Genomic DNA, 286640 nt, shown 5'->3' with positions numbered 1-286640 from the left:
GCTTAAAACAACATACATTTGTTATCTCACAGTTTCTGTGGGTCAGGAGTCCTGACATAGCTTAGTTTGGTCCCCTTGCTTAGGGTCTCATAGAGTCAACTGTAGACTGACACCTACAATCAAATCGAATAGACACAGGATTTCTTTTTGAGGTGATAGAAATGTTCTAGGATTAGAATGTGGTGATAGTTGCACAACTCTGTCAATACACTGAAAATTGTTGAATTGGATTCACTGGATGAATTTTCTGGTATGTAAATTACACATCATAAAGTTGTTAAAAAATTGGGACAATAAGTTGACAGAGTGCCTCCCCGCCCCCAATTGGCCTTTTTCTCTCCCATGGAGGTGAAGGTCATACACTGACAGTGAGGAGTGTAGCGCTGGGGTGAGGGGGCTTGTCAAGAAGGGATGAGGGTTAAAACATCAGTAGGGGAGACAGTAGACAAAGCTGATGTGTGGAAGGTCATTGGTGGCAGAGCTGACGGTCCAGGTCAGGATGGAGACTGTGAACTGGTTGTGTCCTAGTCTACAGTATAATTTTTTTTCCCATCTTGCTCTTTTCAGAAGCCCAAGTCCCTAAGAAAAAGAAAAGAACAGTTGGGTTAAACCAGACTTGGCATTTTGCTGGACGGGATGAGAAAAAAGGACAAGGAGGTTGAGAGTTTGACAAGAACGGGATCAATATGATGGTGGTGGCGTCTCTGATGGGCAGGAAAGGAAGCAATGTTGGGGAGGAGCTGATAGGCCAGGACACCGAGGAGGGTGCAGAGAGTAGGGGTCTCAAGAAGGTCAAGACACAGTGGGAGTGAGGGTCTTAGGGACAGTCAGAGAAAGTATTGTATATGCTGGTTCCTTTACCTTCATGTCCTCAACTGTCAGTGTTCTTCTGGAAGCATGGTGCCCAGGCCTGAACATCCATCCCAATGTGTTGTGGCCTGAGCGGGGCAGAGCAGATGCTTCCACTGAAGCAGCCCAAGTTTAAATAGTCCTTTTTTTGCAGCTTGCAGCAGCCTGAGCAATGGGCTTTGCTGCCAGCTTGTCTGTATTTCAAATTCTGCTTCCCCCACTCTTTAGGTCTTGGAAAAGTCACTTAACTGCCCTCAACATTAGTTGCCTCATCTGCCAACTAGGAATAATAATACTATGTGTCTCATAGGGCCATTATGAGGCTCAAATGGGACATTGCCATAAAACACCAGGTAAGGTACCTGGCCTGAAGAACGGGCTCACACATGTCTGCAGTCATTGGTACCCACAGCAGAGAGTTGACTGATGCTGAGATTACTCTTAGCTCATAGCCCTAGAGCTACATGGTGGGACTGCTGTAAGCCAGCAGTTGGGTTCGGGACCCGAGGGCAAAATTGCATGATTATACTTTTGTCCCTTCATCTTGTAAATTTCTGTCTCTTGGTCCAGCCCAAGGACATCTGTTTGATCCCATCTCCCTGGCAGCACCTCCAAAGTCTCCTGCAACTGTGTCGTGTGTACCTGTGTCTGCAAGCAAGTGTCTTTTGGTGATCTCGAAGTCACTGATGGAAAGGCAGGCTCTTGGGCACCGGGGCTCCTTTTGCTGCCTGGGTCTGGGACCCTTGGATCATTCATCCAAGGAAGGAAAACACAAAAAAATGCAAGCCCTCGGGTCTTCAAAGGCTTGCTTGGGGAGTGGGGCAGTGGGGGGCAGGGGACAAATCTCTTACACCAGGTGCCTCCCTGGGGCGCCTTCCGTTCATGCTCCAAGTCTCCCAGGCAGGAGGATCGATGCTTTCTGTATCTTCTGGAGACAGACCGCGCATTCCTGCAGGACTATTGACAGCCTCGCCTCTCTCTCGTATCTTCCATACTTCATTTGTGAACAGCACTGTAATTACCCTCCGGAGTCATTGAAGAAAAGTGCGCAGATTGAAAAGGACTGGAAATGGGCACCTCTGGCTGCGGAGAAAACACTTTCAACATTGACGTCTTCTCTCCCGGGTCTGTGAGTTCCCATTTACTGGGCCCTTAAAGTTTCTGCTGCAAACTGTGGCCGCCTTTGTGTCCCCCCGTGACAATGGGCATTTGACACGGAGGGCAGGGAGATTAATGAAAGACCAGAGTTTTCCATTTCTTCCTTCAACAGCTAACTACTTTCTTTTCAATTCCTACTGCTAAATAGCTCGGACAATTAATAAAGCTTCGGTTGTGCTTGGTTTTTCTCTTTTCTTCTTTTCTTCCCACGCATTTGGTTGTTTATGCTGCCTTAACCTGACCGTCCAGTGGCCTTGTTGACTGCTCTGGAGACTCAGATCTTGCCAAGTGTGGAGAGCTCTGGGATTCGGGGAAGAAAAGGTCCCATTAGGGGACAGTTATCTGAGGACAAGATGCTGAAAGCTTTGTCCCAGGCCCTGAAAAGTGACCCTGGGCCAGGCCCAACCTCTGAGCTCCCCGCCCAGCTGCCGGGTCTGATGGTACCTCTTGGCCTTGAGGCCTTTCTGTCTGGGGAACTGTAGGGCTGCTGTAGGAAATTACCACAAACCTGGTGACTTACAACAAGAGAAAATCATTCTCCCACAGTTCTGGGGCCCAGAACTCCAAAATCAAGGTGTCAGCAAGGTCGGTTCCTTCTGGAGGCTCTGAAGGAGAATCTGTTCCAGGCTTTTCTCCCACCCTCTAGGTGCTGCCAGCGATCCTTGGTGTGCCTTGGTTTACAGCTGTATCCCTCCAATCTCTGCCTCTGTCATCACATGACCTTCCCTTCCCTGCATCTCTGTGTCTTCTCCTTTTCCATCTCTTATAAGTTACTGGATTTAGACCCCACCCTCATCTAGGATGATGATCTCATCTTGAGATCCTTACCTTAATTACATCTGCAAAGACCCTTATTCTGAATAAGGTCACATTCGGAAGTTCCAGGTAGACATATCTTTGGGGGGCCACAACCCTCCCAGGACCCAATACAACTCTTGTGTCCCCTAGAACTCAGAGCTTGGGCTGCTTCAAACTTCATTTTTTGCCCAGTGCCGGAGGGTGAAGACCTTTCTGTGCCCACGGCAGCTCTCAAGGGGCAGGTGAGGGTGGCCGTGGGGCAGGCAGGGCAGGAGGAGAGTGACCACGAGCCACTGCAGCTGTGGACTGTGGTGGGTCCCTCTACTCACCTGCTCTCTGACTGTCCACCCTGTATAAAGCAGACCCTCAAATCCCAGCTGGGGCGTGAGGAAGCTGGACCCCTTTCCCTCAACCCACTTCCTCTCCATCTTGCCTCCCCAGCTCTGAACTCTCAACTTTAGGACACCGAATACAACCTTGCCTTTGACCCCTCCCCTTGTTTCTGTCCTTGGACTTCTTTTCTTGCACAGACTCTGCTGGGTTCCCTCCCTTGGCCCTGGCTCCTTCTACTGTCCCAGGTGGCAATCATTGCATTGACAGCACACATTTGTAGTGCTTATTATGTGCCAGGCACTGTTTAAGCACTATATATAAACTGGATCATTTAATCCTCACAAGAGCCCTGTTAAGAGGGCTCACATCCCCATTTTAGAGATGAGGAAACTAAGGCACCAGAAACACTCAATAATTTGCCTAAGCCAGGATTTCCTTTTTTTTTTTTTTTAACATCTTTATTGGAGTATAATTGCTTTACAATGTTGTGTTAGTTTCTGCTGTATAACAAAGTGAATCAGCTATACGTATACATATATCCCCATATCCCCTCCCTCTTGAGTCTCCCTCCCATCCTCCCTATCCCACCCCTCTAGGTGGTCACAAAACTCGGAGCTCATCTCCCCGTGCTGTGCGGCTGCTTCCCACCAGCTATCTATTTTACACTTGGTAGTGTATATATATGTCCATGCCACTCTCTCATTTCATCCCAGCTTACCCTTCCCCCTCCCCGTGTCCTCAAGTCCATTCTCTATGTCTGCATCTTTATTCCTGTCCTGCCCCTAGGTTCTTCAGAAATTTTTTTTTATTTTTTAGATTCCATGTACATGTGTTAGCATACGGTATTTGTTTTTCTCTTTCTGACTTACTTCACTCTGTATGACAGACTCTAGGTCCATCCACCTCACTACAAGTAACTCAATTTTGTTTCTTTTTATGGCTGAGTAATATTCCATTGTATACATGTGCCACATCTTCTTTATCCACTCATCTGTCGATGGACACTGAGGTTGCTTCCATGTCCTGGCTATTGTAAATAGCGCTCCAAGGCAGGGTTTCTCAGCCTCATCACTATTGACATTTTGGCCTGATAACTCCTTCTTGTGGGATCTATTCTGTGTATTGCAGCATCCCTGGCCTCTTCTCACTAGATGCCAATAGCCACCGCCCCCCGCCCACTCCCTCAGTGGTGACAACCCAAAACGTCTCCAGTGGATATCGCCAAGGTCTCCTGAGAGGCAAAATCACCCCAGTTGAGAACCACTGGCCTAAGATCATATGGTAGAGAGTGGCAAAGCCAAGATTAGAGCCCAGGAAGTCTCCACCTGGCCTACTTCTTGCTTCTATTCGATGCCTGTTCTGGGCTTGAATCTGTATTGCTCTGCAAGTTCAAAGTTAGGGCTAAAAGTTTAGTCTATACTTTGTGGAATCTAATTTCCATCCTGGCCTTTTACTTACACCAAGCTGTGCTAACTGGGCAGTGGAAGGAGGGGCGCACACTTTCTACAAAAGCACAGAGTCTCTCCAACCCTGCACAACTCCTGGCTGTGGCCATGCCTCCTAGCTGCCTGGCCAGGCGCAGAGCCTGGATTCACAAGTACGCCCCAGGATTCTCCCTAGCATCTCATTAGCAGGACAGGAGGTGACGTGACCCACCCCCATAATGGTTTCCTAGAGAAAGGGCAAGGATTCCACCTTTTCTCCTTAAGAACATGAGAGACACCCACTTGTGCTCATCGGGGGAGGGGATGAGCTTTCAAGGTCTCATCAACTCTGGCTTTTGTTGAGTCTAGAAATGGTGAGGGTTTTGGAGTCTGCAGAGAAGGACTAGTAATTAAAATGTCAAGTTAATCGCCCCCCGGGTCATGGCCACTGCCCTTGGCTTCTGTCCATCTCTTCTCCTACAAAGAAGAAAGGAAGGTATCAGTATTAAACTAGTAGAGCCAGAGAGGGTTGCTAGTTCTGTGTCCCCCCCCCACAATAAACACACATATGTGTGTACAGTGTTGTGAAAAGCTCTGCTTTTTTTACCCAAGAGCCCCTCTCTGCCTGATTCTGTAACGAACAGGAAAGGATGCGGTCGTGTCATTCTCGGGGGAAGTGTATCCGTTCTTTCTAAACATACAGTGGCTCCGAGGTGCTCACTGCTTTACGTTGTCTGCTACAATCGTGCATTTTTTATTTGCACATAAAAGGGCTTCCTGTAAAACATATTAAAGCTTCCAATTCTGAATGAAAAACACTTGATGTACAATCTTTCCGTGAACAGGAACCTCAGACAGTGCGGGGCTGATGGCATCTCCCCTGCGTGGAAGGGACAGAGCAGCCTTGAGCATGGTTCCGGCAACAGCCCTCCAAGAAAGTCATCCTGGGGAGGACACTGTCTGGCCAGCTCCTCCAGGAACCTGGGCACTGGTCCCTTCTCCACAGCTGAGCCCGCCACGGATGTGTTCAGACACGCACCAGAGAAGATCCAAAGCCCTAGGCAATCATGATCCATGTCTCCTGGATGCCTGTTTTATTAGAAGATTCAGAAAGAAAATGTTATTATCTTCATGTGCAAACAAACATGGCAATACTATGGAGTAGAATACAAATTACATGTGCACTTTTAAGATTAAAACATAGGATATCAGAGAAAGTTCCTGGCTCTGAGCAATGCTCCCTTTTAGTAGGTGTCCTTTAGCCCACAAGTTTGAGCAGCATTCACATTTGGATCCAAGCGCTAATTCCCCAGCATTCAGAACCTTTTATGATCAGGTTCACCTCCAGGGTGGCCCTATTTTTCCCAGGTGAGAGAACTCAGGCCCAGAGAGGAAAACTGATCTGCCCAGCATCACACAGCTAACAGCAGCATCAGCACGCAAGCCTGGATTTCCTGACTCACCCGCATGCTGCCTCTGGAGGTTGCAGCACTCACGGAGACTTTCTACCAAAGGCCACCAACTCCAGCTTCACCAGACAGTGTCACGGTGACATCCCCGAGATGGAGAGAAGAGATGTTGTGGGCCCACCATGAGTTAGTTCATAGTTCAAGGTTAGTGCAACAGGAGGTAGATTTCGCTGCCATTTACATACTACCCATATGAACACAGGCGATTATAGTGTTAGCTCACGTTTATCATGTGTTTCCCATGTGCCAGGCACTCTTCTGAGAGTGTGTTAAATTGATTCGCTTTTGGTAATAGCCTTATGAGGGAGTTACTGTTGTTATACCCATTTTACAGATGGAGAAGCTGAGGCACAGAGTGGTTAAGCAACATGCCCAAAGTCACACAGCCAGGAAGTGGAGGAATTCAGGATCTGAACTCAGGCAATCTGGCTGCAGAACAAGCACACACAAGTGTCTCTTAAGCTTCATCATACCTACCTTTCTTTAGAGCAGTGTCCTCCAGGAGTAGTCCCCCGACAAGCAGCATCAGTATTACCTGGGAACTGGTTAGAAAGGCACATTCTCAGTCTGCACTCTAACCTCCTGAATCAGAAACTTTGGAGCTGGGGCACAGCAGCCAGCTGCTTTCTCTGACTTAGAAACCTAGAAGTTTCTGTGACTTAGAAAGTCCCTCAGATGATTCTGATTCAGGCTAAAGTTTGAGAAGCAATGCTTTAGAGGGTTAAAATAAAATAATGTTTATAAAATTCTTAGCATAGCACTCAACAAATGTTAGCTATTATCATGACCAGCTTTATTTGGTGAGAATGAAAATACTATTGTGGGGAATATAAAAAAACACCTGTCTGCTTGGTAAAGTGCCATATAAAGCAACTTAAACTTGCAAGAAAAGAAAAAAGGTTTTCAGGCAAAGACTGGGGGGAAAGATATTGACAAGAGCATCATGGTATACCTGACACGTGCACCTGATCCAATCCAAATGGATGAACCCCCCCCCAAAGGGGCAGAGCCCATTTTGTCATTTGAAGGTTGCTGTTGCCTCCTCCATGGACCAAATACAGTTTTGTTTTTTTGTTTTTTTTGTTTTTTACCAAATATAGCTCGATGAATGTGCTGGCCAGCTGATTCACTGGTTGGCTTTAGAGCTAGACGCAAACCCAGGGCCCTCCTGGGCACCCCAATCACTTCCCATGTGGCCTCCTGAGTTAAGAACAAGGATGCCACAGCCCCGGCTTCCTATGCTTGCCCAGGTACCATGGAGACACTTCATTTCAAGCATGACCTGCCCCTTGTCACTGTGTGTCACCCTCAGTGGTGACGGGCCTTCCCTTCCCCGGGACGGGTGTGTATTTGGCCTGACATTACCCAGCAGTCTCCGGGGAACTGCTTCTGTCAGGAGCAGAACAAGCTTATCTGTTTAGCCTGAATTATGTGCTCACCATGTGCTCCGTGTAAATCTGACCGCCGTCCCGAAGTGCTGGGTCTGGATGGATCTGTGAATAATTTCACCACCACAATTATTTTACAATTTTGAATCTTCGCTGGCGACATAATGCCATAGTTTGCAGCGAGAAGCTACATAACTCAGGACTTCAAACAAAGGCTCTCCAATCAGGCGAGGGGCTCCCAGGCACCTCTGAGAGGGGCTGGTGAGCCCCTTACTCAGGGGAGCTGGGCTTCCTGCCCCCCACCCCACTCAGGCCACACCTCAGCTTGGAGCTTCCATCTGCCCTGGGGCCTTTCAGTGCTCTCCAGGCTAGATTTTTCTTGTTATCTTAGTGCTTAAGTTGATTTCCACTTTATAGATGGGCGTGGAGGGTGATAGTGGTTTTACCTCCTCTCTTCCTGCTTCTAGAACCAGCTTCCCTCATCTTCCCACCTTCCAGAGCATCCATCAACTGACACGCGTTAAGTGAATAGAATCCCAGGATGTCTGAGCTAGCAGGGCCCATAGAAATCATCTAGTCTAGGATTTTTCTTTCCTTTTTTTATATTAAGTTATACATGACATACAATATTATGTTAGTTTCAGGTGGGCAGCATAGTGATTCGATATTGTTATATGTTATGAAATAATCACCACAAAAGCAAAAGTAAACAAAAAGGACTGTTCCAGCATTTTTCAGTGTCTGTTCCCTGGGGTCCCAGAGGTACCTCAGGGTCTGCTTTAGGGGGGCAACAAACAGTTGGGGGCAAGGCTCTGCCATGTGTCTACCAGAGCAGCTCCCTTTTTACTTATTTTACACATTGGGATTCTGTTTGAATAAAAAGGTTCAGGTGCTAAAAAATTCTGAAAACCCGCAGTCTCATCTAACTTAGTTTTACAGGATGGGAATTTGAGGCTCAGAGAAAAGTGACATTGCTAAGTAAATTTATTGTTAAGCACACAGGTTAGAAACTCAGGCTCTGCCACTGATCCCCCAAACTGGCTTCTTTCATTCACTAGCTTGTGTGACCTTGAGCTAAGGCTACTTAACCCCTCCAAGGCATGGTTTCCTCATCTATTAAATGGGAATCATAATGGATTTGTTCTGTAAGTTACACGAGGTCATGTATAAAGTTCCAGCATAGCATCTGGCACATAATGAATCAATAAGTGTTCGCTAATATTATGAACTTGGGTCTGCTAAATCCCAACCCCAAAAACACCCATCAGAAATTCTTTTGCAGTGAGTCTGTCTGTAAGGAAAGAAGAAACTGCGCGGACTGAGCCCCTAATGCCTGCCAGCCTCTTAGTATTTCATCTTTATAATCAGCATGTGGATTCTCGTCTGCATTTTGCAGGGGAGGAAATAGCAGCTCCAAGCGGCAGATTGACCTGGGCAGCCTCCCAGTGTGGTTCCGCCTTCCTTAGACCAGACCCTGGATGGGCGGGGGCTTCTATAGCCATTTTAGCTAAAAGGATTCTGCTGGCATTTGGGCTGGGCTATTAGCAGCTTCTTTAAACCATGTTAGCTGTTTTCCCCACATAGGTCTTATCAGCAGACCTTAGTTCCTATGCTGCCTTCTGACTGTGTTTACTTTGATAGCATTCGATAGCTGCAGTGTGTTGTTCTATTAGCTACATTTCCCCCTAAGTTTTGTTTTGTTTTTATACTCTCCCCACTTTTATAAGTGATGAGAGAGACTCAAAGGGGCCTCTCGTTGGGGAGGGAGCACCCAGGAGACGGATGTTGCAGTGCTTGAGAGCTTTAAGGCTGTAGAAAAATGGAAGTTGTTCTTTCTCTGTACATATCTGGGAGGGACTGGGCATTTCTTTATTCATTCAGTTATTTAACTGATATTCATCTGGCACCCCCAGGCAGTGAGTGTACAGCGGTGGATGAGACAGACCTGTTCTCCACCCTGTGGAACTCAAGAGTCCAGTGGGGCCGGGTAGGGCAGCTAAGCCAGTCCTGGGAAACTGAGTATTGCTGCCACGATGGAAGGTTCTTGTTGTGGGTCCTGGCAGCAGCTCACCCAGACTCCACCCCAGCACCCAGCTCAGGGCTCAGCCCAGAGGATGGCTCGGTAATGATGCTGAACAAGCATTTGTGAGGAAATACGAGTGGCATCAGCCCATCACTTCCGTGCCCGGTCCTTTCCCTGAGGTCTGCAGCTGGTTTCTCCCCAGACCTGCAGTCATCCCGAGGAGTGTCTCCATGGCCAGGGCAGTCCTTTGGGGTGTTCCTCTGCTTGCCTTCAGGACAATGTTCCATTCCCAGGCCATTCTGGGTACCCCAACTTTCCTTTCCTGAAGTCTGTGCAGGACCTGAGAGATCCCAGCTGGGGCAGGGATGAGCAGAAGAAACACAATACCTGCCATTATTAATACACGCTGTCAGACACATACATACGGCTATAGGTACTTAGTATACACACTTGCAGGCAGACTCGTGCACACAGATAAGCATGGGCATCCAGAAAGGCATGCTCCCCTACTCAGAGGTACACGGCAAACACACACACACACACACACACACACACACACACACACACACACACACACACAGATTCATCCAGTCATTTAATTCTTGTTGAAAACCTACTGTAAACGGAACACTATGCAAGGCACAGAGGATATGAGGGTTACAAAGAGACATTCCCTACCTTCATGGAGACAAAGAATAGACACCGTTAACACACAAATAAATATACAATTACAAATGGAAATCAGCTCATGGAAGGAGAATAATTGGACATTGTGAGAAAAAATAGCAGAGAACATGTTCTTTGAGTTGGATGAGGAGACGAATAGCAGGGAAAGCGTTTCAGGCATGGGAGCACACATGCAGAGGCCTTGAGGATGGAAAGAGCTTGGGACATTTAAGGAATCCAAAGATGGCATCAATGTTCATATGAACGTAGACCGCACGTTCTGTATATGCAGAGAAGCCTACACACAGACGAGCATGTGCATCAAACACACGTCGGCAGGGCACGTACCATACTCTGAGGCCCACGTACCTGTGTGGACAAGAGCACGCACACACGCACCTGTGTAAACACACAGATGGTATGCAGCGGCACACAGAGCCACGTGCATCAGGATGGCCTTGGTAAAGACAAGCACAAACGATTAGGGAAGGTAGCGAGGGACACCGCACACGGATGGGCATGCACACACACACACGTTTGCTTGCATGCACACAGAGCCGAGATGCGCACGCCCACCCTCTGCACGTGACATGCGTGCACACGCACACACACAGGATACACACAAGGAAACAGTATGTGCTCCAGAGCGCCAGAAAGATCAGTGATTCCTGAGCCCGGGATCATTAAAGTCAATTACCGTTAAGTAGTTAATCCCTCATTCAATTCTCTGAACATTTGGGGGCATAATCCGTGGCCTCCTCCGTTTTTGCACAGCTTTGAAAGGATTCTGGAGGGGGAGGACAAGCGAAGGGAGATTGGGGTCTTAGATCCTTGAAGTCTTTTTGGCAGGGGCGTCTGCTGCCCTGTATGCAGATGATCTCGAGCTCCAGGGGGGGTTGGGCTCCATAATCCATTTTCTTCCGCCTTTCTTTGGAGATTACACCAGTGTCCCGCTGGCCACCGAGGCCCGCCAAAGCTCCCTGGGGCCTGGAGCCTTTCTTTTTCCAGTCGGGGAGGGTCTGGACATCCCTCTCCATTGTAGAGTGAACAAGGGAGGGTCTGGGGGCCCGGTTCTCTGGGGACACGTGGCCCAGCAGACTTCCAATCTGCACTGTGCCAACCAACACATCAGCCTCTCCATGCCCACCTCCCAAACCCCAGGAAAGTCGGATGCGTGTTGGCGATGCTGGCCTGTTGGCGGTGCTCGGAGGAAACCAGTGGAAGGGGCTGTGCTCGATGCCAGGAGGGAGAAGCCTGCGGTTCCCATAGAGGGATGCCTGGCGGAACCAGGGGCCAGGAGGAAGTTGGGGGGAGGTGGTCCTGAGACCCTGTCTCCACGAATTGCCAGGAATCTAGGAGCAGCCCCGACCTCCAGATCCATAGGGCGATAATAGGAATTGCAGTCTGAAGAAGCCCTGTGGCCGGGGGAGATAGGAAGGCTTGGATTAATTCTCAGAGCGGAGGAGGACTTGAAGAAGCACTGCGGTGCCCCAAACCCAGAGGGAAGATTGACCAAGCTGAGCCTGCAGCTAATGGGGCCCATCAGGGGACCTGCAGATCCAGGGGAGGGACAGCCCAACAGGGCGGGGTCCATTTCTGTCCCCTGGCCATCGTGAGCTGAGACTCCGTTGAGGCAACTCTAAACCATGCAGGGGCCTCTGTTACAGCCCCTCTCCTGCCGCCTCCTTCCCCGGGGGCCCATACAGTGTGCAGGAGGCTCCAAACGTGCCCATCACCCTGCCCCTGGGGAGGCTGAGCAGCGTTCACTAGCCTCAGCCATTCGGCATGTCTATTAAATTAGACTGAGCAATTACGCACGGCTTGGAGGCAGCGTGATGGAGCAGCAGGAAGGCCTGTCAAGGAAGGGGATGCAAATGCGTCTCTCAGGTTACACGTGCTGATCCTGACTCACGCCGCCCGGCTCCCGACAGCAAAGCCACGCACACAAGCACTGAGCACAGGGACTTCCCTGGTGGTGCTGTGGTTAAGAATCCGCCTGCCAAGGCAGGGGACACGGGTTCGAGCCCTGGTCGGGGAAGATCTCACATGCCGCGGAGCAACTAAGCCCGTGCGCCACAACTACTGAACCCGAGTGCCACAACTACTGAAGCCCGCCTGCCTAGGGCCCGTGCTCCACAACAAGAGAAGCCACTGCAATGAGAAGCCCGCGCACGCCAACAAAGAGTAGCGCTCGCTCGCCGCAACTAGAGAAAGCCTGTGGGCAGCAACGAAGACCCAATGCAGCCAAAAATTAATTAATTAATTAATTAATTAATTAATTAAAGCACTGAGCACTCTGCTGTCCCTGACCCAGCAGCTCAGGCTGAGCTGGGGAGCGAACGCTCAGGAAAGGGAGAGGCAGGAAACGGGAGTGATGGGCTGGAGGGTCTGATGCTGGTTGATCAGAGAGGAAGTCTCAAGGAGTGGGCAGCACACATGCAGCAGTTTAGGAGAAACTCCTTAGGGGCCGCGCTCCCAGGAAGGGGGAGGAAGACAGCTGCTTCATTTATTCAACAAATATTTACTGGGCACCTGCTATGTGCCAGTTCTCGGCAATCATGGGAGAGTTCAGGAGAGCAGTTAGGTTGGAATGTTTACACAAAGAGAGAGACCTGAATAGTGAACTTGGAGTCCCAAGTTCAAGTGCTCTCCTTTCCTCCTGATCAAGAAAGCTCAGAGAAAGAATCCTTGACTCAACAGGGAGGTGGGGACAGGGAGAGGAGCCAAAGGTGGAGGTAGGAAATGAACTTGGAGATGTCTGTGGCAGCCTGACTAATGAGCCTTCCGTGCCAAGCCAGCAGGCGCGCCCGTGCCCATGGCTGGTGCCAGCTGCCTCTGCAGACAGTGATGGAGGCCTTCGCACTCTGACCAGCTGAGCGAGGCCACACGTGTGCCGGAGGTGGCGAGAGGAGAGGGCGGGGGGCGGAGTAAGAGCACAGGGTGAGGCCAAAGGCAGGGCTGCCGCGTATCTGAAGGGCCCCCGGCGGTGTCCAGAGAGAGCGCCAGACAGGGGGTGCGGGGGGGCCGGGGGTGTGAGGACACCAGGTCTGTGCTTCCAGCTGTGCTGCCCCAGAGTGCTTGGGGGCGGGCACAGTGCACAGACAGAGGGACGGGAGGGAGGTCAGCTCCTGGGCAGGGGCAGGAACATCCTGAGAAGCTGGTGGAGATGCAGGGCCGGCACGTTAGACCCAGCTGAGCACAGCCCTGGCCTGGGTCCCGACCTCCACTCTGCCTCGGCCAGGCCTGGCGAGGCCGGGGTCAGGGACCTGGCAAGTGAGTGAACAGGAGACGCCGAGGAAGGCTGGGCAGACTGGGAAAAGAGAAGTGGCAAAAACCAAACCAGTGGATCTTTCCCCAGTGATGCTGTTTAGACGGCATGGAGATGACGCAGGAGCATGGACTCTCTCGCTCTCTCTCTCTCTCTCTCTCTCTGAAATAGGCGCTTTGGCCTATTTCCCTGAAAATGTTTATGTGGATTGAGAAGGGTGTGCAGGTGACGGGGGGTGGGGCTTCTGCATATGGTTCCAGGAGAGGAGGGGAGGAGAGAGGAAGAAAGGCCTTGAAGGGCCAGAAGTGCAGGGGCTCGTCAAGGCAGCCCACAGTAGGGTGGGGGGCCCTGGGCCCATCTGTGATCAAGGATTGAGGGCTGAGTTTAGCAGTTCTTGTTTAGGTATCAGAAAAACGAACTCAGACCGCCCCCACCCCAGATTGGTGGCAGAACCGTGAAGGTGGGAGGAACTGTGAAAAACCTGGGGAAAGACCACCAAGTGATACCAGTTATACCCATTCAATCGGTAAAAACCAAGCAGCCTAACAATACCACGTGTGGAAGAGCTTGCGACTTCCAACATTGCTAGAAGTACACATAGGCACGACTCCCCTGGAAAACAATTTGACACTGTCTTGTAAAACTGAGCAATTCAAATACCCTTTGCCCCAGCAATTCCATTCCCAGGTATGAATACGCAGAAACCCTTGCACCTGTGCCCCCGGAGACGCATACACGGCGGCTCGGAGCAGCCGTGTTCATAAAAATAAACATAAAGACACTGAGACCTGGAAACAACCCAAATGTCCAGTGCGGGAAGAATGGCTAAATAAACTGTGGTGAAACTCGCACTGTAGGATGATATAGAGCAATGAAGAATGAATGAACTGCAGCCACACGCAGTAACCTGGATAAATCCTGGTCACAGAAAGTGCAGTGAAAAAGCAAGTCTCAGAAGACTGCATACCATTTGATACCTTGTTTATAACGATCAAAAAGAAGACAAACTAAGTGATAATTGTTTAGGCGTATATCATGTGTTAGAAGGAAGGAGGGAAGGAAGCAAGGAAGGAAGGAAGGAAAAATTACTCATTGTAGTAATTATCTAAAGGAGGGGCAGGGGGCAGAACCACAGGATTAGGGAAAAGCACAAAGGTAGATGTAAATTCTAGTCTGGGGGTTTGAGTCGTGGGTTCATGGTTGTTTGTTGCATTATGATTATTAAACCAAAACTTTAAAAAAATCATTAAAAGAGGGTCATGACTAAACAATGTTTCATGAACAAAAAGCTTCTGACGAATTTGATTCTGTGCTCTAAGGGACAAAAAAGTGTGGAACGCCTTTGGAAGTGCCAGTGTTGTCAGGATGTCCCCAGGTCCCACCCTGCTCCTTTCCTACTGTCACTTCCTTCCTATCATCACTCCATCACTTCCTCCAGGCATCTCTCTGAGCTCTGCCCGGAGGGGGTACTGAGGAAGGCAGGCCATGGAAAGAGGGGACCCCTGAGATGAAGGGCCAGCTCTGTCAGATTTGCTGCTGTGACCCCAGCACAGGGGAGAGATGCTGGACATTCAGCAAGAGCGAAGGGAGAAATGGCTGTTTCTGCGTCTTTTGGTCCTTGCCCTCCTCGTGCTCTTAGCAACTTCCTGACATCCCTCGCTGCACCTTTCTACCCATGATGGAGTGGGCGGGGGGGGGAACTTATTTCTGCAGTTCTGATTTCTGCAGGCTCAGACATCATAGAATTTCCCCGACCCCACCTGGTCCCTGCTCCAGCCACGTCAATGGCTTCTCTTCCATTCATTCATTCATTCAAATATATTTACTAAGGGCCTACTGTGTGCCAGGCACTGTCCTAGACGCTGAGAACACAGCAGTGAACAAAGGGAGCAAACATCCTTGCCTTTGTGGTACTTGTCTTCTTGGTGGGAGGAGGGCAGGCAGGGAGACTGACAATTACATGATGAATGTGGAAAAGAAGTAGTGTGTTATACAGGTGGTGCTAAGTGCTGTTGGATGAGAGAGGAGATCAGGGGTAAGGATAAGGGGCAGGCTGAGGTTTTAGATAGAGTCTAGGGAAGGCCTCTTTGAGAAAATGACATCGGAGTAAAGATCTGGAGGTAAGAGAGTGAGCCATGAGGTCATGGGGAAGAGCCTCCCAGGCAGAGGGAACAGACAGTGCAAAGGCCCTGTGGTGGGAGTGCCTGGGCGGAAGGGAGCTGGGGACAGGAAGAGGAGATGATGTAAGGGCTGAGATAAGGCAGACAGGTAGGGAAATTAAGGTGACACCTGGGCAGTAATCAGTGGTGACCTGGATGAAGCTGGTAGCAGTGGAGGTGGTGAGAAGTAGTCAGATTCTGAGTGCACTTTGAAGGGAGAGCTGACAGGGCTGCTGAGAGATTGGGGTGTGAGCAAGGTATCAGTGGTGACGCCAGGGTTTTTGTCCTGAGCCCCTGGAAGGATGGTGTTGTCATACACTTAGATGGCAAACCTGTGGGTGGCATAGGTCTGGGGAAGAGCAGGAGTTCCATTTTGGATGTTTAAGGCGAGATGACTGTGGGATGTCCAAGCAGATGGTCAGTGGGCAGGTAGGGGGTAAGTGGGGAGGGAGGGGAGAGCCCTGGTCCAGAATACTTAACATTTCTTTATCGATCACGTCCCCCAGGATCTACAGGCTTAAAGAAAGCAGGGATCATTTCCTGGGCATCTCAGCTTCTCAGTGCCCACTACAGAGCCTGTCCCACAGGCAATGTTGAATGAATGAATAAATGAAGAATGAATGAAAGAATACACAAAGAACAAGAGTGTCAGCTTGCTGGTCTGACACAGATGCCTACATACCACCAAAGAGGAGGAGCTGCAGAAATGTGTCCCATAACCGTGGGCACATTTTCAGAGGGGTCTTGTAGAGACAGTGACCCATCCCCCTTGTGAGGTCTACCGCAGAGAACTGGAGCTCTGGTGGGAACTGATGGGAGGCGGCAGGAGTGGAATCCCCAGGGACATCGACCCCCAGGCTCCGCAAAGCATGGTTGGAGGACGGCAGTGTCCCCAGTGCTGGGTCAGGGACTGGTTACATTCAGCAATGGCAGATCCTCAGGCTCCACCCTGGAGACTCTGAGTGCATGGGTCTTCTTTGCCTAATGGGTAAGTGCTTGGCCTCCTGTTCCCAGGTTTCCAAACTTGTTCCCTAAGGTTTGTGATTTCACCCTCTCCGAGCCTCAGTTTCATCCTATAAAAATGAGGATTCTGCCAGCACCTTGTTTGCAGGTGAGAATTCAGCAAGACAAAGCACCGCAGCTGTGACTGTTCTCTCTCTTGTCTCTAGCAAAAGTCTCCCGCAGGTGGAGCCAGGTTTGGGGACAAGTAGCGGGGAGGTCACCACCACCACCCTGAAGATGCCGTTGTTGTAGGATTCCACTGAGCTGTTCCAACATCCTCTCTGTGTTCAAGCACTTTCCATGCAGCTGCGGCTGTCTGCCTCTCTCCTCACCCTCTCCCCCTTCCCTCCCTCCTTGCTTCTCACCTGCCTCCTCTCAGCCCCCACCCCCTGGACCCTGGAGAGGGAGGCAGCCATTCAGCACAGCATCACCTGTGAGACTAGCAGGTGCTATGGGGACAGTGGGCTTCTGGCGTATCCCCTCCTTCCCGCAGCCTCTCAGAATTGGGGGCAACTTCTGAAGATGCTGTTTTTGGCCCAGGCACCACGAGCCCAAACAAAGGCATTTTCTGTGGCTGCTGGGAAGGCGACAATTGTTTCCATTTAACAAAGGGTTGCTGCCAGCACCAGTGTTTTCTCTTGGAAGCCAACGTTTGGTTGAGAAGACAATGCCAAGCTAAATATTTTCTCTGCATAAAAATCCCTTTAATTTTTTAATCATTTGGCAAACATCTCCTTCCTCCCTCCCCTCGCGCTTCTGTTCCTCTTCTCCCCCCACCCCTACCCTCGCTCTCTGTCTCTGTCTGGGTCTCTGCGACACCCAACATCTGGGCAGGAAGGGAAAGTTTTGGTGTGCCACACACGTGTCTCCAGACCTATAGGTGGTGAGCTCGGTGCAGACATGCATCTGGTTGATGTGTTAACATTGTTTCCTTACGACTTTTCATCTGGATCTTTGAGGTTGATGCAGACATGGTCTTTTCAGCCCCTGCCCTCTCCTAGTCCCATTCTAGCTGCTTATATTAAATTCTGGTTAAGAGAAGCCAACCAGACCGTGATGAGGGGCCCCTATGCCGCCAGCCAGGGCCAGGGGAGACAATAGTTCTCCATCACTCTATGGCTGACGGCTGAAGCGGCTGTGGGTCATACAGCTCCTCTGGCTTCCTCAGTACCCCCTGAGGAGGACACCCATCTCATTCTCTGTGCCAAGGTCCGAGGGTACTCAGGGCTTCAGGCCTCCAAATTCTCTAGATCCAGGAGTGAGCGTTCCCTGCCCTGCCTCCCACCATACCTCCTTCCTCATACACCATGGCTTGGGGCTGGACCACTCTCTTCCACCTCCACCATGGTGCCTGCCCTTCTCAGGCCTCCTCCCCACTCCCTTTGGAGGCTGATGCACACCTGGAACACCTCTATTTGGACTTGACCCAGGTCCCCCTCTCTGGAAACTTGAATTTCTATACCACAATCCAGATGGTGAAGCGTATCTGGGCAGGATTTGCAGAATGAATGGATACATGGATAAATCAATCAGTGAATGGACAAGTGGGTGAGATAGTAAACGTGTGAATAAGTGAATGGGTGAGTGAATGAGTGACTGAATGTATGAGAGACCAAGTGAATAAACAATCTCATCTCTGCGTCTGTGCCCAAGGGTAAAGCGTGTGCACTGACACTGAAGGGGAGACCAATAAACATGAAACTGTGCACGTTGAGTCTCCATGGACAATCTCACCGGGAAAGGGAGATTGTGTTTATTCCTTGTCAATGACAAAAGCTCCACCATCTTCAGGAAGAGTGCCAGCTTTGGAACCTGAGCCTTCTATCTGGGTTTGATTCCTGGCTTTGTCATTTCTTGGCTTATGACCTTGAGTAAGTTGCTTCACTTCTCTAGGCCTCAGTTTCCTCATCTGTAAAGTGGAGTGAATGGTTACCTATCTTTTGGATTGTTTGGAGAACTGGGGGTTTGAACATGAGGCACTTGCTAGGTATGAGTCTTGTCTCCCTGTAGGAGGGTGAGGTTTTCAGGTCAATGGGAAATATAACCTTTGAGGCCAGACGAGGAGTGGCTGAAGGTCGCCTAGCAGCACGGTGGGTAAAGGCCACCTTTGGGCTCCAAGGGAACATCACCTCTCCGTGTGGAAGAACATCTGCAGGTACATGGATATACCCAGAGGACACTGCCGGCTCCTGTGCCTTTACCGTCCTAGCTCCTGGTGCATGTTTGACATCACATGGACCAGGCCAGGGTGGGAGTATTCAGAAAAAATCTTTTTTGGAATGAAGAAGGGAACTTCCTAGAAAGAATAACTACTGAATACTAGCAGAGAAGACCAGAGAGAATGTTCACTGAGGCTGAGCATATTAATCACCAAGGTCAACAATCGCTATGAACCAGAGAACAGGTAATGATATAGAACCAGGACAATGCTGATGAGATACTTACTGGCTTGTGACCTTGGCCGTGCTATTTAACCTGTGTGGCTCTGTTTCCTCATCTGTGTAATAACAAAAAAAGTATCTACCTCAGTGCTTGGAATAGAGCCTGGCATATAGTGAGCCATATATAAATGTTAGCTCTTGTCATAGACTGGATCATGGTCCTCATCTCTCCACTCCTTCTTCTTTGCAAGAGGATTATACAACTTCTCCCCATTGACTTTGGGCTTGGCCATGAGACTTGCTTTGACAAATGGAATATAGGCAGGTGGGACCGTGTTCTAGTTCCCAGGAGAGCTTTGAAGAGCATCTTCTGCTCGCTCTCTTCATCCTGCTTCCACCATGAGAACAGCAGAGTCTAGATAATGGTTGTTTCTTCAGCCCTGGACTTGGGACAAAAAGATACGTGAAGCCCAGGCAAGTCTGGCCAAGTGCAGGTGAGCTGCAGCCTTCATGTAATGAGAGCAAGAAATAAATGTTTATTAGCACAAGCCACGAGATTTGGGGGTTGTTATTGCAGCAAAGCTGACTAATACAGCTATTATTACTAACATTATCTCCATTTTCTAGATGAAGGAACTGAGGCTCCGAGAGGTTAAGTTCCTTGCTTATGGTTACACAATAATTAAGCAGTGCAGATGAAATTCAAACGCAGAACCGCTCATTCATTCAACAGTTAGTGGCAGACATTGAAAACGTAGAGAAGGCCCTGCCCTCATGGAGCTAACATTCCAGCGAGTGGAAATAGAGAAATACAGTCAACCAGTAAATGAGCAAGAAAATTTCAGGTAGTCCTAGATTGTTTGAAGGATATAAAATAGGGTGATGTAATCATGACTAGGGAAGGGGTGAGGGACTAGCTTTGAAAGGATAGTTAGAGAGGACCCTGAAGGCAGTAACATTTGCCTCGAGCTGTCAAGGATGAGAAGGAGCCAGCTGTGGAAGGAGACAGGAAGAGCATGGCAAGCAGAGGAAACAGCAAATGCAAAGGCCAGAGGCTGGGACAAACATGGAGTGTTTCAGGAATGGAAAAGGGCCCAGTGTGGCTGGAGGGAAGTGAGAGGCATAGTGGAAGATGAGGCAGAGTGAGAAGGCGAGGTAACATGTGGCTTTGTCATCTGCACCTGTAAGGACTTTGGAATTTATTCTGAGCTCATGGAGGATTGTAAGCAGAGGAGAGATGTGTTTGGGTTTAGGTTTTAGAATTATTATTCTTTTGTATGTAGAAGGCTTGCAAGAGTTTCAGCTGGCAACTATGCAGAGTGTAGGAGAGAATGGTGGCTAGGTCCCGGGGTGGTCCGGTGGAAATAAGCAAGGGAAACTGACCTGAGATATCCTTTACAAGGAGAAGCCACATGTTCACTGGAGGTTTGGAGGTGGGGATGAGATAAAGAGGTGACTCAAGGATGACCTTTATGTGACCTGTCCAAATAGAGGTAGGGTAGGGTGGTACCGGACTCTGACCTGGGGAAAGCAGGTGTTCTGCATTAGACACGCTTGCCTTGGGAGGCCTGTGGGTCATCCAGGGGAGCTGTTAAGGGGAGCTGTTAAGCAGGCAGTGGGCTGTCCTAGGCCAGAATTCAGGGCTGGAAGCATAGATGTGGGCATGGCCAGCATATAGTTATAATTTTTTTTTCTTTTTTTTGGCTCTGTTGGGTCTTCGTTGCTGCACACGGGCTTTCTCTAGTTGTGGTGAGTGAGGGCTACTCTTCGTTGCAGTGTGTGGGCTTCTCATTGCAGTGGCTTCTCTTGTTGCGGAGCACAGGCTCTAGGCACGTGGGCTTCAGTAGTTGTGGCGTGCAGGCTCAGTAGTTGTGGTGCACGGGCTTTGTTGCTCTGCGGCCTGTGGGATCTCCCCAGAGCAGGGCTCGAACCCGTGTCCCCTGCATTGGCAGGCAGATTCTTCCCCCCAGGGAAGTCCCTATGATTAAGATTTTAAAGGAACAGGATGCGATCCCCTGGGGAATGAGGAAGAGGCACAGGGTTGAGTCCTGGGCACCATGGCATTTGGCAGTCAGTTGGAGTTAGAGGAGCCAATAAAAGTCTGAGACTGAGGTGCCAGCGAGGTACCTCTGTCCAATCCCAGAGGCGGAGTTCATTATTAACAAAGCTCCATGACCCTTGAAGCCTGAGACCACACTGTGTGATAAGGCAGCCAACAGCCACGTGTGGCTACCGAGCACTTGAAATGTGACCAGTTCCAGGTTGACACGTGCTCTAAGTGTAAAACACAGAGCAGATTCCAAAGACTTCACGTAAAAACCAGAATGTAGACTATCTCATTAATAATTTGTATATTGATTACATGTTAAAATGATAATATTTTGATGTATTGGGCTAAATAAAATATAGAGGTAAAATCAATTTTACCTGTTTCTTTTTACTTTTAAAAATGTAGCCACTAGAAAATCTACACCTACTCTGGGGCTCATGTCTGTGGTTTGCCCTGTATTTCTATGAGGCTGCAACAGAAGGACGGCAATGGGGTGTTGACCCCAGGTAATGACATAATTCCTAAAGCACGGTCCAGAGCTGTTCCCTAGGGTCGCTGGGCTTTCCCAATCAAAAATAAGTGTCAAATTTCTCTGCAAAGACCCAACTGAAAAGTTCTCACTCCAGCCCATGTGGATATGTTTTTACCTAGAAACCACATGCAATTTTCATCAGAAAACACACACACACACACAACATGAAACTAAAGAGAGGAGCAAAATTTCCCTGATGCACTGCCAAGCAACTGTTCCATTTCCCACAACGCCCTGCAGTTTCTTCAAACACAAAGACGTTTGCCACATGGTCAATGAAATCATTTGGGAAAGTGTCAAAAGACCATCCATGGCAAGTCTGGGAGCCATGAGATTTCCTTATACCCCATAATTATCTCAGAGCTATTACCTGTCTCCCTAGCTCAGAGCTCCCTGGGGGCGGTCCCTGAGATCACACACCTGTAACTCTACAGCCCCATCAGACCTCAAGCTCCCAAGGAGAATTGGCACTGAGGGTCTTCGTGGGCCCTGGAGGGATTTTGGGGCTCTGAGCAGTTATCGTTTCTCTTTTGTGGAGGGTATTTGAACTCAGCAGGGTCAGGCAGTGTTTGGAAAACTGTCATCTTCTCCTGCCTGCCCACAGCCCAGACTGGCTATGTCACCTTGCCCCGAGGCCATTTAACAAGGTGGACTCTCAGTAGAGCAAGACAGAGAGCTGCAGAGAGAGGCAGAGCCCAAAAAGACCACACAAAGACAGAGCCTGGAGATGGTGGGACAGAGAGAACACAGAGCAAGGAGGATGCCTTGGGTCCTCGGGTGGAGCCAGCCCTAGAGGTAGTTCAGCGGATGCGATTCACTCCTTCATTCATTCACTCATTTATGAAAATGTAACTGAAGACCTTCTACGTGCTGGGCGCTGCGCTAGGTGTGGGTAACAGGCAATGAGTGCAACGGATCTGGTGTCTGCCCTCATGGGCTTACAGGTCAGTTGGGAAAGCATGAAACAAAGAACCTGTAAATGTATTTATAATGAAAACTGCACATGCTATGAAGCTAGGGATACGGTGCTGTGATATCCCCACCAGAGACGGTTGAGCTAAGCTGGGAGACCAGGAAAGCCCTCCTTGAGGAAATGACGTGTGAACTGAGACCTGAAGGGTGACTTGGGGTTAACTGCACAAAAGGGAAACTGAGCACGCCAAGCAGAGGAAACAGCATGTGCAAAGGCCCTGTGGCAGAGGGAGCAGAGTGAGTTTGAGGAATAGAGAGCAGTGTGGTTAAAGCAGAGACAGCTAATGAAAGCCTGGTAGCAGAGGAATCTGGAAAGGAAGGCAGGGGACAGACCACACGGGGCCTCATGGAGATTTCAGAGTCTGGGTGGGAAGCAGAGTTGAGAGTCCGAAGCCAGAGACTAGAAAGAGCAGGAGACTTGTTCATTGCCAAGGACAGCAGGCTCAAGATGATGTATGGTTGAGGCAGTGTTGGAGAAGATGGTACTGACCTGTGAGTGGGTCACATGGGTTCACACCTCCAAGATAATTTTAACTTTGTGGGGTTTTGTGAAGATTGAATGAAACAGTGCCTGGGATGCCCTTAGCAGAGCATCGGCATGTGGTGAGTGAAAACATATTAGAAAGCTATTATTAGTCTGTTATCAATATTGTGAAGCTGGGACAGGGCACCCAGACAGGGAGCCCCACAGCAGAGCTGAGACTTAGGGAAGGATGGTTTGGGTCCATGGAGGACCAGGGTTGGTAAGAGGCAAAGCAGGAGTCAGGGGCAGCATCCTGGGGAGGGCATGGCCAGGGTCCCCCAGGCTCTGCCACCACAGTCCCAGGACCTCAATTCCCATCTCTCCTCCCACCTGCCAAGCAGGCAGGTGGGCACCAGTGGTTGGACTGTTGGCTGGTGTTTGCCATGAGGGAGGAGGACAGTGGAGGTGTCCTGGTATTTCCCTCTAACAACCTCAGCTTTGGAGCTTGAATTTAAGAATGAAGACCCTTATTCCTCATGCAGTGACCCGGCACCAGATTCTGAGGCCTCCTCCAAGGAATGCAGTGAATGGGCAGAGCCTTCCAGGGAGCCTCAGAGATTAGCATCAAAGGACCGTGGACCTCAGGGTCTAAACGGGGTTTAGAGTATCTAGGCTTCTCAAAGATCCCAAACTTTTAATCTGCCTTTAAAAATTATGTTTTTCACAAATATCGTATATTAACGCATGTATGTGGAACCTAGAAAAATGGTACAGATGAACCGGTTTGCAGGGCAGAAGTTGAGACACAGATGTAGAGAACAAACGTATGGACAGCGAGGGGGGAAAACCACGGTGGGGTGGGGATGGTGGTGTGCTGAATTGGGCGATTGGGATTGACATGTATACACTGATGTGTATAAAATTGATGACTGATTAAAAAAAAAAAAAGAAAAAAGAATTATGTTTTTCAATTTCAAAGGTTTGGGGTTGTTTTTAAAATGCTGCCTATGTCTGAAAAAATCTGAACAAAAGAACTTGGGGATTTGGGAGGTAATTAATATACATGTAATATTTATTGGTTTTTCTCTTAATTATAAAAGTAACATACGCCTAACCTGAAAACTTGTAAAACACAGAAAAAGACAAATTAAAAAATTGACCTAAACCCACAATCCACACTCACTGTTAATAGTATTAATGTATAGTATTAAGAGTATTACTATAAATTTGAGCTCTTATAATAATATGTAACAGCCATTGCCCTTGACCTTTACATACTCCATCTTATTTTGTCCTCACAACAACCCTCTAAAGTAGTACTATTATTCCCATTTCACAGATGAGGAAAGTGAAGCCTAGAGCAGCTACACAGTTTGTTGAAAGTCATTCACAAACTTTGAGAGGTGAGAAGAAGCAGAGCTGGAATCCAAGCCCGTCTGACCTTGAGTGCACCCAGATCACCACTCAATTAGCTTCCGGCTTGGGTCATGTCCTTGTAGTCTGCCTTTCTATACATAGACATGCATTTATAGTTAGATTTACACATACACTGACTGCATTACCCAGATTGTTTTGCAGTTTACCTTTTGCACTTTGCAACATACCATGTATATTTTCTCAAATCAATATCTATTCTTCTCCAACATTATTTTTAATGTCTACATAGTATGCTGCAGTTTACACTAGCAGTGGTTCTCAAAAATTTGTTCCAGTATTATCTGGGAACTTGTTGGGAATGCAAATTCTCAGGTCCTAACCCAGGCCTACTACAGAAGAGATTCTGTGGATGAAACCCCAGAATCTGTGTTTTAACAAGCTTTCCAGTGATTCTGGTGCAGGCTAAAGTTTAAGAACGGATCCTTTAGATGTTCTGTATTTTTCTTAACTAATCTTCTGTAATTGGTACATTTAGATTGTTTCCAGGTTTTGGCCATCAAAAATAAGGCACAATAAGCATCCCCATTTGTCCATATCTGTGAAGATCAAGAAAGTGGTTTTCAAATAAAACAGGTGGAAAAAAACCAAACCAAACCAAATAAGAACTATTAATTAATAAATGTTATACTTAAAAAAAGAAACTAAGGAAAAGCAGGAGAGATTTTGGTCAGACCTAAGGAAGTACTTCCTTTGTTGGCAGGACCACCTGGCAGGAGGAATGTCTCTGGAGCACTTTGTCACCTGTGGGGACGGCTCAGTGCTGCAGGCAGCCTGGGAGGTCCCCCTAGCACTGCTGGAAAAGCTGAAAAGCTCCAGGCTTTTTCTCACAGTTTCTGTTCTTTAGAGCATAATGGCTGAGATGTTTATTAAAGAGACAGCTGCTGTCTGGGCCGAGCCAGCAGGGGGAGGGCAGAGGGCCTCCGTAGCTGCAAAGATGGATCTAGAGGGCAGGCTGGTTGCTCACCTCCCAGCTGGCCATTTCATTAAGCAAGTGCTGCCGAGAGGGCTCTGCCCGATCCTCACTGTTGCCCTGCCAAGCTGCGTGGTCATTAGCCCAAGGCCGAGCCCAGACTTCTGAAATAAACTCCAGGCCACTTCCCCAGGTCTCGGAAGACATCCTCCATCTGATGTCGAGTGGAGATCTGTCGAGAGGGCATTTTGCTCCCTGTTCTGAAGCCCAGGCAATCGTTAATGTCTGCCAGTTCTCATCTCCCATCCAGCTCTCTATTGGTAGAAAAACTTTCCCAGAATCGGATGGTCCTGAGGAATGCCCTAGCAGAGAACTCAGAAAAGTAATTTTGACTTTCCGGCATGCGTCAGTTTTCTTGCTTGTAAAATGGGAGTAACAATCCCTGCCCAGTGAGAAAAGGGACAGACCGTGGGTTGTAAATGGTAAGTCTTACATACTAGATGGATTTTTGAAGTCATTGCAGTGTTTTTTTGGTTTTGTTTTGTTTTAAATTCTGGAAGTTGCTGCTGCTGCTGCTTGCTAATGAGGAAAGCACAGGTCTTTGGGGACTTACTGGCCTGGGTTCAAATCACAGCTCTTCCACTTAGTGACTGTGTGATCACGACTGAGCCACGTCTCCTTTCTGAGCTGCCATTTCCCCATCAATAACACAGAAGTAATAAAAGCTGCTTCAGAAGGTGACCGTGAGAACTGCTAGGGCTAGTAGGGGAGAGTGGCCAGCACGTGCTGGGCACACACTAGGCTACTCAACTTTGGTCTCAACCCTTCCTGTTTCGGAGAGCTCCTCTACCTTTCTGCCAGGAAAATGGTCAGATGTCAGATACCTGCCAATTTGGGTTCCATTAATGTGTTTTCCAGCCTTGGTCACATGACTTCACCTCTCCGGGCCTCAGTTTCCTCAACTGTAAAATGGGGAGATGATAGCTCCTACTTTATAGGACTCGAGAGAATAAAATAAAATCGTAGTCTTCAAATGTGAGTGATTGTTAGGTATCTCTGTTACCATTTTTCCCGATGTGACAAAGCCCTAGTCTCTGTATCACCAAACATCTGGAAATGTGGACACGCTGGGAGGGTCGACAGCTTTTCAGTTTTGATTGGACATTCAATGACAAGATATTAGTTGAGCACCAGCTGTGTGACAGGCCACTTATTGGCCCATGAGTCCCTTGAGTTTGGGGTTTGGGGAGGATTTTCAACATGGCAGAGAGGTCCTGGAACTGGAGATGCAAGATGTTGGGTGAGGGTCACTGTGAAAGTCAGAGGGAGTGGACAGCCTTTGCCACCATCCGGTGAGGAAGCCACTTCTCACCTCGTGTGGGCACATCTCAGAACGGCTGACTTCTCTGACAGCCCCTCCCCAACCACCTCCAGAAGAGCAAAGCCTTGAGAAATTTCAGGTTAAAAATCAGCCCTTAAATTCCACCTTAGGTTATTCAAAGGAAAAAAAAAGAATAAACATCAATGCAGACCCAGTCTCTGGTTCTGAGGAGCAGTCGCATCTTGTTTGTAGCCTGAAGGGATCAATAAGAGACGCTCCTTCTGGTCCATTTTTTAAGCTCAATACCGTGGATGCAATTTGGTCGACAATTATGAACAGTCGGTTGTCTTGCACAGCCTCGCTCCCTCCGTCAGCTGCACTTTCAGGCAATCATGAACTATTACCAGGAGGGTGGCGTTGGCCAGGTGCTGGCTCCTGTGACACACTCACCAATGATCACTCAGAAGAAAACGGAATTGGCCGATCACTTGAGTCATTGGGATGGAGAAGTTATGAATGCTCCGATGCAGAAGCCTGGCTTCTCAAGTTTTCGGACCCATTAGCCAGGGCATAGCTTACTATTGATTAAATTATACGTCTCCCTGGCATTGGCAGTCTTAGGGGCCAAGAGTCTAGGTTAGGACTTGCAGGAGTTCAGAAACTAAAGTGCCTCTTACTATAATCAAGAATGTGGAGGGACAAGTGTCTTCACAACACGGATATCTAAGTTGGGTGGATAAAACTCTGTAGCTGCCCCTGGGTGTTAGGTGCCCTAGAGACAGGTGGGATAGAGCTTGGCAATTCCCTTGTGGGGAATATTCCTCTAAGATTCTTGGCATGTGGCCACTTGGGTACAGGAACCCACGGGAGCAGCCCTATGCATGTTGGCAGAGCACAGGGGACTTCAACCCTTTTTGGGTCGTGGACCACTTCGAAAAACTGATGCAGGCTCTTCATCTTTTCTCTAGAAAATTGATCAGATACTATGAAACCTGGGATATGAATGCAAAGCCAAGGGCTTTGGAATCAGATAAACCTTAATTTCTTATTTAGAAGACTGTGTGATCCCGGGAAAGTAACCTTAGTTCTCCAACCTGCAGTTTCCTCCGCATCATGGGAATAGTAATTGTATCGACCTAAAAGAATTACAAGATGATCCAGGTAAAGCAGTAGTCCATATGCTTAGCCTGTAGTATGCTTAATAAACATTAACCAGTATCACTATTAACATGAATGATAACTATTAGTAGGAAATAGCTATAAATCATATAATCTCTCTATGCTGTGTCTGTAAAATGAGGATATAATAGGATCTACCACACAGACACATTTAAGAAAGTGTTACTTAAAAGGATGTGTGTAAAGCACTTAGCCAAGACCTGGCACATTGTAGGTGCTCAATAAATAGTAGCCGTTTATTGTGATTATGGTTGTTCATATTTTTTTACTAGTAAATGTTATTGATTATTTCCTGGACGCCTCCCAGGACTAGGCTGGGCTGAGGGAAAGTCTGACAAAGGCCTTAGCAGCAAAGCAATGACAAAGATCAGAGTGCTCACGATGGACTCTGGCAGGGCGGCAGGGGATGGGAGGCAACAAAACACCCAGATGATGCAAGTTTCCCAGCCCCAACTCTGTAATGGATATGCTGTGTGACCTTAGCTAAGCCTCTTTGCCTCTCTGGGCAGCACTTCCCCAAACATGTGGTGGGAAATTGAACTCAATGATTTCTAGTGGTGTAGACTCTACTTGGCTCAACCCAGCTAGTTAATTGCTGGAGAGATTTCCTGTAGCTGACACTGGGCTGGATGCATGTGGCTGGATGCTGAGGGTGGACCAGGAAGAAAAAACAACTTTGGCAAGCACAGAGAATCCTCCTCCCTTGCTCTCTCCTTTCCCTTGGAAAAGTAGGGCTCACTGACTGTAAGTGTTTCCCCAAACCTCCTGGCCACTGTGGATCACCTCCTTCCATCACATGTAGAAGCTTCATGTTGGGCCAAGAATGCTGAGTATCACTGGCCCAGCAGGCCAGGCAGTGAGGGCCATCTCTCCATCTTCCCCAGCCTTACCTGAGACCAGGAACCATGGCTGCCTCATGCTTGATGCCTCCTCTGGGTGGTGGGAGGCCCAGCCTGTCCTGTCTCCACCATTTGCTTACAGACCTCTTTGAGCCTTAATTTCTCCTTCTGTGGAATAGGATGAACAGCCCTCACGTCCCCTCACCCCTGTGGAAGAAGGGCAGGACCTCTCCATGTAGAGCAGGGAGAGCGATGGACCATCAAGAAAGCCATTGTTCCCCTCCCCAGCCTTTTGAGCAAGCTGGTTCACCCGGCAACATATCCTCATGACCCTTATGGAGGAACTGCTGATGCCAGGGGTGGGAGGTGGCGGGTGGAGGCAGCTGTTTCTCATCCTGGATTTGCCCCTCCCTCTCCTCCAATGCCAGCCACCTTCACTCAAGTGCTTCCCCCCAGTTCCAAATTCCTGATGCCATCTCCCCACCTCCATGCCAGCCCCTGATCTGATGTCCATCTGGACTCTTTGCTGGCATTGCCGTAGCCCCCACACTGCTGCTGTCAGCCAGCTCCTGGCTGATCCTGCCCCATTCATCCGCCAGCTCCTAGCTCCAGTCCCAGGTCCTTCCTCTGGAACTATTTGCATTCTGATTCACAGCCAGTGTCACAGCCATCTTCCCAGGGGAAGTGGGAATAAGAGGGAGTGGATGGCTCCTAAAACCCTGGGCTGCATGATTAGAAACATACTGTTTAGGAAAAGGGAGGTGACAGTCCTGCTCATGGCCCTGCCAGGCCACCCAGGTGTTGTATTCAATTCAAGAGCCCTGTTATCGGTCTCAGAGAACTGAGTGACGTTCCTTTAGAGCGCACTTCTCACTCTTTGTAATGACTACTTTATTTAGGTGATTATTTGTTCATGTCTAACCTCCTCACTAGACTGCACGCTCCCTGAGGCCAGGGGCCATATGAACCGATTTAGTTCACCTTTGTATTTACAGCTGCTACATCATAGGTACTCAATATTGATTTACTGAATATATGAATGGATGAATGGATGGTTAGATGGCTGCATGGAGAGGTTAAGAGGGAAAGTAGACTTTTTACAGAACCAGCCCTTTACAGGTGTGAGTTCAAAGGAAGTTAAGAGGGGGAGGAGCCTGATACCCAGAGGACAGGTTCTGTGTGTGTCTGGGAGGCATCCCATCTCTGAATCAGAACCCAGGTCTCTTCCTGGCTCAGGGCATTGACAGTAGGAACAGGATGGACCACGGGGTCCTGGACATGCCCCCTGTCCCTTCCCCGGGCCCCTACCCTTCTTCCCATTGGATGGTAACCTTGTGCTCTTGTCTGCCTTGCCCCAAACCATCCTGCTTTCAGGAAACGATGTGATCCTTTTATAAGCACCGGAGACTTAACTGGATTCCATTCTTGGGGTTATTTGCATTTTAATGACCAGGAAGAAAAATATGCAGACATGGTGAGACAGCAGAGGCTCTTCCAGGTGTTTAGAGAGAAGGTCTCTGGGTGAGAAGAGCTCAGGCCCTGCTGCTTGATGTCCTACTGACAGGTTTGTGGGCCGTGCAGCTTCTCTTCCAGCCTCCTACCCCCAGCACCTCCTGTTCTAAAAATGTTCTTTATTTCCAGGATAGGACCCGGCTCTCGGTGGCGTGCATCACGGCAGCCTTTCAGAGCCAGCCGCGCAGTCCCTTCTTACCCTCTCCTCCCCAGCCTAGGGTCCCTCCCTGTTCAGGCCACCCAGCCTGGCTGGAAGCCCATGATTCAGGGCCTCCCAGAGACGCAGCTTCTGTATAGGCACTGGAGCTTCTGCAGAGGTGGGACTGGAACAGTCAGGGTGCTAAGAAGCCAGACCTGGGTTCGCCGGCAAGCCCCAGCCCCTCCCTGTAATTAGACAGGCACTGGCCTGGAGGAGGAAGGGGAGGGGAGAGAGAACAGGCACGCGGCGCCAGGAAGACAGCCACATGAAGTGCCTGCGGGATTCTGGGTTCAAACAGTCTCCCAGACGACCCAGATGGCTATCAGCGACCCCAAAGACAGCCCCGAGGGGGAGGGGATGGGTGGAGATGAGTTGAGCGGAAAGGGGCCTTTTCCCAGCCTCCCGGGTAGGAATTGCTCTCCTGATGAAACGCAGGCCCACTTTCGCCTGAGTGTCTGGTCTGTGCAGTGGCGCATTCATCTGGTATTCATAAGCCTGGCGTTAACTCTAATGGAAAGGCACCGTGGGCTTTGCAGCTCCCTTTCCCGGCCGCTCTGTGATTTCCCATTAGTGAAATGAACATGCGGAACTCAGATGACAGTAGCTTGGACTGCTGGGCACACACACGCATGCACCCATGTCTACACATGCAGGCGCAGTGGGCTGGGTTCTGATCCTATGCCTGGGTGAAGGTGGCAGGACAGCTACTTCCAAACCCAGCTAAAGATCCTCGGGGGTCTGCTTGGGAGCTGCTACATCACAGAATGCTAGAGCGCCATAGAGGAAGAGCACAGACCTGAAGTCGAGAGACCTGGATTCAAGTCCCAGCTAAGAGCTAAGATTCGCTGCATGCTCCCATCCTCCTGGCACTGTGCCATGTGCAGGGCACAACTTACTTACATCCTCCAATTCTCACAACAAATGCTCAAGTGGGTATTGTTGTCCCATTCTACGGATTAGGAAACTGAGATCAAGTAACTTGCTTGACATCCTACAGCTAAGAGGCAAAGCTGGGATTCCAACCAGATATGTCAGAGTTCGGCCAGAACACAGACCAGTTACTGTTCCCTGTTACTTACTAACCTCATGACCTTCTCGGACCCTCCGTTTCCTCATCTGCAGAATAGAAACTCATACCTCTTCTACTTCTTACACAGGATTGTTATGAGACTGGCAGGTTACGTACATACTTACACAGTTAATGGGATTTTTAAGCTGCTTGGTCCATGTTAAATTCTAGACCAGAGATTCAGACTGTCTGAGATAGCTGAGAGCGTGTTCTGAATATTCTTTCTAGGAAAACCCCACTCCAATATTGAGAAATGTTCTTTTCCTTGTGAGAAAGAGTGGAACTGATACATTGAGGGAGAAGCGCCCTAGCCAGACTTGGCAATGCCTAAAAGGACTCAAGGTGATGCATTTCTGAGGATTTTCATCTTGGCCTCCCTGACTCATTGCCTTGAAGGCAGAGGAAAGACCCAGTGATGGGGTCTGAGGCATCTGACGCTTCAGCCCCAGGGCCCTTGCCCACTCGGAAAGCACTGGATCCACCCCACCCTTCCTGCCTCTAACTGCCTTTGTCTGTTGACTATCTCCCAGGTCAGTTTTCCGGGGCCTAGAGCAAAGGACATTAACTTTGTTTGCACCTGCGTCAGAGACCATCGGGAACGCATGAGTGGGCCTTCCGAGAAGAGGGACTGGGCAGCTGGGAGGCTGATTTTCCTGTGTCTTGGAGGCCTGGGCACGGATGGATGAAGCCACCAGGTCGAGGCTGACCTGGTCAGACCGAGGTCGCAGAATTTCCATTCCAAATAGCAGCCTTCTCCTTCCACTATCCTGTGTGTGAGCAAAGTCACAGGCACCTGTACGGTGGGGTTGGAGGCGTGCCCGGCTTGCCAGTCTGCACCTCCACACTGAAGTGTCCCAGCTACAGGTACACGGAGACATGCGCCTTCCAAGAGAGCAAGGTGCCAGGAGGTGCAGTCCTGTGGCGTAGCTGGTCTGGGCCCTTCGTCCCAGACCCGGGGTGGTGGAGGTAGGGGGACTGCAGGAGAGCTGCGTGCAGACCCCGGGAGAAAGATGAGCTTGCTGGGAGTCACTGTTTGGTTGAAGCTCCCTCACTCTCATCTTTTTCCGCTCAGGTACCAGGAGCAGAGGAGCCAAGAGCCTCCTTCCCCCACTTTACCAGCGAGATTCTTCTCATCCCTGTGTGAGAGATTCTGCCCCAACTCTCCTCTGGTCACATCTGCTTATATAAGTCAGTGCACATTTCTCAAGATGTATGTGCATGTGTGTGTGTGTGTATATATGTATATATGTATTTGAATATATGCATACGTATTTGCATATGTGAGCATGTTGACGTGCGTGTACAACACACATGTTTGCATGTGTGTGTGCATTCTCAGCCCACCCTCCTCCCAACTCCTTTCCCCTCCTGGGTAGCAGGGCCTCCTGGGCACTGCTCTTGGGCTTCTCTCTTGAGTCTACACACTGTAGGGGATATCACTCTTGTTCATAGCTTCTTTTCTTCCCTCATGAGGATAAAACTCCCAAATCTGTATCTCCAACCTCTGACCTCTTTTCCAAGCTCATTTCCAATTGATAATCTGTGTGCATCTCGAACCCAATGGTCCCAAATTGTCCCTTATCACCCTTTTCCCCAAACCAGGTTTCCCTCCAGCCCTAAATATGCCTGAGATGGGCACCGCTGCCCTCCCAGCCTCCTTCATCTCTCCCATCTCACACTACAGAGGTCGGCGGCTCCTTCCTGTGAAACATGACCTTCTCTATTTCACCGCCGCCATCCTAGGCCAAGCCCTTACCACCACACACCTGTTCCACTCACCAGTCTTTACCTGGTCTCCCCGCATCCAGGCTCTCTGGCCCTAATACACCCAATTCGGAGGAGCGGAGTTCTTTTTAAAAGCATGAGCCAGATCATATCACTTCCCATTGCAAACCTGTGACTGGGTTCCTGTGGCCTTTGGAGCCAACTGTATCTTTTCTTTCATTTTTTTTTAATTGAAGTATAGTTGATTTACAATGTTAGTAAATGCTGATTTACAATGTTAGTTTCAGGTGTATAGCAAAGTGATCCAGTTATATACATATATATGTACATATATATAAGAATTTTCAGATTCTTTTCCATTATAGGTTATTAGAAGATATTATACAGTATACAGTGCTATACAGTAGGTCCTTGTTGTTTATCTAATATATAGTAGTGTGTATCTGTTAATCCCAGACTCCTAATTTATCCCTCTCCCCCTTCCCCTTTGGTAACCATAAGTTTGTTTTCTATGTCTGTGAGTCTGTTTCTGTTTTGTAAATAAGTACGTTTGTATCATTTATCTTAGATTCCGCATATAATATGATATGTGATATCATGATATTTGCCTTTCTCTGTCTGACTTACTTAGTACGATAATCTCTAGGTCCTTCCTGTTGCCGCAAATGGCATTATTTCATTCCTTTTTATGGCTGAGTAGTATTCCATTGTATACATGTACCACATCTTCTTTATCCATTCCTCTGTCAGTGGACACTTAGGTTGCTCCCATGTCTTGGAAGCCAACTATGCCTTAACCCAACTCTTCCCTCTGATGCTTGCTACCTGTGGGCCCCTGGCCATGCTACTCGACCTCTCTGAGCCACAACATGGTTTTCATAGAGGTATGATGAAAACGGAGCAAAACAACATGTAAAAGTACTGCAAAGTGTCTTTTATGTAATATATATGTTATATATATATATATATGTTTTCTATATATTGTATAGATATGTATAGCATTATATAAAATATGTATTTTCTTAAAGTTCCTTGGTTTGGGGGAAGAAGTAGTGTGCATGTGCTTGTGTGCGCAAATTTGCAAATATGAAGGAAAATGAGTGTTGCATAGAACTGCATACACCGAAATACTTTTATTTTTCTCATTCATTCACTCATTCAGCAAGCAAGCATTTGTTGATACAGCCACGTACCATGTGTGGGTGCAAATGCATAGAAAGACCCAAGTTCTAGCCCTTAAGAATTTGGCATCATATATGAACTTCCCCTCAAGTCAGAATACTTGAGGAAAGTCCAGATTCAGTGGTCAAATCCTAACTCCCTTGCTCAGTCAGAGCTCATGGGTGTGTAATAATGTTTACAAGGATGTCTGGCTGGCCCTGTCCCTCCGTCGTTGAGGGACCCCTCACCTGGAATTATTTGCCCTGGAAATCACCAGGCTCCGCAGAGCCCGGCAGACCTGTCCTCCGCGCAGCTTTTTTCTGCAGAGCGTGAGGCCCTGGCCATGGCAGATGGGCTGAGGTGGGGGGAGGCCGCTGCACCCAGACCCTGGGAAATTCACACTTGCTTTTGTCGGGGGCAGGGAAGTGGAGGTCAACGGGACTCCATCAAACTGAAGTCTCTCCAATTTACTTTCAGGAAGGAGCTCCATTAATGCGAGCGTTTGGGGAAAAAAACAAAAACACTAATCACCATCCAAAATGTACATGCTATTTCCCATCTGGTGTGCGGAATTGGATCATCTCGGGAGTCTCGGGAAAATGCAGCAGATGGGCTGGGTTTGGAGCGCGTCTCCCCACAGGCACTGAGGAGAGGAAGAAGAGACTTGGCACCGGCAGGCAGCCTGTGTGAGGGATGCTGGGCCCCGCCGGGCACCCATCAACTGGGTCCTGCAGGAACCCTCCCCACTCTCAGATGCCTGATGCTGCCAGAGCAGCTGTGTTGGCTGCCCCTGTGGCTTCTGGTCCATCCTGGGAAGCAGCGGCTCATGCTCTCAGTTTGCAGAAACTCTGCTGCAACTCAGATTGCAGTGGTGCCAGGGAAAGATTTGAGGACATCACACGCTTGCTGCTACTGCTTCCTCACTGTGCACGACGGGCCAGCCACTCACCAAGGATCATAGTTAGTGCCTCCCAGAGTCACCAGGCTGGACCACTGCTGATCAGTGGGGTCAGTGGGGTCAGTGGGGACCACTGCAGATCAATGGGTCAATCAAGCACTCTGCCTGCACACGTTATTACTTGGTTTGGATGTCTCCAGGCAAGGGATTTAGGGACGCTCCAGAGAGGATGGGGGCATAGAGATGGACCTCTGCTGGGGAGAAGGCACTGTCCTCAAGCTTCTGGCCTGCCAGACCAAGGGAACAGGTGTCCAGGGTCCCCAGGCTACACCACTGCAAAAGGGGCTGTGTGTCCCAGACAGTAGCTTACCCTGTGACCTCTGAGTGGATTCAGGAAGGAGAGAGGCATGTACAGCAGGCAGGAGGCTGGATCAGCTCCCAGCACGTGGAAAGAGAGAAACTGGGAGGGAAAGCATAGGGTGGGAAAACAGGGCTCCTGGAGAGAAGGACCACGGAGACGGCAGGGAGTGAACAAAGCTCTCAGAACTCCCCTCTCACAGGGGCCTCGAGAGAGGGAATGGCCCACTCCTCCTCCTCCACCTGACTCCAGCCGATGCCTGCCGTCCTATCAGATAGCAGGATGCCACCAACACCTTTCTTCTCTGCAGTGACTTTCGGTCCCCCTCCCTGGGACAACCCTCCCCCCAACATCTAATTAAAGGGAAGAAAGTAATTAAGGAAGGGCAAGTAACATTCCCGGTAACTTAATAACGATCGCCGCCCCCGCCCCCCTTCCGATCTATAAATATGACACGCAGAACAACTTGCGGCAACACCAAGTTGTTTATTGCTTGCTAAGCTGGAAAGCACTTGAATTAACCTCTTGCATAAGTGGATTTAGGAAAGATCCAGGCGTCTTCAAGTGGAAAGAGGACGTGAGCCAGACAGAGTCCTTGTCAGGGAACACAGAGGATGGGGCCTCACTCACTCACGCACTGGCTCATTCCTACAAGTGTTTACTGAATGTTTATGTAACGGGCCGTTTGGTAGTGTCCAGGATGTAGAGGAGAATAAACAACATTGCCTGCAGTTTGAGACCTGTTGTCCTTTGCAGTTTTAAAAGTGGCAGCTGTGACCCAGTGAGAGGAGGGACCGATACCCTGGGAGAGGACCCTTTGGGGCTGGGGGCTAAAATGAGGTGGGAGGGCAGTACCCCAGCCCCGCACCCTCCCCATCCTGGCTGAACCATTGCTGATCAACAAGCCTATTATATACACCAGGCAGTGTAGGGGGGGGGTGGAGATAAAGCACTTACCACGCGCCCCCCCCCCCTCCCGGCAATCTAGAGAAGTTCATAGTCAAGTTGGGGAGACAGATTGGGACACAGCATGAAATGCAGCATGAAGAGAACTACTCCTTAATCGAGATGTGTGCAAAGTGCAGGAAAAACACAGGAATGGGAACAGTTAACTCTGTCTGGGGGAGTTCTAGAAAGGCTCACAAAGGAGCTGACATGGAAGTTGGGTTTTGAAGCCTAGCTAGGAATTCCCAATGGAGAAAAGGTCACAGGAAAATCTAGGTGTTAGGAAAGCTTGTGCAAAGACTCAAAGGCATGAAAGAGGAGATGGCCTGTTTGGGCTGAAGAGGAGAGGGGTGAGGCAAGTGGGGGAGGGGAAGGGAGCCATGGAGGTAACAGAAGAGAGGAAAATAGCGCACAGCAAGTGAAGTGTGATGTGGTCTAGCGGTTAAGAGAACTGGAGAAGGTGGCCTGGATTCAAAACCTGGCTCCACCACTTCCTAGCTGTGTCTCACTCAGTTTCCTCAACGGCAGAGCACAATGAATAATGGTACCTACCTTATAGGGTAGTTGTGTGGATTAAAAGAGTGAAAACCTGTAAAGTGCCCAGAGTGGTGCTGGGCACGTAGCAAGAACCAATAAATGTGTCTGATTACTATTGACTTCTTATCACCCCTCCACCTGACACACTTCTCCCTGAGCCATTGGGAGGGTTTGAGCAGAAGATCAGCTTCCTTTCTGCGTGTTGCACTTTGGAAAGATCCCTCCAACAATGGTTTAGACTTGGTAGGTCCCCAAACACCACCACAGTCCCAGAATGCCCCAGGAAACTTGTTCAAATACATATTCACAGGACCGCCCCAGAATCACTGAGTCAAAGTCCCCCAGATCGCGAGGAATATTTTTGGGAGGATGAAAATATTCTAAAACTGGATTGTGGCGATGGCTGTACAACTCGGTGAATTTACTACAAATCATCAAATTGTACACTTAAAACAGATGAACTTTATGGTATGTAAATGAACCTCAATAAAGCCATTAAAAAAAAAAAATTCCCCAGGTGATTCTGTAAGACAGGTCAGCCTTGGAGGTCGGGGCAGGCTGGGGCGGGGAGCTCAGAGCCTGACTCCGCAGGGCTGGTGCATGAGGTGAGCGGAAAGAAGGACAGCGATGAGGATAAATCCTGCAGCAGCTTGTGCAGTGCTCACCTGGATTTGAGGCTGCTTCGCTGGGCTTAAACTGCTCTCTCATCTTTATCAAGGAAGCCATTGGATTTCGCTGAGGGCTCTCCCTCCTTGGGGCTCCCACGGCGCCGGCTCCACCCGCCTGCTATTACAGCACTTGGCCCCATCCGTAGAGTGCGCTGTTTCCAGGCCTGGCTCTCCAGGAGTCCCGAGAGCTCCTCAAAGGCATGTAGACAGGGGGGCACAGACTACGTGGTCACCTAGCACACAGTGGGTGCCCTGTGCATGCACCGCCCCGGGCTTCCTTTCTGTGTGGGGTGTGGATGGCGCTTCAGAACCTAAGTGGGACCCCAGGTATCTGGCTTTGCAAACATCTTCTCAGAAGCAGATGCTAAGCTTGGTCTTCCACTCCTAGTGGCTCAGAAGCTACTCCTGCTAAGATATTTCTTCATCTCCTCCCCCTCCCCCCTCCTCCTTCCCACCTCTTCTCCTCCTGACAGCCTTCATCTGTGCTTCTTCTCCTCTTCGAGGCTGGGAGCTGCTTAGAGGGGAAGGTCCTCCTCCCAAGCCCCCAGCTTTGTCCCCTCTGCTCTTCCCTGGGTCACCACAGCTCCTACCTGTGGGTCCCAAGAGCTCCTTCTTTGGACAACCCTAGTTTGTCCCTTTGTCCCCGCTGTGGATTCTCAAGTTCTCACATGACCCCTCAAATTCTCCACGTATTCCTTTTGTCCTTTTCTGTCACCCCACACTCCCTACCTGCATCTCCTCATCACTACCTGTGCCCCTTGACCTCCACCGTTTATCCCCACGGACTCCACCTGTGACCCTGCGGCCCTCCCATGTCACCTCAGCCCTTCTTGTCTCCCCGTGACAGTGGGTCTCCAGTAACGATTGTTGCAAAAGAACAAAAAGATGGATGAGGGAAACAGCTGTGCAGATATTTGCAACTAGCTTGAAGTGTGATTGGTGTAAAGTGCTTTCCCTTGAATTATCTGGAAAACTGTTTCTATTTTTTGCTCAATGGTATGTGTGCAGATGCAGGCCCGGCCCTCAACTCCCCACCATGGGCTGTGGAATTCTTGTCCATACCCCTGCCCTTCTTTCCTGGTCTCTGGTCACACGAGCAAGAATCAGGAAGATGATAATCTTCTAGCTAAGGGCTCCTGACCCCCTGGGGCACATTCCACACATTTGCTCTCTCAGGGGCACCCAGGAGAGTTGTGTAAACAGCCACCCAGGGCCCCATCCTAGCTGCTGTCATGCTTCTCTCTTCCCCAGGCACTAAGGCCACCATCCAAGGCCCCAGTCCCCTGACCTGATGTGTAGGGAACCTCCTGCACTTGGCAGGGAGAGCCAGAGGGCCATGTCAGAGTCCCCCGTATCCCTGAAGAACAGGAATCAGAATTTTGTTCTCTGTCCCCATCCCCTGGTTCTCATATGTCCTCAAGCCATTCAGAGCTTTGGGCTTCTCTAAGTGTCTCTGACATCCTGGTGCTTGGAAGGGACGTACACACATGCTTGAAAGCAAAGGGACTCAGCCAGCTGAGTCAATAGAATGAAATGAAGCCAAATCAGAGAAATGAGGCTGTGGCCACTGGCACCTGTCCTGTTTGTGCAACCCAACGCAACCCAGGTGGAAGAGGGGAGCCTGGGATTAACTGATTGGCAGAACCTGCTTCCCCAACGCTCCGTCTTCCTGCTGCCTCAGAGATAACACAGAGCTGGGCCTGGCTCCTGCAGCCTGGTCTCCTCCATCCCCAGTCCAGGGCTCCCACCCAAGCCTCCTTTCCCTGCTGCCACCCGCAGCTGCCTTCACTCTGTCCTCTGGGAGACGCAACAGCATTCGCAGCTAGGAAACTAGGCCTCTGAGCCTCGGGACCTCCCTGAGGTTTCTGAAGTCTTCCTGCTCTGGATGGGGTGGGAAGGGCGTGTTCTCTTTCTAAATGGAATCTCCTGAACTAAGTCTCAGGCTAGAGGCTGGGAAGTGCCCTTGGGGATGCGAAGATCCTGGGCTGAGATGCAGAGAGGGGTCAGGCACCCCTGACCAAGGACAGGACCAGGAGGAAGCCCAAGTGGGTAGGGGTGGGGGCTCGATGGGGAGGAGGGAGCCTGGAGAATTTTCCAAACCTGATAGCAGGTTTGGGGTTCAAGCCCTAGGCTTCCCTTCCCCCCTGGCAGCCAGCCTGCCCACTGCATGAACAAAGAGACCCCCCCCCCCACACACACACACTCAGCAACTCCACAGCTTCTGTGGGTGCAGTCCTCATCGTGTGGGTGTGTGCGGGAGGGGAGTAGAGGGGTGGCTTGACATGCATCATTCCTCTGAGCTCCTCCCCACCCCATTCACACACATCCAGTGAACCCTGGAGGGCCTGGAGTAAGGAGTATGCACGTGTACTGCAGGCTTGCAGGAAAGAGATTTTTTCCCCAGGGTTGACTCAGGAGCCCGACACGTCCATGAAGCAGAGAGAGTTAATCGCTAAGTACAACACTCCCTGACCATGTGCTGGGCACAATTTTAAGCACATTACATGTATTAACTCATTTAATCCTCACAACAACCCTGCAGGGCAGATACTATTATTATCCCCATGTAACAGATAGGAAACAGAGGCACAGAAAATTAGGTAAGAGACAGGGTAGATGTGAAGCCAGCTGCCTGGCTCCAGAATTCCCACTTTCGTTAGTTCTACGTGGATGCTCGTAGCTGTGTGTGTGTGTGTGTGTGTGTGTGTGTGTGTAGTAGCATAGGCATCGTCCTGTACTCGAGTGTTTGTGTGTAAAGCACCAGGGACATGTGTGCTCTCATGCACGCCTGCCCAACCCCGTTCAATGAAATCTTGAGGAATCTGCCCCTTCTCCTTCCCCCAGAGGAATCTGTAGCTTTCCTCGCTCCAGGCTGCCTCTGACCAGCTCCCAGAGGCTGGTGCTCACCCTCTCTGTGCCCTCACTGCTGTGGACAAGGCACCAGAAGGAAGAGCAGCAAGAAAGCAAAGCACATTTGAATGCTTGGGTGTGGGAGGAGCTGGATTTCTACCACCTGCTGCAGCTGGAATTTTGGCCACCCCCAGCCCCATTCTGGGCACAAACACCAGTACTTCCTTCCACATTTGACAGTTGCTGGAGGAAAATCTCTTCCTAGATCCAGGCAGGATAGGGGCTATATCACCGGGGATCCACTGTGTCATGAGGTGGGGGCTGAGACTGTCCCAATCAGAGCCCAGGTCTGATGTCATAGTGAGTCAGGGACCCAGTGCCCTCTGGCCCTGGGGCAGGGAGGCAGCATCTCTTCCCAACAGCCTGCTGTCCCCATCTCCCCCCGGGTCCTCCACCTGAGTGTCGAGGGCACGTGGTCCTCTCCACTCCCAGCCTGGCTGCCTGCCGCCTCGCCTGTCTTGCGGGCAGAGAAGCGCCATACCTGCGTGCCAGAGAGGCACAGGTGTGCCCGCGCCGCTCACACAGCGTACCACCTGCTGGAATCTTGGCGGAGGGCGGACTTGGGATGGTATCCACGGGAGAGACAGTCTGTGGCATAATTAAGAGCGAGCAAAACACAAAACAAAACAATGTTTTCTTTCCTTTCTCTTTTCTACCACTTGCCCTAATTATTTTCCCACTTTAAAATTCTACATCAACTTTAATTAAGCTGGCCTCGGGCAGGGAAGTCTGGCAAACTTGGAGAAGTTCACTTGTTTATTTTCTTACCGCTCAGTGATTGGATTTTCGCATTTCACTCTGTCTCTGGCTCTCTGAGGAGGGATGATAGCAGCTTCCTGCCCGCGGGGGGACAGGTGCAGACAGAACTGCTCGCCACAGCCGCCAAAGGAGGTACTTCTCCAGAAAAATCTACCGTTGCCCGACTTATGCTCTACTTTTGTCCCACCTCCCCCTCTAACCCCTGCCTCTTACTACACCCTATAAGGTCAGTGTGTGGGAGCAGGGTGTCAAGCAGCTGAGAGAGCACTGGACTTGGAGTCAGAAACTTGAGTCAGAAGCTCAGTTTTGCCGCTTATTTGTTGGGCACGGGTCATTCATTCATTCATTCATTCACTTGTTCATTCATCTGCTTTCTCTCACTTATTCATTCATGCATTCACTTAGTCTCCCATCATTCGATTGCTCATCTATCCCCCCACCCCATCACTCTGAGCCAAGTACATCCCTGCTTCTGCCCCACCCCCAACCCCAGCTAGTTCTCTGTGGGCAAGTTATTTGGTTCCTCTAAGCCCATTTCTTCATCTTTTGGTTGTTTCAAGGACAAAGAGATCATGTGACTGGAAGCCAGTGTGGCTTCTGGCTCGGTGTGGTAGTATCATGGGGCACCTCTAATATGACATCCATCATTAGACCCTGGCTCTGGGGCTTTCTGGGCCTTGGTCTTTGCTAGCAAGTCAAATGCCCAGACCATCTCCAGGGTCAGGTAGGTCAGCTGAATCCTGAACGTTGCTGAATTTCATGATAAAGCAGATGATATGAGAGCTGGGTGCTCCGAAGGGGCCACGAAGCCTGGGTGGCTGACTGGGGAGCTCAGTGCAGTGCTGGGGCGCCCTGGGCTGTGTCATGAGGTTGGATGGTATCTGATGCTCAGGCTGAAGGCTGAGGGCGAGAGAAGCAGGCAGTGTCTGTCCAGTCTGGGGCGGGGGGGGAGGCAGCGCATGAATGGCAGAGTTAATGAGTGAGTGAGTGAGTGGATGAATGTGTGAGTCTTTGAGTGAGTGGGTGATTGAGCAAAGGGCTGAGTACATGACTGGGTGAGTGACTGATGGAAGGGTAGATGACTAAGTAAATGAATGAATGAATAAGTGAATAAGTGAGTGGGTAAGTGTGAGTGAATGAATGAGTGAGGGATGAATGAGCAAATGAGGGAATAGGTGAGCAAATAATTAAGCAAAAGATTGAATAGATGGATGAATGAGTGAGAGTCATTAGGTGGTTGAATGAATTAGGAATGACTGAATGAATGGATGAGAGGAGGAATGGGTAAGGGACTGAGTAAATGAATCAATAAAGAGTGAATGACTGAGTGCATGACCCTATGAACAAATGAATGAATTAGTGTGGCTGCAGGTATGTCTAGTGAATGACCGAGGGATCCCATGAATAAATTAATCAGGAAATGACTGAATGACTCCAGTGAGTGAGCAAGTGACTCTCACCCCCACCCTTGGTACTGGGGCCCACGGACCGGACCCGGGAGGTGATGGTTTCACGGGCAGTTCTCTCCTCCTCCCCTCTCCCTGCAGCAGCAGAACCCCCTCGGCTTCCGAACCATTGGAGACTGTTCCATTATGTATAGATACAAACAGGATTGCCTTAGCATTTACTTCTCCACCAGAACTGCACCCAAACTATTGAAACGCAGATGTCAGGAAAATAACAGATCTCTGGTGGCTTGTCTACCTGTCCCCCTCACTGCTGAGAAATAACTCACAGCAGCAGGTTAAGCTGACAATAAACACAGTAATTGACTTCAGTGGGAATGAACTTGCTTGACTGTTGACAAAAATTTAAGGTGATGCAACCGTCACAGGGCTTGCTCAGGTGGCAGCCGGCCGCTGCTGTGCTTCTTCCTTCTTGGGACAGGGAGGAGGGACAAAGGCCCCAGGATGATGAAAGGGACCCCGTCCCTGGGTGAAGAGGCAGGTCCCAGTGTCCTGAGAAGGGCCAAGGTTCAGCTCTTGTGGTTGGCATGGATGAACTTTGCTGAGGAGAGGGTGCTGTTAAGCAAAGAGTGGGTATGAGGAAGGCCTCTCCCGCCCCTCCCTCCTGCTCAGGCAGGTGACAAAGATCAGGCGAGGGCTGGCAGCTTCTTGTCCCGGCTGCCCTCCAGGGTGAGATGGGCACGCGGTAGTTTCTCCCCCCATTCTCACCAGGGCCCTCTGAGGGCGCACTGGCACCGAGCTGCTGCATAGCTGCCACTTAGGGGAGTGGCGAGAGCCCCGGCTTCAGCGTCCAGCCCCCGCCAGCAGCCTGCCCGCCGGGCAGTCTGAAGGGAGATGAAGGTAGGCAGGCTTCAGCAGAGGGCACTCAAGTCCTAGGAATATGCAGTCAGCAACCATATGCCTGTGTTCGGTGGTTTCCTGGGGAAGCAGAGATCATGAATCTCGGTAACTCGAGCCCAGGGTCTCATCACTCACCGTGATTGTGAGGGGATTGAAAGATGGAGTGGATCAGTCTAAACAAAACACACACACAGGGGACTCTTCCAAATGAGCCGGCTTGGCCATCACTGGGGGCCCCCTCCCAGCCGGCAGAAGCAGGGGAGGAGCTTCGCGAGGGGCTGGGAAGGGGCCAGCAGCCTAGGGTTTCTTCCTCTCCCATCCCCACCTGTGAGCCGGTGGGAGACAGGAATCTCGCTGGCAGTGACTTGGGTCAGCTCAGACGTTTTGGGGGATGTTAATGAAATGTGGGAGAACTTGTCCTTTCAGACAGTGGCCCCTTTTATTTTGGAATGAAAAGCTTCATTAGTCTGAATGAGGTTGGGAGGCCTCATAAATCCAGCTCCGACTGCCTCGAGGGGGGAGTGAGGAGCGGAGGCCTGGCGGGTGGGTAGACTTGTTTATCAACAATTCGAGAAGCCGGGATTGGTGGCTCGCAATCCCCGGAGATGCAGCTTGAGATCGTGCCAGCCCTGCTGCCTGCTGGTGGCAAGGCAGCCCGGAGAGGTGCACGACGGCGGCGGGGAGAGAGGTCTGCGGGCTCCTCCTCACGAGCTGGGGACAACGGAGTTCCCCAGTTTGTTCTAGTAAAGGACACAAATCCTATTCCACCCTTAGCATTTCTACAAGCAGCCAGAAGCCCCAGTGGGTCTCCAGCAGAGGTGATGAGGATCTTCTGCTAGAGCCTGTCCCCTGCTTAGCCCAGGTGGGATAGGACAAGGGTCAGGCCTGCAAACTTAGGATGCAGATAGGCTCGCACGGGGACCCTGGCTCCCCACTCACAGAGCCTGGCAGTGATGACCAATAAAATTAGAGGGAGGAAGGAAGGAAGGGAGGGAGGGAGAGGGAGGGGGAGAAGGGTCACACACTAGCTGTGTGACTTTGGACCTCTCAACCTCTCTAAGGCTCGGAGTCTTCAACTGTAAAATGCAAAAATCACCCAGATCCTACCACAGAGGGCTGTGAGATGGTTAGATGAAGTGATGCATATAAGGTGTGCTGAGTGGTACATCATCTGGAACACAGAAAACATGTAGTAAGTACTAGTGGTCATTATTATCATTGCCAATGTTTTTGTCGTAATGCCTCCCATCCTCCCCTGACTGGGAGGGAGCAGGCTGCCGTCAGCTTGGGGAGACCTCTGTGTTACAAAATGACTTGCAGCTAGGTCCAGAATAAGGCCCTGTCCTCGGCTGGGGGAAGCCGGCTTCCCTTTGACCCCACGGTTCCAGCTGGGCCGCCAGGCCTGCGGACTGAGCCCCACTGCCTCTGCAGCTGGAGGCTTTTCCCAATGCAGCCAACGTGGCAGCAGAGGAAAGCCTCCCTCCGCAGGGCTGGCTAACTCCCGCCCACCGTGGGATGCAGCAGGAGCAAGGGCCCGCCGATGCTGTTTCCCTGGGGGTGCTGAGGGGGCTGCAGGTGACAGGGCCACCTGTCACAGGGTGACTCTCACGCCCTGGGACCCTCAGATTGCTCCTCTGCCCTCTTCCATTCACTTCTCCAGCGCCACTCTCTTTCTTGGCATTTTTGGAAGCTGCTGCCCCTCCTCCTCTTGCTCCCCACCCTTCATCCCTCTCTCCCAGTGGCCTTTCCCAGGTTCTGGTCTGGGGTGCAGATCTGCCCATTCCCTGGAGTCACACCTCTACCCCTCTGCTCTTCAGTTCCCCGCCAGGCCACTTGTTCCCTGCACCCTGCCCCTCTCATGGCAAGAGGCTGCCTGCAGGATAACCAATACAGACCTAGCATCCAGGCTCTCCCCCCTTACCCAGCCTCTAACCATCCTTGGGCATTGCTGGTGATGCCTTTTTAGCCTTGCATCCTTTGCCTTGAGTTCAGATCCTGCCAATTCCCTTTCCATTTCCCTATCAGAACACTGGAATTTTCTTCCTTAGTGAACAGCCTGGACTTTTTGGTTCCTTGGAGCAACTAAACCAGCTGTGGAAGCTGATAAGTGATGGGGATGGGGTGTCTACTCTTGAACGAAGAGGCTCCTTCAGCTTTATCCTGGGGGAGGGGGGCGCTTCTGCTCCCTCCTCCTGCACTTCCTCCTTGCCGGTGCCCACTGGGGCCCGTTACTCTCTATCAAGAGGTGGCAGCTGCTGCTTCTCTGGCTCTGGTCTGCATGTCCTTCCCTCTGGTCCCCTGGGCAACATTTTTCAGTGGCTGTTTGGGAAACCAACCACTCCTGCTTGAGGATGAGGAAGGCCCAAAGTCTGGCAAAAAAAAAATGGTAACCTCCATTTGCTGGCAGATCTTTGGGGGTGCCCTCGAGAGCAGCACACCTCTTTCCCTTTTTGAGAGGAGATCCTTGGGAATCTCCCCTCTTGCTCCTTCCACAGCCACAGTCGCCTCCATTTCAGGTGGGAGGGAGTCCCCCGGCAATCGGCAGGATTGGCCATGCTGCAATATTCACCTCCCCACACAATGCCATAGTCTCCTATGCCTGGATAGGGAGGGAAAGAAAAGACCGGGAAATGAACAGGCCACATAGAGGCCGACTCATAGTCTATTTGTAAGAAAATTAAAGATTTGCTTTTCAGATGTTGGGGGCCATGCTTTTACCAGACAGCTGGCAAATGGGAGAGATTGGAATGATGGAATAGATCAAATTATTTAAATGAGAAAAATAAATTCACACACAGCCTAGCCGCTGCCCGGTGACAGATCCGTTTATTTATCTACCGTATCGGCACCACTTTGTCTCTGTCAAAAAGGTCATTAAACTCGCCTAACTGCGTATTTCGACGCCTCCTGCTCCAGACTCGCTCCACAGCCCTTCCCTTCCCTCAACACCCAGCGCCACTTGAAAAAAAAAATTATTATTGCTAATAAACAAGTTTTTTTTTTAACCCTTTCTATTTTGCTCCCCCACGGGTCCTGCTCCACCCCACAGAAAATTAGTTTCTCTTTATTCTTTCTCAGGAGAAATGGGGGAGGGGGCCAGCCCCTCCTGCAGAGTTGAAGAAGAGGGACGGGAAGTACCAGCGTGCATCTCAGCCGCCCCTCTGTATCTAAGGATTTAGCCATCTTCCTCCCAAGCCTCTGTAGTTGTGGTGCATGGTCCAGTCCTGCTTTCCACAGCGGAGGGTCTGGCCTGGGCTCTCCAACCCCTACCAGCTCCTGCAGCTCCCCTAGCCCAGCGTGGACAATCCGCTTTGAATTCCGTCTCCCCTGAGTCCCAGCCCCAACTCTAACTCTGCTTCCACGAGGGATGGGTTTAGGGAGGGAAACCGGTTCCTGGGTCAGTCTCCGGCCGCCGCCGTCCAGCCAGCGACGGCTGCGTGAGAGCTGGAAGGCGAGACTCCGTAGACGGCAGGCTCCAGGTCTCTCCGCTCCCTGCGGGCGCGTCGCTTCCAGCTGGTCAGGCCGCTAGGCTGCCGCCGTCTCCCAGCTCGCGGTGCCAGCTCTCGTGCTCCACGCCCGGCTCCCAGGCTCCATGCCCTCGCAGTCGAAGGGACTGGGGGCGGCAGGGCGGATGCGGACGTCTGGGAAGCGAGGAGAGTTCTCATTCTCCGGCCGTCTCCCCAAACCGGGTCCCGGGTACCCTTCCCCGCCCAGGTGTGAGCTCGCGGGTGTACGCCTCGGCGGGTGTGAGTGTGAAGTGTGTGTGCGCGGGGGAGTGCGCGGAGGAAGCGCGGGCGGCGGGCGGCGCGGGAGGCGGGAGGCAGGGCGCGGGGGAGGGGGCGGGGAGGGAGAGTGTGCGCGCGTGCAACTCCACTCCGGGGCTTTGTGCGAGCCCGGGCGATAGCATCCGCGGCGGCTGGAGGAGGAGCGGCCGGAGACGCGTGCAGCCCGCCCGCCAGCGCCCGGCAGCCGGGGCAGGTGGGAGCCCGCGCGCGAGCCGAGCCGACGCAAGCCGCAGCCGAGTCCGAAAGGAGCCCGGGCGGAACCCAGGAGTCTCGCTCGCGGGGGGCCAGTGGGCGGCAGCCGGGCTGGGCGGGCGCCGGCGGGGCGGCCCCCCAGTAAGATGTGCGCGGCGCCGCGGGGCGCCCCCCACTCGCAGCGGCACTCGGGAGCCGGGCTGCTGGGCCAGGCGGCGCCTCGGGGGCTGCTGCGCGCCCGCGCCTAGAGCTGCCGCCCCAGGGAGCCCGCCACGGCCGCGCCCCGGGCACGCTCGGCGGCGCCCAACGATGACCGCTCCCTGGCGGCGCCTCCGGAGTCTGGTTTGGGAATACTGGGCCGGGCTCCTCGTGTGCGCCTTCTGGATCCCGGACTCGCGCGGGATGCCCCACGTCATCCGGATCGGTAAGGGCTCCCCGGAGCCGGGGGTCTCCGTGCGCCCGGGCGGGGGCGGGGACGGGGGGCCACGGTACGCGATCCCAAGAGATTTCCCACCCTCTCTCCGCGCTGCCGGGCCCGGGTGACCACCAGGAGCTCGTCCCGGTGAGGACAAAGTTCCAAAGCCGGGGTCATGGGCCTTACTTATTGGAGAGGAGGCAGCCGGGGTGCGGCGGGCGAGGGGCCCTTGGCGCACTCTTGGGAGGCCAGAGCTGGCAGAGTGTAGCGAAGCGTTCCGGTCCCAGCCCGAGTCGCGGGAGCATTTCCCGGCCACTGCCAGCAGGACCGGCCGCAGACCGAGTTCTGGGACCCGGCTTCTGCGCGAAGCGGGAACCCTGGGGAAGGCGCCAACTTCTCTTCCTTCCTCGTTCCCCGAGGGCCCCTCGCCCCCACCTGGGGCAGGGCTCGAGCGGCCGCGGCGGGGACGCAGGATCCGGCTTCGCATGACAAGGGCGGTCGGTCTCCTCTCCCGGTGGCTGCCCTCGGCCTCGGTGGCCCCCGTTCAGCCAGCACCGTGGCGCGGGGCAGGGGAGGGGCGGCCCCCGCCGGTCGCTCCAGCCATCCGTCGCGGCCGAGGCCTCTCCTCCGCCTGGGGCAGCGCAGGCAGGCGGAAGGGAACGACGGAGCCCGCCCAGCGCAGCCAGGAAGAGCAATGCGAGTGGATTTTAAAGTTAGCCGAAATCCCTCCGCAGCTGGCGGCGGCCGGCGGAGCTGCGTGCGGCGTTCTGGGGCTCTGGCGTCCCCGCGTCTCTTCTCGCCAGAGTCTCTTACTCGGGCCTTTAACTTTGTTGAGGCATCCTGTAGGCAGCGCTCCGGGCTGTGCGGGATGCCTCTGAGTGTCCCAGGCCCGAGACCGCCAGGGCTGGGCCTGGCCTGGCCACGCGGGAGCCTCCGCCACGCAGGCCCTGCGCCCGCCACCAGGCCGGAGACCTGGGCCGCCTGGGTTCGCGAGGCGCCACCACCAGCATCTGGCACAAGGAGGCCAGAGCTCTGCTGAGCCAGGGCCACCTTCCTCCCCAGTGGCTCTAATCTAGGCACGGACTCTGGGCTGCCAGTACCGTGAGGGGGTGTAGGGAACCAATGTCGAGCTTGGTTTCCGTACTTGAGGATTTCCTAGGAGGCAGTCAGAAACCTGTCTCTCTCCTGGATTCCAGATCCTCTTGAACTGGACATCTGGACGAGGCTAGAGCACAGTCCTCAGCTCTGCCCACACTGGGGTCTTTCCGTTTATGCCCAGGACCCTGGCAGGCAGACATTGGAGGCAGAGGAATCCAGGCACCCGACTCTGGGGACAGCCCTCGCGACCAGGCTTAACCCTTTGCAGCCCAGTCTGCTCCTGGCAAGACAAAAATATCTCTTCTATCTCTGCACCTTTGCCTGCCCCAGCGCCCAGTTTGGTCACCATTCCAGGAGCAGGCAGCCCCTTAGTAGTGGGCTAGTTCTTCCTTTATTCCCTGCTTCTTTCCCTCTGTGTTTTTGTGGGCCTGCATGGTAGGGTGCCCTTGGGAGAAAAGAGGGGGACCCAAAAGGTGCTATGCACCCAGCCCATGCATTGCAGGTCCCTCTTCCGTGGTCCTTCCTCCACAGGGGTGGGATGGGCATGCTCCTAGCCCAGCGTCAGGGGTGGCAGTCTTTGGGGGCCCAGGAAGAGAAGGAGCAGGTGAGGGAAGCCCTGGAAGGCTGAGCTGAGGAGGGGCAGGATGATGTATCCTCACCTGCGCCCTCTTACTATGAAATTGACTTGCACTGGGGGACTCCTTACTGCCCTGAGGGGAAGCCCGAAGCCTGCCCGCCCTTTCTTGGGTTCACCGTGTAATAATGCAATTAAGGATGGCAAAGCCCTCCTCTCTTCTAATCTTCTTCGTATTAAGCCCCAGGATTAATTAGCGTGTTGGCCCAAGCCATTTATATCCAAGAGCCCTGCCCCATTTGATTCCCAGCCCGAGGACTGGGGTGTCGTGCCGATGCCGAACGTGACTGCCGGAGCTGTGCCAGCTTGGATGGAGGATGGGAAGGCTCTGAGGCCCCTGGGCTTCTCTGGAGCTTCCTGGGGAGCTGAACTTCTGTCCTTCTGAGCACAGGCTGGAGTCTCAGCTGGAGCCAGGGGCTACAGGGGACGTGGCACAGAGAGAGACACACACAGAGAGAATCTCATGCTGAAACCCAAACACAGCATCTTGGCTGGGCCTGATGCCATCTCCCTTTTTCTCTCTCTCCCCACCCCTGGGATCTCAGGGCTCTGGCTAGGGCCGCAGGAATTGAGGCCTTGGAAATTGGGCTCCGGCGTGTGCTGGGTGCTTCTGGTTCCCAAGACTGGTGCCTGAGCTGGCTGCGCTGACAGCCGAATCCTTCTCCAGCAGGCAGGCGTCGCCTAGAACCAGCCTGGGAGAGGGGTTTCCTGCAGGTGTGCAAGGGGCTCTCTGGGCTGGGGAGCAGCGTACCCGCTCCCTCTCTTTGTGCCTTTTTTTTGGGGGATGAAATTTCCTCTTAGACAAGGAGATGGATAGCTCAGCAGTGTGACAGAGTGTTCAAACAATCCGTCTTGAATAGATGAATTGCACTGCTCTGTCTTTTTGTAATTGTGTCTATCAGAGGGAGAGGTCAAGGCATTGATTGCTTGGATGGTTTGCAAGTAACAAAGGAGAGTAAGGAAGAGAGCGAGGGAGAGAGAGTAATTGGATTGTAGTCTGCAGGAAAAAAATGATCATTGATTATTTTATGTGAATATGTGGAAGATGTATTCTGCGTGTGGTTATCAAGTGTTGCTTATTGAAGGTTTTCAAGGCATTATTGTTCAGCATTTTATTATTATTATCATCGTTATTATTGTTCAGATGGATCCTAGTCTTAACTCACAGAAAGCAGCTTAATGCATGGGTCCTCTCAGTGCTTCAGTGGCCTCATGTGGGGACCTGGATTTCCTGGTTACGTGACCTAGAAGCTGAAGTGGAGGGACCCTGGGCTGGGATCCAGGAGGCCTGGGTTTTCTGCTCTGCCTTCCACCAATTTCCTGAGCCATCTTGGTCAAATCACACTCTCCCACCAACCTGGGGCCTCAGTTTTCCCATCTGTAAACTATTGAGTTGGCCGTGATGGCTGGGGATATTCTGTGGTTTCAAAGTTCCCCTTAGTGCAGGCTGCTGGGGACTGTCAGTGCCGTAGTAGGTTTCACGGCTAGATGGTCCCTCGTGTTACATACATACTGTAGGATAGAGGGCCAGCCTGGAATTTGAAAAGGGAACCAGACAGTGGGGGCGGTAGCTGGGGAGCTCCAGTGGACGATGGTGATCTCTAGCCAGCCAGCGGGGGAGGTTCAGGGCCAAACGACTGCAGAGACATAAAGCAGGTGTGTGTGTGGAGGGGTGGGAGGCGGGAGGGACAGGCTAGCTCAGCACCGGACCCTCCAAGCATCTACAGACAGAGCAAAAGAGTTTCGAGGCTCTGAGCCTGGGCTGGGGCGGGGGTGGAGGAGGCGGGTGGCGCGGGGTAGCGGGTACTGCAGTCTGTCCCAGGGGCGTGAGGTCCCCTCCCCCAGAGTTCCCAAGTCAGCCCTGTCTGCATCTCCTGCGATCAGTTCATCCAAATGGTCCTGAACGTTCGTCTCCTGAGTTTGGGAGCTGCTATGCGTAAAACAATGAGAAATTTCTCACAGTGACTGGTGATGCGCTGAAACATCCCGCCGTGTTGAGCAGACAGGCGCTGAATGAAGATCAATAGGGCCCCCCCCCCAAGCATATAGCTTCAGACAAGACCTGGGAGTGGCCCGAGGGGCCTTAGAAAGCATTAACTTCAGGTATTTCTGCCTCCACTTTCTAGCCCAGCTGCTCCTGTCAGCCCGGGCTTCCCTCCTTCTCGAGCTGGAGTTTAATTTCTTCTTGATGCCTGCCTTGCGCTGCGCTAAGCAGTCTTTTGACGTCAGGATGATCTGGGGTTTTTCGAGGTGGTGGATGCGGGGTGAGCCAGCACAGTGTCCCGACCAGGCCCTTCCAAGGTCACTCACATCCCCCTGCTGCCAGCATGACAGCTGACTTCAGAGGTCCAGCCCACTGTGCTCTTTCCAAAGGGCTCTGAGGAGCAGCTCTTCGTCCCACCCTTCAAAACGCAAGGCTGCTTGGCTGCTTTTAGGACCCTTCGTGGGGCCTGTGAGCCTCCCTGTCAGTGCCATTGTAGGTTTCACGGCTAGGTGAGTCCCCACGTTCCCACAGGCCCCGTGTCCCTGCCCCAGGAAACAGAGCCGCCTCCGTGGGGAGGGGGGAGGCACAGATGCCCTATGGGTACAAGAACAGCCCCGTCCTCGGGGGTGTCGGCGTGCAAGGTCATATGCAGCGGAGGCTCAGGGCTGCTTGGGGCGCTCTTTTAGGGGAAGACCTGGTTGTTCTCCACCGCTGGGACGGTTTCTGATCCGCTGAGGCCAGGCTTCGTCCAGGCTGCCAGCTGCCCCGGCCTCTGCCTCCTGCTGCTTCCGCCTGTGCCCTGCCTTGCTTGCTCAGGACCCTCCAGAGGGAACCAAGAGAGCTGATGTTCCCCCTCGGCTGGGCAGCAGCAGAGAGGAGCCCTGGGCTCCCCAGGCCCTGCCTGGCAGCAGAGAGGACTGAAACTCCAGCAGCAGGGCCCTTCCTCTGGGGCCTGCCCCCAGCAGGCCCTGGCTTGTCCTCCCGAGGAGCTTTGGATGGACAGCTGGGCCAGGGGCGGGCCTGGTGCAGACAAGCCTAAGACTTGGTGGCTGGAATAGCTCTTCTCGCAGGCGCTGATTCCCCAGCAGCAGCGCCAGGGGGCAGTGTGCCTGTGCTGAGGTGGCCGTGCGTCTCCTGCCTGGGACCCCACCTGGGTCTGGAGCGAAATCAAAATAGGAGAACAACACACAACCGCAATGCAATGGCCCTGGTTTATTGAGCACTTACTAGCTGCCAGCGACTGCGCTTTTCAAACAGTGACTGGTAATGTGGCTAGTAAGTGCTCGAGACATGTAGCTGCCGCATTTTTTTTTTTCTCACCGTCTGGTTTAGCCTTCACAAATACCCTGCAGACATTATCCTCATTTTGCAGATGAGGAAACTAAGCTTGGTGAGGTCACTTGCCCAGGATCACGTGGCCAGTGAGTGGTGGATGCAGGATAAGAATTCCCGCCAGCCTGACCCCAGATCCTGTGCCTTTAACTGTCTGTGTAGTCGGAAGATGGGAAGCACTGATTTTCATAGGCGCTGAGTGCAACGCCCCCTCCCCCCATGGTTCCGGGTGCTGAGTGCGGCCTCAGAGGCCTGGGCTGTATGGGCTTTGCAACATTTAACCCTACCAGTGCCGGTTTTCAGCGTCAGACTGTCCTTGCTGATGGACCAAGTGGCAGATATGCTTCCTGTAGAGAAAAGGGATGGATGATCTTTCCCACCCCTCCCGCGTGTGCAACGCACATCCGTACATTGACTACACCCCACCTTGTCCGGGCGTCTGGACTCTGCCTAACACTTTAATCTGAGCCCGAAATAAAGGTTGGACTCTCCCTTGGTTGTGGTCAGTCCACCCACAGGAAGCCCTCTACTCTGGAAACTCCAGCCTACATGTCACCCCGGCAGCCACCAGGCTGTCCTCAAAGACATCATCAGAGCCTTGAGGAAAGCCCAGGGCCCTGTGTCTGTGTCTCCCTCCATCCTCTTCAGCTAGTGGCCTGGCCAGAGAAGGTGGTCAGCAAATTAGTTCCTGTCCTCCCTTCCTTCCCAGTCCCATCTCCCCTCCAACATCCTTTCCAGGCTAATAGGTTTTATGGTCATTTTATTTTTAAGCAAGAGGCACATTCCAACCTTCTAAATAGAGCCTGCATTGCTGTGAATTGAGACTGGTGGACAATAGGAGGGTAAGGTCCTCTGACACTGGGCCCAGGAATATGTGTTGCCGTCCCACAGACTCTGTGGGTTGGATGTGGGGACCTGGGTGCAGGAGCTGCCCAGTCCCCTGTTCCCCATGCCACCTCTGCAAGAGCAGAGGAAAACCCACGCCTACACTTCTCCTACACCTTGTTCCTTCTTCCAGGGGACACAGGGAGACTGGGTTATGGTGGCTGCAGGGACTGACCTGTTCTCGAAGTGGGGAAACTGCACAGCTCAGAGTGCCCACAGAAGTGACAGATTCGGAACAAGCACGATTGGAGGGGTCATGTTATTTTCCAGGGCCTCAGTTTCCCCATCTGTAAAATGGGGATGAGACTTCCTGCTTCACGGAGTCAAATAGATGGGATGTCATTTCAAAAAAGCTTAAATGCTGTTCAAATATCAGCATTTCTTCTTGTTTTTGTTGGAGGAGAGGAGTCTGACACCAGCACAGGGTGGGACTGGGGTGAGGTGAGGGAGGCGGCCGGGGAGCAGGATTTAAGGAGGCTGTCAAGTGATGACCCTGCTCTTGCATGACTGAACGTGACAGTGAGCACCTCCTTAAATTTTGTGCCCCAGGTGCCTCACTGGCCTGTACCTATCAGCACCTGTGTTTGTTCTGAAGTCCCTGTTTTCTTCTGCTTCTCTTTGTGCTCCAGACACCAAATCCCAATTGAGTGTGATTGAGAGAGGGGAGAAGACTGGATTGAGGGCAAGGGCACTAGGTTTGAGGACAACAGGTCATTCTGATTTTGGTTTTGTTTCCCTTCAGCCACATTTTGGGCCCCTGAGCACTCGGCCCCCACCTTAGCTTGGTTTATTTCCTTCGGAATTACCGGCAGGGTCCACACTACCTCAGCGCCAGCCAGGCTTTCCCCTCCCCACAAAGCTCGGGTTCCCATGTGCCTCTCCTTGCTTCCTCTGACCTCTGTACTTTGTTCACTAATGCTCACTGGTCTTGGCTGTAGCTATATTTGTGGGTATGTCCAGGGCTTTCTCTAGTAAAGAAGTTTTTGGAGTCAAAAAATATATTTCATTGATTCTAAGATTGACTCTTTGCTCCACATTTTCACATCTCCAAAATCAGTCTGTGTCTGACAATCAGTCTGTGTCTGACATGTCAAGTTCGAGTTTACTTGCAGGATTTTTTCTTTCTTGGCACCTTAAAACATGATGGTATGTCTCGGGTTTGATGAAATGTGGTGGATCTGAGTTTGAGTGGGAGTCTCACGTGCTAGCTGTGTGACCTTGGGCAAGTCACTTCACCTCTGAGCCTCCATTTCCTCATCCACAAGGAAGAAATATTAATACTGGGTTAAACCATATTCAGCTATGGTTTATAGGTCAAACCATATCTGACCTACACAAATTTCATATGGTTGAAACTTATAGGGTCTTCACAGGGTTGTTGTGAGGATTAAAGGAGATAAAGTATCTAAAGCTCTTTGCACAGTGCCTGATAATAAATGTTAGGAGATTCCCTAACAGTGGAGGCTGTGTCTCCGCCATCAGACTCTGAGCTCGGAGGCTATCTGCTTCTTATATACCCTCTGCCTTGTGCCAGCCTTGTGATCAGTACCCCATGCAGCTCAGTACATGGTATATGCCCATTTCTCACATACCCATATGCCCAGCAGTGGAATGGGTGTCTCCAGCAGCCTGTGACAGTTACCTGCCATGCTAGGGAGCGAGAGGGGTGCTCTTCTGAGGATGCTTCTATATGTCCAGAAGCTCCCAGACTCCTCCTGGCCTGTTATTCATCACACACCTGAAGCCCACGGGGTGTTGGTCCTTCCCTACATTTGCAGTGTTTTCACTGAAATGTGTTTGGCGTGTATGCAGAGCTGGGAAGACCCTGGTTATGGGATGCTCTTGAGGGACTGGTCCAGGGAGTCCTGACCAGTCCTCTTGGATGTGGAGTCCAAGCTTGCTTCCAGAGCAAGCCAGTGCAGAGAGGGTCTGCAGCTGGAGGCTGGGCCCCAGGGGATAGACTCTGCTGGGAGACACCAGGTAATGAGGCCACAAAAGCGGGGGAGGAGAGAGTCCCCATGGTGATCTTAACAGATCGGAGATAATGAGATGGAGTGATATCCAGCGGGGGGAGTGGCAGCTTCCACTTCAAATCCTTTGGTGCTATGCTGAATGGTGGTTAAGGAAGGCAGAGGGAAAAAGAGGAGGGAGATGGAGCTAAGATTCCAGTTTGTGTGAAGAGGGTTCCAATCCATAGGAGACAGTTAAGTCTTGTGCTATTAAAGGGACTGATGCAGACAGGCTGCGATGGAAGGGGGTTTATCGAGTTCTCAGAACCACTGCAGGGATGAGCTCTTTAAATATAGGAATGAGAGAGACTTCTGCAAAGCCTTCCTGCATCTGCTTTGCAGAACTGAAATATGCTATTCCAAAAAGCCTGCCCAATTGGGCGGAAAAGCAGGAGCGGGGAGCCGAGGCCTTCCCGGGGCTCCAGGCATCACATTTCCTGTCTGTGGTGAAGACTCACAGAATCCACTCTGAAAAGAACCCCAGGGGTCAGTCTAGGCCTCTGCTTCTCCAACATTAACATGCATCAGAATCACCTGGAGTGCTCAGTAAAATACAGACTGCTGGGTCCCACCCCCAGAGCTTCTGATTCAGTGGGTCTGGGTGAGGCCTGAGAATTTTCATTTTAATAGGTTCCCAGATAATGCTGAGGCTGATCGTCTGAGGGCTACACTTTAAGTACCACTGTTCTAAGTCACTGGAGGACCTCCCCTGCCCCCCATAGGTGGATATCTAGTCTTTGATTGAATACCACCTGTAACAGGAAACTCACCACTTTTCAACCGTGCTTTGTTCTTTATTGCACATGTATGGGCCCACTCCAATCTTTGTTGCAAAATTTCCCCTAAAATTGATTTTCCTGCAGTTCTGGGGAAGGCAATATGACTTGGACGTTGAGAGTATAGGTTCTGAAATCCATCTGTCTTGAGTTTGAGCTCTCATTCCTTCCTTCCAGGCTGTGTCACTTTGGGTAAGTCACCTAACTTCTCTAAGCCTAGATTTCCTCACCTGTAAAATGGGGATAGTAATAGATTTGACATATGGGATCATTGTGAGAATTAACATGACTGGCCCAAAGGAAGTTCTGAATACATTTTAGCAATCTAACATTGTGGATAAGCTCACAGGTTCTGGAATCCAACAGCCTGAGTTTGAGGGCTGCCTCCATCATTTTCCACCTGTGTGATCTTGGGCAAATTATTTAATCTCTAGTAATAATAATAATACCTGCCTTACGGGATTTTTGTAAGGATTAAATGAGTTAATGCACATAATATGTTTAGACTACAGCCATGGTAGGCACTCAATAAATGTTATCCATTGCTCTTACTATTATGCTTACCCCGCCCCCTGATTCTGGTTTGGATTTGCACCCTGTCCCACAGTGCAACCCTACAGAAATGTAAAGGCATTTCTCCGGACTAAAGATAACCAATTCTTTCAGCATGGTGTCCAGAGCTAACCACAGTCCTGCTTATGTATTAAAAACAGTAAACTCATCCTCTCCTCACATCCCAGCATTGGTGTCTACTTATACACCCCCAGATTATCTCAGGCTTTTCTGCAGCCGTTTCACTCTGTTGATTTATACTGGGCTGGTGGTCTCACGAGATCGCAAGGTCTTTTACACAGGCACCGCTGCCGATCTATCACTTCTCTCATCCTCTCTTTGGCAGTTGATCTTTGGAGCCTGAAGGCAAGACCTGTCATTTATCCCTGGTAAATCCTATCATTGAACCTTGAGGCAGTTTTTCTTGCTCTTTGTTTCTGGACCACCAAAGCCTGTTCCCATCTCTCCATCCTTGGGAGGTGGGCATGGATTTCACCCTCTTCTTCCTCCTCGGCCTGCTCCAGGGGTCTGTGATAGAGAAGTGAGTGGTTATTGGCCTGCAGTATGGTTGAGGTTGGGAACCACAGATCTGGACAGTGGAGCTTTTGTGGCTTCCTTTCTGTTGCCTGGCATGCTTCATGCCATCTGAGCCTGGGACGAGCATGCCTTCCCTCACTTCAGCCATCCCTGCCATCAACACATTAGGCAGGAAGTGACCAATGTCAGAGTCTGTTGGCTTTATTCAGTGGTCTTAGATCCACTACTCTACACTTTAACCAGCTTTGAAATCCCACTGGATTCCTCGTGCTTTCAGGCCCTTTATGACCTGCCGTGGTTGGCATCTCCAGACTCATGCACTGTCCCTCCTTGCCTCACACACATTCTCTGCTCCTCTGTACCAAACATCCAAGTCCCCAGAAAGCACTGTGCCTTCCCTCACACTTGGCCTCTGCTCTTGCTGTTCTTTCTGGCTGATTTCTAGTTATCCTTCAGGTCTCAGCAAACATGTATTTTCCTCCAGGAAGCCTTTCTTGACTCCCACCTCCTTCTGTGAGTCACCACAGCACCCTGAACTTCCATTGTCATAGCGCTTACTGAATTGTACTTCTTGGTTACCTTAGAGAGAAGCTCTCTTAGAGAATCTTAGAGACAAGCGTGGACCGCAGCTGGCTTATTCACCACTTTCCCAATGCATTTAGCATCGTGTGTGGCACACAGTAGGTGATTAATAACTATCTGTTAAATCAATGAATGCCTTGATACATACAGTCATTTGAATATAAGTCCACCTAACAACCTTCTCATTCAGCTCAACACTTTTTCCATGTTGTCAACAAGGATTTCATGAAAGACATTCTTAGATTCTTCTGTGAAATCAGTGTCCTAATGCTGTCCATCAGTTCAGCACCTTCTATGCCAAGACCTCTCCCGTGAGGTCTACTGGGCAGAGCTGGAGTGTTTAGGGGAGTGGGCCTTTCTTTCTCAGGCCTAGAACTCGTCTTTATATCCATTGTCTGGTTCATATCATGATGATTCTCTTCTCGAGAGAGGCACAAGCTGTCGACTTCAAGAAGAGGCAAAAGAAAAGACCATGATCCTCCTGTCTTTTCTGACCTCTTCCCTCTCTCCTTCACCATTTGCCCCTCAGCATCTCTGCTGCTCCCTCTGGGAACTGAACCACGGAAGAGAACTTCTGCGGTTCCGTCCTCAACAGACGGGTCACTCAGTGAGCTTCCAGGCAGAACCGTAGCTGTGCCACTTGTGCTACCACCAGCCGTAGGTCAGGCTTCTCCTCTTCCTGTTTACGCCACATCACTGGATCCTGCCAGGATGTGTAGACAACAGGTTTACATGACAGGTTTGTGTCAAGTGAGGTGTTGACAGTTAACCTGGAGAGTCAGGCTGTATAGACAGTCAGCCTGGGCCATTTAACCCTGGGAGCATAAACGCCATCCACAGTGGGTTTAGCGAGTGTGAACGTGTGCGTGTGTGTGTGTTTGTGTACTTGTAAGAGACGACCACTGGAAGGGTTGCTTCTCAGGCACAAGCTTCCCAAAGTGGGGCTCAACAGCCATTCTTTATCCCAAGCCTGATGAGTGACTACAGTGACTTTTCTTTGGATCAGTGGGGAACTGAGGGCTTAAGTGATGGTCCCAATTCCCGGCTGACTGGGCTGACCTGTCTACAGAATTTGTGTAGCTGAGAGTGAGGGTGGGACAGGTTTGCAGGGGAGCACCGAGCTTCCCCTCCTGAACATGACAGGACTGGGCTCTCCCCTGAGACTAGGACCTCCCCTTTCTTGCTTCCCTCCCCAAGGAAACAGGTGACATATTATGGGCAGGAAGAGCCTGTTGCCTACATGGCCATTTTTCCTGCCCAGTTTAATAGAGGTGACAGCCGTCTATTTTACTTGTCTCGTAATATCGAATCAGTAAATAAAATATGGGTGAACTCTCAGGTTTAGTTATGGCTGGTCCATGGGGTCTGAGGGCTGGGGGAGAGTTGAGTAGAGAGATTGAATCCCTGGCTTCTTACAAGAGAAGCTGAGCCTTGTCTCTTCCTCTGGATCCAGAAAATCTTCCTGTGCTGGAGGAGGCCAGGCAAGCTCATCCTGTTTGCCAATCTCTGAGTCCGTGGAAGAACCAGAACACAAGCGGAGGCACTCCGAATGTCAGAACTACAGGAGTACAGTACCTGCCCCACTCTTTTCTCTCACGGGTTGGGAGACTGAGGAATGAAAAGGGGAAGTGACTTGTGCCACATCCCTTGGTGAGCCATGGAAAAATCAGATGAAAACATGGGTCCCTGACCCACCCTCAGTCAATTAAGAAAATTGCATCCACTTTCCTATTACACACACACAAATCTGCACACATTTGAAGCTTTAAATTTGCAGTCTTAAGAGACTAGATTTTTCAGTGTGGCAAAACAGACCTACAAAACCTCTATTTCACATTGAGGGAGAAATACAAATCACATTCATATGTGTTTATAAAAGCTTGTAGATAATGATAACACCCTGCGTAGTCCTGGGAGTGGCAGGGAAATTAAGGTCCACCCCAACCTCTGCGTTCAGCACCACGGAGAGCAGCCGGGCCCTGGGGTAGTGAGTGGGCGCCACCTGCATGCTGATTCCTACAGTAGAGGCGATGTGGTTATTGTAAGGTCTTGCTAAACAGGCATTCTTTTTCCAAATGCTATTCCTCTAGGACTTTGCTGTTCGTAAACCAGACTGAGGTGTTGAACAGGTACACAGTAGGCTAGTAAGAACTATTATTTGTGGTCCTTCAAATCGAGTAGCTCACAGTAAAAGAAAATGGAGTGAATGGATAGAATTTTCTCCTTTTTTTTTTCTTCTCCCACATAATTGTTCTTAAACCTTTGGTGCCTTGTATGGCTTGTCTGCTAGGGAGCAGTAGCAGACGACAAAATGAGGGAACATTCCATCGTCAAATATCACACCTGATACCAAGCATCTTTGCTCAGCTTGTCAGCACCATCTTTCACATTGCATTTGGTAAGTAGGCTTATGTTATGTATTTTTATCCTGCTAAATGTGATTTCTTAAAAGTATTTTGTGTGTTATTATTTCCTGAATCGTGGAGCCGTGCATACCTATAATAGAGCCATATTTTCTGCTAGTAAATAAAATTACTCCTCGTTCAGGTGATGGGAATTAAATGTGTCAGAGCTTTGTGGCATTCCCCAAAGAACCCCAGCAGAAGCAGGTGCTCCACCACCTGGATGTGTCTGAGAAGCCTTGTGATCGGGCTGTGTGTTGACAAAGGTCTCTCCCAGCCAGGAAAGTCACGCCGTGAGTGACCTCAGCATACCTCAGAGAAAGGGGGAGTTTTGTCTATCACTGGGGTACTGAGAGTGGCTGAAACACCTGGACTCGAAGCCAAGGGCATAGGAGGCTGAGAGCGTTAGAAAGATAGAGTCTGATGAATTGGCATTGGCCTCTGAACAAGGAGGGAGGCTTAGGTAAATGGGCTCCCAGGATTTAGGAGGCAAGACGGCACCTTGAAGTCATACTGCAGATAGAAAGATCTGGATTGGGCAGGAAGGACGTGGGCTATGGTATGTACAGAGTAAGGCTACTCCGGGGACCCTGGATTGAGACATCTTAGTGAGAGGGGATTGGGGTTTTTGCTGCTCCTGCTTGGATTCTCAGAATCAGAAAAATCTGCTTTGGAAATGTGGCTATTTTTATGCCGCTTGTAATTTAGTGTTTATTTCCTGTCTTTTTCACATGGTCTCTGGGCTGACTCATTGATTCACCAAACATTTCTGGATCGCCCGCTCTGTGTACCGCAGAGTACACGGGACAGGGGATTGCGGGGGTCTGGGGGCATGGCTCAGCATCTCTGGACCTGGTGGCATCTGAATGGCCTCATGGTAGGTCCAAATAGGTGACCTTAAGTGATAGCCATGGTTCCTTGAACAGTTAGGTTCATATAGTTCAGGCTAGAGCCCTGCACTTAGATCTTCCTTGTTCTCCTGTGTTCTGGGGAGAGTACTGAGGCTCAGAGAAGAAAAGAGACAAGGTAAAAATCACACAGTACAGCCAGCTGGGAAACCACAGCTCTTCCCTTTCACCCTTCGCTCCTGCCCTTGCTCTTGCCCTTGCTCCTAAATCATTTCATCATTTATATTGTTCTGAGAGTTTTTTCACCCCTGAGCTGTCATACCCCATCCTCAAGCCCCCCCGCAAGGTTCATTTTGGCCAGTTCTCAGTCTCTCGGTAGAACTGACTTAACTTTACTAGACAGCGTGGGTACATGTGTAAGTAGGAAGAAAAAGGTTAACGGGTTAGTATCCAATTTTTCATGTTTCCAAAGGATATGATTCTGTCTCCTTGGTGAGAAAGTTCTTCTTTCTGGCCAATTCAGAGTCTTCCTGCTGCTGTGTAAAGCCATCTCATCCATGATGTGACATTGGCCATTCATGGGGTTTGGGAGGAAACATCTACAGAGCAAGATCATTGGGAGCTAGTAGCTTCGGGGCTTTTTTTCCCTGGGACTGTAGCAAAGAAGCTGTCAGACAATTAAGCTGAAATGGCTGCACTTTCACTCACATGGGTTTGGACAGATTTACAATATTTTCTTTTTTAAAAAATTGGGATTGTTTTTTCATGGAGACAATGATTTATGGAATAATCAATTTCTTTATCTACCTAATCCATGGCCGTGATCTATCAGTGGAGGCATCAATTTCTCCCAGAGGCTGGGGGGGAGTGGACAGCCTTTGAGCCTGAGTCACCCAGCAGAAGGCAGCTTTTTCTGGGAGCTAATGTGATCCCAGATCTGGATCTGAGGCCTGTAGTAAGGAGGGGACGGAGCTCCTGCAGCCTCACTCTTTGAGCAAAGATGCTAATTCTTTCTCCTCATCAGTCTTAGCCCCACCCAAAGAGGAGTAAGGTGTAGTGTGTGCTGTTCCCATCATACAGGTATGGAGACTGAGTGCCAGAGAGGATGCTCAAAGACCAGAGGTTGGAGACGTGAAGTCAGGAGGGGTTATCTCATCTCTCAATCTTTGAGGACTGCAGCATAGAGGAGGGGGCAAACCTGATCCTATAGGTCCCAGGAGAGAATTGGGGCCAGTTGGGTTATGGTCCAAGAAGGCAGAATTTGGTTCAACACCAGTTGTCTTGTTGTCAGTGATCTTTGAAGATTAAGTGAGATACCTTGGGCGTAGTGAACTTCTTGCTATGGGAGATGTTCAAGAACAGATTGGCCTGGGATGTTTCAGAGGGGCTCTGAATTCCTTTCACTATATGAAATTCTAGGCATCCTCAACTGTGCAGTTAGAGATGCTATAAAAATTCGGGCTTTCTGAGTTCCCTAGAAGACCAGGACTCTGCCTGCTCTGGGTTACATAAACTCCATTAAGGCTGAGCTCAGCATGGTGGTTGCAAAGAATACTCTTAAAGTCAGACCCTTCCCTGCATGACTTCTACAGCAGTTCATCCCTTGGCAGTGCCCTTGGGTCAGAAAGGAAGCTGGTGGCTGCAGCCAGCTCCAGGGAGGGCCCATCAACATTTATGAGCAGTATAATGCCAAATACACTGGCATGCCCGATGTCACTTAATTTGCACATCTCTCTGACGTAGGGATGGTGACCATCTTTTGCAGATGTAGAAACTGATGTCTGAGGGAGATGGATGGTCCGAGGTCACACAGCTGGTCGAGGTAGAGTTTTGTCCTCTGGTTCACACGTGCAGTTGGTCGTTCTCACATGTGCAGTGAGCCTTTTCTGGGCACGTGCTGTATGCCAGCCCTCTGTGAGCTGCCAGGACTGCAGGGTGAGCAAGACAGACGTGATCCTGGCCTCATGGAGCTTGCAATCTAGCGAAAGACAGACATCAGAGAGTCATTACGAAGGTATCACCTCGCACCAGTTAGAATGGGCATCATTAGAAAATCTACAGACAACAGATGCTGGTGAGGGTGTGGAGAAAAGGGAACCCTCTTGCACTGTTGGTGGGAATGTAAATTGATAACAGCCACTATGGAAAACAGTAGGGAGGTTCCTTAAAAAACTAAGAATAGAATTATCATATGACCCAGCAATCCCACTACTGGGCATATACCCAGAGAAAACCATAATTCAAAAAGACACATGCAAGCTAACACACCATTGTAAGGCAATTATACTTCAATAAAGATGTTTAAAAAAAAAAAAAAGACACATGCACCCCAATGTTCATTGAAGCACTATTTACAATAGCCAGGACATGGAAGCAACCTAAATGCCCATCGACAGATGAATGGATAAAGAAGATGTGGCACATATATACAATGGAATATTACTCAGCCATGAAAAGGAACAAAATTGGGTCCTTTGTAGAGACGTGGATGGACCTAGAGACTCTCATACAGAGTGAAGTCAGTCAGAAAGAGAAAAAGCAAATACCGTATATTAACACTTATATGTGGAATCTAGAAAAATGGTACAGATGAACCAATTTGCAAGGCAGAAGTAGACACAGATGTAGAGAACAAACGTATGGACACCAAGGGGGGAAAGTCGGGAGGGGGTGGTGGTGGGATGAACTGGGAGATAGGGATTGACATATATACAGTAACATGTATAAAATAGATAAGTAATAAGAACGTGCTATATAAAAAATAAATAAATAAAATTTTTTTAAAAAAAGAGTCATTACGAGCTCAAAGTGTGTTGCAGAGGGAAGTGCAGGCTGCCAGGGGAGCATCAGGAAGGGCTGCCCCAAGGAAGTGACATTTGTGCTGAGACCTGAGGGAAGGAAAGCGGTGGTTAGGTGATGGCGGTGGGGAGGTGTGAGAGGTATGTTCTAGGCAGAGGGAACAGCATGTACAAATGCCCAAGGCACAGACAGTTGTGTTAAGTTGAAACTCTATGAGCTTTGGAGGTCGAACATGGTCAAATATCAGCAATTTCTTATGTTTAAAACTAGTGTTTAAAAAACTCAAGCAAGTCTGATGTGAGTGGAACAAACAGAGGGTCTGTTAAAAAAATAAGGCCTGAGTCGTGGGGGTATGGAAGGCTGGATAACCCAAGGTAAGGAGGCTGAACTTTAGCCCCAGGGCACTAGGGAGCCATTGAGGACTTTATGAAGGGGAGCAACAAAAACAGATTGTAGCTTTGAAAAGTCATCCTAGTGGCTGTGTGATGTGACTGCAGGTGTAAGGTTGGAGGCTGGGGGCAGGCGGACAGGCATTAGGAAGCTGTTTAAATAGTCTAGGTAAGAAAGGACAGGACGATGTAGCATGGAGGGTTGGTTAAAGAACAGATGTCCCGTTTCCTGGTCCAGGGCTCTCCCCAGAAGCCTGGGCATCCCCTTTGCCCCAGGCCCGAGCACTGGAGGCCAGGCCACGATGGGCATGAGCCACCCTTCCCAGGGCCACGCATCTGTTTCCTGAGTCTTCCATCGATGGATGCCACATCCGCGGTCTGCGAGCTCAGCTGGGCCTCCAGCCCCATTTCATGGTTCCCTGGTTTGACCAGAAAACCCTAGGCGTGTTGCGTCTCCCGGAGGTAGCGAGCACTCCTCAGGGCGTGGTGGTGTCTGCTCCCCTCGTAGCCTCTGCCCAGCCGGGCCTTCAGGGAGTCTTTGGTCTCTCTGACAGCCTGGCAGGGAGACTTGAGAAATGGGCTCCGTCTGGTCTTGGCTTTTCCCTTAGAAGCCTCCAAGGGGCCAGGAGCTTCCCTGTGGCTGAGCTGAAACCCCTCCTCCCACTGAGGGTGGAGCTGCCCTCCTTTTCCTTGGCAGATGTGGTGGGAGAAGGGAGACCTCAGCCTGCAGGACAGGTGCGGGGGTCACTGATACCTAGGACAGTGGCAGCAGGGGTGGGAGTGGCAGCCCCGCGCAGATCTGGCTGGGCTCTGCTTCCAGCACTCTGTGCTGATGAAATGTTACTATATTCATGAAAATAATCATAGCGATCCCTCCCCTCGAAGGTTTACAATGTGCCAGACACTGTGCTAAACGTCTTCCAGGCATTCAGTCGCTTAAGGCAGCAAATGTAAGAGGTAAAGACTATCCTCGCCTTGTAGATGAGGAAGCAGAACCTGGGGTGATGCACACAGAGGAAGCATTCCACAGATGGTGGCCGATACCATCATCACGTCATCGTCATCGTCATGATTGCGACGTTATTTTAAATAATGGACATAGAGACCTGTCAGAGTGCCCAGTTCATAGTAGGTGCTCAGGGGTATTTATTGAATCTCTTTATACAGATTTGGGCAGAAAATGGGGTGAGTGGGCTGGGTAGGGAAGCCAGCTTGGGACGAGGCTCTACCCACCCTCTCAGTCTCTGAGGATCTCTGGCTCCCATTCCTCTAGCCCAGGACTTTCTTAGCCCAGTCCCTCCCCTTTCTCATGCACGTAGCCCATCCCCCATTCCTCTAGCCAGGGCACCTGGATTCTCTGGCCCCCCTGGGTGCCCTTTCCTGGCAGCTGCAAGTAATACAAGGACAGCCCTCAGTACCCCCTCTTTGGGCAGCGAGGGCGGATTACAAGACCCCCATCCTTCAGGTCTTCACACTGTGGTTGGCTCCGCCCCATCCCCAGCCACTGGCAGACCCCTCTCTTCACCCGGCCAGACAGAAACCGCTTCACCTGCAGAACCATTACCAGCTCAAGGCAGGTAGGGCTGTTTCTGACTCCTGTGCTTCTATTCTGTGCTCCCCATCTGTGCCCTCCCTTCCTTGGCCTCTTGCTGAGTTTCTTCTTTCTCTTTTTCTTTCGTACTTCATGTGCTATTGTACGTCTCACCTCTTCCAGAAAGCCTCCTCTGATGCATCCAGGCAGTGGGTTACAACCGTCCCTAAGCCTCCTCAGAGCCTTGCTCTAGCCCCCTTTATCGGTGCAGAAATACCTACTCCCCCACTCTTCTCCCTCATGACCCCAAGGCTTATAATGTTGAGGCTTGTAGACCTCTTGTATTTGCCTCAGACTTTTTTCAAATCTTGTTATTAAAACTACAACACCTTCTGATAGTTTACACTCTTGAAGACAAACTCTGTGGCCTGGAATTCAAGGAATTCTCTTTCTGAACGCTGTTTCTAGGCTCTGCCCTCACTGTCCATCAATTTAATTGCAAGTTCCATTCGTTTTTTTAAGTGAGTTAGCCAGCATTCAAAAGTGGGGATGTTTTGTACAAAATCCAGGTTGGTGGATTTCCAGGTTCTTTTCCCCACACGTCACAGCCGCCACCTCTCCTTAGGGTGCCTCCCCTGTGCCAGGGCCAGTGACTGTCGTGCGTGGTGCCCTTTTTCTTGGCAGTAGAGTTAAGAAGAAAAAGTAAAATGTTTTGCGTACCTGTGTGTTTATTATCAGGAGTAAACAGAAGACAAAGAGGGCCGTTTATTTCGAATGTTTCTCTCTCACCAGCCCTACTTCCCTTTATGTTTCCTTTTGGCTCCTGCAGGCACTGTGTCCCCTGGACCAGGAGCTTCTCAAAGACAAGGACCTTATCTCATTCTTATTTATCATGCTAAAAGCAGCTATTGTTCATTGAGCCCTTTGCTGTCTCCAGGGAAGGGATCTCAGCCGTAGTGGGATGAGGGCACCCCTTCAGTAAGTGACAGGGTCGCCACTGGGATTTGAACACCCGTCTGCCTGGCTCTAGCTCCATTCCCTGTGTGTTCCCAGCAGCTGCCCCAAGCAACGCCCACAGTAAGCAATTAATAAGTGCCCAACAAATCTAATTGAACCTCCAGAGTCACAGATGGGATGCAACCGGGTGGGAAACCTCCACCCCTTGCGCACAGTGACACGTTTAGGATGCTCCTGCTTCTTCCTTCCTTCCTGTGACACCTGGCTCCACGAGCTGGAGCTGTGTATCTCTAGGGTAGCATCACCCAGAGTTAAGTTAACCCGGGCCAAGAGGGAAATCTGCTGTGGTCCCTTCGCTTTACGATGTCTTTGAGGCGCCAGGACACGGTGCGGGCATCAGAGCTCTGCCGGAGGATTTTAACAACCTCTGTCCTTGTTCGCTCCGTGCGGCGCTCGCGGTGGCCACAGGCCCATCACTCCGACACAGTCCCGGCAACTAATTGGGCCTGGATCATAGGCCACACAGACATATGCCGTTTGTCCCACCCTCCTCCAGGCTCTGAGGTGGGATGCAAAGTAGGAGACTCTGCGAAGCTGCCACTTCTGCTTGGTGGGGGTTGGGGGAGAATGGGGATGGAGGGGAGAGGACGTGCCCCCAACCCAGGCAGGCATGGGGTGCTGGTCACCCTCGCCCTGGCCAGGCCTTGGGTGGGGGCACCTACAGTGGGAGTGTGGGCTGTCTGGGAGTCCCCTGTGGACGTTGTCAGGAGTGGCTGTCGGAGGGAGAGTTAGAATAGTGTCTATAAACTCCCCTCACCCAGATCCTGAGATCTCATTATTCCGTCGGCCCCCTGGTGCCAGGTGACAACGGGAAGCCTCAGATTCATTTGGGAGATGTTTTCTTTGCAGAACCTCCAGCTTTCTGTACAAGTGGATTAAGTTCTGGACTGAATGGGGGTGCTTACTTTCCTGGTATTTGGGGCTGGCTTTGCCTTCTGACTGCTGCGATGTGCTTTGGGTCTATGGATTATCCCCCTAAATCCAGACTCTGAGACTCAAACACACTTCTAGTTTGAGATTCTAGACATCCAGCCTTCCTGGGCCTGACCCAAGGGCACTGCCAAGGGATGAACTGCTGTAGAAGTCATGCAGGGAAGGGTCTGACTTTAAGAGTATTCTTTGCAACCACCATGCTGAGCTCAGCCTTAATGGAGTTTATGTAACCCAGAGCAGGCAGAGTCCTGGGCCTGGAAGCAGGTCCCTCTCCAGGGAAAGTATCCTTGGTTGATGATGTTGGATGTTGCAGCAGGGATGAGGAGGGACTTAGTCCTGATACCACCTGGGAGGGTGCCAGAGGCCACTTCCCTGGGCCAAGTTCAGTCCTGCCCAGTGTAGGAACTGAAAGACTCGACGTCCTGGAAACTGCAGCAGACCTGGAGCTCAGGTTGGGGGCTCAGCTTCTGTGAAGGTCTGTCTGCATGGCCTTCTTTCTTCCCAGCCCCAAGTAGGTCATGCTGGGGTCATCAGCCCTGCCCATGGGTCAGCGGATCTGGTGTCTCCACTTCCTGATGCTTACAACCAAAAGAGGACCATGAAACATACCACCACCCTCAGGCTCTGTGCTTCCTGGGCCTGCTGGAGGCGGGCTCCATCACAGACCAGCGTGAGGCTGAGGTCCCCTTGCTGGGTTTGCGGGAGGATAGTGCAGGCGGGGGCCTCTCAGAGGCCTACAGGCTCTGTCTGTCCCTTGGGGTCTCTGCTTTAGCCCATGACCTGCAGGGAGATAGGGCTTTTCCTCTCTGTCCTGCTCAGGGTGGACAGTACTACCTTTGCCCATTGCCCCAAACCAGGGGACAGGCCCGCACTAAAAACAAACAAAAAGAGAACTAGTAGACTAAAGCCAGGAAAAGACTATAGCCAGTATTTATTGGGCACTCACTATGCCAGAGAGCCCTTCTCTGTATTCATTCTTTTTTTTTTTTTAATAGGGAGCATTTTCTTTTTTTTTTTTTAATTTTATTTATTTATTTATGGCTGTGTTGGGTCTTCGTTTCTGTGCGAGGGCTTTCGCTAGTTGTGGCAAGTGGGGGCCACTCTTCATCGCGGTGCGCGGGCCTCTCACTATCGCGGCCTCTCTTGTTGCGGAGCACAGGCTCCAGACGCGCAGGCTCAGTAATTGTGGCTCACGGGCCCAGTTGCTCCGCGGCATGTGGGATCCTCCCAGACCAGGGCTTGAACCCGTGTCCCCTGCATTGGCAGGCAGACTCTCAACCACTGCGCCACCAGGGAAGCCCCTGTATTCATTCTTTAATCCTCCCAATGCCCCATTTTGCAGATGAAGAAATTGTGGCTCAGAGTGAAGAAAGGACTTGCCTGAGATCACGAAGCCAGTAGGCGGCAGAGCCTGGATTCCAACCAGGAGGTCAGGCTCCGAGCCCTGGCCCTTAGCTGTCTCATCCTGGGGTGTCTCTATATACTTAGAGAAAACCTGCATTATTGTTTAATAGTAACTTTTTCCATACAGGTACAGAGAACAGACTTGTGGTTGTCAAGGGGGAGGGGAGGCAGGGGAGGGAATGAATGGGAGTTTGGGATTAGCAGATGTAAACTATTATATGTGGGATGGATAAAAAAACAAGGTCCTACTGTATAGCACAGGGAACTCTATTTGATATCCTGTGACAAGCCATAATGGAAAAGAATATGAAAAAGTATGTATATATATGTATAACTGAATCACTTTGCTGTACAGAAGAAATTAACACAACATTGTAAATCAACTATACTTCAATACATTTTTGTTTTTAACGGTAATTTTTTCCAGATTTCTGAATCCAGAGTCCTAAGAGAATGTGGGTAGGAGTTTCTTGGGCTTCAGGATCCCTTGATGCTAAGATGGGAACAGGATATTTAGACTCTGTTTTGACCCCACTGTTTTAATCCCTGAATGAGTCAATGTGGCTGAATTCTTTTTTTTTCATTTTTGGCTGTGCTGTGTCTTCGTTGCTGTGTGCGGGCTTTCTCTAGTTGCGGCGAATGGGGGCTACTCTTCATTGCAGTGCATGGGTTTCTCATTGCAGTGGCTTCTCTTGTTGCAGAGCATGGGCTCTAGGTGCACGGGCTTCAGTAGTTGCAGCATGGCGGGCTCAGTAGTTGCACATGGGCCCTAGAGCGCACGGGCTTCAGTAGTTGTGGCACATGGGCTCAGTAGTTGCGGGTCACGGGCTCTAGAGTGCAGGCTCAGTAGTTGTGGTGCACAGGCTTAGTTGCTCTGCGGCATGTGGGATCTTCCTGGACCAGGGATCGAACCCATGTCCCCTGCATTAGCAGGTGGATTCTTAACTACTGCGGCACCGGGGGAGTCCTGGCTGAATTCTTAATGAGAGATAAAGAGTGAGTCAGAAAGAGGAAGCCAGTGATTGAGACAGAGACACTCAGAGACAAGGAGATAGAGAGAAACAGAGGAGAGAGAGAGAGACAAATGGGAAGAAAGGGAGACTAAATGGATTCTGGTACTGGGATGACCAAGCTCCCTGGTGGGGTCAAAATATCCTCACCATCCAAATGGCAGGTTCAAATGTCCCAGACACCCACCAGCGATCACTTCATTCTGATCCCCGCGAGTGTGTCTGGCCCCCCTGCCCATCTCGGGCTTCTCAGCAAAGACGCCACGGGGCGTGGTCTATCTCCTGTTGGCGGGTAAGTGCCATATGTAAAATGCTTAAGGTTGTACCAGCCTGGCACAGGGTGGGGTTCAGTGAGTTACCTGAGGCAGTTTTCCTGGAGGAACCAGATCATCTAAATGGGATCCATGTGAAGAGATGTCTGGGAATCTGCCAGAAAAAGAACTCTGTAGGTGGACACACCCATCCCTGTTGGTCTGCATTTCATCTTGCCTGGCTTCTTTCCCCTCCTCCCTCCCTCCTCATGTCTCGTCTTCCTTCAATAAATGCTGGTTGAGCACCTACTATGTGCCAGGTGGACTAGGTGCTGGGTCTAGGGTGATGGCCAAAGAGACGAGATTCCCTTCTTCATGGGATCTTGTCTGCTCTACTTAGGGTGACAAGTAAGCAAACAAGTAAACACATAGTTGTGAATTGCAGCAAAGGCTGTGCATGAGGACGGTGGAGAAGCCACTCTGGTTTGGGATCAGGGAAGTCCTCTCTGAGGAGGTGGCATTTAGGCTGAGGCTTGGAGAATGGGAAGAATCCACCAGGTGAAGAAGGGGGAGCATTCCAGGCAGACGGAACAGCATGTGTGAGGCCATTGAGGTGGGAAAGAGTGTGGGGTGGTCAAAGAACAGAGAGCAGGCCCACGTGGCTGAGGCTTGGTGAGCAAGGGGTGGGGCGTGGCATAAGATGAGGTGGGGGAGGTGGGTTTCCAAAGCCCTGCTCAGGGTCATCCCAGGGCTGAGCAGCCTCATCCCGCATTTCACTCCTACCGCAGACCATTGGTTCCTCTGGCCCTTTCAGGCTTCAGAGCTCAGCCTCATTCTCCCTTCCCTGCATCCTTCCTTGGAGCTGCTTTTGGTGAATGACGTCCCCTCCCAGCAAGGGACCTCACCAAAGCCTGTCCCAAGCATGTGCTTGAACCAGTGGTGGAGGAGCCCTATTGCATCACTGGGGAGCAGGGCTCTCTGCAGGAGAGGGGCTTCTCTTCCAGGGAGATTTATGTCTCCTGGCAAATCCCTAGCATCCAGGTAAGTGAACCCCCGGAAGCCTAAAGGTGCCAGATCATTCTGGGGGCAGGTGGGGAGTTAAGCGGCAAGGATTCTGACTGGCTCCGTCCATGAAGCCTGTGGCAGAGTTTGTAGCTAGGTGTGGCCCACACATCTGGAGGGAAGGGTACACACCCATCACCCAGACGTTTCGAGGATGGGACACCAGGCCATCCATTGATGGTTCACGCCATTGATGAATTATTCAACATGCGTTAGTGTCCGGGCCCAGGCTAGGAGCTTTGGGGGATTCTGGGAAGAGAGACCACCGACTGCAGTAGTAGAATTCTCTTCTGTTTGCCAAGTGCGTTCACCTCTGTGTCTTGTTTAACACTCTCAATTGTGCACTCGGCAGGCAGGGCAGAACTGAGGCTTCCCCATATGCACATGAAGAAACTGAGGTTCAGTAAGGCCAGGTCACATGTTCAAAGTCATACCAGTAAGGGCTGGATTGGGCAAGTTCTGAAGTCAGATCTGAACGTGAATCATTCCTTCACCCTTTAGTTGCTCTGTGACCTTGGGAACACAACACCAGCCTCATTTTTCTCATCTGAAAATACAGAGAAACATGGTAAGTGTTAAAGTACTTAGCTCAGGGCCTGGCAAACAATAGGTGCTTAGTAAATGCACAGCTCCATTTCCTTCTGGCCTTTTTTTAAATTAATTAATTAATTAATTAATTTATGGCTGAGTTGGGTCTTCGTTTCTGTGCAAGGGCTTTCTCCAGTTGCGGCAAGTGGGGGCCACTCTTCATCGCGGTGCGTGGGCCTCTCACTATCGCAGCCTCTCTTGTTGCGGAGCACAGGCTCCAGACGTGCAGGCTCAGCAATTGTGGCTCATGGGCCTAGTCGCTCCGCGGCATGTGGGATCCTCCCAGACCAGGACTCGAACCCGTGTCCCCTGCATTGGCAGGCAGATTCTCAACCACTGCGCCACCAGGGAAGCCCCTTCCTTCTGGCCTTTGACCTGACCCTGGGCTGGTGTTTCTTAACCCATCACCTTCTTCCGAGCCACGAATGTTTCAGGTTCATTGTTGTGACCTTGCCCAGAAACATCTTGATATTTGCTGGCAGGTAGCAAAACATCTGGAAGATTGGCCCATCTTTTTCCTCTCCGTCCCAATGTTTTGGTGTCATGAAGATAAAGCCACAGAGATGTAACTGCCAGGGCCCAGTTTCCAGAAGGCCATAAAGCACAGGCGGCTCTGCCCGGCCCTGCTCGCCGCCATCCAGCAAAGTGCTCTTTGCATCCAACACATGGTTATTTTTTACAGAACCACTGAACTAGCCATGTTAGCTGTATTGATCAGTAAATTACTCTGATGAAAACTCAACAGGCAATGCCCCCCTGGCACTCATTCCCACACAAAGGAAGGACTTTACACTTTTCACATCTCAAAAACCTTGGTGCCGGTGCGCCAGTCCCAGGGGTCATTGCCCTGGCCAACACTGCCTGGACGGGGTCTGGAGATTTCTGGGCTCGCTGGCCGGGATTCTTCTGGCCCAGGGCGCGGGGGCTCCATGGCGGGGGTTCACCCATCTACCCCTGCCTCACAGAAGAGTTTTACTTTCAGGGGCACTGTGGACCCACAGCCGCCACTGCTGCTGGCGTCCCCTCACCCTTAGCTGCCCCGCTGGGGGAGTGAGAGCCAGTCACGGTACCAGCCTCCCTGCTGGGAAGGACCGGGAGCTACAACAGGCCCACGGTCTTCCCTTAACTTCCCTCCTTCATTTATTCACGTGACATTTTTTGAGACCCTGCTCTGTGCTGGGAGCTTTCCGTGTGTAATCTTATTGAATCCTTAGCAAAAGGCAGGTGTTTGAAGTTAACTTTTCAGCCCCTTCGACATAACAATAGCCTGCGTGGCATGCTTAGGAAAGGCCGGTGCTGGGCTAGGACACGGGCCTTGGATGAAGCAGGGGATGCACGTTGGTTATGAGCCCAGACACTGGGACCTCGCTGCCTGGGTTCACGTCCTGGCTCTTGACCTTGGGTGCAAGTTTTGAACTTCTTTGTGCTTCAGTTTCTCCATCTGTAAAATGGGGATGAAGCAGTGTTTACCTCACAGGGTTGTAGAATAGTTGGAGTTACTGTGGCTAAGCCCCACGTGCTTTGCACATATGAGCACCACATGAGTGTTGGCTGCTTTTAGCTGGTGAGGATTAAATGAGCTAATTTGTGCAAAGTGTTTAGAAAAGTGTCTGATACATATTGCTCAGTGTACTATCTTCACAGCAGTGCGGTGAGGCAGGAACTGTCTGCCTCCCTGTGTTACAGGTGAGAAAGCGGAGGTCAAGCAGATCACTCAGGATTTCAGAACAGACAGTTAAACAGAGCTGGTTTCCCTGGTGGCGCAGTGGTTAAGAATCTGCATGCTGATGCAGGGGGACACGGGTTCGAGCCCTGGTCCGGGAAGATCCCACATGCCATGGAGCAACTGAGCCTGTGAGCCACAACTACTGAGCCCGCACGCCTGGAGCCGCTGCTCCACAACAGGAGAAGCCACCGCAGTGAGAAGCCCACGCACAGCAACGCAACTAGAGAAAGCCCGCGCGCAGCAACGAAGACCCAACGCAGCCAAAAATAAATAAATAAATAAGTTTATAAAAAAAAAAAAAAACAGAGCTGATCTGACTCCAGGCTCAGACATCTTTCTATAGTGCTGGACCGCCTGATGCAATCATAGCGGTCTGGAGTTGGAGAGCACCTAGAAGATGCCTGGACCAGCAGAATAAACATGATACAGATGGGAAAACTGATGCTCAGAAAGGTGCAGTGACCTGCCTGAGAGCACACGGACAGTTGGGTCAGTGACTCCTGGATGCTTCCTGCATCCATCACAGCCAGTAACCACGTGTCCTCCGGTTGTTGGGCTGTCCTGGGGGATTATGAATATTGCCCCCTTCATTCCAGGAGTGTCTTTAAGAACTCTCAGACTCACTGGGTTTGAATCCTGCATCCACCACTTCCCATCAGTCGTACTTTCTGTGCTTCAGTTTCCCCAGCCTGTAGAAAGGGTCGAGTGGGCTCAGATGCCTGGCGCTCCGAAAGCACTCAGATGCTTCTACTTCCGTAGATGTTACCTCTTATTTACCCTTCTCAAGAATAAGCACTAAAATAAAAAGAATAAATATCCATATGTAGAGCTCTAAATGTATGTACAGCTTGTTTTGACCCTCAGACAGCTCTGGGAGATGGAAAGGGTAGAGTTCGTCTTTCCTAATTTGAAGTTGAACAAAGAGAGGTCCAGCTCTCTTTGGGTGCCTCGTCCAGGTCACACAGCTGGCTGGTGAGAGAGGCAAGACCCAAACTCACATCCATGGATATGCAGAGGGGCCTTCTCCCCTGTACTACACCCACCCCCTTTGCAAAGGCCCCGCTGCAGGGAAACCCAACCACCCGCAAAGCAGCTGGTATGCAGCAGAGCTGGCCTCTCACGCGGCTTCTCCTCTCTTCCCAGATGTAGGTGAGCTCTCAGCAAGCACGTGTGCTGCTCTTAGCAAGCTGCCTGCCCTGCTCAGCAGTCCCAGTATCTGCCTCCTCTTCTTTATTATTGAGACATTATCCAAGCTCTGCCTCTCCCCATACCCTGGCCCCTGCCCCCTCCCATCAGCATCTTCAGGACTGTGGCTGCAGGCCAGGGGACATTTTTCCCAATTATTGCGATCACCCAAGTTCCTGATTCAGCCTGGCCCGGCCCAGCCCCATTTGCATACCATTAGCTATGAAGCCATGCGTTATGGATTCATATTTAATTTTAGTATTTTTTGGAGGCAACTCTAACCTAATTAAAATCTCCTTCTCCAAGAACCTGACACTTCCCCGAACTCTGGTAACATGGGCTATGCACAAATGGACCACACACACACACACACACACATATGCACGCGCGCACACACACACCCCTCCAGTCATAGACACATACTGCTGTTTCAGCCCCAGTTCAATGGATTCTTTTTTTTAATGAAAAGGAAAAAATGAAAATAAAGTTCTCCGAGATGATTTGTATGCAGACTTAGCTCTGGGAACCACCCCGGGGCTTGTGCCTGGAGAGGCTGCCAGAGCCAGGATCCATGAGAATCTGGGATGGGGGGGTAAGGGGACCCAGGCAGTGGCCCAGCCTCAACCTCCCTCCCTCTGGGAGTCACTGAACCTGCCGTGGCCTCAGTTCCCTCAGTTCCCCCTCTTTCTTGAGATCATTGAGTTAAAATTCTCAAGTCCCCCATCACACCATTATCCTCAGCCCATTTCCACTCAGGCAATATGAAATGAAGTATGTGGAAATTTTTTTCCTTAATCAAATGAAAATAAAATAGCTGGGGCGAGGGGGGCATGAATAGGTGGAGTACAGGGGATTTTTAGGGCGGTGAAACTTCTGTATGATACAACAATGGCGGATACATGTCATTGTACATTTGTCAAAACCCATAGAATGTACAACACCAAGAGTGAACCCTAGTGTAAGCTCTAGGCTCTGGGTGATAATGATGTGTCAGTGTAGATTCATTGATTATAACAAATGTGCCACTCTGGTGGGGAATGTTGATAATGGGAGAGGCTGTGTATGTGTGGGGGTAGGGCATATATGGGAATCTCTATACTTTCTGCTCATTTTTTCTGTGAACCCAAAACTTCTGTAAAAAATAAGGTCTATTAAAAATAATAAATAAAATAACATATTTGAGTGCTCACCATTATGTCAAGCATTTTACATGCATTAACTAATTACAGTTGACCCTTGAATAATGTGAGGGTTAAGGGCACCGGCCCTCACACAGTTGAAAATCTTCATACTGCTATCTCTGCCTTAAAAACAAAGGAACTGATACATGACTCACCCCAGGGCAGGAAGCAGAAACAGTCTGGATAGAATCAGAACTCCAACCCTATTTCTTTTGATTCCATATATTGTGATCTCTAATCAAACACAAATATTCCCCCACATTTAATTTAAAGATCTATAGAAGGAAAATACAGGCACTATATTTATTGAAAAAAATCCACATATAAGTGGACCAATGAAGTTCAAACCCATATTGTTCAAGGGTCGACTGTAATTCTCACAACAATTTGAGGTTGATGTTATTATTATAATTATTACACCTCCATTTTACAGATGAGGAAACTGAGGTCAGAGGGCCACATAGCTTGCCCAAGGTCACACTGTGAATAAATGGTAGAGATTGGATTTGGACCCAGGCAATCTGACTTCAGAGCCCGGTCTTAACTATAACACAGCTGCCTCTTCCTTTTTACCAAATAAAGAATCAGAGAGATGGGCTGGAATTATCTCATTGTTCTAATTCTATGATAATGACTTAATTCTCACCTGACTCAGGGGCAAGGTATGGGCCAAGATTCATCTCCCTGACATTTCTCAGAGATCAGCAGGTTGAGTTTTCTGACCAGGCTCTATTGGAGGCGGTGGAGCTCGGATCAAACCTGGTAGCTGGGCCATCCCTCACCCAGGGGTCGGGTGGGGGACACAGTAAGAGCACAGAGCCCTGCGCCATCCCCAGGCTCTCACCATCACCTGCGCCAAACCCTGTGTCTTTCCCCATGTGGAATAGCCAGAAAGATGCATCTAGGTGGGTTGCTTTGTTTGAGTTTGATGCTGGGTTTGCAGCGTCCGGGGAAGAAAATATGGTATTTATTTTCCCCAACGTTTAATTATGAAACATTTGAAATGTACAGAAAAGTTGAGAGAACTTTGCAGTGACCGCCACTGTGCTCACACGGTGTTTGTTTAATCATCACCTGCCTTGTGCTCTGGCACCATCCTGGGTGCCCTTACAGCCATTTCAGTCCCCACACAGACCCCATGGAGGAGGGCTTCTCACCCCCATTGTACAGATGAGGCCACTGAGGCTCAGATGAAGAAAACTGCCCAGGGCCCCCCAGCGCCCCAAGGGTGGAACCAGGAGTTGCCCTTAAAGCTTTCTGACCCCCAAGGCTGCTCTTTTTCTCTACTCTGTCCTCTGTTATCCCCATGAGACTCTGGAAGTCCCCTTGATAGTAGAAGGCAAAGCCCTCCCCACCCAGGGCGCTCTGGGTGCAGGGAGGAGAGGTGCATAGTGGTCAGAGGATGGAATGAGAAGTGGAGGTGAGATACGGTGTGTTAGTCTCGGGCAAGCTTGCACTGCGCACATTAACCTTTATGGTGATGGCTCCCACTTCTGGGGCGCCTGGCCCACCAGGGACCCAGGGCTCTAAAGAGCAGCTGAGCCCCCGGTGCGGGCTGAATGGCTCCCAGGTCCCAGGGTCCTCCTGTCACAGGTCCACTCCCACCTTCCTTTGGCTTCCTGCTTGGTTTGCCACACAGTGAAGGCTAGATGAGGGCTGTGTCCCATCACCACCTTCCTCAGAAGCCTTGCCTGGCTCCTACCATGCTCAGCCCCCTACCTGGGTCTCCTTGGACAAGTCACTTCACCTCTTTTGCAGGACTGCCATTCTTCAACTGTGAAGTGAAGGAGTAATCATTGGACCAACCACGTGTGGTTGACGGTGTTTAGAAAATGCTTGGAAAGTGCTTAGCCCAGGGCCTGGCGCACAGTAGGAACATAGCGTGGAGCTGTTCTCGTGTCCTCCCTGTGCAGCTTCCCCACAAGATTTGTACACTTGTCCCCAGCCAGACCCGATGGCTCCCAAATGCCAGCACACACTCAGCTGTTTGTTCACTTGGTCCTCTCTGCCTGGGATACCCTTGCCAACATCCATCAAGGTCAGCTCCCACCTCCTCCAGGAGGTTTTCCAAGGTCCCCCGGGTAGGAGCAACTCCTCCCTCCTCAGCCTCTCCCTGGCACCTGAGCTCCGTGGTTAGAGACACAGAGTCTGGTGCCAGGCTGTCTGGTTTGACTCTCAGCTCTGTCATTTACTGGTTGCGTGATCTTGGGCAAGTTGTCTATCTATTCTAGGCCTCAGTTTCCTCATCTGCAAAATGGATGTGATGATAGTACCTCCCTCGTTGGGAGACCTAAATGGGTTATGACATGAAAGAGCGTTCACGTGGTGCCTGCACATAGCATCTCGGAGCCATGTGCATGGTGGGGCCTCCCGTGCTTGTTTGCTGAGTCGAGGTGACTCTGAGTTCAGCCTCCATGTGTGAGACTCAGCAAGGAGGAGGAGGCTCTATAATGGACAGGATGCTCTGAAAGGCAGAACTCAGGGCAGCTGGCAGGCTGGGGTGGGGAATGGGCATACCGTTGGGCTGAGGCAGGGACCTCTCTCCTGCCTGGGGGGCATCTCAGCGAAGAGATGGGCTTGCAGGGCCAAAGTGCTGGTGGTTCGGGGCTGTGGAACAGAGTCTTGGTCCTAAGAAGTGCTCTGGGGACAGGTAGCCCAGAGTTCAACTCCTGGCTGCACCTGGCTCGCTACATGACCTTGGGCAAGTTCCTTAGGCCCTCCCAGGCCTCAGTGTTCTCTCCTGTGAAATGGAGACAGGCTTGTCCCCACCTCCTAAGGCGCTCAGCACAGCAAAGCCACTGCCCTTCTGGCATTTGTTCTGCGGCTGCGGACGGTTCATCTCAGGCCTGGTCTTGACTGCCCTGCCTCCCTCCGCCTACAGTCCCGCCAGTGACAGGGAATGGAGCTCTGATAGAACGCACATGCCTGGTTGGCATGGAGCCGGCCGTTGGTCCGGAGGGATTTAGATTCTTAGCAAATAAGTTCACCTGAGTCCTGCAGAGCATTGACCAGGAAAAGCCTTTGACTCCAACCTCCCATTAGCTGTCTCCTCTCATGCCAAGGCTTTTGCAGAAAATCATTTAATGTTTTCTCTGTGTTTAAAGAAAGCTCCGAGGGACCATCAGGCTCAGGCTGGCTGGCTTGATCTGGAAACAAAGTGCAGTCCCCAGTGGAACATGCCAACCTCTGCTCTTAAGTAAATTCACGGGAGCGTTTCTACACGTGGCCTGGCTGGCTATATTTAGGCCTTGCCAGGCCTTTGAGTTCCTCCCCCACTGCATTATTAAGGTTGCTGGGAGCCTCAGAGGGCTGAGGCCCGGAGGACAGCGGGAGAAGCCCTGCCCCAGTGAACGCAGCTGGAGTTTGCCCTGCAAGTTCTGGAATTCATACTTGGCTCTGACAGCTGTGTGTTTAGACGCAGGCTAGAGGGCCACAGGCCCCAAGGAAACAGACAGCGGTCCATGAGGGGAGGCTCCTCCCACCAGCCTCAGGCCTCCTGTTTCCCTATCTCGCTCCCCACTGACTCACATCCACGCCCTCCTCTGTTGCATCCGCTCCCACCTTTCTTGTCAGTGATTCTCAGTCTTTCATCTGTCTTTGCATGTCACATTACCCTCACTCAGAAACCCTCAAGGGCTCCCCAGTGCCTGCAAGATAAAGCCCAACCTCCTCAGCCTGGCATTCAAGGCCTTCCATGATCTGGCCTCCACCTACCTTTTCAACCTCATCTGCAGCCGTAACCCCCTTGAGAGAGAGCTCCATGGGGATGGGTCCTTTGTCTCTTTATTTACCACAATATGCCCAGTGCCATGGAGAGTGTCGAGAACGTTGTAGGTGCTCAGTGAATATTTGCTGAATGAATGAATGAATGAATGAATGAGTCAATGACTAAACCAATGAATGAACGACGCAGTGATTTACAGTTTCCCACCCTCAGGTTTTTGCTCTGACAGCCATTTGCTGCCTGGCCAAGCCCTCCCACCCTCTTTGCCCATCTGTGTTCTACCCCTTAAGGCCCAGATCAGATCCTGCCTCCTCTGTGTACCTCCCTGGTGGCCCAGTCCCAGTGATCCCTCTTGTTGACTTGGCACCTTTGTTGTCAGATACCCAATGCCTGCCTTGTTATCTGGCTTTCCAGAGGCCGCACCTGCTCTTACACTTGGCTGCGCACCCTGAGGTCTAGGACAGGGGAGCGCGCCTCTACCCCCTAGCCTCCCAATACAGGCAGACCTCGGGGATATTGTGCATTGGGTTCCAGACCACTGCAACACAGCCAGTATCACAATAAAGCGAGTCACACAGATTTTTTGGTTCCCCGGTGCATATAAAAGTCATGTTTACACTATACTGTAGTCTATTAAGTGTGCAATCGCATTATGTCTGAAAAAACTACGTATGTACCTTAATTAAAAAATAGCTTATTGCTAAAAAATGCTGACCATCATCTTAGCCTTCAGCGAGTCGTCATCTTTTTGTAGTAGTTACATCAAAGATCACTGATTACAGATCACCACGACAAATACAATAATGATGAAAAAGTTCGGTATGTTGTGAGAATTACTGAAAAGTGACACAGAAACACAAAGTAAGCAGATGCTGTTGGAAAATGATGCCGATAGACTTGCTCGACACAGGGTTGCCACAAACCTGCCATTTGTAAAAAAAAATGCAGTGTCTGCGAAGCGCAATAAATCGAAGCACAATAAAATGAGGTCTGCTTGTACCTTGGAGAGTCCCTCTGTGGCTTTTAGTGGATGTGGGAGGGCAGATTGGTCTGCTAGGATGGGACTCGGACTGTCCGGGAGGGCAGAGCCACCCCTCCTGGGGACAGAGATGCAGCCACAGGTAGGGAATGGGGCCTGGTCCTTTCAGGGCAGAGCGTGATGTCCAGAGGGGCTGGCAGCCAAGGTCAGGTAGGGACCCAGGCAAACAGGGCCACCAGTGAGGTACAACATGGGGCAGTGGAATGGCCAGAAAGTGACAGAGCCCAGAGGGGAATCCCAGGTGCAGGTAAGGTTCGGAGGTCCAAAGCAGCAGACAGAAGTGGGCCAGGATTGGGAGTTCTGTCATAGGATTAACTATCCTTAGAGGGAAGAGGCTATTAGGCGGGTGCCTGAGACCAGCACTCAAGCCCAGAAAACAAGCAGGATCCCTTGCTACACCCAGGGAACAAGGTTGAGGCTCCAGGCTGGCCAAGGGGGCTCTTGATGGTGGGCCCACTCTCCATGGTACGGGGTTGACTGCTTAAGTCCTTTCTGTCTCAACTGGGGTGGGGCCCAGAGATCTGAAGGGCCTGCACCTATGGGAGGAATCCAGGGGTCTCGGGGGGAGGGATATGAGGCTGCTCTGGTTACACACAGTAGGGGTTTTGTAAATGGGGGCTTCAGCCACTACAGATCATGACTGTCCCCATTGTGGTCACCATGCTAAGTCACACGTGAAATCTCCCCCATTGGAAAGCTTTAGAGGACACACGTGCACACACACACAGACACACACGTGCATGCATACGCACACCTACACAGAGAGATGCACATACAGACACATACACACAGTTAAGTGACAACAAAGGGACACCAGGCATGGAGCCTGGAGAGGGACCAGATGACCTCCTGATGACCCCTGGAGACCCCTTCCCTGAAGACTCAAGCCTGTTGATTCAGGAGGACAAATGAGAACAAAGGGAGTGGTGATTCCATCTGGGCGAAGGGCAGGGAGGTGGGGACTCCAGGCCCCGCCCTGCCCCACATCTTGAAGCTCACTTTCTCCCTGGTTCTTCTGGGGTCACTTAGCTCTCAGAGGGAACAGTTGCAGGAACAATCCTCTACTTCTTTGTGTGATTCCTTATCCTTTCCAAAGCCCTTTTGGGCAGCGTTTTCAATTTCATCCACCCTCTGTGAGATAGGCTGGGATCCTTATCTCTGCTTTAAAGATAAGGAAATCGAGGCTCAGAGAAGGTGCCAGGCTTGTCCAAGCCCCCTTGGAGGGTGGGCTGTGGAACGGGGATTAGACCCGGGAGCGTGTGACTTTGTGCCCTGTCCCATTCTCCTCCTCCCTCTGATGTGTGGTTTTTTTGGAGAGCAGCTTCCACCGGTCATGCTTCCTTGGTGTTTTCTGGTGTGTGTGTGTGTGTATATGTGTACGTGTGTTGGATGTGTGCACGTGTGTGTGCATGTGTCTGTGTGTTGTGTGTGTGTCTGCGGCCTGCGTGTGTCTGAGGGGTGCTGAAGCCAGAGGCTGGCCAAGTGCTGCTTCATGAATTCCATCTTCCTCCCTTCAACCCTCCCTCAGGTTGGCTTTGGGCTTCCTGACAGGCAGCAGGAGCCACTCCCAACTCCCTGCCTCCTCTCCCCTCCTCTGCCCACCTGGGGAGCCAGTGGGGCGAGGGGGCAGGGCAGAAAGAATGCCTAGAGATGGCCTCGTCAGTCCAGAAGGGTGGCAGCTGTTGGGGTTGGATTCAGAATTTGTACAGACAGAGGGGCCAGAGAAGGAGGGCATCCTGGCTCTCTAGTACCCACTGAAGGGGTCTGGCCTGGGACCGGAAAGGACAAGTTTTAGGATAAGTTCAAAGAAGTGGTTCAGAGGAGTTTGGAGAGAGATGTGGGTTTATAGTCAGTTGCTCAGAAAGGCCAGGAGTTGATTCAGGGGACAAATGAAAACAAAAGGAGCGGTGATCCCACTTGGGCAAGGGTCAGGGAGGTGTGGAGGCTCGGAGCCTCTTGGCCGGACCCCAGACCCCAGACCCTGCCCCACTCCAGACCCTGAATCTCAAGCGCCTTCACCTTTTGAGGCTGATGTCGTGGAGATGGAGCAAAGGACCTTTCTCTTTCTCAAGTCCAAGGCAGACTCAGTGGCTGAAATATCATGGCACTGACTCAGGAGGGCATCTTTGATGTTTCTTCTTTGTGTCCAGAAGTGCTGTTTGGACCATCATTGGCAGGGCTTAATTTTTAGTCGATAGATTAGTAACTACTTCATCTCATTCCACGAAAGTAATTTGAAGTTGTTTACAAGAATTACCTAATAAGATAGTCAACTTATCGTTCAAAGAATTCAGGATGAAGAAAAGATAAAATTAGAAATATAACGTTTCCTAGGAGGAAAAAGAGAATGCTATGTTTAAGTCATGACGTCCATTACAGTTGCTGTAATTGGCCCAAACATTTGACTCTGCACTCCCTGGTGGCCAAAGGGAAAAGAGAAATACTACTAGTTATATACTTTTACCTTTGTGAAAAAAAATCACCCTAGTATCTCTGGGACAAAAATTAAGCTTTTATTAACCAGTCATTTGAAAATAACTTTTTCATCTGGGGCTTTATGAGGAAGATGCTGAGAAAGACAGCATCCTTCTAACAAATGGCAGTAGCAGATTCCCTAAGATGTGTCTGGTATTCTGTCTGTTTTTCCTGTCAGCTGAAGGCATAATAACAGAACACATAATGACAAAACCAAGCCAGGAGCCTAGGCGTGAGGTCCGAGTGCACAGCTTGATCAAGGATAAATCGGAGAATAACTGGAGACATCAGTGGCCAGCCTGCTCTTCTGCCTGTTCTCCAAAATGCCATTTTTCTCCATCAGACTTTGGATTAGTGTTGGGCAACAGACAGTTGAGGCAACCATCTCTGGCAAGACCTGACATCCAGGTGTTTAGTTGGATGGAGTCAGCTCCCATTTAAGTTCGAGCAGTGATCTCCAGCCTTCTTTGATCGATAATGATCACCCATTAGTAACAAAATTCAGCATGTATCCCAATAAATGTGATTTATCCTCTACAGATTGTCTACAGGTACACCCAGGTCAGTCTGCTATGTACGCAATAAATCATACATGAAAATAGGTAATTAAAAAGGATGAGATGCAAATCAATGTAGGTGGGAGTTAATAATTTCCTCTTCTCCCCAGTGGGTTGTCTTGAGCACTCCTTAGCTGAGCGTATATCCCTTTAGATTCCTCTGCAAGCCCAGGCTGCTCGCTGAGAATACCTGCAGCTCCTCCTATAGAGGCGAGGACAAGGATGGATCCACCAGGATCCCAGCTTCCTGTCCCGTCAGTTGGGATAACTGCGGCAGGTTCCACACTACCTCCCAGAGGTCCCCAGCAGCGGGCAGTGGCCAGATTGAGCACCACCTGCCTACAGTGGCAATTTGCTTGGTGATGCACCCATTTATCACCTGCCTTCCTTTCCCTAGCTCCCTTTCCTCCCCTCTCCCAGGTATCCTTAGATCACCTCCAAATAAACTACCAGCATTCAACTCTTTGTCTAGGGTTCTGTCCCAAGGGAAATGCAAATTCCCTCAAAGCCTTCTTTTGAGGGAATTGAAGACCCTATTGAAACTTTTCTTCTCACTTCAACGTGGAGAAGGGCCCTGGGTTTTTTCTTCAAAACCAGTCCTGTGACTGTTCCTACAAAGGAACAGATGGACAGTTCTATTCCTGGTGTGATGATTCTGGTCTGGAAGGTTTTCTTTTTTTTTTTTTTTTTTAAGGATTTTCTTTTTAATTTATTTATTTATTTATTTTTGTCTGTATTGGGTCTTCGGTTCGTGCGAGGGCTTTCTCCAGTTGCGGCAAGTGGGGGCCACTCTTCATCGCGGTGCGGGGACCGCTCTTCATCGCGGTGCGCGGGCCTTTCTCCATCGCGGCCCCTCCCGTTGCGGGGCACAGGCTCCAGACGCGCAGGCTCAGCAATTGTGGCTCACGGGCCCAGCTGCTCCGTGGCATGTGGGATCTTCCCAGACCAGGGCTCAAACCCATGTCCCCTGCATTAGCAGGCAGATTCTCAACCACTGCGCCACCAGGGAAGCCCTGGAAGGTTTTCTTATCAACCAGCACAGGGCCCTCCAGGAGCAGAGAGAAATTCCCCAGTGTTGCCGAGGAGGGCCAGGGGTAGAGCTCGCGGCTTCCTGCCTGGGGATCAGGTGCGGAACATCCCCCAAGTAACTAAGTTAAGCTCCCTGCTGTGTAGACTTATTGAATATAAACTCGTTAATTTAAGAGGACAACTGCCAAACACAATTGATTTTTGCTTTAGAACAATTGATCTCAGACAGTTCTTTCTGACAATAGGCAGATGAAGGACAACTTGTCTATCTCAGCCACTCCTGGTCTGTGACAATAAAATGAAGCCATTGGCTCATGGGAGCTCATCTTTCTGAGTACGAAGGGCAGCACGGGTGGGGGACGTGGGACATCCATTCACAGCATCCAAAGGCATTTCAATTCTGTAAAGTATGAATGAAAATTACTGGTGGGTGATCCCAGGAATATCCTTGGATAGTTATTGACAGAAATTGAAGTAGGATGCTACTTATGCATTTTACTCCCTAACCTCTGCAGCCGGGTACCGCTGAGGATTAAGTCAAATCAGGGCCCAGTGCAATGCTTTGGTATGTATTACCAGTGGATGTTTGTTACATATGGATTTCAGAGATGGAAGACTCCCCACAGGCATTTTGACCCAAGAAAGGAATTGGGATCTAGGCCACTGTTTTCAAGACTCACCTTCTCTTCTACTCTGATTTCAGGTCCCTTTGAATGCTCACTTCTGATGGGAAGCTCCCTGCCCAGGTGGCCATAGCGGGAAGGAGGCTGAGTTTGGACTCAGACAGATGTGGGGTTGCATCGGGGCTCTGCACCTTGCTGCCTGGGTGACCTTTGTCAAGTCATTGCGTCTCTCTGGGCCTCAGTTTCCTTTTACATAAAATAGAATTATTGCCTTGCAAGACAGATATATGCATTAAATGATCGGATCCACATAAATCACTTGGCGTGGTGCCTGGCACGTGGCTGTGTGACCTTGTGCAAGTTACCTTACTTCTCTGAACTCCATTTTCCCCATCTGTCAAATTGGGTTAATAGCACTTACCTCCTAGGGTTGTTGTGAAGATTGAATTGATCAGATTTATGGGTGTGAAACATTTATCACAGGACCTGGCACATAGGAAGTGCTCAATAAAGTTGGCTGTTAGTACTGTAATTATTATTCACTCATATATGTGGGTGAAGTAATAAAAATAATACCTGTCTTGTCAACCTTAATGATAGGACGGCCAAAAGATCCAATGAGATGATGGATTTCTGAAGGTCATTCATTCAACAGGTATTTCTTGAGACCCTACTGTGTGCCAGGCACTGTTCCAGCAAGCGCTGGGGAGTGAGCAGAGTGTAAGACAGCAACAATCCTTACCCTCAGAGAGCCTGCATTCTATTGGGGCGCCAACCACAGGCGTCATAGTTAAAGGAAAATGTAGAGGGTGCTTGATAATACTAAGTTTTTAGGAGACAAGTAAGCAGGGATGAGGAATAGGAGGAGGGAGGAGAGGTGATGTGAAATCGCGGTCTGGTCCCCAGGGCCTCAGTGAGAAGGATGTTTGAACAAGTCCTGAAACAGCACTTTGAAGCTGGGATGTGTCACCCACATTCGAAGGATGGCAATTGGTCCCTGCCCTGCAGATGCCTTTTGTGGCGAGTGGACTGAGTGTGCTGCCCCGAGGCCCAGCCAGAGGACCTGGCTGCACTGTGATGAGCCCTTGCTGCTGGGGGGGGAGCTGAAAAGTCTGGGCTGGGTGGGGCGGATTAGGTGACCATTCCTTAAGGCCCCTTTCCAGCTGCTGCAGCCTCTTTGGTTGAGACCGGGGAGATAGACTTAGAGCCTCAGGGTGCTTCCCAGAAAGGACCTTTTCAGAAGGCAACCCTGAAGGTCAGATGCTGATGCCGAGCTCTCTACCTGCCCTGGTGCTCACCTGGCTCCCCACACCTGCCTGTGACTTGCAGTTTCCTTCCTCCTGAGAAAGCAACGTCCGGCCCTGGTCTGGAGAGATGACGTGCTCCTCCATCGACCCCTGTAGCTGCCTCTCCCACCTCGGTGAACCTGGGCCGCTTCCCCAGACCGTGCACCTCTGTCCCCGAACGGTGTGCTCTGATTCCTGGGTTGTCCTAACGTGTGTAACTGACTCACCTCCCCCCACCCTTATGCATTCAAGTCCCCAGTCTTGGCCACCTGAGCCTTCCACTCTGATTCCCACGTCCCAGCAGGTCACCTGAGCTGCCCTCCCAGGTCTAGTGTCTGTGGGACACTCATCCCTGTTCCTTCATTCCCACTCCTAATACATACCCCCCCTTACATCTGAAGTTCAGCAGAATTGAGCAGGGCAGGGTTAGAGGGGGTGTGATGGGAACGGTAGACCCTGCCGGTGGATGTCCAAGGATGTAGCAGGAGCCTCAGAAGCCCCTTGGGCTTGAGCCACTGGGAAGGGCCCTTCAGTGGTTCTGAGGGCCCAAAGACTTGCCTTGCTTCCCTTACTGCCTGGAACTGAAATTCTGACTGCCATTCACAGGCTGGGAGAAGGGCTCCCTTCAACACTAGGATGTTAGGGATCTGTGGGAGGAGTAACAGAGGTGGGTAAAGGGGGCTTCTCTGAGCTTCAAGCTCCTCTTCTGTAAAATGGAGTTGATAATGCCACATCACAAAGCCATCAGGAGGGCTGGGTGAGACGGTGCAAGTGAAGCGCTACGGACAGCACTTGGCATATGGTGGGGAGTCCAATAAATGACAGCGAGATGAAGAAGATGCTCCTGGTACTCGCCCGTCAGTCACCAGTTCATCCATGAATAACCCTCACAGATCCTTACTAAGTGTCTTCTGCGTGTAGGCCCTGGCCGATGCTGGAGATGCAGAGTACCCTAGACATGTGGCTGGTTCCTGGGGAGGCCAGAGTCTTACTGGGGAGTCTGTGTTAAGTTACAGGGCCCTGTGGTCAGGCCCTAACAAAAGTCAGATGGGGTGCCAGGGAGACCAGCAGTAGGGCATGGTCAGGGAAGGGTTCCTGTTTGAACTTGGTAGAAAAGGGCCCCTAATGGTGGAGTTTTAGGCCACTTTCCCAGCAGGAGGCAACATTTTGGCCCGAGCCTCCCACCCCCAAATCTAGATCAGGTTATTGACTGCTTGTTTTACTGGTGCCCTCCAATCAGAAACTTGGGCTTGAGGGAGTGGCATGGCCAGCTTTGGCCCTTATAAGATGGGCCCAGACCCCACTGCCCCCTTGCACTCATTCATTCAGCTATGTCTACTGTGTGCCAGGCATTCTATGCTCTGAATTTACACCAGGGAGCAAAACAGATCCTGGTCCCTGCGTTAATAGAGCTTCAATTCTAGCTGGGGGAGAGATGGCCAATAAAAAGGGGCCAGTCACCCCAAGCTCCTCCCAGGCTGCGCGTGGCCACCCCTGGCTCCTTCTAGCCTGGATTTGGTCTTGTCCTTTCCAGGACTCAGGCTTGTCCACCTTGACCCCACCCAGGTTAGGTCTGGTCATTCCTGATCTTTCTTAGGACCCACGCTGGGCCTGACCCTCATGGCACAACTCGGGCTGGGTTTGGTCATCCTGGCCCCTCCCAGGCTGGGCCTGGCCACTCTTTATTTTCCCCAGAAGCAGCCTGAGAGGCAGGAGCTGGCAAGGGCCTTGGACTGAGTCCCTCTGCCCCGGGCTCCTTCACCGCTCCCGGTGTGGTTACAGCTTGCCCCTCCGGGCCAGTGCTGCGGAGGGGGCGCTGGCTCTCCCTCCGTGTACAGTGTGGCGTTGAGCTCGGGAATTACAATTCCTGATTTAACAACTGCAAGTGTTTGCTGCGGCTTTACTGCCTTAAAAATGTTTTCTAATAATCCCCAGGTGTTTCTCTCGCATACAATAGCCTGGCTTGTTACAGCCCAATTAAATCCTTATTTGAGACGCTTAATTAAAACTCGGAACAGAGCAAGCCATAAAGCTCTCTCCTTGCCAGCCTCACGCCAGAAGTGCCTGTCCCTTCCCCACCCACCCACCACTTTGCTGGGTCTGCCCTTGGCGTTTGCTGCTCCCGGTTTTGACTTGGTGGAGGTGGGAGTATCCAGTTTCCTGCCTGGGGGGTGGGGTGGGGTGGGGCAGCTCAGTTTGGAGACACATTTGGTGGGGGGGGTGCTCCTTGAACCCTTGGTTCCCAGGTCCCCATCCAGAATTAGCTTCTTCTGGCTTCCCCCAGAGCAGGGGTCCTCAGCCTCTGCCCACTGGACCCCCAAAAGCACCCTCCCCCCAAGTTGGGACAACCAAAAATGTCTCCAGGCATTGCCAGATGTCCCCCACCCCAGGGAGGGAGGCCAAACAACCCCCTGTTGAGAACCACTGTCTCAGAGGGAGGCACCGCCCACCACCATGTACTCAGAAGCCAGGACACAGTGGGGCAGCCCCCCTGGAAGCGAATTCTCGCCTCCTACCCCCAACTGAGTTCTAACTGAATGGGGAGCGACAGGCGACAGAGACGCCTCTGTTCCCCTCCAGGGGCGGGGATGCGCTGACACCCGGTGGGGAAGCTAAGGGGAGGGCCCCTGCCTTGACACACATCTCTGCCTGAAGAACCTTCTTTGCTCCACATCTTCTTGGTCTTCCCTTCTCGTCCCACTCGCTCCTCAGCTTAGGACCAAATGGAACCAGGTCCCTTTGAGTAGCCTCGTCCTCCAGGTAGATCCTCAAGGGAGGGTGACCAACTTGTCCCAGGTTGCCAGGAACTTTTCCAGTTTTAGCACTGAAGATCCCACACGCTGGGAGATTCAGTCTGAGCAAAGCAGGATGATGGGGAAGGCCTGCCCATTGCTCATCTCACCAAGTGGTCTCTGAAGCACCTGCCCTGGAACAGTGAGTTGTTAGCATTAAGTCATGTGCCCTACGAGCATCAGCTCATTTTATCCTGCAACCTGGTGAGTTTGGTGGGATTGGCTTCTTTTTGTGGGTGAAGAAACTAAGGCTCAGAGAGACTTGCCCATGGTGACCAGGTAAGCAAGTGGAGAGCCAGGATCCAAACCAGACCTGCCTCTCCCCATTCTGCTATCAGAGGCCTTTTCCACAAGATCCCAGAAAGGGAGGACTTGGATACTTGGGGTTCCCCTCTCTTTGGCTTTGGCCTGGTAACGGAGGAAGTGGAGCTGCTTTCCTGGTGCTGACCGCAGGCTGATGCAGAGGCAGAGATGGCGGTGACGGGGGAACCAGACCTCCAGACAGCAGCTAGGTGTATCCTTGGACCTGCACGTAGCCTCCAATGAGTTCTTGACTTGCCTGGTGACAGTTCCAGCTCCCAGAACAAAGAGAACATGACCGGAGGAGCCACCTGGGACTTAATTCTGATCAACAAGAAGGTGGCTGATGAAGGGGTACGGAGGGGTCCAGCTCTGTGTGTGATGTCAGAGGAGGATGCAGCCCAAGCTTTAGCAAGTGATGTATTAAGGCTCAGAGGACATATCATGAGCAGCGTTCTGTGGCCTGAGACAGAGCTCAGAAATCTGGGAAAATTGCAGGCTTCTGTTTCCGAAGGTATAGTTGCAAATTGACCCCAGGAAATAGAAAGGTGTCGGGTGATTCCTAAGGAAACCTGCCTGATTGCATAGGGAGCTCTCTGGAGAGATTGGATTTATAGGGGTCGTGTTCCCAGGATGGAAAGAAGGGAGGTTAATCAAGAAGGCACATCAGAAGGGCTGTGATTCCCGGAGCCCATCATTCCCCAGATTCGAATGCTGAGACTTTACGGCAGTACATAGACTATGCCTAGAGAAAATAACCGTACATCATACAAATGGCTGTTATTTACTGAGTGCCAGATACGGTGCTACACATCCTTCTTATAATGGCAGGAATAATCCTCATAGCAGCCCATGAGTTAGGAAATGTTGGTCACCTTGTTTTTTTTCAGATGAGGAAACTGAAGCAGATTATGACATTTGCCCGAAGTCATACAGGTGGTCAGTGCTGGAGGCAGGATTCAAGTTCAACAGACTAGGGTTCAAGGTCTGGTTTGGCCACTCTCTTCCTTGCTGTGCGGCCTTGGATCAGTTATCAACTTCTCTTTTCTTGGAAAGGAGGTTGTGAGACTTGAAGAATTCCTGCATGCGCTGTGTCCACAGTGATGGGTGTGTAGCTCATGTCCAATACATAGGATTGCCCTTCCCTTTAAGAGACATGCAGTACTAGCCCCTGAATGGGCTGTGGAGTGGAGGAAGAAGGGATCAGAAGGCAGGCCAGAGGAGAGTAAAAAGTCTTTTCAATTTCTATTGAGAATGAGAGAAGGGTTTCACGTTGCTGGGTGACGAGGGACACAGAGGTGACACTTGACTCCTGTTTTGCTTTTACTGTTGAGGGGAAGCATCGTCAGCCTGAAGGGGCAGCCCAGGCCACAGGGAGAGAAACAGCCCCAGGGTGGGCTTTACCGAAGCCCCCCCCACCGCCTGGACACTGGGAGAACTTGCCACTGAGATGATTGAACCACTGCCAGTGACTTCTGGAGCACAGAGGATGGGAGAGTCCTGGGAGACTGGGGACGGGCAGATTTCAAAAGGGAGAGTGGTTTCCAGAAACTACAGATCAGGGAGCTTGCTTGAAGCTGAGGTTGGTGAACACGGGTTCACCATAAACGAAAACCAGGTTTTCTTGAAGACCTGTCACATGTCACATGCTATATTAGGTGTGAGGCCAAGTTCTACCAGATGAAACTTTCTTGGAGGGGTCAGCCAACTTTAGACCAGGGGAATACCTATGCCTGAATTCAGCAAGGTGCTTGGAGAAGATTCTCAAGTTCTCCTTGTGGACAAGATGGAGAAGAGCAGACGTCAAGGTGGGTTAGTAACTGCGCACTGATGGTGTTCTGTCCACACGGAAAGGGGTCTCTGCTGGAGCGCCACAGGGCTCCGCCCTCGGCTCATAGGCAGAGGATATGCGTTGCTAGAAGCAGACTCCCTCTGGTGATCTCAGGTAACGAGGGTTTATTGCCAGGGGACGTGTGTGGGGGACCCAGTAACAGTGAAAGAATCAGGACTCCAGCAGAGCAGAGGCTGAAGAGTACTTGGGGTCCGGGATGTCCCTGGGGATGTCAGCCACAGGAGCACCGCACAGACTGGACTCAGGTTCCCTGGTTTCCTCCCTGCTTTCCTGCCTGTTGCCTCCTCACCCTATTCTCTGCCTTGGCGCCTGTGGTCGCCCATTGTTCCTGCCCCCTGTGCCTGTCACTTGCGTGTGGTCTGTCATGACCTCTCCATCCTCCTCCCTAACCTCGTGACCTTTCAGCTTCCGCTGCCCACCACTTCGTGCTCAGCCTGGCCTCGTTCAGATTCCCACGAGAAGGGATCTGGTGGGACCATCAGCTTTTCACCTGAGGCCACTCTCGTGGGCTTTGGCCAACCTGTGGATGGGCTGCCAGCCTTAGTCAATCATTTGAAGCCCAAAGGGAGGAGGGTTGGATGGTCACAAGATACAAAAGAGAGGTGCCCCAGGGCTGCCCTTTCGACAGATGTGGTGGATGGAACATGATCACTGTGAACAATAGTGATAATTGTTATTATTGGTGGTGTGGCTGGTATAAGTATGCTTATTAATTTCACATGTAATGTGAAATTGTGGGAAATTGCAATTACATTGGAGGACAGCAGCAACATTTCTAAGGATCTTGATGGCTCTGTGGTCTTCATGAAACCGCTCCCTCCCCCCTGGTGGACATCTGCCCAGGCCAGTCTCCAGCAGCTCCTACTCCATCCCCACCACTCTGCGGAGGTCACCGGCAGTGTCTCTCTGTCTTATTTGCAAGCTCTCACTGCTCTTCTGTTTGTGAAGGGCTTTCCCCAGGCTGAACCAAAACGAAGAAGGTTAACTGTCACAGAGATGAAGGTGGTGCCTAACGCACAGATTCGGAATCTGGCAAGAGTCAAAAGCAAAGACATGCTATGAAAGTATGTGTGAAAGAGTTTTAGGGGTGGGTCTTCCCCCCCAGGAATCTTAGAATGTTGCTCGGTGTGGTGTGGCAACTAGTGGCTGAAAAGAATCATTCTCCAAAAATTCTAGGCAGCATGATTAGAAGGAAAAGATCTAAATTGGGAGGTGATAGTACCCCACTGCTCTGCCTGGGAGAGACCGTAGCCAATAGTACTGCATTTAGCTCTTGGGACCAACTGATAAAAGAGTTCTGAAGACAACAGCCGACAACTATTGAAAACCTACTTCAGGTAAAACGCTATTCCCCAAGTGTTCTGTGGATTAACTACCCGATTTTATAATAACCCGATGGGACTGGTGCCTTTTTTGTAGATAATAAAACTGAGGAACAGAGAGATTAAGTAACTTGCTTAAGGTTGCTCAGCTTAAAGTAACTTGAAGCCTAGACCTTTGTATAATTATTGGAGAAATTGTGAATGAGAAGACTTACCAGTCAAAAGGTCTGAGCCCGTGTTACATAACCAGGCAGCGCGTGAAGATCGTAAGAAGTGTTTCCTAGTTTAATACAACACTTGTGTGAAGTGGGGGGCTCCTATGCCCATTTGATGAAGAAGGAGACCGAGGCTCAGAGAGGTGAATTAACTTGTCCTAGGTCACAGAGCTAAGAAAAGGGGATAACCCTGATTGCTGTGGGTCACACATTGGTGTGGATGGTGTGTGGGTCCATCAGGGAGGTCGATGCAGCTCCCTTGGAGGGAGAACCAGATAATGGCCAGCACTGTCCACCGATGGTCTGGGTGACACGTGGGCTTGGTGATCTTCTGGCCGGGTGTTTATTAGGGACTACTCTCGGGACCCACACCTGTGAAGGGAGGGAGGGGAAGCAGGGTTTGGCAGAGAGAAATATTGCCGCAACGCAGTGGGACACGGGGCCTCTGCAAATCCCATAAGAAGCTCTGGAGCTGGGATGGCCCTTCTGAGCTGAACTGCACCGGGCTGAGGGTGCCTGGCTGGTACACCCCTGTGCTGATCAGGGGTTCTATATGGGGCACCCCTGGAAGGAGGCACGACCTTGGCTGAGGCAGTCCCTGCAGGGGGCTGCTGGCTGAGGGCCGTTCTGGGCAGCGGGGGTAAAGGGGAATAACCTTTCTTCCTAAATGGGATTTGGGCGGCGTGTCTCAGCGTCCACCACACCCCCTCCCCATCTTCCAGGTGTCATCTACGCAGAGCTTGCCCAGGCTCACATCACGTAACCATTACTGTGAGGGTACTTACAAATAGCCATCAGATTTCCTGTTAACAAAAGGCTTTTGAAAGTTCCGTCGCATTTTATCCTCCCAAATACCCTCTGCACAGAGTATTATTAACGTCCCCACTTGATAGAGAATGGGCTCCCATGCTCAGAGTTAAGATATGGTTCAAGGATGTACATCCAGCAAGAGGCAGCACGGAGACTCATCAAATCCGGCTTCCTGACCCCAGGCCCAGCGCTCCTCGCACCAACCCCCACCCCGCGCTCTCCCACGGCGCATGTGCAGATGACACCCTAGGTTTGCCACGCTCCATCGCTCTCCCCAGCTCTTTCTCTGCAGCTGACCCACTGGATGTCCCCTCCATGACCCCACCCCCAAGGCTTCATCTACCACGTCGTGCTGATGCCTCCAGAACTTCCATTCCCCCTGAGATTCAGGCCCATGTTTTCTCCCTGTTAGCCCACCCACATGTCCTGGATCACCTTGGACTTGCCATGTCCAGCACTGACCTTCTTATCTGACCCCAGGGCTGCAGGGCAGTAAGGTGGCATGAGCTCAGGCCTCAGGGTCAGACTAGGTTCCAATCCTAGCTCACCATTTCCTTTGGCCTTGGGAAGCAGCTTAGCCCTTTGTGCCTCAGCATTCTCATCTGTAAAATGGGTATAAAGATGGTGTGCCCACCTCCTAGAGTTGCTGCTAGGATCAACTGCGCTAATGCACATAAAGTGCTGACAACAGGGCCTGGCACATAGTCAGAGCTCCAGAAACTTGAGCTGTTTTGACTACTGTTCATGGTGGTGCTTAAAAGTACCCCCATCTGCCAAGTCCTGGGTAGGAACACGTGCTCCCTCACCCTCCTCATCTGATTGGTCTCTGCCTCCCCACGTCTTGGGCACTCGTCCACCTCTGGCCTTCCCCATCACCGCTGCCTCAGTCGTGGTCAGCTTCGTCTTCCACCAGGACCCACTATTTCCTAGGAGGTCCGCCCGATCCACCCTCTGTTATTCGGCCACCAGAATTGGACTTTTCTAACATGAATATTTGATCATGGCCCTCTTCTGCTACCATTCCTTCTATGACTCCCTATTGCTCTCAGGTTAAGGTCCAGCTTCCTAAGGTGGGTGTTCAAGGCCCCCTGCCAGCCCACCCATGCCTCCCTGTCCCGCCCCAGCCACCCTGGGATCCTGCCTTACTCAACACCATCTGTCTCCCTTGATCATCCTGCCTTATATGACCTCTCTCACCTGGGTGACCTTCCTTCCTCGAAGTCAGCCTCCCTTACATCCCCAAACTCTGCAAAGGGCAGAAGACGGCATCTGTTTCCCTCCGGGCCCCAGGGTCCACTCATTACAGGTGTTTGGTGAATTTGGCCACAAGGAGAAGCAAACAGTGGGGAAGGTGCCAGCTCTGTTGCAGAGCAGGAGTAAGCTTTCTTTGGAGAGCCGTCCCTGTCAGCCCCCCATCTTCCTGCCAGACGTTGGCCTGCCCAGACTCCCAGGCCCCATCACAACCCTGCCTGCCCTCCCCACTAGACCACGCACCACCTCCGTGGGGAGCAGCTGAGCCCTGGCCGCACCAGCTCTCCCCAGCATGGGGCCCCAAGCCAAGCCTCTCCCACCAGGTGTGCCTCTCAGCCCACAGCAGGATACGAGTTCCTCTGGACAGAGGCTTATACGCCCGTCCCAGGCCCTCCCCACCACCTGGCTGAGAACCTTCGCTGTTACTGTCACTTTTTCCGGGGCTGGCCAAGGGCTGAATTTAGAAGGGGCAAACAACCTGAGGCCGCAGCCTTCAAGGATCTTAGCGTTCAGCTGGGGAAAGGCAGATTCCCGGGAAGAGCACTTTTTAGAGCCCCAGAGACCTAGATTCAAATCCCCGCCTCTTCCCTTGCTGGTGGTGTGGCCCACACCCCTTCCCCTCCCCAGCCTGGTTTTTCCTCTGTAAAATGACAGCTGTTGCCGGGAAGCTCGTAAAGCAGCCTCTTGTGCAGGTGAGCTGATGGGGGCAGCCGTGGTGCCACGGGAAGGGACAGGACTAGGTTTGAGTCTGGCCTCTGTCACTGCCCTACTGTGTGCTTGGGGCTGCTCACTGCCTCTCCCTGGGCCTGTAAAGCTCAGGAGTTAAAGCTGATGGTTTCTGTGGCCCCTTCGGGCTCTGACCTGTGATGGTCTAGGACTCCTGTGAAGGGGAGTCTGGGAGAAGTGGGAGAAGAAGTAAAAGAACTGACATTTATGAAGCACCTGTGATGTACCAGCGCTGTGCTAGGTGCCTCACCTGCGTGAGCTTATTGAATCCTCAGGTGAAGTGAGGGGTTTTATTCCTAGTTATAAGACAGGCTCAGAGAGGTGAAGTGACTTGCCTACGGTCACACAACAAGGACATGGTAGTGCTGACTCTGAAGCCCATGTGCGTCCCTCAGGCAGCTCAGGGTAATCTACAGCCCCACCCCACCCCACCCCAGCCCCCCACAGCCAAGGAGGGGGCAGCTGGGGAGCAGAGGGATAGACAGGTGGGTCGGGACCCAAGACCCAGTTTCCACAGGCACATGGCTATGGAGGCAAAATCACTGCCCTTTTCCGGGAGGCACATGGCCCCAGCAGAGCCTGGACTTGCATTTGCAGCTAAGCAATTCTCCTTCTTATCTGGTCCCAGTGGCCCCCCGGGGCCACTCTCCCCACTCCCAGGAACTCTGGCTACCACCAGCCTCCAGGGCCCTGGGCTCAGCGGTTTGTAGCTGCCCATCAGGAAATCTGATGTCTATTTGCTCCAGACCTCAAACCAGTCCCTTGTGATGCCTCCATGCTTACACCCATGCTTACAAGGGAATGGTGTCATCCGTTCCTCTAACGGATCTCAAGATCCTGTAGCTGCCTTCATTTGCTATTAGAGGAAATGAGTTTTGTTTTCCTCCTTTGTAAGTTGGGCACCAGCCCAGGCAGCTCCCTGGAACTCAAATATTAAAAACAGCAAATTAATGGGAACTGGTCTGGGTGGAGCCCTCCAGCAGTCCAAACGCGTCTCTAGAACTTCTGGCCGGTCCTCCCAACAGCCTCAGAGGCTGTCCAGAGCCAGCTCCACCTGAATTCTCCCAGTCCTCAGGGATGGGGGGACATTGCTGGTCCCCGCAATGCTGGAAAATGAAGCAGGAATCTTGTGATGGGGGACCCAGATGGTGTGGATATGGCTGTGCAGGGGAAGCCTAGCCCAGCAGACACAGCAGGATGGAGTGAGGACAGGCGGTGCCCAGGCAGATGGGGCGTCATGACTGTCGGGGCCGGCTTCTATTTCAGAAACAGGACCCCAAGCCTGAGGTGGGCAGCTGGGAGGGCTGGGCCGGGGCTCAGGGCTCAGCCTGGCTGGTCTGAGGGCTGCGGTCAGGACAGGGACCTGGAGGGCAAGCTGGGAGAGCCTCGTTACAGTGTAGTGGCGAAGGCTGTGTGCTCTGAAGCTGCGCTGCTGGAGTTTGAATGCCTACCCCCCTGGTGTAAGGTCTTAGACGAGTTCCTTGACCTCCCTGTGTTAGTTCTCCCATCTGAAAATTGAGGATGAGAATAATAGTCTTTACTTTGTGGGATGCCAGTGAGGTTCAAGGGGGATAAAGTCTGGAAGAGGCTTGGCATGGTGCCTGGGATGAAGCAGTTGCTCAGCAAAGGGGGATGTGTTTGCCCCGCTGTGGGTACCAAGGTGGGTGAGGCTGTGAGTTAGGACTGCTTCAGGCTGAGGCCGAGGTTGGGACAAGCTCTGGCTCCAGCAGGACCTCCAGGAAGAGGACCCTGTGGACCCCAAAGTGGGTGAGCATGAGGGGCAACCAAGCTTTTCTGGGCTGGGGACCTGGCCCATGTCCACTGCGTGGTGGGCAAGGCTGGGCTGGGAAGCAGTGAGGGACCGAGCTTGGTCTCCCCAGAAGGATCCCAGAGACTGGAGCATGTGATTCAAAGGGCCATTTTGCGGACAGCTCCCTCCGTCACACCAGACTCCAAGCAATTAACCAGCCAGGCTCCTGGGAGGAGCGCTCTGGGGCAATCAGAGGGTAACCTTGACCTCCTTTGCACACTGCCGCAGCTGCCTCCTACCTCCTGTCTCCAAGGTGTTCGTGCGCTGTTGAAGGGCACCTCCTCCCCAGCACGGGGAGCCCTGCTCCCCTGCCAGCCAGAGCGGTGAGCAAGGGCGCCTGGGCCAGGCCGCAAACACTGGCACTCAGGTCTCCCACCTGGGACAGTTGCCCTCATTTGGCCTTTACACACTGAGAAATTGTTCATGTCCTGGGCACCTTTCTTGGGGATACACGATGTCCTCAGCCGTGTGTGTGTGTGTGTGTGTGTGTGTGTGTGTGTGTGTGTGTGTGTGCGTGCATATGCGTACACGTGCAGAGGGGAGAAGGGATGGGGGTGTGTGTGCGCGTAGATGTGCAGGGGTGTTGACCCCTGTATGCCTGTGTGAGGGGAGAGGGCGTGGGTGCATGTGCTGGTGTAGGAAGATGGACCAAGGATGCGGGAGTGGGGAGGGAGTGGGGGGGGTGTGTCTGTGGGGGGAGGGTTGGAGGGTGGGGCGTGTGTTGAAGGAGACAGGGAGCTGCGCTCAGGGGGGGAGGGGGAGTGTGTTTGAGCATCAAGTGAGCAGGAGGCTGGGGAGGGGGAGATGGGGCGAGGGGTGTGTAGGGCTTCGGCTTTAGGATGTAGTGACTGTACGCTCCCGCCACCCCCTCTCCACCAGCTCGGGGCTGTACGTTTCAAATACTTCATTGTCAGCCCTGGTGAAGCCTTTATTTATAAAGCACGGGTGTTTCATTCAGCGTAACTGAAAAGGCCTTTAAATCACCGCAGCTGGGAAGGGCTAATTGCAGTTAGAGTTGTCAAGGACTCTCTTGTCTGCTTTTGCCATCTGTGACATAGTGAATGCAAAGATCATTTTAAACATAGGCAGTTAATGTAGAGAATAATTTGAGAGCTTTAGATATTTATGGTAAATTATTTAACTTTATAGTTGAGTTTTATTGCCTCATTATTCCATGTGTGAAGAATCTTGGCGTTTTCTGTGACTCGGCACTTTGTGGAGTTTCATTTTGTAACATTCAGGAGTAAAGTTACTCTGCACTTAACAGGAGCTCTGGGTCCATTGCGAGTCCTCCCATGGAAGGGGCTCTGATCGTTGCCCGTCTGGCTGACAGTCACAGCTTCTTCTCGCCCTGCCATCAGGGTCTCTGGGTGGACTTGGGTGCTTAGCAAAGCTTTCTGGTGCTTGTTACTGCCAAACCAACCCGACTGCTTCCTGCTGCCCCGTAGGTTGGAGTCAAATCTGCCAACCACAGCACTGCGCTGCCACCATCCCTGCCACGGATTACGCAGTGATGCCCCGGGGCCAGGAGGATGGTGCCCAGGCACGGGTTTTTATTTGCATTAAAGCTCTTTGGAACCTCTGTCCTGGTACCTTTTGTACCCTACCTGAGTCCTGTTAGGCAGGCACTTGTCATCTGGATGTCATCTATCTGTTTGAGTTGTCACTGATCACTGTTCGGAGTTGAAGCTTCCCAATTACTTAGATTTCTTTCGAGTGTCTGAAACTTAACACTTCCCTCATAGAAGATAGCCTGTCTCCTTCTGCCGCGATCAGAGGTGGTCCTGGCTTGGGCACTGCAGCAGAAGCTGTTAGTGCTGTGCCCCTGCCCCCTTGGCACACAACATTCCAGTCATGCTGGCAGGATTTTACTGTAAGTGCCCGAGACTCCTTCCCCAGGCCAAAGAGCTGGGGTGCTGATGCCCCAGGAGCAGCCCTCAGCCAATGGTGGGTAGAAACTGGAGGATAAGTACCTCAGATTCCTAGCTCCTCTGGAGGGATCATTCTGGGGCATTGTCTGCACCGTCTCACAGAATGACCCAGCAAGATTGAGCCCAAGTGGTCCTTGGCTGTAATGTACTCAGCAACACTCCATTTCTGGGCTTCCTTCCCTTCCCTGCCTCACATCCCCTTTCTTCATCAGTGTTTATTGGTATCGTGTCCCAAATAAACTACTTGAATGCAAATCCTTGTCTCAGGTCTAGGTGAAACTCTACTAGGCAGAAGTGCAATTGAATCACAGCACTGCCCACCAGCTGGGCTTGGAGCGGTGACCCTCGAACTGTGCCTCAACTCCCTGGCTTGACTTTGACTTTGGACATGGCATGTCCACTGCTTGGGGCTCTGCTCTTGACGGTTCAGCTTTGATCAGGATTTCTGTGAGAGGCAAAGGGTCTGCTCAGCTAGTCAGAGCTACAGCATAGACCCCTAAATGCATGTGCTGGGATTTCTAGGGGAAGATCATGTCCTTGGGAGGGGCTGGTGATTATTTTCTGTGAGGCTCCGATTCTTAGTTCAAGGTCTAAAATGACTGCATCAAGTTTGAGCTCAGTGGCTGGAGAGGATTTAGTCTGAACCCTGAAGTTATTAGTTGGGGAGCTAAAACTGTCACAGGACACCTGAGAGATGTCAGGTTGAGCTCTCTCCCTCATCTCCGGCTGGGAGCCTGCCACTTATTCTTCAAGACTCAGCTGAATGTCACCTCCTGGGCCAAGCCTTCCCCAGCCCCTCCAGGCTTTGGCCAATGTGTTTGCACAGCTCTTTGTTCATAGCTTGGTAATTGCACTTATCACATTGTCTTGTCATGTATCTGTCTCCACATCTGGTCCTTGACCAGACTGGGAGCCCATCGAGGGCAGGGGCTGTGTTGATTCATCCTCTTTGTCCACAGAGCCCAGGGTCTGGCACAGCCATAGCTCAGAGAGCATGACCTGAATTAATGGAGGGATAAGTAGACGGGTGCGTGGATGGATGGATGGATGGATGGATGGATGGATGGATGGACGGACTGAGAGGTGGATGGATGGAAGGACTGAGGTGGGGGAGGGAAGAATGGGCTAGTGGGTGAGTGGGTGGATGGATGGATGGACGGATTGCTGAGTGGAGGCTGACGTAGTGTGGTATTCTGTGTTCGAGCTTCGGAACCAGTAAACATCCACTTTTTCCAGTGACTCTGTATTCTTAAGCAGTTGGCCCCTTAGGATCCTCCCTGGAAGCTCAGAAAGGAGGAGATAGTGAGTCTGGGTCCCGGAGGCGTGGTGTCGGCTCCTCAAAGCTGGAGAGTGAGGTCCCTTTCTCTTGGGCTGGGTTAGGGATAGCTGGGGTGGGAGCTGCGGTCCAGGGAAACTTCCTTCCCAACCTTCTCCTGGAGCCAGCATCCTCCACTATCCCTGCTCCCACAGCTTTACAAAGACACCACAGCGAGGAAGGGGGAGGGAAATCAGCTGGGAGGGGCTGAGTTCCCCTCCCAGAGGGACCCTCCACTGCAGGTCCCACTTTGGGGGAGATCAGACAGAGAAGGGCCCCAAGTGTGACATGCCCAAGGCGGGGAGAAGGAGCCCACATACAACCTCAGCTCTGTGGCAGGAGGTCCAGGGGGTGGCAGAGACCAACAACAGCATAGAGGGCAGGAAGCAGGAGTGTCTTTGAGTGTCTCTGCCGCTGTCTGCCATTTGGCAGTTGCTGTTGTGTGGGAGGAAGGCTGATGCCCCAAAGCCTTTCCTCTGCCCTGAGGTGCTGCAGTGGGAAAGGTCGTCCCATTGCCACACCTGAGACTCATCCCGGCCACCCTGGGAATGGGCAACACCCACACCTTCTGCCCAGCAGTGACAAAGGAGGCCAGAGAGGATCAGAGGCGTGTGTGCCCATGTGCACGCCCAGTCTGCTCACACCTTTCTGTGCAGGGCATCATGCGTTGGGGTATGAAACTCACCCTGCGTACTCTTGCTGCCCCACCACAGACGTCAAGGCGAGCTCCATGAAGGTTGTGCTCTAAGGTCCGAGTCCCAGAGTGAGGGCCGCCCCTGGGGAGGCAGGTAGACATGATGGGCTGTGGCTGGTAGGGAGGGTGCACCAGGAGCCCTAGCTGCAGGGTAGCACCAGGTTTTCAGGACTTCAGGCAGCTTTATTAGGGACATCCTGGCCTGCCTTGGAGCCTGAGGAGGGGGATGGGCAGAGCAAGAGCAGCACCCCAACCCCTCCGCTTCCTCCTTCTCCTCCCAGAGCTCGAAAGACAGGCTCTACCTGCTGCCACCCTGACCCTCTGTCTCTTCCCCATTCCCTCCTTGTTGATCCCAGGCTTCTCTCTGAGCCCTCTGGCCTGCCTCCTGCTCTCCAGGGCTAGAAGTTACCCCTGTCCCCCGCATCCTGAACATCCAGCATGGGGGTGGCCCTGTTTGGGGGCCCTCTGCGTGTCAGTGCCCGGCAAGTTCTTTCTGCTCCTGCCCTCACTTCCTGGAGCCGGTAACCATCCCGCTGGTCCCTGCCCGACTTCAGCCGTGTCCCCGCCTCCTGTCCAGCCTGGTCCCGCCACCCCCTCCTCCACCCATTCTGCATGCACCAGGCTCTGCCTGGAATGTCCCTGAGGCCTGGATCACCCTGATTCATCCTCGGCCTGCTCTCAGTGTTCACTGCAGCCCCGCTGGCCTGGGCTCCGCGCCCTCACCGCCCACATAGCCAGATGATTCTGGCATGGAGGTGCTGTCCCTTGAGCCGGGCTAGAGGGGGCCCTGGAAGGGAGGGGGTTTTGTCCTCACCCCAGGCCAGGCCCCCAACACTCAGTCACTGCCTCCTTCTCCCTTCCCTCCTGGCTGCCAACACCCCCTCTCTTTCATCCCCACACCCACCCTTCCCATCCTGAAAGCACCTCGTTCCCCACCCTGACCCCAGAGCCCCTAAGGTCCCAGAGTCTGGGCAAACAGGGAGTAGCCATTTAGAGACTTGGGGGCAGGATCTCTGGCTGCCTGGGAGGGTCACTTCTTGGGACCAGGTGCGCTGAGCTACAACTTTCCCCTTTCCTGGGTCTCCTGGTGAAGCTCCTGGATTCACACCCCTGTCCCCACCAGTGTGGGAGTGGGTGGTGTGAGCGTGCATGGGTGCGAATATGGAATGAGAGGGTGCTTGGGAGAGTGTGTGTGTGTATGTGTGTGTGAGCACGTGTGATGGCGTGTGGGTGTGAAGGCTGTGTGACACTGGGAGCGTGAGAGGCTTGGGACCCAAGGCAGGTGTGTGCAGCGGGAGACTGGGTGGTTGCAGTGGTGTCGACAGACTTCACGCGTTCATTAATTCAGTTTGGACTCTTCCTGAGGGGCTGCTCTGTGCCACAGGTACCCCGGGGGCAGTGTGGAAGGAACCCCCAGCCCCACGGGGTGCACAACAGTGGGAGAGACAGACTGGAACAGGCCTCAGCACCCAGAACAGTGCCCGGGACCTGAGAGATGCTCCATCAGCACTCGTGGAATGAATGAGTGAAAGTTAGACAATCCCAGAAAGGTATCATTAACTGTGATCATCGACTTCAAGGAAAGCCCAGGGTACCCCAAGACCATACGTCAGAGGAACTAATTTAAACTGGGGGGTCAAGGAGGGCCTCCGCTTTGAATGTTTCTTGCTGTGAGCATCATGGGATGGAGCCGTATAGAGTCCTGGTCAAGAGCTCCGATTTGAGGCCCAACTCTGCTGCTTTTTAGCTTCTGACCTGAGCCAGTGCCTTGACCTCTGTGTGCCTGCATACGTGTGAAATGAAAATGATCATGGCTCCTACCGCCTAGGGTGGCAGTGAGGAGTAAAGCCATGGAAAGCACTTAGGACAGTGCCTGGCACATAGGAAGCTCTCGGTGAGTGTTCCCTGGAATTATTATTCCCCCCACCCCACCCCGGCTGCTGGAAGGGGTGTACATGCATGTACCACGGGTACATGGGGGTGTGAGTAGAAGTGCGCACGTGGGAGAGTGTATGTGACCGAGCAGGTGTGGGGATGTGGGTCCACACGTGCCAGCGTGTGTGTTTGCGTGACTCTCGTGTGTGGGACAGAGCAAGTATGACGTGGCTGCAGAGGAGGCTGTGCGTGTGCATGTGTTTGTGTGTGCATCGGGCCCAGAGAGACGGCCGTTCCCAGAGCCCTGGCAGCCCTCGGTGTCTGTGTGGGCAAGAAAATGTCTGCTGCTCGGTGCACTTAGCTGCAGGTGCACACCGACGTGCAAGATTGGAGGGAACGAGTGATGGAGTGACTGGGAGAGAGCAGGCGTGTGTGTGTGTGTGTGTGTGTGCGTGTGTGTGTGTGTGTGAGAGAGAGAGGAGACAAGGAGAGAGAGGGCTGGAGCTAGAGCCGCTGCTGCAGCAGCAGGTGGGTCCAGGGCTGCCAGGGCTCACTCGAGACAGCCGGATTTTAATTGTCCATGGAGATGATGGGGCTCTGGGGAGTTGTCAACGGTGCTCCGAGAGCTGTAGTCGGCTCCTTGCCCTACTTGTTGGCCAACATCCTTCAGCTCGCCTGCCTGGCACTGGCTGCTCCTCCTTCCTCCGCCTTCGTCCTCCTCCCCCACTTCCTGCTCGCCTCCCTCCCTCTCTTCCTCTCTCAGCCTCAGAGCGCCATGTCTGACCCCCTCACCTTCCTCCACTGCTTAAAGATGCTCCAGCCCCTGGGCTGCCTCTTCCATCCTCCCTGCTAGTGACTTGCCAGGACCCTCCCTTAAGTGGCTTGACTCCCTCCCTGCGGACCCACTGGAAACCGTCCTAAGGCAGTGCTTCTCCAACTTGAACAGAAGGATCATTCTTCTGCAGATCTGATTCTGGAGGCCTGGGGGTGGAGCCTGAGACTCTGCATTTCTAACAAGCCCCCCAAGGTCTGGTCCGAGTACCACGCTTTGAGTAGCAAGGACCCGAGGCCTTCAGGGGCCAAGTGCGGACCAAGTGGCCCTTCTCAAGGACTCCGTGTCCTCCCCACCCGTCCTCTCCGGTGGTGGGCTGAGCCAGGCCACCTCCCCTGGCAGCTGTAGAATTAGTAGCTGTACGTGAGCCCCCAGCCCTGGACAGCCATAGCCACAGCGCACGGTGGCGCTTCTGGCCAGCCTGTCTGGGCGCCCGATCACCGGGGTCTTCTCCTGGGGAGCTGCCGCTCACCAGCACACCTACTCACTCCACCTGCCCCACCCACTTCAGCCCGACAAACTGGGATGTTGCCCTGAGAGTCTGCGGGAAACGTGCCTTCTAGGGCATCCTCACCTGTGCTGGCTGAGCTGGCTGAGGGAGGGACAGCAAGAGTGGGATTCAGGAGCTGGGGGCTTGGGGAGGACTTGGCAGCAGGTCAAGGACCTTGGGGAGGACTCCTTCCCACCTGCAGTGCCTCCTCCAGGTGCGCTTGCTGCATCACATTCCTTTGCAGGCACAGCCCGGAGAGACTCAGACACGCGGCTCCCTCGCACCTGGGCTGACCTGGGCTGGTGTCATTTGCTACTTGATGTTACAACCTCATTCATTGGTTTATTGTCTGACCCCCTCAATGAGACTCTAGGCTCCAGGAAGGACTCTTTTCAAGGTCATATCCCCACTGGCAGGAACAGTGCCTGGTATATAGTAGGTGCTCGAAAACATTTACTGCATGGATGCCATAGGCAGCTTGCATACCCTCCTAGAAAGAATAAATAGGAGTAATAAAGAAGAGGCATGAGTCACCCCTCATCCCCATCCCTCCTGGAGGAATGACCAGGCTGGCTTCTGGGAAGTAAAATGGAGCGGATGACAAGCAGAGGCCGGTCAGACAGGCCTGGCTCTGCTCCCTGGTTTGGCCACTTATGAGCTGTGTGAGTCTCCTAGACTTAGTTTTCTCAACCGTGAAAGGGAAACAGTCATCCCCACCTCACTGTGGTGATAAGGAGTCTGAGAGCATCGTCTAAATGGAGCTCCAGTGATAGTTCCCTTTACCTTTCCTTTTGTCACCTCTGATCCTGGCGGGCTGCCTGGCCACCCCACCTCCCTGGTCACTAGGCAACCAACTAAGGGGGCGTGTTGATGCCTGACCCACTCCCCCACCTGGAGACCCAGCTCAGAGCTCACGGTGAAGGCAGGTGAGCACCTGCTGGCCCCATCTTTCTTCACGTAACCCAGCCACTTGCTTCCATGGAGAAGCCCCACATTAGCCTGAGTTAGCTGAGGCAGCTCAGGTTAGCGGAGCAGGCATTAGTTCTCGAGGAAGACTGCCTGGTTTTAAATCCCACCCCCACTTAGCGAGTGAGGGACGCTTAAAGCCTCCCTGAGCCCCAGATTCTTCATCTGGTTAATGTATTGTAAGAATGAAATAAAATCACCTGTGTCAGATACTGAGCACCGTGCCGGGTGTATGTTCAGCACCTCAGTAGATTGCAGCTGTGGTCATTATCTTTGGATATAGCTCATTGTTCTTAGGGCCAAGCCAATGGGACAGAAATGGGGAGGAGGATGGACAGATGGTGGGAGCTTTCGTTTCCTCATCTATAAATAAAAGAGCAAGACGATCTTTCATATCATTTCCTGCTGCTATGGACCCTAAACTTAGTGTTCGTATCCTTTGCTATGTTCTATACTCTCTTCCTGGGAGTGGAGGATGGGGGAGAGAAGAGCCAGTCCCACTGAGGGAAGCCAGATCATTCCAGGACTGGGGTGGGTGGGGCTGACTCCAGGTGGGTGGAGCCTGGAGCCCCCCTGGTGCCTGTTATTAGCACCTGCGGCTGTGGTGAGGCCAGTCCCTGAGTGTGCGTGGATAGGGCTTGTCCTTGAGGATGTCCAGGCAGGTCTAGCGTCCAAACCACACAAACTGATCCCAGTAGCCAGGGGGGCAAATGGCACCCCAGGAGGAGGGAGAGTGCCACAGGCAGGAGGAGCAGCAGGGGCAAAGACCCTGAGTGAAAAGAAGCAGGGCACATTCATGCCCGCATGGAGCCCAGCTAGCAAGGGAGGAGAGTGTGGCAGGAGGTGGGCTGGAGGGCTGGCCAGAGGTCAGACCACATGGAGCTCTGTAAGCCCCAGGAGGATTTGCGGTTTATCTGAAGAACAGTGGGAAGTGTCCAAGGGTTTTAAGCAGGGCTATGGCCAGAGTTGAATTTTTAAAATGTCCCTCTGACTACTGCATGGAGAACAGGTTGGGGGGTCCATGGTTTGGTCCTGTTGGTTTTGCTACAACAAAGTTGGGTTCTTTCAAAGGGAGATTTACTAGGGAACTGAGAAGGACATGAGGAGACCCAGGCATGCTGGAACTCATGAGTTTGGGGAGCGCTGTGGTCAGGTTTTTCAAGTGGCAAGGAAGAAAAGCCCACTTAGGAGGAGTCACTGTCAAGAAGCTCGTGGATTGGAACTGTAATTGGAAAGCCTTCGAAATCCAGGGGACCCTGGATTTGCAGCCTCTCCCTATCTCAGTGCCCCCCCGCTCCTGCCCCCACCCCATCTCAGGGGCAATGTGGTTTCAGGCCTGTGAAGTGTGAGACCCCCTGTTCTCCCTCCACCTCCACCCTCTGCACTCCATGGCTTCTCTGTCCCATCACTTGGTTTCCTCTCTGGCCTGATCTCATCATCTTTCAGCTGTAGCTCCTGCCACTGACCAGCAAATCTTTTCTGTTTCTTAGTTCCGGTGCCCAGGAGAAGAAATCTGATTGGATCAACTCTTCTTTATGAGCCAGGTCATAGATGGTTTGTCTTTGGGTCAAGTGCCTGCCCTTTTGTCCGATCAGCTGTGTCTAAGGAGGATGTGATCCAAAGCATGGCTCCAAGGCAGCAATGGCTATGAATGGGACAACTCGCCTTGGAGAGGGTGCACATAGGCAGGCACATAACCTGCTTATTCTGGACCTAAAGCATTCCTATGCCAGGCCTTCTAGATCTGATTGCTCAGTCTGTTGTGCTGGGAGACCAAACCCAGGCCTTTGAGCTCTAGGTGGGCCAGAACTGGACATGATCTCCAGCTATAGGTAAGACCTAACTCTGACCTATGAGCCTATGCCATTGGTTTCAACAAGGGAGTTTGAATGGTTCCTTGCAGGCCAACCCCACCATCAGAGCACATGTTGTACTGAGGGCTGGTGCATCTGGACCCCCTTCTGTCTCAGCGACTGGCCTATTAGACTGCGGCTGGATACTACACTTAGAGACACAGCTCAGTTTATAGAGGTCATCATAACCAATAGCAATTCATTTGTCCCTGACCCACCCAGCGGGCTCCAACATTATGAAGTGACATCTGAGCGTGGCCAATGCCATCCTCTCTTGGTCTTCAAATATGTATAGTTCAGCATCTCCAGTAGTAGGTTGATGGCAAATGGCTATAAGTTTTCATTCCTCCCTGTATCCATGATGTATGCAATATGACCACAGCATCTCCCATCAAGAGGTGATATCTATTTCAGCCAATAGAATTTGCAGAAGGGACATTGTGCCAGTTCTAAGCCTGACTTCAAGACTCCTTGCTTGCTTTCTCTCTCTCTCTCTCTCTCTCTCTCTCTCTCTCTCTCTCTCTCTCTCTCTGAATCCTGCTACTGCCATATGAACAAGCCTGGATGCCTACTGGGTGATGAGAGATGGGTGGCCAAGTCACCCCCATTGCCCCAGTTGATAGTCAACTGCTAGTCATTAAATGAGGTCATCCTAAACCAGCTAGCCCCTGTAGACCACCGACACACTAGTGAGTCCTGCCTAGCCTGGCCCACGTCAGTAGAGCCATTCAGTTGCTCTGCAGACTCCTAAGCAGTAGCAAATGCTTATTGGTTTAAGCTGCTGAGTTTTGCAGTAGTTTGTTACACAGCAATAGCTAACTGATATACCTCCATGCTGGGAGACCTCTAAGAATGTGTTAATATATGCTTTCCAGTTTAGTCCCTGAGCCTGGGAGATCCACTCCTTCGAAGGCAGGACTCGAAATGTGGTCAGTCTCAAGTTGCAGTGGTGACTCTATATACTGATTGATGCCCTTAATCTGGGTGCGGTGTGTGCAGCTGCACTTCCTGCCACTTACAGAGAATTTGCTGTAATGCATTGTGATGCATTAGCATAATAATTGCTAAGCATTCGCAAATGAATAGCTCACTGACTGATGGATTTTGTACAGTCTGCGAAGGTTACATCGAGGGTGAAAACATTTCACTGTGTCAATGAACATACTTAATTTTTCTGGAAGTGCTATTTAAATTGCGTCTTGTTATGACATTAGCATAACAAAGACATAATGCATTCGTTTATGCTGTAGTAGGGAACACTGCCTTAATCAGTGGACACAATGGGGGGGGGCTTGTGGGGGAGAGGGGTGGGATCTGTAGAGAGTGGCCTGGGAGCTTAGGAGAGCAGCCCCATTGGGTCCCTGTGACCGTGCAGGGGAGGTCCCAGCCCTGCAAGCCCCGCCCTTGACTTGGCTCCAAGGGCCCTGGGGGCTCTGGCAGTGGGTGGACTTTTTTTTTTTTTTTTCAAACATCTTTATTGAAGTATAATTGCCTTACAATAGTGTGTTAGCATCTGCTTTATAACAAAGTGAATCTGTTATACATATACAATATGTTCCCATTTCTCTTCCCTCCTGGGTGGACTTTTTATTGGCTTGTTTTCCTTTCACTGATTTTCTCTTCTCACAGCACTGGCCACCGAATCCTGCTAATGGGTGGGTGGGTCTTGGCTGTCAGAAGAGAAATCCTCAGGAGAATTAGGAAGCTTTCAAATCTGGCAGGATTCACCCTCTCCCTACAGCAGGGCAAGGCGGCCTTTACAGAATCAGCCAGCTCGTCCCAGGAAGCAGTGCCTTGGGCCCTTGGTCTCTCCAGCCTCCCCTACTAAAAGCGCCGGCAGAGCTGTCACAGAAAGCCTCATGAGGAGGCTGGAGGATGGCTCTGTCACCTGAATTTTCTACATTTTCTGCATATCTGGCTCTTCAAAGGAGAAGTGTTTGGGGAAGAGAGAGCCTGCTAATAGAATGTATTGCCTGCCTCGCCCTGAGCTCCAAACTTCTCAGCCAGCTGTGCACAGATGCTGGGTTTCATGGTCCAGCCCTGGGTTAAACAGAGTGAAACAGATTTCTTTTTTGTAGAACTTTTCAGAACCTCCAGTATAATAATGAATCTTATGCATCTCCAAGAGGGAGACATAAGGGTATCAAAGCTTTAAAACAGTGGAACCTGGTTTGGGAGAGGTGGGCATGATTTCATTTGTTACTTTATAAGGAGTCAGTGAGGTAAAGACTATTAACCCTATTTTAAAGCTAAGGAAATGGAAGCTTCGCAAAGAAGTAATTCGCACAGAGCTGGCAAATGGCCCAGGTGAGATTTTAATCCACATCTTCCTGATTCTGGCACCAGAGGGATCATGTAAACTGGCTTCTTGAGGGGAAAGGAGATGACTGTCAGCCAGCCTTTGGAGGGACAGACCAAACTGAGAATGACCCACAATTGCTGCTGGTCGCACCCATTTGGACTCCTATGTATGAGCCTGATTGTCTGAGGGAGCCTGTTCTGGGGGTGCTCAGCTGAGGTCAGGACTGACAGAGGAGTGACTCTCTTCTGTCCTGTGGCCAGGGGCCCTTCTGGCAGGAAGCATGTAGCTTGGAAGTGTGAGTAACTGGGGAGGGGGTCGATCAGCCCTCCCTGACCCCTGGGGTGTAGCTCACGGAGGAGGTCACTTGAGTGTCCTGGTGCTTTGGGACTGGGCTGGTATGGAGGGAAGGAGGTGAAAGGCTGCTGGGACTCAGACCCATGTGGTGACTCAGAGCCCTGGGAAGGAGTGAAGAACTGAGAGATCCAGGAACCGTGGGGAGGGGATGGGATCAGCACCCTACCATCCCCTCGACCACAGTGTACCCTTGAAATACAGTTGATTTCACATTCCCCAAATCCCAATTCTCAATGCCCCCACTCAAATTCTGGGGGACAATTTGAGTGGGGCCCACTGGCTTTTCCCCCCGGAGCCAGTAACTTCGCAGTCCTTGAGGGATCACAAATCCTTTTAGAATCTGATGAAAGTTATGGACCCTTTCCCCAGAAAAATGCACATTCATATAATAAGTTGTGTACAATATGAAGGGTCACAGGTGCCCTAAAGACCAACCCCAGGTAGTCTCTCCCCTTCCAGGAGGACTTCCTGATAACTTCTGATTCAATTCTGTTTAATTGAGCATGTATTTGTTGAGTACTTTCCACATCCTATGTGCTGGGATACAGAGAGGAGCAGGAAAGATGAGCCACTGATCTCGCATGACCTATAGGCCAGTGGGGAACCAGACAAGGAAATAAGCATTTACAGGTGTGATGAGTATTATAAAAGGGCAAAGTGGAGGGTGCTTTGGGAGTAGTGGGGATTTCATTTCATGTAGGGCGAGGTTTCCCAGATGAAGGTGCTGAAACCAGGAAGAGCTGGGCCATTCCAACAGGATCTGTCCACTCCCACTCTTTGGACCTAGAAAGAGTGGAGTCCTTGGGGGGGCTTTAAGGCAGCACCAGCCCCAGGGAGGTCCTGACAGGCAATTTCCAGGGCTCCCAGGCCCTGTGGATTCCCCTTCAGAAATAACAGCCTCATTGGGACGCTGAGCACATGGCAGAGCCCACGCCAAAGACGGATCAGGAGCCGCCACGTGTGGCCCGGCTGGGATGATTACAGCCACCAAGTAAATCGCCAGCGCCTCCTCAAGCCCCATTCTGCCTGGCTGTGTGATTCATTTCCGTTCAGAGAAGTTTAATAATTAGCAAAGGGGATTTCTAACACCAGATGGTGGCTGGTCCTGGGGAGTGGTTCTGCTGCAGACGTACTTTGCAGAGAGGTAAGCTGGAGACGTTCTCCTGCTCCCTTCAAATGGGTGTCTCAGGGCTCTGTGACTACTGGCTCTATTTGCATAATGTGGCTGCAAGATGAGCAGGAGGAAAGGAGGGTGTCATCTGGGGGCACATGGGTGTTCGTGGCTCTGCTGGAGAGAGGATGCCAGGCAGTGGTCTCCTTCACCCTGTTATTCATCTGGAGGTCTTCAAACACAGAAGGTCAGAGCAAGAGCCATGAGAGACCACTCAAGAGCCTGCCTGGGATTGGAGCAAGATAGCACAAATGGGCTAGGAGCCTCCAGGAACCTCTAAGAGGCTTCTGATGTCCAAGCAGAAACTTTTTCCCCAGCCCCTTCTGAAAGCACAGCAATTTGCTCATCTCCCATCCCCTTCATGGTACAGAGGGACAACTTAGACGTTGGTGTCTCTTGATTTTGGAAGCCCAGCTCAAAGTAGCTTAAATAAAAGGGGAATTGGCAGACTCTCTGAATTGGACAATTAGGAATAGACTGGCTTCAGACATAGCTAGACCTAGAAGATCAGGTCATGCCATCCCTTGACTTTGCTTCTGTAAGGCCTAGACGTGGCCTGATTCTCTTCTCTAGCACAGGCTTTCTTCCATTGGTGTGGGAAAGATGTTTCCCCTGCTAGCTCTAGCATAAAGCCTCCGATGGGCCTGGACTTGGTCATGTGTCCATCCTAGAGTTGATCTCTGTGGCCATGAGAATGACTATGCTGATTGGCCAGCTTGAACACTTGCCCATCCCTGTGGCTGGGAGAGAGAGCACCATGATTGACAGCCCCACCAGAACCATAAGGGGTAGAGGGTTTTCCAAAGGAGGGGCTGCAAAAGAGCCAGACCAAGCGTGTCCTGGAGGTCCAGAGAGAAGTGGCCAGCCATGGTCACACAGCAGCAGAGCTGAGATTAGACCAGTTATGCTTTGCTTGGCTAGTAGCTTCTCACGGCTTGGCGTGGCTCCCCAGTGGGGGCTTGTTATGATCACGTTCACCTAGTGAGTTCCTGCTGGGACTTGGCCAATGATCTAGGACTGTCTTGGAACAAAACACATGGTCTTTCTTCTTGTGGTAGTTGTAGGCTACTTGAAGAACAGATGTGAAAAATGAATTGCAAAACCAAGAGGAATTAAGAGATTTTTCAGGGTAGTTTGCAGAATTAAGGCATGATTCATTTCCCAGTGAGCACAGCAGATCCATTGCCAGGAATTAAGAGGAACAAGTAATCACCGTGCGTTGGAGTGGGCTTGGGAGGGAGGGGTCCTGGGAGAAGTCTTATGAGTCAGATATTCAAGGATGAGCTGGATTTGGATAGGGTGTTCCAGGCAAAGCAAATGGCATGGTGGTAGGATGCATCCAACCATTAATCCAGCCACTCACCCATTTACTCATTTTACAAGATATTTATTGAGTACAATGTATATGTCAGGAATTGAACTTACAATGGTGATTCAAACAGGAGAGCATGTAGGGTGAATGGTGAGTAGAACAAGCCAGCTTGGTTAGAGAGTATTGTGAAAGAGAAGGCTGGAAATGTAGTCTGGGTCAGAGTATGGGGGCCTCAAATACCAGACTTAGGTATTTGAGGATTTTCCTGAGGGCAGCCAGGCCTGGCATGGAGTGAGATGACCCCACTCAACACCCATGGATGCCATGGGAACAGCCTCCTAGGTCAGATAAGGGGTTTCAGGAGCAGAGAGACTTCCACTGCTCTAACCATAGAGTGATCTTTTCCCAAATCACAGGAACTGTACAGTCAGTTGATAAGATTTTCTCAATCACCCCAACCCTAATGCATTTTTATTAAACGCTTGGTGCCTGCTAACCTGGTCCCCAGGAGGCAGTAGCAGATGACATGACCAGTGACTGTTCAGTTTTCAGATAGCACACCTGACACCAAGCATCCTTGCCAGCCTGTTGACCTTACCCTTCACACTGTCATTGGTGAGGAGACTTGTGTTATGTATCCTCTCCCTGCCAAGATGGGATTTCTTAACAGTACTTCATACTGTTTTAACACGATCATAATTTCTGTTGGCTGGATTGTTCTTAGCTTACACAATAGAGTTCTATCTGTCCACATTTTCACGGCATTCCACAGAGAGTGCTGTGATGTCTGGGTATGCCATACCCAGATGCATTTGAGAAGACTTGTGTTGCAGCCTGAAGCCAGGACTTTACTGAACTCTATGGGCTCTGTGTCTCCCCTTGATGAATTCCTACTCATCCTTCTAGTACCTATGCCAATGTTTCCTTGGATTTGAAGCCCTTTCTGATACCCTTTGAAAATAATGACTCTTTCCCCACCATAGGCTCACAGGGCACTAGCTCTACCCTAGTACTAATTCCATTGTTAGAGTTTTCATTTCTGCCCCTCCAAGGCCTAGGCACAGGCCTGGCACATGGTTGGTGCCAACACATGTTGAATGACTGCATGAATATGTTAGTTGATTGTGTGTGAGAAGGTTAATTTTCAGGATCCAAACTCTGTAAACTCTGTTCCAAAAAAGCCCTGATAGCATAAAACCCAACTCGGAAATGGGTCCCACTCTCCTTGTTAACCTCTGCCACTGACCTCACAAAGGACACATAGAGTGAGGATGACCAGACATAGCCCTGGGTGACCTCCCTGAGTTGAATGCATTCCTTCCCCTTCTCCCTGGCAGGGATCTGCTCAGCCCCAAGGAGGCTTTCGGCAAGGGAGCCTGCAGGGCTGATTGAGGAGACGAGCTGGAGGATGGTTTTCTGGAAAGGTTTCTTCGTCTTGGAAGCCAGGGTAACTTGGGGGAAGAGAGGGTGGCATTTGCAATAGATTCCATTAATCTGGTCTCCTCAAGGGGAACAGAGGGAGTGGAGAGTGGGGGCAGGTCCGCAGTGGGCACCCTGGTGAGGCCACTTAATTAGTTTGCTTCCCTTGAGAGAGGGTTGGAAAGGCTCTCTGCCTTGGTTTTGTCTCCAGGATGAGTCATTCTGTTTGTTCAAATTGTCGACCGTCAAACCACAGTCGAGGGTGCGTCCGGGGTGGAGGGTCAGTGCTGTCCTGACAGGCACAGCTGTTCTGGAGACACCCGCAGTTGGGAACTGGAGGCCATGCTGCTACCAAGTTACTGGCCTGAATGTCCTGGCAAGGGCTCCATGAGGGCCAGACTGGCCCCGTATGGGGCTGTGTCTGGGAGATGGGGAGGTAGGGGCTCCAGGCTGGGAGGGGGATGTAGCTACTGCGACTGTGTCCCAGTGTTGGTGGACTGGGGTGGTGTCTGTGTGTATATAAGGGGGGTGGTGGATGGATTCATAACTCAGGGGCCTTTGAAAAGGCAGGTGAAGACAGCATCTGAGCTGCCCAAAGCTTGATTGGAAACAGGTTAAAATGTTCGTTGCTCTTGGGGGAGTCTCAGTATCTGGGGGAAGGATACTTAACCCCCTTAACAAAGAGCTTCTGACTTGCCTTATGGAAACATGTGTCAATCTCAAGGGCCACCAGTTACCTTTCCCTGCAGGACAGTGGTAATGATGGGGGGGGGGGCAGAGACAGAAAGAGACAGAGAGGGAGAAAAATAATGCTAGAGAGGCAGCATGACCAGAGGGAGACAAAATGAAGAGACACAGAGAAACAAAGACATACCAACAGGTGAAACTGTGGGGAAGTAAATAATAGTGGTCCCGTGGCCCATGGTGGAAGTTCCTACCTGCAAGAGACAGATACAGATGGGGGTGTGGTGTGGCACTGAGGGGTCTGCTGCCATCACAGAACGCCTGCACGCTGCTTTCAATGAGACAAAGAGCCTGGAGCTGAATCTGGGCCTCCGTTCCCAGGTGCCTGGGCGCCAGGTCTTTAAGGACAGGCTCACATGTATGAATGACATATACTTGACAAGCCCATAGTTACTCAACATAATTACTATCACTGATTGAGTGGTAACTGTGGATCATAGATCCATTATCTCAATTAATTCTCACAAGGCTATATTTTTGCTATTATTAGCTCCATTATACAGATGAGGAAACTGAGCCTTCAAGAGTTGAAGTAACTTCCCTATAAGTGGCAAAGTTGGGTTCTATCCCAGGCCTATCTGGCACCTAAGTGCATCTTCTTTGCACTTCTGTCTTTTACCTCACATCATATACCTTCTAAGGGCACTACCTAAAGACTCCTTCTCTTGCCCACACCACTCTGTGTCTGTCCTGCTGGATTTCCTTCTTGGTTTTCCCTCCTGCTACCTCTTTACCTCCTGTCCTGTCACCTCCCACCTTCCCAGACCGTAGGCTGTGGCTCTGCATCCTGGTGTTGGCTTTTCTCAGCTAGCCACAGATGACCCAGGAGTCTCTGCTCCTTTAGGTCCAATGTCAGGTCTTTGAAAGGTCCAGAGATGTATATATGGAGTGACCCCTAAGTGGCGAGCAGTCAACTCCTGCTGGACATGGAGGTGGGAGCAGAAAGCCAGGACAGGCTGGATGAAAACAACAGAGTCAGGAGCACTTCTCAGGGCTTTGTGGTGCCCAGTAGAAGGGACCCAGGCCCGAGCACATGGCCTCTGGTTTCTCAGTTCTCAGTGGGGAAGGGAATAGCAGGGGCTAGGAAAGAGAATTGAGGACCAGAAAAGCTCTCCTATGCACTCACAGGCCTCTTCTACTCTTTATCACAACACAGATCAAACTATACTGTCATTTTCTAGTGGTTAGGAGAACAGGCCCTGGAGTCAGGATGCCTGGGTCCTATCCTAGCTCTTCCTCTTGCTAGCTGTGTGACCAGATAATAATATCATCTACTTCATAGCGTTTCTTAAAAGATTAAATGAGATGCTGTCTCTAGAGGGGCTCAACGCAAGACTTGATACTTAGTAAGAATTCAACAGATATTAATGATAATTCTCATGAACTTATTTGTCCTTCTCACCTATTAAGAAGGATTCCATACATTTGTTTTTTACAGTGGTGTTCCAAGAAACAAGCACGGTTGTCTGGCAAACAGTGGGTCTTAATATATATATATGTTAAATGAATGAATGAGAGACTCACAACGCCTGGATCTATTGTTCTTTCTTTCCCTGAAGGTCAGAATCCTGAAGGTGAGAGTGCTGGAATGGGGGGGGAGCGTGGTGGGGTGGACTCTGCCCTGGAAGAAAGTTCTGATAAGGAGGATGCTGGTGAAGAATTTGCCACTGAATCCATGAGGGATCAATGGTATCCAGAGTGATCCATGCCTGTCCAGAGATACCTAGCTTCTTGAGGAAGGAAGAGAGGGCTCTTGCATGGGTGAGGACTAACCTCTTCAAAAAGATTGGGACCTGCCTTCCCCATCCTGGCCTTTTCAGCTAGGGATTTTTCTCATCTGCTCTCCCCAAGTGGGGTTAACCTGAACTGTGGAAGTCAAAAGGCTGTGGTCCTTCCCAGCCTTGGTCAAGCAGAGCCTTGTTAGGAGCTATCCATGGTGCTGACCATCCAGCCCCCATCTCTATCTTGGCAAAGAGGCCCTGTCCAGACCGACTCAGCCCAAGCCGGCCTGTTCTGCTGAACCTCCCAAGGCCCCAGTTGCTTGGTAAACTCTATAGGCTCAGTCCAGGCCAAAGCCTGTCTCTCTGGCATTTGTCTGGTACCCTGTCTGGTCCCACTTCTTACTTGAGACATCCCAAATCTGCCACAAGCTGCCTCAACTCATGCACACTGGGCCTGTGGAGAAGGGATTGGGGTGATGAAAGGAACATGCACTGGTTTTCCTCTGTCTTCTATCCTCAATACTTCACACTTCTGACACCAAACTCTTTTTTCCTCCTACACCAAGCAATTCCCCACTTCTCTGCAGACACCGACTGGATATCCTACAGTTTAACTCAATTCTGACCTTATCTTCTTGGAGTTGGCATCAGATCTCACAGGTTAAGGTGCTCAGTCCCAAAAGACCGCCCCCACTTCAGATGCCAATCACAAGTAACAGGTCCCCAGGTTATCCACACTTCTGTTCGACTTGGTTATAAATTAGGAGTTCCCACAACCCCTTCCTCAGGTTTGATAGTTAGCTCTAACAGTTCACAGAACTCAAAGAAACACCTACTTATGTTTACCAGTTTATTATAAATTAAAGGATATGAGAAAGGGTATAGATGAACAGCCAGAGGTACATAGGACAAGAGCTTCTGTCCCCATGGATTTGGGGTGTACCACCCTCCCGGCACATGGATGTGTTCACCAACCTGGAAGTTCTGTGAACCCCACACTCTAGGGATTTTTATGGAGGCTTCATCACATAGACACAATCAATTATTACTCATTCTCTAGCATCTTTCCCCTCCCTGAAGGATAGAGGTTGAGGCTGAAAGCTCCAAGCTTCTGATCATGGCTTGGTCTTTCTGGTGACCAGGAGCCCACCAAAAGTCACCTCGTTAGAACAAAAGGCATTTGTATCACCCAGGAAATTCCAAAGGATTTAGGAGCTCTGTGTAAGATGCTCCTCTCACCCCCATCACTGCAGAAACTACAAGGATGTTAGGAACTCTGTGTCAGGAACTGGGGTCAAAGATCAAATATTAGCAGGAGCTGGGGGCAGAGACCAAATATAATATATCTTATGAAGTCAGAGGTGACCCCTAAGGACAAAAGATAGGGTGCATCGATGCACAGCTGGCTGGACCTGCACCCTTGGCTGGTGCCTCTGACTGGCCCAGCATTTCTTGGGATCGTGGACCATATTTCTCTTCAGAGTAAAACTCATGTTTTGGGTGTGGCTGAGAAGTGCCGTTTCAGCACGTTGCTTCCCGGGCTAATATAGCAGTGTGAAGGCTCATCCCTGGAAAGGCAGATTAATCATTTCTGTCCCGAGTCACCATCTGGGCCAGATTTATGGTGGCGGGAGCATGGGAGCCCCCAACTTTATGGTCTTGTAAATTACAGAGCTGCTTGTGCAAGAGGCAGGCTGGGCTGTAAATCATGTGTAAGTGCTTGTAAATTGGCAAACAAATAGTATTTTTGCTTAAGTTGACCTCTTTGCAATGTTTCTTAGGGAATTGAGGTTCCATAGAGGACCTTTAACCTCCCTGGGACCAAAATTCCCACTGGGACTCAGTATAAACCATCTCAGAGTCTTTCAAAGCCATATCCCAGCTGGTCTGGAGACCTTAGGGTCAAATGGAGAAGAATTGACTGTGGTTGTCATAAATTCCTCTTTTAGGCAGGCTTAATCCACATTCTCCTGGGACCTCCTCCCCTCACCACCCCCCCACCCCCGCCCTCGGCTTTATTTCAAATTAACCCCAAGGATCTCATCTGGCCCCCAGCTACAGCCAATCCTCTCCAAGGCTCTGGAAAGACAAGCTCACGTGAGCTGCAGATAATCCAATTTCATTCCTACTTATCCCCCACGCCAAGGCAGTGACTCACTGTGTTCTGGTAAGCGTGGCCTCTGTGTTAAGATGCTATTTGCTGGCTTTTTCTCATCTTTTCCCATTTCAATGAAATTACATTTATAATCTTTTTGCCTGCCTTGGTCAACTTTGAAGAGTCATTAAATTTGCTGATAGGCAGCCTAGTAAACTTTAATTGAATCACGAATCACGGCCTCCTAAAAGATTCAGCCTTCAGGGGACCTTGGGGACCACATAATTCAACTGTTTCCTTTGACAGATGAAGAAATAGAAGCCTAGGATGGTTAAGTGACTTGCCCAAGGTCATACTCTGAGTAAGGGCAGCTCTGGGATGAGAACTGAGCCTCCTTTCTCAAGTGCTGCACGTCTTCCACTCCATAGTGCAAGGCCCCTTGGATTTAGCTGTCACTTGTGCAGCTCTTCTGCGTGATGAACCTTAACAGGATCAACAAGCCTTTGTCTGATTATTGAGAGAATTAGCAGCATTTCAAAACCTTCCCTAGGAAACTGGGCTGTGATGGTAGCCCCTGGTTGCTGTGGGACCTTCCTTATGGGCTCCAGCACATGATTTTTGTCAGACGCCTTCCAGACTCCACTTTTCAAAGTGACACTTGAGGTTTGAATTTGAGGCTGTTGGTTATGGCTGCTCTGATCACATCATGTGGGATAGTTGCCGGGAGGAGAGTGGAAAGGACATGAATGATCTTGGATCCAGGCTGTGCTACTCTCTTGGCCACGTCACCTCCCTGAGCCTCAGTTTTCCCATCCATCAAATGGGCATCAGGAGCTTTCCCTTGCAGGGTTACTATGAAGACTATAAAGGATACAGCATGAGAAAGCATCTAGGTCAGGGCCTGGCACACGGAGAACCCTCATCCATGCTGGTTGTATCAGAAGGGCAGAGATGTGGGGCTTTTGGTTTTAAGTGACCTGAACTTGTCTAAGGAGGCTCTGTGTATAAGAAGAGGGAGAGGGTTAACTGTGTGGAGGGCATCCCTGGTCACATGGAGCCTGGGGTCTGACTTCCTGTCCTTGGGATCCTCATCAGCCGTGCTAGCCGAGGCTGCCAGGCCAGAGCTCGTGGACACCCTCCACAGGGAGGTCACCAGAGCTCTGACAAATCCTGAACCTTCAGCCGGTACCTCTCTGGGCAAAATCGGGGGGTGGGGAATACTGTCTAGAGAAGGACTTCAGGGCTGTCCAGAGGGCTGAGGTAGAGCAGCCTGACCCACCTTGGTAGGTGAGGAGCTCCCACAGAGGATAGCACCCTCCCACTCCTCTTTATACATCCCAAGAAATAGAAATTAAAAGCAGTGGTTCAAATCCTGGCTCCACCACTTCGCAGCTGTGCCACTTTGGGTGAGCTCCTGAACCTCTCTGAGCCTCAGATGTTCAAAGAGAGTGAGTACCGATGCACAGCTCAGAGAGTGGTTGTGAGGGCTCACTGAGATAATGCGTGGAAGGAGCTTAAAATGGGGCCTGCCACACAGAAAGCATTCCTCGACATTGTGGTTATTCATGGAACTCCCAAGCCCTCCTTCCGGGCAGGCAGGAAACCATCGGGAAGCGTGACGGGTGTGACTTTCATGTTCACCCTGGCGTCCTGAGTGTCCTGGTCTCAGGAGGCTGAGCAGGAGGATTGTTTATTCCTGAAGCTGTTTCCTCCACTGCCCGCCTACCCCAGACATACTTAAGGAGCCAAGCGGGCAGGAGGCGCGAGGGAGACCTGCCAGCCTGATGGAGTGGAAGACTGCAGACATCTCCTGTGGACAGACAGATGGAGCAGAGGACACTGGGCATGCGGCCCCCCTGCCTGGCGCGCTGACCCCAGGCTTGGCCTGGCCTGGATCGAGACCCTCCTCCTCTCTCCCCTTCCTGCATCTTTCTCCTCCCTGACCCTGACTTCTTCTGTCTCTTTCCCTTCCTGTCCTTGCCAATTGCTTCCCCTCACCTCCACCCACCCCAGATAACTGTTGGTTGTTTATCTGCCTCTCTAGCTTTTTCTCTTTCCTCCCTTCCTTTCTTCTCCCTTTGTACAGTCTTTCTATGTCTGGTTTTATCCCCCTCTCTGCCTCTCCATCTCTCTCTGATCTTCTTTTCACTGCTGTCTCTCGGTGTCTTAGCCTCTCTGTTTCTGCGTGTGTCTCTCTCACTCATCAGTTGTCTGGCTCATTCTTTTTCTCTCTCTGTCTCTTTCTCTAATTTTTTGGATTCCATCCTTCCTTCCCCCAACCTGCCCCTCTGCACGAACTCCCTCTCCAACCCCCGACCTGCTCCCCTCAGGGTTGATCAGCCTGCACCGCAGACGTGCCCGGCTCTGCTCAGGTCTCCCAGGTCTTCTCCTAGACCTGCTGGGCTGCTCGGCTCTCTTTCTTCTTCCCTGCCCCTTCCCCCAGAAGCCAGAAACATCACTTCGATTCCTTCCTAAAAATGGGTTCCGGGCTGGAGTTGACCTCCTGGAGCAGGTACCTGGGGGAGACTGTGAATCCTTTGGAGCAGAAAAGGCCGAGACCTGACCCTAGGACCCTCCACCTGACGCCCTTTTCTGAGCATGGACAGAGCTTCCATTCAGTGAGGATTTATGGAGCTCACTGTGTGCCCAGGGCTGTGGGAGATAGAAGAGAAATGGGAGAGTGCCCACTCGCAAGGATTTTTCTATCTAGTTGTGGCCAAACAGCTAATACATACCTGTGAACTTGCTCAGAGGCAGGTACTGGACAGTTAGGGAGAAGAGCCATCCACCAGGGGGTCTGGAGTTGTCAGGGCCGGGCCGATGCTCCCACTACCACCTGGCCAGCCCCAGCCCCTCCCCGAGTCCTTCCTTAGGTCTCCCTTCCTTTCGTGTCTTCCCCGACAACCCGGATCTGGTGTCCTTCATCTGCATTCCCAGGGCACCTATACTCAGGTATTGAAATCACCTGGCTGGATTTCTCTGTCCTCCCCCATCAGGCTGGGAGCTCCCCAAGAGCAAGGACAGTTGGCTTTTCTGGTCCCTCAGAGTCCCTCGTGCCTAGCACAGTGCCTGGTGCAGGGAAGGGGCCCATTCTGAGCTCTTCATGAGAGAGGCTGGGGGAATGAGGAGGTATGACTTGAATTACAGCAGGACAACCTTGATGCAAGGGTCTTGGCATCCTTCAGCAAAATGGTTTTGTCTAGCACATCCCAGCTCTGCCATTTCAAGGCATTAGTGTTGGAACTGGCAGGAGCTTGACCTCACTTTGTCCAGCCCTCCCAGTTTACAGACAGGATGCCTGAATCCCACACTGGGCCTGGTGTCGTGAGTGGGAGTGGGGAAGGGAGGGGCGCCCCCCGGGGCTCTGCCTGGGGCCAGCATCCCCGCGCCCTCTTTTGGGTGGCTGCTTCCTCGAAGACGCCGCCTCTTGAGGAGCCCGTTGCTGTCCCTCTGTCTGCCCCCGGCTGTCCCTCTGTCTGCCACTGTCCTCTCCTCTCCTGGTTTTGTTTTTTTTTTTCCCCTCTGATGGGATAATTATGCTAATCAGTCTGTCAGAACAAAGGTAATTTGCGATGGGCTGTTTCAGACTTTGGAATTCAGGCTGAGGCCCCTTTCCTGCTTGCCTCTGCATGCCCCTTGACCCCTGGCTCAGGGCTCGAGCCAGGCAGGTCTGTTGAGGGAGGGGTGGTAGATGCTCGGGGGCAGATGGCTGGATGAGGGTGTGGATGGGTGCGCAGGTGTGCACATGCATTGTACAGGGCTCACCTCTGTACAGGTACATGCCGCATGAGATGCCTGCAGAAACCAGCAGGACGTGGAGAGGATAATAAGAGCCGCTGTCCCTAGGATATGAGAGCTGAGGGCAGGTCATCTCTGTGCATCCGGCTCCCACGCTGGGGTGAGCGGCCCCAAAGCTGTGATAGTACTGACATGCGCATGGTGGTTCCCTGATACAGACCAAATAAGCACCCTTTCTTCTCTGGGGCCTTGGACCCCCTCCTCCACCCCAGCCGGTCCTTGACTAGAAGGGGCCTTGGCGTGTTCACTCCCTGGGCACAGTCGGTCATGACTGCGTGGGGAAACGGGGCTGGTATGCCAGGCAGCAGGGCCAGAGGGGCAGTTCTGTGTCCCAGGAACCTCCAGGGTGTGAAGAGACTGATTCCTGAGGATCCAGGCTTAGAAGCGGGAGTCCTGGAAGGGCTGAAGGGGCAAGCCCAGGGGCTGGACGTTGCCTGCTGGGCCCCCTTGCCTGCTCCTGCTTTTCTGAGATTCTGAAGTGGGCCAGGGGAGCGTGGGCTTCACCCAGGAGTGGAGCCAGAGCCCCAGAGGCCACTGCTCAGCCATCCAGGCCCCCTTCACATCCCGCATTCTTGCCCTCAGGGTCCCCCTCCTTCTCTAGGGACCTCCGGTCCCCTCACCTGCCTCTCACGTTCATTCACTCGATGGTACTTACTGAGCATCTAGCAGGTGCTCTGTGTTAAGCCCTGGAGTTACAGAGGGTGCCTGCCTCATGAAGCGTGTAGGCTCTCAGGAGCTTCTCAGAGCCGCCACCACTCTCTGCCCTGCTCCCTGCAGCGTAAATGTCTCCTTCTCTCTCTCTTAGTAAGAGTGCAGGCCCCCGAGCAGCCTTACTCAGGGGCTTATTTGTCAGAGCCTCAGTTTCTACACTGTCACGTGGGTATCATGCTCCCTGCCTCCCAGGAATGTAAAGGAGGCAGTGGAGGGATGGTGCTCAAAGCGTGGTGGTCCGCACCACCCTCCCCTCTGCCACCAGCAAGCTTCCTTCACCCCCAGCACACACATCCTGCCCTCTGCCCTGTCCTGGCATTTGGCTCTTATAAAAGACCTGTCCAGCAAGTCACCTTTAAGCCTAGCCTCCCCTATACCAGCCCACCCCCTGCCCGCTGCACCCCCTCCCTCTTCTCAGCCCGCCAAGCAGCATCCGGGTTCCAAAGGGCCAACCCATGCTTACCCCTCTGGCTGGAATGCTGCCCCATCCCTTCACTCTCCAGGCGTCTTCCTGTTGGTCGCTGCAGACCAGCCTGAGGCCTCCGGCTGTGACCCACTCCAGTTGTAGCAGGTGTGGTGGTCTTGCTTCTCGTACCCGCATGGGGGCTCAGCCTCACCCAGAGTGATGCAGATGAATCCACTGAACAGTGAGCGCTCTCAGGGCAGGGCCTCCAAGAAAGTGATGGGTTGAATGACTGCGTGATGCCGTGACTTAGTGATGGATGAGTGTTATCTCTAAGAGAGGGGATCCAGAGCTTAAAAACAAACAAACAAACACACCCTTTTATTTCAGCAAATTTCAAACTATGCCAAAGAAGAGAGACTGGACCAGCGAGCCCTCATGTGCTCATAGCCCGTTACCCTCAATTGTCAGCTCACAGCCGGTCCTGTCTCATAGGTTACCCGCCTACCTCGGAGTGACAGGAGCACTTGCAGGGGCTTTTGCTCTGTGCTCCCTGTCCCTTCCCGAGGATGCTGGGGCTTCGAGTCACGCTCATTTTAGGAATCTTCCAAGACTGAGTAAGGATTGGCAATGCAGTGCCCTGGCCAAGAGGGGTGGTGGACGTGACCCTGGCAGCCCTTTTCCCAAAGACAGAAGCCTGTCAGCCATGCACCGGAGTGGAAGGAGTTGGTGGGGCAGTTCTCTCTCTGATGTGCAGTTGGAATGCCGCCGTCCTGGTAGATTGCGGCGGTTTTGCCATCGAGGCTTTGCGTCATTTACATGGGGCCGTTGGTGAGATGCTGCACTGACTCATTTCATCTTCCCAGGTAACTTTCCTCTCTTGCGCTTGTGCTCATGCAGCAGGGCGGCCGGTATCCAGGCAAGGTGGCTGCCAGACCCCACCACTCTCGCAGGTCCCCACCTCTGGCCCTCTTCTTCCAGGGCTTCCTCCCCCTCTGCTGCCCTGGCTCAGCCCCACGCTGGCTTATCTGGAAAGGGAAGAGGATGGTGTTCAAAAGGTGGGTATCAGAGCTCCTCAGGCTCTGCTGCCCAGGTTGAGGGCTGAGACGGATGAGCAGGGCTCCAGGACCCCTGCCCAGAGGCCCTCCACATGTCCCACTGGCTGCTGAGGGAGGCTGGCGGCCTGGGAGAGGAGGTGGCACCCAGACTCTGTGTCTGGGCACTGTCACCACCAGTCCTGAGAATCCCATGCAGACACCAGGCCTTTGCTGTGGAGGCCTTGGCCATATCAACTCCTCAGGGGTGACCAGCAGGAACGCCAGACCCTGGCAATGAGGGGACCCTCATGCAGAAGAAGGCCCACAAACACTCTGTGGTTGTGTGTGTGTGCGTGTGCACAGTGTTTGCACGTGTGTGTCTCTGGTCCTAAATGCCTGTGCGTTTGATGTATCCATGTCTATACAGCATGTACCAGGGTGTTTTGAGTCTTCTGCTATTGCGTCCACATATACGTGTGCTTCAGCGTGGGTGTTTTTTGTGTGCTCTGGGTATATCTCGGTATGTTTGAGCGTGCGTGTGTGTGCTCTGTGAGACTGCTGTGTGTAAGTCTGTGTTTGTCCTGAAATGTTTGTGCGTGGTTGTGTGCGTGTGCCCTGAGTTTCCGTGTATCTGGGCAATGTGTGTGGTGTGTGCATATGTGTATGTGTGTGCCATCTGGGGTGTGTCTGTTGTGAGTCTGTGTGCCCTGTGCCTCTGCCACTGTGTTTGGGTGACATGAGGGTCTGCGATGACTCAGTACTTGTGTTTCTCTATGTGTCGGGGCCACGCGTGTATTCACGCCTCTGTCAGCCTCTCTGTGTCTGTCCATGTGTTTGAATGCTTGCCCACATGGACACGTGTCATGCATGCTTCTTGGGGTGAGGGGGCTTGGGGAAGCACAGTCAGGGCAGTGACTGGTCAGGCCCGGCCCTGACATCCCATGCCTGCCCCTTCCCATCCCGCTGGCAGGTTGAGGCCAGCCCGGCCAGGCCCTGCCATTGGCCAGGCAGGCTGTCACTTAACTACGGCCACTATTTTGGGAGGGGAAGCAGCTGGCTGGTGGGTTGACATGCTCACCGGAGCCTCAGCGAATCGGTGAGCTCAAGGCCCATTCTGGGCAACCCCCTCACTCTGCTGAGGGCTGTTGAGGGCTGCCCAGGGCTGAGGGCCCACATGGGTGAAGCCTCTGTCTACACTGCCTGAAACACCACCATCCAATGCAGAGTCAGCTTGGGCTCTTGCCTGCTCTTGAAGGAATAGGGCTTTGCCCAGGGCTTCTATGGGCCCGAGTCCGTGTGTGTGTGTGTGTGTGTGAGTTTGTGTGAGTTTGTGTGTGTGCACATTCAGATACATGTAGGAGTGTGTCCCTCTGTGCACACCTGCAGGCCATTGTCCATTCTATACTTGTGTGTCAAAGTGCCTTTGTGTGACCCGAACTTGTGTGTCCCTGCGTGTCTGCCTCGTTTTATCTGTGATATGTATGTGCATGTGTGTGTTCACCTGTGTATGCAGGTGGATCACGTGTGTGCATGGATCTGTGTATGTGTGGGGCTGTGTGACTGTGTGTACACTCTTTCCCCAGCCTCCTTACACTAATCAGGTTAAACCTTGGGGACCTGTCTTTGGGAACAGATGTGTCCTCCTCCCTGTTTTCCTCCCTCCAGCCTCAGCCCCTCTCCCCACCCCCAAACATCCTGGAGCCCTGCCTCAAAATCCTCTCGTGGCTCCCCGCTGCTTCCTCATTAAAGACCACCTGCCTTCCAGGTGAGGTCTGTTCCAGGCTTCCGTGTCGCTGCCCCTCGGATGAGCTCTCGGGCCTCTGCCTTTGCTGTGGCTTCCTCCCCTGAAGGGCATCCACGAACCTTTCTCCAGCAAATTCTCGGATGTGTGCTGGGTCCTGTGAGATGCAGGCAGGAGCAAGCACAGCCCTGTGTTCCCGGGCCTCTCGGGCTAGTGCGGTGGCAGGATCCCAGACCTGGGATGTAAGGCGTGCTGGAGAGACAGGAGCGCTCTGCCAGGGCCAGGGCCTCCCAGCAGGAGTGCCCGCCCTCCATCTCGGCCTGGAGGAGCCCCCTCTGTCTTTGACGATTCCTTCCACAGCCCCGTTTTGGGGAATTCTCTTCCGATGCCCCAACGGAAGATACGCCCTTCACCCTCCTTGTGCCTTCACGGCAGCGTCAGACGTCGTGCTCCTGGGAGATCCCTTTCCTCCTGGGACAGGTTTCCTGCGCGAGGGCTGCGCCCAGCAGCCAGCACAGAGGAGGGAGGCCAAGGGCAGTCTGACTGCAGAGGCAGCACCCTGGGCACAGAGGGGCCCAGCTCTGGCTGCCAGGTGTCCTCAGCGCCGTCCTGGGGGGCGCTGCCTCTGGCTGTGCTTTCCTGCAGTTTTCCTTATTCGAGCTATTGACTCTTAGGGTCCCTCCGTGCTCCCTCCAGGGAGCTCTTCCAGGGCCACACGTTGATTGTTGTTGAGCTAACAAAGCCCTTACGAGTATCTCTTCTGAGCCCCAAGACCCTAGTCTCCCGCCATCTCGCTCCACATCTCCATGTGGAGACCCCAGAGGTACCCAACCCCAGCGAATGGCATCTTCAGGTGTCCAGTTCCACAGGCTGGGAAGCCACAGTTTCACTGCTGACTCCTTCCTGTCCGTCTCCCCTTCCCCCACCCTGCCCCACACTGTCTTGTAGGTTTTGCCTTTTAAGGGTGCCCAGGTCAGTTTTCTCCTCTCTGTCCTCTCTGCCACTGCCTGCCCTGGACCACTGTGATCAGCACCTCCGCTGCTCTCCTGCATCTGCTCTGGCCCCACCCCTCCGTCTCTTCCACACGTGGTATCTAGATTCCATCATGGAGACCCCCTGCTTAAAGCCATCAATGACTCCCCATCTTATGACATAGTATGAGTGTGTTTCATGTTTGGTAATTGCAATCATTGTTGCTTTTGTTGTGGTCATCCATGTACAATGCTTGGTGTCAGTCTATTTATCTCTTGTAAAAATAAAATACAGTGTGTGTGTGTGAAAAAAAAAAGACTCCCCATCACTCTTACAATAAGACCCAAGCCCTGTGCTTGGCCCACCAGCCCATTCAGCCCATTCATTTCTCTTCATCCTGCAGATCTCAGCTCAGCATCGCGTCCTCAGGGAGGCCTCCTCTGACCTTCCTCTCCTTCTTTCCAACTTGTGCCAGGCCCCGTCCTCCTGCCACCTGCTCTCATCACACTGAGCACCGCTTAGCACTTGCCAGAGCCAGAGTAAGATGTTTATTGGGGATTATTTATTCACTGGCTTCCGACACCTCCTCCGACTGAGGGCTGTGAGGCCAGGGCTGTGTCAGGGTTTGCCTAATGCCAGCAGGGAGGTTTGCAGTCTGTAGACTGGGAGCTTGGCAGACATGCTCTGACGAATGGGTGAGTGGAAGGAAGGATGAGTGGAGTGAGGACCATCTCTTCCTCCTCTTTCTCCTCCCCCTCCTCCACCAAGCAGTCCTGGGTCAGCCTGCAGAGCCCTTCAGAGGACAGTGTGGACACCTGGATGGTGGCACTGATGCTCTTTGTCACCTGCCTTGTACAGTTGTACATGCTGTTTCTCTACCTGGAGAGCTTTCCCTCGTCACACGGCTGGGCCCCTTCTCATCCTTCAGATCTTGGCTCTAAATGTTCCCTCCTCGGGGAGGCTTTCCCTGACCACCACACGTGAATTAGACCCCTCCCACCACTCTCTGTCATCTCACCTTGGCTTGTTCTTTCCAAGCACTTATGCAATTGAATTTCATTCATTCGCATACATTTTAATTGTCTGTTTGCCCCACCAAACCACAAACTCCATGAGGATACGGACCACTGCTTACCCAGAGCCTATCACAGAGCTTGCTTGGCACACAGTAGGTGCTCAATGGGTGCATAGATGAATGAATGAGGGATTGTGTTATGTAACTTATTTTTCAACTCTGCAAGGGATCCATTTTAGAGATGGGAAAACTGAGGTTCGGAGAGGCTGAGAAACTCACCAGTTATCCAGAGCTCATGAGAGGTGGAGTGGGGATTCAAACCCAGATTTGTCTCACCCGAAAGCCTAATTCCATTCATTCATTCATTCATTTATTCACTCATTCATTCAGTGCCTGCTCTGTGCCGGGAACTGGGGCACAGAGGTGAATCATCAGAGGTGCTGTCTGGGAGATGTCTCAGGCTGGCAGGGGATATGACCCAGAGGATGGTCACTGGGAAGGACTGGAGGAGGTCGTGGGGCCCGTGCAGAGACTTGCTGGAGGATGCACGCTTTGAGTGGGGTTTTGAGGGATGAGTAGACTTTGGTCACTGCGTGGTGCATCTTGGGCAGCAGAAGAGGCACCAGATGGGGAGTCAGGAGGCCTGGGCTGCACTCATCTACCACTCGCCCCACCCATGACTTTGGGAAAGTCACTTTCTTCCCCGAACTGCTTCCACACCTCTAAAGCAGCGTGGTTGGTCCCCTCTGCCAGTGCATGGGCCGAAGTGGCTGATTGGCAGGGCATTCATTTTCCTTCGCGTCTCCCCTTTCAAAGGTCCTGGAGGGCGGGGCTGTTTGGTGGAGTGGGAGAACCCTGGGGCAGCCTCTCACTTCCTGCCCTTCTGCACCCTGCCTCCTGCCCCCCACTGCCTTCTCCTCCCTCCCTCCCTCCTGCTTCCCTGTTTCTACTCCCTCCTCCTTTTCCTCATGCCCCTCCTCCCCTCCTCCCCTTCTCCCTCCCCCTTTCCATCCCACTCCTTCCTCCTCTTCCTCCCCTCTTGGCCTCCTCCCTTTCCTCTCCTCCTGCCCTGCCCTAGGGGGAGAGCACGAAGGGTAGTCAAAGTTAATTGAGGCTCAAGTACCTGTTCACCTAGAAACAAGGCCAGTCCCCTGGCGCAGGGCGTCAGCCGTGGCCTCATTAATCTGCGCGAGACTGGCCTTGGCGGTGCCGATGTAAGTAGGGCAGAAGCCAGGCTGCTGTGGAGAAGGGACCTTGGGCTCTGGCCGCTTGGCCCCCAGCAGTCACATGGCCAACCCCGCCCCGGTGTGCAGTGGGAGGAAGACAAAGGAAAAGGAAGGAGAAGTAAAGACCCCAGGGTGTCCGCTGTCCCTTCCTCCCTGTGTCCTTGCTGCTGGCCGGAGGACCCCCGGGCTCCTGCTGTCCCTTCCTTGCATGTGCCTGGGACCACGGTCCACTCTTCCTCACCCTGAATGCAGGGCTGTGTTGGCCCCCCGCTTCAGAGCATGCTGTGGAGCTCGGAGTCACCAGTCCCTGCCGCTGCTCACATGCACAGACCTTCAGAGGACTCCCGTGTCCAGCCTCGCGGCTGCGAGCTTCTGCCACAGGAGTGCCGGGTGACCCAAAGCAGCTTGGCCTCCCGGCCCAGCTGGCTCCCTCCACAAAGTCACCTCCCCCCAGTTGCATGCTCCAGACCTTTCCTCTCCTGGGCGCTGCTCTGGGACACTTTCCCTTGGGGGCTGAGTCCATATCCTCTGTCCTGCCTTGGCTAATATTTAGGAAAACCTCTGACCCCAGCCTGCACCTCAGGCCTCACCTGCCCTGCTCATGATAGCATGACAGGCCCCAGCATCCCAGGGGGATAAGTGTGTAATTGGTAGGTGAGAGCACATGATCATTCATGACATCAGCTTCTGCAGGCTGGGACCCCCAAAGCCCTAGTTCAGTTCTGCAGTGAGGGAAACATCACATTTTCATTCAGACAGTCCCTGAAGATAAACAGACAATGTCGTGAAGGCTCTTGCCTTTCCCAGAGCAAATTGTGCAGCGGGCTGATGGGTACCAGCTGGGCCACCGTCTCCATCACGCGTGCCTCTGCTCTGCACAGCTCGCCAGCCGCACAGCCTGCCTGGCACAGCCCAGCCCAGAAGCAGGTTGCTGAGTCTCTTCTAGCTTTGCTTCTGGCAATCTGATCCATTCGGAGTGCAGGAAGATGGGCAGAAACACTGGCCACAACCTGACTGCCCAACTGTTGGGATTTGGCAAGGGAATTACAGAGCACCCACATTTTTTTACAGAAAAATATTTTATTTAATGGAAAAATATTATTTTATAAATGGAGAAAAGACTGGAAGGACCTGCACCACAGTACAGACGCTGATTTTTCTGGATGGTGCAATTATAAGTGTTGTTACTTTTTTTCTTCATATTATTCAGTGAATGTGTATTTTGGAAGCTGGAATGAGTATATTTAAAAGTCTGAGTTTGAATGCCAAGTTGATCGAGTCTCAGCTGTGCTGTCTTTGGCCAGCCAGCTCTCCTTTCAGAATTCCAGTTTCTACACCTCTAGGAATGGGTAATAAAAATCATTTCATAGCATTGTTCTGAGAAACAAAATGAGATGTGTGTGTGTGTGTGTGTGTGTGTGTGTGTGTGTACACGTACTGAAGCGGGAGCTGGCACGCGTTTAGAGCAACTCCAGTATGATGGGCACGTACAGATGGACTGGATTCAAATCCTGACGCTGATACTTACCAGCTGTGTGACTTTGGGAAAGTTGTTTAACCACTCTGTGCCACTGTTTCTTGTCTGCAAAAGGGGGTTGTTATAAGGCATAAAGGGATTAATATATGCAAAGCACTTAATATGGTACATGCTCAATAAGGGCTAGCTGTTATTATTGTTCTTATTATTTTATTATTGAATATGTGTCCTTTCACTTTCTCTCCAGGCTGTTAGGATTCAGAGCCCAGAGGGGCCACAGGCTCACCTTTCTCAGAGAGGGTTCTTACCACCCGTCTGTTTCAGAGTTGAGGAGACAGGGGTCCTCTGGGAGTTTCAGTCAAGGGGCTCGAGGCCCCCAGGAAAATTGCAGTTCAGTGTAATAGCTGGGGTCAGAGGTCAGACTGGGGTGACAGTCAAGGTTCAGTCTGGGCTCAGGGTCAGGACTAATTTGAGGGAGGAATCGGGTCTCTGACTGGGGTTTGGGCCCAGGTCTGTCTCCTGCTCTCCAGTGGAGCCAGGCCGGGTCTGGGGTCTGCTCCATGCTGCTGGCTGCGCATCCAGAACGGGCCTTTCCCTGGGTCCCAGCCTTACCCCTTGGGTGAATCCATCCTTGAACCTGTTTCAGCCTCCCCACAGGCCACGTGGTACTTTCCTTCCCAGGCAGTCTGAAGCAGCCAGCAGTGCCCTTGACCCGTCCTCCCCAGGGAGTCCCCAGGAGCTGCCCTCTGCGTGCTGATCCCTGAGCGCCCTCCAGCCCAAGGAGCGGCCAGCTCAGCTCAGGCAGGAGCACGCCCACCGCACCCGTGCCCAACCTCAGCTGTATTTTCAGAGTCGTCCCTGCCTGTCTGCCTGGTGGGCAGTGGGCTGGAGGTATGGAGTCCGGGCGCCCCTTCCCCCAGGCAATGACAAGTTGATGGAAGGCCCAGATGCTCCCCAGAGCCGAGCTGGGCTCCTGCGCTGGGCCTCACTGGTGACGAGCGGGCACGGAGCTGTGTGCACAGATGGCCCTACATGCGCTCATAATTTGCCAGAATAAATAGTTATTATTGATCTCCCCTGTGCTTTCCTTCTTCCCCTTCCTCTCCCATTTTCTGCTCATCCCAGGCTGATTGTGAGGCACTTGAAGGCAGGTCCTGACTTGTACTCTTCTTGCTGCCCCAGTGCCTGGTTCAGGACTAGCACACAGTAGGTGCGCTCTCAGCATGAAGCCAGGCACACAGTGGCCCGTCCCCTATCCCTCCATCATAGGAGCTCATCCAAACAAGATCTATACAGAGTAGGGTTTCGGCCAACTCACGTTGGCACACAGTAGATGCTTTCTCAGCACGGAGCCTGGCACAGCGTAGAGCCTCTCCCAGGGCAGGACCTGGCCTGCAGTAGAAATTCATCCAGCATGGCATTGGACACATCATAGGGCCTTGGCCAACCCAGAGTTTGGCTGGGAGTGGGTGAGTTTCAGACAAATGTTTGCTGAATCAAGTTTCATCCTCTCTGCTATTCTCAAGAAATACTGAGTCCCTATTGGTACCAGGTACTGTGAGGGGAGCAGGGTAGGTAAGACACAGACCTCTCATTCTTATTTAAGGAGCCTACAGCCGAATGACGAGGTACTAGCCCTGTACAAACCCCCCATCACAAGGCGGACTGAGTTGGGTGTAAGAAGGGGGAGGAGGAGGTACTGGAGATGGGTCAAGTCTCCCATTTTATCCAAAGAGAAAAGGCGAGTGATAGAGAGTGGATGGGGCCAGTTAGGACGGCTGTGAAGTGTCACTGGTCGCTGTAGCAAAGAGTACAAACTATGGGGTGGCAGGGTGGCCATTCATTCATTCAATAAGTGTCAAGTGCCTGTGATAGGCTGGCACTGCTCTGAGCCCTGATGACACGGCTCAGAATAAAACCATCCCTGCTTTCGTGGGGGCAGGGATCGAAAATCCAGTGTATTAGATGTCAGCTGTTGATCGTGTTTGAGGAAACATACAGGAGGGAAAGGGGATGGAAGATGGGAGGGGGTGAGCTCTTTTGCAAGGTTTGCCATGATGTGATATGATGACATTTGAGCTGGAACCTGAATCCAGTGAGGGACAGAGCATGAGGTTAACAGGGGGGACAACCTGGCAGATGGAGGGGAGGGGGTGCGGGGAGGGGGACAGATTTAGGAGGGCCGTGAACACCAGGGTAAGGAATTTGGACTTGATTCTGTAGGCGGTGGCCAGCCTTTGAAGGCCTTTGAGCAGAGGAAGGACGTGGTCAGAGCCTTAGGAAGGAGAACCCGCAGAACTGGAGGCTGAGGCCGGGGCAGGGGGTGGGTGGCAGTGGTCCAGGTGGGAGATGATGGGCCTGGTGGGGGGAGGGGGAGGAGAGGGCCAGATGCCGTAGGTCTTTAATGGTGGAATTGGTTGTGTGAGGTCGAGGGAAGGGGGAAAAACAGAAAGGCTGTGAGAGTGAACTGGGGCCGAGATGAGAAACGGAAACACCAGGCCGCGGAGTGGGCTAGGGGAACAGATGGTCGGTCCCTCTGAAACTGCTGTTTTCTCCTCCTCCCCTTCCTGAGCTGCTGTCCTCTCCTTCCCCATCCTTGCTTTTTCTCCTCCTCCCTCTCCTCCTCCTCCCTCTCCTCCTCCCTCTCCTCCTCCTCCCTCTCCTCCTCCCTCTCCTCCTCCTCCCTCTCCTCCTCCTCCTTCTCCTCCTCCCTCTCCTCCTCCCTCTCCTCCTCCTCCCTCTCCTCCTCCTCCCTCTCCTCCTTCTCCCTCTCCTCCTCCTCCAGCACCTCCCCTACAGCCTAGAAACTCCACAATCCAGGTCCTGAGTACCCTGCATCCTCTTCTTTCATCTTACGGTGTCCCTTTTTTCTTCTCCTCTGTCCTTCAAACCCCTTCTGAGCCAACCTTCTTGGAGGAATATTAAAAATCAAATTGTCAAGGTCTTCGTGGGGCCCCTGGCAGCCTGATGGGGCGAGGACCACATCAGAAGTAGTTAAGTGCCCTGGTTTTTGTGTCGGACAGAATAGGGTTTGAATCCCAGCTCCGCTGTTGACAAGCAGCACGACGTTGATTGAGTTAATATCTCTGAACCACGGATCCCTCAGCTGTAAAATGAGAAGATGCATGTGCAAGCACAGGGCCCAGCACAAAATCCAAGTTCAGTGAGTGTGGCTGTTGCTATTGTTATTTTATTTATTCACCGAATGTGAGGCTGTTCACCTAGATGGATCCTTCAGGTACCAGAGCCACCTTCAGGGAGCTATGTGTGATTTGGAATCAGGCCCATCTGCCCAAGTCACTCCTGATGCTGGGCACACCCAAGTGTCCAAAATATCCACTCCGGACAGGCTGCCCAGTAGCCACTCAGGGTGGCCTTTCTTCAGCTCCCAGTAGATACCAGATCCTCAGTCTCCCTGCAGAAGGCCCAGCAGACATTGCAGACCCTGTGCTGCCAGCTGGAACTGCACACTCTGGGTGGCCCCAAGGCCAGGACCTCAGCCTGCACTGTGGTGCCCCCGGGACCCGTGTCCCCTCAGGCAAAGGACAGGTGTCCCCTCTGTTCTCTCGGGGTGCAGCCCTGCCTCTCAGCCCTATGCCCCAGTCCTCAGGGCTTCCACGGAGGCTCTGGGTGCAGAGCTCATTTCTGGCCTGGCCTGGGCTGGGCTGGGCCCTGGGCCGCAGCTTTAATGGTGGAACTTCTGGCACCTGTGCTCTCCACTGACCACAGGCCCAAGAATCTCTGACTCTTTACCTTTACCACCAGACTGGAACTTCTGGGGACCAGGAATTTGTCACCCTGGAGAAACCAGGGTACCCTAGAAGGTGAGACTCTTTGAGGCACAACAAGACTTTGCCCATGGGGACCCAGAGGAATGAGAGAAGCATCCCCATCCAGCATGGGGTGGTAAGAGCAGAACACCCGGTGCTACCACGCATCAGCTGTGTGACCTTGGGCAAGTCATCTAACCTCTCTGAACTTTTGTTTCCTCATCTCTGAAGTAAGACTAGTAATTCCATCGTTTCAGGGCCAGTGTACTGATTAAATGAGATTATAAACACCAGAAGCACCTTGAAAGCTGTAGCATGCTGGGGAATATTGGTTATGGATCAATACCTGGGTCAGGAGGCCCAGGCCCTGCCTCTGACTTGATGGACAACTTTGAACTATCAGCACTCACTCTCGGGTCCCCAGTGTTCTCCGATCTGTTGTATGAAGGATCAGTTTAAATGATGTTGCAGGATGAGTCTTAATCATGTCACAAGTCCCTGCCAGCTCTGAAAGTTGGTGATGGACACTTGGATGTTTCCATCCGCAGTGGAAACCCTGAGCCCTGGGAGCCCATCCCCGCCCAGACCTGGTCCTCAACACTGACTCAGGCCCCCCTCTAGCTGCCCAGTCTCATCCCGCTCCGCACAGCTTCCCTCCACTCCTCTGCCCCTTTTCCCCTAAACAGATGCGTTGTCCAGAAAACTGATTGCTGTGACCCCAGTATTTATTTGGAGACAATACAAGCTGATTGAAACTGCCGCATCAGGAGAAATGTATTCCACTTAGATCTTTAAATTAGCTCAGCACTGGCCTTTGATGAGGCCAGCCTGGGAGAGGCACCCGCCGTCGTGCTCCACTGATCGTTGGCCATTGCAGGCCATTTGCTTAATGAACAGTGTGGCCAGCGGCCAGGGGGCGGGACCATCTGGGCACACCTGCTGCCCAGAGGCTGGAGTGGCTGGAGTGACCTCACTGTCCCATTGTCTTGGACCTCTGCTCGGCAGCCTGCCCTTCTGATTGGAGAGGACACTGAGGTCAGCTCAGTCACTGCTAATGGCCATAATGCAAAGATGGTACCAGCCACCCATTATTAGGCGCTTCCTACATCCTCTGCCAAGTGGGCTGAGCTCTCTGCAGACATTACCTCACTGAAAATTAAAGCAGCCTCGAGAGGTCGGGGCTGTTGTGGACCCATTTCGCAGATGAGGAGACTGATTTAGAAGCTCGTGGAGGTCATGGGGAGAGGACAGGAGGAAGGGGGCTGAAGTGGAGCATGAGGGGCCATGTGCTTCCTGCCAGAAATGCAAGGTCACAGGAACCATTACCCTGATGTCTCCAAGGCCCTGTTCCTCTTCCCGTGTGTTCTGTGGCCTCAGCCCTGGGAGCAGGCTCTCTGCAGTCTCTCCTCGTCGCCCTCCTCCTCTGCCTTCCTCTTTTCTTTCCCCGCCTTCCATCCCTCCCCCTGCTCTGATACCCTGCAACCCTCAATTTCCTGCCCCATCACCCCAGACCCCTATAGTTGGGGACTACAGAAGCCGATGGGAAGCCTGCAACCCTTTCTACCTGAAAGGCCTTCCAGCAAAGATGCCCCTTTGCTATCTCTCATATCGATTTCCAGGGAACGACATTCTCGGAGGTTCGGAATTCACAGTACCTCCCAGCTGTTCTGTTTACTAGCAGCGCTAGCCCTGGGACAGTTGCTCTTGTTACTTCTCTCCTTTATTTCCTCCTGTGGTTATTCCAGGCCCTCCTCCTGGGGGATGGGGAGTGAGATTTATACATCAGGGCTGCAGCCCTTTGAAGAGCTCCCGGTCTGGGCCAGCTGTGTACATCCCGAGTGGAAAGGGGTGGGTCGTAAGCCCCGGGACTCAGTTCTGTGGAGTCTTCCGATGCCCTGTATGAGATGCGGGTCCTGAGCTGGCTTACAGCCTGACGAGGAGAGGCTGAGGGGCAGAGCTCTCGCCTCCCCCAGAACTGCTGCATCTGTAGGCCAGGCTGAGGTCTCTGTCTGGGAGTCAAGCCTGGCAGGTACCTGCAGGTCCCTCAAACAGGGTGGGGCCAATGCCTGAACAAGCCCAGCCCCCCTATGGGTGGCACAAGGCAAAGACAGCATCCCTGGCTTTACAGGGCTCCCCCACTAGACTGTAAGCTCCTCTGAGGCAGGGCGCATGCCTCCTCCTCCTAGACTCCTTGACTGCTGTCCTGCAGGGGGGCGTAGCAGTAGACCAAGAATGAATGAACGGTAGCTGAGTATCATTCATTCAGCCACTATTCCTTCATTTTCTTTTATTCACTTGCTCACTCATTGTCTACTCTTGCCAGGAATTTTCTGGTCCAGATTTTTAACATGTAATTTACCTCCAGGGCCAGACTAGGGAGAGACTAATGAGGTGCCTCAGGCACAAAATTTAAGGAGACACTCACTCTAAGGGTCATGCGAGTGCCTGATTATCTTAGTTCCTGAAATAACCTTGCTGGTAGGTATTGTAATTTCCATTTTATAGACGAGGAAATGAAGTCAGACAAAGGCTAATTACTTCCCATGGTCACCTGGCTGGTAAATATTTGTTCCCAGATCTGTGTGACTCCAGTGCCTTTGTTTTCTACCTCCAACTGGTCCTCGGTTTCCCTGCCTTGCCTGACGGCTGAGCAGGATCCTCCGCGCTGGGGAGGGAGGATGAGTTACAGCCACTTCCTTCTACGAGTTATGCTCTCCTCCACCCTGTCTCCTGGACCCTGAGCACAGATTGGCTGCCTAGGGTCTGGTCCCATCCCCTCTGCTAAGGGACGACCTTGGACACGTTACTTAAACTCTTTGTGCCTCAGTGTCCTTCTCTGTAAAAAGGGACAAAAGAGCAGTCCCCATTTCATGGGTTGCAGTGAGGATTCGAATGAGTAGGGATGTAGACTATATACAGCACTTAGGTTACTACCTACCACCTAGTACCCTTCGTGGACGTGTTAGCTGTTATTTTCAATAGCAGGGGGACCTATAATCACCTGAAGGTGGGTAGAGTGGACGTGTTAGCTGTTATTTTCAATAGCAGGGGGACCTATAATCACCTGAAGGTGGGTAGAGAGTGCAATGAGCCCCAAACCCTCAACACACTGAGCCCTCGGGGTTCAGTCCCCGCCTCCCCAGGGTCAACAGCTCACAGGGTGTCACCTCAACTCTCCTGTGATGACAGTGCCCAAGAGTCCTGGGAGGTGGAACGATGGGGGTGGGGTTTGGTCCCTGACACCCCAGTTCCCCTCCAGCTCCAGGAAAGGGACAGCCTCCCTGGCTCCTTCCAGCCTGAGCTCTCCTGGAATTCACAGAAGGTTTGGAGAGAATTCACACTTCACTGAAGACGTGTTTCGAACAATTAGCAGGTCTTTACCAGAGGAGCCTTTGAAGTAGAAGACCAGACCCATTGCTGTGAAGGATTTCCCCAGGACTGACAGGCTGACAGATAGTGCCACCAGCTCGCTCCTTCCCTGGGTGCCAGGGGCTCCTGTGAGTCCCTCTGTGTGGCAGCTCCAGTGTCCCTCTCCAGCACAGAAGGCTGCTGTCACCATGGGTAGTACAATGGAGCTGGGCTCCCACTCGGGTCCTGGGTTAAGTCCACAGGATTTTTCTGCTCTCCAGATCTTTCAACCCATAGGCTAGGGCAGCTGAAGCCTTTGACTGTGAACTTGGACCTAAAGTACAAGTCGAACACATGTGTGGATTCCTCCAATGATTGGCCCCGTGGCCTGGAGCTAGCCTCCATCTCCCCATCTGCAAACTAGAGATGGGTGGGGTGGGAAGGCAATGGGCTAACTGATCTCTAGGGCTTGGACCTAAACCTCACTGTCTTGGGAAGGGCTCATATTGCAGTGGAATGAAGGTTGGGTCCTAATTCTTCTCCCCTTTAAGCTGCATGATCTTGAGCAAGTCAGTGAATGCACCTCAGTTTCCCCCTCTATGGAAGGGGTAAAATAATCTCTATCTTGCAGAGCCATCGTGAAGATTAAACCAGGTAATGCCTAGAAAGTGCCTGGTACAGTAAGTGCTCCGGATTTATTGAATACAGCTATGTATAGTGCCTTTCTTATAGTGCCTTTTCTGATCTCTTCCTATAGAGCCACAGCGAAGGGTTAGCTATGGTGGGAGGGGCCCTTTATGCAGCATCCCTACCCCACAAAACTGAGAGGGAGGGGGCAGAGAGAGCCAGCAAAATGGGAGCTGAAAGGTCCTGTCCCCACTCTCCCAGCCCATGAAGCTGTCTGCCCCCTGGCCTGGGGCTCTAGGTTGCTGTTTGATTCCCTCTCCCTGACATTCCATCCATCATCATAATTGCTTCTCCTGAAAAAGGAATTTGTAGTTGATTTCTTCAAAAGAGGGAATCAGCCAACAGATAAAAAGGTTGTTTTATTTAATTTGCATGAAGAGCCTGCCTGCTGCTGCCCAGCTGTGCCGGCTGGGTTGGGGGGAGGGCTGCTGGTGGCATGCAGTGGGCGTGCAAAGGTAGGCACAGCCGTTCCCTGGCTCAGGGCCTGCCTCCCAGGTTGTCGGGTGCCTGGTCCCGGAGGTCTGATCCCGGTGGGCACACTGGGCTGAAATCATTCTATTTCAGGAGACCCCTACCTGCCCCACATCTGTCGTTCTGGGACAGGTCAGGGATTCTAGTCCAGGAGGCTGAGGGCCACGAAGCCAGACAATCATGGGGGCAAAACACAGGAGATCAAGGGCTCTGTAAGGTCAGGGGCCCCACATACAGGGCAAACATCAGTAAGTTTTCTCAGGAGGAAGGGGTATTTAAATTGCATGTGTGTTCACGACAAATTGGGAACCCTGGGCTCCTCTTTGAGACGTATTTCACCTAAGGGTGTTGTGTTTCCTCTCCAATTCAGCAGACACTGGTTGATTCTCACTTGTGCCCAGGGCATGGCTGGTTCTCTCCAGAAGCTTCTAATGCAGTGAACGTGAGCCCCATCTTCAGGAGAAATCCTTGGCAGGGGGTGGGAGTTAATGGCCAAGGCAAAGCCACCAGGGGATAGAAGTGGGATCAGGCAGGGTGGGCCATCTGAAGAGATGCCTTCCCCTCTGCCAGGCCCCTCAAGGGCTGAGCAGTGATCAGGGAGGTGGGTCCCAAGGTTTTCTGGGGCAGAATGTGGTAGGATTCCTCGTGCTGTCCAACATCTGGAGATGTGAAACATTCATTCTGGCATCAAGATGCTCCAGGGATACAGATTATCTAAGTACTTTACGGATGGGGGGGCATATAATTTATTGCCTAAACCTGGACAATTTTGCAAGTGGAAATGGGTGCTATTAATTACTCTAGGACAACAAGTGTAAACTAGAACTGTCCCTGGTGAAGCAGACATATGATTACCCTAACCAGGTACCAGGTGTGATGGGTACTTAGGCCAAAAGGGCATCCTCCCAGGAGTTGCCAAAAAGAGCATTGTATATTTCTGGATAGAGCCACAGGACATCTTTGGGGGCTACCAGGGTCACAGACTGGAGGTGGAGAAGCAGCTGGGGTAGAACAGTCAGGGGTTGGGTTCCATCTCCTGGGGCTGCTGCTTAGAGCAAGTCATTTACCCTCTCTGAGCCTCCATCTCCTCTCCATGAGGTGCTGAATGTCCAGGTATCGTATATTGATTACATCCTGTAATTGTCTTGTTCCTTTATTTGTTTACTTGTTTGTGTCCCCACCTGCCGTGTAAATCTGAGGACAGAGGCCTTGTCTGTCTTATTCACTGACGTGTACCCAACTCCTAGAATGAGTAGACACTCAACAAGTGGGACGCAGACTTGAGGAGACTGTGAGGGGTCTCATCTGCACATCTTCAGGTTCAGGAAGATGATTATGTCAGGGTAGTCGAGGGCAGCTTTGGCAGAGGCAGGTGGTAGACCAGTTGTCTTCTGGGAGCTCCTTCCTGCTCTCTGCTGCTGTTTCCTTGTCCCCCTCTCTGACTCGCATGGAATTCCTCCACCCCCAATTCGTAACATTCTGGATACAGAATCTGGGTTGCAATTATTAAGGCAGGTTTGTGGGGGGGATGGAGCAGAGGGGTCCCTGACTTAAAACTTTGTGAAAATGACAACAGGATTATTGACAATGACCAAATACTATTTATCATTTTCTACCAGTTAACTTAAAAAGCATTATGAACAGCAGCTGTAGCTCACCCTGGTGGGCTTCTAATACTCATTCCCACTTCTTCTTTTCTTCTTCCTGGAGGGCTTGGTGAGAACCCCTGCCTGAGATCTGCATTGTACCATCTGAATTGCTCCTCTACGCGAGTCATCCCCCGCCCCCCCCCCCACCACCGAATGAGGATTCTCTTTGTTCTCCGTGTGGTCCAGGTCCCACCGCTGTGCACTGGGATGTGCAGCCTTGTGTCAGCATGGCCCTCTTACTGTTTGCAGAAGGGGTTGGTCCTCCACTTGCAAACGCAGCAATCCAAGTGCAGGGTCTTTCTCTGTTGTTCTGTTTGGGAGAGTTTCTTCCTTTGCAGCAACCTGCCAGGAGAAAGGCTGCTGTTCTCACTGTGGCATCCCCACTCGGGTTGTATTATCCCTCGGGGACTGGGCCTCTCCCACCAGCTCCCTCTGTGGGTACACCATCAGCATTCCGTGTTCCACTTCTACGCGCCGTGTGTTAGAGGGACGTTAGGCCTTGATTACAAGTGGTGGAAACCTCATATCAAGTGGCTGACATGTCAGTAGAGGTATTTATTGGCTCATACAGCGAAATCCAGGGGGGCAGGGCTGGGTGGCCTAGCTTTAGGGACAGCCAGAGCCAGGGGCAAGTCAGTCCCTCTCTCTCACCCTCCGCCTCTCTCTCTCTCCCTCTGTCTCTCTCTGTCTCTCCCTCTCTCTTTGTCTTTCTCTGTCTCTGTCTCCCTCTATCTCTGTCTCTGTCTCTCCCTCTCTCTTTGTCTCTCTCTGTTTCTGTCTCCCTCTGTCTCTGTCTCTCCCTCTCTGTTTCTCTCTGTGTCTCCCTCTGTCTCTGTCTCTCTGTCTCTCTCTGTCTCTCACTGTCTCTGTCTCTCCCTCTCTCTCTGTCTCTCACTGTCTCTGTCTCTCCCTCTCCCTCCCTCTGTCTCTGTCTCTCCCCCTCTCTCCCTCTGTCTCTGTGTCCCTGTGTCTCTGTCTCTGTCTCTCACTGTCTCTGTCTCTCCCTCTCTCTTTTTCTTTCTCTGTCTCTGTCTCTCCCTCTCTGTTTCTCTCTGTGTCTCCCTCTGTCTCTGTCTCTCCCTCTCTCTCTGTCTCTCTGTCTCTCTCTGTCTCTGTCTCTCCCCCTCTCTCCCTCTGTCTCTGTGTCCCTCTGTCTCTGTCTGTCTCTCCCTCTCTCTTTGTCTCTCTCTGTCTCTGTCTCTCTCTGTCTCTGTCTCTCCCCATCTGTCTCTGTGTCCCTCTGTCTCTGTCTCTCCCTCTCTCTGTGTCTCCCTCTTTGTCTCTCCCTCTCTCTCCCTCTCCCTCTCTCTCCCTCTGTCTCTGTCTCTCCCCCTCTCTCCCTCTGTCTCTGTGTCCCTGTGTCTCTGTCTCTCTCGGTCTCTGTCTCTGTCTCTCACTGTCTCTGTCTCTCCCTCTCTCTCCCTCTGTCTCTGTCTCTCCCCCTCTCTCCCTCTGTCTCTGTGTCCCTATGTCTCTGTCTCTCTCTGTCTCTGTCTCTGTCTCTCACTGTCTCTGTCTCTCCCTCTCTCTCCCTCTGTCTCTGTCTCTCCCCCTCTCTCCCTCTGTCTCTGTGTCCCTGTGTCTCTGTCTCTCCCTCTCTCTGTGTCTCCCTCTGTCTGTGTCTCTCCCTCTGTCTCTCTCTCCCCCTCTCTCCCTCTGTCTCTGTGTCCCTGTGTCTCTGTCTCTCTCTCTCTGTCTCTCCCTCTCTCTGTGTCTCCCTCTGTCTGTGTCTCTCCCTCTGTCTCTGTCTCTCTCTGTCTCTCTCTCTGTCTCTCTCTCACACTCTCTCTCCCCATTTCGCTCTGGCTCACGTGTCCTGCTTTTCCCTGTGAGTCAGCTTCACTCTGTCTAGCTGGCTTCTCCGTGAGGCTCAAATCACAGCCTTCAGGAACTCCAGGCTTTCCCTGGTTATAGTCTTATGTAGAAATAAAATGTCTTTTCCCTCCCATCTCCTGTTAGAAAGACCCCAGGAAAGGACTCAGGTGGCTCACCTTGGGTCAGCCGCGGACCCCACAGCCAGTGACTGTGGTCAGGGAGTCGGCTCAGGTAGGAGGATAAGTGTCCGCCTTGGGAATGCAGACCAGGAGTGGGAGGCGGGGACTCTGCCGCCGAAGGAGATGGCGGAGTGCGGGGATGATGCAGGCTTTGCTGCCGGGGGGATGGGGTGAGCCGGGCAAAACCACGCCAGTTTATGACTGACACGTGAGAGGCGTTTCATCTCCTGGCTTCTCAGCAGGAAGAACTTGGAGAGTCAGTCCAGGCTGAAAACATTTCTCCAGTGAACGGAAATGCAGGCACCATGGAATTCCTGACTGACACCATCGATTCCTTCCCTGGCAGCAGCAAGGCGAGGCTTCACTGTTTAATCAAGGCGAACCCCTGCTCCGTGGTCAGTGATTCAACTCTGGGCCCCGGGGGCCTGCCTTGAGCAGAAACACCCCGTGCCCTTTCTGGGAAAGGAAGTCAGGTCTGTATCCCCTCGTCTGGCTCAGAGTGGGGCCTGTCTCCCCATCCTCTCCCTTGGCCTGGGCTGGGTGAGAGCCAGCGGCAGTGGACCCAGGAGGCGGTGCCCGTCCGTTTCTACTTTAGAGAGGCCACCCTCTGCTTGTGCCCTGCCCACCGGACACAGCCTGTGCCCTCAGTCTCTCTGCCGCCTTGCCAGTGGTTACAGACTGTCTTGAAATTGTGCGTGTTTTTCTCTCCTGCTGGTCCATGAGTGCCTGAAGGGCACAGACTAGGTCTTGTTTGTTGGTTTTCCAACACGTGACATAGGGTAAGGCACCCAGAATATCCTCAAGGGGATGCTTATTTATTATTTATTAATAAAAGAACGTGTATGCGCTCGGAAGGCACGTGGGCAGATATGGTTAGCAGAGGGCGAGGTGTTCAGCAGAGAGCACTCAGTGCAGCCCGACTAGCATTTATCTGAGGGCCTTCCAGACTGACTACAAAGTGCATTGCCCTCCAGCTGGGTTGGTTCATGGCTGTAGTGGCCCTTGGATTGTTATGAGAAGATGTGGAACTTGACTGTTCATTATAAACCTAAAGCGATCGCAGTTGGAAAGGCTGTATTTAAGAGCTAGTTTTTCCCTCCTTCCATCCCTCCCTCGCTTTCTTCCTCTCTCTTTCTCTTCCTCCCTTTCTTGGAGTCTGCCTCGTCTCCTCAGCTGGATTGTCGATTCCACAAGGCAGGAACTGGGCCTTAACTGTCTCTGCTCCCCACTTCCATCCCCCACTCTAATCATATAAGGATGTGAAGGGGCAGGGCATGACTCTGGGGTCATTTTTCTCAACCGAGATTTCTCTTTCACTGAATCACAATAAACTCAGGCTGAGTTTATTTATCTGGGAGGTCTGAGATAGTCGTCCCATGATGAGGAACAGCACACAAGGCCTGATAATATCTCTGTCTTCCAGCATCTAGTTTTGGACCTCAAAACTGAGTCTGATTCCATCCATGCATTCAGAGTGAAGCAAGATCTCACCCTCCTCCTCCTCCTAGATTCCCTGCTGATCTCTGTAGCTTTCTTGGAAGCCGATTCACCCTGGGCTGGTTGATCACTGAAGGGGGTGTCACTAAGCTACGTCTCCCCATCCTGCGCTGTGGTCCAAGGATGGGTTTTAGTGTACTCCTGGGAGAGCTCATCTTGTAGAGCTGATCCATTGTTCCTGCTTGCCAAGATTCTTACATCCTGATTCCCAGCGCCATCCCTCTGGCTTTGTGACATGCCCCTCATTTGGGGACAAGTTGGGGGAGAAACAGAAAGCCCATCTTAGGTCTCTTAGCTTAAGTTATATTTTCCAATACAACACTTCCAGGGAAAATACAGAAAGAGGAAGGAATGGGGGTGTCTGGGACACTGGTGCAGCTCCTGACTTGTTAAGCAGTACCTTCTCTCCTGTTCGATTCATGTGCTTGTACCCTTCCTTGGTCAGGAGTCCCAGGCACCCCCAAACCCAAGGCCCCTTCAGCCCCATCACCCAGTCTGTAGATTCTGGCTCTTCCCCGCCCTCCAGGCCTGTGCACCTCTTATAAGCACACAGTGTGGCGAGGAAGCAAAGCTCTTTCACCCTGGGCTTCCTGAGCAGGAGTTTGTATCCAGCCTGTACAACTGCTCCTCCACTCCCCTCCCTGGGGATGCCCTGGGTTTGGGAGAGCCTTCCTTTCCTGGGACACAACCCAGACAGATGTCCAAGAGGCCTCTCTACCCACCCTGACTCAGAGCCTCTGCTCTACTGCTTGCCAACGCCCATGATCTCACTGTCTTTTCCTGGTCACCTGAAAACCTTTCTGAATCTCACCTTCTTCCTGATCCTAACCCCATCGTTTTTCCAGCCCTAGCCACGATGACTCTGTGTCAGTTCCTAAACAAGCCAGGCTCTTCCCGTCTCAGAGATTTCAAAATGCTGTTCCCTCTGATGGAATGCTCTTCCAGCCATCCATCTCGGCTAACTCTTATGTCTCAGCTCAAATGTCACGTCTTCAGATAAACCACCTCCCACCTCCCACTCCTTGTTCTTTTCCTTCAGAGAATTTACAACAAACTGTAATCATATATGAATGCTGCAAAGGTAACAGATCTCCCCCAGTGCCATGCTGATTCAGCCTCACCTGTGAGCCACTCTCCTGGCTCCCCATCCTGGTGCCTGCGCCTCCTTTTCTTCTCTGTATTTGGTACCTTCCCTTTCAGGTCTTGATTTCCTACTGTATTTGGAGTAATTTGATCTTCTCTTGGTTCTTAAATCCCTTCCTCCTCCCCATTGCCCACCAGCCAAACAAAAGGTGTAAAGGGAGCAAGAGAGTATCTAATAGATGGATTTGTATTGAATTACATACACGTAGGTGTATTTGTTTGATGACATCCCACTACTATATTGTAAGTTCCATGACACTTTCATGGCTTCATGGATGCTTTCTCACCACTGTATACCCAGTGCCTAACATGGTGCCTGGCATGTAGTAGGGGGGTCGATAAATATTGACAGAATGAAAGAATATCGTGTTTCTCTATTGAAATTCATTACCGATCTCAACTTGAATGTTGGGAGCCCCTGGATATCTAATCCTGGGTACCCATATACCCAGTTAGAATGTCCCCGTGGTATAATAAGAAAGATATGTGGTCTTTGTCCCCAGTTCCTGACACAGAGCTTCTAAAACATCTTGGAATTTCCAGAGTGGTAAGGGTGATAGGAGCATCTTTTGTTATAACGAGGTGATTCTTGGTGGGCCCCTTGGTAGCTTAGGATGAGGGGTGGTTGCCAGAAAGACATAACCTTGATTAGAAGCTTGGAAGTTTCTGTCCCACCAACCTCCTGGGAAGGGAGAGGGGCTAGAGATTGAGTTCAGTCACCAATGGCCAATGCTTTAATCAACCATGCCTACATAATGAAACCTTCATAAAACCTCTGAACAATGAGGTCTAAAGAAATTCCGGGTTGGTGAATACAAGGAGGTGCTGGGAGAGTGGCACACCTGGAGAGGGCTTGGAAGTTCCTTGCCCCTCCACCATATCTTGCCCTATGCATCTCTTCCACTTAGTTATTCCTGAGTTATATCCTTTATAGTAAACCAGTGACAGTAAGTAAAGTGTATTCCTGAGTTCTGTAGCTGTTCTATATGTCAGGGGATCATTGGAACCCCTGATGTATAGCGAGTGTGTTAGAAGTACAGGTAGCCCAGGACTTGCAACTGTCATCTGAAGTGGGGACAGTCTTGTGGGAACCCTTAACCCATGGGGTCTGCACTAACTCTGGGTAGTTGGTGCCAGAATTGCATTGAATTGTTGGACGCCCAGTTGGTATTGGAGAATCAGAGAATTGGTTGGGTAGAGGAAAAAACCCTTCGGGGTTACCATAGACGGCGCACGTTTCTGGCCTTTTTAATCTCCTGGTACAAGCATTAGCATCCAGAACTCCCAACCACGTTTGGATCACACTCATCCCATGTAGGTAAGGGGTCCTCTGCATCTGGGATAATGGGAAAAACCATCTCCTCACCTCCTCCCCTCCCCTATCATCTCTCCCCTGCCCTGCCCTGCCCTGACTCCCAGTAAAGATAAAGAGAATGACTGAACAAGCATGAAAGTTATGGAAACTTCCCTCCTGAATGATCCCGCTAATGGTAAATTGATGGGATTGAATACATTTGAGTCGGAAATGATCCAAATATATGCTAATGAAGCTGAATATGCATTATTTAGACTAAAACAAACTAACTGTGAGTCAGGAAATAAAGTAGGTGAATTATTAGTTTGGCAACTCAGAATCAGAAAACTCAAGCACCGTTCCATAGACAGGCAGAGGCAGGCAGGAAAATGCGGTTAATGAATTCTGAACCAATTAACCGCAAATTGATGGCACACGGGAAGACTCACCACCCCCAGCTCGACTCCCTCAGATTACTTTCTGCAAATTTAGAAGGGAAACACTGTTGCCATGTACTTTTCTTGTTTTCACTTCCTAAATGTGCTCCCCTGGAAACTTGAGTGAAACAAAAAAAAGAGGAAGAAAACTACAGATTCCAGATTCCTGTATTTTGGCTACTGGGGGAGATAAATAATGCAAGGAGGAACTTCTCAATTCTTCTTTGTCAAAGATAACCATCTTCAGACTGAACAGAGGAAAGCTATTCTTGACGGGAGAGAGCTAAAGCCTGAGATGGGTGAAGAAAATGTAAGAACACGCCTTGCTTGTCCAGACTAGAACAACTTGATTGTCCTGGCTGAATTCCAGCCTGAGGCACATAAGATACAAATTAAGTCCTGGTGAGACTGTGAGACTGAGGAAGTCACTAGGAAAGGGTTAGAACACAGGAGGTGGCAAAGATGGAGTCCATAAATTCCAAGGCATTGGATGACGATCATAGAAAAAATCTCAGGTTCAATTCTTTAAAAGATGTAAGTTGTGAGACCTTAGGAAAGTGAGCAGTGATTAGTTGGAGCCAGCATGGGTTCACCATGTACTAGATCTTTGCTGAAAGGGCACCTTTGTTGATGAAGGCTCTCCTGATCTCTATAGAAAATAGCCCTGCTCACGAACCCTACCCCTCATCATTTTCATTCCCCATTGACTGCTTTATTTTTCTCTATAGCAGTTCATGTCATCCAACACACATATACAGTCGTCCCTCGGTGTCCTTGGGGGATTGGTTCCAGGACCTGCTGCAGATACCAAAATCAAAGTATGCTCAAGTCCCATGGTCAGATCTTTGTATCTGCGGTCCCACATCCAGGGATTCAATCAGCTGCAGGCCATTTCATACGACATGTTTTTATTGGAAAAAAAATCCATGTATGAGTGGTCCCGCAGAGTTCAACTCCTGTTGTTCAAGGGTCAACTGTATTTACTTGTTTATTTTCTTCTCCTCCCATAGAAAGCTCCGTGAGGACCAGGACTTTGCCTGGCACATGGTAGGGGCTCAGGAAATATCTGTTGAGTGAGTGAGAATTCCCCCTCATTTCACATTCACCCAGTACGGCCAGGCCCTCACGGGAGACCTGTCCCCACCCACCCACTCACAGACAGAAACACTGGAACAGAGCTGAAGCGCAGCCCCAGTGCCCCTACTCTTCAGGTCTTGACCTCTAAAGCACATATCCTGTCCACTTGGAAATGTGGCCCAGTGGACTCCGAATACTCAGATTGACCATCCTCATCCCACGGGGGGCATAAGGAGGGGGCAGAGGAGGGCAAGAAGCTCCCGGGGAAGTTCCTCCTTCCTCTGGGAAGAAGCAGAAGCATGAGGAGAGGGGCAGGGAGTCTCTCCTCCCCCGTACCTGATCTAGGAAATCAAGGAAATGAAGGAGAAGGCATAGCTAGTGAGTTCTGACTGTCAGCCTTGTGCCCCTTCTACTGTACTCTGCTGCCCCTGAACTTGGAAGTAATATTGGAGAAAAGTGTGTAAGATACATGAAGGACTTCTGCTGCTTTAAGCCAACCAAAGCAACTGGAGATATTCTACCTTTGATTAGGAGAGAATCACTCAGTTATCTGTGGGTAGATTAACTGGCTTGCAGGTAAACCATGGATGGAAAACACATTATAATAAGGAAAATAATGGGTCAGGGGGCAGATGTGAAAAAAAGTCAAATTGATTACCAATCAGTAACAACATCCTTCTTTCAGAAGATGCCAACTGTGTGGAACTACATACTTACATTGAGGTCCACACTGTGCCCTTGGCAACGTGGAAACTTCCCCCTCCATCAGCAATTCATTTGGGCAGCACATGGATGGAAGTAGAGCAGTGAGGACTCCATGAGTGACTCTCTGTGACATGCGTGGACTGAGGTCTGACACCTTGAGCCAAGTGGGGTCACCTGGCAAGGAGGTGAGGGATGGCATAGGTTGGGGAGTAGGGGCGGCTCACTAAACCAAGACCCCGAAGCTGCTGGGCTTTGTCGCCTTGGCCCAGGCAGGCTGCCAGACTGTTTAGAAAGCAAAGAGCTCAGCCTGCTCGGTGACAGACCGTGTTAGTGTAAGCTTTGTTCTCAATTCTCACACAGAAAAGATAGCTCAGATAGAAACAGACAGTGTAACAGACTGCAGAATGAATGGTAAATGTGTTTCTACATACTGGATGTGATTGTAACAGAATCAGCTGACATCAAATGTGTCCTCTGGCATGTTTTGGGTTTTAGTGTTAACAGTGATTTGGGGTTCTCCGTGACCTTTTCCCCTCCATTATCCCAGGACATTCATTCAAAATAGATGTATGTGCCAGGTGCTGGGCTAAAGATGCAACAGTGAGCAAACAGACGTGGTACCTGGCCTCGGGGTGTTGACAGGCAAGAGCCGACTATAGATGCACCTGGGAGAGTGACCAGGTGTGACTGCCTCTCTACTCTTCTTCAAAATGAAAGGAAATGGTAGAGTTCGTTTAGGAAGGGGAGTGGATGGATGTGAAGTGACAGTTTGGAAAAAAGTGTGGATCTTATTTTAGCCAGGAAGCTTCTTAGTGGAGGAGGTACCACTGGCTGTGAAGTGGTCATCATAGTGGCTGAGCATCTGTTGGAGAATATTACCTCCATATCCTCCGACTTCAGAGCCCAGAAGGGAAAGTATGCAGAACTCCAAGTGTCTGTGGTAGCCATGGGCAAAGAAAGGCAAGGAAGGCCTTGGAGGTGCTCAGGTGTCTCCTGAATGCCCCTCTCTGGTGGAAGAGGGAACTGTGCTACATCTAAGTCCCAAGGGCCAGAGCAGACTGTAGGCATCACTTGCTTGGGAGTGGCATTCACTGAGTTTCTAGAGATCGGGTGCAAACCAAAACCCTGGGTTGGCTTTCTATGCCTGGGAGATCTAGAGCATGATAAAAATTAAAATGAGAATTAGATTATGTAGAAACTAACACCGGTCAGTTAGAGTTAAGGTCAATCATCAGGAAATTGCCAGCATCAGAATTCAAGTCCAAGGGTCCTTCATCTTTGCCTTGGAAAGGGAAGGAGGAACAAGCTGAGAGGCCAATAGTTATGTGGGATGCTGGCTCCCAAAGAAGCCCCAAGCATAAAATGGGGTCACCCAGGAAGGGGAGAGAGCGATGAATCCAGGCTGTCCTAGCAAGCGTCGAGGTCCAAGATGGCTCTTGTCTCAGGGGGCTGGACAGGATGGAGAGTGAGAAGTAGGATGGCAAAAGGGTTGATGCAAAGCCTCTGAAAGATCCAACCAGAACCAGACAGGAGGAAGAAGAAATGGACAGTCCACTCCTGAGAAATGGGGGCTGACAAGAGTGGGGTCAGCAAGTCAGCCCAGCCAGCCATCTGAAGAACAGGCAGTGCTCCTTGCCAATGCCAGAGACACAGCATCTGAAACCCAGACAGAAGGGGACGTGCACGCCTCTCTGTGGGAGTGGGTTGGAGAAGCTCTCATTTGGTCCTGATGCCAAATTAGGAAGATGGACTCTCTTCCAGATGTCTCCACTCTCGGGCATATGGCAAAGGAAAACCCTCTTCTACCAAGGCAAGAACAATCATTTATAGAGTGCCCTCATTGTGCTGGGCACTGAGGACAGAGTGGGGAATCAAACAGTGATTGTCCACATCCTCATGAAACTTGCCATCTTATAAGGGAGATAGACAATAAACAAGCAAACAAACATGGATAAGTACAGAATGTATTAAGTGCTATGAAGGAAACAAACAGGATTCAGAATGAGGAATAATAGGGTGATGAAACCTTTAAAATGTGATCAGAGAAGGCTCTTTGAGGAGGGTGAGGTTTAAGCTGAGGGCTACAGAATGATGAGGACCCACTCATGCCTCTCTTTAGGGGAGACTGGGGCTGAGAAGGAGCTTATTTCAGCAGTATGGACAAGGGAGGTGTTTCTATTTCTATTCAGTCTTGCTCCATATTGAATTCCCCTGCTTATCTTGATGTTATTGTCATCTTGGGTTTACTATAATAATTTGACAGATTTACTCTATAGAGAAAGAACATGCTTATGGAAACCTGTGACAGATACTTTGAGTCCCAACGGCTGAGTTCAGAGGAGACCCTGCTAAATAAAACTGGCTCCACCAGCCGCTTGTGACAGTGACCAGAAAGGCAACCTCTGTATCTAGAAGGACATAGTCCCTGGGAGTGTGCTGTACAAATTCAAGCTATGCCAGAGATACAGGGTCAGCAGGCATCTAGGGTGTACACAGCTCTCCCACCTACAGGGGCAACTGGTTCTACTGCTGTACAGGTGGCTGAGCTCATGTTTGGAGAGGAGAGTGGGTCTCAAATTCAGCTTTTGAGGAGAAAGCTCCTAGTTCCTATTGTTCCCTAGGATGGTAATGGCAGTCACTCAGAGAAGTGAGACAAATATAAATCGGGCTACCAGGAGCCCATCCCATAATATTTCTCTCATACCCCACTTCCACTCCACTAAGTAAGAACTCTACTTCCACCATCCCTGGCCTAGAGCCCACCATACCCTTGACCCAGTGTAGTCAGGTCTGCAGAAAGTTCAAGGCTTTGGGTAGGGATGTGATGTACCCCTGGAATTTCAGGCCAGTGGATTTACATTCACATCTTGTCAGGCACGTGTGATGGAGAAGGAACACAAAAACTGCAAGTCATGGCTTGTCACTAACCTTTTCTGTGACCCTGGACAATTTCTTTGCTTTTATTGGCCTCAGCTTCCCCATCTGAGGAAATCTGAAATAAGAGTTTGGACCAGATGGCTTCCAGCTCTGACACTTAGGATTTATGATTCCATAAGGTCAAGAGTTTTAGGAGGTCAAGAGAGGCAGCTAAAGAGAACAGTGTAGAAACCAAGTAGTCACTGGGTATGGCTGTGATAGTTCAAAATAGAAGTCTGTGTGTACCTGCAGGCCTAAAGAGAGGAGACACACACTTATCACCAAGTTCCAGAAGCTTACACCAGAAGGCCATCTGGATAGCCAGCCTCCGAGAAGGTCCCAGAGTGATCCTTGCCTCCTGGTATTCATACTCTTATGTATTCCTTTCCCACATTGTATCAAGGTTGCCCTGTGTGACCACTAAAACGTGGTGGGCTCAATAGTTTATCTATAACCTAGTGCTAGGTCATAAAAGACATTGCCACTTCCACCTTGCTTTCTTGCATCACTTATTCTTGGGAAGCCATGTCGTGAGGACACTTGAGCAACTCTATGAAGGGTCCATATGGTGAAGAGCTGAGGCCTCCTGCCAGCAGCTAGCACCAACTCGCCGACCATGTGAGTGCACCATCTTGGAAGTGGATCCTAAGCCCCAGTCAAGCTTTCAGATAACTGCAGCCTAGACTCATCCTGACTACAACTCATGCAAGACCCCTAGCCAGAGTCATCCAACTAAGTTGCTTCTGAATTCCTGACTTATAGAAAAGGTGTGTGATAGTATTTATTGTTGTATTAAGTTGTCACGCTTTGAGATAATTTGTTACATGGCAGTCAATGACTAATACACCCGCCATTCCTTATATTCCAAAAATGGTGACTCAAAGATGGTGCTTCCCAAATTTTGTTTGCTGGGGCTCTGGTCCCAGGAGATGCTCACCAACCAAAAGAACTTAAGAAGCCCTGAAATAAAGAAGCCTGTTTAGTTTTGTTTAACCCAGAGTTCTCTAAGCTCACATGACTATGGACACCCTTTTGTGCCTAACGTTTCAAGGAATTCATGCCCCATGTCATATGTTTTGGGAGCTACTGTCCTAGGACAAATATGAGGTATGATTTTTACTAATGCACTGTAAACTTTCATCCTTTTTACCCCCAGGTCTGTTTGGGTTCAAAATACATCTACATTCATTCATCCACTCAACCACATTCCCAGATGCCTCATCTCTGCAGGAACCCGTGCTGGGTACCAGGAGTACAGAAATGAATCATATAGTCCCTATCTTCAAAGGCTTACAGTCCAGTGGGGTTTAGCAGAGTGGTTATGATGAGGGCTCAGATGTCATAATGCCTGATTCTGAAGCCGAGTTCTGTCCCTTACAAGCTGTGTGATCTGGGGCAAGTTTCTTCACCTCTCTGATTCAGTTCTCTCATCTGTAAGTTGGCACTAATGATCATGGTATCTATCCCACAGGGAAGGTTTTAGGATTCAGTGAAATAACAGAGGTAAAGCGCTGATTATGTGCCTGGCACATAGTAAGTGTTGAATAAACACGAGCAGTTCTCATTATTTTTTTTGTCCTTTCTGCAGAGTTCAACAAAGGTGCCACATCTCCTCCAGGAATTGTTCTCTGGCAGCTGTGCCCCCAAGCTGATTAAGGTGCCCCTATTCTCTCCTTCCTTGAGAATATCATGACCTTTCCTCCATCAAGAGCATTTTCCTGCTGCATAACTGGGAACAGTGAGGGGCCTGCTATGACCAAAGCAGAGAGTATAAGAGGATGAATGAAGAGGTAGGGTTGGGGCCTTTTTTTTTTTTTGCCAGGCTGAAGTCTAGGCTAGATACCCTGGGAGATGGGAAGCCAGGGAGGGTTACAAGGAAGGGTGTGGACAGCTGGCCCTCCACCCCCAGGCCTGGCTCAGCCTGCCATCAAAATGATGTCCCACGTGGCGGTCCTTACCCACTCGTGAGCAGAATCCTGTTCTAAGCCCTGTGTTGGCAGCCAGTGGTTTTGCATGGCAGGGGGTGACATCATTGCTCCCACCACCCCATGGCACGGCCACTTTTGTTCAGACATATCCAGCATACCAGGTAATACCCTCCTTTGTTCACCTGGGCAGCCCCAGTGAAAGGTTCGAGTGATGGCGTGGAAACCCCTTCGGTCCCTGGGGCCTGCATCCCTGGGGTGGAGGGAGCTGGGGACTGAACCGTGGCTGTAGGAGTCCCTTGTCTTGTTGCAGCTGCAGTGCGTACTCAGAGGGGTTTTGCAGAGAACAGCTGGTAAATTCACTTCAGGATCTGCCTCCCCCAGCCCTTTCCAGCGCCCTGAGTGGGTGGCCTCTGCATCAAGACACAGCTCTGAAGGAGCCTCCAGATGACTCCAAGGCCCTCCCAGCTCCCCAGAGGCAGCTCCCAACCAGCAGGCCTGGCTCCGAGGCTCCTTAACCTCCCTCCCAGCCCACTCTCTTTGAGCAGAAGAAGTGGCCATGTGCCAGCAGCTCCGGGGGGATCCAGGCGAGGCCGGATGCCTCCACCTCTTCTCTCTTTCCCTCTCACACACAATTCTGCAGGCGGAATTCTAGACAGTCTCTTTTTCTTAAATCTGTGAAATCAGGAACCAGAGGGCAAACTAGGGCTCCGAGTCTCCAATTATCTCTCTCCCCCTGCCTCTCGGGGAGCCTCACACTCTCCCACTCGACTGCAAGCAGTCAACAGCCTCTCGGAACCTGTTGAAATCTATTACCGACCTTTGGTCTCATCACCACAAAGGGGCTTTCTGCAGCGTGGAGATGGATTAAACAGAAATGAATTGGCCAGCGGAGGCTTTACGACCCTCTCGGTTCTTGCTTTCCTTTTTCCCCTTCTCTCCCTCTTTCTCACTTTTATTTTTTTATAGAAAGCCAGCTGGGCAGAGCTGAGATAAGGCAACGTGGCCCACGTGGACTGAGGTCACAGATACCTGAATGAAATTCACTTTGTTCATTGTGCAAACTAGGATCCTGGCAGTTCCACGGCATGGGGCCTGTTAGTGCTAAATTCATCGCGTCTGGCAAAAAAGAAAATAAAACAAAATGAAAACCCCATAAAGTCGAACTGTTAAATATTTAGGCCTCGTGATGAACAGCAAATCATAATATTTGTTGGATTGCATTTGCTATTCAATGCATCTTTTTCCACTTCCGGCCCCAGTTTTGGGAGGTAGATAGAAGGATTGGGTTGCGTCAGAAATGAAACGTGGGCTTTAATTTAACCTCAAAAGACAGATCTCTCTGTCTGCACATCCTGGGCTGCATGGCTGCGTGTTAGCGCTCTCGAACGGGGGTCTTCACCTCCCCTGGAGCCTGTCGCTTCATGTTCACACACAGCGCCGTGTGTAATTAAGCAGATGCTCTTTGACGTTCGGCTTAAATTATCAAACGTCAGGACATGACACTTTATTTGTGTATGTTTTCCTTGCTTAGCAATTCAGGCAGTACCTGGGGAAGGGAGATGTCTCTGCTCAGCTCTAGGAAGGAGCCTCTCCTTGTCGCTCTGTGTCTGAAATTCTACTCTTAGAGGTTCACTTCTTTGGCTTATTAACTCTCCAGGCAAATTCCCCATGCAGACTCAGTTACTTACCTGGTCAGAGGGTGGGTTAATAAGATCTTTTCTTGAGAGCAAAAAATGAGAGTGAATATAAGAACTTGGGGAATTTAAGAGGTTGGGAGGGGGGGCTGGCCTTGGCTCAGAGACAATAGTAGATTCCTTTTCAGCAGGCCTGGGAGGTCCTGCTGAAAAAGCAGGGGAGGTGGCAGGAGAGAAGGAGAGAGAGGGAAGATGCGAGGAGCCTCAAGTATGTTGTAACTTGTATGTAAATTACCAAGTTCACCTGAAGCACATTCCACCCCTCCCCCACCCCTGCTCTTTGGTACTAACCATCTAGTCAGGAAGTTTGACTGCTCAGGGCTTGCCTTTTTGTCAGGATCCCAAAGGGCCAAGGCAGAGGACAGAGACAGGCCTTCCGCAAGTAGAAGTGCGACCCCCGGAATGCTTGGCACTGGCCCTAGGAATCACTGTGATCTCAGGGGTCAGCCAGAAATGGTCTTAAGGATCTCTTTCCAGTGACTACCTAAATCATCATGCAGTGACCTTGGGAGTCAGTGAGCAATGACCTTGAAAATTACTGAGAAGTTGGTCTAAAGCATCAATCTTTAATGACCTTGAGAACCAGCAAATGGTGACCTTGGAAATCAGTGACTAGAGATCTGGTGAGTCAGTGAGTGAAGATTCCCAGGGGAGGGCGCTTAGAGAGGCCTGGAGGCAGTGGATCAGGCCAGGTGCCCAAGTGGGCAAGACCAGTGGGGGCTGAGATGTGGGGGATGCTTAGGGTTCCCTAGCCAGACTCCTACCACACCAGCAGTGAAACCCGCTCTGTCCCCTGGGCTGCTAGGACCCAAGTAGCCTTTCGCTGAGCTGACCAGGGCTCTGGAGAAGTCTGGGCACCAGTGCTGAGCCCTCCCCCTCTGTTGCCAGGCTCTTGTGCCAGGCTTGACTTGTGGTGGGGGCCACACTGGCTGCACCCTCAGCAGAGCCCCGGCCTCTGGGAGGGCCACTTGGCAGGGCCTGGCTGAAGCTGAGCTCCCGATCTCAGCAGGCTTGTTTGTTTCCATACAACATCTGGGGCTTACCGCCACCATCTGGACTTGCTCGCCATCAAAGCCGGCTCTCTCCCGCTGGCTGCCAGTGCTATTGTCGACATCAGCCAGGTAGCCTGACCAGAACCTGGGAAGGTTTCAGGGAACGTGCTCACAGGGCATGGACTGGCTCCCTGGGGCAGTGTGTCCAGGGCCCTGGGGGCGCTGAGGCAGAGGGTACATGGGCTGGGAGGGAAGTGCTTGTGCCGTGCATGTGTGTGTGTGTGTGTGTCTGTGTGTCTGTGTGCAAGTATGTTTCTGTGAATGAGCATGTGTGCAAGTCCGGGTTTATCTCTATGTGCTTGTTTGTCCATGTCAGTGTGTGCGTCTGAGTGTACATGTGTACATGTGTGGGTGGGCAGGTGTGCGACAGTGTAGTGAATGGTAAGGACCCTAGCTGTGGGGTCAGCCTACTGGAGCCTCAATTTTATCATGTGAAAAATGGGAGAGTTGTCGGGAGAGTTGGACTAGATGATGCATATTAATCGTTTGGAAATAATGCACACAGTAAGCGCTCAGTATATAGGGCACGTGGGTTTGCGTGTGCATCTGTGTATTGACGGTATGTGTGCCTCTGGGTCCCTGTGTGTGTCTGGGGAGTAAGTCTGCGTGGATGTTTGTATCTGTGTGTTGGCATGCTGTGCCCCGTGCGAGTAGGTGCGTGCACGTGTGCTTGAGAGCCAGGCGCCTGCTAAGTATTTGTTTTGCTGGGCCCTGGGGAGCGCAGTTGGCAGAGCTTCCAGCGCTGCGTGCCATGTTTCTGACAGCTCGAGCGCAGCCTCCGGAAGTGTGAACTTTCTTAGGGTAAACAGCTAATGATACTGCGATGCTAGCGCTGACCCCCTCTAGGGCCTCCTCGCAGGCTGGGAGTCATTAGGCGGCTCCTGGCTGGCGCCTCCTTCTCGCTCCCCCAGCGTGGCACCTACAGCCAGAAGTATGTGAGATGGGACAGTGGGGCTCAGTACTCAACCCACACCCCTGCCAATCCCCACCCTGCCTGAAGCTGTCAGGCTAGCGGACAATCTCTCCCTGCCCTCAGCCGATCAGCACCTTGGAGAGCTCCTGGCCCACGTTGTGGGTAAGTGCAGAGCGGTAAGGCATCAACCCCTGCTTTTAGTCCAGCTGCAGCCAGGACTGGGGTTGTGGGAGTCCAGCTGCTCCAGGTCTCTGGATCAAGGGAAGCCCTAGTAAGGATGTGATTACTTGTTAATTTATGCAAAACCTCACTCTTGTCTAAATGGGGTCACAGCCTCTGGGAGCTCCTGAAACCCTAGCAAGGTTTCTATTTCGTTGATGAGAAAAGTGGCCCTTGATCCTCTGCCCCAACAGCGCCCTCCCTGCGCCTCACCCCACTGCTGTCTCTGAAATGTGCCTGATACCCTCCTGCCCGTGCACGACCAGGACAGGGCTTCACCTTTTATGCAGCTGTGTGTGCATTCATGTGGGAGCTCTGAGTATGTGTGTGTGTCTGTGTGTGTGCAGGCTTGCTTGTGTGTGCGGGTCTCTGGATGCAGATGCATGCCTGTATGGGTCAGCCAGTGCATATATGTGTACATGTAGGTACACACATGTGCATGTAACCAACAACATAGACACATGAGCGCCCTTTTGAGCTTGTGTGTCACACCAGGGGTTTCCCAAAAGTCACGCAAGGGCAAGGGGGTGTCTGGATACACTCCGGATGGGGCTCAGTTCCCACTAGGTTATCTGCTAAGAGTAAGGACAAGGTAAACACTGACATTTATCCTAGAAGCCTATGATGTGGGAGAAGCAAGAATTGGGAGAAGAGTGTTGAGGATTGTTTCATTCTCTTCCCCAGTTTACAGATGAGAAAACTGAGGCCCTGCCAGGAAGTTGGCTTGTGTAAAGTCTGCAAGGGCAGAGCCAGAGCCACACCTATGATCCTGCTTCCTGCACAGTGTCCCCTCCCCCCAACCCCCAGCACCACCCCACCTCATGACTGGCCCACTGCTTCTGCCTTGAGCCCCCTCCAAGGCTCCAGAAAATCAGGGTCAAAGACTCCAGATTTCTCAGGGCTCCAGTAAGGCCCAACGAAGCCCCCTTAGGTTTCTCTTCCCCACCTTGCCCCATGCCAAGCAGTTGAGGTCCCTTTAACAGATGAGTCAGGCCTCCCACCCCACACCCTGCTGCTGTTGCTGAAGAGAGAGAGCCTTTCCAGACAGCCCCTGTCTGTGTTTCATTACAAAGACGCAGCCGTATTCCATTAATTCCTCATTAGCTATGGGCTAAGCACTGATAGGTACATTTTTACCTGGGGTGGTTTTAATCAGTTAATTTAACCACAAGTATTAATAATGTATTTCTTTGCCACTCAACTGCCCATCTGTTGAACAACTTACCTGTTGGAGAGCAATGTCACCTCCTGTGACTCAGAGCCCTCCGCTGCCCGGGAACAAGATGAGATTCTGCATATCTAATGGCTTTGCAGACCAAGGGTGAGAGCTGAGGGTGCAGCTCCCTGCTCGGCATGGGCCCCAGGCTGCAGCTGGCAGCACGGCCTGCCTTTACCCTGGGCTCCAGACAGGCACGACCTCCCCGCCTTTGATCATGCTTTGTGGGCGGATTCTGGGTTGCAGGAGAGATTGGATCCCTGCTTAAGGTTAAGGAGTGGAGGGGGCTATGTAAGCCAAGAGATGCCGGCAGACAGATCCGTGCTCTGAGTGCATCCTAGCCTCTCCCTGGGCGAGCAGCTGCACTCCAAGCCTGTTTCCGCCTCCACCTCTTGATTTAAGGGAAGGACTCAGTGAGAAAGTCTGTGTGAAGTCCAGGCACAGGGCCAGGCACAGAGTGGGTGCCCCAGATAAGAAGGTTTCCTTCCTTGAGGCTAAATAAGCTCACGGCCCCATATAGTCGGCACTGATCCCAAGGAAGCTGAAAGTCGGAATTACCTTGGGGGAGTCAGGTGTGATATTCTGTATAAGTAACTACCAGCCTGGGAGGGGAGGGGCAGCAGCGAGTCAAAACCCCCTTTGGGGCCAGGCGTTAACTGTTTAGTTTCTGGATCATGGGAAATTCAGGGAGGGGGACCCCAGGGAGGGGGTTGAAGCAGTTGAGGCAGCAGCAGAACTTTCAGAGGCTTGGGGGTGCTGCGTTGGGTGAGGAGGTTGCGGGTGCTAGCCGTAGGACAGAAACCACGACCTGACCTCCCTTAGATCTCGCCTTTCCTGGGATTCTCAGCTTTGTACTCCTTCCATAGAAACCATGGAGCGGCCAGAGCTATCCCACTTCAGAACCTTCCCCTCTGGGACTGACACTTAGCTCAGGTCTGTGTCCTGTTTTCCCACAGCCCTGGGGTCACTGGAAAGTGGCAAAGAAACTGTGCTCCCACCTAGTGGCACAGTGAGGACGGGATCCCACTGGGTGGCCCTTGATCCTCTGCCCCAACAGAGGATCAAGGGCCATTCGGCTCTCACCCACCCTCACCTCTTCAGGGCCCTCATGAGCAACATAAAAGAGCAGTTGCCTCTCTGAATAAGGACTCCAAACGTCCCTGTGGAAGGACATCGAGCTCACTCCCAGAGGAAAGAGCAGTCACATGTCATGGAGGGGCAGGAGAAGGGTGGGTCGGGAGGGAGTCACTGGATGCCAGGTGACCAGGACTCGTTCCAGGGAGCCAGGGGCGGGGGTCAGGGCATGTGGGATACCCTCAGGATACAGCAGGACCAGGTCCTCAGTGAGAACTCTCCTTCTTGCCTTGGTCTGCTTTGATTTCATAAATGCTGAAACACCACTGACTGTAAGATACATAGTTTGATGTACTTCCCTAAGAAAGAAAAAAATGCCACCAGTTAAAGTATGACACAGTGCTTTCTTATCATCTATTGCAAGACCCATCTCCATTTCAGGGATGTTAAAATGTTGACAAAAGAAGTGTGATTTGGAATCAATGAAATATGGTCATAAAAACAACACTCACTGCAGTTTATCAAGAGTTCTCTGCTGAGGGCTATACGTGCAGCATCTCACTCAATCCTCCCAAACTCTGTGAGTCGAGATATAGTTCAGAGAGGTTAAGCAATGTTACAAGGTCACACAGACGATCCTAATAATACTTAAATAGTGTTTGACTAAACTCAAATACTAGCAAGATCACTCCGCAAATCTATAGTCAAGGCCTTTGAGACACACGGAGCTGAACAAGCTTGTCTGAGGTCATGCAGCCTGTAGATGGTGGACAAGTTGGTGTTGGATGACCTCTCCACTGTCCTGTTATCAGCTAGCGGGGGCAGAGCTGGGCCTCAAACCCTGCCTCATGGAACTCCAGGCTGTGCTCCTAACCACTAGGCATCATTGCCTCTTTTCAAGAGAAAAGGGCACCAAAGCATGTTGTTCTGCATAGGTGTCCACCTACAGGACTCACCCTCTCTCTGGCCCTCCCAGTGCCCTGGAGGCTGCTCCCCACTGCCCAGCTCCCACCTCCGGATGGGCATTTGCTTTCCCTCCTGGCTGGCGGGTAGAGGGTGATTCCCACCTCTCTGGCCTCCTTCAGAATCCTAATAGCCAGTAGAATGAAGGGGAGCAGCAGGCAGGCAGAGATGAGGCAGAAGCGGAGAGCGAGGGCTGCCTTCGAAAACTCACAAATTGGTCCCAGAGAGAAATGGAGCCTCTTTTTTGCCCATCAGCTCACTCCCCCAACCATTAGCAGGCAAGCAGAGTGAGGGCCTTGGCGGGAGCAAAACCCAGGCATGGGGATGGGGAATGGCATTAGCGCAGCCGTGGTTCCCTCTCAGAGGGGCGGGGAGACCCTGGGAGCCAGCCTGGACCCCGCCTCCTCGGAGGAGAACTGGACAGAAACACAGAGCTGGTGCCTGCGGGAGACTGGACCCAGCTGACTGCAGGTGGATGGGAGAAGCCAGGACCCACCTGAAGTGGGGAGAAGGGGCAGGTGCTGGATAGACAGACCCACGGGGCTGGGGGACCCAAAATCTACCCCAACAGCAGATGGTGGCTCCTGGGGATCAGGCCTGGGCAAGAGGTGGGGCTGGAATTGTGGATTCAGGAGTCACCCTTATCCCAAGCTGCAGACAGAGAGCAGCGGGGGCGGGGGGAGGGGGAGAATCAGAGGAGCCTCCACTCTGTGCCCAGCACTGGACCAAGACCTTTAGGTGCATCATCTCCTCTAACCCACCCAGCAGCACTGGGAGGTGAAGTTCCCATTTCACAGATGTGAAAACTGACATTCAGAGGGGGTGAGTAACGGCTGGTTGGTGGCTGAACCTGGATGTGAACTGCCCCAAAGCAGTCTGACTCCAGACCACTATGCTGTGGTGCTTCTGCGGAAATGAGGCATTAGACAAGCGAGCCAGGCAGGGTAAGATGAGCTCCCAGAGCCAGACACACAATCAGCACAGACGAGCTTCAGGGGCTAGTATGCTGCAGCTCCTGAATTCCCTCCCAGCCGTGCTCAGCTGTGGTGCTCAGTCCTTAGTCTGTGGCAGGGCTGAGTCGGGGGTGGGGCATAAGCCTTGCTTCTGAGAACTGGGAGCCAAGCAGCATCCACTGGGTATCCACAGCTGCAGCCTGCGTGCTTCTGCTGACAGCCAGGATGAAGCTGGCTGTCCAGCTAGGAGGGGTGTTCCATCCTTTCCCCTGCACCACATGCCTCTCTTCTGAAGATGAGGATGCTCGCCAGCAGTAGGCGGGGCCTGGGAGGCCCTGGGCACTGTGCTTTCCCACAAGACTCTCCAGTCCTCCACTGCCAGCCTCACTGGCAGCCCCGGCGCCTGCTGGGAGATGCTATGCAGATGCAGTCACAGTGTGTTGGCTGTGAGCAGAGCACAGCAGCGCTGGAGAAAGGAGCAGCAGTTCCTAGAGGCAACAAGTCTTTCTGAGTCAGGGACTGAGAAAACTGATACCTGAGATGAGATGGCCTGGCAGGTGGGGCCACGACCACACCTGGCCCCTGCCTGCTTGCTGAAATCACTAGGCTCTTTCACGCTTCACTCCTGCTGTTCCTCTGCTCATTCAGCACTTTTACTATGCTGCTTGATCAGCTTCTACTCACTCTTCAGGGCCTTGCTTAAATATCACCTCCTCTAAGAAGCCTTCTGGGATTTCTCCTGGCCATTTTCATTCCCGAAAACACTTTACATTAATCACAACAGGACAGTCATCACCCTTATTGTTAATTATTTCTTTGACTTTTTCCCCCTTCAATCTGTGAGCAACTCTCATCCAATTTTCTATTCCCCTGCACTGAGAAGGTACCAATGAATGTTTGTTGCATTGAACTTCCCTTGGGAGAGTGATAAAAGTACGGTCCCCCATAGACACTCACTATCATCTCGTTTGTTTGTTTCTTTCATAGCTTTTATAACAAGAAGGTTGGCACCTAAGAGGCAGGGAGCTTGTTTGCTTAAATCAACACTATCTCCCCAATTCTGGAAACAGTCCTGTAACACAGAGTAGGTATTCAATGAATACTTGTTGAGTTAATGCACGAATTAGAAAAAGGCTGCTCTAAGTGTTCAGGCACACAGGGCCCAAGATGTGGGTTTTATTCTCACCTGCTCAGTTTCTGGGCACTGTGCTGGGCACAGGGTGACACATCCCTTGAAGGCCCTGCAGTCTAGTTGGGGGACCGACATGGAAACAGTGGCAGGTAAATATCAAACCAAAGATTGAGCCAATCACTATAGTGTATGGGGAGGACATACCTGGACACACCTGGGATCCAGGTGTGAATGGAGGAGAAGTTACTATACTCTATCTAAACTTCAGTTTCCTCATACATAATATAGTGAGAATATAATATTTAGGGATATTGTAAAGATTAAACAAGATGATGCTCATAAAGCATTTGGCACAGTACCTAATTAATACATGAGAAGGTATCAAATACTTCCTCACCATTAATAAGGAACATAATGTCATGAGCAAAGGCATAAAAATGTGGCAGTTACTGGAGTAGTTGAGAAACTGATGGGGAGACATGTACACAGAGAGGTTCAATGGGAGATAAGTCAGAAAGGTCGATGCAGGCCAGATTTATGAAGACGTTGAAAACCAGAAAGAAAACTGGGGCCTGATCCTCTATAAGGATCCTATAAGGCAGGAGGAAGTCAGGTAGGCTGTGAGGCTGAGTACTGGCACCAATGAATTTGAGCTGTGGGAGTCCCTGGGGCTGATGCATGGAGGGCGGACTGGCAAAAGAGAGGGCGGAGGGATGAAAGCATGAAGGGGCTGGTGCCAAAGTGCAGGGCATGGGCTGGAGGGTGACGATAGAGGTGGGAAAGACAGATCGCAGAGTCATCTGGGGGGCAAAGAGTGATGCAGGAGATGGGGCTGGGAGGTGAAGACGATACCAAGTTTTCCAGCCTGGACCACTGAAGGGCGTTGGTGCCCTTCCCTGAGACGGGAAGCCCAGGTAAAAAGTAGGTTTGGGGAGAAGATGCTGTATTTGATTTCAGAAATGTTGGGTTGTAGATATCATGGAGGACTTGAAGGTAGATCAGAAGACAGAGATTCTTACCCAGACGAAAGCCCGTTCCTTATCCACAGCCTGGACGCTGCCAACGTCTCATCAAAGGCCACATGGAGGTAGGAATGGTGCAGAACACCCCTCTCCTGGGCGAGGGTGACAGGCAGCCCACCCAGGCATGAACAGGCCCATTCTGGAGAATTAAATGAGCTAATGAGTAGAGAATTCTTAGAACACAGACTCAGTAGGTATTAGTGATTCTTGCTACTGTTATTATGACTTCTGCACTGCTTTTGGTCCCCCTGCTAATTCACACCGGATGGTTATGCAGAAAATTCTGTCTCTGTGTTTGTTCAAAGTACAGAGTTCTCCTTGTGATGAGAACTCACGATTTACTCTCTTAAGAACTTTCATAGATATCATACAGCAGCGTTAATTATATTTATCATGTTGTACATTACATCCCTACTACTTATTTATCTTATAACTGGAAGTTCGTACCTTTTGACCACCTTCATCCAATTCTACCTCCTCCACCCACCCCACCCCCGCCCTTGGTAACCATGTATCTGATCTCTTTTTCTTTCTTTCTTTCTTTTTAAATTGAAGTATAGCTGGTCTACAATATTGTTCTAGTTTCAGGTGTACAGCACAGTGATCCAGTTATTTTTCAGATTATTTTCCATTATAGGTTATTACAAGATACTGAATATTATTCCCTGTGCTAGACAGTAAATCCTTGTTGCTTATCTATTTTATGTATAGTGGTTTGTATCTGTTAATCCCATACTCGTAGTTTATCCCTCCCCCACTCCCTCTCCCCTTTGGGAACCATAAGTTTGTTTTCCGTCTGTGAGTCTATTTCTGTTTTGTTTTTCTCTGTCTGACTTACATCACTTAGTATGATATTCTCTAGGTCCATCTATGTTGCTGCTAATGGCAATATTTCATTCTTCATATGGCTGAGTGATATTCCATTGTGTAAATATACCACATCTTCTTAAACTAATCGTCTGTTGGGCACTTGGGTTGCTTCCGTGTCTTGGCTATTGTAAATAGTGCTGCTATGAACATTGGGGTGTATGTATCTTTTATTGTTGTTGAATTTTATTTATTTATTTATTTTACATAGCAGGTTCTTATTAATCTATTTTATACGTATTAGTGTATATATGTCAATCCCAATCTCCCAATTCATCCCACCACCCCTGAGAGATGTATCTTTTCTTTTTTTAAATCATATAAGCTATCTTTTTTTTTTATCATTATCCTCATTTTATTTTATTATTTTATTTTTTAAAAAATCTTTATTGGAGTATAATTGCTTTACAGTGTTGTGTTGTTTCTGCTGTATAACAAAGTGAATCAGCTATACGTACACATATATCCCCATATCCCCTCAGTCTTGCGTCTCCCTCCCACCCTCCCTATCCCACCCCTCTAGGTGGTCACAAAGCCCCAAGCTCATCTCCATGTGCTATGCGGCTGCTTCCCACTAGCTATCTATTTTACATTTGGTAGTGTATATATGTCAGTGCCACTCTCTCACTTCATCCCAGCTTACCCTTCCCCCTCCCCATGTCCTCAAGTCCATTCTCTACGTCTGTGTCTGTATTCCTGTCCTGCCCCTAGGTTCTTCAGAACCTTTTTTTTTTTTAGATTCCATATATATGTGTGAGCATACGGTATTTGTTTTTCTCTTTCTGACTTACTTCACTCTGTATGACAGACTCTAGGTCCATCCACCTCACTACAGATAACTCAGTTTCATTTCTTTTTATGGCTGAGTGATATTCCATTGTATATATGTGCCACATCTTCTTTATCCATTCATCTGTCGATGGACACTTAGGTTGCCTCCATGTCCTGGCTATTGTAAATAGTGCTGCAATGAACATTGTGGTACATGACTCTTTTTAAATTATGGTTTTCTCAGGGTATATGCCCAGTAGTGGGATTGCTGGATCACATGGTGGTTTATTTTTTAAAGAAGCTCCATACTGTTTTCCATAGTGGCTGCACCAATCTACATTCCCACCAACAGTGTAGGAGGGTTCCCTTTTCTCCAGCATTTATTATTTGTAGACTTTTTGATGATAGCCATTATGATGGGTGTGAGGTGATACCTCATTGTGGTTTTGATGTGCACTTCTCTAATAATTAGCAAAGTTGAGCATCTTTCATGTGTCTGTCGGTCATCTGTATGTCTTCTTTTGAGAAATGTCTATTTGGGTCTTCTGCCCATCTTTTGATTGGTCTGTTTGTTTTTTTTATATTGAGTTTTATGAGCTGTTAGTATATTTTAGATATTAACCCCTTGTTGGTAGCATCATTTGCAAATATTTTCTCCCATTCCATAGGTTGCCTTTTCATTTTGATGATGGTTTCCTTCGCCGTGCAAAGGCTTTTAAGTTTGATTAGGTCCCATTTGTTCATTTTTCTTTTATTTCTTTTGCCTTGGGAGACTGATCTAAGAAAATATTGCTACGATTTATGTCAGAGAATTTTTTGCCTATGTTCTCTTTTAGGATTTTTATGGTGTCATGTCTTATATTTAGGCTTTAAACCATTCTGCGTTTATTTTTGTATTTGGTGTGAGGGAGTGTTCTTATTTTATTGATTTACAGGTAGCTTTCCAGCTTTCCCAACACCACTTGTTGAAGAGATTGCCTTTTCTTCATTGCATATCCTTTTCTCCTTTGCTGTAGATTAATTGACCATAGCTGTGTGGGTTTATTTATGGGCTCTTTATTCTGTTCCATTGATCTATAGTTTTGTTTTTGTGCCAATACCATGCTGTTTTGATTACTGTAACTTTGTAGTATTGTCTGAAGTCTGGGAGGGTTATGCCTCCAGCTTTGTTCTTTTTACCCAGGATTGCTTTGGCAATTCTGGGTCATTTGTGGTTCCATCTAAATTCTGGTATTATTTGTTCTAGTTCTGTGGAAAATGTCATGAGTATTTTGATAGGGATCAGATTAAGTCTGTAGATTGCTTTGGGTAGTTTGACCATTTAAACAGTATTAATTCTTCTAATCCAAGAGCATGGGATATCTTTCTATTCCTTTGAATCATCTTCAATTTCCTTTTTCAGTGTTTCATAGTTTTCAGTGTATAATCTAGAAACCTCTTTGGTTAAGTTTGTTCCTAGGTATTTTTTTGGACCCAATTTTAAATGGCTTTTTTTTTTTTTTTTACTTTCTCTTTCTAATATTTCATTATTAGTGTAAAAAAATGCAACAGATTTCTGTATGTTAATCTTGTATCCTGCTGCCTTGCTGAATTCATTTGTTAGTTCTAATAGTTTTTGTGTGGAGTCTTTAGGGTTCTCTACATAGAGTATCAATGTCATCTGCAACTGATCTCTTTCTCTACGAGTTTGTTTATTTTTGAAGTATAATTGACCTACAGTTAGGTTGGTTGCTGATGCACAACATAGTGATTCGATATTTCTATACATTACAAAATGATCACCGTGATAAGTCTAGCTACCATTTGTCACCATAATAAAGATATTACAGAATTACTGACTATATTTCCCATGCTGTACATTTCATCCCCGTGACTTTTGTAACTGGAAGTTTGTACCTCTTAATTTCCTTCACCTATTTCACTCATCTCCCCACCCACCCCTCCCTCTCCCCTCTGGCAACCACCTATTTGTTCTGTGTCTATGACTCTGTTTCTCTTTTGTTCTGTTTGTTCATTTGATTTGTTTTTAAGATTCCACATATAAATGAAATCATCCAGTATTTCTTTTTCTCTGTCTGACTTATTTTGCTTAGCATAATACCCTCTAGGTCTATCTGTGTTGTCACAAAGGGCAAGATTTCATTCTTTTTTATGGCTGACTAATATTCCATTGTATATATATGTGTATATATGTGTGTGTGTATATATATATATATATATATATATATATATATATATATATACACACACACACACACACACACACCACAACTTCTTTATCCATTCACCTATCAGTGGACACTTAGATTGCTTCTATATCTTGGCTATTGTGAGTAATGCTACAGTGAACATTGGGGGTACATGTATCTTTTTGAATTAGTGCTTTTGTTTTCTTTGGAAAAATACCCAGAAGTGGAATTGCTGGACAATATGATAGTTAATATTTATTTTTTGAGGAACTTCCATACTGTTTTCCACAGTGGCTGCACCAATTTACATTCCCACCAACAGTGCACAGGGTTCCCTTTTCTCCACATTCTTGCCACACTTATTTGTTGTCTTTTTGATAACAGCCATTCTGACAAGTGTGAAGTGATATCTCACTGAGGTTCTGATTTGCATTTCCCTTGATGATAAGTGATATTGAACTTCTCATGTGCCTGTTGGCCCATTTTTTAATCAGTTGTTTGTTTGGTGTTGAGTTGTATGAGTTCTTTGTATATTGTGGCTATTAATCCTGCAAATATCTTCTCCCATTCAGTAGGCTGCATTTTCGTTTTGTTGATTGTTTCCTACACTGTGCAAAGGCTTTTTAGTTTGGTGTAGTCCCATTTGTTTATTTTTGCTTTTGTTTCCTTTGCCTGAGGACACATATCCAGAAAAGTATTCCTAAGACCAATGTCAAAGAGTGTACTACCTATGTTTTCTTCTAAGAGTTTTATGGTTTCAGGTCTTACATTCAAGTCTTTAATCCATTTTGAGTTTATTTTTGTACATGGTCTGAGAAAGTAGTCCAGTTTTATTCTTTTGCAGGTGGCTGTCTGGTTTTCCCAGCACCATTTATTGAAGAGGCTGTCTTTTCCCATATTGTATATTCTTGCATCCTTTGTTGTAGATTAATTGACCATATAATTTTTGGTTTATTTCTGGGCTCTCTATTCTGTTCCAATGATCTATATGTCTGGTTTTTTTGTCAGTACCGTACTGTTTTGATTACTGTAGCTTTGTAGTATAGTTTGAAACCAGGGAGCGTGATACCTCCAGCTTTATTCTTCTTTCTCCAGGTTGTTTCGGCTATTCAGGTCTTTTGTGTTTCCATACAAATCTTTGAATTATTTGTTATAATTCTGTGAAATGAATGCCATTGGTATTTTGATAGGAATTACATTTAAAATGTAAATTGCCTTGGTTAGTATGATTATTTTAACAATATTAACTCTTCCATTCCATGAGAACAGTATATCTTTCCATCTGTTTGTGTCATCTTCAGTTTCTTTCATCAGCGTTTTATAGTTAACCTCCTTTACAGGCCTTTTGCCTCCTTAGTTAGATTTACCCCCAGGTATTTTATTCTTTTTTATGCAATTGTAAGTGGGTTATTTTCTTAATTTCTCTTTCTGATACTTTGTTGTTAGTGTTTAGAAATGCAACAGATTTCTGTATATTAATTTTATATTCTGCAACTTAACTGAATTCATTTTTTAGTTCTAATAGTTTTTTTAGTAGCATCTTTATGATTTTTTATATATAGTGTTGTGTCATCTGCAAACAGTGATAGTTTCACTTCTTCCTTTCTAATCTGAATTCCTTTTTTCTTTTTCTTGTCTGATTTCTGTGACTAAGACTTCCAATACTATGTTGAATAAAAGTGGTAAGAGTGGGCACCCTTGTCTTCTTCCTGATCTTAGAGGAAATGTTTTCAGCTTTTCACCATTGAGTATGATATTGTCTGTACGTTTGTCGGATATGGCCTTTATTATGTTGAGGTATGTTCCCTCTATACCCACTTTGTTGAGAGTTTTTATCATAAGTGGATGTTGAATTGTGTCAAAAGGTTTTTCTGCATCTATTGAGATGATCATATGATTGTTATTCTTCAATTTGTTAATATGGTGTAGCACATTTACTGACTTGTGGTGATATTGAAGCATCCTTGCATTCCTGGGATAAATCCCACTTGATCATGGTATATGATCCTTTTAATGTATTGTTGAATTTGATTTGCTAATGTTTTGCTGAGGATTTTTGCATCTATGTTCATCAGTGATATTGGCCAGTAATTTTCTCTTTTTTGTGTGATTTCTTTTTCTGGTTTTCATATCAGGGTGATGCTGGCCCTATAGAATGAGTTTGGAAGCATTCCTTCTTCTTCAATTTTTTGGAATAATTTGAGAGGAATCAGTGTTAACTCTTCTTTAAATGTTTGGTAGAATTACCCTGTGAAGCTGTCTGGTCCTGGACTTTTGTTTATAGGGAGTTTTAAAATTACTTATTCAATATCATTACTGGTAGTTGGTCTGTTCATATTTTGTATTTCTTCCTGATTCAGTATTGGGAGATTTTATGTTTTCAGGAATTTATCCATTTCTTCTAGGTTGTCCATTTTATTGGCATATAATTGTTTGTAGTAATCTCATATGATTCTATTTCTGTTTTGACTTCTCCTCTTTCATTCTGATTTTAATTATTTGGGCACTCTCTTTTTTCCTTGATGAGTCTGGCTAAAGGTTTATTAATTGTATTTATCTTTTCAAAGAACCAGCTCTTATTTTCACTGATCTTTTCTATCATTTTTGTAGTCTCTATTTCATTTGTTTCTGCTATGATCTTTATTATTTCTTCTATTAACTTTGGGTTTTGTTTGCTCATTTTTTTATTTCCTTTATGTGTAAGTTTAGGTTGTTTACTAAACCAGTATTTTAAAAATGCAAGCTACTTCTTTTTGCCATGGCTGCTGACAGCCTATGCAGATTTTAAGATTGCAACTTTGTGTATGATGTGAAATAGTGACCTAGTTTTATTCTTTTGCATGTGGCTGTCCAGTTTTTCCAACACCATTTGTTTTCATATGATATCACTTATATGTGGAATCTAAAATATGATACAAATGAACTTATTTACAACACAGAAACAGACTCACAGACATAGAAAACAAGCATTGTTACCAAAGGGGAAAGGTGGGGGCGGGACAAATTAGGAGTTTGGGATTAACAGACACACACCACTAGGTATAAAATGGATAAATAACCAGAACCTACAGTATAGTAAAGGGAACTATATTCAAGATTTGTAATAACCTATAATGGAAAGAATCTGAAAAGAATATATATATATACATATATATAAAACTGAATCACTTTGTTATATACCTGAAACATTGTAAATCAAATCTACTTCGATAAAATGAAAGAAAATGTCCAACACCATTTATTGAAGAGACTATCCTTTCTCCATTGTATGTTCTTTGCTTCTTTGTCATAAATTAATTGTCCATATATGTGTGGGTTTAATTCTGGGATTTCAGTTCTGTTCCATTGATCTACGTGTCTGTTTTCCAGCCAATACCATGCTATTTTAATTACTATAACTTTGTAATGTAATTTGAAATCAGGGAGTGTGATACCTTCAGCTTTGTTCTTTTTTCTCAGAATCACTCTGGCTATTTGGCCTTTTGTGTTTCCATATAAATTTTAGAATTTTTGTTCTATTTTTGTGAAAAATGTCATTGAGATTTTGATAGGGATTGCATTCAGTCTATATATTGCTTTAGGTAATATGGACATTTTAACAATGCTAATTCTTTCAGTTCATGAGCCTGAAATATCTTTCCATTTCTTGGTGTTTCTTCAATTTTATTCAACAATAGCTTATAGTTTTCAGTGTACAGGTTAATAAATTTAACTTCCTTGGTTAAATTTATTCCTAGATATTTTATTTTTTTGTAGTTGCAATTGTAAATGGGATTGTTTTCTTAATTTTTCTTTCTGCTAGTAAATCAAAATGGATCAAAGACTTGAATGTGAGACCTGAAACCATAAAACTCCTAGAAAAAACATAGACAGTACGCCCTTTGAATCAGTCTTAGCAATATTTCTGGATATGTTTCCTCGAGCAAGGGAAACAAAAGCAAAAATAAACACGTGGGGCTATATCAAACTAAAAAGCTCTGCACAGCAAAGGAAATCAACAGAACAAAAAGACATCTACCTAATGGGAAAAGATATTTGCAAATCATATATCCAATAAGAGATTAATATCCAAAATATGTAAAGAACTCAACAATAAAAAAACCAAACAACTTGATTGAGAAATTGACAGATTTGCCAATTTTTGCCAACATGAAAAGATGTTCAACGTCACTAATCACTAGGGAAATGTGAATCAAAACAATTAGATAGCACCACATGCCTTTTGGAATGGCTGTTATCAAAAAGGCAAGAAATAAGTGTTGGAGAGGCAGGCTGTGGAGAAAGGGAACCCTCGTGCGTTGTTCGTGAGAATGAAAACTGGTGGAGCCACTATGGAAAACAGTATGGAGGGTCCTCAAAATATTAAGAATAGAATTACCATATGATCCAGCAATTCCACCTCTGGGTATTTAACTGAAGAATTTAAAAAAAAACACTAATTTGGAAGATACATGCACTCCAATATTCACCACAGCGTTTTTTACAATAGCCAAAATGTGGAAACAACCTAAGTGCCCATCAACAGATGAATGGATACAGAAGATGTGGTATATGCAGTTGACCCTTGAACAAAGCAGGGATTAGGGGCACAGTCGAAAATCCAAGTATAACTTACAGTCGACTCTCCATATAGGTGGGTCCTCTGTATCTGCCATTCCACATCTGCTGCGTCAACAAACTGTGGACCATGTAGTACTATGATATCTACTATTGAAAACAAATCTGCATGTAAGTGGACTCATGCAGTCCAAACTCATGTTGTTCAAGGGTCAACTGTATATAGAATGGTATACCACTCAGCCATAAAAAAAAAAGATGAAATCTTGCCATTTGTTAACAACACGGGTGGACCTTGAGGGTATTAACGTAAGTGAGGTAAGTCAGACAGAGAAAGACAAACACTGTATGGTTTCACTCAAGTGTAGAATAAAATAAAATGAACAAGCCAAACCAAACAAGAACAAACACATAGATACAGAGAACGGAGTAGCAGTTACCAGAGGGGAAGGAGGGTGGGCAACACGGGTGAAGAGGGTCAACTGTATGGTTATGGATGGAAAGTAAACTTTTGGTGGTGAGCATGCAGTAGTGTATACAGAAGTCAAAATATAATATTGTACACGTGAAACTTATATAATATTACAAACCAATAAAATAAAAGAGAGTGCAATTTTGCTCCAGTCCTGGGAATGCACCTGCTGTCTGCCTGTTATAAACTTGGGCTTTTCTGAGTGGCTGTGACCAGAGGGGATTATGAGTCTCTCTGGCTTTTGGTAAGAAGTGTTCAGCTTTCTGATCTCAAGGCTTCCTATAGGGAATCTCCCCCACCACTTTAAAGCCCCAAATTATATTCTTACTTTTTGTGGTGTCCCCTCTTATCACGTCAAGGCATAAAAGCCACCATCCATGTGTTACCTCCCTGAAGTTTTGTTGTTTAGCCATTTCATGCTTGCTTAAACTTGTACGTCCCATACATATTCCTTTATAATCGAGAAATACTTATTAAGTGCCTACTGTGTGCCAGGCATTGTTCTAGGCACTGGAGAGAAAATAATGAACAAGTTCTTTATGCTCAAAGAGCTTATATTATAGTGGTAAGGGTGGGGGACGAGGCAGACTATAAACTAGGTAACAGATATTTGAGATCATTTCAACCTACATTAAGAGCTTTGGGAAATAAGCAGGGTATTTCAGGGGTAAGGGTCTCCCCTATTGTTTATCTGCTGTGTGCCTGGTGCGTGACACATGGGAGGTGCTTCGTGAGTGTTTGGAGAATGAAGGAAGGGCTGAGTAGATGAACAGCTCTATCAGTGGTGTCTGTTGGGGGACAAGGTCACTTGGAATTCCTTTGTAGGAGCTGAGAGCTTGTGAAGATGCAAGCAGTCTCATTGGCTAATGATCATAATTAAGTCAGAATCTCTTATTTCAACCCAGTGCCTTGGGGAGAGAAGCACAAAGTATGGGGCTGGTGAATCGGCTTCCCATGCTTCCCTCCCTGCTGTGCCCCCGCCCCTGTGAGTTGAGTGCCCACACCTGCCCAGGTGCACACACACACACACACACACACATAGACACATGCTAATGAGAGCCTAGCAGAGTAATCACGCCTCTAAGCTGTGTTAAAACAACCTGTAACTTGTGTCCCGGAATCAATCCAGTAAAAACAAAACCCGTCACATGGACCCCCTGGCGGTAAGTAGATCAAATACTTTCACCGTCATACTTTGTTATACTTTCTCCATTCTTTCTTTGTGTGTCTCTGGTGCTCAGGACTGGGGACCAGGTTATGTGGGGCAGACTGAGATGTGAAGGCTTTAGCCCTGAACCTCAAATAGCTCATTCCTCAGAAGGGGAAAAGAAACTTTTGCCCAAATCACTGTGACGCAGCAATTCCCAAAGCGTGTTTTCAGGGAGATGCTCTGCCAAAAGAGGTTTCCATGGTTGTCAAGTAAGTTTGGGGAATGTTGCCTATGCTCCCCACCTCTCAGAGGCTGCGCGTGAGCACAGCAAATGCCCAGAGAACTTCTGCAGGAAAGGAACCTGCTCAATCTTGTGGGCGGTTTTTTTTTGTTTGTTTGTTTTATTAACTTTTGGCTGTGTTGGGTCTTCATTGCTGCACATGGGCTTTCTCTAGTTGCAGCGAGCAGGGGCTACTTTTTGTTGCGGTGTGCGGGCTTCTCATTGTGGTGGCTTCTCTTGTTGCGGAGCCCAGGCTCTAGGCGCGTGGGCTTCAGTAGTTGTGGCATGTGGGCTCAGTAGTTGCAGCACGTGGGCTCAGTAGTTGTGGCTCGCGGGCTCTAGAGCGCAGGCTTGGTAGTTGTGGCACACGGGCTTCGTTGCTCTGCGGCATGTGGGATCTTCCCAGACCAGGGCTCAAACCCGTGTCCCCTGCATTGGCAGGCAGATTCTTAACCACTGTGCCACCAGGAAAGTCCTCAATCTTGTATAATTTCTACTTTCCCAAACATATGGAAGACTTCACCCTCCCTACACGCCGAGGGTAGTTTCCCAGCGTTGCTGAAACAGCAATGACACAGTTTTCCCTCCAGTCAAGACAGAGGTGCCCATTCTCTGTTCTACCCAAGGCAGCTTAGTAGATGGAGTCGGAACCTGGACAGGGAGAGAAGAGAAAGCGACAGGACACGTCTCCGGAGCAGGAGAGAGGAATCTACTGCTCCTGGCTGAGGAACCCCGGCTCCCTCAACTGGGGTGGTCCAGGCACCACGGGGCTGCAGCACGGGCGTCCCTAGTGAATAGGGAGCTATGGGAGGGACCAGAGGGGTGCCAAGGTCAGCTGGGCTGTACTGCCTAATTCCAGGAGGCCAGTGCAAAATCACAAGCTGAGACCCCAGAGGAGGTCAGCGTATGTGAGCAGAAAGTGGACTTCGAGAGTTTTGGGCTGCAATTTGTGTTGGTTTTTTCTTTAATGGGGGGGCAGGCCTGCAGGATGGGTGGGCCGAGAGCAGACAACCATACTGATATTTTCAGCATCTTGAAGTCCTGTCTTTTTTTTTTTTTTTAAACTTTTCTCATCTTACATTCAGTGCTCTAATTTCTATTTATTTATTTATTTATTATTTTTGGCTGTGTTGGGTCTTCGTTTCTGTGCGAGGGCTTTCTCTAGTTGCGGCGAGCGGGGGCCACTCTTCACATCGCGGTGCGCGTGCCTCTCACTGTCGCGGCCTCTCTTGTTGCGGAGCACAGGCTCCAGACGCGCAGGCTCAGTAGTCGTGGCTCACGGGCCCAGTTGCTCCAGCGGCATGTGGGATCTTCCTAGACCAGGGCTCGAACCCGTGTCCCCCGCACTGACAGGCAGATTCTCAACCACTGCGCCACCAGGGAAGCCCACTGAAGTCCTGTCTTTAAGAGCTCCCACCTGGGAGAAGTGTGCCCAGGAGGCCCACCTGGGAGAGCTCATCCCAGAGTCAGGAGCCATGGGGGAGGGGGTGGGGGGCGGGGCCTGCAGGTCAACTTTGTGTTGCGGCCTAATCAAAACAGCACGTGTTTTGCTCCACCAGACCCCCTGCTGTCATTCCAGCAGCATTGTCGGAGAAGAAACAAAACAGAGAAACGGAGGTTGATTCTATAATTAGTGCACTTTCTTCACTGTTCATTCAGGATCTCCAGAGATCAATTAGCTTGCTTTTAAGCTAAAAGGCATCTGAATAAGTATTTAACCTGCACGGCAATTGATATTTAAAACAGATGAGGATGGGATTAATAATGCAGAACGGGCTGGCTCCTTCCTCCGCTAATTTCCCAGGTTCTACTCCCCCTGCCCCTGCCCCTGCCCCTTGCCTCTGCCCACACCGCATCCCAGTGGCCTTAGACTGGCCTCCTGGCCTCCTCAGAGCAGGGCTGTGGGCAGGCAGGCTGGTGCTGAGGGAGGGCTATCTTCCAGGTGCTGACACCACTGTGGAGCGGGGCCCCGGGTTTGGAGAGGAGCTTCGGTTAGGGCTGCTTGGAGGGTCCACCCGCAGCCAGAATCAGGTCCTTTCTCTACAGCCATCCAGCCGTGTCACCAGGCACATGACACCCTATCTACCCCTGCAAGGGGCAGGGGCCTGGAAGGTTGCCTACTGAGGGCACCCCAGCCTCAGCTTCCTCCTCTAGTAAAAGCCAATCATGGCCAGAGATGGGGAGACGGAGGAGCTTGAAAACTGCAGGACCTGGGTATCCGCCCTGCTGGGCATCTTCATGGCAGGTGGTCTGGAGGATATTTGTGTGCTTTTTGCTTTGTCATTTAAGTATCAAAGTCCTGAACAGGAATTAGCTTTTAAAAGCAAGTAGTGTGTGTGTGTGTGTGTGTGTGTGTGTGTGTATACAGGCACACACTCATGTACTTATGGACGTATTTATTTAATAAACATGTCTCAACATCCTCTCTGTGCTAGATAGTGTTAGACACTGGAGCGGGAAAGAGATGCCAGGACCACTAAGGTGTGTCTCCACCCTCCAGATGCCCACAGCCTAACAGGGAGGGAGTGGGGGAACATGACACGTAACACAGGTGAGGGTGGGTACAGAGGATGAATTTGGAGCTCAGGGAAGGCGTCTTAGTTGGGAGCTCCCCAAAGCAGATCCTGCAACAAGTTAAGGTGCGAGTGGTTTATCTGGGAGATGATTCCAGGAAGTATGGCGATGGAGCAGGAAAGTGAGATGGGGAAGGAGGAAAGCCAGTGAAGGTGTGTCCGCAGGTGGCTTGTGCTGTGGGTAACTGGGGCTCAGCCCCGCTGGGGCCCTATGAAAAACTGGGTAGATCGTGCCTCGGAATTGCACCTTTGAGGGGCGAGGAAGCCGGGGTTCATCCGCCTGCTCCCTGCCTCCTCAGCTGAGGCTCTGCTGAGCTCAGCTCCCTGGCTCTTGTGTTCTCTCCCTTGCTCGCCACAGCTGCACCGTCGCCAGCGAATTCCAAGGGGGCAGAGGAAATGTCTGCAGGCGGCCCCTGGCGGGGGGTGGGGCGGGGAGGAGGACACAAGGACAGCGTTTGCTACACAAGGCTCAGAAGAGAAATATGGAAGCCAGCTTTGGAAGGAGGAAACAGAAGGAAAGGCGATCCAGGCAGAGGGGAGCACACTCGAAAGCACAGAGGCACGAAGGGGAGGGTGACACGTGCAGTGTGAGTGGACGATGTCCTGCGTGGAGGTGGTCAGGCTGGCCTGGGAAGGGCCTCGAATGCCAGGCTTATGGCTGGCCTTTATGCTGTGGGCAGGTGTGCATGGGGGTGGGCTGTGTGACGCTCTGCCCATCAAGGAGGTGGGACAGCCCCGCCAGGGACTCGGGATTCAGGATCTTCTTTCCTTTGGCCCCTGCGGCAAGGGCGCTCACTGCCCCTGGGCCCCTGCTCAGCAGCCCCCTTCCCAGCAGCCCTGGCTCCTGCTCTTCCACCTGATGACAGCCCATCGGTCATCAGGGTCTCTGGGCAGCATGGGAGCCTCCAGCCATCCTCCCGACATGGTGGATTCTGCAGTATTTGACTTGCGCGTCCCTGAGTTGTACAGACAAAGCTCCGCATATCATCAGATCAATTAAAACAACTGCCACCAGGCCCCGGGACTCCATCAGGAGCCCTCCCCTGGGGCCCCCCGGGATTGCAATCCTCTCCTCAGATCTGTTCTTTCTCTGGATACCCCCATTTAATTTAAAGCCCCCCAGCTTCCCTGTCACTACAAAATTGTAACTTCTTGCCCTTATGAGGGCTTACAACGTGCCTTAGATGATTTATGCCATTTAAACCTCAAAATAGAGCTATGTTGTAAGTGCTGCTAACATGCCTGTTTTCAGATGACCAAACAGAGGCACAGGGCAGGGAAGGGACTTGCCCAAGTTTGCACAGCTGGGAAATGGCAGGGTCAATTCAAATTCAGGCAGCCTGACTGTGGAGTCCACAGGCTTGACTGCACTCCCATTCTGGTCCAGACTCCAGGGTCTTCTTTGATGCTCCCTCCAGCAGGCCCCCACCTCCCTCCTTCATCTCATCACAGATCAGTCCTAGAGAAGCAAACCCAGCAGCTCCCCTCCTGCCTGGCCCCTGCTTCACTCCCTCCCCACTGGCCCTGCCCTAGCCCAAGTCCCCATCCTCAAGAACCTACCCACGGCCATTCTCTCCCTCGCCAGTGCCACGTTCCTTCCACAGCTCAGCTCTGAGCAGGGCACATGCTGCCTTATCCACGGAGACATCCATGACTCCCTCTTCTCCGAGTCTCCCCAGCTTTCCAGACATTCTGATCACGTGGAGAGTTTTTACCCATAGCAATTTTATGTGTGCCCCTTCTCTCATTTCCTCCTCCGAGCTCTGACCTCCTGAAGGCCTGGGAGTATGCCTAATCTCTCTCTGACTCATCTAGTGTTCAGCCTGGTTCCTTGTTCATGGTTGTAGCCTATAAACTGCTTGGGGAATGAATGAATGAATGAATGAACGAACGAATCAATGAACCCAGAGGAGGGGAGACACACAGACTCCTTGTCTCCTCTCCCTTGCCCAGGACCTCAGAAAGCCTATCCTTGGCACTTTTCCACTGGGCACTGCTTACCTTCTGTAAACCACCTATTCTGCCCAGTGGGGGAAGTCAGCCAGTGTGTCCCCCCCATCTCCTCCTTCTGCTGAGATCAGGGCACAGAGAGGCCCAGAAGCAAGTCCCCAGGCACTGCCGGGGCCCTGAAGAGCTGGCTAAGGTGCAGTTGAAAGCAGAGCCTGATTCTTCCAACCCACGGGCTACAGAGAGCTGCAGGGGCCCCGGCAGGGAGAAGAGAGAGCCCTGATCAGAACAGACAGGGAGGCGGCCCGGGAAGAGGCTGTTGGCAACAATCTCACTGATTAGCGTCTCAATCTCTACGACACCTTGGAAACTTCAGAAAAAGAACAAAGCAGACTGGAAAAGAAAGAACAGACTTAGGCCCCAGAGGACTGACGGTGCCTGGGCCTGGTGCTGGGAACGTGAATGTCTCCTGGGACTCGGCTGCCAGACAGACAGGTGGCGGCATGTTGCAGGCTCGGCCGGAGTCTGCCAGGCTCACCGCAGTCGGGGCTGGGCTGGCTGGGCTGCCTTCGCAAGGGCCAAATTCAAGAGCACAAAGTTGTTCAAGAGAAAGGAACATCTCAAGACTCCAGACCAGCCCTAGACAGTCATGAGGTCATGGGCTTAATCAGTGGACTCGGTCTTCTGCTTGCATCTGCCCTGGGACCTGTGCGCTGGAGGGGCTCTAGGGCCACTTGCCCAGAGGGAGCGTGTGTTGGGACAGCAGGGGCTGTGGACGGTGCCTCCTTGCTCTTCATGATGAGACGTGGCAGGACAGCACCACGTATTTGAGGTCACAGACCACCGTAGGTCACCTGGGAGGCAGGGCAATGCCACCGTTTGGGCACATTTCCAGAGACAGAAAAAGCAATCTTAAAAATAAGGGCGTTTATGCTTAGGGCAGTCAGAATGTTTCTCGAAATATATGACAACATGTCACTATAGAAGGAGCAGGAAGGAAATCGGTTCCGATTGGCACAGCTAGTTTGAGCGCTCTTCCCCCACCCTCGGCCTTGCGTTTCGCTGTCTGTAGATGAGGTCAATTCTGAGCAGTGGTTTTCATGCTGCGCCTGGTGGAGCCCTGGGGGTTACAGAGCCTTCTCGGGAACTGTGGCATCCAGTCTTTAAGAGTCCAGATGATGGAAAGGGGCTTGGGCAGTGGTGTGCTGGTAATCACGCTCTCCAGGGGGAAAAAAAAAAAAAAGCCCTCATTTGTAGCACCTGCTTATTTCTGTGGTGTAAACATTCTCGTTGTGGCTGCTTTCAAGCTGCCAGTGGTTTAGTAACTCACTTTCACAACTCCTGAAAAGTTAACAGTTGGCACTAACAAGCTGGCTTTGGTTGCAGAAGAGAATTTACCACATAGTAGTTTTCACAACCTCTTAACCTCCCTGGGCCTCCGTTTTTTCTTGTGTAAAATGGGGCAATAATCATTTCTGTCTAATGGGGTTGTAGAGGTTCTTGTAATAAATGAAGCAGGTGGAAAGCATTCAGCATCATCCCCAGCACATAATCAGTTGTGTTATTGTTATTATTATTGTTGTTATTTGTTTTACCCATTGGGCTTACACTCAAGATTTTGTTGCAAGGAAATGATCCAACTGCACCTGTGCTCCACCACTGCTAACATCTTCTGGGACCCATCACACAGCGCGCGCGCACACACACACACCATCCTATTTCCTCAGCAGCCCTGGTGTCTCTGCTCCATTTTATTAAAGCAGAAAGCAGTGACAATTATTTTCATAATGAACTAGCTCTTCAAATTAATGCCAATTACGCTATGCAATCATGATTAAGATTATGCATTAATCAACGGTGCCAACCTACTTATTAGCCTCTTTAAATAATGATCATGAGGAATGTATGGGAAGGGAGAGAATAGAGAGGAGCCAGTTGAATGGGGGAGCTGCTTCGAAGCGGGGCGGGGTGCTTTTTCCAGAAGCCAAGACCCAAAGCAGCCTTTCTTCCATGGGGTGGAGCGTGAATTAGAACCCCAGCCCATCAGACACTGAGCTTCCAAAGCTCCCTGATCTATAGAGCCCCCTGCAAAAAAGAGAAAGGGGGCAAGAGGACCCAGAAGGGAGAGGGTAGAAGAACCCTCAAAGGTTTTTCAATGGATGAGGTTCGGTGCCACCCTTCCCTTCCTCCAAAAGAACTGAAAGGTAAGTGTGGTTGATACTCTCCCTGAAGCAACGTCACCTCTGTCTTAGGTCAGGTCCCCCAGATGCAGAGCCTGAGTCAAGGATTCAGATACCTGGGGTCGATAACAGGGAAGAGCACTCTTTAGGAAAACCCTGTTGGGGAGTGAGCAAAGCAGGATAGGGAAGGGGACAGGGATGGACCAAGACGCAGCCTTGGGTAAGATCTGGTCTTCGTCTGATGCAAGGTGGGGCTGTTGGGAGGGGCTGTGGAACATACCTGCACCACAGAGTTATACCCACCCTGAGGCAAGAGGACCGCCCTTTTGAGCCCCAGTATCATTCAGTCATTGGCTACATACTGCCCCCCTGGGAAGAAGTGAGAATAGTTCTCTAGAGAGAAGGGCAGCCTGTGAATGGAACCAAGACTCAAACCCAAGTCTGCTACCTCCAGAACCCACTCTCTGAACCTCTGTACTGTATCTAAATATTTGCTGCCTGGGTGTCCCAATACATTCAAATTTGGAGGATCATCTTGCCCTTAACGTTCAAGTAAAATGACCCATCCTTGCCTGTGTTTCGGGGATAGAGATGGGGGAACAGCCTCTCTCCAGCAGCATCTCTGAGCTGCCCCAGGGCTTCTGGTTTCTCCTAATCACCTCTTGTTCCAACTTCCTTCTCTGCTGAATTTTCCATCCTCTCTCATCCCACCTCCTGCACCCCTTGTCCTCTTTCTACCCTGATTCACCCTGTGCTGGACTCTGCTCACCTTCCTTCACTGTCCCCAAAGAGCACAAGCTGGGGTCAGTTTTCTGTGACCAACTTTACTAAATGATGGGGCTCCTGTAAGGAAGGAGATGACAGCACACACAGATCAGGCTAACTGGGCACTAAGAGCCAGACATCACTGTGTTAACGTGGCCCTTCCTGCCGTGGCCTCAGCCGCCTTTGGTCCTGGGATATATTGTCCTCTTCTTTCTCTCTTTTTGGGCCCACTTCCTGTCTATTCCCTTTCTCTTGGGCCCTTCTCTCCAATCCTCCCCACACAAAAATTCAACATCCCATCTTTGTTTCTTTTGCACAGCAATTCAGTACTATCATCGTCTTATCTTCTCCATCCAGGCCCTAAGGTGCTTTTCCCTCTGAGATAAAGGCTGCCCTTCCCCTGGAAGAGGGCACAGACTACAGCCCACTGGCCAAATCCAGCTCACCACCTGTTTTTGTAAATAAAACTTTATTGAAACATAGCCGCATCCATTGTTTACATATACTGCTTTCATGCTACACTGGAAGAGTCCATTAGGCCTTTTGGCCCACAAAGCCAAAAATATTTACTATCTGCTCCTTTACAGAAAATGTTTGTCAACCCCTGCCCTAGAATGTAGACGCTCAGAATTCGTTTTGATTTTCTAAATAGCATTGTTTCACTCCTACTTTAATAACTGCCCTTTACTAAGTCCTCACCATGTCCCATGCATATAGCTACATTGTTTTCTTTCTTCCTCGCAACAAACAACCCTTGGAAGTGTGTACCCCATTTTGCAGATGGAGAAACTGAGTCTCAGAGACAGTAACTTCCTCCAGTGGTTAGAGCCAGGGTTTGGACTGAGGCCTGACTGTCTCTGGAACCTGAGTTGGGAACAGCTGATTACCGCACATGCTGGTTACGGTCATCTATGGTCATCTGTTTATTGTCAGCTGAGTCCTCCTTGAGAGCAGAGGCCCAAGACTGACTTCTCTCATCCCAGCACCCAGTGACAAGTGGGCAGAGACCAGTGGGTATTCATGGGACTGAATTGGGTATCCTCTGGGCTTGGATCTCAGTGGCTTGAGAGCCCCTCTCTCCTCTCCTCCCCACCTGCCAAGGTCTGAGAGGCAAGCAAGGATGTGTGAAGCCCTAGGAAATGGCCCATTGTCCCATGACCTTTGACCCTCATTTGGGATGGGGCTCTGTAATGACTAGATTTCTCCCCAGCCTTTCTTGGAAGAATTTTTTTTTGATGTTTACATTTTAAAATATTAAAAATAATACTTATTCATTGTAAATAATTTGGAAAAATCAAGAAACTACAAAGAGCAAGATTAAAAGTATCCATAAACCTCTTCTTTCCAGAGAAACTCACTGGTACCATGGTATAGATCCTTCCAGTCTTTTGTCTATAAATATAGTTATGTGCTTTTTATTTGATAAATAGGTTTCATACTGTAATATTATTTTGTTGCCTTTGGGGGCGGGCAGGATGAGCATTTCCTGTATCATTAAGTATGTTTTAAGAGCGTTTTTTAAAAGCTTTTTTCCTTATTACCAAAGCTCCGTGCAGAACATTTGGGGGGAAAAGCACTAAGCAAAAGCAGTCCATTATCTTTTTAGTTTATAGAAAGAACCTTTGTTAACATTTTGGTGTACGCTCTTCTGGTATGTCCTTTTTGATTTTAATTGGAATTGCATTAAATTTGTAAATTAATTTGAGGAGAGCTGACATCTTTACAATATTGAGCCTTCCCTTCCAGGAGAAAGTTATGTCTCTCCATTTATTCAAGTCTTCTTTTATGTCCCCCAGTAAAGTTTTGTAGTTTTCTTGATATAGGAATAGCACATTTATTGTAAAGTATTTTATTTTTTTGTTGTTGCTTTTGTGAATAGGGTCTCTTTTTTCCCTTGTAATTCCTCACTGTTTATTGCTGATTTATAGGAAGGCTATACATTTTTCTATATATGTTTTATATGCTGGTCCCTTGATGAGCTTTCTGTTTACTTTCTACTAGGTTTTGATATGATTCTCTTGAGTTTTTAAGAGAATGGTAATAAGCATCTGCAAATAATTTGTCTTTTCTCTGACTGCATGACCACAATTTGTTATTTTTGCCTTACATACTATGATTTTAAAGACTATTTTATTATGGAGGACGTCTGTCATATATACTTAGGGAGAATGGTATAATGAATCCCTGTGTACCCACCACCTGGCCCCAACAATCAGCGGCCCATGGCCTTTCCTGCCCTATCTGCATTCCCTTCACATCCACCCCTCCCATATTATTTTGAAACAAATCCCGGACACCATATCCTGCCATCCAATACCCTGACTGTTAATGCCTACAAGTTGTTCTGCCATATGGATGGGTTTTAATATATTGAGTAATCTGCTTTTGAACATCACGTTGTTTCTATTTTTTTCAATATTATTTCAAGATACTATTTTAAGAATATCCTTATACATAAATGTTTATGTTACTCTAACTTTTTCTAAATTTGTATCCATAGAAATGGAATTACTGGATCATATGGTATTTTGATCACTTATTTTCCTTTAAACACATACACACAATCACATGATGGCTTTTCTGATTAGAAATATAACACATGTTCCCTGCAGAACTTTTTGAAAATACAGAAAAACACAAAGAAGGAAATTCAAGTCACCCGTAATCCTCCCACTCAGAGAGACACCCTCTTAACATTTGGGGATGCAGTCTTCTCGTCTTGTTTTACGGATGTGCTCAGCATGTTTCTGCATTCCCACACAGACTCACATGCATGCACACTATGTGTTACAAACTGTAAGCCTGCTGGAATACCCACGGGGGTGGGAGAGCAGCAGATTTATTTGTTTACTTTTTAAAATATTCACTGTTTTTTTAAAAAAATTTAAAACAATTGAACAACCCGGATACCCATCAACTGGTGGTGAACGGGTAAATAAAATGTGGTACAGCCATAGAAAGTAATACTATTTAACAATACAAAGAAATGATGTACTGATACGTGCTACAACATAGATGAGCCTCAAAAGCATTATGCTCAGTGAAAGAAGCCAGATGCAGAAGACCACACAGTGCATGATTCCATTTAAATGAAATGCCTGGAAAAGACAAATCTCTAGAAACAGAAAGTAAATTAGTGGTTGCCTGAGGCCAGAGGGTAGGGGGTGAAAACAATGAATGACTGGAAGTGGGCACCAGGGATCTTACTGAGGTGATGGAAATGTTCAATAGCTGGATTGTGGTGATGGTCACACAATTTAGTAAATTTACGAAAAATCATTGTACACTTAAAACGGTGAATTTTGTGAAATTTCTTCATGTAAATAATACCACAATGAAGTTGATTTTTTTTGAAGAATAGAGGTTTATTTTGGGAAAATAAGCAGAAAGAACAAAATAAGAAATCTATTACATAGGACTGTTCACTTGTGTTGTTTTGAAATGCCTCCTCTTCTTTTGTCAATGATATGAATCCCTCCTCATCTTCCTTCTATTCTTCCTCTTCTAACGTGGGGTCACACTGCATCTCCTGCTTTACGACTTTTGTTTTTCACTTAAAAATATATCATGGATACTTCCCAATCATTAAATGTTTGCTATTATATGGGAATATATGACAAATTGCCATTTATTTACTGTTTCTCTGGTGTTGAGCATCTCTAGATCCGCCTCCTCACATGATCTGCGTGCCCACCATTGGAATCAATTCCTAGAAACCAAAGATATGAGCTCAAGATGTGAGCATTTTTAAGGCTTTTGATACATTTCTAATGGCTATCAAGGAAGGAGGGTGTACCGGTTCCCACTTCTACCAACAGTTAAGCAAATGTTTGTTTCCAAACACCCTCGGCAAAGCTGGGACAGGCAAAAATGGTATTTCACTATTGGTTTAAATTGAGTTTATTTGACTATTAGAGTGGATGCACATTTCTTCATATGTGTTAATAGCTGCTTTGTATTATTTTTTTTTCTTTTGTGAAATGCCCATCCTTGCCCTTTGCACATTTTTCTATTGGAGCATTTGTCTTTTTTAAGTGTTTTAAGTGCTTTTTATAAAATAAGAACATCAACCTTTATACCGCTATATATGTTACCTATATTATTTCCAAGTTTGTTGTTTGCTATTTAATTCTGTTTATGGACATTTTGAAATCTACACATTTTATATTATTTCTGTGGAGTTATAAATCTTTCTCCTATGGTTTCTGACTTTATTGGAATGCCTAGGAAGGCCTCCTCCACCTCAATATTGTATAATATTCACCTATATTGTGTTTTTAGGTAGTTTTGTAGAGTTATTTGCCCCCTTCCTTCCCTTACTTTCTTGCTATTTAATCTTTGCTCCATCTGGAACTTTTTTTTTTTTTTTGATATATAGCTTAAGATTGGAATCTAACTTAAATTTCTCCCAAACAATTGAATAATTGTCTCAGCACAATTAATGAATAATTCATCTTCAACCTTCTGATTGGAAATAGCCATCTTTATCATGTCTTAAATACTTATCTCGACTTGAATCTTTTTCTGTGGGCTTTTATCTCGTTCCATTGGCCTAACTGTTCTCATATACCATTAGGACATGGTTTTAATTATTTTGGCTTTATGATATATTTTAAATCTGGCAGTGCAAGTCATCTCTCATCTCTTTTTAGGCTGTCTCCTGTTTAATCTTCCAGATGTATTTTAGAGTCATTTTGTCAAGTTAAAAAAAAATATATATATATATATATACACACACACATATATATTCTTCTATGATTCTCATTGGAATTACATTAAGCTGAAAAAGCAATTTGGAGAAAAACTGACACCTTTACCCTTGACCCTACCTACCCAGGAACATGACATGCCTCCTCGTTGAAATCTATTTTTATGTCTCTCACTTCAGGTGTTTTTGTCATTTTTAATATTGGAGTTGGTTCATGATTAGTTATTTACTATTTTGTTGATATTGTAAAGGAGAAATCCTTTTGCCATTAAGTTTTTACTGGTTGTTGCTGATTTAAAGAAGCACTTAATTGGTGCTAACTGGTCATTGAACTTGAGTCTCCTACTAGTTCTTACTAGTTTTCACGTTTAGGGATTATTTTAAGAGCTTTTAGGAAGACATTTATATCATTGGCAAATAAGAATTTTTTTCTTTCCAAGGGATATGCCTCTAAATTCTTTTTCCTTCTTATTTCATTGGTTAGTGGCGTGGTGTGACTCTACACACCTCCTCTTTTCTTTTCCTTTAATGAGAATGCCTCTAGTGTTTCACCATGAGCGATATTAAAGGCCAATTTGAGCTGAAGATGCTTCAAGGAAGTATCTCTTCTAGAGCTAGATTATTAAGCATTCTTTTTTTTTTAACATCTTTATTGGAGTATAATTGCTTTACACTGTTGTGTTAGTTTCTGCTCTATAACAAAGTGAATCAACTCTACGTACACATATATCCCCATAGCCCCTCCCTCTTGCATCTCCCTCCCACCCTCCCTATCCCACCCCTCTAGGTGGTCACAAAGCCCCGAGCTCATCTCCATGTGCTGTGCGGCTGCTTCCCACTAGCTATCTATTTTACGTTTGGTAGTGTATATATGTCCATGCCACTCTCTCACTTCATCCCAGCTTACCCTTCCCCCTCCCTGTGTCCTCAAGTCCATTCTCTACATCTGCATCTGTATTCCCGTCCTGCCCCTAGGTTCTTCAGAACCTTTTTTTTAGATTCCATATATATGTGTGAGCATACGGTATTTGTTTTTCTCTTTCTGACTTACTTCACTCTGTATGACAGACTCTAGGTCCATCCACCTCACTACAAATAACTCAGTTTCATTTCTTTTTAATGGCTGAGTAATATTCCATTGTATATATGTGCCACATCTTCTTTATCCATTCATCTGTCGATGGACACTTAGGTTGCTTCCATGTCCTGGCTATTGTAAATAGAGCTGCAATGAACATTGTGGTACGTGACTCTTTTTGAATTATGGTTTTCTCAGGGTATATGCCCAGTAGTGGGATTGCTGGGTCACATGGTAGTTCTATTTTTAGTTTTTTAAGGAACCTCCATACTGTTCTCCATAATGGCTGTATCAATTTACATTCCCACCAAATTTTATCAAATGCCTTCCTGCATTTTGTGAGTTGATCATATCTTTTTCCCTTTGAACTATTGATGTGATGGAATGATATTCATAGATGTCTTTATATTGAACCACCCTTATACTCCTGGAATACAACTCTGTGGTCATGGCATGTTATCCTTGTAATAATATTCTGGTAGATTCTACTTGCCAGCACTGTATTGAGAATTTTCATAGCAATATTCATAAGTTGGTCATTTTATTTGGGCTCTGTTTGTCAGTCTCTGTTATTAGGAATTTGCTAGCTGAGTGAAATGAACTGGGAGGTTTTCATATTTCTTATGCTCCAACACAATTTCTACGTATGGGGATAATCTGGCATATTATTGAACATTTGGGGGAAGAATCTTGCCCATAAAACCTTCTGAACCAAGCGTCTTTCTTGGCAGCCCTCCTCCTTCCCCAGCACACACTATTTTACCCATCTCTCGCAGGAGGAATCTTTGAGTATGCAGACGGCCCCAACGCCCAGATCATGAACGCCGAGGAGCACGCCTTTCGATTTTCTGCCAACATCATCAACAGGAACAGGACACTGCTGCCCAACACAACCTTGACCTACGACATCCAGAGGATTCACTTCCACGACAGCTTCGAGGCCACCAAGAAGGGTGAGTGGGCCGCCCCCACTGCTCTCTTTCTGGCCTTGGGAGGGGTAAGGCTGTGTTTGCTGTCCAAGGTCCTTAAAATGTGCCAAAGCTCTGGTTGGGTTTGGGGCCTAGAGCCTTTTCTGCCTGGTTTCAGGACCAGCCTCTGGCGCAGTTCCGCTTAGGTCGTGTCATCTCTCAGGAGCGGCAGTTTGTCCATCAGGAGTTTCCAGGCCACAAGCAAAGGCCGTGAGGGAATGAGGGGGCCTTGGGAAGGGGTGGGGTATGAGGGATGGGGCCCTGAGATGGGTAAGGAGGCCAGCGCAGGTCTCCAAAGCCTCTGAACCAAAGCCAGCACTTTCAAACTTAGTTTTTCTTTCATTGAAATCCTGCCCAGTATATCAGTATTTAAAATATACATAAAACAGATTATGTAGAAGTTCAAATATGCAACACTTACTTGCCATAAAAAGACTTACTAAAAACAAAAACAGCTGCTGCTATGGGTACAACAATTTGACCCCAGCTGTGGATGACACTTGAAGTCTGACATTGGCTTCAGCATTCAGTACGTTTCCATATTTTTTTTTTTTGGCTGCATAATAACAAGAAAACCATAATTCACAAAAATAATTGTAGTAAATCCAATCAAATAGTTTTCCCCATACCTGAATTTTAAGAAATCAAAAATAAAATATTGGGCTGTGTTCTTTCGCGTTAGTGACACGTTTACAATAAACTCCAATGACTGCACAGAAAGGACTGAAGAACTTTATTCTAAGATCCTCACTAAAAAAAAAAGGTAACTTGTCAATACCTGAATGAGCTAGCAGGTTCCAATGTGGCATATAGCACATTTGAGTATACCAGTATGCTCTTTTGTTGCTGTCTTTAAAAATATCATTCATATATATGTGTAACTGGCATTTAACTTAAAGTCTGGAAATAACTTCCATAGAACCCTAGAGTTCCATGGAACTCTATTAAAAAAAACCCTCAGACCTAAGGAATCTCATTCCCAGGGTCATCCTTCCTATCGTATGCTATCATAGCCCCTTGCTTCCCTTCTTCAAGGCCCTTATCACAATTTGTAATTAAATAATTGTGTGTATTTAATGTCTTTCTCCTCCTCTCCAACACAGCTGAGAGGAAGGCTCCTTCTTCTTAACTGATATAGCCCTGGCACCTAAAAGACTGGTATATATTAAGTGTTCAATGAAATGACCATTGAATGAATCAATGAATGAGTAGTGGGAGAATGGGGCCTGGGAGGCTGAGCATCATTGCCCAGAATCCTTGTCAGCTGAGCTGACAGCATTATCCATGCATCTTGGGGAGACAGGTCCATCCGCAAGATCCCCTTGGTCTTTCTAAGGGGTTCCCAGTGGCTAATCAAGGTCTCCTGGGCTCTCAGGTACAGACCTGCCAAGGTGCTGCCTGCTGCCATCTCTGTCTTCCAAAACCCCATTGAGGGTCAACACCTCAGTATAGAAAGGCAGAGAAGCATGGGCTTGGAGCCAGACATCCTGGAACTGCACTCTGTCCATTCTGATATTAGTTGTGTGACCTTGCACAAAACACCTAGTGCCTCAGCTTTTTTTCGTCTACAAAATGGGCACACTTCTGTGAAGTGCGTAGGACAGTGCCTGGCACATACGAAGTACCATTGGACTTGTTCTTATTACATTGGCTGCCTTGCTCTCCACTCCCTGAGCCATCAGGTCAGGGGCCTCACACCTTCAGGCGCTTTCCCACTGCGGGTCCCTGTCTCGCCCGCCCTGCTTCTCCTTGCCTTGTGTGCAGAAGGTCAGGGGTTTCCTGGCATGGAACACAGCTGTCACTGACATTTTAGAGGCCACTGCCTCAGGGCCAACCTGCACACAAGCTAGAGGCACCCCACCCTGCTAGCCTTGTAGAGTGGTCCTTCGCGCATCACTCCATCCCTCCTCTGCCCGTGCTGACGTGCACTCCTCCCTGCCCACATCCTCCTGGCTCTTTCCCAGCATGCACTGCAGCCATCACTGTGGGGTCAGGTCTCCTTCTCCCCGCTGACAGTCCACGCCGGCACCCTCTGCCCAGCCTTGTCCAGCTAGAAAATGACTGACCTCAATCAAAACTACTCAGTGAAAAGGTCAAGACACAGAACAAATGCCCGGAGACGGAACGGAGAGGCCCGCGTGGACACCACCCCACTAAAGGCTGGGTTGTGTCTTCTGTCTCTTTTGTCTAAAATTCACTAAAGGAATAGATGACTCTTGAGTGGCGCACATGCCACTCAGCACAAGGACCTTGCCCGGCAGTGAGCCCGGGACAGAGCCTCAGAGCCTGCTGAGACACTTCCTCCAGCAGGGGCTCACAGTCCCACACTATGTGGAGTTGCCTGGCGGCGGGTGAGTAGACCCGAGACAGAAACGCTCAGCTCTGGAAGTCCAGCCAGATGGGTCCAAGTGACCAAAGCCACAGCCCCTCCCCATCCTACAGCAGGTCACGTGCCTTGTTTGTTGGAGGGCCTACCTAGTCCAGCACTGACGTGACCCTCCAGCCACATCTGTGCCACTGGCTCCCTCAGTCTCTGGGTTCTAGCCATCCCTGCCGTCCTCAGGTGCCATGCTTCCTCCCACCTCAGGGCTTTTGCACATGCTGTTCCCTCTGCTTATAATTCCCTTTCCCCATCCCACCTCTTTGTCTAAAGAACTCCTCCTTCTCCTCCCAGCCTTCTGGTCCTCGGGGGAGCCCTCCACAAGTTCCTGGACAAGGTCAGGTCTCCCTGCTTCCATCTTATAACACTCTGGACCTTTTTTTCACATCCCTGACCGCTGGTGGTGTGGGTGTGGGTGTGGGTGTGTGGGTATAATTATGTGATTATCGTCCATCTCTTCCGCTAGATTGCACATCCCTTTGCCTGCTCACTACCATTCTGTAGAATCACGGTTCTGACTGCTGGTGTCATACACCAGTTTTGCCTGTTTTTGAACTTTACATGAATAGAATACCAATGTGTACTTTTGTGAGTCTTGCTTCTTTCACCCTACAGTAGATCGGTGAGATTCATCTATGTGGTTGGACGTAACAGTAGTCTCTCGTTCTTCATTGTTGTGTAGTGTTCCATTATATGAATAGACCACAGTTTTTAAAAATCAAATTTACTGTTGAGCATTTGAGTTGTTTCCATTTAAGGCCACAGAGTAGTTCTGCTATGAAAATTCTCATCGATGTCTTTTGGCGCACAAACATGCACGTTTTCCATTGGATACCTAGGAGTAGAAATGTGAGGTCATCCAATGTACATATGTTCAGCGTAACAGTTTTCCAAAGTTGCTGTACCAGTTGACACTCCCCCCAGTAATGCAAGACAGTAGTAGTTGCTCCACATCTTTGCTAACTCGTGGTAAAATCCATTTTATTTTCGGTGGTTTATGTGGCGGTTGTCTCACTGTGGTTTTATTTTGTTATTTCCCTGATGACCAGAGATATTGAGCATCTTATCAGATGCTAATAGATCATTTGGAGCTACCTTTTCTTGGAGTGCCTTTTGGAGGCTTTCAACCACTTTTGAAAATTGAGTTGCTTGTCATTTTCGTATTGATTTGTATGAGTCTTTTATATATTCTGGATACGTGTCCTTTGCTGGATATACATATTGCATATATCTGTTACAGATGAGCTTGCCTTTTCACTCTCTTGGTAGTATCTTTTGAGGAGCAAAGTTTTTCATTTAAAGGAGTCCAATTTATCAATATTTTCCATTATGGCTAATGCCTTTTGTGTTCTGTTTTTGTCTATCCTAAGGTCATAAAGATATTCTCCTGTGTTCTCTTCTGGAAGCTCTATTGTTTTATCTTTCATAGTTAACTCTATGATCTATCTCAAATTGATTTTCTGGGTCGGGTGGGAGGTAGGAGGTGAGGTTTATTTTCTCTACACAATGCTGGTGGAAGTGAAAACTGGTTCAATTTCTCAGGAGAACTGTTTGGAAGTATCTACTAAAGCGAAATGTATGTCTGGAAGGTTGTTCCTAGCCACTTTCTTGATAATAGCCAAAAGCTGGAAATAAATGAAAGGTCCGTCAACAGAAGAATAGATAGGTGGGGGGTACAGTTATACAATGGAATTGAATCAGCAATAAAAACAGAACCAGCTCTTGCTACGCACACCATCACAGATGAGGCTCACAGACATATTGTTGAGTGAATGAACAGTGGTCGCCTCTGGAAGAGGGACATGAACTGGAAAAGGGAAGACGGAACCTTCTTAAGTGTTGGAAGTGTTCTATGTTTTGATCTAAGTAGTAGTTACATGAGTTCAGTTATACGTAAAAATTCATAAAAGTCTGTGCTGAAAATTAACGCACTTTACTGAATTGCATTATATCTCAATAAAAAAATGTAAGTGGCTTCTCTCTACTGTCACTCTCCCTTAATGTCCTTTTGATAATATACCTAAGACAGACCCCTGCTGTGGTTAGAAGCACCCCTGTCTGACCCTGGAGGCATTTCTGCTGTTGGATCATGCTCCCCACTGGGGACCCTCCATCCCTCAGGGAACCCCATGTTCTGTGATCTTTATTTTTTCTTTTGATCTTTGGTTTTTCAAAATGTATTCCTCGGGAGTATCATTAGGACTCTTCCAGAGGGGTGAACTTGGGCCTCATTCTAATTAACCCAATGATAATTCATTTTCCCTAGGCAGAGGTTCTCATCACGGCTTGATCCAGCCACCTCGGGCCATGTGGGTTGAGGGGATGCAGAGGCACGGAGCCTGGCGCCACCTGCCCTGCCAGCTCTGGTTGAATGAGTCCTTTCCTCCACATGAGGCCCAGGAGGCCTTTCCCCATGAACAGGGACTTTCACTTATTGTCTTTAGTTTTAAACGTTTTGTGGAAAATTAAAAGATCAGTGACTTCCAGGCAGTGCCTGAGCCAACAACCCAGAGAACGTCTGTGTTTTCTTCCAAGCCTGACCGGAGTGGGCCTGGAATCGACCCAGCCCTCCCCGGGCTCCTCTGCCTCCACTTATTCTCTGGGCTGCTCAATTCCTTTTAAGACACACATTGATCGGGATAATTTTTGCTATAACTACAATTGCCATGCAAAGGGGGTGGGGGGGAGCTGCATTCAGGCTGTGGACTCCTGCAATGACCGTGAACCACTGAGTTACTATGAAATGATCAGAAAATGGATTCAAAACTGAAGCCACAAATAATATAATTACCGCTGTGCGTGCTCAGGGCTGCCAGAACAAGAGTTGGCTGCTGCCCTGGAAACATCTGGAGATAAAGCTGCTACGGCTACTGCTGCTGTAACCCTACCCTGGTCCCTTTGGGGCAGCAGTGTCCTTCCAGGCTGGAAGCTCCTCAGAGGGTGGAAGGAACATGGAAGGGACAGGAAAAGGGATGTGGAGAGAGGCCGTGGAGAAGACATAGGTGAAGGGCAGGACTGACGCCTCCTGCCACCCAGCAGTGAGATCTAATCATTGCATCTCTGGGAGAATGAACCCCAGTGTGGTCATCAGGATCATATCACACTGTCGTCGCCACTATCAAAACCAATGCAGTATCACCACAGTTACTGTTATCACTGTCAGCCATGGTATCACCTCCGCTCTTCACATCAGCACCAGCGTCATCACCCCTCCTATCGTCATCACAATCACTGCAGTGACAGCAGCCTCTTCATCATCACCAATCTCATCAGTACCAGCAACATCACCACCATTCCTGCTTCCCTCATCCCTGTCACAGTCATGGCATTAACATCATCGTGACCGATCTTATCAATGCCATCAAAATTGTTATCAACCCCATTCACATCCTTGCCAACGTCACCATCACTGTCATGGCATCAGCATCTTCATCATCACCTCTCATCACCACCGACATCATCACCACCCTTACTGTCATCACCATCAACATCGTTGTCACCTCCTTCTCATCAGCACTTACATCACCATCATCATTCCTACCGGCATCATCACCATTACTGTCGTGACATTGACATATTTATCATCATCAGTCTCCTCATCACCATCCCACCATTGTTATAACGTCGTCACCTTTCCACCCTCATCAGTGCCATCACCATGATCATCAACAGCCTCACAATATGGTCTTCACCATCACGACTATCACAGCTATCATTACAGTTACCTTTATCATCATCATCACAATCGATGTCAAAATCAAAATCACTTCCTTCAAGATCCCTCTTACAATCCTCTGCATCATCATAATTTGTGGTGGGTCCACTCTCCCTTGCCTCGGTCAAAGAGGATCCCCAGACCTTGGGCCTGGGCAGCGGGCATGACCTAAGCAGCTGGGCTGGGTGAGGATGGAGGTGGCAGGGCAGCATTTGCCTGCCTGCTTCAGGGTATGGATCAAAGTAGGAAATCCAAAAGACAGGTTCTTGGAAGGGGTAGTGGGAGGGAATGAGACACAAAAGTTATTCAACCAAGTCATCAATCAGAAGGTCCTAGAAGGAAAAGAAAAAGAGTAGAGACAGTAGATAGTAGACTGGAAACCAGGGACATCAGAGGACCGCTAGGAGGTTCAAAACAGAAAGAGGAGGTAGAGCATGAGAGAAACCTACAGATTTCACAGGGTGCCTACATCTTCAGGTTTGGGCAAGAGGAAGTGACCAGGCCTGGATGGTTGTCCCTCACTATCATCATCTCTTCCATATTGGTGTCCAGTCTCTATGGCTACAAAATGCTCAGGGAGCACCTGCTTATAAGGGGGCGAGTGGTCAGAGAGACATTCAGTAAACCCAGAGAGCAGAAGAACAGTATGAATGGGCAGTGAGAGTATAGGTCAGGGCATGGCCTCTTTGGGGCACGGGCCCTGAAAAGAACTGTCCCCAAATTGGACCATTTACCAACAAACCTAGAGTTCCAATTTTTGAAGCATTTATTATCTCTAGGGTTTATGTCACACACAGTCACACAGAGTGCTGCCCGAGGTTTATTCACTCTAGGGTGACAATAGCAGGGACGAAACAGTGCTTCCCAGACTTGATCTCCAGTCCCACCACTGTAGGAGCACCAGGAAGGCACCATGTGCCCTATTGTGTGTCCTCTCTTGCACTTGGCATTGGCCATGAGGAATCCTGGTCACCCAGGAGATGCCCTCTGTGCTGGACCTGCTACCTTCCACACATGGCTGTGCTGTCCCGTGTTCCAGGTGCTTCCAGCAGACTTCTGGCAATAACTAGCCTACCCCCTGGAGTGCTCTTTCACCCAGACCATAAGTGGCATTCTCTGATGTTCTTGGGGGAAGTACAAATTTCAGGAGAAATAACTACGTTATACAATATCTCCTATTCCTAGGAGGCAGTAAGGGAGGAGGGGTGGATGTCAGTGGAGAGGAAAAATACCCTGAAGACCATACATTATGACCAATTCAAACCACCCCGTATCTTTGGATCCCTTAGCCCAGGCAAGAGGGGCTCTTTCCCAGGGCCTGTGCTTTGGAGGGGCTGCCCTTACCCTCCCCTGGTTGATGTCCCCTCTGAGTACAAGGGGCCAGTCAGACCAAGGGGACTTGCCCACCAGGAGCCTGTGCCCTGCCCTTCTAGTCTTTGCTCCAAGTATCTAGAACCCTGAATTTCCTGCCCACTTGGCTCTGTGCCCATCTCTAGGCCTGCACGAGCCTCTGACCTGGCCTGTCCTCTGGAGGGAGAACCACACTCCCATGGTCACACTCCTAGGCCCTATGTAGGGGTGATCAAGAGACAGCTGTTTGCAAGGAGTGTGGACAGAGCTTGGACATAAGAAGTGGGGTGTCCACATGGAAAGTTCAAGGCCCTTTATGGTTCAGGGTGGAACCAGTGGTCAAAGGAGGGGGCAGTGTGGAGGCTGGTGCCTTCTCTCCCCACATCACTGAGGAGGAGAAGTCTCCGTTCTCACCTGACTTTCCAGGTTGTTAGGAAGGCATATTTGCCAAGGTAGGAGAAAAGCACATGTTTTATTTAACAGTTTGTTAGCTTGACTTAAAAACATTTAAATATTTAGCCACTTGGTATGTGGGCCTCTCTTTGTTCTTTGGCCCTGGGCCTTGCAAATCTTAGGGGTGAGCCTGAGCCCAGTAGGTCATTCCCAGAGGCTCTTGAGGCAGCAAGGATGTGTCTGAATCCACTGTGTATCCATGTTTTGCCTCCTCCTACATGCATCATATGTTCATACGTGTGCACGTAGTGTCATTCCCATGGCCACAGGCTGGTGGGTGTGCTGATGCGCCGTTGATGGTTGCAAGTGACAGAAAGCCAAATCCTAACTTGCTTAAGCAAAAAGAGAATGTATTGGTCCATGTAACCAAAGTCCAGGGTTCCACTTGATCACGGGGCTCACACTTCTTTCTCTCTCTTAGCTCTTCTGTCCTCCACACTGACTCTGTTCACAGACAAGCACTGTGATTTTTCTGTGAGCACAGGGGGCTACTCCACCTCCACATCTTACCTCCTCCCAGGTCCAGTTATAGCAGGAAGTTCCCCCTTTTCAGTGGGAGGACTCCTGCCATCCCGTTGGCTCCAACTGGTCACATGACCATCCTCCAAACCAATGTCTGTGGCCTGGGGGCAGTGAGTGAGCAGTCGGCTGGGGTCTGGGTCCCTCGCACTACCCCTCCGGGATGGGAAGTGGGAAAGGCAGTGGAGCCCAGAGGAAAACTAGAGACAGTTGCCAGAGAAAGGGCAGTGGCTCCTGGGGAGCCCATGACTGCCCCTGAGAGGTTCCACTTTATGGATCTTTTAGACACAATCCCTGTAAGCCTATGCCCTGCTGTGAGGCCCAGCTGCCCTCGTTTCTGCTCATTTCATGCTCTGCTGTGCCCACTGATGCTTGCCCTTCCCAGGAGCATCTGCCGTCTGACCTGCCTGAGTCCTTGGGCCTCCCCCAGGAATGTGAGCTGTTTGAAGGCAGGGATTCAGCATCCATTCACTCAGCACCTACTCAGACCAGATTTAAGCACTGTTGAAACAGCAATAAACAACACAGATCAAGCTCTTGCCTCTCTGGAGCTTACCACATTCTAGTGGGAGGAGAAAGTCAACAAATGAACAAGACTTCAGTGGTCATTTAATAGATAAAGAAACAAAGCAGATGTGGGTTTTCGGGAGTGTGGCTGGACAGGGATTGCTATTACAGGTTGGGTAGTGATGTGTTTCTAATAAGACGCAAAGATGCAGAGACTTGGAGGAAGGGAAGGAAGGAGTCATGTGGATATCTGAGGGAAGAGCATTCCAGCCAAAGGGGACAGCACGTGCAAAGGCCCTGAGGCATGAGTGTGCTAAGCATGTTTGAGGAACATTGTGGAAGCCAGTGGGGCTTGAGTGTTGTGAGGAAGGGAGAGAAGGATGTGAGAGGAAGCCAGAAAGTGGTAGTGGGGACGGGGACAGGGTGGGGAGGAGCTGCAACAAGTAGGGCCTCATTAACCACTGTAAGGACTTTGGCTGCGAGACTGAGTGAAGCGGGAGCCCTTGGAGCAAAGGAGTGATGTCATCCCCCTAGGTTGTGAAAGGTAAGATGGCAGGAGGATTACGGAGGAAGGCAGAACCGGTGAGGAGGCTTCTGCAGTAAGGCAAGCAAAAGATGATGGTGGCTTGGACGGGGGTGGGAGTGGAGAGAAGTGGTCAGATTCTGATATGCTTTGAAGGAGAGGCAGCAGGAGTTGCTGATGGGCTGGGTTGTGGGATATGAGAGGAAAGGAGTCAAGACAAAACCAGGGTTTGGGGCATAAGGCACTGGGACAGTGGAGCTGCCGTTTACTGGGATGGGGGAGGCTGGGAGGAGAAGAGGGGGTGACGTGTTGAACACGTTAGGTCTGAGATGCCACTTAGGCATCCAAATAGTGATGGTGAGTGAGAGGTGAGATGTACAAGTTGGATGCTAGGGAACGGGTGGGGCTGGAGGTTTAAGAGTCACCAGCAGGTAGGTGTTTCGTTCCTATATGTTTCTCAATTTCCCCCCGAGAACAGGACCAGGGACAGAGCTGGTGATGCTAATCACAGAGATGGTAACATAAGAGTAATCGTCATTTCTATTTCACGAGTGCTATGCTGTGTCTTTTTTTTTTTGAATTGAAGTATAGTTGTGTTAGATTCAGGTGTAGAGCAAAGTGATTCTGTTATACACACATTCACACACATATATATACACATACATATAAACTATTGAGTATAGTTCCCTGTGCTATGCAGTAGGTCCTTGTTGTTTATCTATTTCATATATAGTATAGTATATCTGTTAATCCCAAACTCCTAACTTATCCCTGCCCCTCTTTCCCCTTTGGCAACCATAAGTTTGTTTTCGATGTCTGTGGGTCTATTTCTGTTTTGTAAATAAGTTCGTTTGTATCATTTTTTTAGATTTCACATATAAGCGATATCATATGATATTCATCTTTCTCTGTCTAGCTTATTTCACTTATTATGATAATCTCTGGGTCCATCCATGTTGCTGCAAATGGCATTATTTCATTTTTTATGGCTGAGTAATATTCCATCTTGTGTGTGTGTGTGTGTGTGTGTGTGTGTGTGTGTGTGTATGCCACATCTTCTTTATCCATTCATCTGTCGATGGACATTCAGGTTGTGTCCATGTTTTGACTATTGTAAATAGTGCTGTAATGAACAATAGGGTGTATGTATCTTTTCGAATTAGAGTGTTCTCTGGACATATGCCCAGGAGTGGGATTGATGGATTATATGGTAGGTCTATTTTTAGCTTTTTAAGGAACCTCCATACTGTTCTCCATAGTGGCTGCACCAACTTATATTCCCACCAACAGTGTATACTCATTATCTCATTCAACTTCCCTATGATTCTCTAAGGTGTGGGCTATTACAACCCCAGTTTCCAGATGAGGAAACTGAGATTCAGAGAGCTCATCAGTCGCCCACCTCAGAGGGGTTTTCAAGATGACTGCTCCCCATGCCCCCAGTGCCCAGATGCCTGATGAGACAGCACTGACCCCTGTACCAGCCTTCCCTCCCTCTTTCTGTTGCAGCCTGTGACCAGCTGGCACTGGGGGTGGTGGCGATCTTTGGGCCATCCCAGGGCTCCTGCACCAATGCCGTGCAATCCATCTGCAATGCGCTGGAGGTGCCCCACATCCAGCTGCGCTGGAAGCACCACCCACCGGACAACAAAGACACCTTCTATGTGAACCTGTACCCGGACTACGCCTCTCTCAGCCATGCCATCCTCGACCTGGTCCAGTACCTCAAGTGGCGGTCGGCCACCGTGGTCTATGACGACAGCACAGGTGGGTAGCCAGGCCTGGCTGGGCCAAGGGCAGGAGATGAGGGCGGCAGAGCCCCAGGATCGGGCTCTTTGCTGCTCGCTCAACTCAGCTGCCCCTGGGGAGAAAGTCCACACTTACACCCAAGCCTCATCTAGTCACACTGATGCTCGGCCTGCACTCACCCGCAGCCCGGTACATGCCAGCCACACTCACCCAGCCCAGCCCACTTCACACCTGCCCTACACTCCCGCCTCCACCCCAGCAGCATGCTCCAATCTGCACTCACGCCTGCACGGCCACGCCCACACCTACCTGCACCCTCCATTCACACATTCTCCTCTGCAGCAAACGCATCCAACTCCGCGCTGGCTACGAGCGCAGACTCTGGACTCAGACCAAACAGTACGTGGTGCGCGCAGGCTCTGCGCTTACTAGCTGGGCAGCACGGAGCTGTTCCCTCTCCTCCTCTTTCTTTCCAAAGACTCAAGTCCCAAGACATTTCTTAGCCCTGCCTCTTAAGAGAGTGACCTTGGCAAGTCACTTAACCCGTCTGGCCCTGCTCTTCCCACATGACAAGTCAAGAGCTACAGCAGCCCGCTTGGAGAGAACCCTCCAGCGCTCAGCTGCCTGTGATTCAGTGTCAGCTCTTGATTACCTCCTAATGGGGAGTCGGGATAGTGGGGAGAGAATCCCTCAGAAAAGACGATCAGAGATTTAGTTAACTCAGGATTCGACAAGCACGTCTTGAGTTCCTGCTACACCCAAAGCACCGGACAGTAGATACTGGATGGCAGAGACCCCGAGCCCTGCTCAGTGCCCCCAGTTATTGAGAACCACTCCTGCCCAGCTCCAAGTCATGGCGGTGCTGCTGCGGCCCTGTAGTTTTGCCTGTCTTAACATACCACTGTGAATGATTGTCTATCTTTGAGCCTGTTTCTGCTTCCAGACCATGGGTCTTTGGTACCTCTGGGGTTTAGCACAACACCTGGTACAATGCAGACGTTTAAATGTTTGGTTGAATTGAATTGAATTGAACTGAAAATAAAATGGAAATAAACTATAATTCAATATGGCAGGAAAGGATGCGTTGGGCACTGGTAAGGAAGAAGAAAAAAAGAAGTGGCTATTCCATCTTCTTTAGAGAAGTTAGTCATATTGAAGTGGGGTGAGTGCACACCCAGAGCTCACTGGTCTTTCTGGGCCATCAGAGCTAAGAACCAAGTGACGTGTACATACAGTCAGAGCTAGAGGCGCCTGGGGAGAGGAAGCTCCACGGCCTTGGCTAGTCTGGGCTGATCTGCCAGAGGAGGAGAGACATGAGCCTGGCCTTGAGGATGGATGGACAAGGAGAGGAGTCACGAAGGCATTACAGGAGGGGAAACAGTGCGAGCAAGATGAGGAGGTGCGACTGTGCCTGGCGGTCTCCTCAAGAGGACAGCCTGGCAGGGAAAAGGATCCCAGTATGGAGGGTAGGAGGAAAAGGTCAGATAAACAGCATGTATAAGGCTGTGGGCAAGGTCTCTGCTGTCTAGCTTCAGAGTTCAGACTTTACCTTGTAAGCAGCCAGGGACCATTGAGTGTTGTTGAGCAAAGAAACAGAATAATAAAAGCAGAGTTTTAGAAGGTGGCACTGACAGCAATATACAGAGGGGTGGAGGGAGAACCTGGAGCAGGAAGACTGAGGCAGAGGGGGCCATGTTGGTCCAGGCAGGAACAAAGGGGCTGCTTGGAAGAGAACTTGGGGCCAGAATGGAAGAAAAGAATTGGATGTGAGCAGGTAATATTGAAAATTTGTAGGAGTGTCACGGGCACAGAGTAGTCAGAACAGACACTGGCATAAACCACGGCCCAGCAGTACTGGTGCCTCCAGGCTGGATGGGGGCAGCGGGAGAGGCTTTGCAGAGGAAAAGATGCTGTGGCATGAAGGTGGATGCCAGTGAGACTGGTCAGAGCGGATGCTGAGGCCTGGAGCCTCCTCCCCCCAAGGCTGTCTAGCTCTGACTGTATGTACACATCACTTGATTCTTAGCTCTGATGACCAGTGACCTCTGGGTGGGCACTCACTCCCCTATTAACTTCTCAAAAGAAGATGGAATAACATCTTCATTTCTTCACCCTTTCCAGTGCCCAACACACTCTTTCCTGTAGTATTTAATTATAGTTTGATTCAACTTGATATTCAATTCAATTCAATTCAACAAATATTTTAAAACTTAGGGCAGTCAGTGATGGAGCTGGTTTGGTCAAGAAGAACTTAGTACTAGGGATTCAGGGTTGGATTCAGTCAAACAGTAATATAACTTTGATGAAGAATAGTGAGTAGTAAGAAGTATGCTCCCAGAATCAGGATATTTCAAAGGGACAGGACAGCTTGTGGGTCATCAAACCCATGGAATGGGAAGCACTTTATAGCCGACTTTGGCTATGTTTGCTTTGGGGGTTGTTTCCATTAGGATGTTTTGTCTGTGAGTAACAGACAACCCAACTCAGATTGACTGGAGCAGTAGCCGCTTAGTTATCTCACTGACAAGAAGTCTGGAGATGGGCCTTTCCAGGGCTGGTTTAGCAGTTCAGCAGAGTCAAGGTGCTGGGTCAGTATCACTGCAGTTCTCTTGACTTTCCCCCTCATAGTCACAATAAAGTTGCTGCAGCTCCAAGCATCACATCCTCACATGATGATACCCCAGGAAGTGGTAAGGAAAGAGGTAGAAGCCAAAGGGATTGTTCTTAATGTGGTTCGTGCCTCTCATCAGGGAGGAAAATCTGTCTCATAACCTTCCAACAGACCACACTATACAGCTCATTGAGTCTGCGCCTACCACCCTAAACACATTCAGATAGGAATGGGACTGCCACTGATTGGCTTTCACCCATCCCGAGTCACGTCTCAGGGCTGGCATGTTGCCACCCAAACAAAATCATGGTTCTCTTAGTATGCTTGAAAAGGGTACGTTAGTTATCTATCTCTATAATAATTCTGTGTAACAAATCACCCCAAAACTTAGTGACTTAAAATAATAAGCATTTATTTAGCTTACAAGCCTGTGGGGTCAGTGACTGACTGAGATTGGCCAGGCAGTTGTTCTGGTCTCAGCTGGATCACTCACCTGCTCGGGGGTCGACTGACTGCTGGCTGATCTAGACTGGCCTTGGCTGAGATGGTGGGGTAGCTGGGCTCTCAATCCTCCAGCAGGCTAGCCCAGGCGTGTTGTCATGACGATGGCAGAGGTGAAAAGAACAAACCCAGTGTGCAATTCCATTTCAAGTGTTTGCTTATGGCATGCCTGCTAATACACCATTGGCCAAAACGGTTGACGTGGTTGAGCCCAGTGTCGTGGGTAGAGCAAGTCACCTGCCCCCGCAGCTGGAGGGCACTGCAAAATTACATGGCAAAGGATGGGGATGTAGAGAGGGGTGAAGAATTGGGGTCATCACTGCAATCCACTGCAGGGAGAACTGTTTTAAAATGTACCTGGGATCTAAAGGGTAGATACGACCAAGTGATTATATGAAAAGGCCAATGGCATAGAAAGAAGAGTTGTCACTTACGGTTCCCTAGAAGAAGAAGGGGGCACACCATGGCACCCAGGGCCACATGGAGGGTTAGTCAGGAGGCAGGAGCAAGGGCAAATCATGGGCAAGAGCCTTTATTAATTACATATCACTATAGGTGGAATTTGTTAGGTGCAGACATCCCATATGGGGCAGGAAGCGAAACACAGATTGTAGGGCTTGTGGTTGGAGAGTTTATAATACGATTTTTGTGTGCCCAGGAAAACCCAGTGATAATAGGGATACAAACAACTTTGGTCATCAGTTCGGCCCATGATTTCAGGATGCCAATTCATCAGTTATAGAATACCAAGAGTGATTATTTCAGGGACCAGCGGTGTTTGCCCTATGAGCTTTGCCACATAGCCACCTTCCTAACCTAACCCGTGCACAAAGACAGATTTATATCAAGAGTGAAAGGGAGGGGCTCAGAAAATGCTGAGGTAACGAAAAAGGGCCCAGCCTAAGAGCCAAAAAGAATTGGTCTTGAATTTTGATCCCATTGCTGGCATGCTGCAAAATCTTGGGAGGCTCACTTAACCTCTTTGGGCCTCAGTTTATCTGTAACATTGGAACAAAAGCCCCTACTCTGTATGCCTTCTAGGACAGGGAGATGTTTAAATAGGGTAATGAATGCAGAAGTGCTTTGTAAGTGAAAAGCATGACTTCCACAACCATGATTCACTGCAGATATTTTGAGAGAGATTGATTAGGGAAGCAGCCAGGAAGGAGAACTCATCTCAGGCGAACAAAGAGCCTAGTCCTCTGCTGGGGTGGGCCAAGACGAGCCTCTGGTCTCCTTTGGGAATACACCGATGGGAAGGAGGTCTGACATTTGCTGCTGGAGAATGTGGGTCACTGTGTATTACACAGGGCAATGAACTTGGCTGACAAGAAAGCTCTGGTGGCCTCTGCTCTAGCATCCAGACTGTCCCTGTCCTCATGTCCTGGGTCCCCAAAGCCCATGTGCCTACTGATGCTGTGCCTGGGTCTGAAAACTGAGCGAGTGGGAGCAAAGCGTGCACTCAGGGCCTCGCAAGGTAACAGGTGTGAGCGGGCAGCATCATTCAGCCAAAGTAAGAACTTCTGGGATTAGTTGAGGAGGGAGGGTAAGGATGGGTGTGTGTGTGTGTGTTTGGGGGGAGCTTGTGACCCCTTCTTCCTCTGTAAGGTCACCTGATATCCTCTTCTTGCCCCCATCAAGTCTGGTATTAGAAAGCACTGGGACCCCTGTTTGGTCCAGACCACTCTAGGGCTCCAGAGCCCTCTCCCAGCCCACACACCTGGATCTGAGACCTCCCAGGGGGCTGGGGGTTCCTGATGCCCACAGCCATGGCGAAGCTTGTTTGGGAGCTCTCTGGGAGGCTTAGGTCCCAGAGAAATATCTCTGTCCTCCCCAGCAGAGTGGAGTGATGGATACCAGTCGGATTGCTTTCCGGATGTCCAGCCCTCAGGAGTGGGAATGAGAGGCTGGACAGACCCAGGTGTATGTACCAGAAATGGCTTTGGAAATCCAGACTTTTTGTTGGAAGGCTCAGGAAGTGGGTTGTCTGTGTGTGAGGACTCTGTCCAGATAGGGGGCACTGCGACAGCTGATTGCGAACTTTAGTCCATCGCAAACTAGCTTAAGCAAAAAAAAAAAAAAAAAAAAAAAAAAAAAAAAAAAAGGCGAGGGTAGGGGGAGGATTTTGTTGGTTTCATTTACTGGAAAGTTCAGGAGTAATTTTAGCTTTAGAGGTGCAAATGAGTATCTTTAGGGCTTATTTTCTTTCTGTGTTTCCTGACTTCTGCCCTGTGGGAATCCTTTTCAGGTTCTAAGTGGTGACCCCAGACTCACTTCCTCCCCATTTGGAGTTAAATGGAAAGAGGGTTGTCTCTTACCATTTGCTCTGGCACAATTCCTGGGAGTCATCTGATAGGACCAGCTGGTGTCACACATCCGTCTCTAAGCCCATACCTTTGCCTAGAGCAATGTGTGTGCTGATTGACCAGGCTGAGGCCAGATTCTGTGTCCCTGGAGTGGGGACAGATTCTGTGTCCCTGGAGTGGGGACTCTTGAGTCACATGGACTGAGCATGGGGTAGGAGTTGTTCCCTAAAGGAAAACCAGAGTGCTGTTAGCGGGGAAATGGAGCATGGCTGAGTGGACGACGCAGCCAGGATGCAGACACCGAGCCCTGAGTATGGGCGGGGAGTCCAGCAGGTGGGAGGGGACGGCCTGCTTGGGACCCTGGGCCTGTGCTTCCTCCACTCTTCCTGCAGTGGGTAGGGCGAGAGAGAACGGCAAGCAAACTTGCTTCCAGGCTAAGCAGAGAGGAGTCAGCAAGAATGGACCTTGTACTAAGGATGGAAATGGACTTAATTAGACCTAAGCGAGCCATTTGTCTCCAAGAAGTGACATTCAGTTTTCCCTGGAAGTCCCCAGATTAAGTGGTTTTGCAAAATGCCAAGGTGGAGGATATTTCAGCGTGGGGAGAAAAAAAGACAGTAGTCAATCCAGTTCTGGAAATTTGTGTTGAGCACAACCAAAGTGCCAGGCCCCGTGCTAGGGCATGTGGAGACCCAGTCCCTGATGTTGAGGGTCTGTGACAGGACCAGGAGAGTGAGATGAGGCTAGAGGAGGCTGGTGCTGAAGGACGAGGCCACTGAGTTTCGGGGGAGAGGGGCAGGATGGGAGTGGGGTGGGGAGACCTTGTCTGGGCAGAGCAATAGAGGTAGTCGTCATGGAGGAGGCGGTTGCACTAAGCCCGGAAGAATGGTTAAGGTGTACGGGGGCAGCCTGCCCTTGGGGGTGGAGGCCGGGCACAAATACCACCCGGCCTTACCTGGTCCAACCGTTGGTACAGCTGAGCCTGGAGCCGCCACTTGGGCCGCATCCTGGAAGCAGGCTGCTGGGACTGTTTAGGAAGATTATGTCCCATGCTTCACAGTGTTGCAGGGGGCAGGGGGCAGGGGGAGGAGGAGTGGGGGGCCTCTGGTTCAGGCTCCATAAGTCTCTACACCGACTGAGTTAAAGAGGTGCAGGTGGGTGGACTCAGTGGGGATTCGCTAGCTGTCCATGCCTGCTTTTGAATCTACAGGTGTGTACACACCTTTACCTACCTGTGTACACATGTGTTTATCAACCCAAGTGTATGTCCTGTCTGTGCATGATAAGCATGTGTTTGTATGTGCACACATGCCTGTGGACATGTGCCAGCGTGCACAGCTGGGTGCACGTGTCTGTGCCCCAGTGTGCTAGTGCCTGTGTCTGCACATGCGTGGCTGAGTCCATGAACTTATCTCCGTGGGCCGCATGTCAGTGTCCATGTGTGTCTGTAGACCTGTGGCCACACAAGTCTGTGGATACCTGCAGCTGGGTATATGTGGGCTCACATGTGTCTCTTGTGCCCCGGGACCTCTCAGGGCTCATCCGACTGCAGGAGCTCATCATGGCCCCATCAAGGTACAACATCCGCCTGAAGATCCGCCAGCTCCCCCTCGACTCTGATGACTCGCGCCCGCTGCTCAAGGAGATGAAGCGAGGCCGGGAATTTCGCATTATCTTCGACTGCAGCCACACCATGGCCGCCCAGATCCTCAAGCAGGTGCGTGAGCCCTGGCCAGCGGGAGGGATGGTTGGGATCTGCCTGCCACTTCTCCCACTCTCCCCGCCATTTCCCAGACACAGGCATGATGTCAGCCAGATCCAGGTTCGACCTCTAGTCTGCCTCTTTCCGGCTGTATGACCTTGGGTGGTCACTTTGCCTCTGTGAGCCTCAGTTTCACCAGCAGCAAATTGGACACAGTGGTCTCGACACTCTGAGTTGGTGTGAGGATGGGATGAGACGATAGATGAGCTGCCCCAGTCAGGCCTGGCGCACGGAGGGTGCTGAGTAAATGCTAGTTTCCACGCCACCTCGGGGCAGGCAGGAGGCGCAGGCTGCGGAGAGGGAAGAGAACACTGCGGGAAGCACGGAGAGGCCTGGGGGTCTCGGGAACAGCCCCCAGAGTTCCTCTTCCAGCCACTGATTCCCTGCAGCCCGTGGCACTCGGTGTCACTCTCCTACCACTGGGAGGTTTATCGAGGCTCTGTGCAACGTCTGCTCAGCTCTGCAGCAACGGCAGGGGAGGAGAATGGCTCTCGGTCCTTGGCCGCGCCTCCGTTCCCGACACAGCCCAGGGTGGCATGCTGGGAACCAGGGCGAGCTCTGCCAGCCCCCTAAGAAACAAACAGCGAAATTGCTCACAGCCCCCCTCCGAGGGTGCCGCGGCTGAAAACAAAACCACTCTGATTCGAACCAGTGCTTTGTGTAAAAGGCAATTATGTGGTCCCAGAAAGTGAACCTGGTGATTGGAGGAGGCATTCTGTGGGGCCTTGACACATGACCCCGGGAGATGCTGGTGGCAGGGAAGGGTCACAGGAATGCAGGGGGAGAGGTGCTGAGCTGGCCATGAATGTGTCCAAGGCCTGCCCCGCACACCCTGCAAGGGGTGCCTCGGGTGAACTGCAGCCTCTGTCTTCCCCCAGAGGAAGTCCCACCCCAGGACCCTTCACACGGGGGCTAAAAACTCATCTGAGAGCTTGAATCCTGCTTCTGCCCGTGGGTGCTATATACCCCACAGCAAGTGGCCCCGGAGTCATCCCCTGCTCTGTAGATGGAGTGAATGATCCCTCCCTCCCGTGGTTCTGGAGGATTCAGTGAGATGAGGCGAGGAAAGAGTTTATCCCAGTGCCCAGGGCACAGTCAGCATGGGTGCGGCACAGCTTTACACTCAGCGTGGAAGGAGTACATGCTCCCCAGAAATCCCTTAACCCTCAGTGTCCCGGCCAGCGGCACCCAGTGCCTCCCTCCTCTTCCAGGCATGTGCAACTGAGTAATAAAGACAGTCCCAGCCTGGGTTCACTGAGCAGTTACTCGATGCCGGGTACACACACTGCCCCTCATTTACCGCCACCCTGGGAAGTGGGGGCGATTATCGTGCTCGGTTTCAGATGGGGAGACTGAGGCTCTGGGGGAAAGTAATGGGCCTGAGGTCATCCAGCCCGAAAGTCCGAATTCACTCCCCAGTTTGCTAACATGAAAACTTCTAGAATTGAAAATGAAGATTCTGTGCTCAGCCTGACACTGAACTAAACCAAGGTGAGCATGTCTGCGTACTGAGGACTTCTTGAGCCTTTCACCTGCAAATGCGGGTTGTGAACCTCCAAGACCGGGAGGGAATGTGAGGCATTTTCCAAGTGTACTTGACCCAGTGACATTTCCTCCTGGAGCGCTTTGTGGGCCTGCATTCTGAAGAACTCTGTAGAAAATGCATTATGGTCATTAGTATTATAGATTATAGGCTTCTAATAAAATACAATAGATTTCATGATGGTATAGAATAATAATTCACAGCAGCCACGTGGCCCACTGTGTGGCCAACCAGGACCCAAGAAGCAGGGATGTGTCCGCCCTTCCGGGGGAGGCTCAGACTGAGGACAGACCCTCCTCGTCGGGCCTGGCTGGGCTGGTGGGGGCCCGGCTCCCACAGACGTCTTTCTGGAGCCATGACAGTGAGTTCAGCTGAGGAGAGTCAGGGCACTTGAGGAGGCGATGTTGGGTGGATTCCATCAGCATTCCTCCAAGTGTGGCAGGCCCAGAGATGCTTACTAAAAAGGCAAACCTGGGCCTGCAGAATTTGGAATCTTTGGAGAGTATGGCCTAAGATTCTGCATTTTAATGTGTCACCCATGATTTTGCTGCACGCTCCACTGTGAAATCCACTGCTGTCTGCCAGCCAGTCATTCTCCGTCAGGAGGTGGTCTCAGAGGATGTCCCACTCCAAGCAGCCAGCCTCTGCCAACCCACTGCCAGCCTGTGCTGCCCCGGGTCCTCTCCGCTCTCTCCCCCCTCCCTCCCCACCCCCCATCCCCCCCTGCCAGGGTGGAGAGGGGGAGGGGCTTCTCAGGTGTTCCCTGCAGGGTGCTGACACTTTGCTCTCCCGCAGGCCATGGCCATGGGCATGATGACCGAGTACTACCACTTCATCTTCACCACCCTGGTAACGTACCTCCGAGTCCTGGCACGGGTCGGGGTGGAGCTCCCTCAGAACAAGGTCAGCCGGGGGGAGACAGTTGCTGCAGCTAGAGGAGATTCAGGCTGGACTTGCTTCCTAAGGCTGTAGGTGTGGCCCCAGGCAGGGGCACAAATTTGTCTTTGTGGCCTGCCCACTTTGAGAAGTGACATCTTGTTGTGACTAAAGACAGGGACTCTAGAACCTGCCAGTGTGAACACAAGCCTCTCTGCTTGCCGGCTGTGAGACCTCGCAGAAATCATTTAACCTCCCTCAGTTTCTCCCTCTGCAAAATGGGCATGATCATGGCTCCTACCTCCTAGGATTGCTGTGAGAACTGAATGAGTTCATGAACTAAAGCGCTGAGAGCAGTGCCTTCTCGTGTGAAGGGCTGTTGTTATGATGATGACCCTTGGCCCCAGCCCACACGCCCTCACACAGGTCCCAGGCCTCAGGCCTCACGCAGCAACGGGAGTTGCCGCTTTGGATTCCTGTGGCATCCACGCTCAGGTCTGCCCACTCACTATCAGCCGGGGCCAGCCCACCTGCGGGCTCCAGATGGGTCCTGTCCAAACCTTGAGAACATTTAGGGCCATTTAAACCCATTAGGATAATTAGTTGTGGTCTGAGATCAGCATAATAAAGAGATCCCTGTGCCAAAGGGGCACCAACCCCCAGCCACCCTGCTTTGGAACCAGATGCCCTGGATGTCACTGGGGCCCCGGGTAGACTCTTTTACCCAGCCCAGATCTGGGGCAAGTGACAGCATCACTAAACATCCTGTGGCTGAAACAAGCTCCCAAAATCTGCGTCAGACTTGCCACTGCAGTCTTGCAAGCCTCTAGCTGTGTTCCTTCGTTCATCCAGCACTCAGCTAACATTCCTTACCCAGCACCTGTATTCAACTGAGTATCTCAAGACGACCGACCCTGAGGCCTGCCCTCAAGGAGCTCCCATCCTGCCCAGTCTGCATCTCTATGTGTAACTCATTCGGCCGGCTTGTGCCATCACAAGCCATCGCATCAGATGGCCACGGGGCACAGCAGAAGGAGACGCCGGGTGCCGCAGAGCTGGTGGAAGGTGGGGAATTTCAGGCAGTCTTTACAGGAAAGAAGATGTTTGAACTGGACCTTGAAGGATCAGTAGGAGTTCACCAAGGAGAGAGAGGAAGGGCATTCCGCATAGAAGGAACAGCATAAGCAAAGGCCAGGAGGCAGGTCAGCTCATCAAGGCTCACTCTGGTTGATTGCCAGAGCCAGCTGTGTTCATCTCTTCCTGGCTCCATGTTCAGTCAGTGACATCATGCAGGTAGATTGAGATTGGCCAAGGTGGGAGTATTCACATCACAGAAGTTGGCAAATGCTACAAATAAGAGGCTCCTCCTCGCCATCCCCTGAGAGCTGGTTATTAAGCATTTCCCAGCATACAACTGCTTGTTACCCTCTCTCCACCCCCCACCCTGTGCCCATGGCAGAGCTCAGGGGCCACCCTGCCCACTCTTCTGATCCGGAGCCCAGACCTGGGGACCTGCCAGGAGCCTTGGTGGGAGAAAGGGATGCTGGAAGCTGGTGACTGAGATCAGGTACCTTCTGCCCTGGTCCCTTCTGGATTTCTATCCACCCAAGCTAGCTTCTCCCCTGGGAAAGTCATTGGAGGCTAGAGGATGAGGTCATCAGATCCCCAATATTCCACCTCCGTATGGAGCTAGGAGCAGGGCAGAGGAGCAAGGCTGGGAAGGTGGAGTGGGGCACATTCCAGGCGCCCGAGGCTCTGTCTCCAGGCATGGCAGCCCTGGGATTCTAGGGTGCTGAGTCCAACCTCTGGGCCCTTAGAGGTCCCCACCAGCCCTGTGCCAGCTCAGCACATTCTTCCCACATTTCCATCCTGCTAGCTCACCTCCCTGAGTCCTCACCGCTTTGAGCTGCTGTAACAAAGCCCTGGAGTCCATGTAGGAATATACAAGCGAGGAGCAGGCAGACCTCCCGGGACGGCTGTGGTCCCCCTGTGCCCATCCCCCCTCCACATTACTTTCCAGCGCAGTGACAGGAGAGCAGGCCTCGGAGGCATAGATAAGGATGAGAGTCCCTTTAGCACCAGGGACTGTGCACATGGGCAGATTGCTTAGCTTCCCTGGGCCTCAGTTTCCTTGCCTCTAAAATGGGAATAATTTGTGATGCCTCTGGGCTTCAGATCCTTCATTTGGCCTCTTTTGGTTTCAAGGAGCAGAGCTCACTCAGGTAACCTCAAGTCACTAGAGACTCAAGAATGAACCACCAGGCCACAAGAGCAGATGTGGAGAGTGGTTCTGGATCCAGAGCAACCCTGGACATCCCGAGGATTATGGTTCCAACCCTCTGCCCTGAGACTCAGCCTGGCTCTTCCGTTTCCCTCTCTCTGCCCATTGCTCCCTCCCCCTGCTCTCGGCCTCAGCTCCTTCCTCGCAGCCTCTGTTCCCTGGAAACTTCAGCTCATCACAGCTGCCCTGGGATCATCACACCCCAACTGACCATCCATTCTGCCTCTGCTACTTCTCACCGCCTCTTTCTCTGAGTGTTACCCACCTGCCCCGGGTCAAATTTCAGACTGACCAAGCACGAGCCAGTGCTTCGCAACAGGGCACTATATAGGCATTTGAGGCTGGACATTTAATCCTTCCGGAATGTCCTGCCCACTGTAGAATGTTTGGCATCCCTGTCCCTGCTCACTGATTTCCAGGCTTGGTAACAAATAAATAAATGCCATCCACACATTTTCAGATGTCCCCAGGTTAGGGGCTGAGTCATCAGCCAGATTGTAGCAACCCCCCTTGGGAGGTGACCACTCCTTGGCTGGTCAGCCGAGGTCTGGCAGTGGGGGGCAGAGTACAGTGGGCTCACAGAATCTAAGTCATGGCCACCAAGCAGAAGGGCTGGGGCCCTGGGAGATCCCTTCAGAAGCGGCAGGAACAAAATCCACAGATCTCATTCACCCACCCTGAGTACGGACCCCTCCTCCACTGTGTCCACACGGGGCCTGTGGTTAAGGCCTCTTTGTGCTTTGCTTCCAGTCCTAGCTCCAGACAGTCAATTAAAAGCATCTCTGCCTGGCTCATGCCCTCATTCCAAGGCCAGAGGGGGTGTCCCCTCAGGGAGCTGAGGGTTTGGACCCTCAGCCCTGAGGCCCGACCTGACCTTCGAGACAAGACTCTGGAGAAGGCACCACCCCAGTGACGCCAGTGGCTCTCCACATTAATGCCAGTGCCAGCGTGGGGTCAGGGTTGGACTTCTTGGAAGGAGGGGCAGGGCAGTATCTTTGCACCCTGGGGCAGTATCCTAGCCCAAGAGAGTATCTGTTTTCCCTACTTTTTTATGGTTTTTTTTTTTTTTTTTTTTTTTTTGCCACACCGCGCTGCATGCGGGATCTCAGTTGCCAACCAGGGATCGAACCTGTACCCCTTGCAGTGGAAGCACAGAGTCTCAACCACTGAACTACCAGGGAAGTCCCTGTTTTCCTTACTTCTACATTTCCTTAATTCATTCATTCATATACTCACTTATCCAGCAGGCATATACATATGCTCGCAAGGTCCCAGGTACCAAGCTAGGCACTTGGGTGAGAGGGGGTGTCTAGAGATGGATCCAACACAAAGCTCACCAGCTGGTAGGCTTCCTTTGTGCACATAAGGATCAAGGACGGTGCCCAGTTTACCACTATATCTCCAGTGCCCAAATAGCACCTGGAATACAGTAGGTGCTCATTAATGCCTGAATGAATGAATGAATGAATATAATACAAAGTAGAAAGTAATCAGTGAAATTAACATCCTCATCATAGCAACAGTGACGTCCACCGACTCTGGTGCCAATCCGCCTGAGTTAGAATCGAGATTCTTCCACTTCCTTGGGCAAGTTACTTCACATCACTGTGCCTCATTCCCCATCTGTAAAATGGCCTCAAGAACAGTACCATCTCATAGGACTGTTATGCTGAGCATTAAGCGAGTATGTTGACATCAGTAAAGCACTAAGGAAAGTGTTACTTAGTACTATGTAAGAGTTAAATTGATTAATTAAATAATTCCTGCTTATATATTTTATGTGCTCAGTATACCCCATCTCATCCAAAATTCTGAACAACTCTCCAAGGGAGGTATGACTTTCCCAGTTTTACAGAAAAGTAGAAACTGAGGCTCAAAGAGGTCACTCAGTAAAAAAGGAGAAGAACAAGGATTTTGTCCAGCTGGGACCTATCCAGCTCCAAAGCCCTCTGCTGAAGCTTGTGCCGAGAGCCGCATGCAGTGTCGCCTGGCTTCCTCTGACTGGCTCCGGCTCGGATTCCACAGGCTGTGATGGTCCAGGCATCACGTGATTGACACTAATGCGGGGAACAAAGCCTCCACAAATCTCAGCGGCACCCACACTTCACAGGTTCCAAAGCCCTTTCTCCACATCGCTGATTTTCCTCTTCACAGGGCAGTTTGTGCTCCCCATTAATTGATGGGGAAACCTGGGACCAGAGAGGTTGAGTGAACTGCCTAGAGTCTCACAGCAGATCAGTGATAAAATCCGTGGCTCCTGACTTCTGTTCCAGCCCACTGCCCTTCCTCCCCATGCCTCTCTGAGGGTCAGGAAGAGCTGATCCTTCCAGAGAGGCACAGTCCCTGCAATACAAATAGTTCTGCAGTGGAATATGTGTGTGTGTTGGGGGGTTGGGCTGCAGCGGGTACCAGGGTATCTCCCAGCAGCTCCCCATATGCCAGGGCATCAGCTGTGTCGCCTGGGTCCCCATGTCCTGCTTCCGGCTCCAGCTCCGAGCTCCTCCCTCCAGCCCCGTTGGCTTGGGAGTCTACCTCATGATTGTGCCACTTTGTGCCCACTGGTCAATCGTGGCTGTATGTGGGAGGGCAGTGGCATTTGGCATTTATCTCCTTCCCTTTAGGAAACCCACGTCACCAATTCTTCATGTCTAAAAAATTCTCCAAACTTGCTTCTCCCATGCAGAAGACATTTTAATTACCCCAGCTGCCATTATCTGTTCCAGCCAGCTTTGAGCCATTCCCAGATAACCCCGCGTTAATCAGCCCCAGCTGAGCCCCTGGTACATGTCATGTGTAGGTAAAAGCCTGGAGGTGAAAAAAGAATTATAATAAATTAATAGATAAGCAATCACAATTAATGCCGCTTCCCGGCAATAACAGTTATATCATGGGAAAGATATTTTCATCTGTCATTCCTTAAGGCGATGTTTTCCGAGCTTCAGCTTCTACCGAGTCAGACCCATGGGGTGCTAATGAATTAGTCTATTATGTTATGCTGAATGTTTCTAAAAGGTCCCTCGTTGATACTGAATTCAATGTGTCAACATTTGGCATGGAGAACAGCAACTTTTTGCCAAGCAGCAAGGTTGTGCACAGTTCACTGTGTACAGCACATGGGGTCTCAGCCCAGGGCAGTTTGGACAAAAAATTGGAGCCGGACAAAGAGGCCTCTTTTCCAGCTCCACATTATGACTGCCCTCATGTCACAGGGATGGTGGTACTCAGTGCCACAAGCCCTACAACACTTTGCAGCTGAGTGCAGGCTCAGGGTGACAGGGATGAAGGTGACTCCAGCGGTGACATCCCATTGTGCCCCCTCCCAGGCTGCGATTGGCCACAGCCACTGTGTGAGTGTCAGCCGACTCAGTGCTGCATCTGGAAACCGGAAGGGCTGATGACGCCAGCACCCGAGCCCCCACCGAAGCCAGAGATGCTGCCCTTCTCACTGAGTCCGGCTGGTCTTTAGTCCTCAGGGAAGTGAGCTGAGTCACGGAGGCTCTAGGCAGGCTCATGTTGGGCATCTTTCAGGCCTTAGGTATCAGGTCAACACTGAATTGGAGAAGAGGCTGAGCCCCGTGCAGAGGTAGAGGGAGGAGGGCGCCCCCTGGAGGCAGAGCTCAGCTTCTCTTCTGTGGCCCCAGCAGTTCAGCTCTGGCCCCAAACTTGCATTCACCGCCCTACAAAGCAAAATCCCTCCAACTCCCCAGACCCACCTCCTTCAAAGGCAGTTTAGGGACGCTCTCTTGTCTCTAAAGCAGTACCCTTGAGGGGCTCATCCTCCACCTCAGGCAATTTGCCAAACCGCTCCTAACTTGTAGCCCCATAGAAAGCTCCCCCTGAGAGGAGGTTGTAAAACACTAGCCTCTCCATTCCAGGCTCTTCCCAGTGCTGTTTAGGTACCCTAGAGAGCTACCCTTCTTTTCACTTTGGGTGATGGGAGCCCAGGGCCTCCTAGGGGAGACAGATGCAGACATGGACAGTTGTTATCAGTGGGGTGAAAGCAAAGAGGTCCCAAGATAAGAGCAGAAGCGCCCTTGACCCACCCTATTGTGTGTGGGTGTAGAGTAGTAGTCAGGGGAGGCTTCCCAGAAGAGGTGACAAGCTGAATCTCAGAGTGAGCCCACCCAAGGAGGATTGAGAAGACAGGCATTCCAGCCCAGGGATAGAGCACACACAAAGACACTGGCTTAGAGAAGCTGCATGATGGGGGCAGGGGCCAGCGAGGAATGGGGAAGGGGGACAAAAGCAGTTTGGTGTTCCTGGGGCAAAAAATGAGAGGGGGGTGGGAAGAAAAGTGAGGCCAGAGGAGTGGAGAGCCTTGCGAACTATACTAAGGAATTTGTGCTTTATTCTGAAAAGGCAAGAAGGAGCCATTGAAATATGCCAAGCAGGGGAGTGACAGGGTTGGGTTTATTCTTCAGAAAGACCCCTCTGAATGCTGTGTGGTGGGTGACTGAGATATCCAGGGGTGGGAACCAAGGGCTGGTCATAGGACAGAGGGAGGGCTCGGGAGCTGGTGGCCTGGGTTTGACGCCATTGCTCCCCAGCTGTGTAACCTTGAGCAAAAGACCTAACCTCTCTGTGACTCAGTTCCTTCCTCTAAAATGGGTGATAATAACACCCTTCTTGTAAGGTGAAAATGTGAATTAAGCGAGTTAATACACCTAAGACACACAGAAACTGTTCTGAGGTTTTTGGTACTCAATAAATGTTAGCTCCTTGCGATTGTTTTTGTATTGCCAAGAGAGGTAAGTCAGGAGGATGCAACTCATGTCTGCTCCTCTCTTCCAATAACCCAGTCATGTCCCTGGGAGCTGAGTCCAATAGCTGTCACAAGCTGCTGCCAGAGAAGGCAGAATATGAAAGTTTGTCAGCACTTCCGTGGTGTTTACCATGCACCAGACACGTTCTAAGTACGTCTATTAACCCGTTTCTTCCTCATGACCACCCTATATGGCAGGTACTATTATCATGCCCGTTTTTCAGATGAGGCAACTGAGGAAAGGAGAGTAGATGGCCTGGCCTCATGGTCTGTGCTCATAACCATCACCTGGGGCTGCGCAGTGAGCTGTTCTCAGGAAGGAGCTGTGGGAAGAGAGGCCTCCTTCCAATGTGTTTCCCCCCTCTCCCTCTGATTCAACAGGTCTCCCCGTCTAAGCCCAGACCCCTCTCTGTGCGTTTCCCAGTTAGGAGTAATAGCTTAGATTAGCGGCTTCTCAAAACACAGATTGAGGCCCCAGCCCACATTCTCTATGGCCCATACTTTCCAAAAAATGCTCCAAAAACAATTCTGGTGCATATCTTGTGCTTGACAACCACTGGGGACATAAAGCATGGGGATTTTTAAATAGGACAGACACGGTGTACTAGTAAATGTGTACAGCCAGCTGTCCAAAAAGGGGGAAAACCCAGATATGTAGTGCTTGCCAGTTTTCATGGTGTAAATAACTCCCACCATGGCCAATATCAAGCTACCAATGAACGTCACTAAGCGCAGAGTCAAGAAGAAGTGTTGACATTTAGCTCTTACAAGCCACTTCAAGCCAGCTCCAACACACCACTGAGATGGACCTGGGTACAGTTTCTGCGCTGCCTTCATGAGCTCTATGACCTTAGGCAAGTCACCTCACCCTTCTGGCCCTGTTTCCTCCTCTCTAAAAAGGGAATACTATTAAATACCTACTTTAGAGGGGATTGTGAAGATCAGATGATACACTCCATGCGTGGGGCTGAGCACACAGCCCACCCTCCACTCCCCACTGAGACTGGGGCCACAGAGACACCCTCTGGTCAATTCCATGGAGACCTCCTCCATCTACTCCCGCCCAGCCCAGCCCCTCCCCCATCCCAAATCCCGGCTTTGAATCAGGGCCCTATTTGTTTGGGCAAGGCTGAGACTAGACTTTCTTGCTTGGGCTCAAATCTGCTCCCAGCCTCTCCCCTAATCCCTAAACCCTTAAAGAGGAAACCAGCACAGTGTATTCCAGACGGCGGCCAGTTGGAGGTACAGGAGGAACAGGAGGATTTCAGCACGAATTAGGAACATCTCAGAGACCAGAGGAAGCCAGCACGGTGTGAAGGAGCTGCTCTGTGGGCTCCAGGTTTTATCCCTCATTATCTTTCCATGAGCCATCATTGATTTAACTGAAGCTGGGTCTGTGATGGGGCCAGATGTTAGTCCCGACGGCTGCAGCCATGGAGAGGCAAGTACACCGTCCCCGGCCACTCTGTCCCAGCATAGGAGGGAGTGACTGAGTTGAGGGACCCGGGAAAGAGGACGGGCAGGGGGGGGGCCAGAATGGAAGGCAGCTGGATGAGAGGAGAGTGTGGAAAAGAACAGACAATGGATGAGGAGGAGCTCAGACCTTAAGACTCACTTTCCCCACTAGTGGGATGAGGCCCATCTAGATTGTCGACATAACACGTTTCAAAAAGTAACACGACTCTTATGCAAATATAGAATGAACACGTGTGAAAGATGTATTCAAGTCATGAACAAAGGAACCAGTAGGATGACAACGCTGGCTCAAAGAACATTTGAAGGATTGAGTATTTATAGGTATTTGGTGTAGAGGGAACATAAAATAAGATGGCTAAGTTAGACACAAAAATGGATTAATATCCTACAGGGCGATAAAACCACCACCTTGGGGATTATCTTTTCTATGGGCAAAAATCTACGTATTAGCTCAGAATTTGGACCTTTAACCAGTAGCCGAAAGTGAAGTCAAACCCAGGTGCATTCTCCCGGAGAATTACACAGTCCCAGGAGGGCCTGGTAAGCAGTGCTTCTGTGTGACATTGAAAGGACGCGCTGCTATCCGTCTGTCTTATCTCCAAGTTTGGGTAGTTTTTCTTAACAGGACAGAGCTCTGCTCTGCGCCTCACACCAGCCCCCACCTCGTGCCAGCTCTTCTCAGTCTAGCACCTGGCTCCGCCCTCTGCAGCCAACCCCTCTCTTTCCCTTTACCCCCTGCCCTCACCAGCTCACTGTGCCCCAGAGCCAAAGCTGGCAGGAGGGGCTGAAGCTGGGCTGCCCCCGTGCATTGAGGCCTGTCTTCCTGGCTTTTAGGCCATTGCACCAGACCGGACATGACCTGGCCCACAGACAGACAGGCTGACTGCTCCTAGGAGGCAGGGGGTGAGGGGGCCTGGCTGATGATGTGGGGCAAGGGTAGAGAAGAGGACCGCTATACTCCTTCAGTCTCAGGCAGAAGAGACTATTTTAATTTAATTCTTTTATTGAAGTGTAGTTGATTTACAGTGTTGTATAAGGTATACAGCAAAATGATTCAGTTATGCATATGTATCTATATATCTATTCTCTTTCAGATTCTTTTCCATTGTAGGTTATTACAAGATGTTGAATATAGTTCCCTGTGCTATACAGTAGGTCCTTGTTGTTTATCTGTTTTATATATAGTAGTGTGTATCTGTTAATCCCAAACTCCTAATTTATCCCTCCCTCACCTTTCCCTTTGGTAACCCTAAGTTTGTTTTCAGAAGAGACTGTTTTAAAATCCTCCCTTCAGCCTCCCTCTGGGTGACTTGGAGATGCCCAGACCCAATGCCCTTTGTCTTCCCAAAGCGGACCTCCCCCATCAGAGGATGACGGTCATGACCATTATCAAGCTCCTTTGCTATTCCGGGCTGGGCATTTGATGTCTACTGCTTCACTGGGGCCTCAAGAGGAGGCATGATCCCCATTCTGTAGATGAAGAAACAGGCTGAGCAGTGTGTCTGAGGTCCAGCAGAGTAAGTGGGATCAGCCACCAGGCAGGCTGGCTGGACTCCTCCAGGGTCAAGTGGACTCCAAGTGCGGTGCTCCCACGGGTGCTCCATCCTCGCTGCTGAGCCTCACCTCCACAGGGCTCTGCAGGGAGCTGCGGCTGCTCTGGGGCCCCAGTAGGGAGTGTGGGAGGTGAGGCTGGAACTCACAGCCAGACCACACCTTTGTTTACTGAAACCCTCTCTGTCAAGGATCTTTATGCGTTAGACCTGGAGCCCTACCGCTACTCAGGGGTGAACCTGACGGGATTCCGGATCCTCAACGTGGACAACCCCCATGTCTCGGCCATCGTGGAGAAGTGGTCCATGGAGCGGCTGCAGGCGGCTCCCCGGGCAGAGTCCGGCCTGTTGGATGGAGTGATGATGGTACTGCAGCCGGGAGGGCCAGACCTGGGGGCTCCCCTCCCTCCCTCCTTCCCATCATTCCTTCCTCCATCCCTCTGTTCCTCCCTCCCTCTTTCCATTTCTTTTCCTTCCTTCCTCCCTTCTTCCTTCCTTCCTCCCTTCCTTCCTTCTTTCCTTCCTTCCTTCCTCCCTTCCTCCCTCTCCTCCTCCCTTCCTTCTCTCCTTCTTCCCTATTTATTTTTCCCTCCCACCACTTTCCTTCTTAAGACCTGCCCTGTATCTGCCAGACCTTAGGCCCGGGGCCAGGGACACAAAGGGATCAGACAGAGTCCCACCCCAAGTGTGGGAGTGCAGGCACGGAGCCAGATGTTTACAGAGAGTAGGAATAAGGACTAGGGGGTGCTGGGCATGGGGGACTTTCAGCTGTGGCTGGCAGGAGGCTGGGGAGGCCGGAAAGCTGAAGGTGTGCGTAGGGGCAGGCAATAGCAGGGACAACGGCACGGGGTGGCGGGGCCTGGCAGAGAAGATCTGAGCTGCAGAGGGAGGGAGTCCGGTGTCTGCAGAGCTGCAGAGACAAGCCGAGCTTGGCTTCTCATTCGGAGCAGGGACACGGTCACCTCCAGGGTCTCAGGGCCTTTCCCTCACCAGGACCCCCTTGCCTCTGGTGGGGGAGGGGCAGGGAGACAGGGCAAGGTGGGCTGAGGACTCTCGGGCCCGAGCCACTCTCAGGCAACCCTGGGCCTCCCCTCCAGACTGACGCGGCCTTACTGTACGACGCCGTCCACATCGTGTCCGTGTGCTACCAGCGGGCACCCCAGATGACTGTGAACTCCCTGCAGTGCCATCGGCACAAGGCGTGGCGCTTTGGCGGCCGCTTCATGAACTTCATCAAGGAGGTGAGTGCCCCCCAACTCACCAGGACGGCACCAGGGCCATCTCCTGGGGGCCACAGAGCAGTCAAGGGCCCAAGTTTGGGAGTCAGACAGCATTGACTTCCAATCCACGTGAACTTGGGCCAGTTGCCTCACATCTCTGAGCCTGCTGCCTCGGGTGAAAATGGGCTCAATAGGGACCAATCTAAGAGGATGACTGAGGGCCTGAGTCTTTGGCACATGGTACGTGTTCGGTGGGTGGTCGGCACTGTCAGCAGGACAAAGCCTGGGCTTTAAAGTACAACAGATGAGGGTCTTTGCCTCCAGCTGTGTGACCTCAGGCGATCTAGGGAAACTTGCTGAGCCTTGGTTGCCTCATGGGGAATGCTGTGAAGACGAAAGGAGGCACCATGTGGACAGTGCTTAGTCCTGAGGGCAGAGGGGGCTCAGTAAATAATAATCAGCCCCCCCCCCCCACTAACTCTTCTTCTTGGGCTCATCGGCCAACTTCCCAGCCAGGGTCCCTACTGGGACCCGGCTCTCCTGGCACCATGGCAACCATGAAGAAGTCCCATCCATGGAGCTGATTCAAAGGAACCAGAGAGCAGAACCTGTCCTGCTGCTGAGAGGATGACCATGGAAATACACACTGCCAACGTTTAGTTTCAGACTCTCCATCACTGTTGTCCTTATGGATGGCAGAGTTTATCGTTCGCATTTTACAGATGGGGATGCTCAGGCCTGGGCTTGTACCCTGTCTCCATCATAACAAGCTGCGTGACTTTGGGTGAGGTGATTAGCTCTTTGATCCTCAGTTTCCTCAACTGTAAAATGGGTATAGTAAGAGTTCCTGCCGCAAAGCATTGTTGAAAAGACAGTGTGAAAAACTATGTACGAAGCATGTAGCCCAAGGCTAGGCAGAGTCAAGTCCCAGTAATGGTAGGTGAGGAAGGCTCAGGGGGACGAGATCTAGGCAGGGTTACTCTGGGTCAGAGGAAGTGACCTGTCCAGGGCAACAACAAGGGCAGTTGGGGGAAGCCCTCTAGGCGGGCTCCATATAGACCATCTCTTTGTAGCCATCACGATGGACCGGGAAGGAAGCAGGCTGCTTTGAGAGTTCATTCATTTATTCACTACCTATTTGTGCGGGTCTGCTGGGTGGCCGGCACTGAGCCGTGCGCTGGGGATCCAATGCGGCTAAAGCAGACGGGCCCCTGCACGGACAGAGCTCACCGCCTGGGGAGACGTCCATCAAGTCATCCCATTAATGAATGTAATCCCATATGCAAAGGAAGGCAACACAGTGAGGGCAAATAGCAAAGAAACCCACCACTCAGCAGACAGGGCAGCTTCTCCGGAGGTCCCAGTTCACCATGACTGCTTGGGACGAGGCCAGTGACACCTCCAGTGTTTTAGAATGACACTAAAAGGCATACGGCTTTAGAGTCTGATGCACTGCCTTTGGGCTTTTCTCTGCCTCTTCCCAGCTGTGCGGCTTTAGATAAATTCCTGGACATTCCCGAGTGTCAGTTGCCTCACCTGGCAAACAGCAGCTAGTCGTCATCATGAGGAAGCAGTTATGTCCTTGGCACCCGTCCCTTCACCCCTAGAAGGGGCTCCAGTATCAGATGTTCTGGTAGAAGAGGACCATGAGGGTCCCTTCTCATCCTACCCCTCAGAACTGCAGAGGAAGTCCGATTGTCCGATGCCCTGAGCAAGGCCTGGCTGGCCTGGGCAATCATCGGCTTGTTCTCTGGGAACTCAAAAGCCTGATTTCCAGCCCCCCGAGCCTCCTTCCTCGGCAGGCTCCAACCCAGTAGCTAGAGGCTGGCAAGGGTTTCTCAATGACGGAGACCACAACCCTAGGACCCTTAGGAGCCAGACGTAAGTGTCTTTGAAGCTTAACCACTTTTTAGCTGTGTGGCCTTAGGCAAGCTACTGAACCTCTCTGTGCTGCAGGTCCTCCTGTACAATGGAGATAATACCAGGTTTGTTGTAGGTGTGAGTGAGTTGTGGTGTGTGCAGCACTTAGGACAGTGCCTGGCACAGAGCAAGTGCCAAGCTGATTGGCTGCTCTTACTATTATTTCTATCATCACGACTGTCATCACTCTGGCTTCTTGCTCCCTGGTGGGTTTCCAGCTAAAGAGGATCTCCAGGCCCCAGAGCTTCAGGGACGTCCCCCACCCATTCACCGTCGCCCCCCGCAGTGCTCGAGGCTCAGTCCTGAAGCCCTAAAGGGAGCAGATGAGTCACTGTCACGCCACAGAAAGGGGAGCCTCCTCCACCCCCCCTCCGCACCGGGACCGACCGGCCCACACTGGCATACCTGGCCCTCCTGTTTCCTGGCCCCGGCCCAGTGAACAGCCCTCACCACTCACTCTTCTTCACAGAGTCCTTTCAGAAACAACTTCGCCTCCACTCCATTTCAGGGAAGTGGAGACCGAGGCCCAGAGCAGCTGCGGGTCTCCCTCATGGCCCTACAGCTGGCCACCCCCGGGACCCAGGTACCCTGCCTGAGCCCAGTACACCGTCTTCCCTCAGACCATTCCCAAGTTGCCTGTCTCCCCATCTGCCTGTGTGACAGTAAATCATTTTAAAGACTTGGCATTTCCGAGAGGAGCTGGAAAATACCAGGCCGGAGTTCAGAGCGTGTGAAGCATCTTTCATTTAGCAAGTCCTGTGTGGCAGCTGGAAGGGGCGGGAGGGCTGGGAAATGTCACGGGGAGGAGCTGCCAGCGGCTCCCTGCCCCGGCCCTGCCCCTGCCCGGCCGCCCACAGACAGGCCACGCACCTGCTGACATTTAATTCCTCTGTAGCTGACAGGGAGGAAGGCTTCCCTCCAGTGCAGGTTTGAAGGCACCTGCTGCGATTTCCCTGGGGGCTGAGAGGTAGCCCGAGGGGGGATGGGTCCCAGGCAGAGGAGGGGGAAGGCAGAGGGCTTGGGGAGCCAGCCTCAAGGAAGCTGAGCCTCCCTGTGAAGTCATAAACAGCGGCCTTCACCGTCACCGATGCATTTTTTTAATTGAAGTAAAATAATGTATAACATTATGTAAGTTTCAGGTGTACAACATTATAGTTCCACATCTGTATACATTACAAAGCAATCACTGCTGAAGGTCTAGTTACCATTCATCGCCATACAGTTGACCCCTCCGCTCTGTATGCCCATCCCCCAACCCCCTTCCCCACTGGTAACCACCAGTCTGCTCTCTGAGTCAGATGCATCTTTAAATCTCCATCCCCAACCCCAATCTCCAGCTCCCTGGGCTTCATAAACTCTCCCCACTCAACTTGGGCATGATGACCCCAGCTCTTCAGCTCCACTGAGCACAGTGGGAATCTGCCCAGCACCACCATTACTTGGGACCCACAGAGCTCAGTCCCTCTTCGAGCCTCAGTGGCCGTGACTGTAAAATGGGGGCAATCATGACCCCCACCTGGCAGGACAGTGATGTGAAGTGGATGAGCTCATGCAGGGAAGCTAATCACGGATGAGCCTTCTGTGATAGGGTTTCTCCTGAGGCCTCGGGCCATGGCCCAGGTGACCATCCCGCCCCCTCCAGCCAAGGGCCAGCCCTAATCCAAGGAAACCCTATGGAAGGAAGCGACTATGGAAAAATAATAGCCGGGGGTTGTGTATGCCAGACACTGTGCTAAGCCCTTTATGCACCTTTGTTACCACCCGTGAAATAGGTCATTTTCCTCTTCCTGAAGCTCAGAGATGTTGGATGCCTTGTGCAAAGCACTCATTCCATCCCCTTTTGATTTCCAGCCTCCTGGAACCTTCCTAGGCGTGCCCCTCCGCCTGAGCTAATATAACACATGCCTGTCTACACCCTTATACAGTGCCGGACAGCTGCCCGAGTGCTCGGAGATTCCCGTGGGTTTTAATGTGGAATCTATAGATGGGCCTCCAGGGATCTGGGAACCCATGAACTTGTGTGTCATATTGTGAGTGCAAGGGGAACCTTCAGCCACGGAGAGGCTCTGGAGCCTTCTTCAGAATCTGCAAGTGTCATGACCCCAGTGGGGTGAGGAACCCACCGGGCCCACATGCCAAGGCTGCTGTGGAGGCTTCATGAGGCGAGCAGTGCGAAGCGCCTTGTATCACTAACGCTCTGGGCCTGCAGGCAAGGTGTTATCTAGAAGGGGAGTCGGCAAGCTTTTTCTATAAAAAGGGTCGGGTAGTAAATATTTTGGACTTTGCAGACCAGTCTCTACTGCAACTATTCAACTGCAAAGTTGCAGCTCAAAAGCCGTCAAAGACAATAGGTAAACCCATGGGCGTGACTGTGATCTCATAAACTGTTTACAAGAACAGGCAATGGGCCCATTTGGGCTGTGAGCCATAGTTTGCCAACCCCTGCTTTAGAAGATGGAGCCCTTCTTAGTTTGGGTCCTGTACCTTGTCTGAACCTCTGCCTGCCTCTCTCTGTGTTAATGATGCTAAAGGCAAGAAAAAGTAGCAAAAGCTACCATTTATTCAGGTCTCGGGTTGTACCAGGCACTGTTCTCCGTTTTTCAAGGGACTTAACTCATTTTGCCCTCATAGCATTTCGGTAAGATGGGTTATATTATTAGTTCCATTTTACAAATGAGGAAACTGAGGCAGCGAGGTGAAATGAAATCCCAGGTCCAACTGGGGTTGGACCCTGTATTCTGACCCCAGTTCTTAACCAGGACATGGGTGGAGCAGGGGCAGGGGTGGGAGACCTTCTCTGTCACCCCCGGCTCTCTGGGGACTACTCCAAGTGTCTGGTCCTACAGCCAGAGCTGGCTTGGCCCCTTGGCTTTCTGCCCCTCGGCAGGTCTCACCTGCCACAGCCTGCCTGCCTGCCTCCTTGCCCGTCTCTGGGGACCCAACATGGACTCCCCCTTCTCGTGGCTTCAAGGTGGGGGCTCATCTGAGCGCATCTATGATCGATGTTGTACATGAGAAGGTGCAAGTGTAAAGCTGGCTGAAGAGCATAATAGAATTTATGGAAATCGCTGGCTCGTACCACAGCCCTAGCAATGATGGAGGTGATTATTAATTAATCATGGTCTTGGGGGAACAGTATCAGTGCAAAGAGTAATTAAAATGAAGCATTGTACAGTTGTACGGAATGATGATTTATGAGCCCGAGGAATTGCTGCTCTGCCCTCTCCCCTCCGGCAGGCTCAATGGGAAGGATTAACGGGAAGGATTGTTTTCAACAAAACCAGTGGCTTACGGACAGATTTCGATCTGGACATCATCAGCCTGAAGGAAGATGGCCTAGAGAAGGTGTGTGGGCTCAGGAGTGGGAGGGCAGGCCAACAAGCAGAGGCTCTTTAAATCCCCTACGATAGACCCCAGGCAGAGACCCAGAGCGAGGGGGCAAGACCCAGTCCATCTGCCCCCTTGGGACTCAACATGACCCAGTGTGGCCGGTGCCTTGGCCCATCAGAGAACATGAAGGCCTTCTCAGACTGGAGGGGTGCAGAACCCAGTGGCCTGCCCATGGCAGATACCCAAACCATCACCCTGTGAGCAAGGGCCATCAGAGATGCTTACCCTGGAAAGGAGATGAGAGGCTCAAGGGGCAGACAGACTAAGTCCCTGCAGGGCTGTCATGGGGCAGAGGGACAGACGTGTCCTTAGGTAAGAGAAACTTTCTAATGACCAGGGGATGCCTGCATTGGGAGTAATGAGCTCACTGTCACTGGAGGCATTTAAGCAAAGATGGAACAAAGCGATTGCTTGTCTGGGAGACTGGAGGTGATTCTTACCCTTGGAGAGAGGTTGAAGCATATGGATTCTGAACTCCCCACTGTATGCTTCTAAGGCCTCTGCGATTCCGGGGAATTTCAATGTGGAAAGCAAGCCCACGGGGCTGGGCCTCCCATCTGGCTACCATAGAAATGTTTGTAATGAGGCCGATTCTGATCCCTGGGAACCTTCAGCATATTCTGACAAAGTCAGGTTGCTGGCCTGAGAAGGGAATTTCACATTAGCCCCTGATTCTCAGCATCCCCTGGGACCTCGGAGCTAGGGGCTCAGCCACACCCTCTCCCACAGCAGGCTGGTCTCTGGGAGCCACCAGGGCACCTCTCCAACCCTGGGAGAGGGGGGTGTCTAAAATGCAAAGAGACCAGAAGTGAAGTGGCCACCCCTGATGCCTGTGATCCTTCAGGAACCCTTGATTCCTCTCCTCTCCTCCTCTGCCCTCTCTGGTCCGGGCCTCTTCCTTGGATTATTTTAACACCCCAACCTGGCTTCCCGCCTCCACTCCCGGGCCCTCCAGCCATCCTGAGTGCACACACAGATGAAGCTCTATCCTGCCCTGGGACTGAGCATGGTGCCCCAGTGCCAAGGCATTCAGTATCAGTCCCTCACCCGGCCTTGAAGTCTCTCCAGGAAACGCCCCAGTTGCCTCTCCAGGCCTAGTCTCCACTGCCCCACCCACAAACATTCCCCACAGCCCAGCCATCCCCACTCCGTCCTGCACCTCCAGGCCTTTGCCCTTGCGAGCTCCCCAGTTGCAGGAGTAGCCTGTTTCCTTGGCTCATTCCCACAGGCATGGACCTGGCTCTGCCTGTGTTGCACTTTGTGGCCGAGGTGACTTCATTCAATCCTGAGTTTCCCACGGACACATGGGGCCACTGTGCTGGGGCCGGGTGGCCAGGGCAACCACTCTTCTGTAACTCTTTCAGCCACATGCAGCATCAGTCTCCTAAGGACAGGCGCTGTGCCCTCTGCTGCTAAGATGATCGCGGCCCGTTGGTCCAACCCTATTCAAACTATAGCTTATCGAGCACTCTGCCAGCTCCCATTTAAACTCCTACAGTGCCAGGGAGCTCCCTTCCTCCTCTGGCAGGACTACTACAATAGCTGTCACTCAAGTCGCCGTCTCAATCTTGCTCTCTCAGCTCTCCATCTCTGGGGATAGCCTAAAATTCTAAGGATGGCAATTAGATGGCAGGTATGCCACCACCTCCCACTCCTGCGCCTGTGGCAGGCATCAGTAATTGCCCATCAGAGCACTCTTGCCATCCGAGCCTACCCGCAGCTCCCACCAGCCCTCCGGCAACCACACAAATCAACCACAGCTAGTACTCGAGAAAAACTCTTTACTATACCTAGACACAGGTGACCAGATTGAGGGCAGAGAGCCTCTGAGGACTGGGTCCTCCTCAGTCTTAACTCTTCTCGCAACCCCACGGCACCTGCTGTCCAGCAGGTCCTGCAGTTGGAGCTCAATAGATGCTTGCTGGGGTGAGGGGTCCCGCTGGTCACTTGGCCGCCAGCCAGCTGTCTGTTGAGCGCCTCCTGCACCCAGGCCCGCCGCTAGGGTCCCTCGTGCTGGGCTGGGCTCTGAGCTCAGCCCCCTTGAGAGAAGAGCCTCTTTGACGCTGTCTGCTTGTTTGCTCTCCTCTTGGCTCTGGGGGCGGGGTCTGCATAGACAGAGATGCTGCCCGGAGAGGGTGCTGAGCCCCCAGACACAGCTGCTCTGCCTCTCATCACTTCTCTCTCATCACTTCTGTTTGCTAAGCTGGGTCATAACTGATCCAGCCGGCTCCAGCCGGTGGCTTTGGAGGGATTAAGGCAGAATTACGCAAGCATAATTACACATCTCTCTGCTATCTGCTTTGCATAGCTCTCTTAATGGGATGTTTGCATTCGGCCTCCCTGTTTAATTGATTAAGGTTCCTGAGTACCCCACCCCAACTGGGACAAGGACAGAATGGGCAGGCCAGAACCTTCCTTGAGAGAGAGGAACTGCGATGGACGCAGAGCTGGGCAGAGTTGGGTCCCAAAGGATCTTCAAGAGGCCCAGGGCTTTAGAACGATTTGTAAACTTGATCTTCCCTTGCTTCCCTCCAGCCCCAGGCCTCGTATCCACAAGGGCACCATGGGGACAGAGATTATGCCACCTCGGCCAGAGTGTCTGCCACCTTTAGTTACGTGTAAAACCACAAAGCAAACTGCCTTCTAACCGAGTGGCATCCAGTGCCCCCAGTGAGGGTTCTCCACTCTATTCTGCCCCAAAATAGCTGCAAAGACCAGCGTCCTGCTACGCCTGCCTTCCTGCACGTGACACATCTCGTTGTCCTTCCACAGATGCCTAGGAAACATCTCCCTCGCTCCAGGCCCTGTCCTGGGCTTTGGAGGGCATCTGGCCCCAGAGCTGGCACACGCTGAGACCCAGTGAGCAGCTGGGTGCCCAGGTCTTCCCCAGGAGGCGGGGGGCCCCCCAGGGTCAGGGTGACCCTGTCCCAGGGCAGGACCTGGCCCTAACCCTAACTGACTTCCTCATGGCGTCTGCTCCACCCCAGGCTGGCTTCCGCTGTGCTCCCTGGACCGTCTTTATGTTCATTTTCTCCCTCTGCATTTTCCCTTCCAGTGGTGACGGGTTTGCTAGCAAATGGGGAGGTGGCAGAATTCAGGAGACTGAACACCTTGTGGGCTTCCTCTGGGAAGGAGGGTGGCAGCAGGGTTGCCAGAAATGTTGGCTCGAAACACATTAGCGATGACGATACTCATGAAGGATGGGAAGGAGACGAGGAGCTTGCTGGCGTGGAGAAAGGATGGAGAGACCGCGGACTCAGCCTCCTGTTCTCCATCTGTCTGTCCATCCAGGTTGGGGTGTGGAGTCCTGCAGAGGGGCTCAACATCACGGAGGTTGCCAAAGGCCGAGGCCCTAACGTCACCGACTCTCTGACAAACAGGTCCCTCATCGTCACCACTGTGCTGGTAAGAGCTGCAGCCCTGCAGGAGGGGCTGTGAGCTGGGGGCGGGCTGGCCGTCGGGGCTGGAAAGACCCTTCCATCACCCCACCCAGCATAGGCCAGCCATCTCTTATGAGGCTGCTGGGAGGCTGGAAGATGGGGGAGGAAGGTGGAAACATTGAGGGTCCCTCAGAAAGCCCCCAGAGAGCAGCTGGGAGACAGCAACGCTGCTCGTGGCCACAGGCCAGAGACCCCAGGAGGTGACTGTGAGCGGCCTCTTCCCAAAGGCAGAGCAGACCAGCCCTCCTGCCTGTCTGGGACCTGCGTGGCCAGCCCTGGTGCAGAGGCCTGTGTGTTTGCATCTCACTCCCACCCAGTCCCCGAGCCCCTGATGCCTGATAGGAGCTGTGATGGGTAGAAGGAAGGAGGGGTAACCTGCCTTCTGCACCAGGACTTGGGGTCTGCCTCTTCCACCCCAGCTCCCAGGGAAAAGGCCCTTCCCACTGGTCCCCCCAGCCTGGCGGGTGCTGGGAGCCCACACACGTGCCACCGTCCACAGTGTCCTGTCCTCAGTGCTCTTGGCCACGGCAATGACCATTCTCCCTGCCACCCTCCCTCCACTGCCCAGGACTGAATAGTGCTTCCTTCTTTTGACCATTTCAACCCAAGGAATGGCTTTTGGGGTCTCCCAGGCTCTGTGAGTCTTGAAACTCAGGGTGAACAGAAGGACACCCAGGCTGCTGGCCTCCTTTGGCCAGCGCTGTGCCCACTCCACGTGCACCAGCCCCGCCTGGAAGGCCTCCAGGGTGTCCGGAGGCTCAGGACTCACCCTCTCAGAGACGTAGCACTGCTCTTGGGGCCCAAGCTGGGCTATGTAGTGGGGACGCAGCCCGGTCACAGCCCGGTGGATTCTGACCAAAGGCCCTTCGAGGACAATTTTGACCCTGGTCAGCTTCTCCTTATAATGAAGCAAATATGATTGTCAGGACCATGTGCTGAGGTCACTCTATACCAAAAAAGGGAGCTCAACCTGGTTTGGCCAGGCCCTGCTGGACGGTCCCATGCCCTCCCTCTAGTGCAAGGTATATGCTCAGTGGCTGGGTGGCGGACACCATGGAGGAAGAAGGGATGTAATAGCTAAACCCCACCCTCCCAAGAATCCAGTGGGCAGCAGACTCCAGGGGCACCATCACCTTCCAGGGAGCAACTGTAGCCTATGGGTGTCATCCCCAGTCTCCAAGCTTATGACTGTTAAGAAGATCCACATTAAAGCTGATGGAGACCTAGCAATTCTGAACATGCTGCTGACAGAGCCAGAAGGAGATGGCTGGGGAGACACCTCCCCACACCCACCTTTCGGGAGTGAGACCCTCACTGGCATCTTCCCCAAAACCATACATCCTGCCTGCCTGATTGACATTTTGTTAACTAAAAAATATAAATGTCAAGCTATAAAACCAGTAGGTCAAAAGATCTCATCAGGAACAGGGGAAAAAATTGTAAAAACAAAAAATCTGAAGATGAAAAATAAAATAAGCAATAAGGATATAGTATACGACATGGGGGATATAGCCAATATTTTATAATAACTATAAATGGAGTATAACCTTTAAAAATTGTGAATCACTGTATTGTACACCTATAACATATAATAAAAAATAAATGAAAAAGAATAAAGCAAAAAATAAAGATTAAAAATAAAAAGACATGAAAAGAGCAAAGGGATTAGAATGAAGTGTGATGAGCAATGAAAGGAATATTAATGTGGATAAAAATAGAAAAGATAAAAGGAAAGTTGAAAGAGAGCAAAATAAAGGTTAAAAGGAGAATAATAAAGAGAAAAATGAAAATAAGGAATGAGATTAAAAGGAAAGCTACCAAGAGAGACAAAAAAATAAAATAAATAATTAACAGCTCTGGCTAGAGAAGGTGAAAAATGTAAAACCAAAATGTCAGAAAGCAAAAGGATAAAAGTGTGACAAAGCTAAAATATAAAAGGGTAAAAATAAAATAATAAAACAGTGGTAAAAGATTAAAAGCAGAGCTGCATAAAATGCGAGATATAAATAAAACACTTTTCAGAAGACAAGATTAAGAAAAGGTAAAACGGATGTGCTCAGAGAGATTAGGAGAGACGATTAAATGAGCTGAGTTGATTCAGCCACAAAACAATACTCTAACGGTAAGAGGGGAGCTAAAGATAATATACCAAAAGGATGCAAAATACACACACCTTCAGTGACCACAGGGTTAAATTTTATTAAAGTGACAGCAGCCTGGTTTCAAGGGCATAAGACCCTTCTGCAAAGCCGCAGGGGATTTATCTACACCTGCAGAGGTAGAATCCCACAGATATCCTGTGCTCTTCTCACAGTTTCTTGGGCAATACTGGAAGCTTCTTGCAAAGGTCCCGACCTGCTGCACTCAGTTGCTCACTGAGGGTCCCGCCCACATCGTCCATCTGGCTCTCAGCACCCCAAGGAAGGAGAGAAGCCCCCTTGGCTGGCAGCCTGGATGCAGCTCTATCGGTCCCCCTGCCCTTCATCCGGGCAAACATGAGCCCAGCAGCTCTTGGCGACACATGCAAGTGTGACCAGGACACAGGGGCCAGACTGTGATGGTTAAGAGACTCAAACCTTTGGGTCTGAGTCCTGGCTTTACTGTTCACTAGCTGTACGACCCTGGAAAACTGCTTAGTCGTTTGGTGTCTCTGTTCCCCATCTGCGAAAGAGAGGTGATAGTAATTGTCCTTACTTCATGGAGTCGGGAGGATGAATGATTAATAAAAATAAATGGCACAGAGTGTGTGCTGTCTAAGTAATGGCTGCTGTTGTTATTATTGATTATAAATCCCGTCCCCAGTAAGCTCGGGTTTTAAATAAGCAGAATGAGAGTGCTAGAGAAAACCTCTGCTTCCATCCACAACCAGGGCCCTGAACTTCACTGAAGATTGACCCCTGACCATGGTCACAGAGCTTATCTCTGTCAGGGTGCATTATAAACGCTGAGCTTGGATTTGAATGTCTTTAAGGCCTGGTGGGCATTCCCTGGCTCACCACAGACCCCACCATTCCATACTGCTTACTCTTGGCTGCTTCTTATACAGGTGCTTCCTGACTGGTCCCTGCAAGCACTAGGGTTTGTGACCTCCTGAGCCCCTCATAGCTCTAATCTCCTGCTGATACATAAAGCTCCACGTCCCAACCACCACCTCAAGGTCTGAGCCCTTGGCCCTGACATTGTGACAATCCCCTACTTCTGGACTCCTTTGCCTTGACCTCTGACATGGCTGCTGACCCACTTGAAGCAGATGTCCCACCATCCTAACCCCATTATGCAGGGTCAGATACTCGCATGGTCTGGGAGTGACCCATGATCCAGCTTTCTCCAGCCCCACTGTCCAGAGATCATGGAAGGTCGGGTCTACTTCTTCCCTGAGAGAAGCCCAGTCTTTTCCGGAGGCAGAGCGGGGACAGAGGATGTGACACACAGCCTTTACACTGGTCTCCAAGAAACTCTCTGTGTCCAGCTGAAAATGTCCTCGGAGTCTCCTGAAAGTCTCAGCGTGGTCTGCATGTCCCAGAGCCCTGGGCGGGGTTGGTCGGGGTACAGTGCTCTCAGCTTGGGCTTTTGGGGACAGCAGCACCAGTTGTGGGGAGTGTCCAGCCCGGCCCAGCCCAGACGCTCTGGCTGAAAACCCAACCCCAAGCTTGGCAGCCTGAAAGCAGAGCCAGCACCTCCCACGGAGAGCACTGGCCCCTGCCTCTCTGGAATTGTGTTGTCAGGGCAACAGTGCTTTGAGTGACAGGCAGGTACCAAGCCTGGGTGCAAGAACATCCACCAGCTTTGTTTTTGTTTTTGTTTTTTTAATTATTTATTTATTTATTTATTTATGGCTGTGTTGGGTCTTCGTTTCTGTGCGAGGGCTTTCTCTAGTTGTGGCAAGCGGGGGCCACTCTTCATCGCGGTGCGCGGGCCTCTCACTATCGCGGCCTCTCTTGTTGCGGAGCACAGGCTCCAGACGCACAGGCTCAGTAATTGTGGCTCACGGGCCTAGTTGCTCCGCGGCATGTGGGATCTTCCCAGACCAGGGCTCGAACCCGTGTCCCCTGCACTGGCAGGCAGACTCTCAACCACTGCGCCACCAGGGAAGCCCAACCAGCTTTGCCCTGGAGAACAGGGCTGGACCTGAGACCCTGATGAGGGAGTATCTCCTCCTCTTCTGGTCTCTGGAATCTCGATGTGGTAGAGAACACAGGGAGATATGGGGGCTGCCCCCAAAGCCCCCTCTCTCCTCCTCCATCCTGAATCCCGGGGTTAGGTGCTAAGGTCGCATTACCCTGGACAGACAGATGGACAGAGCCCGGACCTCGCCCTCTCTGACCCCTCAGAGGCTGAAGCAGCAGCAGCAGCAAGAGGCTGGAAACCTGCCCTCCCCACCCTCTCCCCGCCAGGCCCCAGCTTCTGCTCTTCCATGAGCTCATGAAAAATTCATCTGCCCAAAGCTCTGCTCACACACCAAGAAAAAACACTCAACTCACTCCTGGGGGGCCCTGCTTTGGAAGGTTCAGGGTTCTTGGGTCTGCTGAAGTGAGCAGCGGTGTCGGCACGCGTGTGGGTACCTATGCAGGTGTGGGATTGGCTACACACAGGTGTCTGGACGTGCACCGTTGGGTGTGTTTGTGCCATGTGCGCATTGTAACCCATTTAGGCGCAACTGCCAGGCAAGCCGGACCTGCACACCTGGCACAAGAAAGGGGAAGCTGGGGAGACCAGGATGTGGTCTGGGAGACCCATCCCAGGCCAGGAACCACTCTAGGCTGCACCTGCTGGGAGGACCAGACTCCTAATGCTCTGTCCTGGTTCTAACTGGCAGAAACCGAGGCCTGGGGGCCAGGGTCCTTGGCTTCTGTGTCTGAGCAGGTCAGAACATCCGAGAATGCGGTGTATTCGTGCCAGTGGCATTGTGTGCATACACAGCGCATGCGTGTGCAGGTGTGTGTTGAGATGGCCTAAGCCAGAAGGGGCTTGGGAACAGAGCTCTTAGGTAGCTAATCCTTGGCTTTCCCCACCCCCCTAAGACACCCTCTTCCAACTCCACAGGTCCTGTCACTCGGCTCTCATGCTGGTGAAACTAGACTAAGAAACAAGACTAAGAGCCCTAGCAATGAAAAGTAGGAAAAGGTTATTTTTCTGGACCCTTGTTTCCTGCGACTTGTTGCAGAGAAATATTACCCCCATTCCTATGGCTGTTCTCCCAGAGCAATAGGAGAGCGCGAAGTTATGAAATTGAGGGCACCTTCACTGAGCAATCGATTAGCAGCCGAGAGAGCTTGTGAATTGGCTGTCTGGACATTTCCAGTAATAAATTGTGAAATAGTCCATGAATAAGTAGTTGGCGGAGTTCAGAATTACCCCTTAGGAAATGTTGCAGGTCTAGAGACACATTACTAAGGCGAGCACCATTTTAATGCTCTGGGCTTTGGCTGTTAAATATGTATGCCATCCGCAAAGCACTTCCTGAAATTAATGGCATTTTACAGCTGCTCCAAAGGCAGCATATTTATATGAAGATGTATAGATTCTGGGGCTGGGGTGGCTTCACAAATGAAGTGCTAATTTTAGAGGATAGGGCCTGGGAGGGTCTCGGAGAGAGGGTCAGGAAGTGAGCTATCTCAGGGACCTTTCCTGAAATAGCTTTCCGCTGCTAGCTATGATTTTTAACCTTTGGTGACATTGGGCATGGTCTCTAGGCTAGAGAGGTCACTGCAATAACAGGCCACCCCGTGCACAGAAAGATGATAATGATATTAATAATATAATAATAATAATATTGCAGTTTACATTTGCCAGGCACTAAGTGCTTTTCACAGATTGACCCATCATATCCTAACAACAATCCTATAAGGTAGATTCTATTATTATCCTCATTTTACAGAAGGAGGTCGATTTTGCTTAGGAATCTATATGTGGTTGGTGATTCCCCTGGCAAAGAAGGTACCTTCTGTCTTTTTTTTTTTTTTTTTTTTTAAAGTACTCGAACTGTGTTTTTTGGGGGTTTTTTATTTATTTATTTTTGGCTGTGTTGGGTCTTCGTTTCTGTGTGAGAGCTTTCTCTAGTTGCAGCAAGTGGGGGCCACTCTTCATCGCGGTGCACGGGCCTCTCACTATTGTGGCCTCTCTTCTTGCGGAGCACAGGCTCCAGACGCGCAGGCTCAGTAGTTGTGGCTCACGGGCCTAGTTGCTCCGCGGCATGTGGGATCTTCCCAGACCAGGGCTCGAACCCGTGTCCCCTGCATTAGCAGGCAGATTCTCAACCACTGCGCCACCAGGGAAGCCCGTACCTTCTCTTTAATTCTTTCCTTGAGCTAACATCAGGGCTACCAGGTGCTGTGGTACAGCTCGTTCACTGCACAAGAGCATCTGACCTAACAGTTAAGATGGGTTTGAAACCTCACCCAGACCCTCTCACCAGGCCCTTTGCCATGGTTCAGGGCAGCACCATCCCAGAGATTAATTTGCACGAAGGCAGGGTCCACAATAGCCTAAGTTCCCTTCCCTCCATGTAGTCTCAGCCCCTTCCCCGGCACCTCCTCAACTCTTTTCTCCAAACTTGTGAGCTTCTTGGTTGGAGTCGGGGATGGGAGGCACTGAGATTTAGCATGGAGTCTAGCCAAAGACCCAGCTTTTCACCCAATTAGACTGAGAGGTGGTTTTCTCAGAACCCCTTGGGGATTCAGACACTCCCTTGCCCTTTCTCTGCAGCATCCCAAAGGACTGTTGAAAACCTGGAATGAATCCGTCATGGGATGGGATTTTGAGAGGTAGCATTGCCGGGGAACCAGGGCCAGAGAATCTAGCCTGCCCTCCGCAGCAGGAGCCTGGCAAGAGGCTGCCGGTGGGTTTCTGTGCCTGAGGACCCCTGGTGAGGGCCCTTCACTGCTCAGGGGCCCACAGTGTCAAAGGAATGGCCCCAGCACTTGAGAGAATGATGATGCGCCGCCAGATGAGGTGTGAGCTCTCCTTATGGGCATGTGGACACGAGCTTCCCCCCACAGGCGGATTCTGTCAGCTAATGGTTGTCACCCATCAGCTGAAGGCTTGAGGCGTCACGAGGGGGTGCCGAGGTGGCTTGGGGGAAGGTTAAGGCCCAGAAAGAGGCCAAGGAGCTACAGGCAGGAAGGACTGGACCTGAACTCCATCAGACTGTAACTCAACTTTTGTGTGACCTTGGGCAACTCACTGACCTTCTCTGAGCCTCAGTTCTCTCATCTATCAAATGGGTATAATGTCACCTTTTTTTTTTAACATCTTTATTGGAGTATAATTGCTTTACAATGATGTGTTAGTTTCTGCTTTATAACATAGTGAATCAGCTATACATTTACGTATATCCCCATGGCTCCCTCCCACCCTCCATATCCCACCCCTTTAGGTGGTCACAAAGCACCGAGCTGATCTCCCTGTGCTATGCGGCTGCTTCCCACTAGCTATCTATTTTACATTTGGTAGTGTATATATGTCCATGCCACTCTCTCACTTCGTCCCAGCTTACCCTTCCCCCTCCCCGTGTCCTCAAGTCCATTCTCTACGTCTGCATCTTTATTCCTGTCCTGCCCCTAGGTTCTTCATAACCAGTTTTGTTTTTTTTTTAGATTCCATATATATGTGTTAGCATACAGTAATGTCACCTATCTTGAAAGCTTATGAGCCTTTTTCACTGTGTGAAAAAGAGTTTAAATCAATGCCTGGTGCACAGTAGGAACTCAGTAAATGATGAATTTGCTGAGAATTCAACCCATCTTCCTCCGTTCCTTACTCTGTGTATCTCATACTGGATGAGGTCAGTAGCTTCTTTCCAAGGTTTTCCTGCCTCTACTCCCAGTTATTCTTCACAGGGTTGCCAGGGGTTTATTTCTAAATGAGAAATCAGACAGTCATGCCCTTTTCAAAGCCCTTCACTGGCTCCCTGTCACCTGGGAGGGAGGGAACCTGATGTGAGACAGCTGTCACCTATGCTCTGGACCCACAAGCCACCTTCTGAGGCCCCCTGCCCACTAGGGAGAGGCACCATGTGACTCAGGGCCTCTGGCACAGTGAGGTGGTTAAGAGCTCCTGCTCTGGGACCACACTGACTTGAGTCACATCCTGTCCACTGAGCCCTCCTGCTCTGCTGGGCTCTGCACTGGACCCCCACAGGCACCATCTCGTCTGCTGATTTGCTGGCGCCTGGCACGTCCACATACAAATGCAAACTATCATAGTTCCCAGGAATCACTCACTGGCAGATCCTAACGCTGGGGACTAGATCCTTGGAAAGAGAGAAAGGTGTCAGGGAGCAGGGGGATCTCATCTGTTAGACAGGAGCTGGGGAGCAGTCAGGGAAGAAACGATGAAGGGCCTTCTGCAGCAGTGTGCTCACGCTGGAGCAGACATCAGAATCCCCTGGAGGGCTTCTTACAGCACACATTGCCAGGCCCCCCCCCCCCCCCGCCCAGAGTTTCTGGTTCAGTATGTCTGGGTGGGGCCCGAGAATGTACATTTCTGACAAGTTCCCGGGTGTTGCTGCTGGTCTGGGGACCACACTTTGGGGACCACTGGCCTGTGTTGATGGTGCAGCAGAAAGAGTGTGGGATTCAGAATCACAGTCTTGAGTTCAAATCCCAGTTCCACTAGTTTCTAGCTCTGTGATCGTTGGATGGTCAAATCAGTAAGGACCTACTAAGTGCTGTGTGCACGTCAGTAGGTGGCCATCTGCGAGGCACAAAGTTGGCTCTCAGGAAGTACGCTTTCCCTCTTCTGACTTAGCAGGCCATTCTTCTGAGCCCCCCCTAAAGATGGCTTAGAACACCCTTGCAGAGGACCTGGCCCAAGCTCTCTGGCCCCAGCTGGACCCGCCCCACCCACTCAGCCTTTGTCTGCCCCTCTCCCATCTGTCCCCGCAGGAGGAGCCCTTTGTCATGTTCCGGAAGTCCGACAGGACCCTGTTCGGGAATGACCGGTTCGAGGGCTACTGCATCGACCTGCTCAAGGAACTGGCCCACATCCTGGGCTTCTCCTACGAGATCCGGCTGGTGGAAGACGGGAAATATGGGGCACAGGACGACAAGGGCCAGTGGAATGGCATGATCAAGGAGCTCATTGACCACGTAAGTGATGTGGGAGCACAAGGGACCAAGGACCTCCCAGGAGGCTTGGCTAAGTCCTCTGTGCACGTCAGGGTGGGGCATCCTGGCAGACAGCGGCCCTGGGGGAAGGAGAGATGGAGACAAAGGAGCCATTGGTACAGGCTCACCCAGCACAGACTAAACATTGCCTGCCTTCCAGCTCAGGGCCTTCAACTTTCCAGAAGCATTTTCTATCAAATACCTGTTAATGAATGCAATGGATCTGTACCACCAGACCCCTCATATTCCTTCTCTCATTTATCCTTACAACAACCCAGTGAGGTAGGTACTGTTATTACCACCCATTTAACAGACAAGGAAGCTGAGGCAGAGAGAGGTGAAGGCTCCCAGCTAGTAAGCAGTGGAGCTGGGACTCAAAGAATCTTTGGAGGCTCTCCGCTTCTGAAGCCTTGGGCTCTGACCTCTGCAGAAAGCCATCTGACCCCAGGACCCAGGGCAGGGAAGGTTCATATAGTAAGTCTTTGCAACCTGAAAAGCCTCAGCCAAAAGGATTATTATCACTTCGCCTCTCCAAGTGCAGTCAGGCAGCATCAGGGCCTTCTTGTGTTAGCCCTCCTGCGCCTGTCAGAGGGGAGCTGGGAAGGGAAGGAGGCTGGAGCTCAGAGCAAGAAGGCTCAAGCAGAGCCTCACTGGTGAAGTCATTTCCTCGGCCCTAGAAAGTGGGTCTCCCAAGGAAGGCTGGCGGCGGAGGCTAATGGTAAAGAGCATGAACTTGGGCTGGGTTTGATTCCCACTCTCCCACTTACTAGCTGTGTGCTCCTGGACAAGTTTCTTAACCTCTCTGTGCCTCAGTTTCCTCAGCTGTAAAATGGGAATGATAATAATAGCCCCCTCCCCCACAGGCTGTTGTGAGGACTAAGTTCACATATGTGTACTACATAGTTAGCACCGCGTCAGTACTTGCTTCTATTGTTTTTACTTTTATCATTACATCTATTCCTTTGAGGCTGGGGAGGGGCCTTCAGAAAGTCCCTTTTTCTCCCTGAGCTCATTTCCTAACTCAACAGTGAGAATAATGACACCTGCCCCGTGTTCTTCCCGCTTGTTGTCAGAGGCGACAACTGGTGGGGAAACAGCTCCTAGATGGCGCGGAATTCAGTCTAAATGGGAGGGAGTGGTGTTGTCACGTTATTGGTAATAACTGTAATTATTATGGAAATTAGTCAGCAAGCCCCACAGGCATCTCCATTTATCAGCTCCCCCCTCCCTCCAAGCTTCATGAGTGGGGCTCTGGAGCATGGGGCTCCGCGGGTAGGTTCTGAGCCTGTCGCTTGCAGAGGTGAGCTGGGCTGGGGAGGAAGAGGGGATCCCATGGACCGTGGAGGCCACATGCAGAAGTGAACAAGGCTGATGCCAGTCTTGTCACCCACAGCATCCCCAGGAGCCCGAGAGCTCTGCAGAGCCATTTGCAAGGGGGTGGATTAGAAAACCCAGCAGCAGCCAGACCTTCCTAAGCTGACCCTCAGCTGGAGAAAAGAGGGCGTCTCATCCATGACCTCCATGCAACCCAGTATCCGTCAAGACCGTGGGCCCTGACGGCACGTGCGGGTACCTTGTTAAACCCGATTCCCTACAATTGATGAGCCTATTAATCCTAGCTTGGTGCCATTTTTAATAACATCATAACCATTTATTAGTGTCGTCAGATAATTAGTCTTCTCACTAGCTCATAGAAAGCGTGGTAAAAGCTTGGCAATATTATTACTTCCTTATTAGGGATCTGAACGTAGATGTAAAAATGATGAATGCCCACCTTTGCAAGAATCTGCTCCCCGAGGCCCATTTGGAGGCCCTGGATGGAGCCTCTGACCAACAGGACTTAAGTCCTTCCCTGACACTCTGCTCTTCTCTGTCCCATGCCACAGGCCTTCCAAGGAGCCAGGGTTATGGGGGAAGATAGGGTACCTGGAGGGTGTGTCCCTCTCCTGCTCACATACTTGCCTTCCCCAAAGTTGCCTCCAACGATGGGAGCAAAAAGGGTGATTGGACAGAGCAGTGATTTCTCCATCCATCACCCCATCTCTCTCCCAGATCGTCACTCTCTCCATCTTTACTGCCTGCTCTCTCTCACTCTCCCTTCCCCGAAAGTCTCCTACTCTTGTCCATGCCTTAAATTACTCCCATGTATTTTAATGACTTTGGAATTCAATAGAGATGGCTTCAAATTCAGGGTCTAGCACATTTTAGCTGACAGTGGGAAAGCTATTCATCCTCTCTGGCCTCTATTTCCACCTCTAGGAAATGGGAATAATTTGGAAAGCTATTCATCCTCTCTGGCCTCTATTTCCACCTCTAGGAAATGGGAATAATTTGGAAAGCTATTCATCCTCTCTGGCCTCTATTTCCACCTCTAGGAAATGGGAATAATTTGGAAAGCTATTCATCCTCTCTGGCCTCTATTTCCACCTCTAGGAAATGGGAATAATTTGGAAAGCTATTCATCCTCTCTGGCCTCTATTTCCACCTCTAGGAAATGGGAATAATTTTAAAAGCCTTCTGCCTAGGGTTCTTGGGAAGATTTAATGAGCTACAGCACAAAATGCTCAGCACACGGGAGCTATCCTGCTCCTCACCATTTCCTCCCGTCTACAGTATGTACATGGGTGGCCGTGATGGCAGTAGGAGAGTTGGCCCCTCGGCCGTGGTCACCCAGGTGGGCCACAGTGACCTGGGATCTAGTCCTTGCCCCTCTGAATCCAAATCGGAGCCTCAGGGAACTGGCTCATATTGATCAGACTCACGGGGGATTGAGGCACACCCAAGGCATCACCCCCTTTCTACACTGGGGGCCTTTCCTGACACCCACCATCAAGAGCTTCTGTTCTGGTACCACGTGCCTGGGATCCTGCTAGAGATTATGGAGACAGAGCCCTAAGTATGGAAAGCCTGAAGCCAAGAGGGCACGCTGCTGCTGGAGAAGGGGGCAAGAGACAAGACCTGAAAAGCCTTGGGTGCTAAAGTGAGGAATTTGGTTTTAATCCTGTGAGCTACAAGGCACAGCTGAAAGATGTAGAGCAAGGGGGTGACATCAAATTGGGACTTGTGCTGCTGGGCTAAACTGGAGCCGGTCTGGAGGCCAACATTGGGACCTGGGTGGAGGAGAGCATGGTGGCCTCCGAGGGTTGTAGTCAGAAAGGAGGAAAGTAGGTGACATAGGATGGAGACATGAAGGTAGAATTGATGAGGTTGGTGATTGGCGGCATGAAGGAGGCAAGGCGAAGGGAGGGAGGAATCAAGGACGAGTTGTGAAATTCTAGCTTGGATGGCTGGGGCGGTGGTGAGGTCATCCCCACAGGGTTTGGTAGAGGTTCAGACATCATGTTGGGATTGGGGTCTCAGGAGCTGGCTGCCGTATGGCTGGGCACTCAGAGGAGGTGGCAGGGCTGGAGGTGGAGGTTTGGAGTCACAAACACAGCCTTGGGGGAACCTTGGGACACAGACAGAAACAGAGGCGGGGATTGCTGGGGAGAGAAGAGAGGAGGACCTGGGGTGGGACCCTGAATGGCATGGAAGTGTGAGGAGGGGATGAAAAGGAGGCCTCAACAAGATGCCCGAGCCCGCAAGGCCAGAGAGGAGGGAGGAGGGCCAGGGAGCATGGGTGATGGAGGCCAAAGGAGGAGAGGCTGCTGGGAAGGCATGGACACAGGGTCTCAAGCAGCAGGTGGGGAGGCGGAGGGAGACGAGGATGGAACAGCATCCACGAGTTGGCACGAGTGTGATCTCCTGGGGGTACAGGGTCAGGCCCCACACGGGCTCCTTGAACACCCCTGGCCTGGCCTCTTGCAAGCTTTCTTTTCGGAGGCCGAGGAGTCCTGTCCTGGCTGCTCTCCCAGGCCTTTGAACAGAGACGGGGAGGAGAGGCAGCAGGGGCCTGGCCTCCAGGGGATGCGTGAATGCCCTCCAGGCCACAGGAAGCCATTCATTCTTTTTTTTTTTTTTAATTTGTTTTTAACATCTTTTTTGGCGTATAACTGCTTTACAATGGTGTGTTAGTTTCTGCCCTATAACAAAGTGAATCAGCTATATGTATACATATATCCCCATATCTCCTCCCTCTTGCGTCTCCCTCCTACCCTCCTTATCCCACCCCTCTAGGTGGTCACAGAGCACTGAGCTGATCTCCCTGTGCTATGCGGCTGCTTCCCACTAGCTATCTATTTTACATTTGGTAGTGTGTATATGTCCATGCCGCCCTCTCACTTAAGCCATTCGTTCTTTTATCTCGAAATTGTTACATCTCACTAGAGCACGTAAGGTGGTTTCCCTGTCTCATGGAGGCGTCTGGACCAAGATGGCTGAGACAAGGAGTGGTCATGGGTAGCCCTGGCGTGTCTTCCCTGCCCCTGTGAAAGAAGTAGCACTGCCCAGGTGTCCCCCTCTGTCGCCGTGTAACACTGAGAGCAGAGCAGAGAAGGTGGCACAGCTCCAAGGACCCACTTCCCCTCCTGACTCTTCTTCCAGACAGACAGTGCCTTTGGACCGCGCTGGCGCTGCCCGCACCTGGCGTGGGGCTGGGCACGCAGAGCAGGCGCTGATGAATGAAGGATGTATGAATGAGCACGTGGACTTGCACACCATCCCCAGAGACACGGCTGTGGGGTCATGACTACTGGGCTTCCCACCCAAGGTGTGCGAGCAGAGTGTCTGGTGTCAAGGCTGTGACTGACCCCATCACGCACTGTGTCCCCTGCCTTCCAACCAAGAACCAGATCTTAGTTCTGGCCAGCATGCGTTGGTCTTAGGAGGGGCCCCAAATCCCTGTTTGGGTGGCCAGGAAAGGCTCTGCCAAGCCACCTCCTTCAGGCTGGCCAGTGCACTTTGAAGCAAGGCATTCTGGGAGCTCACCTGGGGCAGGTCAGAAGCCTGGATGGGACAGGGCAGGTGAGGGCAGGGAAGCAGATGGACTGAAAAGGTAGCCACTTGTCAGGGCAGCCAGGTTGCCCAGAGCAATGACTGAGGAGCTCTGGGGAAGCTTAGGATCTACCTGAAGACGACCAAGTAAGCAGGTGAGGGATGCAGGAAGGACTTGGGCTACCTTGAGATTCACTGCAGGGCTGTCAGCTGCCGGGACCCAGCAAGCAGAGACTAACCTGGGAAAGACCTGGAAAGAGCCTGGGAGGAGGTCAGGGTCCAGATAACCAGTGCAAGAAAGGACAAGGAGCAAGGCAGCAACAGAGCTGCAGGGGTGAGGGGCTTATTGGAGGGAAACCAAGGGTGGAGGAAGCAACGGGAACAAGCTGGCCCTCCCGCTGAGGATCATTCCTTCATTCTTTCCACGAAGCTTTATGGGACCCTATCTCAGCCTGGGCTTCTGGAGGGCGGAGGCTGAGGAGGCTCAGACGCTACTACTGAGCGGGTTAGGGGGTGTGATGCCGAGGAGAGTCGGGGCACGGAAGTGGAGCAGAGGGGAGGGAAAGCCAACACGAGGACGCGGCATTGAGCTGGTCACCACTGAGTGCTACTAATCCAAGTCTGCACCCCAGAAAAGCCTGACAAAGTGTGTCTCAGGACCACCTCTCGGGGTGAGGGGAAACGGGGGAACAGGTTTATCCACCGGCACCTGACTTTCATGCATTTCTGGGTTTGGCAGGGAAGGCATGGGAGCCAATCAGGGCCCTGCAGCAGCGTCCACAGGAAGTTATGGGGTAAGCGTGGCAGGAGAGACAGGAAAGAAGGGGTCAAGAGGTGTCCAGGTGGGCAGGAGGTGAGATGCTGGCAGCTTGTGCCTGCATGAGGTTGGTCATGGCCAGAGGGTCTGACCTGGTGCATGAGAGGGGTGAGCCAAGCACAAATGACGGGCCAGACCCAGGGCGGTGACTGGAGATATAGCAGCAACCAAGGTCAACGTGGTTCCTGCCCCTCTAGGAACAAGCAATGAATCAACCAAGTTAAATTTCATTAAAGTTTTGATCGGTGCTGCGAGAGGAATATGTACAGGGGACTTTGGGAGTGTAAAACAGGGAAATGACTCAGGCTTCCCTGCAGAGGTGACTCTGGAGCTGAGACTTGAAGAATGAGGAAGAGATATCCAGGGCTTAGATGGGGGTACCGACCTGGGTGGGGTCGCCGAGGTTGCTGAAGTCTCCGCCCTCGTCGGGGGTCCTGCAGGGCTGGTAGGACCGTGCCGGGGCAGACCCTGGGTGGACGCCGGCCTTGTAGACAGGCAGGGAGTGGGGAAGGGGGGATCTTACAGCGAGGCGAATGGAGGTGTGATGCATCCCCCATAGCGTACCATGAAGCGGGCAGCGCCAGCTGAGCCGTCCGGAAAGACAGCCCTGTGGGGACCAGGAGCCGGCCGTTCTCCCAGGCCTGGGAAAGGCACGGGCTTCATGTCTCACTGCTGGGCAGCCATCAGCTCAGGAAGCCTATGTGTGAAGCACGAGTACACGATCCCTCGGTCAGCACTTAGGAATTTTCTAGCACCTGTCCCATGTCTTTAGATACCTACGGGCTGTTCCGAGGTTATCGGTGGCTACAGTGCTGATTGTTAATTGTGGCGCTGGCCGGCTGGTGGGACATCGGTGGACACCACCTGTGACTCAGGGTACCCCTCCCAAAAGAATTGCAGTGCACCAGGCCCTGAAGGAGGGCTCGCTGGGTGACCGCTTCTAAACCTCAGAGGGTGGATCCAGCCAATGCTCCCACTGATTAAGTGATTCACTTGTTCATTCAATTTGTTCAGTGAAGCCCCATGCTAGGCACTGTGGATACAGTGTGAACTAAATGGTCAGGATCCCTTCCCTGAGCCTCAGGATCTTACGTTCTAGTGGAGGAAACAGGCAGGCAGTAATCTATGAATGTATGAATAGATGTAACTATTCCGCAAGAGGAGTGTGGCCAGGCGAAAGAGCTTGCCTGGCTGGCAGACGGGCGCCTGAGCTGAGAGGCCCTGCGCATCAGAAACCAGTGGGGAGTTGCCGCTAATCCATCCCCGGAACCCCTGGAGGAAGGTCCTAGAGACTTGTGAGAGGTGGGAATAGCTCTGGAAATGCCTTCCCTGTCCTCCTGGCCATCAGCGTTCAGAGAAATCCAAGCAAGGGGTCTGAGTCATTTCTGGCTCCCTGGCGGGTAACAGAAAATGGTACATGAGGGACAGATGAAGGAGGACATAGACTTGGAAAGATGTTGCCCAACATCAGCCATGGCCTTGAGACTGTGCACTCTGGTCTCCCAGCCTCCAGGTAAGCTGGCAGATGTTACGGGAAGATCTGGCCTCTAAGACACCACCATTACCTCACTGTGTCCCACCTTCCTCCCAGCCAGGGAACAGACCTTGGTTCTGGCCTATATGCATTGGACCCAACCCCTGTTTACAAGGCCAGGAAAGGCTCTGCCCAAGTCCGCTCTCCCAGCCTAGAACAGGGCACTTCAAAGCAAGGCATGCTGGGAGCTCACCTGGGGGGCAGGACAGAGTCCCAGATGGAGAGGGGCAGGCTTGGGGTGGAGGAAACAGATGGACCGCAGAGGTGGCCCCATCCCCAGGGCAGCAGACAGAGCCCTGGGGACAAGTCCTGCCTATGTGGCAAGAGTGAGACTAGTTTTCTTGGGTGGCTTTGGCAGTAGAAGTACAAGGACCTGGAGGGAAGTAGGCGCGAATCAGCATGTTCTTGCAGCCATAGGGTTCCCAAGCCTAACCAGGTGATGTGAAGTGTATGCTGGGGAGACCCAGGCAGTCATGGTCAGAAGCCAGAGTCAAGTTCAGGTCTCTGGGAATGCAGCATGGGCTCAGGCAGGGCAGGGTGGGCCCAACCATAAAGCCTGCCTATCAGAATAGGACAGGTGCAGGGGCACGGCTGGCAGTGGGAGGTGCAGGGAGCTGCATGCATCCTGCCCAGTGTCCTAGGTGGCACGTGTGTGAGTGTCCTAGGGCTGCCACAACAAATGACCACAAACTAGGGGGCTTAAAAACACAGAAATTTATTCTCTCTCAGTTCTGGAAGCCAGAAATCAGAAGTCAAGGTGTCCACAGAGTTGGTCCCTTTGGAGGGAGCATCTGTTCCAGGCCTCTCTTCCTAGCTTCTAGTGTGGCTGGGAATCCTTGGCATCCTTGGCTCGAACCGGCATCACTTCAGTCTCCGCCTCCCATCACGTGGCCTTCTCTGTGTGTATCCGTGTGTCCTCTCTTCTTCTTATAAGGACACTAGTCATTGGATTTGGAGCTCACCCTAATTCAGTATGACTTCATCTTAACTTAATGACTTCCACAAAGACCTAATTTCCAGAGCTTCTGGGTTGGTGGACACATGGAGATGTGGGGAGAGTGGCACGCCCAGAGAAAGAGAGAAAGCATGGAAGCTCCGCACCCTTTCCCGCATAACTTAGCCTATGTATCTTCTTCATCTAGCTCTTCCTGTGTTCTATGCTCTTATAATAACCAGTAACGTGAGTGGCTGCACAATTTTACATATCCACCCACAACCTATGAGGCACCCAGCTGCTTTGCATCCTTATCGCCACTTGGTATTATCAATATTGTTTTCTTTTGGCTCTTCTGATAGGTATGCAGTAGTATTAGGGGGATTTTAAACCACTTGGGGAGTGTTGCTAGGGGACATATGAGGGAACTACAGTGACGCAGAGAGTCTGAATGAAAAACAGGTTCATGCCAGGAGCCTTCCCCAAGGCTGCACACTCAGGAGAGGGTATTTGCACACTGATGGATTTAGGGGCACTCAGTGGGAGTCAGGGAGAAACAGATCTATGCGGAAGTGGACACGCCCACTGAAGACAGAGAAAGTGTGTCCTCCCTAGGCACAGCCCCAGTTATGCTACCCAGGAATTTCTCCAAGGTTGTTTAGTCCCAGTGGCAATAATAAAATACTGTTTTAGGTGGCGGTGAGCGGGGGAGCCTATTTCCAAATAAGGTCACGTTCACAGGTACCCAGGGTTAGGACTTGAACATATTTGGGGAGGGGGTGCCCAGTGCATCCCACACTGCACATGGCCGGTATGGTAGAGTAGTAAAACATCGGGGTTTGAGGTCACAGTGAACTGGGTCCAAGTACTGGCTCAGCCACTCACCAGCTTGGAAGGTGGCTACACTCATCACTGTACCACGAACGCCACTGGCCACTCACCAGCTTGACCAAACCTCCTAGCCTGATGAACCATAGTACCCTCACCTGGAACGTGGTGATCATGTTTAGTGCCTCATGGGGCTACTGGGAGGGTCGCATAAGGTAATATAGGTCGTACACTTAGCAATGCTTGGCGTATAAGAAGCATCTATGAAAGATGGTAGTTCTTACTATTTTAACTATAGCAGGTCACAGTCAGCAAGCAGATGCCCTGGGAGATCCCCAACCAAGAGGCAGAGCACATAGATGGGGAATCTGGTGGAGACCATACTTGGGAATCCAAGTAGGCAGGTGCCAACTGGGCCATCCGACACAGGTAGCAAGCTGAGGCTTGCCAGGTTTCACTCTGGGGTATGAGGCTAGCATCTGACCAGCAGCCAAAGTGCCTGGATACTAAGGGCAGAAATGTGGAGCTGTAGCTAGTTAAGTCATTCTTGCCTTCACTTCTGGTTGTGGAGACGTGGTAAAGCAAATGGTGCCAATTGACCTCATGCAAGCACGGAGGAGAGTAGGACAGCTGGAGCCAGGCGGGTCCTGACAGATTCTTGGTAAGTGGAAAGCTGCTTATAGGGATGAAGTAGCGTCCTGGAAGAGCTGTCCTACCTGGTCCAGAGGTTTGTTTTTTTTTTAAAAGGTATGGAAAGGTCTTCAGTGAGGGAGAAGGGGCTAACAAATCATTCATCAGACCAATGAATGTGTTGCACAAGTCAGAGGTTTGGTTTGTTCAAGGACATGATTACTGTAAATATGAGAGCAAAGACCTTGGACCTTCTGTGAGCTTCAGTTTCCCTCCATAAATAATACGGGTTGGAATAGATGTTGCTAAAGGTCTCTTGTCCAGCTCTGACAGCCTATGATTTTATGAATCATCCTCAAAGAAAACTTGCACAAGTGGGAAGAGCCTGCCAAGATTGGGCCTTTCATTCTGAGTAATGAACTGAAACAGCAAAGGCTTGATATCTGTTCAGCACTTTCAAGGGAAGTTGGACAAAATAATGCCTTTTTCAGGGAAATCGTAATCAACGGTGAAATGTAGTATTTCCTGCCTAAACCAAAACCAAAGTGGAGAACTCCAGCCTTCCTGAAGCCCAAGGGAGAACACACATCAAAACTTCCTGTGAAGAAGGACAGGTTGACCAGTTGTCTTGCTGCTGTAGGCACAGGTGCCTTCCAACACCATTAGAACCTGAGAACAGAAAGGCTGGTGGGGAGATTCTGAAGGTTCTGAAACCATCTGGGGGAAGAAAGAAGGCCTCTGGCCCTGTGGTTGGCTTCCTCGCTGCTCCTGGAACACTCCTGGTGGGAAAAGCTTTGGCTGCAAACACACTGACCCCTCAGTTACTAACACTGTCATCCAACCTGCCATCAAAAGCCGAAGCAAGATTTGCCACCATTGACTTTGAGGTTCTTCCCAAGAATCCACTCCAAGCCCCAGAAGCCATTCCCAGAGACCAGTTCCAAATGCATTCTGAACAGTGATGATGACTCTGGAGTCAGAACAGAGCCTCCCAAAGCGATGTGCTTTGAAGGGGCAGGGCTAGGGGAGGCCAAGTTCTAGAATGATGTCATGCCAACATTATAGAGGATCCTAGAACTTCAGGACTGAAAGGGACCTTCCAGAATGTCCCACCCCAGCTCCCACTCCAACTGGAGTCCTATCCACAGCCTCCAACAGGGGCTCCCTTCACCAGAAGCTCCATGAGAGCAGAACTGTGTCTCTTGCTCACCCGTGTACCCCCAACCGGTGCACAGTAGGTCTTGAGCAAATACACATTAGTCCCTCTGCACCTTCCCTGACAGTTCTCTCTCCTTTTGTTGCTTTCCTTTGTGCACACCCTGAAATGAGAGGGCTCCAGGGAGCTAGGGTGGCAGCAGCTGCCTGTTTCTTCCTCTGCCTTCAAAGCTAGGCAAGTTCCAACTCACACATTCGGAAGCTTACAAAAGGAAAGTCCCAGTATGAAGCATCCCTTGTAATAGGCCCCCTCCTCCCTGACTTCCCCACGTTCTAAGATTCACCGAATCCTTGGGCTCCTAGTGTCAATAATCAGCCTTGGGGGCTGACATTAGAAGGAGAAACATTGGGGTGAGTAACATCAGGGTTATGTGCCAGTGCCCCCCCAGCCTGGAGCAGTGCCCCCCAGCCAGTGCCAGTGCCCCACAGCCTGGAGCACCTGCAGAGTCATTTAGGAGCTGGGGTTCTACCCATACCAGTCCTCACCGTCTTGAAGTTTCATTTCAACTTGGTTGCTGGTTCCTGTTCTAGGATTAGTGAAGTCAGAGACCTGTTAACAGCTACCACTTAGAAAATAATTTGATTAACGTCTGTCTGCCCTACTAGACTATAAGCCCCAGGAGGGCAGAAACCATGTCTGTTTGGCTCAGCTGCGTATCCCTAGTGCCTAGTGAAGCTCACAAAACAATTAATTGTTTAAATACTCAATTAATTAATTAAGCTGGACCAAGACAGTGGATGATTGCCTAGAGACTATTGTTTGGAAGGGGGTTCTCAGAGGCAGCTGCCGCCCTTAGCAAAAGGGTCTTTAGTGCTGGTCTTTAGGACTCAGCCTCCCTTTCTGTCCTGCCCCACCGGAGGAAGGGAAGTGATAACTTGTTTCACATTCTGGTATGTAAATATCCACAGGAGCCCAAGGCACAGCCTCTCAGAGGAACACATTATTAGTTAACAAATATTGCAAAGGCTGAGCTGGGGCTTGGGAGTAGAGAAACAAAGCAGTGAATCACCCACAGTCCCAGCTGCGCTTAGCAACTCACAGGTAAATAGGCAGATATGACAAAAAGACACATGGCTGCAAGTACTGCCATTTCAACTGAGCAGGTTAGGACCTTACCATGGGACAGCGCAAGCTTCTTGGGAGTTTAGAATTGGAGGATATCAGGGAGGGCTTCTTGGAAGACATAGCATATGCAAAAGAATATGGAAGGCGGTGAGAGTAGACAACAGGAAGAGACATTCTCAACAGGGCACAGTGTGTGCAAAACATGGAGGTCAAGAAGGGAATGTGGTAAACAGGAAGCAGTTTAGTGGGGCCTTGTGCCAGAGGAGAGCAGTGAGGAAAGCCTGCAAAGATGGGAATGAGAGATTGTAGATTTTTAGTCAGAAAAAGCTCACACCAGAGATACAGACCTTTAATTATTCCCCTTGTTAAAATTGTGATGGGCTAAGATTGATCAGCTTATGGACATCCCTAGCCTTCCCCGATCCCTTCCCTTCCTCCTCTGCTCTGTTCTCTTCCCTCTCCTCTCCTATTAAAGAGGGCTCTGAATTTGCCTGTTTAGTTTCTTCCCCTCCCTTTCCCTCCAAAGGGAGTATTATTTTTGCCCAACTGGTTTTTGGGGCTTTGAGGATATATAGAGTATCCAAAATGGGGTGAAGCATGCAAGAAGTAGATAGGAGAGGAAAACAGATATAAATAAGGGTTGCTGTGGATTCTGTGTCCTCTTCACGACCTTTGATAGTCACAAAGAAAGAACACCAGCTATTTTTAAATGTTTGAAGATTGCTGAACTATATTTGAAAGGCACCATTTTGAGAATGGACCACATGGGTTACAGCTGCAATAGGGTTTCCATTCTCTGCATGGTGATACCACTGTCCTCTTCCTCAAGGCCGTGAGCTCCTGGAGGACAGGGGTGAGGTCTAATTCATTACTGTCTCCCAGCACCCTGGGCATGGCCTGGCCCAGAAGGAGGGTTAGTAAATATTGACACTAAAGAGCGGTGAAGTGATCCAGGGCTCAGGCAACAGAGTCCACTTCACTCCCTCGTCTCTCCTCCCTTCCAGAAGGGGTGTTCTGTCCCCTGCTAGTCTTAGGCTTTGCTCATAGTCTGTCTGTCTCTCATTGCAGAAGGCAGATCTGGCTGTGGCCCCCCTGACCATCACCCACGTGCGCGAGAAGGCCATCGACTTCTCCAAGCCCTTCATGACCCTCGGTGTGAGCATCCTCTACCGCAAGCCCAATGGCACCAACCCCAGTGTCTTCTCCTTCCTCAACCCCCTGTCCCCAGACATCTGGATGTACGTGCTCCTCGCCTACCTGGGTGTCAGCTGTGTCCTCTTTGTCATCGCCAGGTAAGGGCAACGCCTTGACCAGAGGTCTGGCCCAGGGTTAGAGGCTCAGGGAGCCTGGCAGGTCCCCCCCATCCTCAGCAATTGGCACAGAAGGCCCAGGTTCAGGCCACTGCCGTACCTGCTCCTACCTCCCTCCGTGAGGCTCAGCTCCTTTCATATCCCTCAGGGATCATTCCATGACTCTGAGAGGCAGCAGTTGCATCCCAGGTCCTATGAGCAGGAGAGGTTAAGTCACTGCCCGAGGCTGCACCACCTGGGCCAGGCACCCGGTACAGCAGACCCAGGCGCATTGGGCGGCCCAGCAGGTAGCTTGAAACTTGGCAAACAGACTGTGTCCATCCGGTCCACAGCAGCAGGGGGAACAATGCCACATAAACTCACACGCATGCACACGTGCAGAAACTTGGCACACGCACATACCTGCCTCTAACATGTACTAGCGATACGCTTGCATGTTTAGTTGTTCACATGAAGTAGACACAGCACGTCCTTACTGGTGGGTGGTAGGGAGAGGACACTAGGAAACAGGTTTAGCTCAGTGTTTACTGAGCGCTGTCTGTGTGCCAAGCCCCATGCTCTGTCCTTTACAGCCAATTATCTTATTTAATTCTCACAGCCTCCCATGAAGGGGAGACATCTGGACTCAGAAAGGCTCAGTACTCGCCAGGGCCATCCTAGCCATAAGGGACACATCCGGCAAGTGAACTCAGGTCACCAAGTGTTTTTATCTGCAACCCACATCTCTGGCCACCTGGACATCCATGTTCTGTTCCCACCCCAAGTTGGTGGCTCCTGGGCCCTGGGCCCTCTGCCTCCTGCCTCCAGGCTCCAGCCCCAGCCCCTGCCCCTGCCCTGGTTCTTTTTTCTCTAAATTCTAACAAGGTGTGAAGCGAGACTTCTCCGGAGAAGCAGTTTGAGATCCAAGGACTTGCTGTTTCGGCCTTTTTCTCTCCTGAGTCTTCTTTGAAAGCCTTCCCCCAACCCTGCTTCTTTTCATTCCCTCCTCCCACACAGAGACAGACCAAAGGGAAGGATGTGAGAGAGGAAATTGTCCTGCCTCCGAAGCTCTTTGCTGCCGGCAGGCCTGGTGCTGCCTGCCTGCTCGCCCAGCCGGCAGCCCAGCCTGCCACAGAGAGACCTTCATTATGCCTCTTGTCTCTAATGGTCTAACAAGCCTTTGAAAGCCAGGAGCCATTCTCCAGAGCTCTCACCGTAATTTTAGCAGCTCCAGTCGGCCTCTTGGCTCCCCACCCCCTTGAAAACAGCTGGAGCTTTTCCAGCATCAGCTTTGCTCATTTGCTGTGCCTCCCATCCCCCTCTAATTCCTGGCCTTTCATCAGCTGCTGGCAGCCAAACCTCCTTCCCACCCCCTACCTCCTGGCCAGGCAGGTAGGAGCCCCCCTCCCAAGGTTAGGCTGGGAAGACTTTCTGGAAGAGATGGGATTTCTGGAGCTGCTGGAATGACACAGGATGCCGGAGAGAGAGGAGAGGGACAAGGGTTTTGGCCACAGAGCCATGAACAGCATTGTAGGACAATTGTCACACAGTGCAACACTCTGACAACACAATTCACACCCATCCTGTCAAATCCTTACAGCAGTCCTGTGAGGTCGGTACAATTATCTCCACTCTACAAAAGCAGAAACTGAGGCTCACAGGGGTTAAGTCTTTGCCCAAAGTCAGAAAGCCTTTCCTCGCAGTGTTAGGCTTCAAACCAAGACTTGCCCGACTTTAAATGAGGGGTGGCACACACAGGAAGCATGAGGGAGTGAAGCAGGCTGGGTGGTAGGCGGCAGGGAGTAGTGGGGACTGAGGCAAACCTGAGCACACACGTGGAGAAAAGGGTGACTACCACTCAGCTCCAGCAGACTGTGCTAAACAGGAATACCGACCAGTGCTGCGGGGTTCATGATTTTAGAGAGAGGTTCAGATTTTCATGTGAAGCCTCATGGCTTTTATAAGTAGCCACTAATTTGATTTTTTACAATGCTGTTGAGGTCGAGCACAGCACATCTGTAGTGTGGATGTGGCCCTCTGTCCCCTCCCCTCCATGTGGCCTGTGTCCTTTGGACCACTCCATGCTGGCTGCCGGAGAGCTGGACACAGCTGCCCAAGAGATGGGGTCTGCGAAGGGTGGGCATGTGTCCAGGCCCCCTCCGGACAGCTCCAGCAGGGCACAGGGCTGTCCATCCTAAAAACCGGCCTGGCTTGTGCCTGTCTAGCATCAGGGGTCCAGGCATTGACCAAGGTCTTTCTCTGCCACCAAGATATTCTGCTTACTGCTCAGTGAGAAAAAAGGAAGGGAGGGAGGATGGTTCTCACCACAGAGAGAAGGACAGTTGGCACTCATGACGAGGAGATAATCCTAAGTGCCTGAACCCAGAGGCAGGGCCGAGGGCGAGCCGCCAGTCCAGCCCCAAGGAGTCACATTCCGGCCAAATCCAGCACAGATGAGAGTCCCAGGGAAGAGATGGTCCCGGCCAGTCAGTGCTCTGTCTACCCTTCTACCCAGGGGCCAGAGTTTAGCCTTCTCCCCTGAGGGGACACAGAGTATCTCCAGGTCAGCCTCTACCAGCTCCAACTTACTTGCAAGACTGAGAGAACCCGTTGTAGCCACAAGCCATAAATCCGAGATCCATCATTCACTTTGGTGGCACCTTCCAGCGCCCATCCCACTCCTCTTCCCTCCTGTGGCCTTGGAGTTCGAATCTGGGCCTTTCCACCCACTGACCGCAAGATTGCAGTCACCTAGACTGCTCCAAGCCACCTCCCCACCTGTAGAGTGGGCGCCTGCTGCGTCGTCGGCCTCTCGAGGGGTAGTGAGGACCCAGGTCTATAACAGTACTTGCTAACCAAGAGGCCCATTCGAGACCTGTTATTTTTATCATGGTAAGCAATTCCACCTCTGGGAATTTATCCTGTTGAAAGTCACCACTGAGCCCCACTTTACAGTTCCCCCAAATCTAGAAAGCCTTCTCAGCAAAGCCCTAGACAAGGCTGCCCTTTGGCCTAGGTACCCACGGATGTGTGACCAAGGATGTTTGTTTCAGCAGAGTGTACCACAGTGGAAAATAGGGCCAGCCTACGTGCCATCAAAGAGGAATGGTTAAAAACACCTACTGACTAAAAAAATGATACAAATGACCTTATTTACAAAACATAAATAGACTCACAGACATAGAAAACAAATTTAGGGTTACCAAAGGGGATGGTGGGGAGGTGGGGGGGAGAGATAAATTAGGAGTTTTGGGTTAACACATACACACGACTGTATATAAAATAGGTAAACAACAAGGACCTACTGCAGAGTACAGGGAACTGTACTCAGTAGCTTGTCATAACTTATAATAGAAAAGAATCTGAAAAAGAATATATATGGAATTGAATCACTATGCTATACACCTGAAACTAACACAACATTGTAAATTAACTATACTTCAATTTAAAAAATGTATTAAAAGAAACACCTACTAATTAGTTATAGAGAATAAAGGGGATCAGGAAGGACTGATCTGGAAAGAGGCTGGTGACTTATTAAGTGAAAAGCCAAGATCTAAGACAGTATTATGATATATGATATGATTTTTTTTTGTGTTAAAAGATTATCACATATATATATACTTTGTATACGTGTGTGTACATTAAAAAAGCAGGGCTCACGAGAGCTCATCAGAAATCATCTTTACTTTGTCTCTCACCCACCTTCCTGTGCGTTCAGAGGTGAATTTCTTTGCCCCAGTGAAAACTCTGCCAGGACCTGTCACTTTTGGCTTGCTTCCAGAGCTCAGAAACCGTAGGTCTCTCTCTAAAGCACAAACACACTGTTTCAATTCAAAAGTTAGAAGGCTGAGTCCGGTATAGTCCTCAATATTTCTACCCTCATTCACAGATCAGACTTCTCCCCTCGCCCCCATGTAGGCCCCCTTTGGCAGTGCCTCCTTGGTCGGCCCACTCCCCCGCTCAGCTCCTGGTCCTCTAGCAGCCCCTGCCCCATGGCTTCTCCCTGTTGGAGTCCCATCGCCCTTCTCGGATAGGAGTCAAGGTGGATCTGGGCTGGATCTCTCTTCTCCATAGGCCCATCTGGTCCAGGGAAACGTCCTTAGCCCTGGCCATGTCTGGGCCTGCAGGCCAGTGCCGGGCAGCAAGGACTCACCCTCCTGCCTCACCTAAGAAGCACGCATCAGCCCGACCCCTGCCCTCCAGACTTCCCAGGTGGTGTCCACCACATCTGCTCCTTCCAGAGCCACCCCCGAGCTCCCGCAGCCGCCCTGTGGAAGCTGCTCTCCCTAGACTTCAATGCAGGGGCCCCTGAACACACAGCTCTCCAAAGGCTTTCTCTAAAACCCTTCTCACAACAGTCTCTCTACTCTCTACTCTCTTCATCCTCTGTCTCTTCCTTGTGGATTTTTAGAGCCTCTAACCAGTTCATGGTCATTCACTTTGAAAATCCCCATCTTGGCTTGAAGCCTCACTTTGCAATTTCCTATCTGGAGGATCTTCCTGCTTTGTGAAAACAAAATTCTTCTCATGTGAGCATTGGTGATCAATGTTTAATTTACTAAAGCTTTTAGAAGGGGGATGGAAAGTCACAACATCACACTTAAAGCTCATCACACTTTAAAAAACAAAACAAAATTCCATCAGACATGTCTCTCCTTCCGGGTCCCTCATCTCAGCATCTGACCCCACACCAGCCACTCCAGTCACCCCAGTCACTGCAGCCACTCCAGCCTGGTGGGGACTTGCTCTCAATCTCTCCAGAGTGTTCCAGCTTCCTCCAGCTTACATTTGCTCAACTGGAATTCACACAGTAAACAAAGATCCCTCCAGTTGTCAGGACTGCTCTTCCTTAGAAGGCAGTGGGGAGTTTTCAATAACATTTTTTCCTGTCATGCATGTATTTGCATATTCAGAGAGAAAAATCTGAAAATAATATATAACACATTGTTTTTCCCAGGGGGTGGGATCATGGTGTACTTTCGCTTTCTCATTGTATTGTGTACTGTTTGACTATTTTATGAAGAGTGTATTTTACTATTTTTCCATTTTAAGGTTTTTTAAAGTATACAAGTAATTCAAAAGCCTGTTCCCATTTTTCAAAAATTCATGTAATACATACAAAGCAACAGGCTTCCATGAAATTTCTTCTGCCATTCTAACAACCCCCCCTGAGGTAAACAGTGATTTTTTTTTAGATATGGATCCTTCCAGACTCTATATGCATTTATATACAAATGTACATAAATAGGTATGCAACTATGTCTTCAGGAATCTATTTATATAAATGTGATCATATTGTTCTTATTTTTATCACTTTTTTGTAAAAACCAAACAATATGTGTTGAAGATCTTTCCCTGTTGGTACATCTCTTCTAACAGCTGCATGATATTTCAAAGTATGATTGTGGTGTAGTTTATTTAATCATTCCTCTATTGAAGGACGTTTAGGTTGTTTCCAGTTTTTCGCTATTACAAACAATGCTTTGATAAACACCCTCGCACATTTCTCTTTGTGCTCCTGAGGGAGTGTTTTTTCTAGGATGGATAATGAGTTGCAGAATTGCTAGGTTGAAGGGCATGTGCACTTTTAATTTTAAGAGATACTGCTGAATTACTTTTATCACCAGAAAAGGGCACTAACAATAAAGAAAGAGAAGCAAAATGGCCCTGGTTTCCCATTCCCTGCCTTCCCAGGAGAACAATGAGGGAATTGATGCTAAAGTTGTCGGCATATCACTGATTGCTAAACCGCCGGCTTGTGTGGCTTCAACACTCCTTCCCTCCCGTCTCCCCGTAGCCTCGCCTCATTGCCCGCCTCTTTCTGCTGCAGGTTCAGCCCTTATGAGTGGTATGATGCTCACCCCTGCAACCCTGGCTCCGAGGTGGTAGAAAATAACTTCACTCTGCTGAACAGCTTCTGGTTTGGAATGGGGTCCTTGATGCAGCAAGGTATGTGTGCCCTCCCCAAGCAGCCTCCTCTCCAGAGTCAGCAGAGCCAGCCCCACCCTCCAGGGCAGCCTCAGACCTGCCAAGCCCTCAGAAGGTTGGCGACACCTGGATGCTCAGGTGTGTGCCCTTTCCCAGGTCCCCAAGCTCCACCACTACTGCGGCTGGACCGGCTCACGGTCTGAGGCGGAAGCATATAAGCCACGCCCACCCATGGCATGCAGGGTTCATCCCCAGCCCCTCCTGCTCCAGCTGCGATGGACATACAGCATCTTGTCTGCTGGGGCCAACCCCACTGATGGCCTCACCACCGCAGAATCTGGCTGAGCAAAGTTGGGCTGAGGATGAGGGAAGACTGGAGGCAGGGAGGCTGGGTGGGAGGCCATTGCAAGAATGAGATGATGATACCTGAGCCGGGGTAGTGGCCATGGGGGTGGAGGACAGAGATGGACTATGAAAACTTCAGAATGTAGCGGGAACTGGACTCTGGGGAGCCTGGTAGTCGAAAAGGGCGTGTCTGAGGTGGGGACATTAGCCTCAGTGCATCAGAGCTGGTAAACACAGAAGGACGCCATTTTTTCTTACATCCTCTTGACGGAGGGTTGGGATACTGCACCTACCCCCGGCTGGTAGCCCACCTTTTGGAAAGATTTGCACTTGCTCAAATATCTCAGAAAGCAGAGCACCTGCAAGGAGCATAGTGCAGAAACACCAGGGGCTGGAGGGCAAGCACAGGGGGAGGGAACCCCAGCCAGGAAAGACCCCCAGAAGAACCCCACTCCCAAGCCCTGATGGCCAGGAGCCAAGTGCTCATTGCCTCTGCCTGAGTTAGGGTCCCACAGAGGGACAGTGGGCAACAAACGCGCCAGGGAGGGAAGGAGATCCAAGGGGCAAAGAATGTCTCTGTCCCTCACTCATCTGTGTGTATCCTCAAGGCCCAGCACAAACCCTGGTCCTCAGTAGATATATACCAGCAAATGCCAAAGGAATGAATGACTGATGTTATCTCAGTGTCTCCTGAGTCCCCACTACATGCCAAGCCCTGTGCTGGGCACTTGAATGAAGGACCCTGACCTGAGCGAACTCCCAGCCACGACAGAGGCCAGATCAGGGGCCCAACAGAGCCTGGCAGAGCTCACCAAGCAAACAACTAAAATAAGTCATTCTCCCTTTGGGGGCAACTCTAGCCCCCTTTCTTGGGGGAGGGCCAGGCAGATGAAGCTGGGGGTGGAGGCGGGGCGTGGTCTCCAGCAGCTGGAAAGTGACAGGCAGCTTTAAAGGGAAGTGCCTCTTTCTATCCCCACCATTAATGAGTGTCCTGAAGCCTCACCTTGCTTCTTCATTCATCATCTTTGTTCAGTGACAGTTGGGAAGGACCTGGAGGCCCCTCAATGCGGTAATAGCTTCCCTTTCACCTCCTGCTGCTATTCAAAGCACTGGCCCCTGATGTATTCCCCACAAGGTTTTGATTAGGAGGGAGAAAAATAGTTATGTATTTGAAAAACTCTCCCTTGAGTGATTTCTTTGAGAAAAAAATTCATCCATATCAAAGCAGACACTTTTCAGACGGCAGGTCCAAATATTCTGGAAAGTTCAGGAGTCACTTGCTATTTAAATCTCTTGAAAGCCACCTAGTTAATTACTTCAGTTAGAAGGTTTCAGCTAAATTGTGCTTCACACCCAAGGTCGGGGAGGAGGAGTGATCTATTTCGGCAAAGAGCTTCAAAAAATGTTGATTCTTCTCCTCCTGCAAAGCATCCTATAGCAATCTTATATTTGTATACCACTTGTATTTCCAACACAGTTCCTCCTCAAATTATATCATTACAGCAGCATTGTGGTATTTGCGTGAGGCTGGGACAGAGGAAGGACGATGCTTTACAGAGTCCCAGAGAGGGAAATTGTCTGGCACATGATCACACAGAGAACTAAGGGCTAAGGGCAGGAGTCACTCAAGACTTCCAGGTGTTCAGACCCTGGGACCACACAGGTGGTTCACAGATAGGCATCAGAGGGTCTGACAAGCCTGTGAAATGTTGTGCATGTGTGTGTTTTTCTCGAGCAGTGGTTCTTAAATTTTAGCCTGCATCAGGATCACCTGGAGGGCTTATCAAAGCCCAGATTGCTGGGCCCCACCACTAAGTTACTGATTCATTAGGTCCTGGGGTGGGGCCTGAGAATGTGCATTTCTAACAAGTTCCCAGGTGATGCTGATGGTCCAGGAACTACACTTTGAGAACCACTGGTCTAGGGAAGCGATCTCAGCTGTTCCTAGATTGTCAGTGGAGTTCGTGCCCCAGAGGACCAGAGCAACCCTGGTCTGAGCATTGTCAGGGACCACCAGTCTCCTCCTCCCTCCTCCCAGGGTCTGAACTGATGCCCAAAGCCCTGTCCACGCGCATCATTGGTGGCATCTGGTGGTTCTTCACGCTGATCATCATCTCCTCCTATACGGCCAACCTGGCTGCCTTTCTGACCGTGGAGCGCATGGAATCGCCCATCGACTCTGCCGATGACCTGGCCAAGCAAACCAAAATCGAGTATGGGGCTGTCAAGGACGGGGCCACCATGACCTTCTTCAAGGTGAGACCTTCTCCCTCCCTTCACTGCCCTTCCCTAACCACACAGAGCCAAAGGACCAGAAATCCCCAGGGCTCCGCCCATCCCTGTGTGGGATCAGTTGACTTTGGGGAGCTGTAGTGATGTGGCCATCTGGATTGGTCCTAGCACAAATCCTAGAAGTTTCCATACCTGGGACAAGCAGCATGAATATGCTGTGTTTCCTTAAATCATCAGAGGAGGACAGGTGGAGAGAAGAGGCTGGAAAAGGGGGAAGGAGAAGCATGGCCCAGGCACACAAACAGGCCCTGGGGCCAGTGGGCTCCCTGCCCTTGGCTTTGCGTCTCAGCAGCCTCCACTCCCAAGAGGCTGGCCTGGGCTTGGGGTGAGCTCTCCACCAGTGAGAGAGCAGCAGGGGGAACATTCTCCAGGGAAGGAAGGAGGCTTAAAACTTGAGCCAGCATTTACAAGCATTCCTTAGCCTATTACACTCGTGGAATGCTGGTGTCCACGTAAAGCCCCTGTCAGCTGCTCGGGTTACTGCTCTCATGGGGATCTGGCCATGATTTTGCTGCACCCTCCTGTTTTGTAAAGCGTTAGCTTAGTACCTTAATGTTTTTTCACCTTCTACTAGAGTAGCTGAGGGTTTAGGAAACTGAGTGACCCTGACCACCTACAGCTGTAAATGTTCTTCTGGAAATTAAAGTAATAATAACTATAGCGACCACCACTGAGAGCTCACAGTGGGCCAGGTGCTCCATGCTTGGTCTCATTTAATCTTCGTGACAAATCCCGTGAAGTAGGTACTGCAACTATTTCCACTTTACATGTGTGGAAACTAAGGCTTGGAGCGTTAAGCGGGTTGTCCAAGGACTCACAGCTAAAGGAGCCCAAGGCTGGCCCAGGTCTGCCTTTCTCCAAAGCCCATGTTCTGAGCCATGGTTCTCAGACTTGAGTGTGTGTCCAAATCACCTGGAAGGCTTGGGGAGCCCCCAGATTGCTGGGCCCCACCCCTGAAGTTACTGATTCAGTAGGTCCTGGGGGACCTGAGAATGTGCATTTCTAATGAGTTCCCGGGTGAGGCTGAGACTGCTGTACCAGGGACCACCCTTTGGGGACCACTACTCTCATGATTTCTCAGAAATGGTCAGGATCTGGGAATTCTGTGGCTATGGGTCCATTCATTCATGTATTTGTTTAGTAGTCAATTGCCGTCAATCAGTCTGAAAGCCTGGGGTGTTTTGCTTTCCTCCGGGCCCTGGTTCCCCATCCCCCAGCCCTTGCCTCCTTCCAGGCTAAGCCAATGAGTGATAGATTGAGCCTCCAGCGGGGCCTGAGTAAGGACAGAAAGAAGGGGTTGGGTGGGAAAGCCTTCTGCCTCCTGGGCGTGGAGCCCCAATAGCACTCCCCCGGGCCCTGGCCTCCCCTGTGCCTCTTCGTACGTGTAGAAGCAGCTGCTTAGTGAAGAGCAGAGAGAGTGGAAACGGACTCCCCTCTGGGATGTTGCTTCTGGCAAACTCGGTCTTCCTACAAGGCCACCACCGTGTATTTAGAGTGTGGGGAAGGTAAACCATTGTCTTAAGCACACTAGGGGCTCTCTGGGACCCGGTGTATGTATTCATGAGGGCGAGCAAGTGTGTAAGCATGTGAATGCCTTCACGTGCACGTGTAGCGGTATATAACGTGTGAATGCAATTCGCGTATGCATGTGTGCACACGTGTGCCCATGCACAAGAGTCAGCCTGTCTGGGTGCTTGTGTGTCTTTATGCTTGGACATGAGTGTCTGCATATATGTACTGACCAGCATATGTGTGCATGTGTCTCTGTGATCTGGGCATGTGGATATGTGCCTATGATTGTTTACAGGTGTGTGCCAGTGTCTACATGGATATGTAGGTGGAGAGTGCACGCGTGTCTGTCTGCTTAAATGTCCCAACAGGTGTGCTTAGATAAGTGTGAGTGGGGGGATGGGCGTATGTGTGTGTGTGTGCACGCGTGCGCCTGCTCCCGCCTATCCGCAGGCTACGGCCCAGCCCTTTGACTGTGCCAGAGCATCCCTCATGCATTACAGATGAGCCCGTCTCTAAGCAGGGCTCCCGATCAAAGGGAAGCAGCATAAATAAGCCCAGTGCAGGCTCACTGCCACTGATTGGATGCCCTTGCCTCCCTCCATGCTAAGATGCTCAGATTGGCTTCCAAGAACCCGGTCCCTGCTCCCCACCGAGCTGCTGTCCTCGGCATCAAGCAGCACCTCCCGCAGCCCGTTCCACCCTCACCCACCTTCCCTGCGAATGGTGCAGTGAGGAGGGCAGGGGAGGGACACAGATGCTGCCACCCAGCTGGGATGCTGGGGCTTAAGGGCCCAGGCTCACAAGGGCCTTTGGCCAGAAACAGCAACTCCACATCCCCCTGCAGAACCAACTCCCCTTCCTTGCCCTCCTGATCACCGATGAATTCCGCTTGCTCTCTGGCCACCTTGTCTCCTGCTTTAATTCAAACGAAAGCCCTGTTGCCTAGGCTCCCTTCCATCAGCAGCAGCGGTGGGACTGTAATGTAGGCAGAGAGGAACCTGAGTGTGGATGCATTAATCCCACCTCAGATGATGAGCTAGAAGGAAAGACCCTCCCAGAAGGTTGCTAGACAAACTTACTTCCTCCCTGCCCCACCCCCGGCCCGCCCTCCTTAGTCATACCTCCCTCCCCAAGCCCGTCCCTTCCCCCACCCCTGCACTGGGCCTGGGGGTAGCCTCCTTATGGTCACTTTCAAGTTAGAGCTGGAAGGAAACCTGAGTTTAACCTAGAGAAACAGAGGTCCAGAGGGGCTGGGTGAGTTGCAGGTGATCAAACAGCAGATCAAGGATCAATGGATCCGGATGTACGGTCAGATACTTTGTCTGCACACACGCTGCCCTCTCCCGCAGCCGCTCCAGGGTCTTCTCCTGGAGGGGTGGTCCTCTCTCCCGCCCGTGAGTGTATACAGCAAGACTGCCACTAGGGTTGAACAGGAATCAGCTCCAGAGGTTGCCATTGGATGTCCAGGAGACATTGGCAAAGTCAAAATAATAGTAACATTTATTGAGCACTTACTGTGTGCCAGGCAACGTTCCAAGTACTTTACCTGTATTCACTCCTATCATCCTCATAACGTCCCTAGAAGGTTGAGACTATTATTATCACCTCCATTTAACACATGATGAAAGGAAGGCTGAGAAAGTAACCTGAGTTCTTACGTCTTGCCTAATGTCACACAGCTGGTGAAATGCAGCGCTGGGATTCAAATCCAAGTAGTCTGGCTCTAATGCCTGTGCTCTTTGTCCCCGTGTCCATATTGTTTCTCTAAGGAGCCAGCCACAGTACAGGAGTTCCTTGGGGAAGAGTGAAGCCGTATCCCCAGCCTAGAACCATCATAGTTGCTTAAATAATTCACGTTGAGTGGATGCCGTTGTTGAATTAAAGGATGGAATTAAAAGACAGCAGAGGCCAAGTAAAGCAAATACAGGAGACCATGCTGAGGACAGGACCCCAGCAGATAGCACCCCTGAAGGTTCCAGAGCACAGGGCAAATGAACTTCATTTCTGCAGTTAGCGTGTTTCCTGGTTAAGCTGCAAACTGTCTTAAAAAGCCCCCCTGGCTGAGAGTGGCACTCGAGGGAGAGAGCCCATTCCCATCCAAAGATGACAACAGCAGGAAGCGAGACGCCGGTCTCTCGGGGGGGCTCCAGATCCCTCGCCACCACCACCCCCACGCACCCTGTATCCGGGGAGATGCGTGGCTAGTGGCAGCCCATCATTCCAAAAGAAATTTCATTTGAAGAGTTGTCAGGGAGCAGCAAACATCACAAACAACGTCTCCTGTGTTGTCCTCCCTCCGTCTTGGAAGGTAAAAATTAATTAGGAGAAGAAAAAGGAGGCCTTTGAAAGTGTTGTTTGGCTGTAAAAATATGTAGGCAAAATGTAAAGGAGGACGTTGGGAAAGCGTGTTCTTGGCGGGGAGGGCTGGGCAGCTTTGAAGGCAGAGGATGTCAGAAGACAGCTTCTCCAAGGCTTTAGCCCTCTTTGGTGTTGCGGTGGGAGAGACACATCACACGTGGGAGGGACTGTGTGTGAGCGACAGCCGCTTAGGAAAGAGATAGAGCTGGGGACCAAGAGTTCCAGGCTCCCCAGGTCCCTGACACCGGCAAGCCCCACCCCTTGCACAGCTTTGCCCCATCCTAGCAACTGAGCCTGGAAGGTGCCTGGAGGGGCCATTCAGTCCATCTCCCTACCTTCCAGCTGCTCAGCAGACTCTTCCCTGGGCTGGAAGGCTCAGGAGGTGCTCCCAAGCTCAGCTCCCAGTTTCTCCTGACCTGTCTGCTGGCCTCTCTGATAGAGCCTTAGCCCTGCTTTCAAGCAGAAGCAGGATAGGAGGACAGAAATGCAGTGACCAGGCAGAATTCATTGTGGTGCAGCCTGGCGCAGTCAAGTCACATCAGTCTCAGAGTCAGACAGACCAGGACTTGAGTCTTGGCTGTTGTCTGTGCTGGGTGACCTTGGATAAGTCACTTCACTTCTCTGAGCCTCAATTTGCTCACCTGGATGACATGGATACTGATTCCCACCATACAGCAATTAGCAAGGAGATTCAATGAGCTACTGTATATACAGTGGTTAGGCCAGTGCTAGGCACACAGTACATTTAAGGCAAAGGCTTTCTCCTCTGGATGGCCCTCTCTTTGGCTGACCCAGAAGATGGGCAAGCCGGCTGGCCTCTTTTCTCCTTTTGCCGTGTAGTCCCCTCCTGAGGCAAGGGTTTAACTGGAGTCCCATGGAGAAGCTCCAGCCAGTGGACACCTGGAGAACCTCTCTTCTTCCAGGTTCCTCCAGATTGGGCCTGGGGGCTTTGTGGAGGACATTGGTGCCTCTATCACAGGATGGCTGTCTACCTCTGCACAGAGCTAAACACTTCAGGGGGAGCCCAGAGGTCCTCAGAATAGAAGAGACCCAGAACAGGCAGGCAGAAAGGCAGCAGAAGGGGCAGGGGAGGCCCGGGGATGATGGGAAGTTATTGAAAATGACTCAGTTACTGATGACCTCTCTGTGCCTCAGTTTTCTCACCTATGAAATGGGTATAATAATAGTACACCCCCCCCCTTGTAGAGGTGATTATTGAGATGATTAAATGGGATAATTTATATAAAAAACTTAGAACCATACCTGACACAGAGTATGCATACAATAAATGTTAACTATTTTTATTGTTTATTCTTGGTGATACACAGCCCTGTTCAGCCCACAGATAGGATTTTAGGGGCCGCACATTTCTTATATATTTTTAATTAGTGGCCAGCATTTTAAAATGGGGAGATTTTTGCATTTAAAAAATTCACATATCCAGCTTCTCGAAAATGTGAAAGATGGAGGAGCATCGCTGAGCTGGCTCTCCTGAAGAGAGATTGTCAGGTGCCAAGAGGCGACGGCCCTCTCCAGCTTATCAGAACTCCACTCAGCGGTCTTTACTTATTTACAGTACTCTGCCTGGCCCGTCTCAGCACTGGAATTTTCTGCCATTTAGTTGCTATAGAAACTCTGCACTCTAGAAATTATTATCCTCAATTTCTAGATGAGAAAGCTGAGCCTTAAAGAGAATAAAGGAGGCTTAAAGACAGAGAATGACGCTAGCCACTTAGCAAGCACTTCCTAGGAACCTGGCTCTGTGCTAAGCTGATTCCCATTTTACACATGTGGAAAGTGAGGCTCAGAGACGTGACATCACTTGCCTGTGGTCACAGGAGGAGCTGGCATTTGAACCCAGCTAGGTGTGACACCAGAGTCCACGCAGTGGAGCCAACCCCTCCCACCACCTCCATCCCCAGCCTGTAGCTCTCACCTCCTGACTGCCCCCTGCAAGGGTCAGCCTGTAGCCCTCGCCTCCTGACTCCCCCCTGCAAGGGTCAGCCTGCAGCCCTCACCTCCTAACTGTCCCTTCAGGGGCCAGCCTGCAGCCCCCGCACAGGCAAGCCTCAGGGGCACGTGCAGACAGCAGAGGCAGCTGCTGGGCCAGAGGATCAGCAAGTCTGCCCTGGCGAGGTGGGCAGAGGCAGGGGATTCAGGGAGCCTCCTGGTCCCCATGAAAATAACCCAAGAGACATGATTAACTGCTCGGGTACGTGGATCCGATAAGGCCAAAGACTCCACATCCAGGGATAAGAAAACCAGTTAATCTGGAAAAAGGTCTCTTTCCCAGTATGGAAAATACCCAAGGTCTCACATGGAATCACATTGCCTCCCCACACACATTCCCTGAGATTCAGCTCTCTTTGGAATTGATATATATTTTTATACATATATATATACCTATATACATTTTCTTGTACAGAAATGTTAAATTCTCAAGATTAAATATCTTCAGTTGGGGAAAATCAATTTACTTCTTTGAGGAGGCTAGAATTGAAAGTCGTGAGTCTGAAACTTACTTTCTTGCCAAATTCACTGATAAAAAAATCCTCTCGGTCCTGGCATGTCTCCCTGTATCGGCTGCTCCAAACAATTCCATTAATTGATTTGAGTGACTGGCCCTGAAGCAACGCTTATTAAGGTTCCCACTGGAGCTGGGACAGGGAGGATGGCATTGGAACCGTAGGTATGTGAGACTCCATTCCCTGGGGTGGTAACTAACTCAGGCCAGTGACGGAACTCAGGCATCTTGTGACCAGGCCCAGGAAGATAGGAGAGGGGACTGAGATTCCAGGAGGGCCCCTGGCTGTATCCCTCCCTGCCTCAGAGGTGCCACAGGGAAGCTTTTCAGGGATGTTCTCAGAATCACAGAATCACTCAAGGACAGGACCTAAGGGGAATCAGAAACCATCAGTGGGTTTTGTTGAAAATAGGGATCCCAAGATATGAGACAAACACAGGGGGTGGCCTTTCTAGGGAAGAAGATTTCAGACCCATCTGTCTAAAGGTGATGAAGGTAATGAATTAGTTGACACTGGAGCTGGGAGAGCAGAACCTCTTGAAATCAGCATCACAGCCAGCTTCCTGCCTTATCGTCACTTCTCATCTTAACTGGCCCAAGCTCTCTGGTGTCTTCTTTACCCATCTTCCCCATTCCATTCCTTCACCTGCTTCAAGCTTTCACGTGTCTCTCCTCAAAGCCCATCGGCTTCAATACCAGCCTCTCCCTCGCCAGCCTCCAATGGAAATTTCTATCTCCATTTATGATGGGGTGTTACTGGGAAGAGCATATTATTTTGATGTCAGGCAGGCCTATGTATAGGAGGAACGGGGTGTTGGGGAGAGGATGCAGGGAGGCGTTTGCAGAAAGAGGAGAAGTTCTCATCCTCTTCTGAGACAGAAGGAGTGGGCCAGGGCTCCCTATGTGGTTCATTTTCAAGTTACTGTTGGCTGGTTGTGTCAGAGAATGAGTGGGTGAGATGGGTGAAGTGTAAGGATGGATGGATGGATGGATGGATAAGTAAAAGGCTGGATGGATAGTTGGATAGTTAGTTGAATGAATTAGTGTGTAGATAGTGTGTGAGTGAATGGGTGAGAACATGAACATGATGAATGAGAGGATGGGTGGGTGGATGGATAGGTAGATAGATGGCTGGATAGATGGATGGATGCATGCATGCATGCATTAGGAGATGTAAAAGGAGCCCTGATGGCCTCATACACTCCTAATTCCCACCTCTAGTAGAAAAAGGAGAATTTGGAAAGCAGGAGAGACTGGGATGGAAAAGGAGCTGACGTGCTGAAATCACTGATTGGAGAATAGTATTTAGTTACAATAACCAAGACAGCAGAGGCCATGTGTCCCTGCCAAGCAGTGATGATTGGACTTGGATAACCTGATTAGAAGAAGAGTTGGAACTGATTATCTGAAAAAGCAACGATCTTGGGAATAAAAGTAGCTTGCGTCAATATGTGTGTAAGAGAGTGTATCAGTTACCTATAGCTGCATAACAAATTACCCCAAACTTAGTGTCTTAAAACAACAACATTATGACCTCACAGTCTGTGGGTCAGGAATCAGCTTGGCATAGCTGGGTCCTCTGTGCAGGGCCTCTCGCAGGCTGGGATCAGGGTGCTGGCTAACACTGTGGTCATCTACAGGCTCCGCTTCTAAGCTCACTCACGTGGTGGTTGGCAGCATTCAGTTCCCCCTGGGCTATTGGGCAGAGGGTTTCCATCTCCACTGACTGTCGGCTGGAGGCTGCCCTCTGTTCCTTACTATGTGGGCCTCTCCATGGGGCAGCTCACAGCATGGCAGCCAGCTTCCATCAGAGCAGCAAGCCAGAGGAGCCAGAGAGAACGGAAGCAAGACAGAAGTCACGGTCTCTTGTAACCTAATCTCAGGCATGACATCCCATCACTCCTGGGGGCAGGGGTTAAAAGCAGGTCACTGAGCCCAGCCCACACTCAAGGGTAAGGGATCACACCAGGGCATGAATCCCAGGGATGGGGATCATTGGAGCCAGTTCAAAGCTTCCGACTGTAGAGAATCAGGACGGGAAAAGTAGCAGAGTGAGAATGGACCCAAGGGAGAAGCTGGAGAAGGCAGTCTGGATATCAGAAATTATCTAGAAAATAAGAAATGTCTGGAGAGTCAGAAGAGCTGGACATCAGGAATGTTCTTAAGGGCAAGAGTAGCTAAGTGGGGAGCGGGGGAGCATCTGGGAGCCATGGGAGGATGGAATAGCTGGGGAGCAGGAATAGCTGATAGTGGGACAGGCTGAGGACGGTAGGAGCGGGCGGCAGCCAGCTTGCTGCTCCGATGGAACCCACTGAGGGCTCTGGGCATCTGAGCCCTTCCAGGCCTTCAGCTTCGGGGCAGATAAATTTGCAGGAGGGGAGTGGCTGCTCGTCTATGAAGGCGCCCTCAGGCCCTGTGCCCAAAGGAGGCATCCCTGGCACTCAAGAGATTCGGGGCTCAGGTGGAATCTCGAGTGGGGTGCTGCCTGCTGCTCCGGGGCTCCCTCCTCCCCCAGGCGTGCTTGGGTCTCCAGGAGCCAGTCTTGGAGGGGACAGCCCTTAGAGCTAGGAAACACCTGGAGAGTAGAAGGTGCACGTTCCTCCCAGCCCCCTCCCCGCCGCCACCCCTGGCAGTCACAGCTTCTCCCCCCGCCCGCAGCCCCGCGCCAGCCTGCGTGAGCGCACCCATGCCATCACGCACACCGGAGCTGGGCCGGGTGCCAGTCAGACAGGCTGACATCACAAACAGGCACAGCCAGACTTGGAAACAGCCAGGGACAAGGAGGCCTGCAGAGGCGCCTGCTCCCCTGGGATCAGCGGAGGCAAGGCTGATCCCTGCTGCCAGCAGGCAGCCAGCAGGCACTAAGTTCCCAAGAAATCTCGTGAATGCATGCACCCAGGTCTGCTCAGTCTCCTCAGGCAGCAAGAAACATGGAACCTTGGCCCCCTCTCCCGGCCCCAGGCCCTCTCTGAGTCTCCCCAGCCAGGCGGGGCAAGCACAGCAGCCCCCCCACCAGGCCTGATCTTAGGGATGCTGGTTCCGTATTCTTGGAGCAGCATCCTGCCCAGGGCGCTCTGGAACAAGAGGCTGAGGGGGCCTGTGGACCACCTGCTCTGACTGCCCCCACTCTCCTCCCCTCTCTGCAATTCTCACCCTGCTTCTCTTTTACTGTTTTGAAGGAGAACAGACAGGAACACTTGCCTCAGACAAATCTTCCCCTGGAGCATGGTATATAGAGCCACCTGCTTGAAGTGGGAGTGGGGGGCCCAGAATCCACCGAGCTTTGCCCTCATCAGCCCCTGCGCCTCCCCCCACCCTCACAGTGGTTTCTGCGAGGCAGTGCAGCTCTGTGGTTAGGAGCATGGACTCTGGAGCCAGATGGCCTGGGTTAGAAGCCTGGTTTTGCCACTTTGTGTCTGAGTAAATTAGGCAAATTGAGGCACAGCTAAACTCAGTTTTCTCATCTGTAAAATGGGGCTAATGACAGTACCTGCCCCCTATGATTGCTGGGAAGAATCAGTGAGTTACTACAGGCAAAGCACTTAGAACAGGACCTGCACATGTTTAATTGTTTAATAAATCTTAGAGAGAGAAAATTAATTTTGAAAAGAACAGCCTGAAAAACACTTGTGCCATGGCAAAGAGCCAAGGGTTTTCGGGTAGATTGGCTTGACTCTCAGCTTTATGACTCAGCAGCTGTGTGTTTGGGGACCTATCCTCCCAGGCCCTCAGTTTCCACATCTGAGCAGTGGGTGGCCCCCCCCCCTTGCTCTGAGGACTGTGCACAGAGCTCAGTGGCCCGGGCCCTGCTAAGGGGTGAGCTGGGCTTGATCCCTGTGGGCTCAGTAACCGTGTGTGCATCACCGCCCCTCATCCCTCCCCGCGGCCCAGAAATCCAAGATCTCCACTTTCGAGAAGATGTGGGCCTTCATGAGCAGCAAGCCCTCAGCACTGGTGAAGAACAATGAGGAGGGCATCCAGCGGACGCTGACGGCCGACTATGCGCTGCTCATGGAGTCCACCACCATCGAGTACGTCACCCAGAGGAACTGCAACCTCACCCAGATCGGGGGCCTCATCGACTCCAAGGGCTACGGCATTGGCACGCCCATGGGTGAGCACGGGGCTGCAGGCAGGAGGGTGGCGGGTGACAAAGGCTGAGCAAAACCACCACATCCGCTCATGCGCACACATGGCCTCCTGCTCCCTCTCCCAGGTCACCCCACTGAGCCTTAAAAGGCAGCATATCCTCAGCCCAGAAACAAAAGCCTTGCGAGGTCAGCCCTGGCCTGAGCAGAGGAGACCTGGGCAGGCACAAAGGTGGGGGGTCACTTCAGAGGTCATGCCTCCTCTCCCTGATCTCACCCCTGCTGATGCCGCCCAGATGCGCTGCAGGCCTATGGAGACAGGGATTCGTAGGCAAGACTCTCCACCCCAAATCGGGACCCTTCCACCCAGATACCATAGGTGGATTTCAAGAGGGGCCTCCTGGCACTAGGGTCCCCCTTTGGATGAGCATACTGAGAGGCCCAGCGATGGTGTCTGGCACCCACCAGGGCACTGACAGGGGCGCACAGGTGGACTAAAGGCTGCTGACAGCCAGGTTCCTCTCTCCCCCACTCAGGCTCCCCATACCGGGACAAGATCACCATCGCCATCCTGCAGCTGCAGGAGGAGGACAAGCTGCACATCATGAAGGAGAAGTGGTGGCGGGGCAGTGGGTGTCCTGAGGAGGAAAACAAAGAGGCCAGTGCCCTGGGCATCCAGAAGATTGGGGGCATCTTCATCGTCCTGGCCGCCGGGCTGGTCCTGTCTGTGCTGGTGGCTGTGGGCGAGTTTGTATACAAGCTCCGCAAGACAGCAGAGCGAGAGCAGGTAAGCCCCCAGGAGCTGGGGCCTGCGCGGGGAAGGGAAGGAGACGGAACTGGGTCTGCGCTGGTTTCAAACCCCCTACGTGCCAGGTGCAAGGTGGTGTCTGATCCCATCCCCACCGTAGCCCACTCTGAATCCGGTCCACCAGGAAGCGCTGCCAGCCCCACCTCTGCACTGACTCCGAGCATGTTTTCCTCTCACTGTAGTTCCACACCAGGCCACACCCATCCTCTCCAGCTGGACCATGCACCAGCCTCCAGTCTGGCCTTCCTGCCTCCACTTTTCCTCTCGACCAGCTGCTCTCCATACAGCACCCAGTGCCCTGCTTAAAACTTAATTCAAACCATGTGATTCCCTCCCATAAACCCCTCCAGGGTAATTGTGGAAGCTTCGTGATGCTTACATAGGGGTTCATTATACTCTTCTCTCCACTTCTGCATATATTTGGAAATTTCCATAATCAAAAGTTTAACCAAAAAAAAAAAAAAGAGTTAGGAGGGCCGGCCCAAGCTTGCTAGGTTCAACCTGTCTGATTAATTCATCAAGTGTGGTTAGGTAGTGGTTCTAGGTCCCAGTAGCAAATTGGAATCACAGGGAGAAAGTGTTTTAAGTGCTAATACCCTGGGCTCACTCCCAGAGACTGTGTTTTAATTGGCCTGTGGTAGAGCCTGGAATTGGCTTCTTAAGAAAGTGTACGGGGTGATTCAAATGTGCACCTTGAGTTGAGGGCTACTGGGCTGCGGGGAAGCTCCTCTCACAGCGAAGTTCAAAGGGATTCAGGGCAACTGTGGAAGGAGATTGCAGTTAAGTCATATGTATAAGATGCACTTACACATCCATCCAAAATTAAATGGAGTCCAAGCTTGAGTTAGCAAAGAGGAGGGGCAAAGATAATTCTGGGTGTTCAAGTTCACATGGGTATAAGAAAAGGAACATGTTCCCATATTGCTGGGGGGAGTCCAAGAGGGTAAGTTTCTGGAAGGTAAGTTTGCAGTATGGCCAGAGTCTTTAAAAGTGGCCATGCATTTTGACCAATTTCTCCTTTTAGAAATGCACCCAATGGAAGTGGCCAAGGATATGTGCAATTTTATTGACAAGGTTGTTTGTTGAAGTGTTAACTATAATGTGAAAAAACCTAAATGTCCAATAATAGGGAATGGTTTAAAAAATTATGATACATCTAAAAATAACAATCAAATTCTTTGGGTTACATTAGAATTACATTACAATTGGAATGAGCTCCAAATTCCACCAAAAAGCCTATGAGATCTGGTCCTTGCCCACGTCTCCAACCTCCTCCTTCCCACCCTCCCCCCTCGCTTACTCTGCTCCATACACACTGGCCACATTTTTAGTCCTTAACCAAGCACATTTCTGCCTCAGGGCCTTTGCACATGCTGTTCCATCTACCTGAAATGCTCTTCCCCCAGAGCTCCATATTCTTAGAGTCTTTTGGTCATTCAGCTGAAGCTCAAGTAGTCTTCCCCACCTATCCCCCCTCCCTACCCCACTCTATCCCATTTCACTGCTTTATTCTCTTAATAATAGTTATCCCTCTCTGAAATTATTTGTTCACATGTTTATTATGTATTTCTGTCCCATCATTAGACCGTGGGCTCCTAGACCATGGGCTAGGACCTTATCTGTCTTTTTCACTGCTGTGTGCCTAACACCTGGAACAGTGCTTGGCACAGAGTGGGTCTCAGTAAATAGTCTCAGAATGAAGAAAGGGAGGCGAGGAGGGATGATGTCTGCATTTAGTGGGGAAGCAAGGGGACACTTGGCAAGGTCACACAGCTGGTAAGAGGCAGGGACAGAATTCAAAGCCAGGTCCCCCTTCCCCTTCACCTCACAGCCTACCTACAAACTGTCTGAGTGCTGACGCCCGGGCCTCCCTGGGCAAGTTGAGGCATTGACAGCCCCACTGCCTTCTCGACAAGCTGCAGGACAACCTCTGGCAGCTGGTCTCATAGGAGCCACTGTCATCAGATACCTGTGGGCAGTGCTGCACTTGAGCTGTCCCTCTTGGATATCCACAGGGACCCAGGCCAGAAGAGGCCACTGCCACCCACGGCCCTACAGGGACCTGCCTCCCAGTTGAGAAATATGTACTGAACTTCCCTGAGTGGAAGCGCGGTGACCCCTCCCCTCAGTTGGAAGCCCTTCCAGCAAGGTTATCCATATATTCATCAAATGTTTCTTAAGCACTGACTCTGAGCCAGGCCTAAAGCTGGGGGCTGGGCTCATAGGGATGAAACTGGCTGGTTCCTGCCTTCAGAAGCTAGTGGAGAAAAGACAGGCGGGTAAATTCCTCAGACATGAATGTGCATGCCAATCAGAGCCACAGTTGGCTCATCAGTTAAATGGGGCTAAGATGATACCACCTTAGACTCCAAACAAGGACGTGATGTTTTGTAGGCTGCTACTCAAAATAATCACCTTACAGGGGGCAGGAGGCAGGTGGGGTAAACGTGTGAGGGAGGGCCGGTAGCTTAGCACAGGCTCTGGGAGGAAGGGGAGGAGGTGGCTGGAGTTGCAGGGTCGGGCCTCACCCATGTGCCCCTTGCCCTCCCACCCCGTACCCCCACCCCAGCGTTCCTTCTGCAGTACCATGGCCGACGAGATCCGCTTCTCCCTTACCTGCCAGCGTCGGGTCAAGCACAAGCCGCAGCCTCCCATGATGGTCAAGACTGACGCCGTCATCAACATGCACACGTTCAACGATCGCCGGCTTCCGGGCAAGGACAGCATGACCTGCAGCACATCGTTGGCCCCCGTGTTCCCCTAGGCACAGGTGGGGCGGGGACCGCAGGCCTGCAGGCAGGGCGGAAGAAAGCAAAGGAGACTGGAAGGAACATCCCCAGTCCCCATACTGGGCTTGGGGACCAGAGCTGATGCCTGCCTATTGGGCCAGGAGTCCTCTGCCCTTACCTACCAGGAAACCAGCAGGCCCCCAGGCCAGCTGCTTGGGCTTCACCCTCGTCTTGTTTCTTCTATGGGTTTCTAAAGCTGCCAGCCAAGACAGCCAAGGCCAAAGGAAGCACATGCCTCTCTCAGGCCAAACTCACCTGCCCCTCCACTCTCTTCTACAGTCAGAAGTTTCTACCATGGCCCTGCAGGGGCCAAAGAAAATGGGAAACAGCTCTTATATTGCCACTCCTTCCCCGTGAGCCCAGGCCTCCTGGAACTTGACTGTGAGACCAGAGACACAAACTTTGGGTACCTTAAGGATCTTATAGTTTGGCTGCCAGTGGGAGCTGAAGATGGGGATGGCCACCCCACATGCCTGGGCAGAAGGAAGACTTCATCCCCCAGGGGCTGCTTATGTGGTCCTGATCTCCTGGACTTGACACCACCCATGGCAGCCCCTGTTTTGGCAAAGTTGAAGGCAGAGAGCCCCATAGGGGAAAAGAGGAGTTTGGAGTCTGGGGGAGAGGAGGATACACAGAGACCGCCATTTTGAATTCTTCTGGACAATGTCCCAATGGGTCCTACTCCTCTAGGAGGTCTCTAGGAATGGAGGAGTGCTCAGAGCAAATTCTTCCCCACATTCCGGCCAGAGGAAAGAAGACCCCCTGAATCTCTCGCAAAGGATGCCCAGAGACTCAGACAATATTTGAAGCCCAGAGGAACAGTGGATTCCATGTGGAAATCCCTCAGGCCCTCGAGCCTGCAGATTTTACTTTGCTGGTGACCAAGCTGTTTTCTAAACCCTGGTGGCATTAGGGAGCTTGAGCTGTTTGCCATCTACTCTTCAGCAGCTCCCCATTCCTGGCCAGTTGACCTTGACCTTCTTCTGTCATCGTGGAAGGAGGAAAGTAGCCTAGATTGAAGTGAACGTCATCACCCCTCCTCTAAAGAGGATCATGTCCTATGGCAAAGACTAACTTTGGGGTAAATGGGGAAAGCCAGAAGGGCCCTTAAGAGCACCTGGCCTCCTGGACTTGCCAAACCTAAAGATGGTCCCCAGGAAAAGAAAGTGTTCAGGAGCAAAATAGCCTCCCTGATAGAGGCCCCCATGGTGGGGAGGGAGAAGCTGCCTCCTGGAGAATTAACCAAAGACCCCACACAGAGACACAAGGCCGTTATGGCCCCTGGTCTGTTGTCCAGAGCAGTTGGGACCTTGTGGGGTTTGCGGATTCAGCAGAGAAGTAGTAGCAGATGAGGTACAGTGAGGGGTTGACCAGGTGATCTGTGGGTTCCAGCTAGCTGTGACCGATACCCTAGAGGTCTGTGACTCTAAGATTCTGGGAGAAGAATGAGACATGGAGGGATTAGGAACAAAGTGTCCTTAAAGAGAACACGATGGGGCCAGCAGGGCTGCCCATGGCCAAGGGCAGAGGGCAGGCTTTGAGCAAGGGAAAGGGGCCTGGAGACTCTGGACAGGGACCCAGGAGATACCAGCCACACCCCTCCGCCACTCTCCTGTTTCTGCTTGGGGACCCTGGTTAGGGAAGAGCTACATTTATGTCTCAAGAACCTTCTCAGCTGGGGTGAAGGGTAATCTCTGACTCCCCTCAGGACTCCCCAAGCAGGAAAGCACAGTGGGCTCCTGTGATAAATACCGTCCCTCCTCCAAACTGAGCTGCAGGGCCAAACCGACTGGTTCCCAGAATCACAGTGGCTCCAACAGGCTGTGTGCACTGGAGGTGGGAGAAGAGGGCTGGACACACCACGTAGCCAACACACGTCGTGATAGGAAAAGCCATGCTGTGTGAGCTCCTGGGTGTAGGAGTGTGTGTGTGTCTGTGTGTGTGCGTGCGCATATATGTGTATCTTTGTATGTCTCATCTTTGGGGGCTGGGCATGAAGGGCAAACTAGGGCAGGTAACAGAGTCCAGGCATGCAATAATAGGAGAATCCTTTGGGTTCTGACGTGTGTATGTGCATGTGTGTGAACTGGGGGTGAGGGAGACAAATATCTGGACCAGCAGCAGGACCCCATACATGTAAAAACAGGAGAAGCCATGTCATAATGGGGTTCTGGTGAGTATACATATGTATGCATGCGTGAACGACTGTGTACGCTTGTGTGTGTGTGCGTTTGTGCACCAAATGGCAGAGGGTGGAGAACAGAATAACACCTGCAAACATTGCCAAATATGTTTAAACGGAGAAGCCATGTCATCAGGGGGTCCATGTGTGAGCGTGTGTGCGCATGTGTGTGTGCAGTGGAGGGCAGAACCAGACAGACACGTAGCACAGGGCAATGCGTGTTGTATGTGAGAAGCCACATGGGACTGGCGTTCGTGTGTGTGTGAGTGGGCTCACATATGTGTGTTCAAATGCACGCATATGTTCCAGCTCACAGCAGGAGCAGAGACGGACAATCAGGAAGGCAGGGAACCAGAGTCTGCAAACACTTCTCTCGTGGAGAGATCATTGTCACAAAGATTTGCCGAGATTGCATAGGTATGGGCACGGGGAGACTGGCCAAGTGGAGGCGAAACACTGCTGGGGCTCACGGCCAGTGACTTCTTTGCTCTCAGTAGAGTGGCCCGTTTGAAGGGAAAATGACATTTTTTTGGCAATTGCCAGATAACCAGATTCTGATGAAGGTATTTGCCGATTTTTTCTCACCAACCACAGACATGAACCACTCTCTTTATCCGGTCTAATTTCATAGCACGTGCCCACATCCATGTTCGTATCACACACACGTGTGTGTGCTTTTGTGTGGGACATGCCATGAATGTGTCATTTCTTCTGAGGCTATGCACATATATAGACTGCGATGGGAAGGGCGACAAGGAGGTGGAGCGGGTAGGAAGAGCTTCATCAAAGGAGGAGAGAATGCTGGAAATCAGAGGCACAATTCAATTTGGGAAATCCCCCGAAAGGGACTGACATGATTTCTCGAGTCCTACACAGAGACAGGAGGACACGCGGCCTGATCTCGCCTCGCATTCAAGCCTTATGTCCGTGTGTGTGGATAATGTCCAGGCTCTGCCTGATGACCTGTTTGTCTCTGAGACCAGCCCAGCGTTCAGAATGCAGCGGAGCCTGTTTCTGCCCACGTGTGAGCTCTCTCTCTCCCCGGGGTACTGAAGGTGCCACTGCATCTTGGGGATGGGGGCCAGGGAGCTATTCCCAGCAAGGCGGGTCACGTGGAATTAAAGTTCAGGCCCACCTGCCCGCGGACGAGGATCTGAGCCGCAGCAGGTGCATGTGGGCTGGGGGAGCACACGGAGGCACTGAGGTCAGTGGCTGGGAGTGACGGAGGCATCAACACTGGTTTGGATGGAGCAGAGATGAGACCGGCCCGAGCAGGTGCTGGACCGTCCCTGTCTGGCCCCGCATGCCGGCCCTGAAGAAAAGACTCCCCTACCTTCTACCCCCATCCCCTACCCCCAAATGCCAGTGCCTCCCCTCAGCCTGATCAAAAACTGGCCACATTGAGGGGCAGCAGTGAAGACACACACACCCCGCTAAGACCATAGGGTCTGGGGCCATGAGGGCTCCTTATCTCTCTCCCCTTGACCTGTATTGGTCTCTCTTCTATGGACAGTTAAGAAAACCCTGGGAGCTTTGTCACCATTCAGGTGGCTTCGAGTGTCTCTCAAGAGGCGTAAGGCCCCCTTGGCTGAGGAGCTGACTCAGTCTCTGAAGTGTGGGAGCCACCGCCCCGCAGCCAGGACTCCGCCTCTGCGAGCTGAGCACACGGGCTCCCCGCAAGGCCCCGGGCACCGGTGGAGGGCAGGTCCGGGCCAGGATGGAGGAGGGTGGCAGTGGGGGGTGAAGGCTCCAGATGGTTGGAAGTCACTCCCCTCCTTAAACTCCAGGAAGTCAGAAGTCAGACGCAGGCACACGCCCACCCAGAACGGTGGGAAGCCACCTCCCCCCATCTTCTTGCTGGCCTGCTGTGTGTGGGCTGGACGCCGCTGCTTCATCACTCAGTGTGAAGCCCACCCCTCCCCGAGCCCTTCCCAGCTCTCTGTGCAAACACCTGGAAATAGGACCCACTCTGGCCCACGTCCGTGGTCCTGTGTGGATAGCCAGCTGGGAAGGGCCTTGCGGTCTGGACAAACAGCTATATGGACTTAACATCTGAGATGGGCCCGGCCCCATGGACAGATGCAGGAAGTGAGCCCAGCTCTGTAGACGGGCCTCTGGAATAGACACATCTGGAACAGCCCCAGCCTGGGTGGACACATCTGGAGCGGGCCCAGCTGCTTGCCACGGTAGAAGGGCCCTGCCCTCTGTCCCCAGGCCAGTTTGAGTCGAGCCTTCATTTCAGTCCTGGCTTTACCCTGGAGTTAAAAGTTCAGCACTGAGGCCATACATGAAAGTCACAAAACTGTTTTTGATAGAAGGTTAATGTTCTGTACATTATATATATGAATGTAAAAAGATATATATATATATGCTGTATGTATATATATATATGCACAGTGTATATATGACCCGTAGCCCATGTGTATACGCACCCTTCCCCACACGTCTGCACACAGAGTGTACATAACCCAGCCAGTATGGGTGGGGACCAGGTGAGAGATGGGGGCTGCAGCTGCAGAGTCTGGGATGGACGCCACCTGGGGCAGGGGCTGTGGAGAGCCCCGTGGGGGAAGGGAAGGGCCTGCGTACATCAGAGCTGCAGACCCTGAGGAAGAGGGGCTGGCGGATGGCCCATGTACAGCTAGTGCCTCCTGGGGATGGGCAGGAGTGGCCCAGGGGCCTTGGCTGCATCTGAGAGGGTCTGAGGCAGAACAGCTGGACCTGGGTCTGGGGAGCAATGTCACACCAGTACTTGGCTCCTGAGTCTATATGACAGCTCTGGTCCCAGGGCAGTTAGCAGGGAGCTGAAGGGCTGGGAAAGAGGGGCTCACTGCCTAGACCAGCTCTCAATACCTGCCTGCCCAGCCGCCAGGGAGGTGTCAGGCTCTGCCTGGAATACCCTAGAAGGCTGGAGTATTCTAGGTGGCAAAGGCCTCTGCCTCACGTTCTCAACCACATGCAAAGGCACAGCTCACAGCTAAGGAAAACCCTTTTTAAAGAGAATGTCCCCCTGGGCATTGCCAGCGTGCCAGTCTGATGTCCCTGTGCCCTTAGGTATTGACCTTATCCCCCTCCCCTGTCTTCTAGAACAGACCTCAAGTCACCCCACAGTGTGTCTCTGTTTTACAGATCAAAACTCTGAGGCCTCCAGCAGCTATAGACCCAGCAATTCCAGCCAAGAGTTTGTCCCACCTCAGATGACCTCCCCAGCCCCATTTGACCCCAAGGTCAGCTGTCAGGGAGTGACTGGGGAGCCAGAGATGTGAGCAGAACAGTGACATGGGGTGAAAGAGGCGAAGCCAAGAAGGCACTCCTGTCCGAGCACAGCCCAGTGCCGTCTGTCTGCCTTCTCTCCCCTGCTGCACCTCCCCCTGCAGGGCAGTTGGCAGGGAGCTTGCGCCCCCCTCCCACCCCCGCAGTACCCACAGACCTCCACCCCTGCCCCGCTCGGATCCGTCTGTTCTTCCCATTCCAATCCTTTAGCTAGTGGTCCTGTTGCATCACAGGTCAGAGCATCTCTGGAGCATGCAGGAGAGACAAGGTCTGGAGTGGGCTTGCGTGTGGTCAGCAGCCTGCCCTCTGCTTCGGCCCCATGCATCAGACTGGTCTGCACTTAACTCTGGGTCTGCCTCTGGGGCCCTGGCCAGAGCACATCTGAACCCAGCGCCCTGAGGAAGGGTCTGTCCTGGCTCCAGGACAGGAATCAGAGGCTCCAGGGGCCCCCATGCCACTGTGCTCCAAGCCCCCAGCCCACCTCTGCCTGGGCCAGCTTCCTGGCTGGGCCTCCCACGATGGGGACTGGGGTTCCCAGCCCCTCAGCTGAGCCCCCAGACAGCACCGTGTGAGACCACTGTCCCACCACCCAGACCAGAGTGCCTGGACGCCCCCCCAATACCACTCAACATGGTTCCCACACACTGGTCTCTGGGCCATTCAGGGGATGCCCTTTGTGGACATGCAGAATTTCTATGAATATAGTTTTTTGTAAACATTTTGTAATAATTTGGGTTTCATAGTAACTGTGTTACTTGCCAATCATTCTAGGCTGATGTAAATAAATTTCCAAACAAATCCGATTATTTTCCTTTTTAAGACACTGTGATATATCAAAGTGCACAGTTTGCTGTATGAAGTAATATGGTTTTAAATTTTAAATAAAGAAATGTTTCTAGAAAACAGGGATCCCTTGAGATGTGTTTTCTGCTTCTCTTCTCTCTTTAGAACCAGAGGGTGCTGGCAGTTGAGTTGTGCCATTCACCCGGGGCTGACTGTGTCCTGGGCAAGGGACCCTGGTGACGAGCAGGTGGGGGATTCCAGCCCAGGCTCCTGGTTCCCATTTCAGATATTGACATGGGACATCAATATTGACATCATCTGACCTCTGTCTTCCCTTCTCTTGGGCACATTCCTCTCCAACTCATCTCCATCCACATAGCTACCTTGGAAGCTGCCAGGTCCTGATGTGACCCTGTCCCTTTGGTGACAGTTGGGGAGGCTGGGTGAGCCTCTTATCCAAACTTGGCCAATCAGAGATCTTGCCTGAGCTTTTTCAAACTGGAAATGAGAAAACGCTCTGTCAGTTACTCTCAGGAGATGGAAACTGTACACATAGTAAAGGGTTCAGGGCAGGACACTTTAAGCAGGAAGGAATTGGATACGGATATTTACAAAACCAATGAAAGATGAGGGAGCAAGGCCATGCTGGGCCTCCAGTGGCTCCCAGAACAATACAGAAGTGACCCACCAGGGGAGCGGCCCCCTCTGAGGCTGGTACTAGAACCGGGAGGCAAAACACACCAGAGCTACAATCCAGGGTTCAGAAAGCCCGGATCAAGAAGTTGAGGCCACCACTATCACCATCACAATTGCTTGTCATCACCCAGGAAACGGTAGTGATGCCGCTGGAAAAACCTCATGTTCCCATGTCTGAAACAGCCCGTAAGGGGGCGGGAAGAGGGGCTCTGCCTCACTTCTGCCTTCCAAATCTCATGCAAACAGATTTCATTGGCAGAGACTAATTTGCATCCAGAAACTTCCATGCTTCCCTATGTACGACATCATCATAATCATAGTCTAATCAGCTGTGGCCAGGGGAGGGGGGTGTCACATAATACAATCATGGTACTCAGAGTCTTTGCTTTAGGAGGGTTGAGAAGACTGGAAAATTCCAAAAAACAGCTCTATGGATTGGGCAGGCCTCCAAAAATATGCACCCTCCTATTCCATCATCTGAGGACTTAAATCACTTGTGTCCGAGTCCCAGCTCTACCACCTACTAGGTGTATAACCTTGAACAAGCAGCTTCACATCCCTGAGCCTCAGTTTCCTCATCTATAAAATGCATGATCATGAAAACCACCTGCCCGTGGAGTGGTTGTAAGGGTTAAATGAGAAAAAGCAAGTTAAGTACTTAGTATAGGACTGGGCGTATCATAAGCCAACAAGTGACAGCAATTTTTATTAAGAAAAAGGAGGAGGAGAAGGAGAAGTAGCACCTACTATGTGATGAGCCCTCCCTGGGGGTAGAGTGGTGAGCAGTGAGGCAAGACTCCTTCCTCGGGGGACACAGAGCCTGGCCCAGAAGCCTGTCTGTGACACTCTAGGCTCTGGACCAGGGTGAGCCAGACCTCTTGGGATAGCGGGGCTGCTCTGTCTCTGGATCGGGCAGCCTCTCTGGGAAGCCCCCGACTCCACCTATCGGCCCATCTCCACTTGGCTGGCACTGAGTTCTCTCTCTCCACGGCTCTGCCTGTAAGAGATAAGGAAGTGATGCTGGGCCTTGCCTCTCTCCCACCCCCAAGAGCAGGGTGTGCTGCCTCTCTGCCCACAGAGGGGGCGCTCCCTGCTCCTGCCCCAAGGAAGGAAATGGAGCCCACTTCACCAGGCACTCAGTACCAGCCAAGCATCGCTGCCAGCACTTTATACGCACTTCCCACGGACTGAACAACGACCCTCCGAAGGAGACACTGTTATATCCCATTTTACAATTAAGGAAGCAAAGGATCAGAGAAGTGCATGGACTTGCCCAAAGTCACACAGCTAGTCAGTGTGGCTTTCCACATGCAGAGCTGGAATACAAAAAGGGGCTATTTGACCCTCTCCACTCTCCATTCTGCTCCTCCCAGGACACTCCCCCTCAAGATGTGAAGCTCCTCCCTTCTCTGCTACCTCCTGAAGGAGGGATGGCAAAGAAGGGAGGGGAAGGCAATTAGGAGGCCAGGCCTTGGGGCGGGGGGGTAGGCAGCCAGGTGGCTGGTGTGGCTCAGTCCCCAGCTGCTGTTAGCAGGGCTATTTCTGCCTCTGCCTCTCCTTGATCAATGCCCTTCGTGCTCCTTCCATCTCCAGGCACCAGGACACTGGCTCTTAGTTCCAATGCACTGAGCCCCCAGGAGAAGAACCTTCAAGAAGGTTCCTCAGTCAGGGATCATTGCAGCAAGAACAGAGACCTTCTCCAACCGGAGCAAGAAGAGACTTCATTATATGGGGTCTGGTGGAAGCACAACCAAGCTCCTCTCTCTCTCTCTCTCTCTCTCTCTCTCTCTTTCTCCCTGCCCCCCACCAACCCTTTTCCTTGTTCATGGCAGTAAATAGCCACCCCAGATCTGGTTTCAAGTCCCCACTGCTCCAGGGCCCAACAGCAATGACCTAGTATGAAAATGTCCCAATTCCAAATCACCTGCCACCCCTTCAGCAGAGGGCACTGGATGGGGACATTCTCAGCAAAGGGGTGTATCTGAGAACTGGCTCTAGACCTGCACTTCTCACACTTAAGCATACACATGCCCCGGGGATCTTGTTAAACCTAAGGCTCTGGCTCAGTGGGTCTGGGACAGGCCTGAGAGTCTGCATTGCTGACAAGCTCCCAGGTGATGCCTGGACTGCTGGTCCGTCGCCCGCACAGTGAGTAGCCAAGCCCTAGAGGGGAGCAGTGTGCAGCATGGCCTCAGGGGACCCTCCTGCTCCAAGCTCTGAAGACCCAGGCCCATGCACCCCATTCAACAGCAGCACAGAGCTGGACCCGCCCCCTTTTAACCCTTCACTCGCCTCATCAGAAATGCTTATTAATTCAGTCCTACCACTGCACTGCCCTCTTCCTCCCTCTCATCAAGCGCTAGAATATCTAGGCTGGAGGGGACACCAGATCACTCAGGGCCCCTCTCTAGGCCTGATGACAAGCCCCACCGAGCAGTACAATCAGGGACGCTGGAGTTGAACTTGCTAGGCTCTGCCCCTTGCTGCGTCTTCTTCAAGCTTCAGTTTCCTTGCCTGCAGAAAAGAGAGGCTAAGACCCATCTCAGAGGGTTGTTGTAGGGATTCAATGACATTGTAGCTGCCTTGCACCTGTACAGCTCAACCGATGGCAGCTTTTATCGTGGAGGGAAAGTAACAGATAACTGGACCCCTCCCCAGTATTCCAAGAGTTAGAGTGGCAAAGGCACAGAGAAATCAAAGATGGCCGAATACTCAGTTTTTAAGTTCAAAGATCTGGGTTCTGGTGTAAGACCCAAAACATCTGGGAGGACATAGGATCCCATTCTCCTTCCACCACTTCCCAAATTAGGCCCAAGATTCCACAGGCTGGAGGAAGGAACCTGGGGAGGGATTGCCAGATAGAAACGGAGTCAGACATGGAGGGACCCCCAGGTTGCCAACCCCAGACGATTCCAGGGAGTGGACCCCATTCTCTACCTGCATGAGGCCAGTACAGACCTGGGGACATGCGCCCCGCTAGACATCCTTCTCAGCGACTCCATAAGGACAGCTTCCTTAGCAGCCAGGTGATGCCCGCTGGCCATCTTGCAAGAGTGAAGAGCCATCTGTAGCCTGAGAATTTGCTCAGAGCCCACGTGGCCAAGCCCTCTTTTATTGAATCAGGAAATCAGGGCTCGGTCCTGAACACTTAGAGGGAAGGTGATGGTGTGTCAAGGCATCTCCCCACCTCCAACCAAGTGGGACTAGACTAGAGATTTCCCTCTGAGCTGTGGAACAAGCCCCTTCTCCATTGTTTTATTCATCACCATCATCATTATTGTGGTTGTTGTCATTTCTGCTCCCCAGGCAGTCATGAAGCCCTGGTGGCTTGGAGCTGATAGGCCAAGATGGTTCTGGAGCAGATTCTGATTAGGCTCCTTTTTGGCCTCTAGGTCTGGGGAAGTCCCATCCCCGATAACTACACCCTCAAGGTCAAGGGCTCCCTTCTCTTTGACCTTTGTTGTCTCACCCTTTCCAGAGCACAGAGGTCTGAGACCCGTGGAGCTGGCTTTGACCTCCCACAGGTCCCCACCAGCCTCCAGGTCAGGGACATGCCCTCTCTCCTGCCATCTCCCGTGGCAAGGGCCTCTGATCATTCATGTCAGAATTAGGAACAGAAGTCCGATGGTACGGAGTAACCGCTTGAGTTAAGCCAACCCCCCCTGATGACGATGACTCACCAACCCAAGGATTCTAGTAGTAACACTTCCGTTCCATGGTTCTAATTAATATAGGCACTCATTTACTCCTTTTGGAGTATTTAGCAAACACAGGAATGTGCTAAATGCTAGAGAGCAATGTTCTTAAAACTCTGGCCTGAATCATGAAGATTTTTCAGTGAATAAGGAAGCCATGATAGTTTCAAGGGAATCCATCAGAAGATCTTAAACTTCCATCTGTATCCTTTCCTAAATCTGAACTGCCTGAGAAACAATCTGAAAAAGAAGTCTCCTTCAACTATGGGCCCTTCCCCATCTTTACTAAAGAAACATATACTTTTCACCTCTTCTGAATCTTAATATGTGCAAAGTCCCAGAGTATAGAAACCTCCAGGGCACTAAATAAAGGAGTAATTCCAAAAAAAAAAAAGAAGAATCAGGGACAAGCTTCAAGGCCCTTCTGCCCCCTTAATTTAAGCAGGTGACCTTGGACCAAGTCACAAGACTTAGCTTCTCACCTGTGCTGTGGGGATGCCCATTTTGACTGCCTCAGGGAGCTCATGTGAGAATAAAAG

The 286640-nt window shown here is 50.9% G+C and overlaps 1 protein-coding gene across 1 annotated transcript; it reads left to right on the top strand.

The window, feature by feature from the left end:
• Positions 1-47954: 47954 nt before the first annotated feature.
• GRIK3 (glutamate ionotropic receptor kainate type subunit 3) lies at positions 47955-281792 on the top strand. The gene is made up of 16 exons (XM_007182541.3): positions 47955-48069; positions 189508-189684; positions 200656-200913; positions 207849-208030; positions 210414-210467; positions 220756-220929; positions 221661-221804; positions 226941-227048; positions 230385-230498; positions 239419-239622; positions 252605-252828; positions 258659-258777; positions 261140-261357; positions 271679-271901; positions 272412-272662; positions 275253-281792. The coding sequence occupies exons 1-16, from the start codon at positions 47955-47957 to the stop codon at positions 275445-275447; spliced, it is 2760 nt and encodes a 919-aa protein (XP_007182603.2). The 3' UTR covers positions 275448-281792.
• The last annotated feature ends 4848 nt before the right edge of the window (positions 281793-286640 follow it).

Source organism: Balaenoptera acutorostrata, chromosome 1 (genome assembly GCF_949987535.1).
Source record: "Balaenoptera acutorostrata chromosome 1, mBalAcu1.1, whole genome shotgun sequence".
In the NCBI taxonomy this organism is placed as follows: domain Eukaryota; kingdom Metazoa; phylum Chordata; class Mammalia; order Artiodactyla; family Balaenopteridae; genus Balaenoptera; species Balaenoptera acutorostrata.
The sequence above is the reverse complement of the archived record's forward strand: the minus strand, read 5'-3'. Positions and strand labels throughout refer to the sequence as shown.

Coding starts and splice junctions, on each gene's coding strand:
- GRIK3 (XM_007182541.3), top strand. CDS start 47,955: ATGACCGCTCCCTGGCGGCGCCTCCGGAGTCTGGTTTGGGAATACTGG. Junction 189,685..200,655: donor CTTCGAGGCCACCAAGAAGG/GTGAGTGGGCCG, acceptor TTTCTGTTGCAG/CCTGTGACCAGCTGGCACTG. Junction 208,031..210,413: donor CCGCCCAGATCCTCAAGCAG/GTGCGTGAGCCC, acceptor GCTCTCCCGCAG/GCCATGGCCATGGGCATGAT.